The sequence below is a fragment of the Odocoileus virginianus genome, chromosome 16 (assembly GCF_023699985.2).
Source record: "Odocoileus virginianus isolate 20LAN1187 ecotype Illinois chromosome 16, Ovbor_1.2, whole genome shotgun sequence".
NCBI lineage: Eukaryota > Metazoa > Chordata > Mammalia > Artiodactyla > Cervidae > Odocoileus > Odocoileus virginianus.
In genome coordinates this window covers 7,237,611-7,513,051 of record NC_069689.1, presented here as the reverse complement: position 1 = coordinate 7,513,051, position 275,441 = coordinate 7,237,611, and the positions used below count along the sequence as shown (strand labels likewise).

The 275,441-nt window shown below is 59.7% G+C and overlaps 8 protein-coding genes, 3 long non-coding RNA genes and 1 pseudogene across 27 annotated transcripts; 4 read left to right on the top strand and 8 right to left on the bottom strand.

The window, feature by feature from the left end:
- Nucleotides 1-11,693: 11,693 nt before the first annotated feature.
- On the bottom strand, nucleotides 11,694-27,050 carry GPR132 (G protein-coupled receptor 132). 3 transcript variants are annotated; one of them, XM_070477707.1, is made up of 3 exons: nucleotides 23,797-27,050; nucleotides 16,953-17,053; nucleotides 11,694-13,740 (listed from the first exon to the last, which is right to left on the bottom strand). In XM_070477707.1, the coding sequence occupies exons 2-3, from the start codon at nucleotides 16,957-16,959 to the stop codon at nucleotides 12,629-12,631; spliced, it is 1,119 nt and encodes a 372-aa protein (XP_070333808.1). In that variant the 5' UTR covers nucleotides 16,960-17,053; nucleotides 23,797-27,050; the 3' UTR covers nucleotides 11,694-12,628. The 3 variants fall into 3 exon arrangements, with proteins under 3 accessions (XP_070333808.1, XP_070333807.1, XP_070333806.1); XM_070477706.1 differs by lacking the exon at nucleotides 23,797-27,050 and adding an exon at nucleotides 20,854-21,022; XM_070477705.1 differs by lacking the exon at nucleotides 23,797-27,050 and adding an exon at nucleotides 20,784-20,869.
- Nucleotides 27,051-27,902: 852 nt separating this feature from the next.
- LOC139038665 (uncharacterized) lies at nucleotides 27,903-32,339 on the top strand. The gene is made up of 2 exons (XR_011491707.1): nucleotides 27,903-28,055; nucleotides 31,235-32,339. It is a non-coding gene; the product is annotated as an uncharacterized lncRNA (long non-coding RNA).
- Nucleotides 32,340-54,628: 22,289 nt separating this feature from the next.
- Nucleotides 54,629-55,343, bottom strand: LOC110139652 (large ribosomal subunit protein uL11-like; annotated as a pseudogene).
- Nucleotides 55,344-76,886: 21,543 nt separating this feature from the next.
- Nucleotides 76,887-98,472, bottom strand: JAG2 (jagged canonical Notch ligand 2). 2 transcript variants are annotated; one of them, XM_070477703.1, is made up of 26 exons: nucleotides 98,336-98,472; nucleotides 97,815-98,165; nucleotides 90,916-90,973; nucleotides 89,219-89,470; nucleotides 88,961-89,021; nucleotides 85,882-86,012; nucleotides 85,673-85,792; nucleotides 85,433-85,546; nucleotides 85,160-85,273; nucleotides 84,934-85,047; nucleotides 84,807-84,853; nucleotides 84,531-84,701; nucleotides 83,568-83,718; nucleotides 83,120-83,272; nucleotides 82,933-83,046; nucleotides 82,547-82,660; nucleotides 82,326-82,439; nucleotides 81,721-81,837; nucleotides 81,289-81,316; nucleotides 81,093-81,178; nucleotides 80,606-80,719; nucleotides 80,398-80,513; nucleotides 79,860-80,108; nucleotides 79,217-79,348; nucleotides 78,418-78,574; nucleotides 76,887-78,213 (listed from the first exon to the last, which is right to left on the bottom strand). In XM_070477703.1, the coding sequence occupies exons 1-26, from the start codon at nucleotides 98,399-98,401 to the stop codon at nucleotides 77,738-77,740; spliced, it is 3,720 nt and encodes a 1,239-aa protein (XP_070333804.1). In that variant the 5' UTR covers nucleotides 98,402-98,472; the 3' UTR covers nucleotides 76,887-77,737. The 2 variants fall into 2 exon arrangements, with proteins under 2 accessions (XP_070333804.1, XP_070333805.1); XM_070477704.1 differs by lacking the exon at nucleotides 84,934-85,047 and having other exon boundaries at nucleotides 98,336-98,471.
- Nucleotides 98,473-103,219: 4,747 nt separating this feature from the next.
- NUDT14 (nudix hydrolase 14) lies at nucleotides 103,220-110,702 on the bottom strand. 7 transcript variants are annotated; one of them, XM_020897640.2, is made up of 7 exons: nucleotides 110,127-110,214; nucleotides 109,486-109,656; nucleotides 108,626-108,744; nucleotides 107,168-107,211; nucleotides 106,590-106,654; nucleotides 106,174-106,411; nucleotides 103,220-103,497 (listed from the first exon to the last, which is right to left on the bottom strand). In XM_020897640.2, the coding sequence occupies exons 4-7, from the start codon at nucleotides 107,182-107,184 to the stop codon at nucleotides 103,257-103,259; spliced, it is 561 nt and encodes a 186-aa protein (XP_020753299.2). In that variant the 5' UTR covers nucleotides 107,185-107,211; nucleotides 108,626-108,744; nucleotides 109,486-109,656; nucleotides 110,127-110,214; the 3' UTR covers nucleotides 103,220-103,256. The 7 variants fall into 7 exon arrangements, 5 of the variants coding, with proteins under 5 accessions (XP_020753299.2, XP_070333801.1, XP_020753297.2 ...); XM_070477700.1 differs by lacking the exon at nucleotides 108,626-108,744; XR_002314548.2 differs by lacking the exons at nucleotides 108,626-108,744; nucleotides 109,486-109,656 and adding an exon at nucleotides 103,667-103,769 and having other exon boundaries at nucleotides 103,410-103,497; nucleotides 110,127-110,264.
- Nucleotides 110,703-125,288: 14,586 nt separating this feature from the next.
- On the bottom strand, nucleotides 125,289-127,035 carry LOC139038775 (basic salivary proline-rich protein 1-like). The gene is made up of 4 exons (XM_070478373.1): nucleotides 126,684-127,035; nucleotides 126,329-126,483; nucleotides 125,775-126,053; nucleotides 125,289-125,660 (listed from the first exon to the last, which is right to left on the bottom strand). The coding sequence occupies exons 1-4, from the start codon at nucleotides 127,033-127,035 to the stop codon at nucleotides 125,289-125,291; spliced, it is 1,158 nt and encodes a 385-aa protein (XP_070334474.1).
- A 607-nt stretch (nucleotides 127,036-127,642) lies between these two features.
- Nucleotides 127,643-184,365, bottom strand: BRF1 (BRF1 general transcription factor IIIB subunit). 4 transcript variants are annotated; one of them, XM_070477699.1, is made up of 18 exons: nucleotides 184,103-184,365; nucleotides 176,939-177,019; nucleotides 162,871-163,044; nucleotides 152,310-152,341; nucleotides 149,722-149,794; nucleotides 138,964-139,113; nucleotides 138,051-138,144; nucleotides 137,158-137,284; nucleotides 136,700-136,739; nucleotides 136,519-136,611; nucleotides 132,859-133,128; nucleotides 131,789-131,850; nucleotides 131,243-131,324; nucleotides 131,114-131,169; nucleotides 130,471-130,784; nucleotides 129,107-129,158; nucleotides 128,757-128,928; nucleotides 127,643-128,648 (listed from the first exon to the last, which is right to left on the bottom strand). In XM_070477699.1, exons 1-18 carry the CDS (start codon nucleotides 184,284-184,286, stop codon nucleotides 128,611-128,613), a joined length of 2,094 nt encoding a protein of 697 aa, XP_070333800.1. In that variant the 5' UTR covers nucleotides 184,287-184,365; the 3' UTR covers nucleotides 127,643-128,610. The 4 variants fall into 4 exon arrangements, with proteins under 4 accessions (XP_070333800.1, XP_020753345.1, XP_020753343.1 ...); XM_020897686.2 differs by lacking the exon at nucleotides 184,103-184,365 and adding an exon at nucleotides 179,017-179,083; XM_020897684.2 differs by lacking the exons at nucleotides 152,310-152,341; nucleotides 162,871-163,044; nucleotides 176,939-177,019; nucleotides 184,103-184,365 and adding an exon at nucleotides 151,006-151,107.
- Nucleotides 146,251-148,820, top strand: BTBD6 (BTB domain containing 6). The gene is made up of 4 exons (XM_020897687.2): nucleotides 146,251-146,749; nucleotides 146,825-146,915; nucleotides 147,053-147,171; nucleotides 147,344-148,820. The coding sequence occupies exons 1-4, from the start codon at nucleotides 146,376-146,378 to the stop codon at nucleotides 148,374-148,376; spliced, it is 1,617 nt and encodes a 538-aa protein (XP_020753346.2). The 5' UTR covers nucleotides 146,251-146,375; the 3' UTR covers nucleotides 148,377-148,820.
- Nucleotides 184,366-194,476: 10,111 nt separating the features above from the next.
- On the bottom strand, nucleotides 194,477-196,775 carry LOC139038599 (uncharacterized). The gene is made up of 2 exons (XR_011491618.1): nucleotides 195,943-196,775; nucleotides 194,477-194,718 (listed from the first exon to the last, which is right to left on the bottom strand). It is a non-coding gene; the product is annotated as an uncharacterized lncRNA (long non-coding RNA).
- A 2,011-nt stretch (nucleotides 196,776-198,786) lies between these two features.
- Nucleotides 198,787-255,414, top strand: PACS2 (phosphofurin acidic cluster sorting protein 2). 5 transcript variants are annotated; one of them, XM_020897691.2, is made up of 25 exons: nucleotides 198,787-199,081; nucleotides 229,091-229,178; nucleotides 232,173-232,262; nucleotides 233,635-233,760; nucleotides 234,679-234,841; nucleotides 235,317-235,390; nucleotides 235,651-235,707; nucleotides 236,702-236,761; nucleotides 240,023-240,180; nucleotides 242,137-242,227; nucleotides 242,518-242,592; nucleotides 243,453-243,595; nucleotides 244,807-244,939; nucleotides 245,132-245,236; nucleotides 245,370-245,476; nucleotides 245,659-245,813; nucleotides 246,096-246,206; nucleotides 246,770-246,878; nucleotides 247,500-247,532; nucleotides 250,827-250,869; nucleotides 252,214-252,256; nucleotides 252,554-252,689; nucleotides 253,305-253,531; nucleotides 253,832-253,945; nucleotides 254,644-255,414. In XM_020897691.2, exons 1-25 carry the CDS (start codon nucleotides 198,963-198,965, stop codon nucleotides 254,760-254,762), a joined length of 2,679 nt encoding a protein of 892 aa, XP_020753350.1. In that variant the 5' UTR covers nucleotides 198,787-198,962; the 3' UTR covers nucleotides 254,763-255,414. The 5 variants fall into 5 exon arrangements, with proteins under 5 accessions (XP_020753350.1, XP_020753349.1, XP_020753352.1 ...); XM_020897690.2 differs by having other exon boundaries at nucleotides 235,651-235,731; nucleotides 236,705-236,761; XM_020897688.2 differs by having other exon boundaries at nucleotides 198,788-199,081; nucleotides 235,651-235,731.
- Nucleotides 242,084-243,456, bottom strand: LOC139038664 (uncharacterized). Its single transcript, XR_011491705.1, has 2 exons — nucleotides 243,120-243,456; nucleotides 242,084-242,690 (listed from the first exon to the last, which is right to left on the bottom strand). It is a non-coding gene; the product is annotated as an uncharacterized lncRNA (long non-coding RNA).
- A 2,280-nt stretch (nucleotides 255,415-257,694) lies between the features above and the next one.
- TEX22 (testis expressed 22) lies at nucleotides 257,695-272,236 on the top strand. Its single transcript, XM_070477697.1, has 4 exons — nucleotides 257,695-258,371; nucleotides 258,729-258,948; nucleotides 271,823-271,954; nucleotides 272,041-272,236. The coding sequence occupies exons 2-4, from the start codon at nucleotides 258,784-258,786 to the stop codon at nucleotides 272,218-272,220; spliced, it is 477 nt and encodes a 158-aa protein (XP_070333798.1). The 5' UTR covers nucleotides 257,695-258,371; nucleotides 258,729-258,783; the 3' UTR covers nucleotides 272,221-272,236.
- The last annotated feature ends 3,205 nt before the right edge of the window (nucleotides 272,237-275,441 follow it).

Here is a 275,441-nt window from a genome sequence, read left to right as displayed (position 1 = left end):
TTATCTCTCCTTGCTATTCTTTGGGATCCTGCATTCAGCTGAGTATAGCTTCCCTTTTCTACTTTGCCTTTAGCTTCTCTTCTTTTCTCAGCTATTTGTAAGGCCTTCTCAGACAGCCATTTTGCCTTTTTGCATTTCTTTTTCTTGGGGGTGGTCTTGATCCCTGCTTCCTGTACAATGTTATAAACCTCCATTCCATCATTCTTCAGGCACTCTATCAGATATAATCCCTTTAATCTATTTGTCACTTCCACTGTATAACCATAAGGGATTTGATTTAGGCCCTACCTTAATGATCTAATGATTTTCCCTATTTTCTTCAATTTGAGTCTGAATTTGGCAATAAGGAGTTCATGATCTGAACCACAGTCAGCATCCAGTCTTGGTTTTGCTGACTGTATAGAGCCTCTCCTTCTTTGACTGCAAAGAATATAGTCAATCTGATTTCAGGATTACCATCTGGTGATGCGTAGAGTATTGTCTTGTGTTGTTGGAAGAGGGCGTTTGTTCACCAGCGCATTGTCTTGGCAAAACTCTATTAGCCTTTGCCCTACTTCATTTTGTACTCCAAGGCCAAATTTGCCTGTTACTCCAGGTGTTTCTTGACTTCCCACTTTTGCATTCCAGTCCCCTATGATGAAAAGGACAGCTTTTTTTGGTGTTCGTTCTAGAAGGTCTTGTAGGTCTTCATAGAACCATTCAACTTTTGCTTCTTCAGCATTACTGGTTGGGGCATAGACTTAGATTACTGTGATATTGAATGGTTTGCCTTGGAAACAAATAGAGATCATTCTGTCATTTCAGAGATTGCAGCCAAGCATTGCATTTCAGAGTCTTATTGACTATGATGGCTACTCCATTTCTTCTAAGGGATTCTTGCCCACATTTCAGTAGTAGATATAATGGTCATCTGAGTTAAATTCACCCATTCCAGTCCATTTTAGTTCTCTGATTCCTAGAATGTCGATGTTCACTCTTGCCATCTCCTGTTTGAGCACTTCCAATTTACCTTGATTCATGGACCTGACACTCCAGGTTCCTGTGCAATGCTGCTCTTTACAGCGTCGGACCTTGCTTCCATTCCAGGTTCCTGTGCAATGCTGCTCTTCACAGCCTCGGGCCTTGTTCCCGTGCAATGCTGCTCTTCACAGCCTCGGGCCTTGTTCCCGTGCAATGCTGCTCTTCACAGCCTCGGGCCTTGTTCCCGTGCAATGCTGCTCTTCACAGCCTCGGGCCTTGTTCCTGTGCAATGCTGCTCTGTACAACATTGGGCCTTGTTCCCATGCAATGCTGCTCTTCACAGCCTCGGGCCTTGTTCCTGTGCAATGCTGCTCTGTACAGCATGGACCTTGTTCCTGTGCAATGCTGCTCTTCACAGCCTCGGACCTTGTTCCTGTGCAATGCTGCTCTTCACAGCCTCAGGCCTTGTTCCTGTGCAATGCTGCTCTTTACAGCCTCGGGCCTTGTTCCTGTGCAATGCTGTTCTGTACAGCCTCGGGCCTTGTTCCTGTGCAATGCTGCTCTGTACAGCCTCGGGCCTTGTTCCTGTGCAATGCTGCTCTGTACAGCATGGACCTTGTTCCCATGCAATGCTGCTCTTCACAGCCTCGGGCCTTGTTCCCGTGCAATGCTGCTCTTCACAGCCTCGGGCCTTGTTCCCGTGCAATGCTGCTCTTCACAGCCTCGGGCCTTGTTCCCGTGCAATGCTGCTCTTCACAGCCTCGGGCCTTGTTCCCGTGCAATGCTGCTCTTCACAGCCTCGGGCTCTTCACAGCCTCGGGCCTTGTTCCCATGCAATGCTGCTCTTCACAGCCTCGGGCCTTGTTCCTGTGCAATGCTGCTCTGTACAGCATGGACCTTGTTCCTGTGCAATGCTGCTCTTCACAGCCTCGGACCTTGTTCCTGTGCAATGCTGCTCTTCACAGCCTCAGGCCTTGTTCCTGTGCAATGCTGCTCTTTACAGCCTCGGGCCTTGTTCCTGTGCAATGCTGTTCTGTACAGCCTCGGGCCTTGTTCCTGTGCAATGCTGCTCTGTACAGCCTCGGGCCTTGTTCCTGTGCAATGCTGCTCTGTACAGCATGGACCTTGTTCCCATGCAATGCTGCTCTTCACAGCCTCGGGCCTTGTTCCCGTGCAATGCTGCTCTTCACAGCCTCGGGCCTTGTTCCCGTGCAATGCTGCTCTTCACAGCCTCGGGCCTTGTTCCCGTGCAATGCTGCTCTTCACAGCCTCGGGCCTTGTTCCCGTGCAATGCTGCTCTTCACAGCCTCGGGCCTTGTTCCTGTGCAATGCTGCTCTGTACAACATTGGGCCTTGTTCCCATGCAATGCTGCTCTTCACAGCCTCGGGCCTTGTTCCTGTGCAATGCTGCTCTGTACAGCATGGACCTTGTTCCTGTGCAATGCTGCTCTTCACAGCCTCGGACCTTGTTCCTGTGCAATGCTGCTCTTCACAGCCTCAGGCCTTGTTCCTGTGCAATGCTGCTCTTTACAGCCTCGGGCCTTGTTCCTGTGCAATGCTGTTCTGTACAGCCTCGGGCCTTGTTCCTGTGCAATGCTGCTCTGTACAGCCTCGGGCCTTGTTCCTGTGCAATGCTGCTCTGTACAGCATGGACCTTGTTCCCATGCAATGCTGCTCTTCACAGCCTCGGGCCTTGTTCCTGTGCAATGCTGCTCTTCACAGCCTCGGGCCTTGTTCCCGTGCAATGCTGCTCTTCACAGCCTCGGGCCTTGTTCCCGTGCAATGCTGCTCTTCACAGCCTCGGGCCTTGTTCCCGTGCAATGCTGCTCTTCACAGCCTCGGGCCTTGTTCCCGTGCAATGCTGCTCTTCACAGCCTCGGGCTCTTCACAGCCTCGGGCCTTGTTCCCATGCAATGCTGCTCTTCACAGCCTCGGGCCTTGTTCCTGTGCAATGCTGCTCTTCACAGCCTCGGGCCTTGTTCCCGTGCAATGCTGCTCTTCACAGCCTCGGGCCTTGTTCCCGTGCAATGCTGCTCTTCACAGCCTCGGGCCTTGTTCCCATGCAATGCTGCTCTTCACAGCCTCGGGCCTTGTTCCCATGCAATGCTGCTCTGTACAACATTGGGCCTTGTTCCCATGCAATGCTGCTCTGTACAACATTGGGCCTTGTTCCCGTGCAATGCTGCTCTTCACAGCCTCGGGCCTTGTTCCTGTGCAATGCTGCTCTTCACAGCCTCGGGCCTTGTTCCCGTGCAATGCTGCTCTGTACAACATTGGGCCTTGTTCCCATGCAATGCTGCTCTGTACAACATTGGGCCTTGTTCCCATGCAATGCTGCTCTTCACAGCCTCGGGCCTTGTTCCTGTGCAATGCTGCTCTGTACAGCATGGACCTTGTTCCTGTGCAATGCTGCTCTTCACAGCCTCGGACCTTGTTCCCATGCAATGCTGCTCTTCACAGCCTCGGGCCTTGTTCCCGTGCAATGCTGCTCTTCACAGCCTCGGGCCTTGTTCCCATGGAATGCTGCTCTTCACAGCCTCGGGCCTTGTTCCTGTGCAATGCTGCTCTTTACAGCCTCAGGCCTTGTTCCCATGGAATGCTGCTCTTCACAGCCTCGGACCTTGTTCCTGTGCAATGCTGCTCTGTACAGCATGGACCTTGTTCCCATGGAATGCTGCTCTTCACAGCCTCGGACCTTGTTCCTGTGCAATGCTGCTCTTCACAGCCTCGGACCTTGTTCCTGTGCAATGCTGCTCTTTACAGCCTCAGGCCTTGTTCCCATGGAATGCTGCTCTGTACAGCCTCGGACCTTGTTCCTGTGCAATGCTGCTCTGTACAGCATGGACCTTGTTCCTGTCAATGCTGCTCTTCACAGCCTCGGGCCTTGTTCCCGTGCAATGCTGCTCTGTACAGCATGGACCTTGTTCCCATGGAATGCTGCTCTTCACAGCCTCAGGCCTTGTTCCCATGGAATGCTGTTCTGTACAGCCTCGGGCCTTGTTCCTGTGCAATGCTGCTCTGTACAGCCTCGGGCCTTGTTCCTGTGCAATGCTGCTCTGTACAGCCTCGGGCCTTGTTCCTGTGCAATGCTGCTCTGTACAGCATGGACCTTGTTCCCATGGAATGCTGCTCTTCACAGCCTTGGGCCTTGTTCCTGTGCAATGCTGCTCTTTACAGCCTCAGGCCTTGTTCCCATGGAATGCTATTCTGTACAGCCTCGGGCCTTGTTCCTGTGCAATGCTGCTCTGTACAGCATGGACCTTGTTCCCATGGAATGCTGCTCTTCACAGCCTTGGGCCTTGTTCCTGTGCAATGCTGCTCTTTACAGCCTCAGGCCTTGTTCCCATGGAATGCTATTCTGTACAGCCTCGGGCCTTGTTCCTGTGCAATGCTGCTCTGTACAGCATGGACCTTGTTCCCATGGAATGCTGCTCTTCACAGCCTCGGGCCTTGTTCCTGTGCAGTGCTGCTCTTTACAGCATGGACCTTGTTCCTGTGCAATGCTGCTCTGTACAGCATGGACCTTGTTCTTGTCGATGCTGCTCTTCACAGCCTCGGCCTCGCTTCCGTCACCGCCACGTCCTCAGCTGGGCCTTGTTGTTGCTCTGCTCCGTCTCCTCACTCTCTCTGGAGTTTTTCTCCACTGACCTCCAGCAGCACACTGGGCATTACCGACCTGGGGAGTTCATCTTCAGTGTCCTATCTTTCTGCCTTTCCATACTGTTCATGGGGTTCTCAAGGCAAGAATGCTGAAGTGGTTTGCCATTCCCTCCTCCAGTGGACCACGTTTTGTCAGAACTCTCCACCATGACCCATTCATCTTGGGTGGCCCTACATGGCATGGCTCATAGTTTCATTGAATTAGACAAGGCTGTGGTCCATGTGATCAGATTGGTTAGTTTTCTGTGATTGTGGTTTTCAGTCTGTCCACCCTCTGATGGATAAGGATAAGAGGCTTATGGGAGCTTCCTGATGGGAGAGACTGACTGAGGGGTAGTTTGGTCTTGTTCTGATGTGCGGGGCCATGCTCAGCAGATATTTCATCCAATTTTCTGTTGCTGGGCGGGACTGTGTTCCCTCCCTGTTGTTTGACCTGAGACTTCACCATGGTGGAGGTAATGAAGATAATGGTGACATCCGTCAAAAGGCCCAGTGCACACACTACCGCACTCAGTGCCCCCAGCCCTGCGGCCGCCACTGCCAACCCACGCCTCCGCTGGAGACTCCTGGACACTCATAGGCAAGTCTGGCTTAGTCTCCTGTGGGGTCTCTGCTCCTTTCTCCTGGGCCCTGGTGTCACAAGGTTTTGTCTGCACCCTCCATGCGTCTGTTTCCCTAGTCCTGTGTAAGTTCTGTAGTTAAATCCCACTGGCCTCCAAAGTAAAATTGCCTGGGAGTTCTCAGTCCCTTTGCCAGATCCCCAGGTTGGGAAATCTGTTGTGAGTCCTAGAACTTTCTTAACAGTCCAAGAATTTATTTGGTATAATTATTCTGCAGTTTGTGGGTCGTCTGTTCGGTGGCTGTATGGTGGGTTTAATGACAACCTCGTCCAAGAGCATTTATTCCACACGCTGTGTGACCCAGGTCTGTTGCACCCAGAGCCCTGCATCAGCCACTGCTGACCCATGCCTCCGCAGGAGACACAAACACTCAAAGGCAGGTCTGGCTCAGTCTCTGTGGGGTCGCTGGGTCCTGGTGCGCATGTTTTGTTTGAGCCCTCCAAGAGTCTCTGGTGGGTATGGAGTTTGATTCTAAATGTGATTTTGCCCCTCCTATCATCTTTTTGGGGCCTCTCCTTTGCCCTTGGACATGGGGTGTCTCTTTTTGGTGGGATCCAGCATTCTGCTGATGGTTGTTCAGCAGTGAGTTGTAATTTTGGAGTTCTTGCAGGAGCAGATGAGCACACATCCTTCTACTCTGCCGCCACCTTTCTATCAGAAAGATGCCCACCCGAGCCCAAACTCAGGGCAGAGGGGTGAGCAGGGCTGGTGGCTGTCCTCTCCAGGAGGGCCAGGAGTGGCCATGCGGAGGAAGGCCATGGTCTCCTGAGCAGCAGAAGCAGCAGGTACCCTGCTTTCCTCACAGCGACCCTGGAGCAAGGCCGGGAGGTGGTCCTGGCAGGGCTGAGGGCAGAGCCCACAGGGGCCCCGCATGCTGCCCACCCTGCCTGCCCAGTGCCTGAAGCCTCTGTCGCGGGGGCTGTGGAGCCCGGCGCTGTGGCTGGGGAGTAGGTGGGGGCCACTGGGGCCGAGGCCTCTCAGCCCATCCTGCTTGGAGCTGTAGTGGCCGGGGGCTGCCCCTTCAGGGGCCTTGGGTCTGCAGTCTGGACAAAGGGGGTCTGATGTTTGTCTCTCTCTCTCTTTTTTAAACAGATTTATTGAAATATGATCACATAGCAGACAACTCACCCTTTTAAAGTGTACAGGCCAGGGTTTTTAGTGTATTCACAGATCCACGCAAACCTCACCACAGTCAATGTTAGAAACTTTCATCCCCTCAGAAAGAGCCCCTACCCTTTAGCTGTGATCCCTCATTGCCCTACCCCCAGCCCCAGGGGACCACACATCTCCCTTCTGCCCCTATGAATTGCCCTTTGCTGGACTTCTCCTAGAAATGGCATAATGCTTTCTGTGGCCTTTTGAGTCTGGCCTCTCACTTAGAATGATTTTTTAAAATAATTTATTTTTATTTATTTAAGTTGTGGCATGTGAGATCTTCCGTCTTTGTTTTGGGTACACAGGATCTGTAGTTGCGGGTGCGGGATCTAGTTCCCCTTTGTCATTGTTGTTTATTTGCTCAGTCATGTCTGACTCTTTGCGACCCCATGGACTGCAGTACGCCAAGCTTCCCTATCCTTCTCCATCTCCCAGACCTTGCTCAAACTCATGTCCATCGAGCCAGTGATGCCAGCCAACCATCTCATCCTCTGTCACCCCCTTCTTCTCCTGCCCTCAATCTTTCCCAGCATCAGGGCCTTTTCCAGTGAGTCAGCTCTTCTCATCAGATGGCCAAAGTGTCTGAGCTTCAGCTTCAGCTTCATCAGTCCTTCCAATGAATATTCAGAATTGATTTCCTTTAAGATTGACTCGTTTGATCTCCTTACAGTCCAATGGACTCTCAAGAGTCTTCCTCGGCACCACAGTTTGAAAGCATCAATTCTTTGGCGCTTCTTTATGGTCCAACTTTCACATCTGTACATGAGCACTGGAAAAACAGTAGTTCCGACGCTATAGGCCTGAGTCGGCAAAGTGTTGTCTCTGCTTTTCAATATGTTGTCTAGGTTTGTCACAGCGTTTCTTCCAAGCAACAAGCGTCTTTTAATTTCATGGTTGCAGTCACCATCCACAGTGATTTTGGAGCCCCCCAAAATAAAGTCTGTCACTGTTTCCATTTTTTCCCTATCTACTTGCCATGGAGTGATGGGCCCAGATGCCATGATCTTTGTTTTCTGAATGTTGAGTTTTAAGCTGACTTTTTCACTCTCCTTTCTCAGTTTCATCAAGAGGCTCTTTAGTTCCTCTTCACTTTCTGCCATAAGGGTGGTGTCACCTGCATATCTGAGGCTATTGATATTTCTCCCGGCACTTTGATTCCAGCTTGAACTTCATCCAGCCTGGCATTTCTCCTGATGTCCTCTGCATATAAGTTAAATAAGCAGGGTGACAATCACAGCATTGTCACACTCCTTTCCTAATTTGGAACCAGTCTGTTGTTCTATATCCGGTTCTAACTGTTGCTTCTTGACCTACACACAGATTTCTCAGGAGGCAGGTAAGGTGGTCTGGTACTTCCATCTGTTGAAGAATTTTCCACAGTTTGTTGTGATCCACACAGTCAAAGGCAATAGTTTAGTCAGTTAAGCAGAAGTAGATGTTTTTCTGGAATTCCCTTGCTTTTTCTATGATCCAAAGGATGTTGCCAATTTGATCTCTGGTTCCTCTATCTTTTCTAACTCCCGCTTGTACATCCAGAGGTTTTAGGTTTACGCACTGTTGAAGCATAGGTTGAAGGATTTTAAGCATAACCTTGCTAGCATGTGAAATGAGTGCAATTGTGCCATAGTTTGAAGACTCGTTGGCATTGCCTTTCTTTGGGATTGGAATGAAAAGTCTTTTCCAGTCCTGTGACCACTGCTGAGTTTTCCAAATTTGCTGGCATATTGAGGGCAGCACTATCACAGCATCATCTAGTTCCCCTACCCAGGATCCAACCTGGGCCCCCTGCATTGGGAGCTCGGAGTCTTCGCCACTGGACCAAACGGCAGTCCTCTCACTTGCACGTTGTGAGGCTCATCCCCACGGTAGCAGGTGTCAGAAGTGAGTGGCAGTCGCTCTCATCATAGACCACGTTTTGCTTATGGAATGATGCTGCCCCAACATCCGTCCACACGGAAGCTCTCCGTGCTCTTGGCCAGGCCCTCGGAGTGGCGCTGCGGGGTCCCGTGCAAATCCGAGGCGCCGGCAGGCCGGGGACAGGGCCTCCGCCGGCCCTGCGCCCTCCCCGCCGCTCGGGTGGGCTCTCCCCGGCTCCAGCGGCCCGGCCCGCCGCCCCCTGCGCCCGCGGTTTCTCCGGATTCGCACGAGGACGGGAGCCGGCCTGATGTCCCCGTCAACCTGCGCTTGTCACCGGGCGCAGGGCCGCTCTCGGCTTCTTGTCTTCTCAGACCCGGCTCCGCACGCCCTGCCAGCGCGGCGACGCGGTTTCCCCTCTCAAGACCTCTCGCGGTCAGCGTCCGGTGGGAGAGGGGCCGCCGCGCCCGCAGCGCCTTTTCGGGTGGTGCTGCCCCCTGGCGGCCGCGGGCCGGACGCGCTGGGCGCTCAGCCGCGCGCGCCCTCTAGGGGTCGCCGCCAGGACAGACGCGCCTCCGTCGAGGAGGGTGGGTCCTCGCAGGGCCCGGGGAAAGGCCCGCAGGAAGCGGGACCGACGCTCTGCGTTTTGAGCGCCGTCTCTGTGTCAGGCGCAGCTTCCGCTGGGGACACTCCCAGTGTCGATGAACAACCCCAGTAGCGCTGCGGGCAGGTCTTGCGGCCAGTCCCAAATCCCAGGGGAAGACCCCGAGGGGGGCGGCGCGCGTGGACGGGATGAGGCCTCGCTAAGACATCCAGCTGCGAGGCTGCCGGCCGCGGCCCAGCGGCTGCCCCCTCGACACACCGGGCCCCCTGCCCACGACTGCGGCAGCCCACGAGGGGGCTGCGGAGGGTCGCAGGGGTGCAGAGGCCCTTCCTGAGCCTCTCGGCCCTGAGGCCCACCCCGCCCGTCCCGTCAGCCTTGCTTTCCCGGGGCGGGAGCCCGGTATGGGATCTGGCCCTGAGTCCTCCCCCCACCCCCTCCCCCCCCTGCCTCGATTCTCCACAGGCTTTTATCCCCAGATGTCTTCCACATCAGCTCCCCACTTGGCCCCTCCACTGAGGGCTGAGAACCTGGACTGGGACCCGCGGCCCTCCTCGGGGAGCCTGCCCTCCCCGGTGGCGATGGCCCTCCACGCAGCCGCCTTCTCCCCTTACGCAGCCCTGCCCCATCCCTGAAGGCACCTCTGAGACTCCCGGGTGGAGGCCCCCCAGGTCACCCCTCCTGGCAAACTCCTGGCGGCCCCTCACTGAGCCAGGGGCTCCGTTCCCACACCCCCCGCCTCTGGTGAGCTGGTGGACCGGTCGGTGCAGATGGATCCTACTGGAGAAGAAGGGCTGTTTATTGGTGGTGTGACGTCAGCAGAAGACGGAGGAGCAGGAGATTCCCAGCCTGGGTGTGATGTGGTCGTGAATTCACTGGAAAGCCCCTTGGCTAGGAGCTGGGGGGGGGGTGTGAGTCCAAGGTCACGTGACCTGCACACGCGCCCACACACACACAGACACACACGCTCAAACCAGGCGGTGCTCTGAGCCAGTCTTGTGAGAGGACAGAGGGGCGGAGGAGGGATGGAGAGGACAGGCCAGGCCCACCCCTGAGGCTTGTACACCCATCCCTGCACTCCAGGCTGAGGGCCGGTGAAGCCCCCCTCGGGCCAAGGATGGAGCCTGCTGACCCGGAGGGGCACAGTATACACCCCACCTCCATCTGATGCCTCCGCTCCTGGGCAGCCTGGTCACCCTGGTGCCAGCGAGGCGGGCTCTGGCTCCGCAGGAAGAAAGGACAGAAAGTCGTGCCCTGGTACGGGGCCAAACTGGGCCAGGGAGACTGCGGACCCAGGAGGGCAGCACCAGGGCTCTAGACGGACTCTGGGGCCCGGCACGTGGCCTTGAGACAGAAGGGGCGCCCCAGGGGGACACAAAAGAGGGTCCACAAAAACAGAAGCCGCAGAGATTGAGGTGATGTAACCACAAGCCCAGGGACCCCTGGAGCCACCGGATGCTGGTGGAGCAGGAAGGACCCTCTCTTGGAGGCTTCTGACACCTTGATTTTGGACTTGGGGCCTAGGAGCTGTGAGAGGGTCAGTTCCTGTTGTTTTAAGACATGTCATCCCAGTTTGTGGTCATTTGTTTCGGCCGTCCCAGGACATCTACAGCGGGGAGCTGGAGACGCTGCTCACAAGGTCCTGCTGTTCAGAGGGGCGCCCCCTCAGTGGGAGCACGAGCTTTATGTCTGTGACTGAAATTGAGGCATAAAATGTCGAAAAATGAAAGTGTTAGTCGCTCAGTCCTGTCTGACTCTGTCACCCTGTGGACTGTAGCACTCCAGGCTCCTCTGTCCTTGGAATTTTCCAGGCAGGAACACTGGAGTGAGCTGCCATTTCCTGCCCCAGGTATCTTCCCAACCCAGGGATTGGACCCCAGGTCTCCTGTATCGTAGGCAGATTCTTTATACTATCTGAGCCACCAGGGAAGCCCCGTGGTGAAACCCCAGGGGAAGTGACACCAAGAGGCTAGGGTGCAGACAGTCCTGGGAGGACCTGGGGTTTCAGACACCAGGAACTTTCCCCAAAACTGCCAAGGAAGTGGCACGAGGCTGCCGAGAAAAGGTGTTAAAGAAAAAGATAAGCTACCATCAAAAAAAGCAGATGTTTGCAGCGACTGGGCAGCCAGCGCACAGCCGTGGGTGCTCTCACGATGACGGGCGCCACCACGCAGACGGTGGCAGGTGCGGAGCAGGTGCGGGGCGAGCGCCGAGTCTGGGGGCCACTCGTCCTTCGGCACAGGGAGGCCTGGCGTGCCAAAGCCCGTGGGGTCGCAAAGAGTCAGACGCAACTGAGCGGCTGAACTGAACTGAGCCTCCCCCGGAGCTGCGCAGCACGCCTCTTGCTCCCTGTTGCCATCTGTGGGGGCGGGCTTGTTGACCCCAGAAGGATATGTCTTGTCCTGCGCCCTGGAATCTGCGGGCAGGACCTTACTGGGAAAGAGGCTCTGTCTAAGGGTGTAGCAATGAGCTCACCCTGGGTTATCCAGGGGAGTCCCAGGTGCAAAGACACAGAAGAGAGACAGGGGGACAGTCTGGGGTGATTCGGCTACACCCAGAAGCCAAGGATGCATGAGCTCCAGAGGCTGAGGGTGAGGCCTGGAGCCCAGGCCCCCAGGGCCCCCCAACGCCTCAATCCAGACCTCCAGCCCAAAGGCTGAGATCCTGTGGTGACTAGTTGCAGCAGCCCCAGGAACTCCCATGTCATCCTCGAGGGAACACCCTGTGAACACTCTAGAACACTACTCTAGAACCCGCCCATCACCTGGAGAGCCGGGCTCACTCCCCTCCCCCAGCCCGGCCCCCCCGAGCCTGAGAAGTAAAATGACATTTCTGCACGTGAGGAAGTTGGCACTGATGTGTACTCTTGCGTTTTTATTCCCAGACGTGAAATCACATGTCTTCTCAGGGTCTTTCACAGTAAAGCTCATCCATCGACGCAGCCTTAGAGAAGCGGGAGTGGAAGTTGACCCTGACGCCGCCTTGGGGCTACGTGCAGTCAGCCCCGCTGCTGACCCGCTGAGGCCAGGGTCACGGGCCCTGCTACAGATGGGACTCGGAGGTAGCGCTGTGCCTGGCCTGGCCCTCGGCAGCTCCGCCCCGACGGGAGCCAGGAAGCCTCCGTGCTGACAATGTGCCGGATCCTCGGAGCCCTTGGGCGTGTCCCCCTGCCTGGGGTGCCCCCCGGCCCTCCCAGCCCACAGGTGTGCCTGCCACGCACACACGGGGCTTCCTCCGGAGGCCACGTGGACTGCACCCCACCTTGAGGCTCCCCTCAGGGCCACGGTGCTGAGCTGCCCCAGCCAAGAGCCTGTGACCAGGGGCACAGTTTGCATGGACGACCCGGGGCAGAAGCAGAAATGCCCAGCCACGTACTCGCATCCAAGCGACACTTGCAGAAAAGCTCGGGAAATAAAGTTGTCACGCGGCGGCCGACAGGCGGCTTCCGCACACGGCCTGTGCAGCTGCCAGCAGCACCAGGCGGGCGCACGGCCTGCGCCAGCTGCCCTGCTGTGCGCTAATAGCAGAGAGCGCCAGCCAGAGCAAGCGCTCCGGCCCGCCACGTGCTCTTCCCTGCGGCCAGCAGACTCGCCCTTACCCTGAATGAGCTGCCGCCTTCCGTGGGGCTTCTGCTCAGCCGGGACCCCCGGCGGCAGAGACTCCAGGGACGAGAAATCAGGGGTGAGCCATTTGGAGGGGACTCCCCAGCAGCACCATGGACATTGGCTAGCGGTCTACAGGCAGCACCGGCGGCCAGCCCTGGCCCCCTGCGCTGGGCTCAGCAGGACCCCTCGGCCAGCCCCTCTGGGGTGCCCAGTGATGGCCCTGGTGGGTGGACGGGCCCGGGGAAGGCGTAGCTGTTGGTGGGGGACATGGGCGACCGTGCCTCCTCCGAGTCCTTCGAGCACGCAAGCTTGGTGTCGTCCATCTTCGTGGACCACTTTTTCCACCCCTTGTGGATTCTGCACACTTCCTGGCGGGTCACTTCTGCGGCCAGCACGTAGATAATGGGGTCAGCCACACTGTTCACGGTGGCCAGGCTCAGGAACACCACGGAGGCCGTGTACAGGCGGATTTCAAAGTTGCACACAGGTTCTTCGGCCCCTCTGTGGTAGGAAAAGGCGATGGCTTTGATCAGGAGCACCAGGTGGTAGGGGGCGAAGCAGACCAGGAAGATGGCCACGACCGCGATGGCCAGGAGCCTCACCTTGGCCTTCTGGGAAGCGCTCAGGCTGGTGCTCCGCTGGATGGTCCTGAAGATGCGCTGGTTGGTGACGGCAATGATGGACAGCGGGACAGCAAAGCCCACCATGAAGCGCGCGTAGTAGTACCCGGCCACCTTGTGGTCCATCGGCAGCGTCTCGAAGCAAGTTTCATCGTGCTCCATCTTGAACACCGGGGAGTGGACGAGCCCGACGAGAAGGAAGACTGTCGCGGAGATGAGGATGGCGGTCTTCTGGTGGCGGCGGCCCCGCGTCTCCAGCGCGTACACCACCGCCAGGAAGCGGTCGCAGGAAATGCAGCATAGGAAGAGGATGCTGACGTAGAGGTTGCAGAAGAAGACGTAGGCGGTCACCTTGCAGGCCCAGGGGCTGAGCGGCCAGCGGTGCCCGTGCTGGACGTAGACGACCCAGAGCGGCAGGGTGCTGATGTAGAGCAGCTCGCAGAGCGCCAGGCAGAAGAGGTAGACGGCCAGCACGTGGCCCTGGCGTGCCTGCAGCAGCGTGAGCCACGCTGTCAGGCAGTTGGCCGGCAGGCCCAGCGCACACACGCCGCTGTACACGGTCACCAGGAACACCCTGCTGTCGTTGAAGGGCACGTTGCACGTGTGGGAAGACACGCCCGTCGACAGGGCCCCCAGCGCAGGGCCGGTCTCCAGCGTGGCGTTTCCTGAGGGGCAGAGACAAGTGTGAGGGCGGGCGTGGCTGGGGACCACGTGAATCAGACCACCTGGAGCGACCCTCGGAGCACGCGGTGTCTTGCAGGGAGGACCCGCTCCCACAACGCAGGGCCCGCAGACCCTCTCACAGGCCGGCTTTCTTTCCTCTCTCGTGGCAGTTGTGAGCTTACATCTAGTGGGGCATCACCCGGGGGCATTTCCCGAGTCGGGAGGGGCGTCCTCCCCGGGGGTAGCGCTGACCTTTGGAGTCCCCGGGCAGGTGTCCTGACTCAAAACCCACACCCACCCTCCACGGGCACATCCACATCCCCTCGGGAGACAGACGGGCAGAATCAGCCGCTGAATATAAAACCTGCCCTGACAGCTTGGGCCTGGCCACGTCCTCCCTTGATGCAGGCACACGGGGCAGTAGCCACTGCCCATCGTCACGTGACGCCCCGGCCCAGAGCGCATGCAGGGACCCAGAGACGCCAGGACCCCCAGCACCCACACCCGCCCCTGCTCTCCTCCACCCCGTCGGCTCAGCCGCACTTTCGTGCCGTCCTTTAGAGGCATCCCCTGGGCTCTGCCAGGCTCGCGCTGGGACCGTGCCAAGGCTGGCGGGCGGGCGCAGGGAGCAGACGCCCCCGGGCTTTGGGCTCCCTGTTGGGAGTGGGAAGAACCTGAGCCCGGCCTCCGGAGGCACTGTCCGTGCAGAGGCCTGCTTCTCCAAGAGCGGACAGCGGACAGAGCAGCCCCTTGAGGTCAGTGGGAGCCGCAAGCAGTGCCCAGGTGTAGGCAGGCCTCTCTGGGCGCAGTGGCCTCTGGCAAGGGTGGCCCCAGCATCCAGCCCAGGGACTGGACAGTGCGCCGCACGGGGCAGGGGCAGCCCTAGTGATGCTACAGAACGTGGCTCTCGCTTCTGTAGCCTGGTGACCCCTGAGGCGTGAAGACTCTGGTTACTTAGAGTCGAGGGTGAAGACCCCTGGGCCTTTCCACAGGCCTTTCCCATGGCCAAGGAAACTTCAGTGCATCCCAAAGCTGGCACAGCCGTGGGGTCTCAGGCTCCCCCCACCACAGGGCGACCTTATGCAGAAATCCGTGGCCGGCTGTGAAGGCGGGAGGAGAGCTATGCTTCCCCTGTGGCTCAGTGGTAAAGAACCCGCCTGCAATGCAGGAGACACAGGTTCAATCCCTGGGTCGGGAAGATCCCCTGGAGGAGGAAATGGCAGCTCACTCCAGTATTCCAGAGAACCCCATGGACAGAGGAGCCTGGTGGGCTGCAGTTCATGGGGTCGCAGAGAGTCGGACACGACTGAGCAGCGGAGCAGGGGCACACGGTGAAGGTGGGTAGAGGGCAGTACGGGTCCTCGGCCGAAGGCCCATCAAGACGTGTCGGATGGCTGGTCCCGGGCCGGCGGAGGCGACGGCCCCACAGTGTGACCCCAAAGTCCAACTGTGCCCTCACCTGTTTCCCCCGCTTTTTAAAATTCTAGTAAAATATACATAGGATAAAAGTGATGATCTCACACACTCCACGTGTCCATTTCTGCGACATGAAGCGCAGTCACACTGCTGTACGGCCTTCACCACGCCCATCGCCGGAACTTTCTCATCTTGCAAAACTGAAGCTGTCCTCATTTAACCCCCAGTCCCTCCTGGGAGTGCATGGTAAAGAATGTGACCTTGGACGTCCCCAGCGGTCCAGGGGTTGAGAATCCGCCAGCCAGTGCAGGGGACACGGGCTCAGTCCCGGGTCTGGGAAGATTGCACGTGCGGCTGAGGGGGCCACGACTACTGAGCCCCACTCTGGAGCCTCTGCTCAGCAACTAGAGGAGCCCAGCGCGGCTGACCCAGCAGTCAGAGACAAACAGCAAGTGAGATCGCAGAGAGAATGTGTCCTTCCGTGACTGCACGCCACATCCTCAGGGCCGCGGGTCAGAGCGCCCTTCCTCCTCAGGGCATCTCAGAGTCCGATGTGTGGCTGGACCACAGGCGCGTCTCCACTCCTCCGGCCAGGGACACGGGCGCTCCCCTACCCTGGCTGCTGTGACCGCAGGTGTGCAGATGACTTCTCCACACCTGTGTTCACTTCCTTTGTGCGCATACTCAGAAGTGGGGCTGCCGGCTCGTGTGATGAGCCCCCTGGTAGCTTTCTGAGGACCCTCCAGATGGTTTCCATGGCAGCCACTCCATTTTCCATCTCTGCATCCTCAGCCGCGCTTGGTCTTTCTGTTTTGACGGTGGCCATCCGGATGGGTGTGAGGTGGTCCCATCTCTGGGGCCCCACCCCTCGCCCTAAGTCCCTGGGATGTGGGTTTCATTCCATGTGCAGACAGAGGGTGCGGGAAAGTCCCCAGACCTAGGTGTCACTTCCCCGCATGAGAGCCGGGCCAGCACAGGGGCTGGGGGTGCGTGGGGAGCAGCCAGCAGGAGGGCACTTCTCGGGTGGGAGGTAGGTGACACCTGTCTTGGCCCAAGCTGGCCCGGCCTGGACCGATGGTCCCCTCTGGTTGGACAAGTCCTCCACGAGCTGGCAGCCCACCGCCTGGACCACAGCACAGCCCTGGGTCTGTCCCAGTGCCGACCCTGTCTTGCCACCCCTTGGGGGGCAGGGCGTGGGGGGTCCCGAAGCCCAGGTGGAGGCTCAGGTGAGGCCCATGGGCCCCTTCCTGCTCCCGGCTCCCCCACCAACCGCCCGCCCTCAAGGGTGCCCTCTGGACTCGGCGTAGTTCAGTCACACTCCACCTGCTGGGGCCGTCTTCACCTGCCCGCGCCCCGTCCCCGCCCCCAGCCATCTGGCGACCAGACCTGGGCACAGAGGTGAGAGCGCCCCCTGCCCCGCAGGCACTGGGAGGACCCGACCTCCTGGGAAAGGAGCCTTCTGGGCTGGGGGCAGGCGAGCCCCAGGGGACAGAGGGGCGGGCTCTGGGGGCCCAGACCCCTCACAGGGAGGGGCCCGGAGCCCGGCTTCCCGCAGCCCCGCCCCTGGCTGTTCTCTAGCACGTTTAGAGAAGGAAGAAGCGGGCGCTGTCCCGTGTCCTGATGGGGAGCCTCTGGCTTTGCTGTCTGCGGGTTTGTTTTTATTTTAAGAAGTCTGCTTTTGCATGCTAACGTTTGAAGCAATTATCGCTGTTATGAAACCAAGCACAATTGTAGAAAAATTCCCACGGGCTCCCTCCTAAAGGTTCCAAGTCAAAGGAGGCCTGAGTGGGGCTCTCACCTGGCATGTTCGCAGGCTCCGGGCTCAGGGCCGGGCGGCTGTGCCGGTCACACAGCAGAGATGGTGCTGTTGAGACGTTCACTCCCAGAGTTTAAAGTGACCTGGAGCAAGAGTGGGCGGAAATTGCTTTAGGGAAATCAGATTAAATCACAAATGAAGCCGTTTGACAAATCGTTACTAAGCACTTGTTACAGGCCAAGTCTTGTATTTTGGCCTTCCCTAGTAGCTCAGATGGTAAAGCATCCGCCTGCAATGCAGGAGACCTGGGTTCAATCCCTGGATGGGCAAGATCCCCTGGAGAAGGAAATGGCAACCCACTCCAGTATTCTTGCCTAGAGAATCCCGTGGACAGAGGAGCCTGGGCAAAGTCCATGGGGTTGCGATGAGTCGGACACGACTGAGCAACAAAACACACAGTCTTGTATTTATCCTGTGGGATACGACAGCAAAGTCTAAATATAGAAAGAACTCCCACAAACCAACAAAAGTAAGTGTCAAAGCTGATCATTCACAGGAGTGAAAACATCTCAGCTGGAAAAACACTCAGCTCCACAGATATAGTCAAAAAAAGGTGAATGTAAAACAACCAAACACCAATCTTTTTCTTGCCCATGAGATTGGCGCAGATAAAGAACTTCAACTCTTAGTGTTGGCGAGCAAGTGCAGAAGTGAGCTCCTCCATGCTGGGGACGGGGACATAAATGGGCACAGAGGCTTTCTAGCGCAACCTGGAAACGCACCTCAAAAGTCTTCCATGTGCTTAACTTTCGACCAGGTGAAATCATTTCCAGGAGCTTTCCTGATGAAATAGCTACCTGAGATTCAATGTGCATGGACCGCACCCCCGTGAAAGGGACTGGGACCCCAGCCCAGGGCAGGGGCAGGCAGGCTCCGGGATGCTGGCCGACGGGACGGCATCCTGGCCCCCACCCCTGCCTCCTTCCTGAACCAGAGATGCCCCTAGCACAGGCCCCGTCCTAGCAGCCAGAGCGGGTCAGAGGGAGGGTCTTCCCTGCCGGCCTGGAACCCAGCCCCCCCCCCCCCCCCGGGGAGCCGGCGGCTGAAGGCACCCCCTTCCCCGCCCCGCTCCGGGTGGGGTTGTCTGTGATGCCAGCAGACGAGCTAGCCAGAAATAACAGGAAACCAAGCTGTTTACCTGAACCGGCAGAAAGTTCATCAGTTTAGAAAGAGTTTATAAGCAAGACCTCGAAAATACAGACAAAGGGGAGATGCAAGAAAGAGTCGAGATACGCCGTTAACATTCTGAAACTGATATCCTGACCAAGTGGTGGGTGTGGGTCTGGGGGGTCCCTAGGTCTCCCCGTCCATCCCCTCACTCACCACCGCCCTCAGTCAACGAAGGGGGCTGAGCCCAACAAAGGGGGCTCCGGGAAGGCTGGTCTCCACTGTGAGGGTGGCCCACGTGAGCTGCAGTTGTGGGGGGGTGCCAACCCACCTGGGAGCCTTTGGGACGCCCCTGAACCATGTGAGCCCAGGAGGAGACCCCCAGCCTCGCCCTGGGCGAGGGGCCAACCCCTCTGTCAGGACTGAGATTTGGGAAACCTGGGTGGGTGGTCCCTCCCCGGGGGCTGCCCCGCCAGCTCCTGCCTTAGCAGCTGGGAGCAGAGGGGGACCGCTGTCTCTAGAAGTCACTTCTGCAAAAGCCAGAGGAAGTGGCCCAACTGTCGGTGTGCGTCCCCCAGCAGGGGCGAGGCCTGCAGGCAGAGGTCTGTGCAGAGAGCGCAGGCTGGCCGGGCCGGCGGGGGTTGCGGGGGCGTCCTGGGCCCTGCCTGGCGCCCCCGCCCCGCCCTCCTGTGTAGACAGAGCTCTGACTCTGGGTCTGGGGTGTCTGCCTGGACTGGTGGGGGGTAGGGGGCTGCGTTGGGAGGAGCGGGGCAGGGGTCAGGAACGCGGCACAAGGCCCAGGCCAGGGCAGCCAGGGGCTGGGACGGCGCTACCCCCACGGTGCAGTCCGGCCCTGCCCAGGCCCGGTGGGTTCCTCCTCTGCACCCACCTCCGGGCCGTCTGCCCCGCACAGCTTGGCCCCTCCCTGGGCTCGTCCGGGCCCTTCCCCCCCGATGCCCACTTGGCTTCAGGTCTCCGCCCCGGCTTCTCCTGGGGTCTCTGGACCCCGTGGCCTGGCCTCCTCCTGCTTCCTCTCATGTCCTCTGTCCTCTGTGTCTGCCCCACCCCGTGAGCTGAGCGACCCGGGAGAGGGCCGTGGGTCCGCCCCACCTCAGCGTGTCAGCCAGGACACCGCCCAGCCCGCCCAGGGGGGCGGTGGGCTGTCCCCCCCCCCCCAGCATCCGCACCCTGCCCACCCAGAGGGCCCTGGCCCCTCCCCACCCATGGCTGGGGCTCTTGCAGGCGGGAATCAGGGGGCTTAGGTACCCCCTTGTTCTCCCAGAGTCGGGTGCTTAGAGGGACACATCCCTCCCGCCCAGGCCCAGCTGCCTGCTCTTCCCTGCCCTCACCAGTGTCCCGTCCACCTTGGGAGACCCACAGGGGTGGTCCCGGCTGCAGGGGAGGCAGAGTGACAGGCCCCGCAGGAGGCCTCAGGAAGACAAGCCCCCCTTTCCGCAATGCGGGCCTGGGCCTGGTGAGCTTGCGGTCCCGGGTCTGTGCTCTTGGGCGGGGTGGGGGCCACAGTAGCCACAGGCCGTGGGGTGGGTGGTCTGGGTCAGCCTGAGGCTCCTGCTCTTGGGTTCCAGCAGCCGTGGACGCCGGCCCTGTCCCTGCTGGCCCTGGGTACCACGCTGGAGGCGGCACGTCCTGGAAGGGCCCCTGGACCCCCCGGGAGGGAGAGACATGACCGGGAGTGGCCTGGCCCGCAGAGCTGTCCCCGGACACGCCACGGCCCGTGGGTGCTACGGATCCCTCCCTTCATTTAGAACAATGATGAAAGGTTTCACTCGAGCTCTCTCAACAGGCACCGCCACAGCGCTGAGGACCAGCCCGCCCACGGGCCTTGCCTCCCGGTTCCCATCTCACGTCGTGGGACCTGGTCGCGGCTGCTGACGGCCTGTCCCGTGGCTGCCAGGCAGCGCCTTTGCCCGATTTGCCTCAGCTGGAACTTTCGGGTCATTTCCACCTCCTACCCCCGCCTCCTCACGTCAGCGCGCTGACTTCATTTCTGTCTGCCCGCAGTTCACACTTTGGGGCGGGACCTCCCGACCTGGGCCCCGAGCTCGGCTAGCTCACTGCTCTCACGCGGCCCAGGTTCTTCAGCCCCGGGCATCCATCATCACCACTCCCCTTTAGGAAGGCTTGCATAGCATGCTCTGAAAACGCACCTGCGTCTCCCTGGCGGCTAGTGAGGTTGGACAGCCCCGCCTTGTTCCATGGTGCCTGGAGGCATCTTTGTCCCCCAACGCTGCCTGGAGTGTCCCCTAAAACATCACCCTGTCATCGCCCAGGCAGGGATGGCAAGAAGCACCCGGTCCTCAGCGGTCAGAGCCCTGGCCCTCCGTTCCTGGCAGACGCCCCGGGACCCTGCATTGTGCCCGGCACTGGACGCCCCATCCTTCAGCCTGCCGCCCGGCCAGCAAGGCCCCTGTCTTGGGGTCCCTCCTCACACCCACATGCCCCCAGCCCCCCCAGCTTTATTCTCACCCCGCCAGTGCCCCCAGAGCCAGTGGCAAGCACGTGTCCTCTGGGGCCTCTGACGGCCCAGGCCCCAGGCAGGGAGCTTCCCCAAGACGGAGCCAGGCCCCTGCACCTGCTTCCCGCTGCCGGCCCTGGAACTCCCAGGCTCCCCCCCACCCAGGCCCCCTGGTGCCCGGGGTCTCTCTTGGAGAAGGACGCTGTGAAGACCCTTGACCGAGCCCGCACCTTCATGCCGAGGAGCCCCTTCTGCTTTCAGCCCCTGACCCCGACGCTCCCGCGGGAGCCCAGGACTCACCCCAGGCTGTCTTGGCAGGCGCGACTGAGAGCTTTCAGGAAGTAGCAGGAGTATCTCTAGAACTCCCCAAAACCACAAACAGAGCAAAACTGGGGGTGGGCCGACCAGCTGAGGCGTCTTCTCACTGGTGCTGAGAGGACAGCCTCGTCACTTTCCTGAAAACAGATCCAGGCCGCTTCTGCTCAAGCTTCTGGCAACACCCAGAGCTGCTTCCACTCAGGACTTCCCAGGCGGCTGGGCCCGATGTGGGGCCAGCTGGCGCGAGCTGTAGGGACCTACTGAACCCCGACAGCAAGGCTGGACGCCCAGGGCGGGGACCCCCAGGAGCTCCTGGGCTCAGGCCTGAGGGTCCCTCCTGGGCCGCTGGGCACAGAGCAGGGCTGTCACCAGAAGGCCTTGCCCCCCGGGATGCTCATGGGGTGCTGGGAGCCGGGCTGCCTCCCGGCACCACCCCCATGGGCCCAGGACAGTGCCTGGCCCCAGCGCCCAGCTGTCTCACCAAAGCCCCCTCCCCGGCCCCTCCTGGGGAGGACCCTGCAGGAAAGGCCAGCGTGCCCTGTGCTGGGCCTGAGCACTGTCCCCGAGCCCCTGGACCCCCTGGAGCCAATCCCAGCCAGGCCGGGGGGCGTCCGCGGGTGGGTTTCTCTTGAGGGGTCCATGGTATCCCCCAGGAACCCAGGGTCCACTCGGGAAGGCAGGGCTTGCAGGACCCCAGCCTAACGCACACACCAGTGTCCTCGGAAGACGGTGGGTTGCGGAGGACCCGCCACCTCACTTGGTCACCCTGGGCTGGTTCTGGGCCCTGAGGTGAGGCACTGGGAACCCCCCACTGCGGTCCCAGCTCTCCAGCCCAGCTCAGGGCTGGGCCTCTTAACCTCTGTGGGCCACCTGTGCCCAGCAGCAAGGCGGCAGGTGGAACCAAGACCCCTGCTCAGCGCACCCGGGGCTGGGGAGCCCCAGGAGGGCAGGCGCCCACTTGGCACTTTTCCTCGGGATGTTGCCTTGCAGTTGGATGCTGCCTCCCTCTCAGCAACCTCCCCACTCGGAGTGGTCTCTCAGGGGGGTCCCAGAGCATCTGGGGAGCCGGGTGTGGGGCACCTGGGAATCTGGGCATGGGACTCGCCTCAGCCCCCCAACACCTGCCCAGGGGCGACGGTGTCAACCACAGGCCACTGCCAAGGGTGCTACCCACCACCCAAGGCTGCAGGCTCAGGCGAGCGGTCTACAGTGGAGCCGAGGCTCGGCGGTCCGGGGGGCCTCCTCAGCGTCTGAGGACCTAGGGCCTCAGCAGGAGTGGAGCCCGCTTCAGGGTCACAGGCTAGGGCCCTCGGAGATGCTGGGGTATAGCTGTCATCATGGGGCGGCCTGGGCCCTCCCGGGACTGACGCTTCTGCGGCCCCCAGAGGTACCACGCGTTCCCGGCTGCCCCGCCCCCAGCAGACAGGCTCGGGCTGCCGGCCCCCCAGGCCATGGCCATGGGGTCAAGGAGGGCAGCCGAGCCCTCCCTTGGGTTCCTCAGGGGGGCCTGGGAAGGGAGCCAGCCCCTAGGAGCTGGGGGCCGCGAGCCGGGCAGCAGCAGCGCCCACCCCAACTGCTTCCCGGCGCAACTCCCAGCCAGCGAGGCAGGTGTGGGCAATGGGGTTTCGGGGAGCCAGGGCCCTGGTGCGTTTCCTGAAGGCTGAGTGTCTTGCAGACAGGATAAAGGGGGACGCTGCGCCCCTTTTCTCAACATGCCCGGGGGCTGCTCAAGTAGAGGCCGCTAGCTCCCAGGGCCCCCCCTTCCACCAGGCAGGCACCCCTGATCCCGTCTGCAGCATCACGTCACCTCCTCATCGCAGGGGAACGTTAGTCGCTGTCTGAAGCGGGTCGTGTAGTCACAGATTCAAACCTGAGAAGACAGTGGGGCAGGTGATGGCGGCCCCCTCGGGGCGCCGTCCGGACACCTGCTGGAGAGCGTGCTTCTCCGGGCCACGGGTCTCCACTCCCCTCACCACCTCTGAAAGTTTCACAGGGAAAGGAGGGGAGTCCTGACGGCCCGAGTGACCACCACCCACACCAGTGCCAAGACTTCCAGACGAGCCTCGTGTCTGTGAGCAGAATCGGGTCCCTGACTCAGTGCCGTGTTCCCCTCCAGAGCCTCCGCACGCCCCTGCCCGCCCTCCTCGGGCCCGACAGCCCCTCGGCGGTGCCCCGGTGGCTCACAGCGGGTACAGCGCAGCCGGCAGGCGTGCCTGGTGATGTCGGGCGTCTTGGCGGCCCCACTCGGAAGCAGCACTCCCCGACATTCACTTTCTGAGGTGACCTGGCCCGCTGTCCCCTGAAATGTCACACATTCTAGATGTGCTTGACTGGGTATTCCCCGTGTCATCTAACTGCGGGTTTCCCGTGTCTGGGAAGTGGGTCTGAAGCTCCGGCAGGTTCAGTTAGCATTTCTGGCACTGGGACCCCCGTCATGAAGGCACGCCTGGCGGCTCGTCCCCCACCCCGGCCGTCCCTCCCGCAGCTGAACTCCCCACTCCCAACCCCAGGGCGGCCTCCGCACTGGGTCTGCCGAGTGGTGACTTTCCCATCACGTGGTGTCTCCATCTGTGATGGCACCAGCAGGCCTGGCGGCGGGGGGTTAGGGAGCTGCGCCCTCCCTGCTCCCCCAGCCAAAGGGCAGTAAGTCACCTCCTGCTGTAGCTAAGATGTCAGACTCTTTCTCACTGTCGCTCCCTGAGTATCACTAAGGACTCAGAGATTTTTACTGCGGCAGTTGTAGTTAACAAGATCTACCATTATAACCACTTTCAAGAGAACAGCGCGGTGACCAGCGCCCTCAGGTTGCTGTGTGACCATTACCCACGTCATTTATCTCCAGGACGCTCCTCTCCCCAAACAGAAACTCTGCCCCCACTAAGCCCCGGCTGCCCTGCCCTCCCCCGCCCTCCCCTGCCATCCTACCTCTGTCTCTGTGGGTCTGACGGCTCCGGACGAGTAGACTCTCCCAGGAGCATCCTTTGTGACGGGCCTGTTTCACTCTGCATGAGGTCCTCAAGGCCAGCCCACGCTGGAGCAGGTGTCAGATGTGACTCAGTCCCCGCGTGGCTGAGTCCTGTGCCATTGTGTGGCTGGACCACGTCTGCTTATCCATCGCCCATCCGTGGACACGCGGGTTGCTTCCCGCCTCGGGCAGCCTTGGGTAACACCGCTGTGAACACGAGTGTGCGGGACTTGGGGTTTTCACATCACGGTGTGTTTCCTCCGTCGACTTCGGCTGTTGCCCTTGAGGACCCTCAAGTTGCCCCCGGCCTGCTGAGCCCTCTGCCCCGCCTCTGTGGGGGTGGTCCCGTGCTCCGTCTCTTCAGCTTTGCTATTATGCTACGTTTTGCCCCTCCATCTCCAAACCCCTCCTGCCAGGAGCAGGCCCTACTTCCTCGTGTGTGTCCGTCTGAATGTGCCACCCCTGATCCACTGGGGAGATGACCGTTTTTTCTTCTTCCAGAAAGTCTGCCAGGCCTCCCTGGCCCCTGCCCCCCTCCAGTGGAGCAGGGTTCTGCCCCCCCCCCACTCTTGAGCCTCAGTGATGCTGTCACTGAATCAGGGGCTGGGGAGGGGAAGCGGGGGGCTCCAGGGTTTCCTCGGGACTTGGTGCTTTCACAAGGGCGCAGGAGTTCCCCAGCGCCCTCCAGAGAAGGGGCTTTCAGGGTGGTTTTGGGGAGAGCTTCCTCGGGAGAGAAGAAGCCGTGAATGAAAAGGGGCTTTACAGAAGTTGTCATCCCAAGAGCTCGGTGATTCTGAAACTCATAACCGGCCCATCTTCCTCTGACTGGGGTGCATTCTGAATGTGAACCATGGGTCGTGGTTTCAACAGAGTTAAAGGGTGCTCTAGATCAGCCCAGAACAGGCTGCGCATCACCTCAGAAACCCCAGACAGCCATGCTGAGCATGCTGAATTCTCTCTCTCCCCGCCTCGGCTGGCCCAGCCGCTCCCACAGCCTTGGGAAACCAGGTGCCTTGTCTCTTGGTCAGAACTGGCTACTTGAGCTCCAGCCTCCACATCTGAATTCCAGGTGTCAGGAAGGGAGGAAGTGGAGGGGAGAGGGGGCCCTGCTCTTTGAGGAGATGCACCAGAATCCCCAAACAGTGCTTCTGGTCCCATCTCCTCAGGAATGCACTGCTGTGGCCGTGCCTGGCTGGGGGGATGGCTGGGAAATGTGGTCTTTGATTTCACGGCGCCCGCTGGCTCTGGGTGCTGTTCCTAAACAAGAGCGTCAGGGTATGGGGGAGGCGCTGGCCCAGGCACACGTGGTCACCAGCTTCTCTCCCACTTGGCGAAGGCAGGTCCCAGACAGGTGGGCGGGATGTGTGCTGGCCAGGCCCAGGGACGAAGCTGCCCCCAGATGAGAAGAGGGTCCAGAGTGGGGTTGATCTGGGGAGAGGAGGGAGGAGCTTGGAGAGCAGAAGCTAGGAGAGAGGGCTTGGGGGACAGACGAGGAGGGGAGATGGAGGGGAGCGGGGCCCATGGGGCAGCTCCTCCTAAGGAGGCTTCCTCCCCCCAGGAGACCCACTGCCCAGAGCCTGCGAAGCAGGGTCCAAGTGGAGAACCCAAACCTTCAGTCCCCGTGGCTCTGGCCTACATGTCGTCTGGCTCCAGTGGCTTGGGCCCACCAGCTTAACAGACCTTGCTAGACCCCGTCTCCACCAACAGAATATTGCTCCTCCCAGGGAAGCTAAAGATGGCAAACGACATTACTGTTCTCTCCAGAATTTCCAGAACGACCCATCCACTCGTCAGAAGAAAGCGTCAAGCATGCTTTGTCTGGCGGTATTTTGGGAACCAGGATCACCAGTGTCTGTTGGGGGCACCAGAGGGTTCCGGACACGGGACAGGGTCACCGGCCCACCGAATCCTGCTCTGTGACAAGCCCGCCCCCTCTGTCTGTCTGTCCCTCTAGTCCACAAGCCCTGGGGGCCGCGGGTTTGCACCCCATTCTCTTTGGTCCCTGAGTCCACCCGTCCCTTGTGCATATGCCCCACCAGTGCAAACCATTCTCTAAAGACTGTGCTCGAGACTCCCCTGGTGGTCCAGTGGCTAAGACTCTGTGCTCCCAATGCAGGGGGCCAGGGTTTGATCCCTGGTCGGGGAACTGATCCCACATGCTGCAATTAAAGATCCCGCATGCCTCAACAAAGAACAGAAATCCCGACTTGAGTGCAGAATTCAGACCTGGCGCTGCCGAAGGAAGAAAGGATTTTTGTTTTTCTTAAAAAGACTGAACTCACATCCAGCCTCTGGACAGTAACAATTATTCTTGGGATGGTGAAAAGGGAAACTGAAACTTGGAGGACCAGAGGTTTGGAAAGTAGCAAGAGACTTTCTCCTTTACACAGGAAAGGAAAAAAAAAAAAACCACAGCTGTTGGGGAGGACGCAGCTACCGGGGCAGAGAACAGCAAGTTTTCGGAAGAAAGCGGGTAGCTGTCCCCTGGCCCTGGCGGAAGTGGCCCCGCAGGCCACTGCCCCAGGGTGGGACAGACTTGGCTCTAAATGGAACCCCAGTGGGAAATTCTGCAAGGCCGTAAAGTTAGTAGAAGTGTGTGCAGGAGGGTGTCTTGGCAGCCTGGCCAGATAAGGGCATTAAAAATGTGTCCAAAAGCACTACATGAGGCAAAAAAAAAAAAAAGGGAAGAATCTGGCAACATCAACAGTGAGGCTTTCTGTTCAGCCAGGGATGCCTGGCCTGAGTTAACACGTGAGGTCAGAACAGGAGAACACAGGCGCTAAGATGAACAAGAGCTCATCCTGAAGGCGCACGAGGAGCTTCTGCAGGTGGAGACGGGCACGCGAGGGGCACGGGCACCTCTTGGACGTGGCTCTTGCCACTCCCGCCTGGGCCACGGCGTGTCCACGCACCCCGAGCGTGGTCCCTGGCCTCCCCAGGGAGGGAGCCTCAGCAGGCAGAGCGCTGGTGGACAGTACTCAGTGTGGCCAGCTGGGAACCCCGAGCCAGCCCAGCTGGGGAGTGGTTACCCTGTCAGGGCTGCCCCCCCAGGACTTGGGGCGGCATCTGGTGAGTTAGCCCCGCTGCGGGATGGGCAGGAGGAGGCCGCCTGCTTCGTCAGCAGCTGTTTAATCAAGTGCCTACTGCGCATCAGGGCCAAGCAGGACCACAACAGACCCCGTCCCCGTCAGGGACCCCACTCTCCCTCAGGGCCACCCCCTCCCCGAGCACGGCCCAGGCCCGGCTGCACCCCAGCGCCCCCCAGAACAGGCCCTTGGGCCCTGCTGCACCCTCAGCGGCCCTTGGGAACCGCCCGCTTTGCCTCAGGGTCCCAGGACCCGGGAGGATCTTAGAGGTCAGGGCCTCCTCGGGGGCACAGCGGCATAGCCTCTGCCCAACAGAAGCACAGGTGTGTGCGGCCAGTGGCCTCCCCGGGGCAGGGAGAGCTAGACAGAAGCCGAGAGGCGGACTGGAGCACCTCTTCAGGCCGGGGGCGTGGCGGCCAGGGGTCCGCTTCCTTTCCTGGCCGCTACTCCCAGGCTCACTTGCTGTCAAAGGTCCGCCGCAGACAGCAGGTCTCCAGTGAGAGCAGGAGCCTCCCCCCAGAGCCCTGCCCCGAGGCCCCCCATGGGCCTCACTTCCTTGCAGCCCAGGGTCCCCAACCCAGGGGTTTTGTCGCCGGGGACACGGCCTCCCTGGAGATGGTGTTGGGTTTCCTACCTGGGCCAAGTGCGCTGCTGGAGGCTAGGGATGGTGCCAAGCATCCCTAACGCCCAGGAAGGACAGCGCCCTCCAGCACAGAGAAGCTTCCAGCCCCAAGTGTCAGCAGGTGCTGCCAGGCAGCCCTGCGCAGAGGGGCCCCCCGACCCATGGCTGCCCCAGGCTCCAGGGAGGCCCTCAGAGGCGCCAGGAGGGCGGGCGGGCAGGAACTCGCCGTGAGCCCTGCGCTGCCCCGCAGGGTCTGAGCCGCTGCCCTCCCCCACACCTCTCACCCTCTCTACTAAGTGGAAAGCAGAAGTGACCTGGGAGGCAAGCGGCTGGGGCTGGGCAGTCAGGGCGTTGGACTCGGGCTCCCCCTCCCCCACGGACGCAGCAGAGACAGTGGCCCCACGTGGAAAAACACCCCGGCTGGCGTGTGAGCCGCTGCTCGCACCGGAAGCAATCCGGTTTCCTCTGCAGGAGGCCGGGGCTCCAGCCGACCGCAGTTTACAGCACTCGGGTAACAGGCCATGGGGCCGCCGGGCTGGGGGGACCGGGGTGGCCGGAACTCATGGTCTCGCCGCCGGGTTAACGAGCGTTTACCATCGGCGGCTATGTGTGCGGGGCCAGGCAGGTGCTGGAGGGCAGGGACCACGGCCCTCCCGAGGCGCCCACAGTCCTGGCAGATGGCCAGCTGCAGTCGGGAGGGCATGGGTGGGGCGGGGGGGGGGGGGGGGCAGTGCCAGGCTGGGGAGGGACCGGGCCTGCAGCTGGGGTCCCCGGTGACCAGGTGGGAGTGCTGCCAACCCACAGTCGGGGCTCTGCTCAGGGCGGGGCAGGGGGGTGTGCGTGTGAAGCCACCGCCTGCACTCCCAGCGCCTGGGCTCCCCCCACCTCAGAAACGCCAGGACAGGGCGGAGCGGCCCCCACTTCCTGCCCCTCACTGCAGGCTCATGCCGGGGGCCTGTTACCTGCCCGGACGGGGAGCCCACCCCAACCCAGTCGAGGGAGCCCACCCCACCTGGATGGGGAGCCCACCCTGCCCGGACGGGGAGCCTGTTTCCTCGCACAGGAGAGCCCAGTCCACACAGCTGCTCACACACGCAGCCACGGAGGCATGTACCCCACGCACGGGCGCACACGCACACACACACAGACACACACACACACTGTGGCAGACTCGATGTGCCCACTCCCGCCCCCCGCCCCGCCCCCAGCCCTGGCCCACTTTCCTCCCCGTGATGGGCAGTTCCACTCTCCCGGGTGGAGATGCAGTGCAGGTGGGGCCCCAGGAGGGGCGTGAGCACCTGCGGGGTGTGGGCAGAGAGCCCGCCCCTGAGCAGAGAGGCCGGAATGAGCGGGCACACTGCGCCCAGCCTCTGCCCGGCTCCTCTGCCGTCTGGCCCCCTCCCCATTCAGCCCTGTCCTCCTGCACCCCCCCCCCGCCCCCTCCCTCAGTCTCTGCCGGCCAGGCTTCGGGGAGGCACCATCTCTGCCCCGAGGGTGAATTCCCAGGACTGCGTCTTTGAGGCCTCATGTGGCATTTAGGGTGGATATTTCTATTTCCAGGGGCTTCCCAGGTGCCATGGTGGTAAAAGAGTCCGCCTGCCAATGCAGGAGACACAAGAGACACGGTTCGATCCCTGGGTCAGGAAGATCTCCTGGAAAAGGAAATAGCACCCACTCCAGTATTCTTGCCTGAAGGATCCCACGGACAGAGGAGCCTGGTGGGCTACAGTCCATGGGGTCGCAGAGAGTCGGACAGGACTGAGCGTCTGAGGATGCATTTCTATTTCTGCAGACAGAAGAAAACAAAACCAGTCACGTTACTGGGGCTTGGGCAGGGGCTGTGGTGACTGCAGACCCGCTTTGTGACAACAGGGAGCCCTCTGGCCCCTGAGCGGGCTGTGGGCCTTCCCCGTCTTTTTTCACTTCTTCCTGCAGCACTCTGCGGCTTCCATTCTGTAGCCTTCTCTCTTCCCTGGGTCAGGCAATTCCTAAGTATTTTATTATTTTTCACGCCACTGAAAATGGAACTGATTTCTGCCGCCAACCACCCACAACAGATGCCTTGGGAATTGGCAGGAGTGCAAATGCTTCGGACTTACAGTGTAGGAAAAAAAAGGAACAGAATGGAACTTACTTCCTAATTTCCTTCCCAGCTTCTCTGCTGTTAGTGAGTAGAAACGCAGCTGATTTCCTTGTTGGCTTTGTATCCTGGCCGTCAGCTGGAATCCTCAGGATTTCCTGCATGTCAGGTCACAGCATCTGCCAACGGAGGTCCTTTTGCTTCTTCCATCCCCTTGGTCCTGCTTGCATCGGTGTGACCCTGCAGAGGAAACCTGATCAGTGTGACCCCGCAGAGGAAACCTGGCGGTTGGTGTTCAGCCGCTCAGTCGTGTCCAACTCTCCGCAACCCCAGGGGCTGCGGCCCGCCAGGCTCCTCCGTCCATGGAATCCTCCAGGCCAGAACGCTGGAGTGAGTAGCCGTTCCCTTCTCCAGGGGATCTTCCCAGCCCAGGGATTGAACCCACGTCTCCTGCACTGCAGGCAGATTCTTTACCACTGAGCCCCCTGGGAAGCCCAGGAAACTTGTATCCTAACTTCATTCTGCACACAGGCCCCAGCTCCACCGTGAACTTCCTGTTACTATTGGCGGCTCCGTGTCACCCCCTCGCAGGGACCCAGCACTGGGCTGGGCAGCCCCAAGGCCAGTGGGGACAGGCGACAGGGCCCTTCTAGAAGCACGAGTGCTACGGACATGTGTCCATGTGTTGGATCTCACCTTCAGGTGCCACAGTGGGGTCTGGGGTCCCAGGTTGAGCCCCAAACCCCGACCGACGTCAGGGAGACAGTGGACAGGCTTCCGTACCCCACTGTGGCCATGGGCTGCTGCTTCTGCCTGCGTTCCGCGCTCCCACCCCCCGGTTCCTCCCTGCCCCTTGGAGCCGAGAGTCGCCTGCCAACCTGGTCAGAGAGCTGACCCTGGCTGTGGGTCACCGTGTGTGTCTGTGCTTCCAGCTCCAGGTGTCTGTGTGGGAAGAATTCTGAGTGTCGCTTCATTCAAGTTTTTCATTTCCTCTAGCCCATTCCAGTTTTCTAATGATTTGTTCATTTCATTTATGTTTTCAGAAATAATATACATTAGTCTGCAGTGCCTTCTTATTATCTGCCTTTTGAAATGGGTGTTTTTGCACTTTAAAAACCTTCACACACATGCTGTAAAGTTCCCTTTGCAGCGTTCAGGTCTGCAGGTTTCCTTTTAAGTGAGTGTATTTATTGATTGGCGGCTGTGCTGGGTTTTGCTGCTGAACACAGGCTCTCTCTAGTTGTGGTGCGGGGGCTTCTCACTGCGGTGGCCTCTCCTGTGGTGGGGCATGGGCTCTAGGGAGTGCGGGCTCAATAGTTGTGGCTCATGGGCTTAGCTGGCCCATGGCAGGTGGGATCTTCCCGGACCAGCGACCGAACCCAGGTCTCCCGCATTGGCAGGCGAATTCTTAACCACTGGACCACCAGGGAAGCCCCAGTTCTGTAGGTTTTGAAAAAGGCACCCGCCTGTGTACCCACCAGGGTCGTGCTGGGAACAGCTCCATCACCCCCACACTCCCCTTTGCGGCCCCTGAGAGGTAATCCTTCCCCGGCCCCAACCCCTAGCAACCACTCGTCTGTCATTGCCCTCTCTTATTTTGCCTCTTCCAGAACGTCGCGTGAATGGACCTGTACAGCCCCTGGAGTCCGGAGTCTTTCCTGCAGACAAGGTGCTGGGGGCTCACGCACACCGGGAGGCACCTCGTCGACGGACCGCAGGGGCCAGCGCCGCGCCAGCCGGATGACACCTATTTCGTTTCCGGTTTGGGGCGACCGTAAACAAAGCTGTTGTAGAGGTTCATGCACAGGCATCTGCGACGACGTGAGCTTTCACTTCCCTTGAGTAAATATTAGGAGCTGGAAGCCCTGGGTCACCAGTTGCTGAGATGTGACCCCACTCTTCCACCAGGCTACACCGCCCTGCCTTCTCACTGTGACACGTCGGAAGTTTTCGTTCACGATTTTGTTCACAAATTTGTCGCACCTTTTCTCATGTGGTGTTGCTCTTTCACTCGTGTTACTAGTTTCTGCTGTTCTCTCACAGGAGCTATTGCACTGTGGCTTAATTTGCATTTGCCTAATGACAGGGGCAGGGAGCATCTTTTCCTGTGCTTATTTGCCGTTACCAGGACACCTTCCTCCACGCTGTTCAGGTCTTCTGTTGTTCTTGCAGTTGTTCAGTCGTGTCTGACTCTTTGCGACCCCACGGACCGCAGCACGCCAGGATTCCCGGTCCTCCACTATCTCCCGGAGTTTGCACAAACTCATGTCCATTGAGTCGGTGATACCATCCAGCCATCTCATCCTCTGTTGTCCCCTTATCCTCCTGCCTTCAATCTTTCTCAGTATCAGGGTCTTTTTCCAATGAGTCAGTTCTTCGCATCAGGTGGCTGAAGTATTGGAGCTTCAACTTCAGCATCAGTCATTCCAATGAACATTCAGGACTGATCTCCTTTAGGATGGACTGGCTGGATCTCCTTGCAGTCCAAGGGACTCTCAAGAGTCTTTTCCAACACCACAGTTCAAAGGCATCAGTTCTTTGGTGCTCAGCCTTCTTTATGGTCCAACTCTCACATCCGTACATGACTACTGGAAAAACCATAGCTTGAACTTTATGGACCTTTGTGTTTGGCTCATTTTAAATCAGGTTGTTTGTTCCCTTACTGTTGAATTCTGGAAGTTCTTTACTTATTCTGAAAACAAATTCTTTATCTGATACATGTTTTGCAACCATTTTCTGTTTGTGGTTTCTCAGTTCCTTTTAAGTCTGACATTGCATCTTCTTCTTGATTTATATTGTTAAATTTGTGTTTTTTCTTTCCTTTTGAAAAAATACTGATTTGTTTAGTTGGCAATGCCAGGTCTTAGTTGTGGCACGTTGGATCTTCACTTAGCATGAGAACTCTTGTTGGGACACGCGGGACCTAGTTCCCTGACCAGGGATGGAACCCGGGCCCCTGCCTCGGGACCGTGGACTCAGCCCCTGGCCACCAGGGAAGTCCTTCTTTCCTTTTTCTCACAGGTTTGTCTTGTTTCATCGGTTGATTCTCTTCAAAGGACTAACTTTCTCTTTGCAGACCTATTCCTTCGCCTTTGCTTCCCACTTCATCCTTTCCCAAGCTTGGTTTTATCTCTATTTTCAAGCTTTCTCCAGGGTCATTCTGTTCCCCCATCAATGCCTTCTTTTTTCCCCCCAACGTTTTCATTTGATTGGCAAAACTCAGGGAGAACTTGCATTCAGCATAGTCCCTCTTCGGGAGCACTGTCTGATTTTGACCAGTGCTCCAGCTAATCGGCTACTGGTGCAACCAAGTATGAGCTCTTCCCTCTGGCCCCTCTGCAGCCTTCCTACTCCCCTTCCCCCGTGAGACGGGGATGCGGCGACAAACCCGGGGCTTCCTTCTTTCCCATTATCTGGAAGCACCGCTGTTGCTGCCCAGGCACCCCCCCAAGTCTGGATACACAATGTTCTTATTATCACTCAGCTCTGGGTATTTAAAAACTTCTTTCATGATCTCTTCTCTAGCTCATGATGCTTTAAGAGCTTTTGTTAATTAATTCACTTATCTGTTTTCGACTGCACTAGGTCTTCATCGCTGTTGGAGGCTGTCCTCCCGTTGCGGCAAGCAGGGACCCCAGGCACATGGGCTTCAGTGCTTGCAGCACGCGGGCTCTGCGGTTGTGGCCCGCAGGCTTAGCTGCCCCACAGCATGTGGGATCTTCCCGCATCAGGGATCTAAGCGTGTCCCCTGCATTGGCAGGCAGATTTTTAACCCCTGGACCACCAGGAAGTCCCAGCCCGTGAGTTTTTAGCAGTGTGTGCACATGTGTGTTACAGGGCTTATCTACAAACATTTCCCCAACACTGTATTATATTTTCAAACACACAGCACAGTTAAAAGAACTGTACAGTGAAACTTCACATACCCCCACCTGTGTTCTACAATGAACAGCGCACTGCACTTGCTATTTCATGCATCTTTCCACCCACCCATCTATCCATGCCCTTCCATCCACCAACCCACCCACCCACCTATCCATGCCCTTCCATCCATCCATCCATCCGTCCACACCCCATCCCTCCCTTCCTGCATCCATGCACCCATCCGCCCAGCTCTCTATCCATCCACGAGGCCCCTCCCCTTTCCCTACAAGTCCTGCTTTCTCACTTGGAGGCCTGCCTACAACCTGGGGTGCTGCTTTCAGCCCCTGTGCCCTGGTAAACAGGAAACCAAGGACAGAGGCCCGATGGCTGGCACCTTGGGGCTGCTGCCGCCCACCGCTCAGCCAAGAGCCGACTGTGCACTCAGGAGAGGCCATCTCAGACACTCCAGGGGCTCGGAGGGTGCCTCCTAGGAGCCAGGCAAGGGCTAAACCTTTCTCTGGACTGTGCAGCGGGTGGACACCCCGGCCCTCTGGGTGAATCCTTTGCTGCTCAGGCCCAGAAGAGGGTTCTCTGAGGGTGACATGGAAGCCAAGCCTCGGGGTGAGTGCATGGAAGGACTCAGGAAAGGCTGCCCCCTTGATGGCTGGGACGCGGTGGGCTGGGGGGGTTGTGTAGTGAGGTGGGCAGGGGAGGGGCAGGTGGGCAGGCCCTGGGCACCGGAGCGGGTGCTGGCGGGGTGCGGGCAATGCCGCAGCTGGAAGAGGGGTGTCCAGCTCCTCCCTCCATGGGGAGGACACCGGAAGGCCAGGGTCTGGGGAGGAGTCTGGGGCTGGAGGCCTGCTATGAGCACGGTGCCCTCAGGCTGGTGCCTCAGCCGACCTCTGACTGGGGTGGGGGCGCTGCTGCAGGCCGGGGTCCCCCTACCTCCTCCATCCCACTCCCCACAGGCCCTGCGGACAGGCGGGCCCTCCCAGGCGTCCAGCCCCAGGCCCAGCCCCACAGGGTCCCTGGGCTCAGGGAAGGGGCTTCTGTCCCTAGGAGGCTGTCCTGGCTCAGACACGCAGGGAGTGGAGCGGGGACCCACCCCGCCTTCAGCAGGCCAGCTGTCAGCCCTCTCCCCCCGGACAACCCAGCGGCCCAGCCTCCCGAAGGCCGGTTTCTCCTGGGGTAAGGCCGGCCAGCAGCGGGGAATTCTCTTCCCGCCCCCACCCCTTATTTTCACAGAGGAAGCGAAGGCAGAGCCTGGGCCAAGTGTTCAAGGTCACCTCCTAGGGACACAGCTGGGCTCCGCAAGTTTCATGCACCTAATGCCCCCAAGAAGCCGCCTTCCTGCCCCCCTGTTGCACGCAAACTTCAAGATGAGGCGAAGGCTCGGGGACCTGGGTCCCCGTCTGCGATCCCGGTGTGCGCTCCGGGACAGGGCGGCCGGGCCTAGGGAAGCGGGTCGGCGGGGCTCTGCCGGCCGCCCTGCGCCGCCTGCTGGCCGACATCGGCCCTGCGTCCGCGGGCCTCGCTCGGGGCTCCCCGGATCGTGGGCGCCTCGCGGCCCAGAGCCCCTGCCCCGAGGGGCCGGTAAAGGCAGGAGGAGGCGGAGGCGCGGCCCAAGAACGCCGGCTGGCTTGCCCCGCACCCCTTCGTGCCGTCTGCGTTACCACGAGCAACCCGGCGACCCCTCAGCACGCCGGACGCTGGGGTACAAAGCCCGACCCCCTCCCCCGGGTGCGCGGGACTCACCGTTTCCCCCGCGGAGAGACGGGCGAGCGGCGCCCAGGGGCACGCGGAAGAGCGAGGCGCCCAGCCGCGGGAGCGCCCGGTTCGGGTCTCGCGCAGACCCCCGCCCCGCGAGCGGGTCCCGAGACTCCCGGCTCCCCCCGCCCTCCCCTCACCCGGTCTAGACCCCGAGCCCGGCCCCACCGTACCGAGCTCCCCAGCCCGCTCCGCCCCGGGCCCTGCCGCAGCTCCTCGCCGCCTCCACCCCCTCCCGCCGCCTAGAGCCGCCCCAGCCCCCTCCGACCCCGGGCGCGCACCGGTCGGGGCCGGCGCGCACCCACCCTCGCCCCGCGGGCCTGAGCGCGCCGGGGCCTGTCGAGGCCGCTGGCAGAGCAGCGCCGGGGCGGGCCTGGGGCGGGGAGAGACTTCGGTGTGTGCAGCCCGGAGGGGCTCCAGGCAGCCCCCGAGCGAGCCAGGGCGGGCAGGGTGGGTGTCTTGGGTCCCCGCACCAACGCGCCCCGGCCGGGTTCCCAGGCAGCACCCCATCCCGGGCACTGACGGCGCTCGCCGTGGTGTCTTCTATTTGCACGGTACTCTGCGAGGTAGGTACTGCTCTGGTTCCCATTTTCCAGATGCGAAAATCAAAGCCCAACTGGGATTCGCGCCCAAGATCCAGACGCCGCCCCCAGTTCACGGAGAGGTCTGCACAAACAGCTGGACGGCCATGACCTCGGGGGTCTCATCTGTCTGTCGGGCAGGGCTGGGCCTGCTCCCCCAAGAGGATGAAAATTCCCGGCGCTCGCGGGCGTCCAGGCCGGGGGAGTCCCTTCCCCAGTCCTAGACCTCCTGTGCCGGCCCTCCCCGCTCCTTCCCCGGGGGAGCAGCGACCCTCGGGGCGCAGAAACTAGGAGGGAGTGGAGGGAGCCCGGCTCCTGGCAGGGCCGCTCTGGGGGTGCGGGCTGTGCCCCGGGCCCCGCCCCCTCGGGAATCCAGCTCTCCGCGCCAAACAGCCGAGGGGGCCGAGGGGGCCGCAGGGGCGGCGAAGCCAGCGCGCTGACACACGCGCCTGGAATTCCCGGGGAGCCAGCGCCCTCGGCGACCCCTCCGCCCTGGGCCGGCCCCAGCCCGCGGGGGCAAGGAGAGGCCGGCTCCCCGGCGGGGCGCGGCGGGCGCCGACCCCCTCCTCCTCACGGAGCCGCCCCACCGGGTTCCTCCACGTGCTGCCCGGCCGCCCGTCAGAGTCCCAGCTGCCTCGATTTGCCCCTCTGCCTGGCGTGTTTCTTCCATCGCAGGAGGGTTGGTCAGGGTTCTCTGCATCCCTGTGCGGTGAACCGGTGGTGGGGGGGAGGGGCGTGCTCCCAGTACCCTGGAGGAGACACAGGGACCCAGTCACGAGCCCCCTCCCCGCTGCTTTGGGTCACTCACACGTGCGTGCATGGGGCCGGTCCCCAAGTGGGTGTGGTCTGTGCCCCTTGCTGTGTGAGGGTGTGGGCCTGTGAGTGTGCTGGTGTGACTGCTCACTTGGTGCACACCTGTGTCCATGCGCCCACAGCACTCTCTCACACACACACGTGCTGGCCACTTCCATGGGGACTTGTGTGAATGCACGGGGCGGTCACAGGTGCCAGCCCCTGGGGACACTGGGCCCCAGGTTTGCGCAGCCCCCCTTCTCGCCCTGGTCAGCCCTCACCAAGGAGTGCTTTGCCACCTGGGGGTCCCAGCTTGTGTGGTGGGCCCAGCTCCTGGGTAGGGCAGGCTTGTGCCCCGGGCACAGACATCCAGCCCAGCTCAACCTCCAGGCTCAGGTGACAACAGAACCCAGGGATGGGAGCCAGTCACGGGGAGCCCCGTCTCCTGATGCCCCGGCCACAGGCACCAAGGACGGTGGGGGGGGTGCCTTAGCGAAGGCCAGGACTGACTGGTCCCGGAGAGGAGGGGTCCTCTGGGCAGATATGCTGGGCGCTAGTGGCCCGCGGGGGGACTCTCACCACCAGAAGCAGAAGCGCTAGGGTGCATGGGGCCCGAGGTGGCTTCCCAGGCCTGTGTCTGCCCCGCGCGCACCCCACCGCCCCCAGGGCTGGCAGCAGAAGGAGCAGGGGCCACAGGCTACAAGCTAAGACGTGTCCCTGCGCTCTGGGCCCAGAGGCCAGGCGCGTGCCCTGGAGCCCCTGCCCAGCCCTTTACCCAGAGACCAGCAGGCTTCCACAGACCAGCCAGGCCCCTCTTGTACCCACGACCCTTGCCCCTCACGGCTCCTCTCTGCGCTCCCCACCTGGGGCGTGGGCCCAGAGGATGACCCTGAGTTCTGTCCACCCCAGCCCCGTCCCTCCTGCCCCTGGCCATCACCACCTGCCAGCTCTGACCGGGGAGGCGGCACAGTGCCCATGACCAGACCCCGGGCCGGAGCGCAGGGCATGCAGGGAGCCAGGGAGGCAAGGGCCCGTGTCCGCTCACTCACTGGGGTCCCGAGCCCCAAGCCCCTCTCAGGCCAGCGCACTGGTGGCTTCTTGGGGACAAGTTAGGGTCAGGACGGGCCTCCAAGGATGGAGGAGCAGAGGGGACCGCGCTGGGATCTGAAAGGGGGTGGGCACCCTGGTCTCCTGGTGCCCTTAGGCGCCTGGCCAGCACCCCTCCCAGCCCGGACCCGCTGAGGCCTCAGGCCGACCACACCCCACGACTGAGCACCCCCGGGGCCTCTGTGCCCCCAGAGTTGGGCTGCTGTCCCCGCACATGTGAACCCTGTCCCGGTCCCTGCCTCCCCTGTGGTCATCTTCGAGGGGACCCTGTCCCGCAGCCACAACAGCCTCCAGCTACCCACAGGATCCATCCGAGCTCCCGACGGGGCGGCACTCACAGCCTCCCCTGCCCGGACCCCCATGGACACTCCAGTCCAGTAGCCCCCTGCCCGCCTCAGGGGCTTTCTCACCCACGTGGCCAAGGCTCTTCCATTGCTCGAGGGCAGAGCACAGGTGGCCTCGCGCCACCGGTGGCCACCAGGGGGCCCCTTGCTTTGGATGCGGGGTCAGAGCCTTTTCTCTGGGTGCTGGGAGTGGGGAGCAGGGGCAGGAGACACCGACTGTTGGCCGGCGCCTCCTGACTTAGTGAGGGCTCTGCCATGTGGCTACTGTGAGCCCACTCCCCAGGTGAGGAAACTGAGGCCAGAGACAGGGATGTCACCCGCCCGGGCTCTCAGGAAAGTAAGGTTCAGGTCTCCAGGGGTTCTCCAAGTCCACCCTGAATCTGCTGTGTCGCCTCCACCTTGCTGTGTGACTTTGGAAAAGTCCCCTGACCTCTCTGGGCCTCAGTTTCTCCATCTGCAAAAAGGGGGTGGGAAGGCATTGCTTCGGCTGCGTGGGGCCAACCACTGGACAGAGCGCTGGGCCTGGCGCCTTGGCTGGACTCTGCCCCCTCCTCTGAGCAGGGCTCCACCCCCACCCCCAGCACAGGTGCGTCTGGAAGCCGCCACACCTGCAGGGGCTCTGTCCCAGCCAGCAGGGAACAGACCCTTCCGGGGAACTTCCGGGGAACTTCTGGGGCTGCGACCAGGACAAGCGGGCCGCCTTCCTGCCAGTAAGCAAGTCGCCGCAGGCTGGGTGCAGACGTGTGTGAGCACCTCGAGTGGGCCAGGACCCTGTCGCTCAGCGTGACCCCTACGGGGCGGCCCACCGCTGCCCTCTCCCTTCCAAGGCCCCTGCTGGCCCAGGCGGGGCAGGGCCTGCCCGCGCAGAGCACCTTGTGGGGGGCGGTGTCAGGGCAGCGCCTCCCCCGGTGGTGAGGCTGACCCGGTCTCAAGCAGGAGACACCCAGGCCCCACCACCCCTCCTCCCACCGTGGACCCCACTTTGGCCCCTGTGAGGCTCTCGACGGGGACAGGGGTATCGACCACAGCCAGGCTGGCAGAGAGGGCCACCAGCCCGGGTGCTGGCAGCACAGAGTTCCCACACTCCTCGGTGCCAGCCTTGGCGCCCCAGCCCTGCCCCACCCTTGCCCGGTGGCGACCAGGGCACCCGGAATGTGGCTGCGGATTCCGTCCCCCGGGGCCACGGATTCCTGTCTCAGTGGGCGAGGGCGGAGGACGGCTTTCCGCCCTTTGGTCCCTGCCAACTCCAGGGAACTGGGCGCGCCCAGGCTTTGCCAGCCAGGCCACAGGGGAGGCTGGGAGGGGGGCAGGGTGGAATCTCACTCCCCGGCTCCCCCAGGCTCTGAACCCCAGCTCCCAGGGCCTAGCCTTCCAGCCTCACTTCACCCCCCATCACCCACCCCCATCACACACCCCCCACCCCGCCCGCCACAGCTGACCCACCCAGAGACCCCAGGACATCCTGGCCTCAACCCTAACCCCAAGGAGAGAGGGGAGTGGGAGCGGGTGGGCGCTCGGCTCCGCCTCCTCAGCCGCTCTCGGTGGGCTTCCCAACCAGCGGATGTTAATTACAGTAATCAGCGCCCCACCCCCCGCTCGTGGCTGGGACTGTTGGGGCTGCTCCTTCCGCCTCGCCGAGACCGGAGAAGGGGATGGAGGAGGACTCCTGGGGAGGGGAGGCCGACCTCGGAGCCACGCCCTGGTCGTGGGCTCCGGCCCGGTCCCACCCACCCACCGGTCAGGCCTCGCCCCCGACCCCTGCCCGGCCACGGGACTGCCAGAAACTCGAGTGTCCTTGGGGATACGGAGAAGGGCGGGGCTTCAGGGTCAGCGCTCGGGCTGAGCAGGAGGCCACCTGCGACCCGACCAGAGCGGCCAGGGACGCTTCCTGGAGGTGGGGGCAGGCACGGTCGCGTGGGTGCAGGAACGCATTCTTGAGCCAACCCCCCACCCACTGGATAGATGGGTGGCGGCGGGGCTCACGGAGAGCCCGCGGCCTTCCACGCAGCCGCATCCAGCACCCCGCACCGCGGGCGGGCGGCCCACAGTCGCGCACGTGGCCGGCGCGGGAGGGCGGCGGGGGAATCTCGGGACAGGCCCGGATCTCTGCTCACACCTGCCGGGACTCAGGGGCAAATGGCGCCCGGCCCCACTACGACGGTCCGTACTGCAGCGGCGGCGCGGGGTGCCTTTGTGCGGCGTCCCCGAGCAGGTCGCGCTCCAGCGCCTGCCCTCGACCAGCGCCCGGCCTCGGCCAGAGCCCCGGCCCCGCGCGCATTCCTGGCGAGGCTGGGTGCCCCCAGCGGGAGGTCGGAGGGCACCCCCTGAAGTGGTGAATTCCCTCTCTGGAGCGGTGACCCGAGGCCCCGGGCTCGCGGGGGTGGGACCTCCTGGTCCCAGGAGGCGGCGGGCAGGGAGCCGGTCCGCAGAGGTGGTGGGGCGATGGGGCCAGGTGGCCGCCGGTGGGGCGGCGCCGCTGAGCCCCTGGGTGTCCCGGCGCCTCCCAGCTCGAGCGGGCGGCCTGTGTCCTCGCGCAGGGACTGGCTGAGTGGGAGGTCCGAGCCAGGGCCGCCGCAGAGAGGGCCGGGGAGGCGTGATGTGGGGTGTCCACCCCTCCGGCTCGCCTCCGTGCCTCCGTTCACTCACTCCACACGCTGGGCCAAAACACCTACCATGAGGGGCCAGGGAGAGTGCACACCCTCCCTGCCTCATGGGGGACAAGATCTCCGGGATGTGCGCGGGGGCTGCCAGGGGCGAGTGCGGAGGAGTGCGACAGAGCCCCTGGGCCCTGGGTAAGCGGGACCAGCAGGAGGGGACTTGGCTGCAAGCCTGCCTCCCCCAGGCGCCCAGGTCTCTCCTTGCTCCCATGTACTCAGCCTGCCTGCCCTGGCTCCCTCCACCCAGGCTGGGCACTGAACACACCCGGGGGCCCAGAGGGGGGGCGACAGGGGCTGGGGCAGAGCTGAGAAGGGTGGGAGGGGAGAGAGGGGCCCGGAGTGCCCACAGTCCAGGGGAGTCCTGAGAAGGGCCTGCGAGGGCCCCACAGAAGTGAAGGTGGACCCACGAGGAAGGCCTGGTGCCATCCACCGGGCAGAGGGGCGAATGCCGGCGATGCGCTGGGTGGAAGAGGCTGGGCTGCAGCACCGCTGTGAGGGCGGTGCGGGCCGGGGGAAGTGCTTGAGCTGGGGAGCGACGTGATCAGATGCAAATTAGGAAAAGATCATGCCAGCAGACACCTTGAAAGCTCGAGGTACAGGGTTGTAAACCCCCTAATGTTGGAAATTAATTAAGTGGTTTCCAGATTTCTGGCCAGAGATAGTTCTGTGTGGAGCATCACTGTCCATTCATCACTGCTGTGTTTTGAATCTTGAAGACAAGATTCTAGAAGTAAGGGCTCCTGCCAGCAGTGCCTGCAGGGCCTCCGCCGCCTCCCTGCCCACCGCACCGCGACCCCCGCCCTCCCCAACCCCGCCTCGCCCCGGGAAGCTGACACCCCCCTCCCGGGCGGCCTTCAGGAGCCCCGCTGCACTGATAACCCCGCCCTCAGCCACCAGCCCCCAGCCCCCAGCCCAGACTTCGTCTGAGCACCCGCAGGGATGCCTGCTGGCCTCGGCCCCTCCCTGACCCCTCACCTCCTTCAGAGACACCCCTCACCTGGCTGCTCAGACTGGAACCTGGGGAGAGGCTTCCCTTCCTGTCCCTCCCACCTCATTCCGGCTCCTAAGCCTCCGTCCACTCCAGCGCCCTCAGGCAGTCCGCCCTCACCTGCCCCCGTCCTGCCTGGCACACATCTGGGGGACCCGCCCCTGCTATAAAGTCTGCGGTAGCTCACAGCAACAAACCCACGATCGGGTCAAGCCCCTGCTCAGCCGTCTGCCTACGCCCCCACCCCCCATGCTGGGAGACTTGGGGGCTCACCTAGACTCAGGAGTAGGATGTGAAGATGTCGGGGTCCAATCGGAGAAGCTCAGAGAGGCGAGCCCTCAAATGTGGCCAGTTCTGCAGACCCCATCCTGCTGCTGCCCCTCCCCCGCAGGCTCACAGGGCCTGGCAAGCTCTGCCCACAGCCCCCACCTCTCCCTGCCCCCAGTCCTTGCCTCTCTGGCCTTGCCAGGGCCCCGCACCTCTTCGTATCTCACTCCTGAGCCCCAGTCAGGCCCCGTGTTCCCAATTGAGGCAGAGAAAGCCCTCACTAAAGGGTCTGCAGAGTGAGACCCTCAGCCAAGGCCAGTGCCCCTGGCTGGGACTCACACCCCAGAGAGGTCGGGTGACTGGCTCCAGGTCACACAGCCGGCTCAGGGTCCACGTGGCTGAGCAGCGGGGACATCCCCTGGCCTGCCCCCTCCAACACTCCCTGGGAGCTCCAGGCTCGGAGAGGAGCTGACTACAGATCTCATCAGAGTCCAGGCCCAGGCCCTCACCCCCAACACACACGCGCGCGCGCGCACACACACACACACACACACACACACACACACGCACGCAAACATGAAGCGGCTCGGCTGCGCCAGACGGCGGACGGGCATGCACCGGCATGCCCTGGCATTCCTGGCTGACGGTCTGGGAAGAGCCAGGCAGGCCCGGTCACCACCCCGACGTCTCTCTCAGGAGCTCAGACCTGAGAGAGCTGAGCGGGGCACACCAGCGCGGGCGCCGACCTCTGGCCGACTGCGGGGGCAGAAGGCCAGGGCGCCCTGCCCCAGGAGCTGCAGAGCCCAGCACGGCGGGAGCGGGGGTGGCCCTGGGGCGGGCCAGGTCCCAGCGCCACGGACCAGGGGACTAAGCCCAGCCCGTGGATGCGGGTACCAGGAGCCAGGCAGCTCCATGCAGCCGTGGGCCAGCTGTGATCAAAGGCAGATCTGCGGGGGGGTGGGCACAATGCCTACAGAGCAGAGACCCACCCTCCTGCTCAGAGCCTCCTGCGGGTCTCCAAACCCCCAGAAATGTGGGAACCAGAACCAGCTGGTGTGGCCAAGGCAACAGCCCACAGCCCGGCCTGACCCGCACGCAGGCAGAAAGGTGTCATCGGCTCCAGCTCTCTGCTGAGGCTGGGAAGGGATTCCAGGGTTCCCCCCTTCCCCAATAAAGAGCTTGTGGATTCCAGATTACTTCCTGAGCATTTGTTCTTCTTTTAAAATAACATCTGTCCTGTCATCTATGTATTTTTAGTGACTTAAAGGAATACTGTTAACTTCTGTTTGGGGCAGCTCTGTTAAACTCTGATTAGTTCTGATAGTTAATCAGTTGATTATTTTGGCATTTCAATGAATGTTAACATGTTATTTGAACAGACATTATGATATTGAGTTGGCCAAAAAGTTTGTTCGAATTTTTCTGAAGACGTTACGGAAAAACCTGAACGAACTTTTTGACCAAACCAATACATCTGCCTTCATCTATTAATGATTCCTAAACTAATGATTTCTTTTTCTTGTCTTATGCACTAGCCAGGGCTTCCAGAATTCTACTGAACAGAAGCTGTGAGAATGAACATTTTTATATTATTCCCAGCCCAGAGGCAAGGCATGCAAATTGTCTCTGTTAAACTCGCCACAGATTTGAGGGAAACAGTCATTATCATTTGGGAAAAGTCCCTTTAGCTTCTGTTTCCTAAGTTGTTTTTTTTTTCTTTAAATCATGTCAATTTTTATCAAAATGTCAAATGCTTTATTCTGCATCAGTGTAATGATTATGGTTCTTTTCTTCTTTAACCTGGCAAATTGCTGTGCTAAAATCTCTGATTTGAACTATCCTTCTATTACTGAGAGAATGCAACTTGTGATTGTGATTGCAACCTTATGTGAATGCAACTTGTGATTGGATTTTAGTTAGCTAATACTTTAAGATTTAAAAAATTCATGATCATAAATAAAAGTGGTTTAGAATTTACTTATCCTGTGCTTTTTAAAAAAAATCCCTATATTGTTGTTGTTTAATTGCTCAGTCAAGTCCGACTCTTTGTGACCCACCAGGCTCCTCTGTCCATGGGATTCTCCAGGCAAGAATACTGGAGTAGGTTGCCATTTCCTTCTCCAGGAGATCTTCTCGACCCCGGGATCGAACCCACGTCTTCTGCGTGGCCGGCAGATTCTTCACCACTGAGCCACCAGGGAAGCCCCAGTCTCTGTCCTAGCTTCGTAAACTGGGGTGGACCGCTTTCCCTCTGTTTCTCTTTTTCTGGAACAACTTATACCTCACATGGGTTATCTGTTCTCTGAAGGTTTGTTAGATCTGTTTGTGGTAACAGCTGGGTTAGGAGCTTCGGGAAGTGTGTGTGTGTATGCTGGGAGAGACGATTGGTTACTATTTTAATTTTTTAAACAATTGTTAATCTCCTGTGGTTTTCTCTTCCTCCTTGTTTGGGTTTCAGTATTTTCAATTCTCTATGCATCTGTGCATTTTACCTAGATTTTCAAACTTTTTGAAAGTGAAAGTCGCTCAGTCATGTCCAACTCTTTGTGACCCTGTGGAGTCCATGGAATTCTCCAGGCCAGAATACTGGAGTGGGTGGCCTTTCTCTTCTCCAGGGGATCTTCCCAACCCAGGGATCGAACCCAGGTCTCCTGCATCGCAGGCAGATTCGTTACCAGCTGAGCCAGCAGGGAAGACCTCAAACTTCTTGGTGTATACTTTAAAAAAATAGTCTCCTACGTTTAGAATATGGCAAGAGTATTTACCCCCTTTGTCTTATATCTTATTATACCTCTTTTTCCCCCTTTAATCACTCTTGAAATAAACTAGAGAGTCAACTTGGGGACTTCCCTGGTGGTCCAGGGGCTAGGACTCTGCGCTCCTAACACAGGGGGCCTGGGCTCTATCCCTGGTGGGGGAACTGGATCCTGCATGACCTAACTAGGAGTTTGCATGTTGCAGCTGAAGATTCTGTGTGCCGTGGCAAAGATCAAGGATCCTGCATATAACGACTGAGACCTGGTGCAGCCAGATAAATGTATAAATAAACATTTGGGCTTTTTCTTTTTTTCTTTTTTTGAAGGAAGAAATTTGGTTACTTTTATTATAAAGTTATTACGTGCTTATCCTAATTTTAGCCATGGAGAATAGTTCAAAGAAGAAAGCTCCCTTGTCATCTTAGATCTTCCATCAAGAAACAGCCATTGTTATTAGGGAAATACCAAAACATTTGTTTTTTAAATAGAGAGACAACTTTGATTTTGTCATCATTTCTACTTTTTGTTGTTGTTCTGTCTTGGTTTATGTTTTTATTATTTCTTTCCTTCTCTATTTCTTTGGACTTATTCTGTGCTATTTTTATAGATCCTTAACTGATTTTTTTCAGCATTTCTAATTTTCAGGTAAACATAGTCAAAGGTATACAGTTGTCTCTAATACTGTTTTAAATGTGTCCCACAGATTTTAACATGCAGAGTTTCCATTACTGCTAAATTCTAAGTATTTTGTAATTTAACCTTATGAATTTCTTTTATAGAAATGTTATTTTAAAACATTTTAAAAAGTTTCTGAATATGGCATTTTTAAAGCCATACTTTTGTTATTGGTGACTTTTGAAAATTATATTTCATTTATTTATTTTGTAGGTAATAAATACACAGAGTATTAAATTCACAGAAGAGAATAAAGCCCCTCCCTCTACATGCACACCTTCCAGACATTCTATTTCCTTTCCAGAGTCTACTAGAATTTCCAATTTTTTGTGTGTCCTTCTGAAGACATTCTAAGTATGGCCAGTGCAGCGGATGACGAGGCCACCCTCATTCTTGGCTTTTGTCCTTCCCCTTTCTCTGTCGTCAGGGCCTCATAGTTGGTTAAATACATAATTTCCCTGCCTCCCTTCAGCCAGGAGCAGCATGAACTCAGTTCTGACCCACAAGCTACAAGCCATGCCTGCTGAGAGAATGCTGAGATAAACACGGGCTTTTCTTTTCTTTTTTAAATAGTTTATTTTTTAAATAAAGAGGTGTTAGCTGCAGCATGAGGGATGGTTTAGTTGAGGCGCGTGAGATCTTAATTGCCTCACGCAAACTCTTTGTCGCAGCATGCGGGATCTAGTTCCCTGATCGGGGGCTGAACCCGGGCCCCCTGGATCGGGAGCTCAGTCTCAGCCACCGGCCCATCAGAGAAGTCCCAACATTTGCTCTTCTGAGAGGACGTGGGAATCGTGGGGCCCTCGTTGCCTCTTCCCCCCTCCTTTCTTCCTGACTTGGGCACCGCCGTGTGGACTGGAGACAAGGCGGCCGTCTTTGACTACAGGCCACCAAAGCTGAGGGGGAAACCAACCCGCTCCAGAGAGCGGAGGAGAGAAGACAGAGAGGAGGGCTGTGCTGGGCAGCGAGCCAGGATGGGGACCACTTCCTCGGGGCCTTGAGAGAAAAAGAAATCCCTATCTGTTGACATCATACTGCTAGGTTTTATTTTACTTAGAGCCAAACCATCCCTAGTGTACAAAACCACAGACACACGTTTCACTGTGACCCAGGACCATACCCTCAGCACCTTGACATTTTCATGTGACCGTCAATCTTGGAGATCCTCCTTCCTCTGGGCCTGGAGAGCTGGCAGTGGGACATCACCCTGCTGCACGCACACCACGGTTGAAATAGCCCCAGTGGCCTTTTGAGATGTCCCCAATCTTTTTCTACCGCCGGCAGTACTGTAACGGATAACCCTGCGTGTGCTTCATCTCACATATGTGAAATCAAGTCTATAGGACAAGCTCCTAGAAGCAGAGATTGTTGTCTTGATGACCTTGAGTCTACTGATCCTAGGACAAGGCCTGCCTTGCATCCATTCAAGTCTCTGTCTGTGTCCCTCAGTGGAACTTTTGTTTTCTTCCTTTGGATCTTATGTGTTTCTCATTAGGTTTATTCCTGGGTATTTTAGCTTCTGGTGCGATGGTCAAAGGGATCTTTTATTATCTCTCTTGCTAACAAGCTGTTTTTTGTATGCTGTGTGCTTAGTCGTTCAGTTTTGTCTGACTCTTTGCGACCCCATGGACTGTAGCCCGCCAGGATCCTCTGTCCATGGGATTCTCCAGGCAAGAACACTGGAGTGGGTTGCCATGCTCTCCTCCAGGGGGTCTTCCCCACCCAGGGATCGAACCCAGGTCTCCTTCATTGGAGGCAGATTCTTTACTGTCTGAGGCACCAGGGAAGCCCTTTTTCGTATAGATGAAGGCTAGTGATGACTGCATGTTCTTTCTGTCCCAGACAGTCCTGAAATACTGTTTGTAATAGAGTTTAAATTGATCCACTTGGATTTTTCCAGAGATTTAATCCTATCAGCTGCAAAAAACTGACATTACATTTCCTTTGCTATTGTTATGTCTCGTTTTTCTCTTCTCCAGTTGCGAAAATATTAAGTAACAGTGACATCAGAAGACAATCTTCCTGAGTTTTTACTTTAATAGGTATGATTCTAGTATCTCCCCCATTTGACATGGGGATAACTTGGGGGCTTGTATAAATTTACGGCATTTATACAAAAAAATTTGATCAAGAATGCATGTTGAGGGGCTTCCCTTGTGGTCCAGTGGTTAAGACTCCAAGCTTCCGATGCAGAAGGCTCAGGTCCAGCCCCTGGTCAGGAAACTAAGATCCCACATGTTGTGTGGTGCAGCCAAAGGAAAAATAAACAAGAGTGCATGTCAGTTCCAGGCAGGACATTATACCCAGTTACACTTCCCTCCTGCCACAAACAACTATAACATCAGGCACATGTGTGAGGCAACGAGCCACAGGTGACGGAGGAGGAAAACAGCCATGAAGTGAGCCCCGCGTCTGCCCTGGCTTCGCCTCCCTTCCCAGGCCTGAGAGCTGAAGCCAAAGCAGAGGCCTTACTGGCCGAGGAGGCAGAGATGGGGCTTAGGGGTTCCTGGAGGGGCTGCAGCTGGCAGGGTCAGCACCAAGCAGGAAGGCACAGAAGTACGGGTCTGACACCCCCCACGTGGGGGAGTTTCCCACACCAGCCGCGGGGAGGCTACAATTCAACTCGATTCCGACATGACTGACCTGGACGTAGCATTGGAGCCCACAGGTTAGGGTCTCGGTCCCGCAAGCCTGCCCCCACTTCAGACCCCAATTCAAGTCCCGGTTGTTACCTGTGCTTCTGTCCGACTTTGCATAGACCGGAGGTTCCAAGGCCCCCCCACCTTGAGTTCGATTAATATGCAAGGACAGCTCACAGAACTCAGAAAACCAGTTTACTCACTAGATCACCAGTTTATTACAAAGGATATTTAAAGATGCAATCAAAAGGCAGATGAAGAAATACTAGGGCGAGGTCCCATACACAGTAGCTTTTGTCCCAGTGGAGTTTGGGGCCTCACCCAGCAGCAAATGTATGCATCTGGTTCACCAGTCTGGAAGTTCCCCAAACCCTGTCCACTGGGATCTATGGAGGCTTCATCACATAGGTGTGATTGGTGAAATCACTGGCCATTGATCGCTGATTCAGCCTCTCTCCCTCCTCAGGCGTCAGGTGGTGGGACCTACGGTTCCGACCCTCTAATCACATGGTTGGCTCTTCAGGCAACCAGGTGCCATCCTGGAGTGGTTTCGAAAGTCGTCCATTAATAGAACGAAAGACACACTTACTGCTGTCATCACAGGAAATTCCAAAAGTTTCAGGAGCTCCGAGTCAGCAACAGGGACAAACACTAAATATACATTTCTTACGACAAGTCATAAAATCACAATAAACCTGCATGGGGCTCCCGTCAGATCCTGGCTGGGGCCAGGCTGTATGTGTGCAGGGAGGGCTTCCATAAAGCCCAGCAGAAGTGCTGTGGGGCGGGAGATGGGAAACCAGTCATGGTGCCGTGTCGGCTGGCACTGCAGTTCCCACCCAGCTCAAGCGGCGAAGCCTCAATGGGCACCTTGGGTGATCAAGCAAAACCCCAGAAAGCCCATGGTTTAGGAATACAAACCACACTCTGGAATAAAGGCCAAAACCTAGGACTAAGAACAAGCCTGAAACAGACCCAGCCTTCCAAAGCATTCAACCAAACCAGACACTACCACACAATCTGCTAGGATTTTAACAGCCATCCAGAACAAAGCAATATCTTTTAAAAGAAGACACAGAAGATATCATTTATACTGTTCTTGATACAACAATCACAATGTCTAGCATATAACAAACAATTACTAGATATGAGAAGAAGCTTGAAAACATGACCCATATTTAAAGGGGTAGAAGTCCCTAGAACCAGATCCTCAAGTGACCACATTTTGCAGAGCAGAACACTGACAAAACAGTTATTATAAATATGCCCAAAGATTTAAAGGTCTAAATGAATGCATAAGGAAACAAAAGGAAAATCTAAACTGAGAAATGAAAACTATAAAAACAGGACTGACAAAAAGAAAAACACACACACATAAGATGAAATGAAAAAAAAAATCTATGGATACGCTGACCAACACAATGGGTATTGTTTGAGCAAACTCCAGGAGATGGTGAAGGACAGGGAAGCCTGTCATGCTGCAGTCCATGAGGTCAGAAAGCGTCAGACGTGACTGAGCGACTGAACAACAAGAATGGATACTGCAGAAGGCTCAACGAGCACAAAGAAAAGCAAAACTGAAAAGCAGAAGAAAATTATGTATGTATAGACAGATAAACAGATCATCAGAGACTAAGGAAATGATCATGGGGACAGTATCAGGAGGCCGAATACAAGTGTAATTAGGGTGCTAGGTGAGGAGGAAAGACAAATGGGGCAGAAAAAAGTTTTTGAAGAAACAATGGCTGGAAATTCTCCAAACTGAGTAAAAAACACAAGTGTGCAGATGCAAAAGTTTAGTGTACCCTAACTCAAGAGGCGCATATCTAGACCCTTCACAGTCAAACACCTGAAAACCAAAGATACGGAAATGGCAATTTAAACCCCAGTGAGACACCACTTATATGCCCATTTCACTAAAGTGGAAAGTATCAACACCAACTGCTGGTGAAATTACAGAGTGAATAGAACTCATACATGGCTGCCAAGAATGTAAAATGGTACAATTTTGTGAAACAATTTTGCAGCTATATACCTACCCCAGGACCCAGAATTCCACTCTTATACCTGTCCAAGAGAAAAGAAGACCTCTGACCTCAACTTGTACAAGAATCATTACCGTAACTTTGTTCATTGCAGCCAAAATCTGGAAAGAATCTATTTGCTGATCAACAGGAGATTTGATAAACAAATCATGACAGAGTCATACCAGGAAATGCTCCTCGGCACAAAGGAGAACGAATAACTGATCTATGCTGCAACATGGATGAATCTCCGATATATTAGATCAAATGGTAAAAAATACCAGACAAAAATGTGTATACTTTATCATTCTATTTACATGAAGCGCAATGACAGAAATAAGAACAGCAGTTGCCTGGGAGGTGGGAGTAGTCTTCAGGGGGCAGAGTAACTCTCTGGGTGACCGAAAGGCCTGATACTCCCTTTTCAGAATTCTTTATTTATTTGGCTGTGCCTGGCCTTGCCTGCAGCGCCTGTGATCGTCCATCTTTGTTGAGGCACGCAGGATCTTTAGGGGCAGCGTGTGAACTCGTAGCTGCCGCATGCGGGCTCTAGCTCCAGGGATTGAACCTGGGCCCCCTGCATGGGAAGCCGTCTGAGCCACTGGACCACGAGGGGAAGCCCCCGAGCCGGATGCTCGGATTGCAGGGACGGGCTACAGGATGCATACACTTGTCAAAACGCACGGCACCGTTTGCTTCAGGTCTGCGCACTGACTCACCCTTCGTCCTGGAAGGAACCAGGGATTCTCGCGGAAGTGGCTGACTGCTGCGTCGGCCCAGGACAGGGTGGGATGGGCCTGGGACGCCGTCTTTGCCCGGACGGGGAAGCGCTGAAAGCAGGGAGGGGCGGGGTCCCAGGATGAGACCCGGGGCGCTGCGTTGTGAAGCGCGCCCTTCCCGTGCGAACTCTGCGGCGAGGCGTGCGGGGGCGGCGGGGCGCCGGAGGGGGGCAGCTCACTCCCGCCGGCGCAGGAGGAGCGGCGGGAACCCTTCCGCGGGCTTAACACCGGGTTTTGCTGGGTTGTTTCTGCCGCTGGGCCCTGCCGCGCGGCGGGCGGGATCCTAGTTTCCCGAGAGGGATGGAAGCTGCGCCCCTTGCAGTGGATGTGCTAACTCTTAACCAGTGACCTCTAGGGAAGTCCCTCGGGTTTAAGATTCTTTAAAATATTTTAAAGACCTGTCCACTTGACTGAATGGAAATTTTACCTCAACAAAAGGAAATCTAAGATAAATCCTATCAAATGCCTCCATGAAATGAACACAATTTCTCTCTTCTGCTTTATTGATATGATGAATTGCATTAGACATTTTCTGTTAATAAATTATCTGCAAGCAAACCTCACTTGGTTTTAGAGTATGAGCCTTTTAATGTGCTTTTTGATTCTGTATGCTAATATTAATATTTTAACATTGATATTAATGAGCTCAGTCTGTAATTTTACACTCGTGCTGTGTTCTTAAGAGTTCTGATAGCCATATTATTGAAGGAATATTTTTAAATGGGAAAATTTCATTAGTTTCCTATATCCTGGAATACATTATAGTATTGGCTTTTTTAAAAAATATCATTTTTTTTAAATTATTTATTTATTTATTTATTTATGGCAGTGCTGGGTCTTCCCTGCCGCGTGGCTTTCCTCTAGCTGTGAAAGGAGAGGCTGCTCTCTTGTTTTGGAGCACGGGCTCCAGAGCACAGGCTCAGTAGTTGGGACTCCGCGGCATGTGGGATCTTCCTGGACCAGGGATCGAACCCGTGTCTCCTGCATTGGCAGGCAGATTCTTCTTCACTTAGGAGATTGTCTTGGCCTCATGACTTTTCCAGGGATAGCTCTGCATCACCTGCTGTGCTTAGATTTTCAAATCTATTCAGGGATCTGTTTCATTAAAATTATAAACATTAGTTATATGAATTATAATATTTTCTTAGAAAAACCATATGTTTCAATAAGGTTTTATTTGCCTAGTGTGCATCAAAGTAGCCTCTTGTATTTAAAAACAATTTTTTATATCTGTGATGATTTCTTTCACTTGCTCTTCTGTATGTTTTAAATTTCTCTTCTTGATTTGGTTTTCTAATTCTCTATTTTTTGGGATTTTTGTCCCTCCAAAATTAGCTCTTGGAATTATTCTTTCATCCTAAGCATCTTTTGGTTCCCAGATCTGTTTATTTTTGCCCGTATCTTCACCCTGACCCTTTAGAAAAGCTGGTCCGTCAGCCTCACCGCAGTCAAGGCACACGTTCAGCAGCAGCATCCTCCTCCCTCCTCCCCACAAAGAGGACAGCCCCTGGGTGGTCCACGGTCCCAGGGCCCCAGCATGTTCCTCACCTGTATCCCTCAGGGCTGTGGTGATGGGGGAGAGTCTTCTTAGGACCACGGTCAGGAGATAAGTTCCTGGTTCTTATTTTGGAAACCTCCCTCCCCATCATACCACAGCCTTTCCAGCATTTCAACCTCCACCACTGGGCGACCACTGAGCCCCAGTTTCAGTCAACCAACCAAGAGAAAAGTGAGGGACGCTTCCAGCTTCTTGAGTTGAAAAATCGTTGTTGTTTAATCGCTAAGTTGTGTCCAACTCTTCGCAACCCCATGGACTGTAGTGTGCCAGGCTTCCCTGTCCTTCCTAGAGTTTGCTCAAACTCATATCCACTGAGTCGATGATACCATCCAACCATCTCGTCCTCTGTCGTCCTCCTGCCTTCAATCTTTCCCAGCATCAGGGTCTTTTCCAATGAGTCAGTTCTTCGCATCAGGTGGCCAAAGTATTGGAGCTTCAGCTTCAGCATCAGTCCTTCCAATGAAAATTCAGGGTTGATTTCCTTTAGAATTGACTGGTTGCCATCTTTGTTGTCCAAGGGGCTCTCAAGAGTCTTCTCCAACACCACAGTTCAAAATAAATTCTTCAGTGCTAGCCTTCTTTATGGCCCAACTCTCACATCCGTACATGACTGCAGGAAAAACCATAGCTTTGACTATAAGGGCCTTTGTCAGCAAAGTGATGTCTCTGCTTTTTAATACACTGTCTAGGTTTGTCATAGCTTTCCTTCCAAGCAGCAAACGTCTTTTAATTTCATGGCAGCAGTCACCGTCCACAGTGATTTTGGAGGCCAAGAAAATAAAATGTGCCATTTTTTCCAGTTTTTCCCCATCTATTTGCCATGAAGTGATGGGACCAGATGCCAGGATCTTAGTTTTTTCAATGTTGAGTTTTCAACCAGCTTTCTCATTCTCCTCTTTCACCCTCATCAAGAGGCTCTTTAATTTCTCTTCCCTTTCTGCCATAAGTGTGGTGTCATCTGCGTATCTAAGGTTATTGATATTTCTCCCAGCAATCTGGATTCCAGCTTGAGATTGATCCAGCCCAGCATGTTGCATGATGTACTCCGCATAGAAATGAAATAAGGAGGGTGAAAATATACACCATGTCATACTCTGTTCCCAATTTGGCAGCAGTCCGTTGTTCCATGTCCGGTTCTAACTTTTGCTTCTTGACCTACACACAGGTTTCTCAGGAGGTAAGGTGGTCTGGTATTCCCGTCTCTTTAAGAATTTTCCATGGAGAGGGAAATGGCAACCCACTCCAGTATTCTTGCCTGGAAAATCCCATGAATGATGGAACCTGTGCCTTGCTACATGGGAATCCTTCCTTACATCAAAGACAGATCTCCACTTAGAAGAAGTCTCTGAAGATAAATTGTAATCTCATTGAAGACCTCTATGTGATCTTTGGAAGATAATGTCTGTTAACCAAAGTTATTCTTTCTCAATGGGCTGGATCCTTTCTAAAGTGGATGAAAAGTATTTCACACTATCTGGAAAACCAAAAACTTAAAGCTCAGGTGTTCCAGATCATTGATATAAATTTGGATATATATATATATATATATACATACACACACATACATACATATAAATATTTAGCTTAGTTTTAACTGTTCTTAAATTTGTATGCCAATAATTATACATAAAAAAGCTTTTTTCTTAAATATTTGTCTGTGGAACATGTCATTTTAAATATATTGTAAATACTCAGTTTTAATAAAAAGTTTAATATGAAAAAAAAAAGAATTGTCCAGTTTGTTGTGATCCACACAGTCAAAGGCTCTAGCATAGTCAATGAAGCAGAAGTAGATATTTTTCTGGAACTCTCTTGCTTTTTTGATGATCCAACAGATGTTGGCAATTTGATCTCTGGTCCCTCTGCCTTTATTCCCCCTCTGCTTCCTACCTCTTCTGTCTTTTCTAAATCCAGCTTGAACAACTGAAAGCTCACTGTTCATGCACTGCTGAGGGCTAGCTTGAAGGGCTTTGAGCATAACCCTACTAGCTTGTGAAATGAGCATGACTGTATAGTAGTTTGAACTTTCCTCGGCATCGCCCGTCTTTGGGATTGGAATGAAAACTGACATTTTCCAGTCCTGTGGCCACTGATGAGTTTTCCAAATTTGCTGGCACATTGAGTGCCAGCACTTTAACATCATCATCTTTTAGGATTCGAAATACCTCAGCTGGAATTCGGTCACTTCCGCTAGCATTGTTCGTAGTGATGCTTCCTAGGGCCCACTTGACTTCACACTTCAGGATGTCTGGCTCTAGGTGAGTGATCACACCATTGTGGTTATTCAAGTCATTAAGATCTTTATTGTACAGTTCTTCTGTGTATTTGTTTTTTTTTTTTTTGGCTGTCAAATAATCCTTTATTTTTCTTTTCCCTTTGCAGTTCTTAACTAACTGGTCACTGCACCACACCACTGTTGATTTCATTTACGATATCATGAGGGTGGCGGCCATCAACACTGCAGCCCCCAGATGGGGTGCTTCCTAGGATCTTTTTAATGGTTCCAGAGCATTCTCTAGCTAGAGATCAATGCCGCACCTGCTGGGCAATATCGACAATCTCATCAAAAGTGATGTTTCCACTGTGTTTAATGTTTTTCTGTTTCTTTATATTTCTTAGTGGTTCCTTGAGGGCTTTGATGATCAGGGCAGAAGCAGAAGGTACCATCTCAATCCGGGCCTGTCTGTTCTGAATGATCAGTTTCACTGTAATCCTTAGCCCTTTCCAATCACCAGTTGCCCTGGCGATGTTATCACATAACTTTTTTGGAGACAGACCCAGAGGGCCAGTCTTGGGGACCGGGGCAGATGTGGCACCAAATTCCCCACTGGTGTACCTCAGGTATGTGACTTTGATCTCATTGGGGTCGAACTTAGGTGGCATGGTGGAGACGGCTGGTGTCGGAAGAACCCGGATTTGGGGTGACAGAGTTGCACTTTTGCCTCCTCCGAGCCGAAAGCTCTTCTTGTGTCTTCTTGCCACCTCTCCTTAATCTCTTCTGCTTCTGTTAGGGCCGTACATTTTCTGTCCTTTATCGTGCCCATCCTTGCATGAAACGTTCCCTTGATATCTCCAGTTTTCTTGAAGAGGTCTCGAGTCCTTCCCACTCTGTTGTTTTCCTCCACTTCTTTGCACTGATCACTGAAGGCCTTCTCTCTCCCTGCTGTTCTCTGGAGCTCTGCATTCAGTTGGAATATCCGTTTCTCCCTGGCTTTTCAGTGCTCTTCTTTCCTTGGCTATTTGTAAAGGCTCCTCAGACAACCAGTTTACCTTCTTGCATTTATTTTCCTTTGGGATGGTTTTTGTCACTGACTCCTGTAGTGTTACAAACCTCTGTCCATGGTTCTTCAGGCCCTCTGTCCACCAGATCCAATTCCTTGACTCTGTTCATCACTTCCACTATATAGTCATAAGGGGTTTGATTTAGGTCATACCTGAATGGACTAGTGATTTTCCTTACTTTCTTCAATTTAAGTATGAATGTGGCAATAAAGAGTTCATGATCTGAACCACAGTCAGCTCCAGGTCTTGTTTTTGCTGACTGTATAGAGCTTCTCCATGTTCAGCTGCAAACAATAGTCAGTCTGATTTCCATTTTGATCATCAGTGATGTCCATGTGTAGAGTCATCTCTTCTGTTGCTGTGAAAGGGTGCTTGCTGTGACCAGTGCGTTCTCTTGGCAAAACTGTTAGCCTTTGCCCTGCTTCACTCTGTACTCCAAGGTCAAACTTGCCTGTTACTCCAGGTAACTCTTGACTTCCTACTTTCGCTTTCCAGTCCCCTATAATGAAAGGGACATCTTTTTTGGGTGTTAGTTCTAGAAAGTATTGAACGTCTTCATAAAACTGTTTGACTTCAGCTTCTTCAGTGTTACTCGTCAGGGCATAGACTTGGGTTACCGTGATATTGAATGGTTTGCCTTGGAAACGAACAGAGATCATTCTGTTATTTTTGAGATTGCATCCAAGTACTGCATTTCAGACTCTTTTGTTGACTATGAGGGCTACTCCATTTCTTCTAAGGCATTTTTGCCCACAGCAGTAGATATAATGGTCATCTGAATTAAATTCACCCATTCAAGTCCATGTTAGTTCACTGATTCCTAAGATGCTAATGTTCACTCTTGCCATCTCCTGCTTGACCACGTCCGATTTATCTTGACTCATGGACCTAACATTCCAGGGTCCTGTGCAATACTGTTATTTACAGCATCAGACTTTAAGTTTCACTACCAGACACATCCACAACTGGGCGTCGCTTCTGCTTTGGCCCAGCCACTTCCACCCTTCTGGAGCTATTGCTCCACTCTTCTCCAGTAGCATACCGGGCACCTACCAACCTGGGGAGTTCACCTTTCAGTGTCCTGTCCTTTCACCTTTTCATATAGTTCATGGGGTTCTCGAGGCAAGAATACTGAAGTGGTTTGCCATTTCCTTCTCCAGTGGACCATGTTTTATCAGAACTCTCCACTGTGACTAGGGGTGACCCTGCACGGCATGGCTCGTGGCTACACCAAGTTATACAAGCCTCTTTGCCTCAATAAGGCTAGGATCCATGAAGGGAGCGCTGAAAATATCAAATCCCAAATCCCTTGTAACTGCACACATCTTGGAAGATTTAATCCAATCCACAGTATGCTCTTCCCTCCCTCAGTAGGACTTGCAGACTCCAACCCACACATCCCCAGGCTCCTGACAGTATAAATGACAAATCCGGCAAACCTTTTGATGTGTAAACGCTCTTTTCCCAAATTAGGCTTGTACTTAACCTCCTTGGACATGCTGGGATCTGACTCTAATTGTGGGTTTGGGGTGGTGAGGGGCGGTGGGATTGGAGCACCTGCTTGCAAAGTAACCACATCAGAAGAGGTCACTGCTGGGCCTGCAGAGGAGGCAGGACTGGACCCATGGGGGCGGGGGGGGCCCTCAGCGTGGTCACTGGTTACTGTGGGATTCCGGAATCTAGATCTGCCCCAAATCCGGCGTCCAGCTCTGTCCCCATCAGAGCCCTGACGTTCAGGGGACCTGCAGAGGGAGGTCAGCTCAGCCTGCCTTGGGATTCTGAACCCTCTGGATCTTGCTGGGGCCGCCTTGGGAGCGCATCCGCTCTGCAGGCTTGGGGGAGCAGAGACCCTTTCAGTGATGGAAGGAACACTCTTGCTCTCTGACCTGCCTTGAGCTCAGGACTCAACCCCCCGATCATGTCACCTAATTTCCTCAGTGGCCCCTTCCACTGTCCCGAGCTGTGCCCGCCCCTCCTGCCCCCATCACTGGTTGTGCAAGTAACCGTTTCACCAGCGTACCGCTAGCTGTTATGTTCAGTCGCTCAGTTGTGTCCAACTCTTTGTGATGCCATGGACTGCAGCAAAACAGGCTTCCCTGTCCACCATCTCCCAGAGTTTGCTCAAATTCGTGTCGATTGAGCCAGTGGTACCATCCAACCATCTCTTCCTCTGCCACCCGCTTCTTCTCTTGCCTTCAATCTTTCCCAGCATCAGGGTCTTTTCCAATGAGTCAATTCTGCATCAGGTGGCCAAAGTATTGGGGCTTCGGCTTCAGCATCAGTCCTTCTAATGAATATTCAGGGTTGATTTCCTTTAGGATGGACTGGTTTGATCTCTTTGCTGTTCAAGGGTCTCTCAAGGGTCTTCTCCAGCAGCACAGCTCAAAACATCAATTCTTTGGGGCTCAGTCTTCATGGTCCAAATCAAACACTTGTACACGACCACTGGGAAAACCATAGCTTTGACTATACAGACCTTTGTCAGCAAAGTGCCGTCTTTGCTTTTTAATATGCTGTCTAGGTTTTTCATAGTTTTTCTTCCAAGGAGCAGGCATCTTTTAATTTCATGGCTACAGTCACTGTCTGCAGTGATTTTGGAGCTCAGGAAAATAAAATCTGTCACTGTTTCCATTTTTTCCCTTTTTATTTGCCATGAAGTGATGGGACCATGACTTTAGTTTTTTGAATGTTGAGTTTTAAGGCAGCTTTTTCACTCTCCTCTTTCACCCTTATCAAAAGGCTCTTTAGTTCTTCTTCACTTTCGGCCCTCAGAGTGGTATCATCTGCATATCTGAGGTTGTTGATGTTTCTCCAGTTACCATGGTTCCAAATGTCCCACGGTCCCATCACTGGATCCTCACAGCCTCCAACCTCATAGGGCGTGTGGACCATCTGAGATGCCCCCCTGGTAGGCCTGTGGGCTGCAGCGGCCATGGCTGCCCGCACGGTGGGAGGCAGGATTCGGCTCTGGAAAACAGGCAGGAGTCCAGGTTGACCCTGGGCTCTCCGAGGCTTCTGCAGGATGGAGGGGCATTATATCTGTGTCTCACTGATGGGAGCCCAGATTGCAACTAGCTCTGACAAGAAGGAAGCATCTGCGGGCCGGGTTAGGTGTCCGAGGAGGCCGGGCAGCCCCGCCCAGACCCGCAGAAGAGGTGCCCAGCTGGTCCTGCCGCCCAGCCTGCCGCTGAACCTGAGCCCCGGAGCAGCTACAGTTTTGAGAAGCCGCGCTTTGGGGCGGTCTGTTGCATATGCACCTTCCAGCGGGGTCGCTGCCCCTGCTGCGGCTGAGAGGCCAAGGAAACCAGAAGACGTGCCCCCGCATTCGTCCTGGACCTCACTGAGGACAGTGGCCTGTGGCAGGACGTCCCACTGATCGCCCAGCTGGGCTCGCCAGCGGACAGATGGAAACAGCAGCAGCAGGTCCACCTGGCTTTTCCCCCAGCTCTCGCCTGGGGGGCAGTCGAGGGCGGTTCCAGGGAGCCCACTGGGGCTTCTTATCTCACCCACATCCTTGTCCAGCCGTGACTGGACTGGACCCACACTGTCATTTCTACCAAGTTGACTTGTGGGTCACATTCAGTCCAAACTTCGGAGGAAAAAAAAGACATTATTTGCAGGACTCCCCAAGCCCCCCAAACTCAGAAGTCATAAAGAGAAAGACTGACAAGACTCAACTTCACGTGAATTTAAAACTTCTGATCATTTGCTGTAGGACTCAGGAAACTCAAGCAGGGGCTGTGTCTCAGCCTAGAGGGGTGGGATGGGGCGGGAGACGGGAGGGAGGCTCAAAAGGGAGGGGATACATGTACACCTACGGCCGATTCAGGTTGAGGGTGGACAGAAACCAACAGAATTCTGTAAAGCAGTCATCCTTCAATAAGAAATAAGTCAATAATTTAAAAAAACCTTCTGGTCAGCACAGGAAGCACAAACTGGGAAAGCGTTTCTGCGACACAGCTCTGACAGTGGACAGGTTGGACCACGTGGTTTAAAGGTCCTACTTGGCAGAAGAGACCACAGTCGCCTCCCAACTGGGAAAAAAAAACTTGCAACCTACATAATGGAAAAACGGACAGATATAACCATGTAAAAATTAAAAATATCTCAGCGCAAAAGATACCATAGGCAAACATAGCTGGTCCAAGCTGCTCCTCCAGCTCAGGGTACAAATAAGGTCACATATTTCTGTTCTTCATGGCACCCTGCCCGCTCTCACGGCCGGGACGCTTTCCACGGCAGCTCAGCCCCCCATCACCTCAGGCGTGTTTGCTTTTGACACCGGTGCACCCCTCCCCCGGCCACACGCTGCCCCCGGGACACCTGTGTGCAGGCGGTTCCCACGGCAGCACAGGGCTCCGGTTGCTGGGACGCCATTGACGCGTTCCCACCCAGGGTGCTGCCCACATCAGAAGGACTGGCTTGCACTCTAGGATGACAACCAGAGGCTGGCTCCTGAGAAGAGGCGTGGGGACTCTGTCCACATCCTAACACAGAGAGGCATTGGACGTTAAGAATGATAATAAAATGCGTGGCGAAGCTGAAAAGCCAGGAGGGACGGGGTGAGAGAGGATGGGTAGGTGTTGAACCCTTGGGGGCAGGGCGGTGGCGCCCAACGCGCCTGGGAGGTGCTGGGGCTGCGGTGCCCCCAAAGCCAACCCTGGGGGTCTGCCCCCCCGGGAGGGTCCGAGGGAAGGCAGAGGTGCGCGGGGTCCTCGCCGGCACGGCACGGTGTCCCTGGGGCGCGGCCTGCTCTGCAGCAGGCGCAGAAGGCGGGCCCTGGGGCTCGGGACACCCGGTCAGAGCTGCGGTGGCCGTGGGCCCTGGGCACTTCTGCAACCTCCCGGCGCCTCCAGGAGTGAAAACCGCATCCTCAGCCCAGCCCTCCCGTAAGCTGGGCCCCAGCCACAGGAGTTACTTCTGTGAAGTGGCGAGGCCTGGAGTACAGAGAATGCCGTGAAGCATTTGTGAACAGTGGGCTCTGGGCCAGCTCTCACCCGGGGCAGGGAACTGAGTCCAGCCTGGAAAGATGCCCACGAGGTGCGGGGTCCAGGAGAGGCCAAGGCAGGTCTTCCCTCTGCGTCCACTCCCCGCCGGCATCTCTCGTCCACACTGAGGTGCTCTGGCACCCTGACCTCAACCGTGCCGGCCGCTGGGGGCTCCAGCTTCTGTCTCATCACCACGCAGAGCCACCTCGCCCGGTGGGAGCCTCCGACCAGGAGCCTGACATTGACCCATGTGGCTGACCCAGCACATGTCTTCCTTCTTGGCGACCACCCTGGGCAGCCGTCCCTGAGCACCGGGCTCTGAGTCCAGTCCCGGGTCTGGGAGCTAGGGAGCTGGGGCCGTGAGGAGGTCGTGGCTCCCCGCCTTTGCAAAACACTGCCCAGGAGAGGTCCTCCCGAGGCAGTCACGACGGCAGGGGCACAGTCCACCAGCTCTTGCACTGCCAACCCCAGCTGGGAGCCCGGGGTCCTCAAGACCACCGTCCTTGTGAGCATTCACCAGAACTCACTGGGCGTGCCCATGGGCCCAGCTGTGGCCGCGACCCCGACAGGGCACAGATGAAAGTCTCAAGGTGGGGAGGGCCTGGGCGGGGCTCAGGAGGGCTGAGCACCAGCTGATGTCATCTCACCCTGGAGTCCTAATGTGTGACCTCCCCGTGGGGTGTTGCCACTTGGGGTCCAGGGTCCTCACTGGAGCGCCACACCCGACCACCTCTCTGGGGGGCAGGCTGACCCGTGGCCCACTCTACATCACACTGACCCACAGGCCACCAGACACCAGAGACCCTTTTGCCAGGCAGGACACCCCAGAGGCCTAGAGATCACCTCTCAGGAGCTGAGGGCCAGGTGGTCTCTGGAGTCCATGCCTTTCAAGCAGAGGAAGAGACCAGTCCACACAGGCGGGGAGCGGCTCTTCCTAGGGCCAGCCGGCCGAGGGGGCCATCGGACGTACTTGAGCCCACCTCATGCCCCCAGCCCATCCTCTGCAGCAATGCTGACCAGCACAGAAACCCCCTGCGGAGGCACTGAACTCAACCTGGCTTTGAACTAAGTCGACGCTGAGGCTTTGACAAGTGTTTTAGAGTTATTGTAGAAGCTGACCACATCATAAGCGAAGAAATACAACCCAAGTTCTCAGTGACCATGACTGACCACCCCTGCCCCCTCCCGATTCAGAACGATCCCACGAGCCCCAGAGCAACTAAGCCCAAGCTGCACAGCCACTGAGCTCTAGAACCTGCAAACCACAACTACTGAGCTCAGCACCCTGGGAAGGTGTAAGCAGCAGCCCACCCTCGTCTCCAGCCCCACCGAAGGCATCCGGGCTCCCAGCAGTGCGGCTTGGCAAGTCTCCGCACCCCCAGCGGAGTCCACCTCCCACTTCCGGAATCCTGGGACTGGACCTCAGGGCTTCCTGGGTCCAACAGGAAGTGCCACATGCCAATTCCATGCCTGCGCCTCGAGACGCCTTGGGCAAGGGGGAAACTTATGCACTAGAGATTACAAACACTGCTGGAAGAGACGAAGGCTCTAAGTGAACAGATATCACTGTTCACAGAATGAATGACTCAGCACCTCTGTGATGGTCACCCTCCCTGAGCTCATCCACGGACCCACGGCAACCCCTATCAAAATCCCAGCTGGCTTCTTAATTTTTACAGAAACTGGTACACTGATCTTAAAATTCACATGTAAATGTAAAGTCCCCGGAAGAGCCAAAATAGTCTAAAAAAGAACAAAGTTGGAGGACTCAACATTTCCTGACTTCAAATCTTACTCCAAAGCTGTCATAATCAAGTAGTACCGTATGAGCAAAAGGACAGACATCCAAACCAATGGAGCAGAACTGAGAATCCAAGAATAATCCAGTACATTCATAGCCAAGTGATTTTCAACAGGGATGCCGACCCCAGAACGGGAGGAAGCACACATCACATCCTTGATCGAGGACTTGTGTCCAAATGTGTCTTATCACTCAAGAGCATGACAGATAATCCAAGTTTTAAGTGACCAAAAGTTTTAGATAGTTGACCAAAGGACACAGACAGCCTCTAAGAACTTGAAGAAACACTTGGCAACATTAGTAAGTAGAGAAATGCAAATTTAAACCACAGTAAGACATGCGAGGATGGCTGTCATCAAAAGAACAGTCAGTTGTTGGAGAGACTGGCTGTTGTTTAGTCGCTAAGTCATGTCTAACTCTTTCACGACCCCATGGACTGCAGTTCTTCAGGATCTTCTGTCCGTGGCATCTCCCAGGCAAGAATACTGGAGTGGGTTGCCATTTCCTCCTCCAGGGAGAAACTGGAACCTTCGTATATTAGCAGTAGAAATGTGGCATAGTGCCACCATCTGGAAAGCAGCTCAGCTGTTTCTTAAAATGTTAAACATAAATTTACCATATGGCCCAGCAATTCCACTCCTCTCATCTACCCAAGAGAAATGAAAATGTATGCCCACACGGAAACTTGTGCATGAATATTCACAGCAGCTTCATTTCTACAGACCAGGATGGAAACAAACCAAATGCCTATCAATTGGCAAGTGGGAAACAAGACAGGGTGGGTCCTCACAGTGGAGGATCCGCTGGCGATAAGAAAGAACAAAGATCTGACTCATGGTATAACACGACATTATGCCAAATGAGAGACACTCTCAGATGGTGTGATTCTATTAATGCGAAAGGTCCAGAAAAGGTAAATCTGAGGACACAGGAAGTACATCAGTGGTTGTCAGGGGCTGGGCCCCGAGGCTGCTTTGTGGGTGGTGAAGATGTTGTGCAGTGAGACTGTGGTAGTCACAGCATAATTCCAGATTTATTTTTAAAAAATTGAATTGTGACACTTAAGCAAATTTTATAGTTTATAAAATATAACCCAATGAGACTTAAACAGAAAGAACGGAAGAGCAGCCTCGAGTACTGAGCTGTCTCTGTCTCCCGCTTGGCTGCCGTCATCTGCTACTGATGAGATGTGTGGCTCAGACACTCTACTGCCCCCGCCCCAGCTGACAGGCAGCTCCCGGATGGGCCAGGAGACTGTCCTAGTCAACCTCAGGTGACCGGCCAGGTGCCACAGGCCACAGCAAGGTCAGCCCAGATGAGCAGAACCACCCAGCGGGGCCATGCCTTCATCAGCAATCACGGACTCTCCTGCTTTACCTCGAGCTGGGCAGTTTGTTACCCGGCACCAGCTGACTGATGCACACCCTGACAGTCGCAGCACTTGATGCCAGACAGCCGCAGATGATGACTGCTGATGCGGCAGAGATGTGGGCATCACACCCCGTCTTGGATGGAGCTCAGCTGGGGGAGGACAGACATGCTCCCTGCAGTGCTGAGTACATGGGGTGGCGTTGCCCCGTGATCTCTCCCTGGAGCCCCGTGAGCACACAGCCCCAGTGCTCGGGTTTAGAGACCGGTTCAAACACATGTGCAGCCTCGGTCGGAGGCCCGCAGGGAGTCAGTTGGGCGGCTCCCCCCGCGGTGCGGCGGCTCAGCACACTGTGCACGTGTGACCATCAGCAGCCCTTCTTCAGAACCCCACCTGCCCCGGAATCCCGCGGCTTAACGTCTGGAAATTCTGGGTTGTTTTGGAGCCATGTCAGCTTCCTAGGGGTAGAGGGGTACGACTGAGACTGATAAGCAAATTGGTCAAAGCTGCAGGACACAGGGTCCCTAAACAAAACTCAATCATACTTTCACACACTACCAAGAAACAATGGGAAATGGAAACTTAAAAATACCATTTAGAAAAGTAACACTTAATGGGAAATAGGATAAATCTGTTTTATAAATAGGGTCAGAGCTGTAAAGAGAAAACTACTAAACGAGAATGGTATGCTAAAAAATGGTTAAGATGGGGACTTCCCTGGTGGTCCAGTGGTTAAGACTCTGCACTCCCAAGGCAAGGGGCTCGGGTTTAATCCCTTGTTGGGGAACTAAGTTCCCGCAGGCTACACGGCACGGCCAAAAAAAAAGTAGTTATGATGGCAAATTACATGGTGTGTGTATTTTACCACAATTATTATAATAAAAGGACAGAAAACCAAAAAAGGTCCCCAATATTAACAGTGGCTGTTTTCTGGGGAGTGAGACTGTGAATGTTTCCCCTTCATTTCTGTGTTTTCCTATACTGTCCACATTTCCTCTGATCAACAAGGATCACTTATAATTAGGGAAAAGTAAAATTAATTTTTAAATAATAAAAAAAAGAAACTGCTAAGCACTGCCAAGAGAAATTCACCAAGAAATGAATCAATAGAAAGGTACACAGCCTGGAGGGTGAGAAGACCCAGTTTTGTTAAGATGCCAAATCTCTCCAAATTCCAATCAGAATTCCAGCAGGAGTGGTAGGGCCATTCCTTAAATCAGTCAGATTTTAATCAGTTTCTTAAAAAGCTAAAATAGGGACCTCCCTGGTGGGACAGGGGCAGACTCCGTGCTTCCAGTGCAGGGGGTCTGGGTTCAACCCCTGGTCAGGGAACTAGAGCCCATGTGCCACAACGAAGACCCAGGGCAGCCAAACAAATAAGTATTTTTTAGAAGCTAAAAACACACTTACCCTACACCCCAGCATTCTCACTAGTGGGTGTTCAGCCCAGAGAAACCGAAGCTTCCGCTCACACCAGTGCCCGGTCACTAGTGTCTACAACAGCCTAGACGGGAAACAACGTCCTTCGATGGGTAAACAGCTAGACAGATCTCAGGCATCTACGTGGTGGGACAGGGCTCAGCAACACGCAGGAACAGGCTACCCATCACCAGCTGGAAGGATTCAGAGGAGGCGATGCTGTGGGCACAGAGCCATCTCAAATGTTGCAGGTTGTGTAGTTCAACTGACACGATTTCCCTGAAGCGGCAAGACTGCAGAGAGGTGGTGTGGATTAGTGGCTGTGGGCGGGGGAAGCGGCGGCTGGCAAGGGGCAGCAGGTCGGGGTCCTCCTGGTGCTGCTGATCTGAGCTGCATTTAAGCTGTGGCGGGGGGTGTGGGAATCTACGCCATGGTAAAGTGTCAAGGACCGATACACAGACACAACAGGAGCGTCTGAAGAATCCGGGGTGGCCAAGGAGGGTCTGTGGGCTGGTTACCAGATCCTGCTTTGACTGTGTGGTCACTAAGTCTTGTCCCACCCTTTGAAACCCCAGGGACTATATACCCCACGAAGCTCCTCTGTCCAGGGGATTTTCCAGGCAAGAATACTGGAGTGGGTTGCCATTTCCTTCTCCAGGGATATCCTGCCTTTGATAATACACCATAATTACGGAAGGGAGGCTGGTGGGGAAAGCAGGGTGATGGGTGCACAGGAATCCTGTATTATTTTTTGCTACCTATTGTGACTGTATAATTACTTCAAAACAAAATCCCAGCAGGGTTTTTTTTTTTTTTTTGGTGGAGGGGAGCGTGTAGACAGAGGAGCCTGGCTCGCTACTGTCCAACAGGGTCACAAAGAGTAAGACACCACTGAAGTGACTTAGCATGCACGCACGCACAGAAAGTGACAAACTCATTCTGAAATTCAGATGAAAATGCAAAGGACCCAGAGTGGCCCAAAACAACTTCAAAAGAGAAAAGCAGAGGTGGGAACGCCCTCGCAGTCCAGTGGTTGGGACTTAGCAATGTCACTGCTGGGGCCCAAGTTCATTTCTTGTTGGGAGAACTAAGAACCAAGGTGTGCGGTGCAGCCGAAGAGAAGAAAAGAAAAGGAAAACAGAGTGGCGGAACTAACACTACCTGATTTCAAAACTGATTATAAAACTACAGGAATCCAAAAACCGGAACTGATCCCAGTGTCCACCAATGGGTGTGACTGGATTAACCAGCGGTGGCACACCCACACAAAGGAAAACTACACAGTAATAAAAAGGAACAGCTACTGATTTACACAACAGGAACTGGCCTCAAAATAATTAAACTGAGGGAAAAAAGCCAAGTCAGAAAAGACTACTTCCTGTTGTTGTTTAGAAGCTAATTCATGTCCTCTTCTTCACAGCCCCATGGACTACAGCACACCAGGCTTCCCTGACCTTCAACATCTCCCAAAGTTTGCTCAGATTCACACCCATCGAGTTGATGATGCCATCCAACCATCTCATCTCCTGTCACCCTCTTCTCCTTCTGCCCTCAATCTTCCCCAGCATCAACATCTTTTCCAATGAGTCAGTTCTTTGCTTCAGGTGGCCAACGTATGGGAGCTACAGTTTCAGCAACAGTCCTTCTAATGAATATCCAGGGCTGACTTCCTTTAGGACTGACTAGTTTGATCTCCTTGCTGTCGAATGGACCCTCAAGAGTCTTCTCCAGCACCATGGTTCAAAAGTATCAATTCTTTGATGCTCAGCCTTCTTTATGGTCCAACACTCACATCTGTACATGACTACTGGAAAAACTATCGCTTTGACTATACGGATCCATTGTCAGCAAAGCAATGTCTCTATTTTTAAATATGCTGTCTAATTTTGTCATAGCTTTCCTTTCTAGGAGCAAGCATCTGTTGATTTCATAGCTGCAGGAGCTGTCCATAGTGATTTTGGAGCCCAAGAAAATAAAATCTGTCACTGCTTCCACTTTTTCCCCTTATGTTTACCATGAAGCCATGGGCCTGGATGGCAGGATTTTAGTTTTCTGAATGTTGAGTTTCAAATTAGCTTTTCCACTCTCCTCTTTCACCCTCATCAAGAGGCCCTTTAGTTCCTCTTTGCTTTCTGTCATTACAGTGATATCATCTGCATATCTGAGGTTGTTGATACTTCTCCCAACAGTCTTGATTCCAGCTTGTGATTCATCCAGCCCGGCATTTCTCATGATGATCTCTGCATCCCCAGATGAACATCTTTCCCACTCTGGCCCAGCTGCTTCATTCTTTCTGAAGCTTTTAGTAACTTCCCTCTGCTCTTCCCCAGTAGCATATTGGACACCTTCCAACCTGGGGCACCCATCTTCTGGCATCATATCTTTTTGCTTTTTCATACTGTCCATGGGGTTTTCCAGGCAAAAATACTGTAGTGGCTTATCATTCCCTTCTCCAGTGGACCACGTTTTGTCAGAACTCTTCAGTATGACCCATCCGCCTTGGGTGGCCCTGCATAGCATGGCTCTTAGCTTCATTGAGTTAGATGAGCCCCTTCACCACGACAAGGTTGTGATCCATGAAGGAGGTACATCCTGTATGATTCCATTTATATGAAATTCCGGGCAATGCAAACTAACCCATCATGAAAGAAAGCTGATGAGAGGTTGCCTGGGGTTGAGGGGTCACAGAGGGGCACGGGGACACTTTGGGGATGACAGCTATGTTCACTGTCTTGATCGTTGCCATGGTTTGCAGGTGCGCACTCACATGAGAACTTGTCAAGTGTGTGTTTTAAGCGTGCGCCACTCACTGCATGTCAAGTACACTTCAGCAGAGCTGTCGTTAACAGTGAGGAATGTGTGGCAGCAACTGCAGATTTTTTCCACAGTTGGGCACAGATTCTGTTTCTTGAGAGGAGCCACGGTTCCTACAGCAGGAATGTGCAGGTGGAAAGCATCCAGGGAGTTTGTGTACCTGAGCTCTAAGGTCACTGTCATCCTGTTTTCAACACAGCTGCATCTGGGCCCCATCCCCATTTGGGGAATGTCCGTGAGGTCCTACTATTCACACAAGATACACATAGATGGTATGTGGGTATCATGACATACCCACGTATACCCATGTAAATCATGACACAGCCACAATTTCTTTTAAAAGAACACAGATCATCCAACATCAATAATCATTAAAGATTTACAAATCAAACCCACCTTAAGACATCATATCACACCATTAGGATGGCTACTATATCTAAAAAACATAAAATATTGAGTGTTGGTGAGGACGCAGAGAAATTGGAATCTCCCTGCAGTGTTAGCAGGAATGTAAAACGGTGCAGTTGCCATGGAGAACAGCATGATGCTTCCTCCAAAAAATAAAAAATAGAACTACCATATGATCTAGCAATCCCAGCATGGGTATTTATCCAAAAGAACTGAAAGTAGGATCCCAGAAGGAGACCTGCACCTTTGTTGAGCACAGCTGAGAGCTGGATGCAACCTGGCTCCAAGACGAAGGGGTGGACAAGATGTGGTCCATCCAGACAAGGAAATGTCACTCAGAACTAGAAAGGAAGGGGGTTCTGATGCCGGGCCTCAAGGTCATCACACTGAGTGAAATAAATCAGTCACAAAAAGAGAAATACTGCTGACTCCACTGATAAGAAGAACTTAAAGTAGTCCGATTCCTAGGATTTGCAGCCAGAGGCTTCAGGGCAGAGAAAATGCACAGCTCTTGTTTAACGGGGATGGAGGCTCAGCTCTGCGAGGTGAGGAAGCTCTGGGATGGTATTTCACGACACTGTGAACGTGCTTTAATTAACATTACTGAACTGTGTGCTCAAAGACGGCTAGGACGGAAGCTTTACCTTCTGTGGGTTTTGCCACAATTGAAAACTGTAAACACACCGTGATGGTCACTGTAGTGTGAACGTGCCAAGGCCACCGAGCTGCACCCTGGAAACGGCTGAGGTGGCCAAGTGTCTTATGTCTGTTTTACCACAGGCTCCTAAAGTGGAATTTACAAAGGGACTGGGCCTCCTGCTGGGCCAGCGGTTAAGAATCTGCCTGCTGATGCAGGGGACACAGGTCCAGTCTCTGGTCTGGGAAGACTCCACAGCGAAGCCTGTGAACCATAGCGACCGAAGCCAGCGCACCCCAGAGCTTGTGCTTTGTAACTAGAGCTCACTGCGACTAGGAGTAGCCGCTGCTCACCGCAGCTAGAGAGAGCCAGAGCGCAGCAGCGAAGACCCAGGGCAGCCAAAAACAATAAAAGAAATTAAATTAATTTTCTTTAAAAAAGCGGAATGAGAGGTGACAAGATGGCAGAGGGGTAAGTGGACATGGAGTCCATCTCTCTCCACAGATGCATCAGGAATACATCTTCAGACACAGAAGATCTCACAGAACACCAGCTGAGAGCGGGCAGGAGTCTTTGATGCCCGGAAAGGAATACATAGACCCATGTAAAACTCTGAATTCCCTGGTGGTGCAGTGGATAAGGATCTGCCTGCCAAACCAGGTCCAGGAGGATTCCATGTGCCACGGAGCAACTAAGGCCCAAGAGCCGCAATAACTGAGGCCCGCACGTCCAGAGCCCGTGCTCCCCAACCAGAGGAGACACTGCAAGGAGAAGCCCACGCACCGCCCTGGAGAGTGCCCTCCGCTCACCACAACCAGAAAAAGACCGTCACGTGCAGCAAGAAAGACCCAGCGCAACCAAAAATTTATCCATTAATTAAATTTTAAAAAGAAATGAAAGAAAGAACACAGATGACAGGTTCCATGACTCCTTTCGCGGATCCTGCCTTTCCAGCTCAACCGTCCATGGGCCTGTGGACAGCGTTCCGGGCGCCCTTTGTAAAGCCCGCCGCGTCCTGTCTCCTGGGCTGCCGGAGCATGGTGACCCTCCCGGACAGATGGCACAGTTTGGGATCTGGTTACTGGCCACTGTTGGCCAGGCGGCCACAACCAGCCCAGCCTTAGGACCCTAACGCTCGGTGCTCCCAGGCGGAGGCAGAGTGGAGCACTGGACAAGCGTCCGGCTGTCAGGCGCTGCCCTGCGTGCAGCGGCGCCCCCTCCTCGCCCCCGGTCCCCGCCCCCACCCCACCCCAGCTTCCCTCCACCAACAAGGTCAAGGAGCTGCTTCACGCTGACCTTAACTGGAACTTCTCGAGTGGTCATGAAATTTGACGGGCTTTTCTGTGTGAGTTTTCTAAGCGCTCCTGAGAAGCCCTCGGCCACACGCGGGTGACTCAGGGCCCACTCCCGGCTCAGGCCCCACTCGGCTACATCCACTGAGCCCGTCCGCGGGAGCCCTCCCATCTCCGCGGCTCCAGGGAGTAGGGCACAGAACCACCCACCAGCTGTCTTTTTCCTTCCTTGATGCTTGATTGGCTCTTGGGAGAATGCTTTCCTGGAATGCGTCCCTTAGTTTTCTGTTGGGGACAGTTTCCCCCTTGTCAGTTTGTAGAAGCTCTCTGAACAGTTGTCAACGCAGTAGTTGTCCTCATGAGTGTTGTTATGAAGAGGTGGAGCCCGTGTGCGAACACCGCTTACCGCCTGAGCAGTCGGACCAGCGGGTCACGTGGTTCTCTGGGTCTTGGCCTCCAACTGTAGACTCCTCGGCGGCGGACACACACCCCGGGTCCCGGGTCCCGGGTCCTAACCCCGGCGCTGCGGCTGTGCTGGCAGGTCCCGAGCCTCTGTCCGCCCAGCCCTGCCCTCCCGGTCCTCTTCCTCCTGCTGCGAGGCCGCTGGCCTTCACGCCTTACTCCCCTGTCCCGGGGCACGTTTGCTCCTCGTGGGTCGGGACTCACCTGTGTCCTGTTCAGACACAACGACTCTCCAGCTGTGGGCGGACAGGCGGCCGAACGCCTGTGCCGGAGCTGCTTCCCACCGCCCCACACTCCACGGAGGAGCCTGTGGGAGAGAATTACCCCCACCGGTCGAGGACCGGGGTGGACACGCCCACTGCCCCTCCCCTCCAGGATGAGCGGACACGCCCACTGCCCCTTCCCTCCAGGATGAGTGGACACGCCCACTGCCCCTCCCCTCCCCTCCAGGATGAGCGGACACGCCCACTGCCCCTCCCCTCCAGGATGAGTGGACACGCCCACTGCCCCTTCCCTCCCCTCCAGGATGAGGGGTGGAGGTGCTCACTGACCCTCTCCCCGTGAGGACTTCCGCGAGGGCTTGCCCTCTGAACTCTGGCCCGAGCTTCCCTTCACAACACGTTCCCCTTCCTCACTCTGCAGTACTGACCCCTCCCACGTGTCCGCCCTCCGGCCGCTGGGCTGCTCCTACTTGCGCCTTGGACACCATCCAGGGCAGTGGCCAGGCCGCAGGGTCCCTCGAGCGCCCCACGCTCCAGGACACTCATCAAGCCCCGCCCCGGTCCCCACCTCCGGGGTCCACACATGTGGACACGTGGAGTCCTGCAGCTGGGCAGGCCTCCAGCCAGGGGGAGGGGCGGACTCACTCCTCCAGGCCCGCCATCTCCCCTCGTGAGGTCCAGGGACGCCCCCTGCCCCTCTCCCCACGGGATGGGGAGGAGAGAAGCCTCCTGCCCCCCAGGACTCCCTGCAGGAAGGCAGGTGTCTCTTCAGCCCCCGTCCCCTCTACCCCCAACCCCCAGGTTACATCTGCACCCATGGCCTCGGCTGCGGGAGGGAGGGGCCGGTCCAGCCTGGCTCTGGGTGGGGGCTGGGAGACCTCTGCTCTGGCTCCGGACCCAGCTGGGCGGGGGCCCCACCCCGTTCCCTGGCAGCCCCTCCCCTCTCTATCCAGTGATAGGTGCAGGAGGGAGACAGCCGTCCAGCGTCCAGCGTCCTGCGCAGCTGCTGCTCTGGGGCTGGCCTGGCTCTCTGTCCTGGGACCCTCTTCTCTGCTGCGTGGGGAGGGAGGCGCTCTCAGCACCCCGGACCCCAGGTCCCTCTCTCGCCGGCTCCCTCGGGGTCCCCATGCCGGCGCCCTCCCTCAGAAGCCTGCAGCAAGCTTGGAGTTTGGGGCCAGCCCGGACCTCTGGGCCCCGTGCGCGTGTCAGGGAGGGGCAGGGGGCCAGCTGGGTGTGCTTTTAAACATGTCCCAAGTCCTCCCCCCTAGGATGTGGGCTTGAAGCCCAGGTGGAGCTGGTGCAGTGACGGTGGGTCAGTCATCAAAACCTCGCAGCTTCTGTCCTGCGGTTCCCGGTCCCTGGGCATTGGGGAAGCCACCCACCCCCTGGTGAGGACACTGCAGGGCCCCTGGGGGAGGCCCAGGCCCCAGCAAGGGTCACATGAGGGTGCTTGGAGGCAGACCCCCCTCCCCAGTCCAGCCCAGTCTTCAGAGGACAAGCCCTGGCCAAAACTGTGACCGCAACCTCTGGAGACCCCGGGCCAGAACCGTCCTGTGAAGCCCCTCCCAGACCCCAGACCCACAGAAGCTGTGAGATGATAAAGGCTTGTCATTTTAAGCCCTTTGGGGTGACTATGTCTGGGGTGACTTGTCACACAACAGCAGATAAGCAGTCCTAGAACAGACAGCCCCGGGTGGTATTGCAGGTTTGGGTCCCAACCACCCCAATAGAGTAAATATTGCAAGAGAGTCACGTGAACTTTTTTTGTTTCCCGGGGCATATGAAAGTCATGTTCACACTCTACTGTAGTCTGTGAAGGGTGCAATAGCGTGATGTCTAAAGTCAACATACAGACCTTAATTTTAAAATCATGCTGTTGGAAGAATAGCAGTGATGGGATTCCTCGACAAAGGCTTGCCACAAGCCTTCAATCTGCAAAAAATGCAGCGTCGCAGAGTGCAGTGAAGCAAGGGTTTGTACACAGACAGGAAGCCCAGGGCTGCGCACGAGGGGACTGCGAGAGGGCGTTCAGGGAAGACCCAGCGCCCAGTCTTGGGGGTCACCGCACACGAGACCTCTCTGCCCCAGGGGCTGGCTCGGTGCTCAGGTCTCACTGAGTACTCCTCATTGCGGGGCTTGGCGGGGCCGGAAGGTGGAGACCCAGAGCGACAGCACACTCGTGCACATCACCTGCCCGGGCACCAGTGCCGCCCGCCCACCCCACTTTGTGGATTTGGCTCGTCTCCCTGGGTCCTTGCAAGACTCCATCTCTTCCACAAGCTGGAGAACTTTCTGGGGGCTGGCCAGGCAGCGCGGGGACCGGGGTTCCCCACTGCGAGCTGGGGGTCCCTCGCTTGGTGGCTGCCTCTCTGCCTCCTCCTTTCTCTCTGTTTGGAGCTCCTGTTACCTCCCCTGAATCTCTACCCAAGCATCTCGTCTTCTCCCCTGTGACCTTCAAGACTGTCCTGCAGGTCTCCGTGCTGACCACCTGCGCTCGACGGGACCTTGAGTCCGAGGTCGAGAGTCGTCTTGGGCCAGCACTGACCTGCGATGCGCTGCCCCGCCCCGCCCGCCCCTCCCTGATCGCCGGCTCCGTGGCCTGTCTCCTGCAGCAGGTGCTGCGGCGTCCTGACCGGGCCTCCCTCTGGATACCCAGCGCCCAGCGTCCCCCAGGGCGACTCTAACCATGAGGAGGGCAACATTTGGGGCTCAGGAGGCAGAAGGGCCGCCTCTTGGGGAGCCGTGTGTGGGAAATGCTGTCTGCATGGGACCTGCGGCTCAGTGAGCGGTCCCGCCCATGCGAGGGGACATCCGCCCCACCCACCCCGTGCCCACCCGCACCCAGAATCCGTCACCAGCCCCATCCTAGCCGACGCTCAGGCTCAGGCACCAGCCTGGCCTCGCTGCTGGCCCTGGGTCTGGCCAAATGTCCAGGGTTCCAGTGGGTCCTCCCTGGCTGGATGGTGGGCTTCCAGAATCTTCCAGGGCTGGGGGCAGGGGTGGGGGGGTGTGTGTGGCACAGACTTTCTCTTTCCTAGTGGCCTCCAGGCCCCTGCTCCCTGGAAACCCTCATGGATCCTGGACAGCCCAGCTCCTTGAAGACCTGGGTCTGGGCTCTGATGAGGCAGGGCCAGAGGGCTGGGTCCAAGAGAGCTGGAGTCGGCCGCGCAAGGCCAAGGCCACAGGCCCACAGCCCGGCCCACAGGGGTTAACGGGCCCGGCCACCCAGGGGATAGATGTGGAATCTCCTCCCCGCTCCCCGGGGCCTGGTTTCTTCGGAGACTCGGCAGGCAGAGCTGTCGCCAAGCAGAGCCAGTCCCTGGGGCCCAGCACCGAGGAAGCAGCAGGTAGCCCCAGGGGGCGGCTGCGGGAGGCCCGGATCCCGGCCCCGGAGCCTCTCTGCACCCGCGGCAGGCAGGCTGCCGGGACAGGGGTCAGCACTGACGGGGCCCTGCTCCTGGCTCTGACCCTCTGGGGATGAGGAGGTCGGGGAGGCCCGTCTGAGTCCAGCCGGAAAGAGGGGCTGCTCCAGCCGAGTTGCGGACCTACAGAGACAGCCACTGTGGGCTGGCCACTCTTCACCTGCTGGACACAGGGCTCCCTGGGTGCCTGGCCTATGGAGAGAGTGCCTGCTGCCCAGGATGGGCCAGACCCCGCACGTCTGCCAGCACAGCCCCACCAGGCACCTGCTTGCGGCCTCAGGCCCCCACCCAGGCCTGCCTCTCCCCAGGCTGGCACCTCAGCACACCTCGATGCCTACCTCCACCCCCCACCATCCTCTCTCAGCTGCGCAGCAGCGGGGACCTGGCCAGACCCGCAGCCTCTGCAGATCCCAGCTGGAGCCAGTGCAAAGGTGCCGCCCGCTGTCTTCTCAGGGAGACCCCTGCCTCCGGGCCCACACCCTGAGCCCTGTGCTGCTTCCAAGCCCACGGCCCTGCAGGCCCCGGAAGGCCCAGATCCTGTTTGATGAAGAGGCTCCCCAGGCGCCGTCAGGCTGGGCGGGGAGCAGGCATTGAGGGGCGCTAGGAGCGGCCACAGCCTCGTGAGAGAGGAGGCTCATGCAAGGCTGCTGCAGGGCCGGGGTGCCCTGGGCTGCTCCTGGGCTCCACGTCCACTCCCCACTGGCCACGGCGTGACGCTGCTCCACGCCCAGGCTGGCGAAGGCGCTGCAGGGGCCCAGCCGGTCTTGGGAAACTTGGGGCCCAGCTGCGGCCCCCGTGAGCCTTCCTTCATCTGAGCTTCCTCACCGCGCGGCTGACCCCTGACGGCCCACCTCCACACCCAGGAGAGGACTGGGTGCTGGCGGAGGCAAGTGGAGGGGCCTGGCAAAGCGGAGGACGGGGCCGGCAGGGCACGGGCCTCCCTGGGGGCAGGGGCCGTGCCGTCCGGGCTGCTGTTCACAGCCCGACTGGGATCAGCGGAGGCCACGCTGCGGGTGAGAACGAGCCCCACCGTCCGGGAGGGGGTGCCCGTGCAGCCGGCGGTCTGAGCTGGGCCTGGAGAGGCATGTGGACAGGCCTGTCCCTACCCGACCGGGCATCAGGCCACCCAGGCCAGGCCTGAGTAGGGAAGGGAGCTGGCAGCAGGCGGGGAGGGTGGGCAGGCTGCACGTGCATGTCCACATGCAGGCGTGCAGCCTCCCCAAAGCCAGCAGTGTCCTGTGAGCCCCCCAGACCCATCAAGGTCACAGGGTCCCCCCAGAATGTGGGGGGCCACTGGCACTGCGCAGGGCCACGTCCTGATGGCCAGGAGCGGCCAGCCCTCTGCGCCGCTGGCCCCTGTCTGCACGCCCGCCTCCAGGGACACCCTGCCGGGCTCTGATCGCCAGCCCAGCCCTGCCCTGCCCTCCGGTCTAGGTGGTTCAGGATCACTCTTCCCCGACCTCCTCACAGCACAAGAGGCTCCTCCTCCAAGCTCTTCTTTCTTCAGCAGCGTCAGAGTGGCATTCAGGTTTCAGTTTGGAAGCAGCACTTTGTCATTTCTAGAAACTCCGCTCGTTTCTTTTCAAATCCGCTCAGCAGAGTCTTGCTTGAAAACACCCAGCAAACAGGATTTGTGCTCTGGGTCTGGGCGTCCGAGGGGAGCCCAGGCAGCCCACCAGGCCCGACAGCTCTGCTCCTGGGGCCCCCATGGGCCAGGGTCTGGGCTGCGGTCTGTCTGCCGGCCGGCTTGGGCACTCACTCACAAGGAGTAGAGAGCTCCAGGACAAAAGGCGCTGACGTGGTTTCTCCCAGGCACCTGGAGTCCCGACTTACATAAACACAGTGGAAAAGGAGGCTGGAAGCTGGCGATCTTTCTGGTGGCAGCGAGTGCTCTGCGAGCATGAGCTGGCGTAAACCGTGACAGTGAGCAGCCTCACCGACGGGCACAGAGCCAGCCCGGCCCACCGCCCCGAGGCCGCCGGGCTGAGGCCCGATTTGCCCAGCCTTCGGAGCCAGGAGCCACGCACAGCCTCACCCTTGGGCTGTCAAGCTTGGATCTCATTCCTTGAAATCCTGACAGCTCCTCATTGCTAAGCAACTTTACACCACTGACAAAACTCTTTCCACGTGTTCCAGCTCAGACCGGAGGCAAAGCGCCTCCATCGCCCCATTTCCAAGAAGGCATCTGTCAACCGCTGGATACCCATGTGTTCACAGACGTGGGGGACCCCAGGGGACCCCAGGGTAAGGGTTCCCCGTGTGGCCCACACCCCGCCCCGCGCTTCCCTGTCCCTGTCCCGCTCTGCATAACAAAGGAACAGCACCTGAAGAACAAGGGAGGCCAAAACGTTTAAGTTACTAAATCAAATATACAGAGTGATTCATTTAATATGTACATATGTACAGAAATGCACTTTCACGAGGAGGGGCGGCTGGGGCCGGCAGGTGGGCAGCAGCCAGTGCCCGCGGCAGACGTTGCCAGTCGCGAGGGAGAGTCCGTGAGAAGGCACTTGTCACAAGCGTCAGCACTGCCGCCGCCCCAGGGGACGGAGCAGTCAGGAAGGGCACTTCTGAAAGCACAGTTGAGAGATCTCTGGAGCGAGCTTTGCGGGCAGAGCGGGCGAGGCTGGCGGGCCGGAGGGGCGGGTCTGCCCGCGGTCTCAGGCCACACCAACCGCCACGGGCCCCACTGGCGACCTCCAGCCCCACTACAACCGCAGGCGCCCCCCGACAACTATGGGCCCCGCTGGACGCCGTGGGTCCCACTGCCAGCTGCAGGCCACGCCGGACGCCATGGGTCCCACTGGCTCTTTGGCCTGGAGCCACGGCCAACCCAGATGAGGAATAAAGGAAGATTCTGTAAACAGCGCACCACCTCTGGGACGAACGTCTACGGACCTGGGGAGGACACATCCCCTCACTGTCTCCTGCCACACGCACATGTGCAGCACACGGGAACGTTACAAAAATAGCAACTCTCCAAGAATACTCCGTTGTTTTCCGCCTGACAGTTATCGAATAATTTATACAAGGCTAAAGAAACGTAGAAAATAAACATTTGTTTTTTTTGCTTTTGGTGTTTTTTCTTTTTTACACAAAATAAAGAAACTATGCACACGGCCGCGGCCTCTTGTGGTCCGGTGGGCGGCCTGGCGCCCAGCGAGGGGTCCCGAGCCCCGGCCCGGCAGGTGGCCTCTGTCCTACTCCCGGCTGGCGCGGCGGGCAGCGCTGACGCCCCCAACCGCGCGGTTGTCCACCTTGGGGCCCGAGGCCCAGCGGGCCGGCCGCCCAGGCGAACGGCCGGGGTCTTTGGTGAACTTGTGCGCGAGGAACTTCTCCGCCTCGGGGGACTCGTCCTCCCCACGGCCCGGCTCCTCGTCCTCCTCGTCATCCCCGCCGCCCGCCGGCCCGGGCAGCGCCTCGCCCACCCTGCGTGGGGGTGGCGTGAAGTTCTTGCAGGGGAACAGCGTGTCCTTGGGGCCGCCGGGGCCACCCGGCCGCTCGATGGGGTTGCGGATGGGGTTGAGCGGGGCCCACTGGTTGTTGGGACCCTCCTCCCGCGGCAGGCGGCTCCTCTCCCGCTCTTTCCTGCGCTTGCGGGTCCACCACACGCAGACGACCACGCACGCCAGACACAGCACGCTGAATACGCCGCACAGCACCATCACCAGCAGACCTGGGGCGGGGGTACCGTTAGGGGGCTGGACGCCCGGTCCTTCGGCCCATGGGGATGGGCAGGGCCCCAGGATTGGGGCTGGGAGGTGGGGAGGGCTGGGAAACCTTCTCCGGCAAGTGCCAGATGCCACAGCCCCGCCCCTGTGAGCCTGAAGGAACCCCACCCGCTGGCCCTGGGCCCAAGCAGCGTGCCCCTCCCGCTCACCGGTGGAGGACCTGCCCACGATGACAGTCTCCACCTTGACCTCGGTGACGGCCAGCAGCAGCGAGCTGTTCCCCCGCTGCGTGATAGCGGCCACGATGGCGTGCGCCGCGCTCTGGATCAGGCTGCTGTCTGGCAGGTCCCGGGCCGGGCTGAAGGACTGTGGCAGAGAACAGTGCTGAAGGGCTGCCTGCACATGCAGCTGGGCAGTGGGGGCCTGTGACTGCTCCCCCATCCACTGCGGCGGCAGCTGGGACAGTGGGCCTGGCCCTGCCTGCAGCCCCAGGGAGTGCAAGACTCCCGCCCCGGCCAGCAGGTCCCGGGCAGCGGCAAGGGGGGCGGGGGCACTGCAGCCTCACTGCTCGCCGTCCTGGAGCAGCGCCAGGGGCTGTGGGACCGGGGCCCTGGGGGGCCTGGAGGACGACTCTGGCACAGGCTGGGGCACCCTATGCTGGGCAGGCCGTGGGGAGGTGGCCGTGGCCCAGTCTGCACTCCCACAGATGCCGCTGCCCCTCAGCCCTTCAGGGGGGTCCCAGCCCCAGCCGGCCACGCCCGGAGTCCTGAGGGGGCCACAAACCCTCCGCTGCCCTGATGCTAGCCCAACTCGCCTCCAGTAGCCAGCCCCTGCCACGCCAGCACCGGCTCCCCAAGAAACCACCCTGCCCGTCCCCCTTCCCTCCCCGCACGTCCCGAGCCACAGCCTCGCCCGACCCCAGAGGTGCCGACTGACAGCCCATCTAGGAACCCTGGGGGGTGGGGGGTGGGTGCGGAACAAAGGCGGCCGCCCACCGACCATACTCACCATGGCCACCTCCACCGCGCTGGCCTCTGAGAGCGGCCGGTCACAGAGCAGCACAAGCAGGCGGTCCCGGGCCACGGCCCTCGTGGCTGGCAGAGCACGGATCCCAGAGCAGATGGCGCCCACGGTGGTGCCCTGATGGACAGGCGGGGTGAGCGGGGGTCAGTGACCGGGGCCCTGAGGGTGTCTACCACTCAGCGCGTGGCGGGACACCCCCGACGGCCTGTCTGGGGGAGCAGGGGCCCTGGCTTCCCATGCCGGTCCTCAGTCCCACCCAGAACCCAGATGGCCTCCATTGGCAGGGCCGGTACTGAAACTAGAAGACCTTACGGGCACAGATGAGGGTGGGGTGAGAATGCGCACGGAGCCGCGGGCTGGCCCTGGCCTCCCAGGAAGGCCGCCTGCAGCCCAGGTCCCGGGAACAATTGGAAAAGCGGGCATCTCGGCCCGGGCCGGCCCCTCCTAGCCACCCCTGAGCCCAACGCTTCTTCTTATCCGACCACATGCAGACAGGCTCCCAGCCTCCCTGACCCCAGGGGGCCAGGCGGCCAGCAGGGGTCTCGAGCCGTCTGAGTGACCACAGGAAGGAGGCCAGCGGTCAGGGCCCTGCTGCCCTTGGCGGTGTCCACCGGGGCGGGCCGCTCACCTGGGGCACCTGGTCGCGGTTGAAGCGCAGGGTGAGGCGGGCACAGTTGTTGTCCAGGTGGCCGGAGCGCGGCTGGCACGGGGTGCTGGGCAGCACATGCTCCTCCGCTCCACACGCCCCCCAGGCCGCGCAGGGCGGCTGCAGGCACTGGCCCGGGGCCTTCTCCAGGCACTGCTGCCCCGGCGGGCACTGGGCGCTCAGGGCGTCCGGCCGGCCAGCCAGCAGGCAGGGCTTCTGGCCGCACCACACCTGGGGGGCACACGGATGGGACCCGCAGACACACAGCACCACGCGGGGAGAAACACACCGCTGATCATGAGTCCGCGGGTAGGGCACCCCCTACCCCCCCAGGGCCCCCCCAGTGAAGGACCCCCAGCAGAGCAGGGTGGCCCACGTCTTCTGGGACCAGGCTCACCCGTCCCCCTCCCCTCCTGTACCCTCCCAGGGTGAGCAACAGGGTTGGGGGTGAATGACGGGGACCCCAGGCCCAGGGCTCAGAGGCATCAGACCCGGCAGGGTGGGCGGACAGATCCCACACCTTGCTGCAGTCCCGGCGGCCGTCCAGGCAGCGGCAGCTATTGCAGTCTTCCACCCAGGAGCTCCCGTGAGGGAAGGGCACGCCCTGCGACCAGCAGGACCTCCCAAACACGATCACTGCGGGCAGGAGAGGTGGGGCACCATGAAGGCCAGGCTCCCCCGGACACCCCAGCCCAGGCGTGGCCTTGCCGGTGGCATCCCCCACCTACCCTCCTGGCACCGCAGGCCAGATCGGCCGGGCGGACAGCTGCAGCGGTAGCCGTTGATTTCGTCCACACACGTGGCCCCATAGGCACAGGGCGAGGACTGGCACTCGTCGATGTCTGCGGGAGAGGAGCCAGGCGCAGGGTCAGCGAGGCGACGGTTTGGGCAGCAGGGCCCAAGCGGGAAGAGCAGCCCCGGCCAGCCAGGCCTTGGGGGGCCCCGTGGGGCCTCTCAGCTGGGCCTGAGGCCGCCTCACTGTCACCATCTGCCTCTGGGAGCCAACAGCCAACCCAACCTAGGTCTGCCCCTGGCGGGGTGCCCCCCAGCCAATGCTGGCAGGATGCAGACAGGAGAACTGAGGCTCAGACTGAGGCGGGACATGGCTGTGACCACACTGCGCCCCGAGGTCCACAAACGCAAATGACCCCAACAGCTCCAAGAGCGGGGACCCCACAGACCCGCCCACCCGGGGTGGGGGCCCCAGCCCCTCACTGATGCGGCAGTCGGGACCCGCAAAGCCAGGTGCACACTCGCAGCGGAACCAGTTGACGCCATCCACGCAGACGCCACCGTTGTAGCTGCAGGGGAGAGGGCGAGGGTCAGGGGGCCCGGGGCAGGCCAGCCCCTCAGCTGGCCCGTGACCAGGGGTCGGGCGCCTGGGGCAGGCCAGCCCATCACCGCCACTCACCAGGGCAGGGGGTTGCAGTCGTTGGTATCTGCATTTGAGGAGAGAGGGGACGGTGAGCCTGGCATTTCCCACCTGGGCACCTGTCCGTGTTGGGTCGGGGGTGCCCCAGGTGGCGGGAAGGGCAGACAGACTCCGCACTGTCTACACCAGCCCACTGTGCCCAGGCTGGAGGCTGCAGGGCCAGGTCGGCTCTGGGAGGACAGCCCATCCTGGAGGTCCGCTCGGAGAGTGGGGTGTGTGAGGACAGTGGCCGGCAGGAGGAAGCTCGGGAAAGTCAGAGGGCTTCAACTGGGCTTCCGCAGTCAAGCGCAAGGGGTGGGTCAATGGGGCAGAGTTGGCGGGGGACAGGACCAGGAAGCAGGGGACAGGGTGGGCCCATGCCAGCCCATGTCCACAGCCCCACCCTCATGGCCCCCTCCCCCCCGAGCTCACTGTGGGTGCAGGTGCGGCCCTCCCAGCCATCCCGGCAGATGCAGGAGAAGGAGTCCCCACTGCCCACGCAGGTACCCCCGTTCACACAGGGGTTGGGCAGGCAGCTGCTGTTCTTGGCTGCAAAAGGGTCAGAGGTGAGGTAGCAGGAAGAGAAGGAAGCGCTCTCACCCGAGCCAGGCAGACCCAGGGTCCCCACCCCACAGCTCAGTCCAGACAGCGGGGCAGACTCGGGATCCCCACACCTCAGCTTAAACAGCAGGGCGGACCTGGGGTCCCCAACCCAGCCTCGGCTCAGACAGCGGGGCAGCCCCAGGGCCCCACACCTCGGCTCAGACAGTGGGGCAGACCCGGGGTCCCCACCCCAGCCTCAGCTCAGACAGCGGGGCAGCCCCGGGTCCCCACACCTCGGCTCAGACAGCGGGGCAGCCCCAGGGCCCCACACCTCGGCTCAGACAGCGGGGCAGCCCCGGGGCCTCAGCGCACACCTCGGCTCAGGCAGTGGGGCAGCCCCGGGTCCCCACACCTCAGCCCAGATAGCAGGGCAGCCCCAGGGCCCCACCCCACACCCCGGCTCAGACAGCGGGGCAGCCCCGGGGCCTCCTCACCAACAGTGCAGGTGCTGCCCTTCCAGCCTGGGGGGCAGGCGCAGCGGAAGGCATCCCCACTGTCGTAGCACGTGCCGCCGTTGCTGCAGGTGTAGGCGTCACACTGGAACTCACCTGCGGGCACACGGCCACTCAGGGGGTGCCCGGAGCTGCGGGCGGCACCCCGGCAGGCAGTGCAGTCCCCGTGCAGCCCCGGGGGGCAGGGCGCGGCGGGCACTCACGCGAGTGGCACGTCTTGCCCTTCCAGCCATCATCGCACACGCAGTAGAAGTCGTTGACCAAGTCGAAGCAGCGACCGCGGCTGTGGCAGGGATCGGGGAGGCAGTCGTTGGGATCTGGGGGCGAGGACGCCGGTCAGCGGGGGTCCCCGGCGTTCAGGGAGGGCTGCCCGGAGGAGGCGGCACCGGGGGTGGGCCAGGGAGAGACAGAAGGGCGGGGAGGGAGAGTGTGTACTCCTCTGCCCCCCACCCCCCACGTGTTGTCCCAGTCAGTGGCTCAACACTGGAGCTGGCCGGGCCGGTGCCTGGGTGGGGTGTGGCGTGTGGCACGCTCAGCACTCGGAAGCACAGGCCCTACGGCCAAGGGTGGGGCAGTGCGGCCCACTCACTGGTGTCACAGAGCTCGCCCTCCCAGCCGCTGGGGCAGAAGCAGCGGAAGGCGTCCACCTCGTCGATGCAGGTGCCCCCGTTGCGGCACGGCTGGCCCAGGCAGTCATCGATGTCTGCGGGAGGCGAGCGTGAGCTGTGGCCCCAGGCGGCCCGGCCCCCTCCCGGCCCTGCTCCACGGCCACTCACTCTCGTGGCAGTAGGTGCCCGTAAAGCCGCTGTCGCAGACACAGGAGAAATTGCCCCCGGGCTGGCTGATGCAATGTCCGTGGGGGCCGCACACGCCAGAGGGGCCCATGCCGGCCACCCTGGTCCCCGCCTCGAACCCGCAGCCATCGACCACTGCCACAGAGACAAAAGGGGTCAGCCCTACCTTTGCAGAACATGGCCACCCCTCGCCCCACCTCTCCCTGCAACCCCACTCCTTCGGGCCCAGACCACACTGCACCCATCCCTTTAGGCCCCGCCCCTGCTGCAGCGACCCCTGCAGGCCCCGCCTACCGTACCCACCCTTGCCGACCCCGCCCACAACACACTCACCTCTACAGCCCCACCCACTGCACACACTCCTGCAGGCCCCGCCCACAAGCCCCCGCCCAATGCACCCGCTCCTGTAGGCCACGCCCACCACACCCACCCCTGCAGGCCCCACCAGGACAGGGCGCCCGGGGCTCGGAGCAATTCTTGCCGCCCATGTCGTCTGGGCAGGCGCAGTAGTAGTCCCCCTCCAGGTTGTAGCACCGGGCCCCGTTCTGGCAGGGGCTTGGCTCACAGAAGTCGATGTCCACCTGTGGGGTGGGAGCAGCCATGAGGGTGCTGCTGGCACCGGACGATGGGCCAGGGCTCACGTCCCTACGAGCAGTCCCCGAGACCCAGGCCCCACTCAGACCAGACAACCAGGCCTCTGCAGCTGGAGCCTGGAGGACAGCCCAGCTCAGCCCGTCCGTCTGGACCCCTGGCCAGACGGAAACACCTGGGCAGGCCAGGCCCCGCCCCCGCCCCGCCCCGCCCCGGGGCAGCCCTCTTCCGCGGCCTCCCGGAACGGCATCCGGCCTTCGCCCCTCCCCTGGCAGGAAGGCCGGCTCCCGGTCCAGCTGTGGGCCCTTCTGAAGAACCATCCCAGGCTCCAGGTCACAAGACAGAACCTGGTGCTCACACCCCGCGGCCCACTCCTCTCCCAGGTAAAGACAGAGCAGGTCAGCGAGGTTGGAAGCGTGAGCCTCTCCTCGTCGGACGTGAGTGTGACACCCCCAGCCCACCCCAGGGACCCTCTTTCAGGGGCCCGCAGACTCCACCCCATCAAGGCCACCTGCCCTGCATCCGCAGTGAGAATTAACCAAGGCAGAGGGTAGCCAGCAGACCTGCCAGGCCTCCCAGCAACCCTACCAGGAGGGACTGGTCCTGACAAGCTGGGATCCTGGGCCTCTCCCCTGGCCCTGCCCAGCCAGGCAGCCAGGACTCTGGGGCCGGGATTTCGGTCTAGTATGGAGCCTGCGAAAATCTGCAGGGCCAACCCCCACCGCGGCCCCTCCTGGCCACTCAATGGGCCACCCGTGGCAGTCGCTGGGACCGAGGGGCAGGCAGCACACGTGGACCTCACCTCGCAGAGTGGCCCTGAGAAGCCCTGGGGGCAGTGGCAGCGGAAACCGTCGATCAGATCCTCGCAGAGGCCGCCGTGGCAGGGGTCGCTGGCACACTCATCCAGCTGGTGCTCGCAGTGCCGGCCCCCAAAGCCCCGTGGACACACGCACTGGTAGCCGTTCACCAGGTCCTAGAAGGGAGCAGAGCGGGGGTTGAGCCCCCCGCAGCCGCCCTCAGGCACCTGCAGTCCAATGTCCGCTCCCCTCCACCGCGCCCCGAGTGTGCAGGCCCTCACCTTGCAGGTGCCGCCGTGCTGACACTGGCCCCGACAGTCGTTGACGTCTGTGGGCAGAAGCGTGGGTCACAGTGGGCCCTCCCTGCCCCCCAGCCCTGCCCCCTGCGGCCCGCCCACCCATACTGACTGATGTGGCAGTTGGCGCCCTTCCAGCCCGGGAGGCAATCACAGTAATAGCCACCAATCAGGTTTTTGCAAGAAAAAGCATTAAGGCACGGCTTCCCTTCACACTCATTGGCGTCTGTGAACGAGACAAGGGGGCGATGGGCCCGCAGCCCCGGCAGCACACGCAGCAGCCGCCACAAGCGCAGCGCACAGCCATGCACACGCGCCCGGCCCGCGGGACCCCTTACCCAACTGGCAGGTGGCCCCCACCCACTGCTCCGGACACACGCACTCAAAGCCGTCCACCTGGTCCACGCACGTGCCCCCCGCTGCACAGGGGTTGGAGGCACACTCGTCGATGTCTGCGGAGAGTCCAGGGGGAGGAGGGGGCAGCCAGCCCTCAGGAAGGAGTGTGCGCGCCCAGGTCTTCCCCTCCCTCGGGGATGGGCCGCCTCGCCCCTGCCCCCCTGAGCCCCGGGATGCAGGCTGGGGTCCCCAGATGCCCCGGAGTGGGCTCTCACCCAGCGCACAGGTGGGCCCACTCCAGCCCGATGGGCAGTGGCACTCGAAGCCTGAGGGAACCTCGTGGCAGGAGCCCCCGTTGGCACAGGGGTTGGAGGCGCAGGCGTGCTCGGCTGCGTGGAGAACCACAGGGGTGGGTGTGGCGGCCAGGCCCCCACCTTCCACAAGGGCTCCCCCACCGCAGTCCCTGCCACGCTCAGGCCAGAGGAGCGGGCCCAGCCGTGGCCGCCCCGACATACCCCGCTCACAGTTCTTGCCCGAGTAGCCCTCAGGGCAGGCGCAGCGGTACTGGTCGGGCTCCGCGTTGATGCACGTGCCCCCGTTGGTGCAGGGGCGGTGGCTGCCACAGTAGTTCAGGTCTGGGGGCAGACGGGGTGCTCAGGGGACGGGCCTCAGCCCTCACGCCTGCCCTCCCGTGGCAGGCCGCCGGCCCCTGCCCCCGGCGCACCTTTGTTGCACAGCAGGCCGCCCCAGTTGGTCTCACAGGTGCACTGCCAGGGCTCCACGCAGCTGCCATGCACGCAGCCCGGGTACGGGACGCACTCGTCACAGAACCTCCCCTGCCAGCCGTAGCTGCACCTGGGGAAGGCAAAGAGCTGGGAGACCCCACATGTGACTGCACACCCCGCAAGCCGGGGCCACGCCCAAGGTGGCGCAGGGACATGGCGCAGCGTCACGTGGCCCCCGGGGCCAGCGGCTGCAGCCTTTGAACTGGAGCAGCCCCGCCCGAATGTCACGGGCAGTCCCGGCCGCTGGCCGCACACGGTCAGCCGCAGCTGTCCAGTCACTCCTCCGGGAGCTATTTTGGGACACAGCCGGAGCGGGGCCCCCAGAGAAGGCGCCAGGCAAGGAAGGCTCTGTTGGGACCCCGGGAACGAAAGGGCCAGGTGCTGCCAGGGCCGGCAGGCCAGTGGGCACAGGCCTCCTGCTGCCGGGAACCCTGGGCACAGCCCACGACCTTACCTGTGACTCAGGGGCAGTCACTCTCTCTCCACGAGGCCCCAGTAGGGGCGCGTCTCACAGACAGGGACGCTGAGGCCCATGGGCTGTCCCAGGCCAGCCCCGTGAGAGGCCAGATCCAGGGCACTTCCTGGCCTGGGAGGAGTCGCCCGCTCCCTGGCCTCGAGAGACCTCTGGGCTCTCAGGCCGTGACCCCGGGGCCCGGCCCTGCCCGCGCTGTGGGCCAGCATTCTCTCCGGAGAGTCCTTGAGGAGGAGGTGCAGGGGGACACCCCGGCCGTCAGCACGGCCCCTCCGAGGGCCCAGAGCCTCAGGGAGAGAGGCCAGCGCCCTGTGCTAAACGCCCGGGCGCCCACCTGGATGGGGCCCCCAGGGGACCCCTCCGAGCACTCAAGGGTCCCGCGGGATGGGGTGACGTCCACACCACCATCCGTCACATGGATTTATTTTTGTAAAAGGGAAAAGGCACGGCCCTTCCTGGGCTGCCGCCGACCCCCCAGCACCCAGAAGGGACGCCAGCGTTGCAAGACAGGGAACTGAGGCTGCCGAGAGGGAGTCGGCCGGCTGGATGCACACAGAGAGGGGCGCCGACCCGGGCCCCACACCCCCACCCAGGCCCCCCTCCAGGTGAGAGGGGTCCCCCGGGCGTGCTCTCAGCCCTGGGTGGGGCCACCTCTGCAGGCCCCCACGGCCCTGGCTTTCCTGGCTTGCGGCTCCAGCAGCTCGGGGAGGAGGCGGCAGGAAGGCACGGCCATCTCCGCGGCATCCGGTGGGGGTTGTCCTGAAACCTGAGCCCGGAGCCACGGGCAGCAGCTGGGCCTCACCCACGGGGCCAGAGGAAGGCGAGCGGGGCTCACCTAGGGCCCTGTCCGGGGAGCCCTGCGTCCCCCAACGCCTCCCCGCAGGGCCCACACAGGCAGTGCAACACCAGCCTCCCACCCACCCAGGGCCAACGGCTCAGCACCAAGAGCTCGGGGTCCCAGCCCCACCACTCACAGCCCGGCAGGGGCACGTCTGCCAGACTCCAGGGCTCATGCCAGGGTCAGAGGGCAAGGCTGCAGGAGAGGCCTGCCCCAGGCGGAGAGCAGCCCTGCACCCCTTCTCCCACACGGGGGGTGCTCTGGGGGCGCCTGCCCCTCAAGACGGGAGCCCGCCCTGGGCCAGGGCCCCGAGCACCTCTCAGCCCCACTGCTCTGAGACAACCACTCAGCTCAGCTCAAACCCGGGAGATGGAATGGCCGGGCGGGTGAAGCTCTAGACACACCTCTCCCTCCCAACGCCAGGCCCCCGGGGCAACCTGCCCACTTCCCTGCCCGGGACTGGAGGGTTCGCTCCACTGACTCCCTCCCAGGCCACCGCCACTGCTGGATGAGCAGAAGGTCCCTCAATCCTGGCTCCCAAGCACCGCCCTCCCGGCCAGAGTCAGCGGGGCAGCTACCAAACTTCCCTGCCCGGGGTCCTTATCAGAAAATGCACCCCACTCTCTAGGGGGGAACGTGAGGAGTCAGACCCAAGGTGGGGAGGAGGCTTCCCTCATGCCCTGCTCCTCTGTCAACTGGCAGCCCCCCCAAAGGGCTTTGGCCCCGAGGGCGCCCGCCTGGTCCCCGAGGCCCAGCTCCCAGGCTATCGGCAAGCACCCAGCGCCCACCTGGCTCCCGCCCTGTAGAGAGCCTCTCCACAGCTGTCCCCCAACCCCCAGCCATCCTCTCAGCCGCCCCCCACTCCTTCTGGCCCCTGCTCCTCCCCTCTCAACCCGACCCCGCCCAAGGCAGCAGCGATTCCACTGCCCCCTCAACCAAGGTCCGGTGCCCGGAGCCCTGGCTCTCTGGCTCCCTCTGAGCCCCCGCCAGCTCCTTATTGTCCACCTGCAGCAGCAGGAGCCCCGACCGGCGCCCCCCAGACCCACCCACCCCGCCTGCACGCACAGGGCCCACGTGCATCTCGGGCCAGGCTTCCCCCCACAAACCCAGGCAGGGCGGACGTCACTTCCACGTCAGCAGCTGCTCTCTCCTGCCCGCTGTGCCTGGGGCCGCCTTGCGTCAGTGGCTCAGGGTACCGAAGGCTCAGGGCCCTTGAGCCCCACTCTCCTACCCTAGGATGCCCGCAGCGGTGGCCCTCACACCCCCACCCCCAGCGAACAGCAGCCTCTGCCTCCCGGCCCATCCCTGCGGGGCATCCTAGCTCCCCCACTCGGCAGTTGCTCCGGTCTTTGCACTCCACTTTGTTCAGCTCCAAAGCTCACAGCAGCCCTCTTCTCTTCCGGAGGCTCCCCCTGGCCCCTGGGCATCTCCCGCCCCCAACCCGTGATGAGCACCACCGTGCACCGCCTGGGCCGCGCACTCCTGCCCTGGGGTGGCTCTTGGCCCAGACCAGCCCACCCGAGGTGCGTGACGTGAAGTGGCCCTGCCCCGTGCCATGGGCACACTAAGGGCACGTGCGGCCTGCACCCAAGGCGAGACACACAGGAGCAGGGCCCGCCCCACTCACGTCGGCCGTGTGCAGCCGGCCCTGCGTGGAAGCGAGTGTGGGCGCTTGGGAGGCAGAGAGGAGCTGGCGCCAGGCACTCACCTGCACTCTCCTGGCACGGAGCAGCCCCCATGGAGCAGGTTGCATCCTTGTTTACACACGGCTGCAAACAGAGAAAGCAAAGACGCCCCTGCAGCGGCCACACAGCACCCCGCGGGCGTGACACAGGCTCTGGGGGCGGCCCCCCGCGTCCACGACACCCGCACCCAGCCCACCCGGGCCCCCCGTGTGGCCCCCACCCTCCGCACGGCCCGCCCCCCGCGTCCTCCACGATGCCCCCCGGCGCCCCACCCCGCTCACCCTCCTTGCACTCTGTGCCCATCCAGCCGTCCATGCAGGCCTTGTTCCCGTACTGGTCGCAAGTGTAGTGGCCGAAGAAGTCGTTGCGGGGCCGGCAGAACTTGTTGCAGCCAGCGCTGTAGTAGTTCTCGTCGCAGCGCACGCGGATCTGCAGCTCCAGGTGCGCCACGTGGCCGCTGAAGCGCAGGCTCTTCCAGCGGTCCTCGGGGTTGATCATGCCCGCGTGAGACACCCGATCGATCAGCAGCTCCTCTTGGAGGGGGAGCAGCAGTCAGCCGGCATGGCCACCACCCCCCCGAGGCACATGGCCCGAGGAGACATCCGGCCCTGCGGCCTGGGGCCAGAGCCGGGACCAGCAGGGCCTCGGCCGGCCCTGAAGGAAGCACAGGGCCGGGGCCTCCCGCCTGCTCCCCGCAGTCTGCCCTGCCCCTCACGGCCCCGTCCTGCGCCGGGCTCCGAATGCCTCTCCCGCTGCAGTTACGGCCACCCCCGCCCCTGCTCCCGGCAGGAACCACAGCACTCACTGCTGCCCTGTCTCTAGACGAGCCTCCCTGAGCCCGAGACCACGGACCCCGCAGCCCGAGGGCTGGGCCTCCCTTCAAGCCAAGCTGCTCCATGGCTGGAACTGGCAACCAGGTCACGGGGGTCTCCCTACACACCGGTACCGGTTCAGGAGACGGTGCAATAAAAGGCTAAAGACCTTCACCCCGCAGCTGCAGGTACAGCCAGGCCCTTCCCAAGGGCCTCGCTCTCCTTTGGGGAACCTGCCGTCCCAGGCGGCCCGGGCCCGCTCCCACCCGGCTCCCCAGCTGCCCCTCCTGCATTCCCACAGCATCTCCACTGCTGGGACCCGGCTCAGTCTAACCCAGCATCCAGCTGCCCACCTGACGCTGCCCAGACGCAGCGCGTCCACCCCGTGCTCCAGCCCATCCCCATTAACAGCCTCTCTGCCCTGCGGCTACCCGGTCAGCGGGCCCCAGGCCTCGACCTTCAGGGTGATGAGAACCCCGCCCACCCCGCAGGCCATCCCTGGTCCCAGCACCCCAACTGCCACCCAAATCTCCCCACCTGTCTCCACCCTGGCCCTGCAACCCGCCCTCCAGGCGGCATGCTGAGCAACCCGCCTCGGAGAAGAAGCTGGTGTCCTCACAGGGGCCACGCGGCCTCCGCGAGCTGACCCTGGCCCTCTGACCTCATGGCTACCCCTCCCCTGCCCACGGGCCCTGGGCTGTTGGCACTTGCTGCTCCCTGCCTGTCCGCGGGGAACCTCTGCCCATCACCACAGGCCCTGCGGACTCCGTGCAAGGCGGGCCAGCCAGCATCAGAGCCTCCAGGGAGGCCCACCAAGCCTTTCACCAGGGCAGAGAGGGGCCCATGCAGCCAGAGAGCGCTCTCAGTGGTGACCCACCCCACTGAGCCACGGCTGGGACCCAGAAGACCGGCCCGGGGTCTGGGTATCAGCAGGAGGTCACAGGAGAGCTGGGGCGGCCCAGGTGCGGCCCCCCCCACGCCCCGTCAGAACACAGGCAGCACAAGCACGTCCCGAGCGCAGTGGCGCATCCTGGTGGCCAGGCCAAGAGGGGACCCAGAGCCCCGCGGGGCGGAGGCGGCTCCCTGCCGTGTGCCCTCCGCCCCAGGAGCCCGGCTACCTGCGTCCCTGCAGGCAGCCCCCTGGGGACCCCCAGGGGCTGACTCACCATCCGGGGTGGTGTCGTTGTCCCAGTCCCAGGCCTCCACGATGAGGGTGAAGGAGCGCTGTGGACGCAGGGAGGGTGGGTCAGGCTTCCCCGCCCACCCCAGCCCGGCCCGGCCCCCTCCTCCATCTTGGCTCAGACCCCGAGATGCCCCCCTGAGCGGGGACGAGGCCCCTCCAGGTCACAGAGGCTCAGGGGCCTGGACTCCTGGCTCCTGCAGCCCGCTGGCCAGCCAGACCGGGTGAGGATGGAGGTCAGTGTGCAGAGGAGACAGAGCGAGCCGCATGGGGCAGCGGCAGAGGGCGGGCACAGCTGAGCGGCCTCAGCCTGAGGCCCCCGGGGGGGGCTGGGGCCAGAGGAGGTCACGAAGCCCAGGGTCCTCCGAGCCGCCGGGAGGGTCGATGCCCAGTCACCAGGCCACGGGGGCGACCTGGGAGGCCCAAGCATTGGAGCTGCCCGCGGGACACGGCGAGCTCACAGCAAAAGGGAACGTCACTCAGGCGTGTCTGACCCTTTGTGACCCCGTGGACTAGATGGTCCATGGAAGTCTCCAGGCCAGAATCCTGGAGTGGGTAGCCATTCCCTTCTCCAGGGGACGTTCCCAACCCAGGGACGGAACCCAGGTCTCCCGCACTGCAGGCGGATTCTCCACCAGCTGAGCCACAGGGAAGCTCCCAGGGAAGGTTCAGGAAAAGTGGCCCCACTTCACAGATGGGGAAACTGAGGCCCAGGCACTGCCGGAGGCGGCCTCAGCGCTCACTGCCCCCACCGTCTGGCCCGGTGCCCCAGGTGAGGGATTCAGTGAGTGACAGGGTCACATCCCGGGGCAGCCCAGGACCACCCTCTGCCCTCCCCCACCCTGCCCAGGTCTCCCTGCCGACCCTCGTCCAGGCCCCCACCATGGCTCCACACCCTCACCACATGGGACCAGCTCTGAGTGCGCTGACCACCAGCCCCAGCGTGAGCCACAGCCGCCCGGGGCCCCCCCTTGCACCCTCAGCGCCCCATCTCCCCAGCCCCGTGGCCTCCTGCCGGCGCCTGAGCCCAGCACCCACCTCGCCCGCCCCCCCAGGCACGGCCAGCTCCCCCAGAGCCCCGCCGTCCATGCAGAGCCCCTCGGGGGCCCTCCTCCCACCCTGGCCCACGCCTCCAGCTTCCTGCCCCCCAGTGACCGGCCTCAGGGCCCAAGGCACACGTGCCCACCCTCACCTCTGCCGCTGATGCTGCCCAGAGCCCCCCCACCCCAGCAGCTGCCTCCCAGCACCCCCGGGTGACCCCAACACCTCACCCCCAGCAGAGAAGATGGGCAGGAAAGAAAACGCCATCGTCCAGCCCTCTAAACCCTACCCCCAGGGTGCCGACCCCAGGTTCTGAATCCCACCCCCAAGGGACCCCGAAACCCCTGCCCCCTGCTGTCAGCGCCCGCCGCCAGGCCAGCAGACCCGGCCCAGGCTGCCCACCTCCTTCAAGGGTCCCCAGCAGCCACTGGGGCCTCCATTCCCCCGTCCACAGGAGCCCCAAAGAACCTCAGAGCTCTGTCCACATCTCCTCCACTGCTCAGAGCCTTCCTGGGGCTGCCCACAGCTCCCGTGCTCCCCACAGGCACCCAGCACACCCCCTGCCACCGAGCCCTTGCACACAATCGACGCCCTCCCTCTGCCTGGAATGACCCGTCGGGCCAGCCTTCCCGAGGTCAGTCCACTCCCGGTGCGGCTGCAGCACCCAGCTCCTCCCCAGCAAGCACTCACTTCACTCATCCATCCATCCACCCACCCACCCACCCATTCATCCAACATCCACCCATCCATCCACCCACCCACCCATCCACCCACCCACCCATCCATCCATCCACCCACCCACCCATCCATCCATCCATCCAACATCCATCCATCTACCCATCCATCCCCCACCCACCCACCCATCCATTCACCCAACATCCACCCATCCATCCATCCATCCACCCATCCACCCATTCATCCAACATCCACCCATCCATACACCCACCCACCATCCATCCACCCACCCATCCATCTATCTACCCACCCATCCAGGCATAGGCCTGCCCCTAAGGACAGGAACCTGTCCCGGTGGATGGGTGTGAAGCAGTAAAGGCAGTTAGGGCAGGCCTTGGGGAGGGTGCTCGGGAGGAAGTGTCCCAGACAGGCGGACCACAAGGCAGGGCCTTCAGCTGGAATAGCAGTGATGAGGGAAACAGGTCTCAGGGTCAGACTGCGGGGCCACTGGCCCCTGTGCCAACTATGGTGCCAGCGCTAAGCAGAGTGGGTAGCTGCCAGGTGGGTGTGAGTGAGTGTGGGAGGGGGCGGGGTGGGGTGCAGGGCAGGCAGAGGAGCACCCCGGCCCCAAGGTGCCCAGCCCACGGGGCGTCAAAGCCCACCTCCCGGCACCTGCACTTCGGGAAGCATGGAGCTCCTCCCAGCTCCCAGGAAACCCCACGCCAGCCACCCAGGTAGGGTTACCACCACCTTCGCCAGCACCCGGGGCTCCGGTTACCTGCCCCCGCGGGGACGTGCGCCCGCCCGCCCGCCCACCCACAAGGGACCCGCCGCCCGCCAGCTGGGCTCCTGCACCTGGGCGGCAGGGAGGCACCCGGGGAGAACCTGAGCTGGGGGGCGGGGCGCGGGCCGGGCCTCTGCCTCCTCCCGGCTGGCCTCCAGGACTCAGTCTCCTCTCTGCAAAGACCAGCCTTCTGTCCCAGGGCCAAGCCTCGTGGGCCGCGGGCCATCTGGGCCTGTCCCTGCAGAACAGGAGGCCCCCTGGCCAGGCGCAGACGGGCTGCAAGCCTGCCTGACCTTGAGAGGCCCCCCAACCTGCTGGACCCAGTCCCTCTTCCAGAAAGCCCACCCCGACCTGCCTGCACCAGAACCCCATCCCGACTGCGGCTCCTCCTGGCCCACCCCCAAGGCCAGGTCCCGACCTGCGGTCCAACCCCTAGAAAGGATGACAGGCCAGCCCCAATGGCACAGGGCGAACACGGGGCCCAAGGCAGCCCGGCCCAGGGCACCCCAGGCCCAGGAGGCAGCACTGACCGCAAAGCCCAGGTCAGCGGGCCCCACCTGCTTCCTCTCCCGCAGACCCCGCATCCGAGCCTGGCCCCCCGTGAAGCAGAGCGGGACGCCGGCGCCAGGAGCTCTCAGCGAAGATACGTTTCCTGAAACCTGAGCTTCGCAGAGGCCCAGGTCTCTGCCTCCATTGTCCCCGTGAAGGACTGGGGGGGGGTCACCTCCCCCCAAGCTGCTGGGCCTGGGGGTGGGGGCATGGGAGGAGGACTGAACCGCAGGCCTTCCCCACGGGAACCCGGACGCCCACGTGCCACACCGGGGACCAGCCAGGCCGTGCCTGAGCGTGCCCAACCAGCCCACCGCAGCCAGCAGCCCGCGGCCTGCCAGCACCTCATCACACACACCGGGGAGGACCACAGAGTCGAAGATCAGACGGACCCCGGTCACAGTAGAGTGTGTGACGGGGCCTGGGGCCGCGGACCCTGGCTCAGCTCAGGCCTGAGGATTACAAGCATTTGTCTCCACCAAGGAGCCCCTCACTGGTCCAGGCTGCCCTAACCCAGACACAACCCCTTGGGAGGGTTCCCGGAAGCCACAACCCCTCCAGAAGCCCCTGCCCAGACCCCCCAACAACCCCCCCCTCCCCACAGTGAAGCCTTGCTCTCAGCCCCGCCCCCGTGGGGCCCAGGGACAAAGCTCCAGCCCATCTCTGAGTGCCCACCGGCTGGCACTGCCCATCTGGGGCCCCTCTTTGCCCAAGAGCCCCACCCTGCAGCCCCACTACCAACACCTGGGCCAAGACCCCTGACATCCGAGGCAGGTGAGCACCGCCCTGAGCAGGACCCCGGGCCCCTGGCACCCTGGGGGAAGGTGAGCCCCACCCACGTACAAAAGAGGCAGCTGCCCAAGGAACTGCGTGGGGAAGGGCCGGGGCCGCCTTCACCCCACACCAGCCGCAGCTCCTCGGGGGGCAGGGGGCACATGGAAGACGCCGTCTCACACCGTCAAAGGCAGCCCCCAGGGGCAGACCCCAGCCCACCTGGGCAAGGGGGCTCATGCCAGTGTTCGCATCCCACCAGGCCTCGCCCTTGGACATGCAGGCCTTTGACTGGCCCCAGCCCCCCCACGCCCCCGAGCGCGGAGCACCTCCTAAGGGGCTCCGGCTCCTGGTTCTCCTCACATTCCGGCCCACCCGGGCCAGCAGTCACCCGCAAACCCACACTGCACACACCAGGATGGGGCCAGGTCCTGGGGTGTTGGAACCAGAATGTGAGCCAAGGAGGCAGGCATGGCCTCCGGCTGGGCAGCAGGCCCTCCGTCAGCGGGAGGCCCCCAGGGCCACACCGTGCCTCCATCAGCCAGGCCCCCCAGGCCCCTGTGAACCCCACCAGCCACTGGCACATCCAGGGAGGGCACACACACACACACACACACACACATGATCAAACATGGCCTCCACCCTGCTGGCTATGGGCCAGCCGCCAGGGCCAACAGGGTATCATCCATCTCCTGAGGGGCCAACAGGACACGTGGGGGCATCCGTCGGGGGATCAGGAGAGGATGGGAAGCCCCACACCCAGACTGCCCTCACCTCCCCTCACCCAAGACCCTGGACACACCTCTCTCCAGAAGGCTGAGCCAAAGTCCAACCTGAAACCACAAGAGAGCAGACAGCACAGGCACTCCGGAGCCCGTGAGGCCAGGAATGGGTGCAGAGAGTCACCCAGCCTTGCCTGGGCCACCGGGATAGAGTGAGAAGGCAGTCGGGGGTCAGGGGTCAGGGCTGGCTGAGTCTCACTGGAAGGGCTGGAGAGTGCAGAGCCCAAAGTAGCTCCCCGTCCGCCCTCTCCAAAGCCAGGGTGAGGCGCAGGCCGGCTCCCCACACTCTTGGGCCCCCCAGCCGTCTCCAAGACCCTGCTCACACGACCTGCTCCAGGGTCCTGGACAGAAGCCCCCACGCCCCGCCCTCTCCCGTGACGCTGCTGAGGCAGGGCCCAGCCCCCACCTCCATCCCCAGGGGCATAGTGGGCGCACCGTGTTCCAAACTCGCCCCAGCTCATGGAATGGAGCTGGACTTGCAGGAGGCAGAGGTGGTGGAGCCACAGGGCCCCTGCCGGCCGAGCAGAAATACCAGGGCACTGGCATCACCACACGGGCCACGGGCCCGGCAGCCAGGCCACGCTATCCGTGGGGAGGGGGAGATCAGAGCAGCCCTCCAAATGCACAGCCACCCCGCTGCCCCACCCCACTGGGGGCTGGGCCACCCGCCCCTCCCGGGTGCGCCCAGCACCTGCCCCCGGTCTGCAGGCCCCTGCCTGGGAGACCCGGGCCTGCCCCGTCCCATTCCACACCCGGCCGGCCAGTGGGACCGAGAGCGCGAGGGACACGCGTCAGCCCGCCACATTCCTGCAAGGCCTCCCTGCCCCCACGCCCACGGCTGCCAACTCGAGCAGAAAACACATCCTCAGGTAGCGATTTCGAACCGCGCTGGCCCCGGCCCAAGCGCAGATGACAGGCTGTGGGCCCTGCTCAGACCTGCCTGCCGCCCGCTGCGGGGGCGAGGGGGCTGGGCTCATCCCAGCGCCCGGGGCCTCCCAGCCTGCCCCTGCCTCCCGCCTGTTCCACCCCAGGGACACACTCCCCACCTGCGGCCTGGGGGTCCAGGGAGACTGCAGAGGCCCCAGGCACATGGGGGCAGGGCTGTGGCCAGGGGTCAGGAAGCAGGGGGAGGGGGTAGCGGGTGAGGCCTCCTGGCCCAGGATACGGAGAAGATGCCAGCTCAGGGCTCAGAGCTGGGGAGCGGGGCAGGGGGGCCCAACCTCAGCCTGGCCTCCACCCCCAGTCTCTTTCAGAACCACAGCCCCAGGTGGACATGCTCTTGTGGCCTCCCAGTGGCTGATCCAGCCAGAGGTCCTTGGTCAGAAGAACAGTCCCTCAGTCACAGCCTGGCTCCCTGCTCTGGGCACTGTCCACACACAGACACACCCCAGCTATCCGGACCTGCCCCTGCACCCTGAGACCCCACTTAGCAGGAGCCTCTCTCCTCCCTGCCCCCACCCAGCTCCCTGCACACAGCACAAAGACCCGGGAGGCCAGGCTTCGGGCCACATTGGGCAGCAGGCCTGGCCCGCCGCAGACCCCACCCACCGGGACCCTGGACAGCCCACTGAGATGGACCGCATCCCTGCCAGCATTCTCAGGCCCACAGCTCCTGTCTGACAGGCGGGCCTCAAGCCCCTTCTCCAGAAAGAACAAACAAAACGCCAAACGCAAGACAGGAAGGTGCTTAACAGAGAATCACCGCACCAAGGCCCCTAGAGTCTTGTCCCCCGTGTCTGGACCAGCGGCAAAGACTGCCACCAACCCACGAGCACGAGATCCCTCGGCCCCCCGCCCGAGCAGCCCCCCCACCCCCACCCCCACCCCCGGGCATCCAGGAAACGGCAGGGCGGGCGCAGGCTGGCCACGGGCCCGGGCGACTCCGCCGGGGCCTGTCCCGGACCAGCCCCAGCACGCGCGGCGCACATGCCTGCGCGGCCTGCCCGGGCCCGAGGCTCCCGGCCGCGCCTCCGCACCCAGACAGACACGCGCAGGGCGACGCTGGCACACGCCGCGAGCTGCCCCGCACGCGGGCCGCGGCCACCCCGAGGCGCCGCGACCCCCCCCCCCCCGCGCGCGCCCACGTGGCCGGGCGCGGACCCCGGAGCAGGCGCCCCCTGCCGGCCCCGCCCCGCCGGGCCCGGGCGCGCGCGGCTCGCCCGCGAAGCCGGGGCCGCAGGTGCCCGGGGGTCGGGGGGGGGCCTGGAGGCCGGAGGGTGGCGGGCAGGGCGAGGCCGGAGACCCGGCGCCCGGAGAGGGCAGCGCGGGAGAAGCAGCACCTACCGGCCAGGCGAACTGGAACGGGATGACGACGAGCCCGGGGTCCTGGTCGCCGCCGGCCCGGGCCCGCGCCCGCGCCCGGTCCCCAGCGGCGCCCGCCGGCGGCAGGTAGAAGGAGTTGCCGCCCAGCACGGGCGTGGCGCCGTGACCGTAGCTGCAGGGCCCCGTGGGCGTCACCTTGGCCTGGTACTCCTTGAGGCACACGCGCACGTACGTGTCGCACTCGTCGTGGCCGCAGCCCCCCGCGCGCGTCGTTCGGCCGCCGCCGTCGCAGCAGGCGCCGCTCAGCAGCTCCCCGTTGGCGTTCCGCAGCGCGCTCAGCTGCAGCTCGAAATAGCCCATGGGCCGCGCCACCTAAAAATAAGGCGGAGGAACAGCGTGGGGAGGCGCGGGCCGGGGTCGCCCGCCGTGCGCCCCGCCCCCGCCCGCCGCGCCGCCCCGAGGGCTTCCGAACCGCGGCGCCCGCGGGCGGTGCCGCCGGCCCCGAGGGCGGCGCGAGGCGCCCCGTCCGCGCCCCTGCTCACCTGCACGCAGAGCGCCAGTAGCAGCAGCAGCCGCCGGGGCAGGCGCCCCCGGCCCCGCGCCCGCATAGCCGCCGCAACCCCGCCCGCCGGCCCGCCGCTGCCGCCGCCCCTGCGCGCCGGGCCCCGGCCTCCCAGCGCCCGCGCGCCCGCCCGCCCTCTGAGCGCCGGCGGCAGCGGCAGCAGCAGAGGCGGCGGCGGCGGCGGCGGGCGGGGTCGAGGCGGCGCCGCGCGGGCGCGGGTGGCGGGCGCGCAGGGGCGGCGGCGCTCGGGCTCGCAGGCGGCGGCGCTCGGGCCCGATCCGGCTCCCTCCCGGCGGCGGCGGCGGCGGCGGCGGCGGCGGCGGCGGCGGCAGCGGCGCTCCGGGCCTCGGCTCTGCGCGCCCGCGCTGCGCTCGCCCGCAGCCGACAAGTTCGGGCCGAGACTGACAGCTCGCTCGCCCATTCGTCACCCGCGTACCTGCATATGCATGAGGGGGCGGGGCCGCTCCCCGGGGTGGGGCGGGGGGGGCCCGGGGGCGCCCGGGATTTAAAGGCGGCGGAGGGCGCCTCCTGTCAGCGCCCTGGCCCGGCGCGCGCCTCGCTCGGCGGCCGGCTGCCGGGCGGCGGGGGCTCCGCTAGCGCCTCGGTCGGAGCCAGGAGAGCGGGACCCGGCGCCGCAACGCGGCCGCACCTCGCCGGAGCCCCGCCGGGTCTCCGGAGCCAGGGGGTGGGGCGCCCCCTGAGGTCACCGCCGCGGTCCCCTCCCACCGGTGCGCCGCCGCCGCGCTCCTCGGATCCCAGGGGAGAGGCTGCCTTCTGCACAAATCAGGGCTCTACCCTACTTGGGGCGGGCGCGGCCCTACTACGCGCCCCCGCCCCCGGGAATACCTCCCCCCGCCACTCCCGCCGCAGGGGGCGCTGCTCCCCTCGGACGCCCGCACCCCCGCCCCCACCGCCCCAGCCCCACTGCCCGCAGGTCGGAAGCCACGGAACTAACGGCCCATGTCTAGCTCTACTCTGGTGTCGGGGGTCGCCAGGCCGTACTTTCCAGCAACGTCCGGGATGGGGGTCGTGGTTTGGGCGCAGATGAGGAGGGTGCAAATAAAGGACGGTGGTGCACACCCCAAAGGACAAAGTGAGGGCCGTCCAGAGAGGCTGCGGCTGCTGTCCTGGTCTCCAGGCCCTCTTATCCCACCCCTGTCATCGCCTTATTGCCCTCTGCTGGAGTAACCTCGCCTCACCTCCACGGAGTCATGCCAAGGCTCCGGGTCTCCAAACACCGCCTCCTCTCTGCCAAACAGGGTCCCTTCCAAGGCTGGAGATCGCCTTGGTCGTTAGGGATACCGCTTTGGTCCAAAGGGGTTTTCCCGCCCAACCCCGGGTAGCAGCTGGGCTTTCTTCCATCCCTGGCTCCTCCTGCAAATTTGCCCACGGCCCTGGTTTCACTGCCCAGCCAGGGGGTCCAGCCCCCAGGAGCCTAAAGAGCTGGGCCTGACTGCTCCCTCCAAACACCTGAGCCCTGCTCTAGGCTGGGAGGGGGCAGGACACAAGCCAGGACCCGCCACGCATGGCGACCTCCACCAAATGAGGGGATGTGAGCGCTGTTCACAGTCTTCCAGTTGCTTCCTGGGTAGCGGTTACGGCCTGTGGGGGCAGGGGGTTCACGGAGAGAGGCCCCCAACTCCGCTCTGGTCCAGGGGCAGGGATGAAGTCCTGCAGGCCCCAACAGGGACAAGCGGCCCCCTGTACCATTCCGGGGGCAGAGCTCCATCCTGGCCCTTGCCCGCTGCCTTACCACCCACTGCCCTCGAGCACTCACTCAAGCAAGGTGGACACAGCCCTGCCCGCCCACCCACCCATAAGTGGTTCCCAGTGGGGGTGATGGAGTGGGCAGAGAACTTAGTAACACGGAACAGCAAACTGTACTGAGTGAGGCCCGTGGGGGTACCCTGCCCAGGAGGCCTGCTCAGACCCAGTGGGCAAGCCAGGGTCGGCCAGGTAAAGCTGCTGCAAACAGCACGTGCAAAGGCCCTGGGGCTGAGGAGGAGGACTCGTGTCCCCGGCAGAGCAGGTGAGGGGTCTGGGGAGGCTGGAAGGGGTGGCGAGCGCCGGCTGTGCTGGGCTGGCCTGGCCAGCCTTCCTGCAAAGACTGACGGGAAGTCACAGAAAGCAGCTGAGCTGGGTTGGGCTGCACATTTGTGACTTACATTGTCACAGAGATCCCTGGCTATAGGGGGGAAGGGCAGCACGGGGTGAGGTCAGACAGGGAGGCCAAATGCAAACGAGAGGAGCCGGAGGCCTGGCCGGGTCCTGGCCATGGAGGGGCCGAGCGGGCAATTCCGGCACGAGTGAGAGGTGGAATCCGGAGAACAGCACCCCCACCCCCCGCACTCTATGCCCCTCCCTTGTCCACCTCGAAGCTTCCTGCCGGTAGCCAGCAGCAGGAGAGGCGGACAGCCGGGATGTGCCACAGGGTGCCATGGCTGACCCTGGCGGCCAGGCTGTGGGTCCCAGGAGCTGCTGCTCTGGGCGGAGGCCCTGCCCTGCTCGAGGCTGTCTTTGCTCCAAGGCGAAGGTGGCAGTGAGGGATGCTCAGCCCACCTCCAGATTCCAGCTCAACCTGCTGGGGGAGGGGCCACCCCGGGGCCGAGGGAGACCGCACCCATCTGGCCCCCTCTGCTTCTATCCAAGCCCTTTGGGAGCAAAGTGGGCTCCCTGCCTCCCTGCGCAGGGTGTCCCCTGCAGGCCACAGATGCCCCTCATGGTCCCCTTCCCCCCACCCCCTGCCTCCCAGGAGCCACAGCCTAGACATAATTGACCCAGGAGAGGTTGAAGGCAGGATGCTGGCTGCTTGAGGGAAGGAGCCGGGACTGGGGCTGTGGGGCAGGCGATCCTCCTACAGAGGTCCCCTCCTATGTGGGGGGAGCCAGAGGGCTGAGACCCAGAGACAGCCAGGCTCCTGCCTCTTCCAGGAAGACCGCAGCATAGTTTGGGGCTCCCTGGGTCACACTCCGCTCAGTGTCCCAGCTGTACCCGCCCCCTGCCCCAGGGGCCCTCCAGGTAGACCCTGGGGTGGGCGTCACTCTGCGCCAGACAAGGCACCCGAGGAGGGGGCACGGCTCAGCCGGTTGGGCTGCTCAAGACCAGCTGGGCACCGGCTGCTGGGCACCGGCTGCCGGGCATGTGGACAGAGCCGGTGCGGCTGAGTGAGGTACTTCCGCCTGTGTTTTGCGGTGCTAAATATAGCGGCCAGGGAGGGGAGTTTCCGGTTACAGCCCCCCCCCCACGCCACTGCCGGGAAATCGATGCCAGCTCCATTAGGCCCGGCGGTGCCTGCTGACCTGCCCCAACGGGCTGCCGAGCAGAGTGCGGGGCTGGACCGCACCCAAGACCAGGACCCTGTCCTGCCAGGCCAAAGCCTGCACACTCCCCAGGGCAGAGGGCCCCCAGCCCCACCGGGGCCCAGCAAGGCCCCTCTGAGCGTGCAGGCAGCGGAGATCAGGAGGTGGGCAGCGGCGGCTGGAAGGTGCAGGCGGGGTGGGGCAGCCCCAGGGTGGGCAGAGCCCCTGCCCCAGACTCTCCAGATGTCCCGGCCCAGGGCCGCCCTCAGGGCCCCTCTGACAGGGCGGAGCTGGCGCTCGGGACCCCAGCACGGCACCACCCTGCCGGCCCCACACCCAGGCCCAAGCACCACCACCCCCCCCCCCCACAGCATCCCACTGCTGGGCTGGGCTCCAGGAAGACCCCACCTGGGTCACAGCCGTCATTTGCATACAGGTGGTGCTACCTGCGTGGGCCTCCTGGTGCAGCCAGCCTAGGCCAGCCCCGAGGCCAGACTTGGGGGCCACGGGCTCTGAGCCACTGCTGGAATGGCTCAGCCACACACGACCCCCAGGCCAGCAGGAAGGAAAGTGCCCGCCGGCCTGGGGCAGAGGGCAGAGGCACCTCAGCCTGGGCAGCTGTCCCCTCCTGACAGCAGGGTCTCAGCAGAAGCCAGAGGCAGCGTGTCCTCGCTCAGCGTCCTCTCCCATTCCAGCCAGGGCCCAGGGCACGAAGGTCAACAGCAGAAGCTCCTGGTCGCCCGGGCCCCCAGTCCCGACCTGTCTGTCCAGCAGGATCTCCTGGACACTCTGCCCTCTGCAGGGTCAGTGGACCACAACCCAGACTGCCCCCGTCCTGTCCTAGGGCATCACCCTAGGGGCTGACCAGAGGATTTGGGGGCCTCTGGGAAAGGGCTAGGCCAGGCCACCACCCTCACAGAGGGGCAAGCCAGCCTTCCCTCCAAGAAACCTCCCCGGTCCTCATCCCCAACTGACGGCCCCACCGCGCCCACAGACGCCCACGCCCACGATGACCCGCACCCTCCTCTCAGAGAACTCCAGCGCACGCTGGAGGTCCTGCTGGGTGCCTGGCGGAGCAGACGTCCAGCCCTCCTGCGACCCCACATGCTCAAGGGTTTGCAGAGGGCAGCTCACGTCATCCTCGACCCCCCGGGTGGGGGTTTTGTGGGGCTTGCAGGCCAGTCTGCACACAGGTCAGCAGGTGAAGCGAGACTCATCACCAGTGTCCAGGGCCACAGGGCTACTGAGGGGGGCATTGGCCCAGCCCCGGGCAGGGAGGACCCAGGAGCAGGGAGCATGTGCCTCTGAGCCTGTCCATGCCCTCTCCTGCCGTGACTGGCTCAGCCACCGCCCCCAGGGATGGCCTGACCCGACACCATCTTCCTGCCTCCCCCCCGCCAGCCAGTGGTGCTGCCCAGGCCTGGCCTAGCCCTCTGCCAGCGGTCAGTTCCCAACAGCCCCCCCAGCACAGCCTGCAGCAGGCGCCTCTGCTCAGGGGAAGCGGAGGGGCTTTCATGGAGGCCTTGCCCTGCCCTGCCCCCAGCCCAGCCCGGTCACAGCTCAGAGTCGGTGATGCCAGCCTTTATTGGGTCTGCGGGACTCTCACTGGGGACCCAGGCCAGGGGCCACGCAGCTGAAGAACCACGAGATACCAAAGATCACGCCGAGGGTCTTGGGAACATCCGGGTTGTCCGCAAAGGCCCGGGCGCCGTCCAGGGGCAGATGCACCACCTCGATGAGCTCTCCCTCCTCAGCCAGGCCCCCGCCCGGGCCTCCCCGTTGGGCATCCGTCACCTCCGCATAGAACATAGTCTGGCTGGAGCTGGTCAGTCCCACGCCAGACCTGCAGGTCGAGACAGCATGTGCTGAGGGGTCCACACAGGCCCCACCGGCCACCCCTGGCCCTTCCACAGTCCTCTCCTCCACCCTTCCAGCCCCCTGGCAGGCAGGGTTCCAGGAGGTTCCAGGGCCCCCAGATCCCCATGCAGTATCCCCTCGAGTGTGGGGGAGACCTGGGAACATGCTGGATGTGACGAGGCTGTGACCAGGCTTGTGACTTGCAACTGGTTACATTAGGTCAGGTGATGAGGAATTCCGCAGATGTAATTAAGAGACCTAATGAGGGGAATTTACGTTCATCCAAAGGGGGATGATCCTGGGTGGGTGTGACCTAATCAGGAGAGTTTAAGAGATCAGCGACGGGAAAACTCAGGGAGACACTTGAAGACAAAGCAAGCTGCCTCGCTGATGCCAGAGGGCCACAGGCCAGGGTGTGGAGGGCCTCTAAGAAGCCGAGAGCCAGCCAGGAGACAGCCCACAGGCACGGCCAGGAGGAGCTGCAAGAGGACGCAGAGCCCAGCTGACGCCTGGCCGCAGCTCGTCAAGCCCTCGAGTGGTGGGCCAGGTCCCCAGCAGCCACGCGGTGAGAACGTGGGCGGTTGACAGGTGGCCCCTGCTCTCCCGTGGGCCCTGCCACTCTGCCCAGGCTGGGCCAAGCCAGTCCTCGCCCCACCGGGAAGAGCCTGTCCATGCCCAGGGCTCCGGCCATGCAGCCTGCGTCTGTGAGCACTTGTAGGGTGGGGTACCCACTCCAGGCCGGGGCTCAGAGCGCAGGTGGGAGGTGAGATCCCCAGGACCAGGGCTCATAGGCTGGGGGGGGGTGCCTCAAGGACTCCCCTTCCTTCCTGGATGGCGGCCAGGAGTGGGTTGCTGGCCCCAGGGAGGGGGATGGGCCAGGCAGAAGGCAGGGGCGCAGATTGGGCCAGCGGAGGTCAGCAGTGGGTAGCCATGGTGACTGCCGGCCTTGAGAACAAGGTGACGGACAGGCTGGCCTGGACTCCAGAGGGGAAGGGCCCAGAACAGTGTACACGGAAGAGGGGAGCCACGGGGTGTCTGCGAAGTCCAGGGGATAAGGGGGACCTGGGTCCTGCTGAGGCTAGCTGAGGCCAGCCGAGGCCAGCGGGGTGGAAGAGCTCCCGGGATACTGGGGCAAGGAGCAGAGGGGCGTCTGACCCCCTCCCAGCTGTCCTACCCCCGGTGGGGCCACGCCCAGACTGACCTCACCCAGCTGCTTCCTCCGCCCTCCGGCCCCTTATCTCCCCCGGACCCTTCCTGAAGCCCATTTCCGCCGGCGGCCACAGCCTGGGCTTTGATGGAAGTCGCCGTCTGCGGGGTTTCCAGGCCCCATTTCCGCCGGTGTGTGAAGGAGACCGGCGCCAAGGAGAGTGTGCCCTGCCAGGCCGGCATGGCCTCCCCCTGCTCGCTCAATCACACCCCCGGCCTCGAGACCTCAGGCAAGCGCAGGGCCACGTCACCTGGGACGGGCCGGGAAGCGGCCGGGGCCCCAGAAGGAAGCCATGGGCCCGGCCACGGAGCTGTGTGAGCTTAGCTCTGGCTCGTCCAGCTGCCGTCCAGCTACCAGGGCTAGGAACTGCGCTGGTCTCCTCTCCCCCTCCTAAGCCTGCCTCCCCTTGTCCCTAAAATGCAGTCTGAGCTGACCGCCTGCTGTCCAGAACCCTCCGTGGCTCCCCAGTACCCTCCAGATCATGGCCCAGAGGCAGGGGCTGCTCGTCCTCTTGACCTGAGCCTTTTCCACAAAGCACCTCTGCCAGGCCTCTACGCACTCACCCCTTCCGGGGACCCCACCCGCCCAGGGCACATCCACGTGCCTTCATCCTGGCCTGCCCACTGCTTCAAGCCCTACCTGAAGTCAGGGCCCCTGGATTCTCTCAGCCCCTGGACCGCCAGCCCAAAGGCTCAGAGACCAGTGGCCACTGGCCAGGTACATGGAGGATGCCTACAGATAACTGAGGCGTCACACCGGGTGTCTGACCCTGGGGTGCAGAAACCCCACCTGGAGCATGGAGGTGCCAAGCCCTGCCCCATCTCCTTCCCAAGACTGGAGGCCATGGACACCTGGCCGGGCCAGGATGTCGCTGAGGCGGCCCTGGGCTGGCCTGGGGGGCAGAGCTGAGGCCCCACCCCTCGGGAGCAGGCTGCTGGGGGTTGGGGCCCAGCTGGAGGCCCTCCTTCTGCTGGGGACTTCACCAGGGCTGGGGGCCCTTCGCCACACCCCTCGGGCAAGGGGTGGGCTTCACCCCACATCCCGTCCCGGAAGATGTCCCCGGGCTCTGGGAGGGGCAGGCCGCACTGCGACCCCTCCCCGGGGCGCAGAGCTCCAACCCTGGCCCTGCCCTCCCTCCTGAGCCGCTGTCAGAGCCCTCTGTGACTCGCCCCCACCCCCAGCCCCCATGCCTAATCCCACAGGAAGCAGGGGCATCTGTGAGCAGCAGCTGCCACCGAAGCCGGCCACACGGGGGCGGGGGGGGGGGGTAGGGGGCCTGGGCGGGGCCTGGGGGGCCACAGTGGGGCCGGGGGCCTCAGGTTCTGGCCAACCTTCTCCCAACCCCGAGCTGCAGAACAAGGCAGAGTCGCCCTGCTTGCACAGCCCTGGGGCCGAAGCGCTCACTGCCCCCCGGCAGCCTGTCTGACCGCGGGCCGCCCTCCCAGCCCCACTCACTTGTACGAGGCCACCCGGCGCAGGTCAGAGGGCGCCAGGCGGTAGCCGCACTCCTCCCAGGCCTCCTTGCAGGCCACCTCCTCCGGCGAGAGCCCGGGCTGGTCCAGGAGGCCGGCGCATAGCTCGTAGGTGACCCCTGCTGAGCCAGGCAGCACCGCGGGTAGCGCCCGGGGCCCGTCCTGCTCCGCAGCTGCCAGGGACCCCGGGAAGAGACGCTCCACCTCGCCAGCGTACACGGCTGGCGGGGGGAGGCGACTGCGTCACGGCCTGTGGTGGCCAGCTCCACGTGACCAGCTCTGGCCAGACCCCCCAGCCAGGGCTGTTTCTCCCAGAGCCCCCTCCCAGGTCTGCACGCTGACCCCAGGACCCCAGGGGGCTGAATGTGAGCCCGCCGGCCTCCCCGCCCCCAACCTCACCTGGCCGGAACTGCTTCACCAACACCAGGCTCCTCCGGGAAGAGTTGAACATGAGGATGGTCACGCTGGGGACGGGGGCGGGGGGGGGGGGGGGGGGGGACGGAGCTCAGCAATAGAAGCACGCCCTCACCTCGCCACCCTCCTCCACAGCCCTGGAGGGTTGGGTCCCTTGCTCAGATGGGCAGACTGAGGCCCAGGCCAGGTCAGAGCTCGCCAGGGTCACACTGCCAGGTGAGGACCCAGGTCTCCTGTGTGTGCCGGGTGGCAGGAGTGGGAAGGACACGCTGGGCAGCTGGACAGGCTGGGGGTGGCAGCAGCTGAGGGCACGGGAATGACGGGACACGTGGGCCCTGCAGGCCAGCTGCCGCAGCCACACACCTGAAGCCACACTGCCCCCAGCCCATGCTCCTGGCGCTCCAGGCTAAGGGCGCCTGGGCGGCCCGCACAGGGCCCCTCGGTGAGAGGCAGGGAGAGCGGGGGTGCTCAGAAACGCAGAGGGGGCTGCAGCTCCATGCCCTTGGGCCCCGTGTCCCTGCCAGCCTGGGGCTTCCCTGGTGCCAGCCAGGCCAGGCCCTCACCTATCGTGAGTCTTCATGAAGTCCCACGACTTCTGGGCGCCATTCTAGAAGAGACAGGGCAGCAGCTGGGGAGTGCTCCAGAGAGCGCGGAGGCCCCGGGGACCCACTGCAGTGTCTCCTCCCAGGAAAACCAGCCGTGGCCCAGGGCCCCTGGGACCCAAGAGGTACAGCGGGTGGGCAGGGGGGGTCCAGGGCAGCCGGGTGCTCCCCAGGAGTGACAAGAAAACTGGAGCAAGCGCTGGGGAGCTGCGGAGACGCTCGCTGTCACCCAGGCTGGGAAGGACCTCGAGGTGTGGAGGGCCCCAGGCAGGGGGTGTCCCAAGTGAGTAGAGCAGAGATCAGGTCTTCACGGCTGAAACTTCCTTGGGCGCCTGGACAAAGGGCCACGGGAGGGCTGGGGGGGGGGGCGGGTCACAGGAATAGTTGGGGGGTGTGCCAGCGCCCGGCAGGAGCTCACCCCACGGATGGGCCGTCAGGGGTGTGACTGGACAGGGGACCACCCTCTCCCCAGCCCGGTTCCAGCCCTGGGCTGTCTCTCCCGCGGCCCATGGTCCTGCTGCTCTGTCCCTTCCTTCCACCACCCTGCTCCTCTGCCCTGGGCATCCTGCCCCAGTGGCTCCCAGGGTTCCGGGCGGCATCCGGTGAACAGAAGGCAGCGCGGAGCAGGGGCCCAGGCCGCCGGGGGCAGCCAGAACCAAAGCTAACGTGGTTCCAGCCGGCAGGAGGCGTGAGGGGCTAGGACCCTGCCAGCTGGGCCGTTCCCCCTGGCCCTGAGCCCTCCTCAAAGAGGTCTCTGAGGATGCGGCTGGCCCTGGAGCCCGAGAGCCCAGCCCTGTGGATGCGCATCACCAGCTTGCTTAGCTCAGTGCCCTTCAGCCTCTGGTCCAGCCCTCTGCCCTGGTGAGCTACTGGCCCGACACACAGGGCCCTGTCCAAGCCACCAAGTGGACATGAACCTGAGCACCAGAGACAGAAAGTGCAGTCAGGGCTGCAGAAGAGAAGACAGTGAGCAGCAGCCTCTGTGAGGACTTCCTGGAGGAGGTGACACTGCACCAGGACTCAGAGCCAAAAGGGCCTTCCTGGCAGGGGGACCTGACAGGCAGGGGCCCACACGCTGGTCTCAGGGGAGCTGCAGAAACTGGGCTGAGCTTGGCCTGGAGGCAGGAGCGTCCTGGCGGGGCAGCAGCTTTGGTTTCCGGGGGGAAGGAGAGCCGACGTCCTGTGCTGTGCCGGACGGGCTGCCCGGGAGGCCGTTGTGAGGCACCACCCCCGAGGCAGGCCTGGGCCTGCCTGCAGCCTGGCCACCCCAGGGCCAGCCACCCACCAGGGGGGCTTCCAGGGAAGGCCTGTCCCCAAGTCTGCTAAGTGCTGGGCTGTCCCCTGCCTCCCTCAGGGTATGAGTCACGCTGCATTGGTTTCAGGTACCCTCTGGGACCAAGATCACAACATCAGTCAAACCTGAGGTCCAGGCAAGGTGGAGGGGAGGGTCCAGAGAGGTCCACTGAGGGCCAGGCAGCCCCTCCTGCAGGACCCCCACCCAGGTGGTCCGGACCCAGGCCTGGCTCATCTTCATGGCACTGGGAGGGAGAACAGGACTGGAGTGTAAACACAGTCCCCTCCCCTTCAGAGCCATGGGGGTGCCTGCCTCTGGATGATCAATCTATCCATCCATCAGATCTCCCCTGGCACAGTGGCTACTGAGCAAAGTTGCAGAAGCCCCTTGCTGACATTCACCGCCCAGCCGTGTCCCATGGCCCCCTGCCTGTGCCCACTGCAGCCCGCCACCCACACGGGCTCAGCTTTGGTTACCAGCACCCATCCACCTTTCACAGGAAGTGGAGGAGGGTGCCACAGCCGAGGCCACAGCAGTCAGGTGCATGGACCACCCTGTGCCCACCTGCTGCCCCCAGAGCCCTGGCCCCTGGGAGCTGTGTGGCCACAATCAGGCATCCTGGCCCCAGGCCAGCAGCAGGGACAGGGCAGCAACCTCCACGTCCCTGTACTCTGCCCTCACCCCGCCCCGGCTTCTGCCCCAGGCCAGCGCTGCCAGCCTGGGTCCAGCCTGGGGACAGGACTCCCTGTCCCCTACGGCCAAGGGGACAACAGCAACGAGGGTGGAGGGGGGTGCAGCCTCTGTCAGGCTGGGGGTCAAGAGTGCGTCATAGTTTGGAGAGAGGAAGGGGCCTGGGCCGGGGGGAACAGGCTGCTGCAGGCCAAGGGCAGTCAGGCAGAGAGGGTCACCAAAGACCTGCACCCACCTGTCCTGGCTGAGGGGCAGCGAGGGGCTCACAGACCTCGCTCTGGGGTGCGGTCCTCACCTGGATGGCACAGTGGACTCCAGGGGAGCTGCACGCAAAGGGTGGGGGCCCAAACTGGACAAACATGTGTTTCCTGTGAACCTACTCCATGCACGGCGCCAAGGGAAGCAGCAGCGGTACCGCACTGCCTCCTGGGGAACGGCAGGAGGAGGTGATGCCCTGGGGGAGAGCCTGCAAGGACAGCAGGTGGAGACACGGAGGAGGCAGCCTGGGGAGCCCACCTGGAGAAGCTCTCCAGTGCACACCCCCGTCCTCAATCAATTCGCCTCCTTCTACCCAGAATGGAGAACACCACCTCCAGGAAGCTTGCCCCGACCCTTGGGGCGCCCAAAATGTCCCAGCACAAAAAGAGCCGAGGCTCAGCAAAGTCTTTTTGGAGGAATGAGTGGTTCCTCGAGGTGTCCCTGCCCAGACCCTCCCCGACCCCGACGTTCAACCGGCGTGTGAACCTGGACTCCGGCAAAGCGCTCCGCCGGGAGGTGAGGCCTGCGGGGCGGGACCAAGAGACTCAGGGCTGGGCTCCTGGGGAGGGGGCGGGGCTCCGGACTCGAGGGTGGGCGGGGCTCCGGGCCGAAGGCGGGAGGGGTCCCGGGGCGGTGTCGGGCCGCGCGGGGAACGGAGGGCGCGGAAGATGCGCTCACCTGGCGGTAGTGCAGCGTGAGCGGCAGCAGGTACGGCGAGGCTGCGCAGCGGCTCACGGCCGCCCCCTCGATGCGCTCCATGGCGGCGCGCTGGCGCGTCCCCTGGCTCTGCGCATGCCCAGTGCGCGCGGCGCGGGGCGGTGCCGAGCGCGGGGCGGTGCCGAGCGCGGGGCGGGCCCCGGGGGGCCCCTGCTCGGGTTCGTGCTGGTGGGGCGGCGGACGCGGGGCGCTCCCGGAGCCCGCAGGCTGGGAGCGAGGCAGGAGGCGCGCCCGCCGCAAGGTGCAGTCGGCCGAGCATGCGGCCGGCGGGGCGGGCGCGGCTGGAGGTTTGAGAGGCGATCGCCGCTGCCCGCTGCTCGAGGGACTTGGGCATCTTGGTCGCTAGAGAGCGACGCAGCGCAGCTTGGGGGAGGGGGCCCGAGCCGAGCGGATGTCTCCCCCTCTGGGGTTGACCAAACCCGGGGGCGGGGAGAGAAGCCGGCGGCGCCGCCGCGCCCCCCAGAGAGGAGCGTTGGGGGCCGCGCGAAGGGTCATCCTGTGGGCGGTGGTGGCAAGAGTGTAGACACCTCTGGAGGCCCCTGGGTGGAGGGAGAGAAGGCTCTGGAAAGAGGGCAGGGCGAGAGGAGCCTGAACCTGCCCCTGAGGGAGGAGCTGCCACTCCTGTTTGGGGTTGCTACCCTCCCCCCGCCCGTGCCCCTCCCCGCAGTGGAAGGCCCCTCCTTCCTTGGGTGTGGACCTCCAAGACCCGCTTCAAATGCAGCCACTGCCTGCCCAGTGTTAGTAGTTCAGTCGTGTCCGACTCTTTGTGACCCCATGGACTGCAGCACGCCCGGCCTCCCTGTCCTTCATCACCTCCCAGAGCGTGCTCAAACTCATGTCCGTTGAATCAGTGATGCCATCCAACCATCTCACCTCTGTCGTCCCCTTCTCCTCGCGCCTTCAATCCTTCCCAGCATCAGGGTCTCTTCAAATGAGTCAGTTCTTCGCATCAGGTGGCCAGAGTATTGAAATTTCAGCTTCAGCGTCCATCCTTCCAATGAATATTCAGGACTGATTTTCTTTAGGATGGACTGGTTGGATCTCCTTGCAGTCTAACGGACTCTCAAGAGTCTTCTCCAACACTGCAGTTGAAAGCATCAGTTCTTTGGCGCTCAGCTTGCTTTATAGTCCAACTCTTACACCCATACGTGACTACTGGAAAAAAACCATAGCTTTGACAAGACACGTTTGTTGGCAAAGTAATGTCTCTGCTTTTTATTATACTGTCTAGTTGGTCATAACTTTTTTTTCCAAAAAGCAAGTATCTTAATTTCATGGCTGCAATCACCATCAGCAGTGATTTTGGAGCCCCAAAAAATAAAGTCTCTCACTGTTTCCCCATCTATTTGCCATGAAGTGATGGGACCAGATGACATGATCTTGAAAGTGAAGTTGCTCAGTCGTGTCCGACTCTTTGCAGCCCCATGGACTGTAGCCCACCAGGCTCCTCCATCCATGGAATTTTCTAGGCAAGAGTACTGGAGTGGGTTGCCATTTCCTTCTCCAGGGTATCTTCCCAACCCAGGGATTGAACCCGGGTCTCCCACATTTCAGGCAGATGCTTTACTATCTGAGCCACCAGGGAATCCCTGGTGGGGATGATCTTAGTTTTCTGAATGTTGAGCTTTCAGCCAATTTTTTCATTCTCTTTTACTTTCATCAAGAGGCTCTTTAATTCTTCTTCACTTTCTGCCATAAGGGTGGTATCATCTGCATATCTGATGTTATTGATATTTCTTCCAGCAATCTTGATTTCAGTTTGTGCTTTATCCAGCCCAACGCTTCTCATGATGTACTCTGCATGTAAGTTAAATAAGCAGGATGACAATATACATCCTTGACGGGCTCCTTTCCCAATTTGGAACCAGTCTGTTGTTCCATGTCCAGTTGTAACTATTGCTTTCTGATCTGCATACAGATTTCTCAAGAGGCGGGTCAGGTGGTCTGGTAGTCCCATCTCTTTAAGAATTTTCCAGGGTTTGTTGTGGTCCACACAAAGGCTTTGCACAGTCAATAAAGCAGAAGTAGATATTCTTCTGGAACTCTCTTGCTTTTTCGATGATCCAACAGATGTCGGCAATTTGATCTCTGGTTCCTCTGTCTTTTCTAAATCCAGCTTGAACATATGGAAGTTCATGGTCCATGTACTGTTGAAGCCTGGGTTGGAGAATTTTGAGCATTACTTTGCTAGTGTGTGAGATGAGTGCAATTGTGCGGTAGTTTGAGCATTCTTTGGCATTGCCTTTCATTGGGATTGGAATGAAAACTGACCTTTACCACTCCTGTGGCCACTGCTGAGTTTTCCAAATTTGCTGGCATATTGAGTGCAGCACTTTCACAGAATCATCTTTTAGGATATGAAATAGCTCAACTGGAATTCCATCACCTCCACTAGCTTTGTTTGTAGTGATGCTTCCTAAGGCCACTTGGCTTCACATTTCAGGATGTCTGGCTCTAGGTTGGTGATCATTACCATCGTGATTATCTGGGTCATGAAGATCTTTTATCTATAGTTCTTCTATGTAATCTTACCACCTCTTCTTAGTATCTTCTGCTTCTGTTAGGTCCCTACCATTTCTGTTCTTTATTGAGCCCATCTTTGCATGAAATGTTCCCTTGGTATCTCTAATTTTCTGAAAGAGATCTCTAGTCTTTCCCATTCTATTGTTTTCCTCTATTTCTTTACATTGATCACTGAGGAAGGCTTTCTTATCTCTCCTTGCTATTCTTTGGAACTCTGCATTCAAATGGGTATATCTTTCCTTTTCTCCTTTGCCTTTTGCTTCTCTTCTATTCATAGCTATTTGTAAGGCCTCCCCAGACAACCATTTTGCCTTTTTGCATTTCTTTTCCTTGGGGATGGTCTTGATCGCTGCCTCCTGTACAATGTCACGAACCTCCGTCCATAGTTCTTCAGGCACTCTGTCAGATTTAATCCCTTGAATCTATTTGTCACTTCCACTATATAATCGTAAGGGATTTGATTTAGGTCATACCTGATGGTCTAGTGGTTTTCCCTACTTTCTTCAATTTAAGTCTGAATTTGGTGATAAGGAGTTCATGGTCTGAGCCACAGTTAGTTCCTGGTCTTGTTTTTGCTGACTGTATAGAGCTTCTACATCTTTGGCTGTGAAGAATATAATCTATCTGATTTTGGTATTGACCATCTGGCGATGTCCATGTATAGAGTCTTCTCTTGTGTTGTTGGAAGAGGGTGTTTGCTATGAGCGGTGTGTTCTCTTGGTAAAACTCTATTAGCCTTTGCCCTGCTTCATTCTGTACTCCAAGGCCAAATTTGCCTGTTACTCCAGGTGTTTCTTGATGGACTATTACTCAGCCATAAAAAGAACAAAATATTGTCAATTGCAGCAATGTAGGCCTAATGATCATCATACTAAGTGAAGTAAGCCAGACAGAGAAAGACAAATACCATATGATATCACTTATATGTGGACTCTGAAATTTGGTACAAATACAGTTATCTACAAATGTAGAAAACAGACATGGTTATCAGGAGAGGAAGGGGGGAGGGATAACTTGGGAGACTGGGACTGACACACACGCTGTTATATGTGAAATAGATAACTGGTAAGAACCTAACATATAGGACGGAGAACTCTACTCAATACTCTACCATGGCCTCTATGGGAAAAGAATCTAAAAAAGTGAATAAATGTATACATAGAACTGAGTCACTTTTCCGTACACCTGAAATTAGCGCAACATTGTAAATCAGCTATACGCCAATAAAAATTTTAAAAAAGGAATGAAATTCTGACACATGCTATCACACGGAACAGCCTTGAAGACGTTCTGCTGAGTGAAAAGGCAGACAGAAGGTCCCGTGTGATATGAAATGTCCAGAATAGGTAAACGCATAAAGACAGAAAATAGATTGGGGTTGCCGGGGCTGGGGGAGCAGAGAACAGGGACAGTGTCCTTTCTGGGTGACAGAATGTTCTGGAACTAGGGAGACAACATTGCCGATGTGCTAAATGCCAGTGAAGTGCAGAGGAGAGACGGTTAACGTGGTGTGACTTTCAGTTCCGTTTTCTTAAAAAAGGAAAAATACATCAGGGGCTTCCCTGGTGGTCTAGTGGTTAAGGGTCCGCCTTCCAGCTCAGCGGATGTGGGTTCGATCCCTGGTCAGGGAACTAAGACCCCACGTGCATGACTAGGGAGCCTGCATGCCACACTAAGAGCCCGCGCAGCTACAATAATTTATTTAAAAAAGGAAAAACACATCAGTGAGACTGCTCAGGGGCATTCCACGCTGGCTGGAACACCCTGGCCTCTGGTGGTGGGTCCGGACCAGGTCCCCGCAGGCTACTGAGGCCCTGGGGGCAGGAGAGGGGTCTGGAGTGAGACTGGAGACGTGCTTCTGGGGGTCTGCTGTGCGCACGCAGCTGGGAACTAGGGCTCGGGGTACGCTGGGACGCGAACACCGAGGGCAGCAGGGGGCTGGACTCGGGGGCCCAGGTGACGAGGCGCCGTCCGCAGGGACCTGGAGGAGCAGGAGGAGGGGGTGCTGTGGCTCCCAGGGGAGCCTGCTGGGCCGGGCTGGGCCCCTCAGCAGCACCAGGAGCCTGGGAGGGGTCTAGGCAGGGGCGTCGGGGGATCGCCATAGCTGCCTGCTGGGGAGGGCGGGAGACCAGTGCAAGGGGCCTCAGCTACTGTCCAGAGCGGAGGCCATGCGGTGAGTGGCCTTGGGCCCTGTGGGAGCAAGTGCGGGAGGAGGAGGGAGTGGAGGATGAAGCGGGATGAAGGCCAGGGGATGTGGCCACACCCCGGGGAGCCCGCCCGAAAGCCCCCTGCGGGTCTGGGGGCCTCAGAGACCCGGCCGAGCCGCACTAAGAGCAGACGTGGAGACCAACACACAACGTGCTCGCACACACACACACACACTCTGCAGTGTCCGTGCTCCAGGGCCGCTGGGACAGACCACCTCAACCTTGGCGGCCTGAGACAGCAGGGACTGGTTATGCCGAGTTGTGAAGGCAGGCCTCCCTGCGCTGAGGCGAGGGGAGGGCAGGCTGACTCCTGGGCTCCAGGGAGAACGGACGCTGGCCTCAGCGAGCTTTTAGAAGCTGCTGCTCTCTTGGCTCCTGGCCGGCACCTCCTCCCTCTTCACAGCCAGCAACACAGCACCCCTGTTCCCCTCTGGACTCGGACCCACCGGCTTCCCCTCTAGACGACCCCGGCTCCCTCTTGAAGACCCCGGCCTCCTCGTGATGACCCCTGCCTCCTTGTGACAACCCCGGTCCCCTCGTGACAACCCTGGTCCCCTCGTGACAACCCTGGTCCCCTCGAGATGACCCTGGCTCCCTCTAGACAACCCCGGTCCCCTCGTGACGACCCCGGCCTCCTCGTGACAACCCCGGCCTCCTCGTGACGATCCCGGCCTCCTCGTGACAACCCTGGTCCCCTCGGGACAACCCCAGCCGCCTTGTGATGACCCCGGCCGCCTCTGTAGCCCAGGACACCCCCCAGGGCCCTCCACTTAACCATGTCTTTGCTGTGTGAGGTTCCACACTGGCGGGTTCTGGGAATACTGTGTGGACATGGGAGCCAGGGCAGGATCCCAGGTGGGGCGCAGCCTGCTGGGCCCCTGGCAGGACTCGGGGGTCTCCTGCTGGCCACTGCCTCGTCTTTCCCTCTAAGAGGTGGGGGCAGGGTTGTCTGCCACTACTGGGGCAGGAGGAGAGGGTGGCTGTGCACGGTCCCACGGGACCGGGGGCCCAGAGTGCCCGTGGGCTGGTGAGGGGCTAACTGGTAGCCCCAGCCTGGGGGATGCCCCGGGCGGTGTCCAGCAGTCTGGGCAGGTGGATGGGTGGACGCTGGCTTCCTCCAGGGCTCAGCCTTCCCCAGAGCAGGTGATGGCAGCCCGGGGGTCCAAAGGTCAGGCTGCTGGTCAGGGGCTTCCTGATGAGGGGATTCCTCCGGCAGGGGCAGTGGGGGCTGGCGGGCCGCGGAAGCCCAGGAGTCGGGCTGTGGGTTTCAAAGCAGGCGTGGAGCTCAGGCCTGGACATGGGCAGAGCCAGAGGGGTCAGGGAGGGTCAGGGGCGGGGGCGGGGGGCTCCAGGGGCGCCCACCTTCATCTCGTTCTCCTCCTAGGCAGCACGCCCCCACCCGCCAGCATCTCCCCACTGGAGGGCTGGAGGGCCGCCGGCCTCCCCGGAGGCCCCTGCCCTCTCGCCCTGACCCTGCTCCTGCCCAGGCTCGGAGCTCCTTCCCTCCTGTGGTCCTGTCCCTCCCGCCCTGCCCGGCCTGGGTGCCCAGGCTCCCGTGGACTCGCGGAGCTGGGGGAGACGTGCTCAGGCCCTGGCACCTTGGCCCGCAGCCCAGCCCTCCTGCTCGCCCCGACCCACCCTAAGCCCCCAGCCCCCTCTCCATGCCGTCCAGCCCCAGCCCTGCCTGCCGCCCGCCGGTCCAGGTCGGATCTGGGGTCTGTGTCTCCTGCTGCAGCAGCCCCACCCCTGCACCGCCAGGTGCCCCGCCCCTCCCTGGAGCCTCCCAGGCTGTGAGGAGGGAGTGCCTGCTGTCCTCCGCCCTTTCTGGGGTCACTCAGAGCGCCCGCGGCAGCTCCCAGGCAGCTGTCGTCCTCAAGGACTGCTGAGCTGGGGGCGGGTGACACAGCGCCCCTTACCACTCAGGCTCCTCTTTCGCCGGGGGACGATGTGGGCCTGGGGAGGAGGTGGACTGCCTGGCCGGGTGGGGGTCCCTGAGGGCGGCCTGCCCCCTCCCCCTGGCATGGCCTGGGTGGCTTCCTGGCCCCCAACCCCTGCGGGATCTCCCAGGACAGAGTGGCCTGCATGGGCAGAGTTGGACGGAGCGGAGGCCACGGGACAGTACCTGGCCCACGGGCCAGAGTCCCTGGGCGGGTCTGGAGGGCTGCAGGGGCGTGGGGAGGGCTGGGGCCTCGTAGAGGGTGGGGGGCGTGTGTGCGGGCCCCCGGCTCTGACCTCACTCTGACCCCCTCAGCACCAGCTCCTGGATGTGCACAGGCCTGGACTTGCGCGAGCTGCCCTGGGCCGGGGGCGAGACAAGGCCCGGCGTTCCCAACCCCCAGGCGCCCCGGGGTCTCGAAGGGAAACAGCGCAGCCAGGAGCCCCAGGAACGCACGCCCCACTGCAGCCGGGTCTGCCCGGAAGGCACGAGCCAGGGAACAATGCTCTTCGTGTGACAGACTTTCCCTCCGTGGGAGAAAATAGAGCTTGATAGAATGGCGATTTCCTGCATTTGTGCTGTGCCAGAGAGTGGTTCACACAGGGACCTCCCACAAAGAGGAGCTCCTCGCCAAGTCGGCTAGGGCCCCAGCGCCCGGCAAGGGTCCACCCCCCATCCTCCAGGCCCCTGCCCTCCTCCCAAGCCTCAGCTCCAACCTTAGCAGCTTGCTCACATGCAGAGGGGCTGGCAGCAGCAGGGCTGGGAGGGGCATGGGGGCCTTCCTGGAGGAGGGGACCTTGGACAGAGTGGGCCATGAAGACAGCTTCTCAGGGGACAGAGAGTCCAGGGCAGAGCAGATGGGGTGCCACAGTGAGGGCAGGCTGTGGGCACTGGGTGGGTGCCGTGGGTGGAGGGCAGAGGTTACAGGGAGGCGAGGCAGCAGCAGAGACTGGGCCTCCTTCCACGCTCTGAGTGAGGAGGGGGGCGGTCTGGAGGCACCCCTGGATATGGCGATGCTGAGTGCTTATGGCCCATGAGAGCTGCCCTGGGCTGAAGGTCCCAGTGCCTCCGTCCTGGTCAGACCCAGAGCCCAGGGGACCACTGGCCTGCTGGGGCGGGCGGGCAGGATCCTGAGGGCACCCCTGGGGTCTTCCCCTTCCCTTTCCCAGAATAGGTTTGTGGACAGGGCCTGGGAAGAGGGGGTTTGATGCGGAGCAGGGCGCCTATGGCCAGGATGGAGTGCCAGGGCCAGGCTCACACTGCGGGGTTCTTGGGCCATGTGCGGAGGACGCTGTCTCCACCCACCTCTTCCCTGAGGACAGGCCGCCGGCCGGCCCTCATGCCCATTAATTCCAGTGCTGATGCACCCTCCAGGGCACACAGCCTGGCAGGCTGTCCCGGCTTCCATGTTTCAATCTTTCTCTGTCCCTGGACATAGGGACTCAAGTGAGCTACGAGCCGCCCACCACACCCCAGCCCAGGGGGGCCACCCTGTGGTCACTGGCCTCTTGGTCTCTCCTAGGGGAAGCCCTGGCTGACCACCCTCCTGCCTTCTCCTGCGGCTTTGGCCACTCCCACACCCAGCCCACCACGGCCACACCTCTCCTTGGAGCTTACACCTCACCCCCCATTCAGGGCCCAGAGCACAGAGGTGGTGGGATCCACTGCCTCACCCTGGGGACACAGGGCCCTTCTCTGCAGGTGCTTCAGACAGCATTGCAGGGCAGGGCCTCAGGGCTGAGATGAGGCTTCCCTAGGACACCCTGCCTTTTCATACTGCTCATGACGTTCTCAAGGAGAGAATACTTAAGTTGCAAAAAACTAAGACCATGGCATCCAGTCCCATCACTTCATGGCAAATAGATGGGGAAACAATGGAAACAGTGACAGACTTTATTTTCTCGGCCTGCAAAATCACTGCAGATGGTGACTACAGCCATGAAATTAAAGGATGCTTGCTCCTAGGAAGAAAGGCTATGACAAACCTAGACAGTGTGTTAAAAAGCAGAGGCATCACTTTGCTGACAAAGGTCCATATAATCAAAGCTATGGTTTTTCCAGTAGTCATGTATGGCTGTGAGAGTTGGACCATAACGCAGTGCTGAAGAATTGATGCTTTCGAACTGTGCTGTTGGAGAAGACTCTTGGACTTGCAAGGAGATCAAACCAGTCCATCCTAAAGGAAGTCAACCCTGAATATTCATTGGAAGGACTGATGCTGAGGCTTCAATTCTTTTGCACCTGATGTGAAGAAGTGACTCATTGGAAAAGACCCTGATGCCGGGAAAGATTGAAGGCAGGAGGAGAAGGGAACGACAGAGGATGAGATGATTGGATGGCATCACTGACTCAACGGACATGAGTTTGAGCCAATTCTGGGAGATGGTGAAGGACAGGGAAGCCTGGCGTGCTGCCGTCCAGGGGCCACAAAGAGTCAGACACAACTGAGCGACTGGACAACAGGATATCCAGCCTCAAGGCTGGTGGACAAGCGGCCCCACTGCTCCCCCACCCCCAGCCCCGATGCACTGGGCCGGCCTGCCCACGGCTGCTGCTGGCCTCTGAGGGAGCAGTGGCGCACCACAAGGGTGGGAAGGCCCCTCCTGCCCACTGCCCTGCTGCCCCTGCCTTCCCTGGGGCAGGCACCCTGCACGGGGTCTGGCCCCCACTCCTCGCCCCCCCCCCCCCGTTCTTCACAGGCGTTCCCCCCAAATCTCGGCCACATCATCAGCACCCCACTTGGTCTTTCAGATGGATCAAGTTCAAGGCGTCACCCCCTCTCCTGGACCTTGTGACGTCCAGGTGGCACGGTCCCCCTCTTGCTCTGACGGGTGCCCCAGCCGTTTGCACGAGCTCACTGCCCCTTGTGAAGCGCTGGTGTTGTCCTGGTGCGTCGCAGCTGGACTCAGAGCGGGCTGAGGCTGCAGACGTCCAGCACCGTGGAGATGTGCCCCTGGTGGAGTCTGGGTGAAAGCGCTCCCCAGGGCTCCTCTGGCCTCAGGCAGTGGCATCCAGCACTCCTAAGACCGCTGGGACCAACTGCTCATGTTAAATAACCACAGTGATAGCCATGATGATTTTTTCTGGTTGAATTGGACTGAGTCAGGGAGGGCTCTGCAGGGTGGAACACAGCGTGTGGGGTGAGGGGAATACTCAGAGGAAGGCACTGCAATTCCAGGGCTCTAGGGAGGGGAGGCAGGCCAGGGCCGGCCCAGAGAGGTCCGTCCTGTGTGGTGGGAAGGGGGCAGAGCTTGGGTAAGGACAGGGGAGCTGTGTCTACCATCACCTGCAGACCCCACTTTCAGCTGTGGGTGAGCACGTGACTGAGGCCGGGGCCTGGTGAGTGGGCAGCCTTGGAGCAGGGACGGATGAGGAGGCCTGCCGTGGCCCCAAGTGGACCACCTGTCCAGGATGGGCAGGACTGCTTGGCGGAACCCAGTGAAGGAGCAACAGGTCTGGCCCAGGTGGGGAAGTACTGGGAACCCCATCTCCCTCTTCCTCCACCAGGCCACAGTCCTGCCCAGCTGGAGCCCCAGTGGGCTCCTCCTGCTGAGGCAGTGGAAGCTGAGTTCCACCCTCCGGGACTTGAGTTCTGCCTGCTGCTGTTCTTAACCTCGTGGAGCCTGTCACCCCTGACAAGGATCAGAGGAGGAGCACAGACCTGCGAGGGGCACCCCTCTGCCCAAGGGTCGTCCTCCTCCTTCCCCGCCTCTCCCCGCAGCTCTAAGGGATCTAATCTCATGAGCCCAGCCCCCATCAGCCTTCCCCGGGAGCGACTGTTCTGGCTCGTCCGTTCACCCTGCAGACGGGCACACGGAGACCCAGAGGAAAGGGCTGAGCTGAGACCAGCTTTGCCCCTGGTCTGGCTCGGAGCCCCCGGCCCAGGGCCCAGGGTGGCCTCGGCGTCTGGGCCTCAGCTCGGAGCGTTTCCTGCCTGCCCGCCCCAGCCCAGCCCCGCAGGAAGTGGCCGCCTCCTGAACAAAGGGGTCGGCGGACAATGGCCATTGAATTGGGCCGGGGCGCTCGAGCACGGACAGGCCAACAGCTGCCCGCGCTGATAAGACCACTCCGCGGACTCCACGGGCTCCTCTGGACCCGAGGCCGGGTCTCGCGGCTGGCGCGGCCCCGGCCCGCAGACGGGCGGCCAATGGGGAGCCAACCGGCGCCCAGCGCCCAGCAGGCTCCTCCCCCACCTGGCCCCGCCCCACGAACGGGCGACCAACGGGAATCAACCCTAGGCGGCCCCGCCCCCACAGGCCCCTCCCCACCTGGCCCCGCCCCGCGGGCGGGAGGCCAATGATGAGCCAACCCGGGGCGGGCACGCCCCAGCAAGCTCCTCCCCCGCCTGGCCCCGCCCCAGCACGCACGCCGGCTGGACCTGTCGAGGGCTGCAGAAGCCGCGCTTCGGGAAGTGTTCCCTCGAAAAGCGGAGGATGTTAGCGCCTCCAGCGTTTCCTGCGCCTACTGGAAAAGTCGGGGAGGGCGGCCCTAGCTCTCTGCGAGGGTCACGCGCGGCTCGCTGTGCTCCGAGAGTGGAGCGGGCAGTCTGCTCCTCATGCCTGCCTGGGGCAGTCCTCTCGAGGCACCCGGACACGTGGTGAACACGGTCAGCTCTGTGTAAAGAGGCTCAGTGCCGAGAGCCAGCTCCGAGAGAGAGCAGTGGGGCTGAGGTCAGGAGTCAGCCCTGAGCTGGTTCTGCAGGGCCCAGGTGACCCAGGTCATCACCCCTGGTCTGGGAGGCTCTGAATGTGGCAGGGGGTGTCCGCGTCCAGGAAGGCATCGCCTGGAACCTACAGGGAGGACAGGACTGAGAGGGGCAAGACCTAGAGGTCTAGGAGAACCAAGACCGGCTCTTTCTTCCCGGTGGGATGACACAGCCCACTTCCGGGCCTCACATGCCCCAGGCAGGGCAGGGGCCTGGGGAGCTCAGGTCTGCAGCAACCCTGTTCTGTCTGTCCAGCCATGATGGTGGCAGTGGCTGTGGATAATGTGGCCATTGGAGCGTTTGCATGGTGACTGCCAAGGTTCCAGGGGTGGGGTGGGGTGGGGAGAGATGGTGATGGGGGTGGTGGTGCACCAGCAGCTTGTGGTCGTGGGCAGAGCCGCATGGCAGAGTGCTGGGGCTGCAGTCACTGGGGGTGGTGCTGTAAGGCAGCCCACGTAGCTCCAGGTGCTTCAGTGAGGCTGCCCAGACTGCCACTCAGTGGCCTGGGGTCATGCCCTCCAAGGAGCCAGATGACCCTGCCAACTCCTCTAGCCCTTCTTGCTCACGTGCTGTGAGCACCCCATCTCCTAACCGAGGTAACTGTGGTCACTGGGCAGGTAGACACACCTGACCTTCAGGTGGACGCAGCCGGACCCTCTCATGGACTCAGGCCAACCCTGGCCTACCTGCTGTGTTGTCCTCCACCCTGTGCTAGCCCTGGCTGTGTCCTGACCTGACTACCTTCTCCACTCCACCCTTGATCCGAAACCTCACAACTGTGGCCGCCCTCCTGCCAGAGGCCATGTGGGACCCTGTGCCCATCTCGATGCCTCACTGTGGTCTCCCCAAGCACGGCCAGGTTCTCACGGGTCACATGGTGTTCCGGGAGCCATCCAGGCTGGGCCACAGACCCCCGGCCTGCATGAGCAGCCGCCCGCCCAGCCTCCGCCCAGCACCAAGCCCACTGCTCCGAATGCAGGAAGTGGGAGGCCCGGCGGCTTCTGACTCCCACCCTTTATCAGCCCACTCCGCTTCCTGTGGCCCGCGCAGCCTGCACCCGCGGCGTCGGGACACTAGCTCACCAGTGACTCATTGAGAGCCTGCCCTGGGGACACCTGGGCCCACACCCCCTGACTCCTGCCCTCAGCCCAGCCCACATCTGGCTGGCAGGGCCACCCACTGGCATCTCCCCATCTTTTAGTCTGTCCCTCCCTCCCCCATCCACAACCAGAAGGGCTGAGGTGCCCCTACCTCTTTGTGCCCCCCAGTTCCCAGTGCCCATAGCCAGTAAGGTGGGCAGCCAGAGCTGCAGGGCAGGGCCCACGGGGCTGAGCACGAGCTCCTGCTCTGAGCACAAGACCCTTTGTGGCCACAAGCCACCCTTTGTGGCTTGCTCCCTCCCATGGGCCCTGCTGTCCTCCAACCCCTAGGAGCACCAAAACCACCACCTCTGGGGACCCCGAGCTCTCACCACCTCTCCCGGTGCAGTCACCCAACCCCAGGCTGGCGGCCCACCTTCCTCCTCTGGGCCCCCTCATGGCCTGTCCAGCTCCTCCGTCTTCTGGTCTCAGTGTGGACCCCTCTTCCTCCAGGAAGTCTTTTGGACTGACCCCTACACCTCTCCCATCCTGGGGCCTCCCAGGGGATGCCTCCACTCCACATAACTTGTCTCTGACCGTTCCTGGGCCCCCAGACCGCACCAGCGGGAACCCAGAGTCTGCCGCTCACAGGCAGATCCCTCCTCCCTCACCCCAGTGCACCCCTTACCCAGTGCGCCTGGGGACACCATGTGGGTCAGGACGGGAACTGAAGTTGGGGGTGGGATGGGGCAGAGAGGGCACTGGGAGGCTCATCTTGGTCTGAACTCGCAGGCACCCACTGGGCCAGATATAAATGCTAAAGGAACCACCAGCAGTGGGGTGGGGGGCGGGCCCTTCCCAAACAAGTGCAGACCCCTCCCTGGAGCCAGGTCCTTGTGGCACTGACCCCCACACGTGCACGAGTGTGCACACGCATGCACACACCCTACAAGAGGGTCCTCGTGGCACACACCAGCCGTCCCCCTCAGGCCCACCCTGTAGGGCTGCCTGCAGGCTGGCCAAGTAGACCCCCTTGCCATGCCTGTGGGACTAGAAGTGGGGACTCTGCTCAGGGTGTGCCCACGTGTGCACAACGCTCCTTTGCACCCTGTGGCCTGGCCCATGACCACCACGCCACCCCCTCACCCCCAAGATTCACATTCCCAGGCTGGGTCATTGACCATCACTGGGAAAGTCTGTCTCTGCCCAGGGTCCAGCTGGGGTCCACCAACTAGGGGGAGGGGTGGAGTGCCATCCACAGGCTGGTGAGCTCGGCGCCCAGCCCTCAAGCCACATCTCCATCACTGCAGGCCCTTCTGCCTGCTCCCCGGTGACAACCACAGGGCCCTCCCGCTCAGCCCTGCCCGGAGCCCCGTCCCCCCGCGGCCCCCTCGCCTCTGCCCCGCACAGTGGCTCTGCTCATGCCCACCCCTGCTGCCGCATTTGCCCGCAGCATGGGGGCCGTTCCCCTGGGAGTTGTCCCTGTCCTCACGGCCGACCACAGACCCTCAGAGCTTCGGCGAGGTCTGCTGAGGAAGTAAACCCATGAACTGATGAACGGGGACTGTTTTCCAGAGCCCTGCATGTGGCTGGAAGGAGCACATGGCAGGGGCTTGTGGGGAGGGAAAGCAAGAGGTGCAAGACCCCTGGGAGATCTGTCCGGGGTCCCTGCCCCCTGCCTTCAGGTCCTGTTGGTGTGGCCCCAACTGACCCAAGACCTCCCACCCTGGGAGCGTCCCCCCAGCTGCCAGCTCAGCTCCACAGCTGCTGAGGCTGGTGGCAGCACCCACGGCAGCCAGGCCCCCACCAAGCCCTGCATGGGCATTTTCCCAGGCCCCACCAAGGCGGGCACCTGGCAGACAATGTCCTTATTCACTATGACCTCTGGGTGGGGGAAGCAATTACTCAGTCTGCATGGGGTGAAGGGCCTTCCTCGCCAAGGAAAGGACGGTCCCCACGCTGTCTGGCAGGACGGCGCTGCCTCCAGCCAGCCAGGCCTCCGGGGCTCAGCTGAGTCTGCGTGGCCTCTGCAGGTGCCCCTGTGATGTGTGGCAGCCTGCCTGCCTGCCGCAAGCCTGCCTGGCACCTGTCCCACCACGGCCTTCCACTGGCCTCGCCAGGGCCAAAGTGGTAGTGACGGCCGGGTCCCACCATTCTGGCCCCCTGCCCTCCCGGGACCTACGTGGGCCATTGTGTGAGGGCTTCCTGAGCCACACTCCTCTCGCAGCAGGAAGGCCAGAGCGCCTTGCCTCTGCCACCGCCCACAGCCCCTGGGAGGGGCCTGGGTGGTCAGGGCCTGGGGCCCGCAGCCTTGGAACCCATCCCTGGGACCCCACCCCTTGCCAGCCTGGCTGGGGCCCAGGCCTCCCCAGGGACCGGTCGGCCCTCCAGGCACGTAGGCCAGGACGACGCGGGGAGGCGCCAACCAGCCGGGGCAGCTGCTGCCTGCCCGCGAGCGACCCCGACTCGGGAGCCCCCACCCCCAGGAGGTAATGGCCTGTCGGGGCCCCCAGCGGGCCAGTGTGCACGTGCAGAGGGCCGGCTGTCCTGTGGATGTGGCCACAGGGAACCAGGAGATTGTGGGGAGGACCCCTGGGCAGGGGCCCAGAACCCAAGGCAGTGAGGCAGGCAGCCACCCACCACGGGACGGATGGGCAGCAGCTGCCCAGGAGCCTAGCGTCCCCACCGGCCCGGCTGGTCCTGGGGCGCCCCCTGCTGCCCGGGGCTGGCCCTGCAGTGCGGCAGCGGCGGGGGCTCCCGGAGGCGCAGGCGGCTGGGCTGAGGGTCTGGGCTCAGGGGCCCACCGGGCCCTGAGGCTGAGGTGAGGGGTGGCGGGAGCCCCGGCAGCAGAGCCTGGGGTGACACGCGGGCCCACGGACGGGCAGGTGCTGCTTTCTGCCCACACGGATCCCCACGGTCTTGCTGGGCAAGGGGGTCCTCAGCCCAGAACAGGGTGGGCGTGTGGGCGAGCCTGGGGCACCCACACCGGTGGGGGTGCCACAGAGCGGGGGTCCCGGGGGCAGAGCCGTCCTGACCTACCAGCGACTGGATGGTGCGTCAGAGAACAAAGACCCTGAACCGGGGCTCACGGCTTCAAAGGCAGCCTTTACTGTGCTGGGAGCAGCGTCCCCAGGGTCTGTGCTGGACCCCGCCTGGGACCTGGGAGGCGGAAGCTGGGCCCTTGCCTGGCAGCCTGAGGGCGGCCAGGCAGAGGTGGCCGTGGGCCTGAGCCCCTCGAGGCAGCGTGGGCGAGTCCGCCCCCTGGTGACCCCAGGCCTGAACGTCCTCGCCCTCCCGGGGCCCCTCAGCCCAGGGGGAACAGGAGCCCCTCTCCGGGTCCCAGACTTGCAGCCTCACTTGGCCAGTGCTCCAGCCTGCTGAGAAACGGATGGAGGGCCGGGGTGTGGAGACAGCAAAGGGGCCCGGGGAGGGCGAGAGCTGGACGGGAGGAGGGCATCGGTCCAGGGCGGCAAGACGGGGGCGGGTCTGCGCCTCGCCTGGTGCTGGGCCGGGGAGCAGCGGTTATGTGGCTGCCAGCCGGCAGGGCACGGTGGGCACTCAGGCCGGGCTCTAGCAGAGGGGCATCAGGGACCCTGGTTCTCAGGGGCCCCCCGAAGCCGCCCCTCCCTCAGAGAGACCCCCCAGCGCCCGCAGAGGCCGCGGTGGCAGCAGGCGGCCACCAACTCTGCTGCCCATCTGCAGGCCTGACCCACCTGGACACAACTGTGGGAGCCAGGAGGGCGCGGGGAGCCACTGGGAGGGGGGCAGGCATGCAGGCCGGGGCCTGGGCAGGCCGGCTCGGGAAGGGGCTCCCTGCCACCTGTGGGCACCGGGGGTGTCTCGGGCCTGCCCCCTCTTCTTGGGGGGCCTGAGGCAACAAGTGGCACACCGCAGTGCCCACCGAGTCCCGCCAGGAAGGGCGCCTATGGTCCTGACTCCGTGGCCCAGAGGGGCAGGAAGGGCGCGAGGTCACGGCACGCAGCATGGACCGGGTGCCAGCAGGCACTGCGTCCTCTGCGGGCGGCGGGCGGCCCTGTCACGGGGGCCCTGCAAGGGTGCCCGAGGCACCATCAGGCCTTGGGCCCCAGAGCTCAGCCCCGCTGGGGGTGGCCCTGGGTCTCATCAGAGCCCGGGGCCCGGCGCCCTGACGGTGGCCCCAGGGACACAGGTGGAGCGGCATGAGCAGCACCGGCGTGTCCGTGCACATGTGTGCGCCTGCAGGTGTGCAGGCCGTGCAGTGCTCTCCCGGCCGGCCCTCCTCCACCCCCCAGGCCGCTGGGGGTGAGCTGGGAAAGCAAGACTGACGGGGAGAGCAGGACACCCGCAGGAGGGGCAGGCAGGGGACCTGGAAGGCCCTGGCCTCCCGCTGGAGGAGGGGCAGGGCACGCGGCGGGGACGGGCCGCCCTGAGCGCCGTGCATGCAGGCCGTCTCCCCCAGCCACTCCCAGTGCCGTGCGGGGCCTGGTGGCCAGTCGCGTGCCCTGTTCGGGCGAGACCCCACGGAGGACCCTGCTGACCTCAACCTGAGTGGGTGCAGCTGGGGACCGGCCTCCGCACCCTGCGGCTGCCCCACGCTTTCTCCTCCCCGGACATGCTCGGCCCGCTCCCCCGCCCCCAGCTCAGCAGCCTCACCTCTGCAGGCCGGCCTGACCAATGCCCCCAGCTCCGCAGGGCCATCAGCCCTGCAGGACGGCCCCCTGTCTACCTCCCGAGGAAGCATCCAGCCACCTCTGTGTCTAGAACACGGCAGGCGCGGCCTGGCCACCCCCACAGCCACCAGCCCCCCGCCCCCAGAGGCTCCCAGGCTCCGGCCCAGCGCAGAACCTGCTCCCCGTGCGGGGCAGGGCCCCCCATCCACGAGGCCCCTCTAAGAGCCTCTGCCGGGGCCCAGGGCCTTGCTGTGAGGGTGGGCAGTCACCGGTTCCCCAGCTGACAACCGGGCACCTATGGAGCCTGGAGACCCCGCACCCCCCCAACCTCGCTCCTCCAGGGAGCCGGACAGGGCTGCAGACCACACACTCAGAAGGTTTCAGCTCAAGCAACGATCTTCCTGTTTCACCAGCCAACCTTTCACTCCAGCTTGCCAGGTTCCCTGGGGTCCCAGCCGAGGGGCAAAGCAAGGGCCTCGAAATCCCCCCGTGAGCCGTGATGCCCTCTGGGGCGGACACCACAGGGCCTGCCCACCTGGGGTGGTGGCTGAGCCCCCAGGGGCAGGGGGCTGTGGCTCTGCCACCGTGAGGGGTGGGTGGCCAAGGCTGGCCTGGAGGAGCGGAAGCCTCTGTGGACCCCTCGTGGGTGTCCCCCGCGCAGCCATGCCCAAGGCCAGGGCAAGTGCTCTGGGCCTTCCAGCAGTGAGGCTGGCCCAGGAGGTTCCGAGTGCCCTCAAGCAGAGGGCCTCTGCCGGTCACACCTCTGAGGACAGGAACCCAGGTGCAGCTCAGGCAGGAGGTGCCCAGACAGCTGCACCCGCGTCTGCCGAGTGGTGCCGGCCGCCCCGCGGGGCCGGGCGGACTGTGGGCTCCTTGGTGCACGTCTGCGGGGCGCCCGGGCCCGGGCACAGCGGGGAGGGCCTGGCTGGGCGTCAGCTGGACGCAAAGTGCTTCTCAGACACAGTGAGGCGGCGAGAGGCGCAGGCTCCCGGCCCCCGGGATAGAGCAGGGTCCAGACCCACCAGGCCTCCACAAGCCTGGACACGCGGCTGGGACTCCCTGGGCCACAGTTTCTCTCCACAGGACGCAGCAGAGCCACCGGCAAGGGTTCCTGGGGCAAGAGACCCAGCTCTGCCGTGAGATAGATACGCTCCTCAAGTTGCTCGCATCAGGGTCCCGACAGCGAGGCCACGAGATCACGGGCAGCTGTGCGCGAGGGCCGCCGGGCAGCGGGGCACCCATCTTGTCACCGAGTCTCGCTGCTCACCACAAGCTCACCCGAGGCCGGGGGACTGTCAGGAGCTGGTGGCGCGGCCACCAGCGGACGTGCCGGACGTGAGGTCGCCTCAGTAGCCATCGTCATCGTCCCCGTCACAGCCGTAATCTGCAGAGCGCGAGGCAGTAACCACGAGGGGTGAGGCCGCTGCTCCGCGCCGCCTGGCCGGCCCCGCCCCCACCGATGTGGCCCTGCCGAGCGCCCACCCGCACACACCGTTGCCGCCCATCATCTGCAGGGCGCTGACGCAGGGCTCCCCGTCCTCCTCCTCCGCGTCCTCCTCCTCCGCGTCCTCCTCCGCGTGGTATGACACAGGCCCGCTCTCAACCACGACGGCCGCGGGCCTGACGCGCTCGGCCTCCAGGGAGCGGGGGCTCGGGACAGAGGCCTGCAGGCGAGGCGAGGGCTGTGCAGGCGCGGGCATGCTCCGGGCCACCGGGGCAGGACCGCCCCGCTGCCGGGCCCCGGCTCCCGGAGCCCAGCCCCGCTGCCTGGGAGGGTGCGCCCTCCGCACCCTCTTCCCCGAGGATCCCCGCCTGGCCCAGCTCCGCCCCCCGCCAACGCACCTCTCCAAGCGCCACCTTCTTCGCAGGCTGCGTCGACACCATCGGCCTCAACCTGGAAGAGCACACAGTGAGGCGGCCTCAGCGCAAGCCACACCCCCACCCAGGAGGACCCGCCCGGAGAGGCCTGCCTCTGACCGCACCTGGCAGGGTGTGGAGGCCAGGGACGCTGGTCCTGTCCCCAGGGGCCTCAAGTGCTGGCCCCACAGTTGCCTCCTGCACCCAGGCCTGGCCGCCCTCCACCCATCCCGACCCCGCGGGCTGGGCAGGTCGCTGACAGGCAGGCCACCCTCTTGGCCTGCTCGCGTCCACGCAGGGCACAGTGGGGGGGACTGGGACCCTCAGGCTGCAGCCGCCATCGTCCTGCCTGCACTGCACTGTACACACCCACAACGGACCCCGCAAGAGCCTCCAGCGGTGGACACCCAACAGCAGGGGTCTCTGGCTGGACCACGGGCAGCCTGTCCCGCTAGCAGCAGGGGCTTAGGGCTCTCACGGGGGCCCTGGCTCCCTGTGGCCCTGGCCGGCAGCCTGGAGCGGGAGGCGGCAGGTGAAGGCACGGCTGTGCGCGGGCTGAATCGGTCCCTCCCGCTGGACGGTTCTCCAGGGAAACGGGTGTGCGGGGCTGCAGCAGCAGTGACCCGGGGCGGGCAGAGCAGCCCGGAGTCCCGGAGCCCAAGAGGTGGGAGCCAGAGGCACGCTCCTTAGCACCCAAGGGCCGCCCCATGGGCAGGCGCATCAGCGGTGCAGGAGGAAGGCCAAAGGGACAGGTCTGTGTCTCGGGCCCTCCTCTCGACGTGCCCCACAGCCGTTCCCACACTGCCCCGTGGGCGGCCAGGCCTCTGAGCAGGGCCTACGAGCACCAGGGACACTGATGGAGGAGGGGGAGGGTGGGGGTCCAGCCCCACAGAGCCCAGCACCACCTGCCCCCCGGGAGCGCCCCGCGAGCACACCCGGGGCCAGGTGGGGCGCACGCCAACCAGTCTCGGGCCTAAAGGGAGCCCGAGGGGCCGGTGTGCAGAGCTGCCTGGACCTGTCCACGCAGGGAGGCCCACCGGCCCCAATGAGAAGGGCCCTGCGGCTGCGTTCCCAGCTTCTCCCAGCCCTGCCAGCCGCGCTGTGGTCTCCTCTCCCAGGGTGGGGCAGTGTGGGGGCTTCCAGAGCCCCTGAGTGGGCAACAGGCCTGGCCTCCCCCCTACCCCATTTCTTCAGTCAGGACCGTCTCTGATGCTGCGGGCCCCGTCCAAGCCTGGAGCCCCACTCAGCTCCCCACCATGGTGGCGGGGGCTCCGGAGGCCGACACTGGTTTCTGGCATGCGGGTGGTGAGTGACCGCAGCCTGTCCCCCAGGCCCACCCGGCACAGTACCTCTTGCCCACGCTGGTCGAGGGGTCAGGCCGGCTTCTTCTGGAGGGCGTCTTCCGCCGGGACAGCCTCCGGGCACTGGTCCGCTCTGGGGGCCGGGCGGCCTCCCCCTGGGGGGCTGTGTCCTCCCCGGGCGGGGGGCCATGCTCCCGGGACGGGGGGCCATCCTCCCCGGGCGGGCCGCCCCCACTGTCCAGGCCCCGCAGCACGCTATAGTTGATCTTGCTGGAGATTTTCTTCTGCTCCAGCATCTTCTCGATGGCCTCCCCGGCCGTGCTGGCCTGGATCGGCTCCCGGCGCTTGCAGGACTTCTTGGGCTTGAGGGAAACACAGAAATTACACTTCCTGTGGGTCTTGGTGCCACGAACCAGCGAGGTGCCAGTCAGGACGTAGGGAGCACCAGCTGGACTCCTGGGAAGGAGACTCACGCCATCAGGGCTGGCTGGGGCCTCTCACCCTCCCCGGAGACATGGGCCCCTGGGTGGCCAGCACTGCCCTCGGCCCGCGGCCCACCAAGCAGCCCCCAGCCGTCCTGCGCCTCAAGCGGGACCATCCAGGGCAGGGGCCGGCCACCTGCGGGCGAGAGGCTGCCAGCACAGCCCGGAGGTGTGCACTGAGGACCCTGGCGGGGCGGGGGGGCGCCCACCTTGTGCTCCTTGTAGATGCCCAGCTCCCTCTCCTTCGCGATTCTCGCTTCTTTCTCTGAAAGACCAAGGAGCGGGGTCAGAGAGGCCCGCGTCCCGGGCACCTGGGCGGGCGCTGGGCGGGCACTCACCCTTCTGCTCCCGCAGGTACTCAGCGTTCTCCCGCATCCAGAGCTCGGCCTTCACACGGGCTTCTGCCTCATTCAGGATGTACTGGGGCAGAGCACAGGGTCACTCAGAGGGCATGCCTGGAGCTCAGCCACAAGGCTGCCCGCTTGGTGCGCGCCAGTCAGGAAGCAGGTCCCTGACCCAAGAGGGAACGTGTGTGGAGCCCGAGCTCGGCTCGCCGTCCCCCGCCCTCCCCAGGCCAGCCCCAGGGTTGCACCCTCCCAAGCAGCTCGCAGGCCCCAGGCCACAGGAGCCAGGCCTGCCAGAGTGCAGGCTCAAGGGTCCCAGAGAAGGAGCTGCACTGACGGCCACAACAGCAGCTGAAGAACCGGCAGTGGCCACAGGCCTGAGGCAACTGCTGACAAATCAGGGGAAGGGCTTCCCGCTGCCCGCGGACTGGCATTGCCGGGCAGCCTGCTCAGAGCCCACTACCACCGCAGGCCTGGGACTCCCCAGGGGGCGCAACCTGGCCCCCGCCCCGGGAGGCCCCATGCGCAGGCAGCGCCTACCCGGTCAATCTCGAGGTCGTCGATGCCGCTCAGGTCCAGCTCCCCATCCCCGCAGGCATCCTCTGGGGGGAAGCACAGGCTGGACTCAGGCTCGGCCTCCCGTGAAAAGGCGCACAGCTCACCCGGGGCTGGCTCGGGGCTTGGGGCCCCAGGCTGGGCCAGGGCGGCTCCAAGCCTCTCCCCCCACGCTGCTCCCAGGGCCTCATGGGGGAAACAACTCTGACCCAGAGGAGACCCTGTCCTCACGCTCCTTACAGAGGAGCTCCTCAACAACGTTCCAGGGAGGGGGTTCCAGGGAGCCTCCATGACCGCGCTGAGGACCCCCCCAGACCTCTGGGCTGCCACCCTTCCGCCCCCTCGGCCTGCGGGTCCCGGCCCACAGAGGGGCATCGGGCCACCCTGCGCCCTCACTGCCCGCAGTGGGGGCCCTGCTCTCGGCCGCAGCCAGGACGGCCTCTTGCTGCCCCCGGGCCCCGTGCGAGCCCTCTGCTCAGGGCCCTGCACCCGGGCGCCCTGGCGCAGCAGCCCCGGGGGTGCAGCCTGCTCGTGCCCAGCAGGTGAGCCAGGTCTGCGTCAGGGCCCCCGTCCGCCTGCAGGGAACAGCGTGGGCATCGAGCAGCGTCCCGCTCACAGGGGCTCCTCACACAGAGGCCGAGCCCCCAGTGCCAGGGAGGAGATGAGGCCATGCTCGCGTGAGACGCAAGGGAACCAGCCCTGCCTTCCTCGTGGGGAGGGCCCCGCAGGCACCGGAGCCCAGCAAGCAGTGCCCGTCCGTCCAGTGGAGAGGTGGCCGACGCAGGGGACGGGCGGGGGTGCCAGTCTGCCCCTGTGGCCCCCTGTGACGTGTGGCTTTGGCTTCCTGCGCTGAGGGGCAGGAAGGAGATGGTGGCCACAGCCAACCATGCTGTGGGCTTGGGCCAGTGCCAAGGGCCACGAAGACACTGCCAAGTGCTGCGGGCACCCGGCTGCCGGCACAGCCCCTCCCGAACCTGCCCTCACACAAGGCTGCCCCTCAGCAGCTCCCACGGCCCAGCCGGGAAACCCCCGCCGCCCCAGCCCCCGGCACTCACTGGGCTCGCGGTTCGGGGAGGAGATGCACTCCCGGATGGAGTCCGAGATGCCCAGGCTGGCCGCCGTGGGCAGAGGCCCGAGCAGGGACTCCAGCGCAGGGGGCCTGCCGCCTGCTGCGGGGCCCCCCGCCGCTGCCGCACCGCCGGGGACGCCGCCCCCCAGCAGCTCCTGGTAGAAGTCTCTGTTCAGGTGGCTGGCCGCGGCCTCCAGCTCCTCATCCTCCGTGTCCTCCTCTCCGAGCAAGCTGGACGTGCTGTCCTCAATGGAGCCTAGGACAGTTTCACACGCCCCCTGTCAAGCATGCAGGAGGCCGCAGCGCCCACCCGGGGAACAGCATTTCCATGCAGCTGCACACATTCCCAGCGGGGGGCCTGTCCCCAGCGCGCCCACACCACACACGCGATGTAAAAGCCAACTCAGAACAGATCAGACACAAGCCTAACAGCTGCGAGCACAAACACACGTTTCTGAGAAAAGATGGGAAGAAATGTTGACTCCAGCGTTGATAAGTCAGATTTCATCAAAAATGAGAACTCTACTTTGAAAGACAATGTTTAGGAAGACAAAAAGACAAGCTGCAGACTCATCTGCAAATCACGTTTGACAAGGACCTGCCTCTGGACTGTGAGCAACTCTGAAAACACAACGGCGTCACAGCTGCGCGAAAGTTGGGAGCAGAGACCAGCAGCGGCGTCGCAGGTGGGCACAGGTGGTCACCTGTCATGACAGGCGCCTGCAGCCACGGCGAGCCTGTGGGTGCCTCCCCCCCACAGCTTCAGTGCAAGGGCGGACACCACGCGCCTGTGGCTGCCGAGTCGGGAAGCAGCTTCTGAACCACCCGACCACGTCTCCCCGACCCAGCAACGCCACTCCCCCACATTTACCCTCGAGAAAAGGAAGCAAAGATGGACACAAATGTTCACAGTGGTTTACATGCAACAGTCCCATACTGCACATAACCCAGGTCCTGTGACTGTGGATCACAACAAACTGTGGGAAATTCTTAAAGAGGTGGGAACATCAGACCACCTGACCTGCCTCCTGAGAAATCTGTGTGCAGGTCAGGAGGCAACAGTTAGAACTGGACATGGAACAACAGACTGGTTCCAAATCAGGAAAGGAGTACGTCAAGGATGTATATTGTTACCCTGCTTATTCAACTTATACGAACAGTACATCATGAGAAACGCTGGGCTAGATGAAGCACAAACTGGAATCAAGATTGCCGGGAGAAATATCAATAACTTCAGATAGGCAAATGACACCACCTTTAAGGCAGAAAGTGAAGAGGAACTGAAGAGACTCTTGATGAAAGTGAAAGAGGAGAGTGAAAAAGTTGGCTTAAAACTCAACATTCGGAAAACTAAGATCATGGCTTCTGGTCCCATCATTTCATGGCAAATAGATGGAGAAACAATGGAAACAGTGGCTGATTTTATTTTTGGGGCTCCAAAATCACTGCAGATGGTGACTGCAGCCATGAAATTAAAAGACGTTTGCTCCTTGGAAGAAAAGCTATGACCAACCTAGACAACACATTAAAATGCAGAGACATTACTTTGCCCACAGAGGTCCGTTTAGTCAAGGCTATGGTTTTTCCAGGAGTCACGTATGGATGTGAGAGTTGGACCATAAAGAAAGCTGAGAGCCGAAGAATTGATGCTTTTGAACTGTGGTGTTGGACAAGACTCTTGAGAGTACTTTGGACTGCAAGGAGATCCAACTTGTCCATCCTAAAGGAAATCAGTCCTGAATATTCATTAGAAGGACTGATGCTGAAGCTGAAACTCCAATTTGTTGGCCACCTGATGCAAAGAACTGACTCATTTGAAAAGACCCTGATGCTGGGAAAGATTGAGGGCAGGAGGAGAAGGGGACAACAGAGGATGAGATGGTTGGATGGCATCACTGACTCAACGGACATGAGTTTGGGTGGACTCCAAGAGTAGTTGGTGATGGACAGGGCGGCCTGGCGTGCTGCGGTCCATGGGGTCGCAAAGGGTCAGACACAACTGAGTGACTGAACTGACTGACTGATGGACTTCCACCCGGGACCAGACACTCGGGACCCCTGCCCCAGAGGACTGACGGGACGGGCCTCTCAGAGCAACAGCACGGAGCGAAAAAGCCGGAGAAGAGACGACCCCTCTCACAGAGTACTCTAGACACAACCGACTTCCAGCTGCAGGAGGCAGCTGCAGGCTGGCCTGGGTGCCCGCTGGCCCCTGGCCTGTGACACATGCCGCTGACCACATGCACGACCCCCTCACGCCCTCACGGCCCCTCGCATGGAAGCCTGTGCTATCAGCGCGCGTGTCACCAACAGCCCGCGGGAGGGCCCGCAGAGCGAGGACACTGGCCCGCCGTGGGGTCCCAGAGCTCAGCACCCTGCACACACTCAGCGTGGCCTCCGGGACGGACTTGACGGCGGGTGCGGCCCTTCCTCACCCCGCCCCCCAGCACCAGCCTCCTCCTCCTCACAGGGGAGCGGCGGCTTCCCCAGGCAGGCCATCCCACGCCAGGGCGGGGCCACTCGGAGGCCGGGGGTCAGAGGAAGGAGTTCACACCAAGGAGGGCGGACCAGGAGCGAGGCTGGGGTGGGACGTGGAGACGGTCCCGTAACCAGCGGCGGGCGTAGAGGACACGTCCCCGATGCTCCGGTCAGGAGAAGCTGGACCTGGAGTAGACCAGTGGTCCCTCCACAGCACCCGGTAAGCATGCGGGCAGGGATAGCGAGCCCAGCCCCGTGGCTGGGCGGCTGTAAGCAGGTGCTGGCCCAGAAACAGAGACCTCCAGAGACCACGTGAAGAAAACCTGGGGAGAGAACACACGCTTCCCAAGGCCCAGGGAGCGCCTCGCAAAAGGCACGTGAGCAGACACAGGGGAGCCAGGTCCTCGTGGCGAGAGAGGTCCAGGCTGGGCCGGAGAGCAGAGCCCCACTGTGTCCAGAGGGGAACATGGCCAGGGTGGGCAGGGAGGCAGGCGGGCAGGGCAGAGACCGCCAGGCGTGCACACAGGCCCACAGGGGGCGCCCGACACCGAAAACAAGCCAGCCTCAGCCTGGCAGACCACCTCTGCCTGTGGGAGCATCACACAGCTGACAGCGTGGACGGGGGTCACCCCGGCAGGCACGGAGCCCAGCCCTGGTGGATGGAGCCCAGGGGGCCTGTTCCCCAAGCACCACAAGCATCTCCAACCAGCAGACCTGTGGCCACAACACAGCGGCACGGAGGAGGGACAGCGCCAGCAAAGCACCCCGTCAGCACGCGGGACAAGTGTGGGCCCCCCCCCGCACCGCTGGAGGGACGTGGCAGGGCAGCAACCGCAGGCCAGAACCGAGGGCGGAAGTCGCCAGCGGAGCACTGAGAGGTTGCAGGGCCCATAAGTCAGCGCAAGAGCTGCTTCAGTGGGAGACCAGTAACGCAGCCAGGAAAACGAGGGCGAACCACTCAAGGCACGAACAGATAACACAGGAAACCGCCAGAGCAGCACCGTCCGAAGTGCCACGAGGCGCGCCGTGTTCACACCGGGGACAGGGTGGCTCGGGGCGTCCTGAGAGCACGGAGGCCCAGGGTGGCCCCAGGCGGGCAGGAGGCTGGCAGCGGGAGGGGCTGGGCAGAGGCAGACTTCAGGGTGGCTCCGGACATGGCTGGACTCACCATCCTTCGTCAGGCTGGCGAGCGCCCCCTTGGCCTTGGGCCGGCTGTTTTCTAGCTCAATTTCAATGGCATCCTGGTAGGTGGTTATCTCACCTAAAACAATAAGTTAAAAGCAAAAAGTGATCATGAACTCTGTCCCTGTAAGGCCCTGCAGCCTCTGTCCAGGGAGATGGGCGGTTACCTTCCACGTCCTCCAGCTGTTTCGATAGGACTTGTTCAAGCTGCAAAGGAAGGACACGAGCGTTTAGTGGCGGGAGGACCAGGCCGTGGGCCCGCAGGCCTCTCGGCCCCGGGCCCGCAGGCCTCTAGGCCCTGGGCAGGGCCCCACCCCAACAGGCAGGACGTGGCTTCAGGCCAGACAGATGCTGGGCCCTGCAGGAAGGAAGCTCCCCTGAGAACCTGTGCTGGAGCACTCGGGCAGCCTGGGGAGACCCCACGAGCGGATGAGCGGACCTGGGGCCCAGGAGGGACGGTGGCCGGTGCAGCCCATCCCGGCCACCCCCACCCCGGGTTCAGCGCCCCACCCGCCTCTCCTGGGGCTGTGCGTGGACGCATGCCCTCGTCAGTCTTCGTAACGAAGCCACTGTCTGGGAGGAATGACGGGGCACCGCGACGGCGGAGGCCGCGTGCAGGGGCCACCTGCTTCAGCCGCAGCTTCCTCTGCCCAGCCGTGTAGGACGGGGGGTCGCACTCCTCCTCCAAGTCAATCTTCATAAACTCGTCCACGGTTAGCTGACTGGTGGGCGTGTCTTCGAACTCCGTGAGCCTGAAACACACAGAGGAAAGGGAATCTGGCGCCCCCGAGCAGCACAGTAACCAGCACCCAGTTAGTGAAACCCTCGGGGGTCGTGGGCCCGGGCCCAGCGCCCGCACACGCAGCTGTGCGCACGGGCCCCAGGCCTGCCCAGCAGCCTCTCGGTTCTGCTGGACTGTGAAGGCTGGCTTCCCCGGGAGCCAAGGGCAGGCCCCTCAGGGAGACTCCGGGAAGAAGGCCCCCAGTGCCTCCTGTGTGGCAGTGAGCGAAACCATGATTAATTCTTGCCCATTTCCCACACAATCTTCAAAGTGTTTAACAGAAAAATCCATAAAGAGAACTAGAGATCAAATAAGCAAACCAAACTCCCTCTGCTTTGAAAGCTGCTGTAGAATATGATCTCAGCTCAAACACAGCCATCAGGGGCTCCCGACTCGGGGTAAGCGGGCTGCAGTGACCGGCATGCCCACGACTTGCTCACGCCAGGCTGAGTGGAGCTCTGGCCGGAGCTGCCGCGATGACTCTGGGAATTCGCTGCCCAAGAAGCAGCTCCCTGGCCACTCTGGGAAGGGACAGCTGCCACCTCCGTGGATCACGCTGGCTGCGCCGGCCAGGGGATGGGCACAGCCGCCCTCAGCACCCATTCCTGACCTGCGAGTCAGGGTGACCTCACAAGCCACTGTCCCTCTCAACCCCGGATGGAAGAAAGGGGCCGCCACACAGACAGAGGACTGTGGAGGGGAGCTGGCGGGGACCAGGCAGGACCAGAGCCACCCACCTCTTGCGCAGAGTGGACTCGCACACCTTGACCACGCTGATGACCTCCTTGACAGTTCTCCGGAAATCATGCATCCTGGCTGCAACCAGAAGTGCTGGGAAGAAACACAGGGAATTCAGAAAGGGGACAATCCAGCGACACCAGGAGCGTCCCTGGGCGCAGAGGGCTGTGACCCGCTGCGGGGGCTCCGGGAGCCACGGCGACACTGACTTGCTCTCCTCCTGTGGGCAGTGCTGCAGGCTCCGGACTGTGAGAACCCTAGAGCACTGGCTACGCTGCCAGCGATTACACGATCGTTTTAAAAACAAAGAAGGTGCTGCTCACAGTCTCCTTTTTTAAATGCAAGTATTAAAGAGAATTTTGTGTAACCTCTCAAAGCAAGCGTGTGAACTCTGAGCTGAGGCGTACGGGAACGTTGAGGAGACACGGGATGGACCCTGCTGCGCTGCACACGGTGACCACAACTGGCTGGCCCTTGGAAAGGCCCAGCTCTGGGCTGGAAACTGGGGACGCAGGCTCGGCGCTGGACATGCCCCCACACAGCCCTGACCCTGTGGGGCGGGAGGGAGAGAGAGGGGGCCGGCGGGGCTCCAGGTCCAAATGGGGGGGCGGGGCTGCAGCAACGACTCAGAACGCTGCGCCTCCAGTCAGGCCTCGGGTCAAGGCTGGGAAGCCTGGAGTCCCCTTGGCTTGAGGGTCCTGCCCACTCCCAACGGCCGAGGAGGCCACCAGGGAGCAGGCAGAGGCCCTGAGGGCTGGGTCAGGACCGGGCAGGGGGAGCCGGGAGGCAGCTCTGGGAGGAAGCACGCGCAGCAGCCCAGCCCACTGAAGGGTGGGCACAGACTGCCCTCCCACACGGCCGTGGGGCCCCGCAGCTCAACCCCACAGCCCGTAGCCGCCCCGCACGCCGCACCTGCCCCGCAGAGTCCCGAGGGCCGGCGGCCCGTGTGCATCCAGTCCCTCTTCATCCTCTGCAGAAGCCTCATGGCCGTCATGGACACCTCGTGGTTCTTTTCGCCGAACTCCAGCAGGTGGGCAAAGCGTGGGATGTACAGGCAGGGGTCTGCAGAAGACACGCACCTCAGCGCGGCCCTGGGGAGACGGGCCCCTCTGCTCCCCAGCTTGGGCCTCCCTCGCCCAGCCGTCTGCCACACAAGCTCCCGGGGGCCCCTTTTCCCTGACAGGAGCAGCTGAGGACACTGCAGCTAGTGGGCGGGACACGTGTGCCCTGCTGTGTAAGGTGGGCCAGGCTCGCGTGTGCACCGCTCAGGCTCCGGCAGAAGCACATACGCCTGCGGGCTGCTTCGTGGGCATTTTGCGGATTACCAGTGAGGCTGAGCAAATTTTTACGCATTTGTTTTCTGCATTTACGCTTGTGGAACAGCAGCTTAGACCTTCTGCCTCCTTGTCTGGATGTGAGTGTGCACCTCTTAAGTGAACGTCTCTCTCTGGCTAAGGGAGCCAGCCTGGCGGGGCAGGACAGAGTCACCCGCACGCGCACCGTCTCCGTGCTCATCGGCACCTTCCCCGCGCAGCTCTGGGCGAGAAGCGTCAGAGCGGACGAAACCAACTGAGCAATCAACCTGGCGAGCTGTCAGGCCTGCCACAGATAATGAGGAAGCCGTCCGGCATCCCGTGAGAGTCCTGGGCCGAGGCCTCCTTCGGACACAACCACCAAGCAAGGCTGTGCTTCTCGGGGCCACAGCCGGAGGCCTGAGGACTAGGCTCCAGGAGGGCCGGGCTCTGGGAGGGAGGCCCAGCAGGGAAGGGGCTGGTCGGCTCCCCTCGTGCCCGACACCAGTGCAAGCAGGGGACGGCAGAGACCCTGCACCGTCCTCCTGGGCTCAGCCTGACCGCCGCGCCTGGCCTCGCTGCGTCTGTGAGGGCCCTGGGGACGGCTCTGGCCCCTGGCGTCCCGAGAGATCCCACAGGGAGCTCTTCCATCCTGTCAGCCTTGGCTCGCGGAAAGGACCGGGGAAGGTTCCTGAGGCTGCAGGCTGGCCGCCCTGAAGCAGCCTGGGTCCCCCGCGGCCCACAGGATTCAGGCAGACCTGCTCTGCACCTCCAGCCGATCCCAACAGCCAACTGCACAGCCAGGCATGCAAATGAGCAGGGGAGCCGCGGGGGAACGAGGCGCACTGCGCCTCCCACACGCTAACTTTACACCCCGGGCAGGAAGGCGCTGGCCCCGCAAGGAGGAAGGGAGCCCGGCCAAGGGGAAGCAGCCGTCACACGACCGTCGCTGTCCTCAATGGACCCTCAAAGCGCCCGACTTCCTCCTCCTGTCTGTCCGGTGAGGCCCCTCTCCCCTGCCTGCAGGACCCGCCCACGGCCGCCGGCCGCAGCGTGCGTGTCCTCTGCCACTCCCGAGTACACTTGCTTCGCTGATGAGAGAGCTGGCCGGTTTAGGCTGACAGCAGGCAGCTACGCCCACTTAACCCCTTCCAAAGACACCGCGGAACCAGAACGGCAGAGTCACGGGGGCCTAGGCAGTCTGGAGCTTCACCTACTTCCACTGTGGGTATGTTAGTTTGGAGTTTTGGGGGGTGATTTCATTATGGGGAAAAAACACATATTTTAAAAGTATAATTGCTAACATTTGTAACTATTTTTCAATAAAACAAAATATATCAGAACTAAGAATTAAATTACATGCATATTAAAAGATCTTATCTTGATTTGAGTGCGAATTTGAAACTGATTAATTCCTAAAATAGAAAACCGTAAGCCTAAAAGTACTGGTAAGAATTTCAAGACCAATATGCCAGCAGTCTGGGGTAGGTTTGAAGTGGACTGGGGCATTTAACGTGGGGAGAAGAAGAACTAGAGAAAACGACAAACCTCAAGTACAGATCACGTGACGGGAGTTAAATTCCCCAGTGCTCAGTTGTGTCCGGCTCTTTGCGGCCCCATGGACTGTAGTCCACCAGGCTCCTCTGTCCATGGAATTTTCCAGGCAATACTACTGAAGTGGGTTGCCATTTCCTACTCCAGAAATTCCCTAGTGCGCTTGGACAACAACACTAAATCCAGGATACAGTGTTCATAAGAGGCAGTTACAAGTAACACAAAAGGTCGAGATCAAAAGGCCATTTTGGGCCCCTGAAGCAGGGTCACCAGGAGGAGAAGGGAGCTGTGAAGGGCGCAGCAACAGAGAACCCAAGGCAAGGGAGGTGTGGGGGCCAGGGCGAATGTGTTACGACGCAAAGGACCCAACATCTCAAAGGACACAGGACAGTCACACACCTGTAACACACATGGACTCAGAGAGCACTAAATACAGCAAAAACTGCCAGAAACAGAAATTTCCACACTTGATGCAAGATTTTAGCATGACTACACTGATGTGGGATTTTCAACACAACTCTCTCAAATTTGACAGCCTGGCTAGTGGGGGAAATGCCAAATGGGAAACTGGATGCCACCACAGGTTCAACTGAACAACTGACTTTTAAAGTCAATACCCTATAAAGAGTAATCATCCTTTTCCAAAGTCTGCAGAACAGTTAAAAAAACTGACCACGTATTAAAGAAACACCCTGCATCTGAGAGAACAGAAACATCACAGGACATGTCCTTCCATCTGAAGTGGAAGAACACTAAACGCTAGCAAGAGAAAGACACACAGCTCCCTCACCTCTGAACAAATCATTAGTGAGCTGGAGAGCAGCTTACTAACTGTTCCTAGAGAATGACAGGCTCGAGATCTCTGCAAGAAAATCAGAGACCAAGGAAACATTTCACGCAAAGATGGGAACAATAAAGGACGGAAATGGCAGGGACCTAACGGAAGCAGAAGATATTAAGAGGTGGCAAGAATACACAGAAGAACTATACAAAAAAGATCTTCACGACCCAGATAATCACGATGGTGTGATCACTCAAAGCCAGACATCCTGGAGTGTGAAGTCAAGTGGGCCTTAGGAAGCATCACTATGAACAAAGCTAGTGAAGGTGATGGAATTCCAACTGAGTTATTTCAAATCTTAAAAGATGATGCTGTTAAAGTGCTGCACTCAATATGTCAGCAAATTTGGAAAACTCAGCACTGGCCACAGGACTGGAAAAGGTCAGTTTTCATTCCAATCCCAAAAAAGGGCACCACTAAAGAAAGTTCAAACTACCACACATGGTAGCGAAGTAACGCTCAAAATTCTCCAAGCTAGGCTCCAACAGCACATGAACAGAGAACTTTCAGATTTCAGGCTGGATGTAGAAAAGGCACAAGAACCAGAGATCAAATTTCCGACATTCACTGGACCATAGAAAAAGCAAGAGAATTCTAGAAAAACATCCACTTCTACTTCACTAACTATACCAAAATCTTTGTGTGGATCACAAAAAACTGGAAAATTCTTAAAGAGATGGATCTACCAGACCACCTTACCTGCCTCCTGCTAAACTTGTATGCAGGTCAAGAAGCAACAGTTAGAACAGGACATGAAACAATGGACCAGTTCAAAATTGGGAAAGGAGTACATCAAGACTATATACTGTCACCCTGCTTATTTAACTTACATGCAGAGCACATCATGAGAAATGCCAGGCTTGATGAAGCACAAGCTGGAATTAAGATTGCTGGGAAAAATATCAATAACCTCAGATATACAGATGACACCACCATTATGGTGGAAAGTGAAGAGGAACTAAAGAGCCTCTTGATGAAGGTGAAAGAGGAGAGTGAAAAAGCTTGCTTACAATTTAAACAATAAACATATACATACGTCAAATCATTACACTGTACACCTTGAACTTATACAATGTCATATGTCAGTAACATCCCAGTAAAGAAGAGAGGTAAAAAACTAGCTTAAAACTCTACATTAAAAAAACAAAGATCATGGCATCTGGTCCCATCACGTCAAGGCAAACAGATGGAGAAACAATGGAAACAGTGACAGACTTTACTTAGGTTCCAAAATCACCGCAGATGGTGACTACAGCTGTGAAATTAAAAGATGCTTACTCCTTGGAAGAAAAAAAGCTATGACAAACCTAGACAATGTATTAAAAAGCAGAGACATTACTTTGCTGACAAAGGTCCAAATAGTCAAAGCTATGGTTTTTCCAGTAGTCATGTAGAGATATTAGAGCTGGACAATAGAAAAGGCTGAGTGTGGAAGAACTGACACCTTTGAACTGTGATGCTAGAGAAGACTCTTGAGAGTCCTTTGGACAGCAAGGAAATCAAACCAGTCAATCCTAAAGGAAATCAATCCTGAATATTCATTGGAAGGACTGATGCTGAAGCTCCAATACTTTGGCTACCTGATGTGAAGAGTCAACTCATTGGAAACGATCCTGATGCTGGGAAAGACTGAAGGCAGGAGGAGAAGGGGATACAGAGGACGAGATGTTTGGATGACATCATCGACTCAATGGCCATGAGTTTGAGCAAGCTCTGGGAGATGGTTAAGGACAGGGAAGCCTGGTGTGCTATAGTCCATGGGGTCGCAAAGAGTCAGACACGACTGAGCAACTGAGCAACAAAAAGAACCATCTTCCAGGTAACTTAACAGACTTAAGTGCTCCCGTAAAGACAAAATAATGTACTACACGTAGTTAAGTAAAGAACTAAAAATAAAGTGCCTATTATATTTAAAATAGGCAAAAAATGAATATCTAAATAGATGTTTCTCCAAAGAAGACATGAAGATGGCCAATGGGCACATGTAAAAATGCTCAACATCTCTAATTATTAGAGAAATGCAAGTCAAAACTACAGGGAGATAACACCTCACAGCAGTCAGAATAGCCATCATTAAGAAGTCTACAAATAAACTCTGGAGAAGATGTGGAGAGAAGAGAATCCTAATACACTGCTGCTGGAAATGTAAGTGGATCCAGCCACTATGGAGGGCAGTATGGAGGCTCCTTAAAAAACTAAACAGACAGTTTGATCCGTATGGTCCTACAATCCCACTTCTGGGCATATATCCAGAAAGTGTACCTCAGTGTTCACAGCAGAACTATTCACAATAGCCAAGACATGGAAGCAGCCGAGATGTCCACCGACAGATGAACAGATGAAGAAAATGTGGTACCTATGTACAATGGAATACTACTCCTCCATAAAAAATGAGATAAAGCGCTTTCCACAACATGGATGGATCTGGAGATGATCATAACAAGTGAAGTAATGGCCTTGCTTATATGTGGAATATTTTTCTTACAAAAAGATACAAATGAACTTATTTACAAAAGAGAAAGAGAGTCACAGACTTAGAAAACTTAAGGTTACCAAAGGGGAAGGGGCGGCAGGGAAGGGGTAAATTAGAAAATTGAAATTAATACATTCATACTACCATACATATAAAAGACAAAACCAGTAAGAACTACTGCGCGGAGCACAGGGACCTGCACTCAGCACTCGTGCGTGTGTGTGTGTGTGTGTGTGTGTGCATGCTGAGTCGTCTCTGACTCTTGCAACCCCATGGACGCAGTCCATCCGGCTCCTCTGACAATGGGATTTCCCAGGCAAGAATACTGGAATGGGGTGCCATTTCCTACTCCACAGGGTTTGTGCCTGTAAGGGAAAAGAATCTGAAAAAGCATACAGATGTACACACATATAAAACTGAGTCTTGGAGCTGTATACCCGAGAATCACACAACACTGTAGATTGATGATACTTTGTTCGTTAACACTATTAAATTTAAAAGGAAGTTAATTAAAAAAACCCGAGACTTCCTTGGCGGTCTAGTTGCTAAGACTACGTACTTCCAATGCAGGAGGATGCAGGGTTCAATCCCTGGTTGGGAAATTAAGCTCCATTCTGCCACCGGTGTGGAAAAACAACAACAGACTATATAAGTGCTGTAAAGAGGGCTAAAAAATGGGAAATAGAAACATTTCTTCTAAATAAAAAATACAGGTTTTTTACCTGAATAGCAATAATAAAGTAATGAAAAAATAAATGTTACCTTCACCAGGAAAGAATTTCAGAAGATAAAATGGAAAACAGTATGGTGCTGGTACAAAGACAGATGTACACATACAGTGTCACACAGTCTCTGATAAGGATGTGAAGGCTGCACAATGGGGAGAGGGTAATGTCTTCAGCAAATGGTGCTGGGAAAACTGGATACCCATAAACAACAGAAAAAAGATGGACCTCCACCTCACACGCTACATACAAATATCAGCTCCAAATAGATTAAAAACCTAACCACAGGACATGAAACCGTCAATCTTCTAGAAGAAAACAGAGGAAGAACATGATGTTGGAATGCAGATGATTTCTTGAATATGACAGCAAAAGAGAAAACAGACAATAACAGGACTGTAACAAACTTAAGACCCTCCGTGAAGCAAAGGAAACCGTTAAAAGAGTGAAAAACGCAACGTACAAACAAAATGAGAGAAAGTATCTGCAAATCATGGACTTCTCTTGTGGCTCAGAGGTGAAAGAGTCCGCCTGCAATGCAGGAGATGCGGGTTCGATCCCTGGGTCAGGAAGATCCCCTTGGGGAGGGAATGTCAACCTGCTCCAGGGCTCTTGCCTGGAGAATCCCATGACAGAGGAGCCTGGGGCGCTGCAGTCCGTTGGGTCGCAACAAGTCGGACACGACTAAGCGAGTAAAGAGCAACAACAACAAGCCCGCAAATCTCCAGAACAGGCAGGGAACGGGCAAGTCTCAGCAATGACAAAACCACCCGATTCAGAAACTGACAAAGCAGCCGGAGAGACTTTTCTGCAGAGGCCCAGAGAGGACCCAGCACAGCTGATGGGCTGCGCCACATCACCGACCACCAGGGGCTGGAGGGCCCCGCGAGGCAGCGCCTCACAGCACGGTCAGGACGGCCGCCCGTGGGGTCGCTGCGGGGCCTCTCCCGACCCTCCCGCACCTGCCCCCTCCCAGGACCGCCCAGCGGACTGCGGACGGCACAGGCGCCGAGGCTGTGCGCACGGTGGGCCTGGTAGGGGCACGGCCCCCACTCCTGGGTCTTGCGCAGGAACCGGCCGCGCTGAGACCTGCAGAGCCGGGGCCGCACCATCACCCCCAACCCCGAACCGCAAGGCCTGGGTCCTACGAGCGCCCGGGCGGGACGGAGCCGGGGAGGGGCGGGGCCATGGGCACGTCGACCGCGGGGGCGGAGCCTGGAAGGGGCAGGGCCACGAGCACGTCGGTCGAGCGGGGAGGGGGTCGGGGGCGGGGCCACGGGCACGTCGGCCGCGCGGGGCGGGGCCGTGGCGCGACGTGACGCGCAGTGGCCGCGGCGGTGCGGGCTGGAGGCTCCGGCCGGCGGGCGGGGCGGCCCGAGGGAGCAGGGCCCGCCGCCCCGGGCAGGCCGGCACCCCGCGCGCGCGGCCGCCGCGGCCCCATGCTGCTGCCTCTGGCCTGTCTGCACGGCCGAGTGGCGCAGTGCCTCACCGCGCTCCTGGTGCTCGCAGAGCCGCCCCCGAGGCCCCGGCGCGGCACGAGGGCGCACGGCGCGCCGCCCCCGCGCGCGGAGGCCTCCCTGCCCGCGAAGATGGCCGCGGAGCTCTACGCGCCCGCCAGCGCCGCGGCCGCGGCCGCCGCCACCGCCACGGACATCGCCAACAGCAACGCCGCCGCCGCCGCCGCGGGCAGGAAGGGTCGGCCTAGCGCCCCGCTGCCCGCGCCGCCGCCGCCCGCGCCCGCGCCGCCGCCGCCCGACAACAACAACCCGGAGAGCCCCAACTGGCAGTCCTTCCACCCGACCCTACGCGAGAGGTGAGCCCGGGCCCGCCCGCCCCGCCCCGCCCGCGCGGCCCGAGCCCGAGTGTCCTGTGCCTCTGCCCTTTGCAGGAACGCGCTGATGTTCAACAACGAGCTCATGGCCGACGTGCACTTCGTCGTGGGGCCCCCGGGCGCGGCCCGGAGGGTCCCTGCCCACAAGGTTGGTAGAGGCTCGGCCCTGTGCGTTCCCAAAGGCGACGGGGCGCCTCCCGAGGATGGACGGTCCTCTTCTGGGTGTGGCAGCCGCTGGGGGCAGGGAGGCCCAGGACTCAGGGCCGCACTCTCTCTCGTTCACAGTATGTCTTGGCCGTGGGCAGCTCTGTCTTCTATGCCATGTTTTACGGGGATCTGGCGGAAGTCAAGTCAGAAATTCACATTCCCGATGTGGAACCTGCAGCTTTTCTGATCTTGTTGAAGTAAGTCTGCCTCCTGAGGGTGGGAGGATGGGGCGGTTCCTTGCTGTCTGGTTCTTCCAGCCAGCCGCCTGGAGCGTCCTCAAAGTGCACAGGGACGGATGGGCCCCTCTGCCGGGCGCTGGGTGCCCGGGGTGCCCCTTGCTGCCCATGACTTGGTCCCCGCCCTGCCTAGGTACATGTACAGTGACGAGATTGACCTGGAAGCCGACACTGTGCTGGCTACCCTCTACGCTGCCAAGAAGTACATTGTCCCTGCCTTAGCAAAAGCCTGTGTCAACTTTCTGGAGACAAGTCTGGAAGCCAAAAATGCCTGTGTCCTGCTGTCACAGAGCCGACTGTTTGAGGAGCCTGAGCTGACCCAGCGCTGCTGGGAGGTCATCGATGCGCAGGCTGAGATGGCCCTGAGGTCCGAAGGCTTCTGTGAGATTGACTGGCAGACGCTGGAGATCATCGTCACGCGGGAGGCCCTCAACACCAAGGAGGCTGTGGTTTTTGAGGCAGTCCTGAGCTGGGCGGAGGCCGAGTGCAAGAGGCAGGGCCTGCCCGTCACCCCTCGCAACAAGAGGCACGTGCTGGGGCCAGCCCTCTACCTGGTCCGGATTCCAACCATGACCCTGGAGGAGTTTGCCAACGGCGCCGCGCAGTCAGACATCCTGACGCTGGAGGAGACCCACAACATCTTCCTGTGGTACACAGCAGCCAACAAGCCCCTCCTCGAGTTCCCCCTGACCAAGAGGAAGGGCCTCGCGCCCCAGAGGTGCCACCGCTTCCAGTCCTCCGCCTACCGCAGCAACCAGTGGCGCTACCGCGGGCGCTGCGACAGCATCCAGTTTGCCGTGGACAGGAGAGTCTTCGTCGCCGGGCTGGGCCTGTACGGCTCGAGCTCTGGGAAAGCAGAGTACAGTGTGAAGATCGAACTCAAGCGGCTGGGGGTGGTCCTGGCGCAGAACTTGACCAAGTTTGTCTCTGACGGCTCCAGCAACACCTTCTCAGTCTGGTTTGAACACCCCGTGCAGGTGGAGCAGGACACCTTCTACACGGCCAGTGCCGTCCTGGACGGCAGCGAGCTCAGCTACTTTGGGCAGGAGGGCATGACGGAGGTGCAGTGCGGCAAGGTGACCTTCCAGTTCCAGTGCTCCTCTGACAGCACCAACGGGACTGGGGTCCAGGGTGGGCAGATCCCTGAGCTCATCTTCTACGCCTGAGGTGCCTGGGGGCCAGCCGTGCTAAGGCCAGCCCGGGACTGGGAGTGCTTGGAGGCGGGGAGTGCTCTGCTCCGGTCGGGCCGCGTTCGCGGCCTATCTCCTGTGTGCGGTCAGCCTGGGCCTGGGGTGTGACGTGGACGCTTCCCTCCCCAGCCAGAGCCCTGGTCTCTGAGCCGTGGCTGCTGGGCCAGCCTCACAGGCATCTCCTGTACAGTGGGGTGTGCATCTCAGGTGGAGGGCGGGTTTGGGGGTGCAAGGCAGGCCCCAGGTTCCCCCCCAGTGTCGCCTCCCACCTGCTTTGAGGGTTCTGCCCTCTCCTTTGTCCTCTTGGATTCTATTCTAAGTGGTTCTAAGCTTAAGACCTCTTCAAATCCAAAATGGGAAGTCACTTCAAGTAGTTCACCTATTTAAGTGGATTTTCATAATAAAGTTTTAACAAAATGAGAGCCACACACAGGTGAATGACTGTGAGTCTCACGGGCCTGACAGCCCTAACAGGTCAGCGGGCAGTCCCATGGGCCCACCTGCCCAGGGTGTGCCCTCTGCCGGCAGCCGGGCCTCCACCCAGGAGGGCTTGCTTTCTGGACTGCAGCCCAGATTGCCCTGGAGAAAGGCATCGGGTCGTGTCTACCTTCCAAACTGTCACTCACCGCTCAGAGTCGTCCCGTCCGGCTCCAATGTGGAGGGGGGTTCTCTGCAGGGCTTGGGGCTCCAGCCCCCGAGAGCAGACCTACTACCTCAGGCTCACGGGCAGCCTGCACGGGCACACTGTGGGCTCGGGCAGGCCCCTCGGGCCTCTTGCCTCTCTGCTCCCATGCTACAAACCCCCGACCAGTTGCTTTGTCCCTGGAAAACCTCAGCTTGACCCCAGAGGGATGTGCCATGTCCCTCAGCACAAGGATATAGCCCCGTCAGAGGAGGACGCCCTGACCTAGCGCATCTCTGCCCCCACCACCCTTATCCCCTTGGCCCCAGGGGACCATCCTGTGGCAGAGGGGGGTGGGGCAGGACTACAGCCCCTGCCCACCCTCCCTGACTCCACATGCTGCCTCCTTAGTACAAGAAAATGTGCTTCTAGACACCCATGGCGACGGAGCAGTCTCTCCGGCCGACAGTGAAAGTGGTCCCCGTGGTGAAGCTCCCATGGAGGCCCACCATGACGGAAAGGCCGGCTCCATCTGCGGGGGTCTTGCCATCCCCGAGGCCCTTGTTACCGGGGTCCCGCTTGCACCTGCCGGGGACTGATTGCAGCATTCTTTCACGGGAGGCGGCTTCCAGGCGCCAGTGCCCCGCTGCGGGTCCTCATCCCACACGCAGCCCTCCCGCCCCACGGGCCCCACAGTACCTATGGCCGGTGCGTTGATGCAGAGCTCTCTCGCCAGGAGGAGGAACGTCTTGCCCAGCACGTAAACGTTCACCTGTCATGAAGAAACACAACTCAGGACAGCCCTTGGCAGCAGGAGAGTGTGTGCTCCTCGGTCACCTTTCGGAGCGGCCCTACTGCCCCCCACAACAGCCCGGGGCGCCCCCACCCCTCGTCCAGATGGCTTTTTAAGACTCACTGTCTCAGTGGTGGCTGACTTTGCTGAGAAGGAAAGCTGCCTGCAGGACAGCTGGCTCAGCAGAATCCTCCAGAGCCCGAGGTGCCTGGACAGCAGGGCCCAGGCCGCCCCTCCACCCCGCTCCCCGGGGCGTCCTTGTTGCATCCCTGCAGGCCAGCGTAAGTGTGGCGGTGGGTCTGCAGACCTGAGTGCCCTGCCTGCTCGCCCCTCGAGGGCCAAGCCCTGCCCAGGCCCATGCCGGGCGTCTTACTGTCCCAGCCTGAGGAGACAAAGCCCCATCTCTACCTGTCCACCCCAGCCCCCCACAGGATCCGGGCCTCGCGAAACGCTGGCTCTGATCCTCTGCTCTGACTCCCCAGAGGGCCCCCTGCCCCCATCAAGCCTGGCCTGTGGGCCCCTTGGCCAGCCCCCAGGAGGATGCCAGGCGCAGTGGCGAGGTGGCCGAGTGAGGGCCTGGCAGGCCTCCCATCACAGGGCCTGCGGACAGCACTCGGGGTGGGGGGGGCACGGAATGGGGCATTGAGCCCCCCTTAGAGGCGATGGGGGTCCCCATGGGCACCAGTCGGGGCGAGACCCCCCTGCTCACCCCACTGGCAGCTACTCTCTGCCCTCGTCTGACCCCACCCTAAGGGCTGTGGCTCCCAGAGGGGCCTCCGAAGGGCACCCCGCCCGGGCCAGCCTCCAGCCTGCCGGTCGTCCCTCCGCCAGGTCCCCCAACACATCCCTGACGCTGCCCGCCCGTCACAGCCCCGCACCCAGTCCCGCGGCCCGGGCAGATGACACCTGAGTGCTGCAGGAAAGGGTGCCCTGGACAACTTCAAGTGAAAATTTTTAAAAGGACATGCGTGTAAAACGTGTGGTGACTGTCAGAGATGCTCACTGCCATTAGTATTCTTTAGAAATCATGACATTGACACTTTGTCTGAGGGTCACCTCCGAGTCTGCAGCTGGTTGTGGGTGCCCCCGGGTCCGTCTCACTATGGGGGGGAGGGACAAAGGGACCTCCTCCCAGGATCCTCAGCACAGCAGCTGCCGTCAGCTGTGAGCTCAGTGCGGGAGGTGCTCACCTGGGCACGTGTGAGAGTGAGGATGGACCGAGTCCTGAGCCTTCCCGCACTTCCGCTAGGCGGATGGCCCTGGGCAGTGGGAGCCCTCTGGGCAGGACCTCCCTCGACGTGTGTGCACGACACCCACAGTCAAGTGTAGACATCTGTCCTGTGCGTGCTGAGCCTGTCCCGGCCTCACGCCCTGGAAGGGCCGGGCTCATGACTGCCAGGTCACCACCCACCCTCCTGGTGCCCAGGCTGGGTTCCGCCCAGGACAAAAGGCCCGAGGCCCGCCCTCCCCCTGAGGTGTGTGAACTGTCTGTGTGGGTGCAGCCTGCATGCACGGGGTCCCGCTGGCCCTGACCCAGCCCCAGGGGAGGGGAGCTCTGCTCCGTCACCTCTCCACCCCAGCCCTGACTGTGTCCCGCTCCCCGAGGTGTGAAGCAGGAAGCACCGGAACACCTCCCTCTACCTTCCAAGCGGCGCCCAAGTACTTCTGGAATGCTGTCCTGAGGAATCGCCAGGAAGGAAACCCGCACGTGGACTTGCCCTGACCAAACACAGTATGTGGAGAACTGGATTTTCATGATCCCAGGGATTCTTTCCAGGGTGACCCCAGAAGGTTTCAGCAGGGCTGCTGAGAGATGCTGTTTATACAGGCAGTCTCAGGTCAGTGCAGGTCTGTCTGCCCACCGTGGGTTGCTGAAGGCCCAGCCCTGGGCCAGCTTCCTTTGGGAGCGGGGATTCCTAGGCACTTTGCGTGCATCCTCACAATGGTCACATCTGCTTTCCCTGATATGGCATGACGTTAGTTTTCTTTCCAAATCCTCAGTAGAGAGCCCAGCACCACCAAGCCCAAGCTCAGCCAGCGCCATAACCAGGGCATGTGCAGACCACAGTGGCCCCGCCCTGGAGGTGGCCCCTCCCTATGAGCATCCCATCCACACTGGTGTCCCTCTTGGTGGTCTTACTATTACCATCAGTCATTTGGAAATGAGAGGAACCCAGAAAGCAAGTTTCTCTAAATAGGCTGCAAGTATTAACATAAGCTGTTACACTGTTTAAATGTATGCACATGGGTCCATTTTGGTCTTTGAAGAACCTCCCTTGCCTTGGACGAAGGTCAGCTGGGTCTCTCCTGTGGCTCTACAACCAGCCCCCAGGACACCGCCACCACCCTGTGTCCAGTGTCTCCCTACCCCTTCTGTTCACCAGTTTCCAAACCAAGACCCAGGCCCTCCCCACTCTTCTCCTGTGGACCCTCCCAGCCGGGGTGGGCGGGGCCTGAGCAGGGCGGGGCTCCGGGGCCGGGTGGGTGCGTCTACCTGGAGCAGGTCGCTGAGGTCGAGGAGCATGTCTGCACAGGAGTCAAGGAGCAACGACCAGGCCCACAGGCGCCGGCCACCGGACGGTCTCCGGGAGGCAGACCCTGGCTGTAGATCTAAGCTCCGCATGGGATCGCGATCCAGAGGCGGCCACGTCGCGGGGAGGGGGCAGTGAGTCTCCACCACGCAGGGGGCGGGGCTGGGGGCGGAGCTACAACGTGGACCCCGGAGCACAGCCGCCTGTGCGGGCCAGCCCTGCATCTGCACGGGCCCTGCCCAGCCTGGCCCACAAGCACGGGCACCCACTGCGCGCCTGCTGGGCACCAGGCAGGGGGGCAGACACACACACACACACGGGACCCCGGGTGGCTGGCAGGCACTGCCACAGTGCTGGTCTCCAGGGGACAGCTGGGGGCACTCTGGCATTGGCCCAGTCCTCACTCTCAGTAGATGAGTAAGGAGTCATCAGAATACGTCCTGAGTGAGTCAAAACCTAGCCAGCCACACACAGAGAACTATATATAAAACATGGGCCTCTGAGAAAAGCAGCTTGTCAAATGAAGTTAGTATTACTCATGCTGAGGCTTTGAGAAGTAGCTGAGAAAGGATCCGGTGACACTGAACCAGAGCCTGGACCGGGCATCCAGAGGGAAAGAGGGAAGGAAGCCCCGAAGCCATAGCCTCATTCCAGCAGGCGGCGTGCTCTGAGCATGACCGCCAAGGTCCTTGAATAAAAGGCACCTTGTTTCGCAGCCTCTGAAGACGGGCCCTTCATCAGGGAGTGCAGTGAGACAGATGAGACTGCAGAGCAGACCAACACTAGGGAGAACTCTGAAAACAAGTGAAATCACAAGAAGTGAAAGGATGGCCACAGTAGATACACGAGCAGGCATCAGTGACCCCAGAAAAAGCTAACACAGCCAAGAGACCAGGTGCTGTCAGGCTCCAACAGTATCACACCGAGGGAAGGACAGCGGGGGCCTGAAGTCGCCAAGTGCTGGGGCACTGGGCAGGAGGGAGGGAGGGAGGCTACATGCCTCCACCCCGGCGGGCACACGGCCTCTCTCACTGGTCGCGCCCAGGAGTGTGGCCACCAAGAGTAAGCCCTCAGGGCGGCTGTGGACGTCGGCTAACAGAAACGACCAACGTGTGTCTGCCCAACAGAGCTCTCCGTGCAAGCCGGTGACAGAGAAGCTCTGCGTGGGGTGGAGAACGTGGTGGTCAGCACAACTTCGTAGACCCAACGCTGCTCTTAAAATGAAGTCTATTTTTGAGATGATACAGATAAAGTGAATGTCCCAAAAATGGGCAAAAAAGGTTTGAACAGGTGTGTCACAAAGAGAAGCAAAGAGCCCCCACAGGACTCAGAGTGGCCCCCACACCACGGCGGGGCCGGCAGCTCTGCAGGAGGGCCCTCCAGCTCTCAGGGCAGCCAGCGGTTGAGCCCGCCCCGACCACGCCCACGCCCCAAGGAGGGTGAAGTCACAGAACTTCAAGCACAAGAGTGACGACGGGAAGCAGCAGAGACCACCGCACACTCCAGAGACGGGCCGAGGGGACACACACATCTGCTTCCCAGGCAGGGCGTTCCGGAACAAGTGAAATGAACCCACGGGGGCCTCGGGGTGGGCTGCTGGCGCTGCCCTGCTCCCTGGAGGAGGGGCTGGCCACACAGACCTGGGTGCTCATCAGAACTCATCCCAGGGCACGATTAAGACTGTGCATTTCATTTCATGCCGGTTTTGCCTTAAAAGGAAAGAAGAACCATAAACAAACGCTGGGATCTAGTCAGTTAATAATCCGCCCGCTGAGGGCTTGGGGGCAGCAGGCAGATGTCTGCACCGCCCTTTGAAAATGCCAAGAGCACAGGCTGAGGGACCAGCGGGCGGGAGCTGGCAGCGCAGACAAGCTGTGTGTGCAAGGAGCGGCTGGGGCTTCCCACTGCGTCAGCAACCCTCTCACCTTTCCCAGGTGTTTGAGAGCTTTCATGACAAAATGATGGGGGAAGGGGGAATGTGTGTATTTTAAAAAGGAAATTGGGATTCAACTTTTAACCAATTTAAAATGAAACAGCACTTGCGGTCCTTGAACAGCGCGCCATCAGCACTAAAGAGCAGAAAAGGATGGCTGCACAGCGCCCACCCAGCCCCAGGGCCCCGCCCCGGCCACCACGGCCCTGCTCAGGGACCCGACCCCCGCAGCCGGCCACTAGAGCAGCAGCTGACGGCCACGCCCCGCCAAGCACAGAGGCCGCGGACACCGCGCCCCGGCGTCCTGCCACGTCACTTCTACCTGGCGGTGACGCCCGGCCCTGCGGGAAGTCCAGAAGCCGCTCGGGAGAGGGCAGAGGGGCCGGCGGCACGAGACACCAGCTGGCAGTGGGGGAGCGGGAAGCAGCAGTCTGCTTTGGCAACTTCACCTACAGCCACAACGAAACGGAGAGCGGCCGTGCTGTGGCGAACAGGTCTGAAAGCCAGACAAAGTGCAAGCAGCTCTTGGAAGTCACAGGGGAGCCGCCAGGAGCTGCACCCAAGGGCACGGGCCTAGAAATCTGGAAAGGCCAGGGGCCTGCCAGTGGCTCCAGCTCCAGCTCAGGGTACCAGCCGCCCCGAGGGCAGAAGGCCAAGGCCCAGGCTGCATCCTGGAGCTCACACAGCCTCACCAGGACTTCCAAGACAGCCAGCCTCAAGGGACCCAATTGTCAAGAAGTGGGCCCAATGCCACGCACACAGCACCCCCTCCCCCAGCCTGGTCAGCTCCTGCTCCAAATGGGCACGAGGGTACATAGGCTCCATGCTGCGGCCAGCAGCAGTCAGCTCCCAGGGGCAAGAGCGTGCGGAGACCCCCGTGATGGCCCCGGCAGGTCCTGCCCTGGTCCTGCACCAAGCACCCCAAGACGCACAGCAAGGCCCAGACAGGCGGCCCTGGCTCTCTGCCTGCTAGGGCAGACGACAGCCCTTCTGGGTGAGAAATACCCACAGCTGCCACAAGTTTTCAAATACTTCCAGCAACTCTATAAAAACTTATTTCCCTGGTGACTCAGATGGTACAGAATCCACCTGCAATGCAAGAGACCTGCATTTGACCCCTGGGTTGGGAAGATCCTCTGGACAAGGGAATGGCTACCCACTCCAGTATTCTTGCCTGGAGAATGCCATGGACAGAGGAGCCTGGTGGGCTACAGTCCACGGGGTCACAAAGAGTCAGACACGACTTAGCAACTAACACACACATAAGTATAACAGACAGAAGCAGACCTCCAAAACCAAAAGAAAACTCAGACAACAAAATCAGTTTCCTCAATGATCCCACTGTTAGAGTTACATTAAAGACATTCATATAACTCCAGACATGGAAGATCTTACCAAAGAAATGGAATCTAATAAAAAACAATCAATGAAGTTAGGAAGTTAGTAGATTGGTTTAACATCCCGTGACACACAGCAAAAGAAAGGATGAAAGAACTCAAGATATGTCATGGGGCAATATTCAGAGAGAGGAAAAGAAAAAGGAAAACATGGAGAATACAAAACACAACCTGAGATGTGCAGAAAGGGTTTAATGTTCATGTAACCGGAGTCCTTGCTCCTTGGAAGAAAAGCCATGACAAACCTAGGCAGCGTATTAAAAAGCAGAGACGTCACTTTGCCAACAAGGTCTGCATGGTCAAAGCTATGGTTTTTCCAGTAGTCGTATATGGATGTGAGAGTTGGACTGTAAAGAAGGCTGAGCACTGTAGAATTGATGCTTTCAAACTGTGGAACTGTGGAGAAGATTCTTGAGAGTCTCTTGGACTACAAGGAGATCAAACCAGTCAATCCTAGAGGAAATCAGTCCTGAATATTCATTGGAAGCATATCAGATACTGAAGCTGAAGCTCCAATACGTTGGCCACGTGATGCAAAGACAACTCATTGGAAAAAAGGCAGGAGGAGAAAAGGACGACAGAGGATGAGATGGTTGGATGGCATCACCGACTCAATGGATATGAGTTTGAGCAAGCTCCAGTAGGTGGTGATGGACAGGGAGGCCTGGCCTGCCGTAACCCACGGGGTCACAAAGAGTCGGACACGACTGAGTGACTGAACAACCACTGGAGTCCTAGAAAGGGGACAGGGTGAGAATGGGGGAGAATCTGTGCTTAGAAAGATACCTCCCAAGATTCTCCCCAAACAGACAGAAGCCACAAATTCCTGAGGCTGGACAAGTGCTAAAAAAACTACATCTAAGTACACCAGAGTCAAACCCTGAAACAAAGACAAAAGTGGCAGTGATACGAGACGATACCCATCAGACACCGACAGGAGGTCACGAAGCCCACCCGCTACCCTTTCTACTCATGGTAAATCTACTAATGGTAAAGCCACTGCCCCTGGCTTTACCGCGCATGGGCAAGGGGACCTGAGTCCGCTTCAGTAACAGACAATTACATGCTGCTTGTAACCGACATACCTTAAACATAGCAAGGAATGAATTTTAAAATATGGGAAAAGACAAACTATGCACATCCTCAGCAAAAGAAAGCGGGTTTAGTTATACCAACATCCAATAAAGCTTAAGGGGAGAAGTGGTGATGAAGATGGACATTTCATGATGTTCAGCATCATTCCCACCAGGAAGACACAGGCTCCTGAATCTGTATCCTCTAAACACAGCATCAGAATACAATGGGGAACCAACAGGGTAAAAGGAAGTCAGTCAGTCCTCATCTGCAGTAGGAGTTTCAAACTCTTCCTTTAGAACAAGGGGACAGAAAAACCAGCAAGGCTGATTTGAACACGACTAACCAACTTGACCCAACGGACATTTATAGACCGCTCCACCCAACAGGTGCAGAAGCCCATTCCTTTGAAGTGCCCGTGGCACGGCCACCAAAATAGACGGCGCGCTGAGCAGGAAGTCAGGTCTCAGACCCGGGGAGAGGGGACTCATCAGTGCCCGTCGTGTGACCGCGTGGGGACCACACGAGCCTGATACAGAGAGCACCAGGAAACCCGCGGCTGTTTCCAAAGCAAGTGGTGCACTTGTAGGTATGGCTTAATGTCTAACTAAAGAAATGAAAGTGGAAATTAGAAAATATTTTGCACTGATCACAAAACACATCAAAACAGTGCGATGATGTCACTAAAACCTGCCTAGAGAGAATTCATAGTCTTAAATGCTTATAGCAGGAAAAACAGAAAAATGAAAATCAAGGACCTAAGGAAGCTGGAAAACAGCAAATTAAATCCAAAGAAACTGGAAGGAAAGAAATAATAAGCAGAAATCAATGAAATATAAAGTAAACGTACACTACAGATAAACAGAGCCAAAGCGTGGTTCTTCCGAGAAGACTGAGGGAGCGCAGGTGCGGCTGCAGGGAGACCGGAGCCGTCCTGCACGGCTGGTGCGGACACAACACGGTCCAGCGCCGGAAAACAGGCCGCGGCGCCTCACAAGCTAAGCACAGCTCCCGCGGCGGCCGACAGGGCCCCACCTGCGGGAGAAGTCAGCAGGCAAAGGAGAGCGACAGGCCGTGGGCTGCTGCTTGCCGAGGCCGAGTGCTTTCTGAGGCGACCACGACGCTCTAACGCTGACTGTGACGGCGGCATGAGGGTGGCCGAACACCACTGCCGCACACGACCTCCCGCGTGAATTTCACCTCGACAAAGCCGCTACCGAAAAAAAGACCAATAAAACTGGCAAGCCCCTAGCAATACGGATCAAAGAGGAAAATGGCAAAATCACAAATGCAAGGCGCGACAGAGGGGCTGTCGCTCCAAGCGCTGCAGACAGAGGGAAATGGGGTGTCGAGGGTGGCCTGATTGCCGTGTATCTGGTCGAAGGCCTTGCAGAGCGCAACCACGCAAAGTGGGAAGGGAACCAGGGCCCCGAACGCCGCGAGGTGCGGCCGAAAAGTGAAACCCTGTAACTCCCCTCAGCGCAGGTCACGGGGAAACCACGGCACTCGATGCCCATGCCCATAAATACACTGACGAGCCGACACCCATAAATACACTGACAAGCCGACGCCCTTCACAACAAGCGCTCTCGGTGAGCAGGAGAAAGGAGACGCCCCAACCTGTTATCTGATAAAGGCTCACAGAGGCATCGACAGAAAGCATCTGAGGCAAAGCGCTGGAAGCGTCTCCGGAGGCGGGGATGCCCCCTCACGCCTTACACCACCACGGGGCACGGAGGCGGGCCTCAGACGGCGGAGGGCCATGCAGATCACGTTAGAAGGGACCAGCGAAGACACGCAGACACGGCTGCGCACACGGAGAAAACAAGGGCCCCACATTCAGCAGGCGAGACTCGCCACTGACGCCCGTGTTGTCAGCATCACACTGTCCTTCTGTACACCGGGAGGGAAAGACGCCGTCCACCTCAGCTCAACACACAAATGCGAGGCATCAATCTAACCAGCAAAGTTAGGACCTCCTCATCAGGAACGACAGAGAGCAGAGAGCGCCGCAGGAAGCAAGGGACACTCATCGCCTGCAAGAGTCGGCATTGTCAGCAAGCATCAGCTCTACCCCAAGTGATTCACAAACCCCAACTGGAATCCCAGAAGTTCTCTTTTCTTTTTCCCCACAGAAATGTACGATCTGATTCAAAAACATATACAGAGAAACAGCACGGCCAGACACCTCCAAGGTCTCACGCTGCAGGCTCTGAGATGGGCCATAAACCGGCCATGGAAAGCAGTCTGGTCTTGGCACCGACGGACCCACACAAGGGGTCCGAGACAGCAGAGAGAGACCCCACCTGAGCTGGAAGTGCTGCCACTGTGTGCGGGGAGAGCCGGCCTGCAGCAGACCGCGCTGTCACTGGAGCCCCAGGGAGAACAGCCAGTGCTGACCCGCTCCTTACAGCAGACAGGCAAACCACAGGTCCTCAACTCCAGCGGAAAACGTGAAACCAAGAGCTTCCAGGAGGGAGCACTTCCAGGACTGCGGCAAAGCTCTCTTCAACGGAGCACAAGCCATTAATCAACAAGAAGAGGATGGATGGATGGGGCGTCATTGGAATGAAGAAGTCTGTTCATAAAAGACGAAGCCCAGAGCTCCCTGCGAGCTCAGTGGCCAGGACCCCACACACTCGCTGCCACAGCCCGGGCTCAGTCCCTGCTCGGAGAGCTGAAAAAGACGCTGCCAAGAGGCAGAAAGCAGCCAGGATGGGAGACTCTTTTCCAGCAGACACCCAGCCCAGGGCGTGCCTGCGGGACCCCAGGGAGCGGCCCCACTCGGCATCATCAGACGCGGGCAGGCAGGACATGCTGAGCGGCAGGTCTGAGTCCTGAGGCCCCTGGGTGGCGAGCACTGGGCTGTGCCCTCCTCTAAGCCTGCTCAACTTGCAGCTCCGCATGCAGCGCACCTCCTGACAAACGCTCACCAGCCACTCAGGCCCTGCCTTGACCACCGTCTCCCTGTGTGATGCTGTGATGACAGACACGTATCACTGTGTGTCTGCCCGAACCCACAGGACGTGTGGCAGCAAGAGTGAACCCAGCGGCGAGCGCGCGGGCGGGGAGGCAGTGCGCTGTCACGGGGGGCTCGGCAGGGGCACAAACAGCCGCTTTGCTGGGGCCGTCCACGCCAGGCGGGCCACGCGCGCGTGCGGACGGGGGGTTGGCAAGTGGACGCACTCTCCTCTCAGTTTTGCTGCTGCCCTAAAAATCCGGTTTTTTAAAATCTTTTAAATTCTTTGGTCGTCCTTGGGGAGGCGAGTGGTTGAGGGGCAGGGGGCAGGCAGAAGGAAGCAGGCAGTGGTGGGCTGGGGAGAACCGGATCTTCATGGGACTGTCCTCGAGACAGAGGATCCCGGGGGGCCTGGGGAGGGGCAGAGGCTCAGCACGGAAGCACCCCACCCCAGGTCTGAGATCGGGAGCCCCCTGAGCAAGCCCTGGGGTCGGAAGCCTGGGGGAGAAGGTCTAAAGGCCGAGTGGGCACACGCCACACCGTGGGGGCGGGGCCAGCAGCCTCGGGACTGGGGGCACTGGGCTCTCCTGCTTACATGCAGGCATGCCGGCCACTCAGCTGGGGCCCAGTCAGCACCAAGGGCCACACGTCTCCCAAGGACGTGCGCCACAAAAGACGCGCTAGCGTGGGACACAGCTGCGGAAGACACTGGCCGGGTTACCTGGGCCGGGGACAGGGTGTCTGCTTACAGCCTGGACGGGAAAGTGAGTGAAAGTCGCTCAGTCACGTCTGACTCTTTGCGACCCCACGGACGATACTATATGACATTCTCTAGGCCAGAATACTGGAGTGGGTAGCCTATCCCTTCTCCAGGGGATCTTCCCGACCCAGGAATCGAACTGGAGTCTCCTGCATTGCAGGTGGATTCTTTACCAGCTGAGCCACCAGGAAAGCCCCTTAGAGCCTGGAAGTTTCCGCCAAACACACCCACCCAAGGACAGATAGTCTAGAAAGCAGGTCAGAGACAGGGAGTGGGGGGGGTGCGTGGCGGGCAGTCTGGGGCGAGGAGAGGAGAGGAAACGAAAGCCTCAAATACGCTCTAGGGGCTTGGAATCCACCCGGGAGACAAGGCAGCGGCACCACGCAGATGCAGAGCGAGCCGGCGGCGGTGGGGGGAGCCGCAGGGCCATCTGGGCATCTGGACACTGGCTGGAGGACAGGGCCGGGAGTGCCAGCCACACCTGTGCCCTCCGGCCACCCCCAAAACGGCCCTCCCGAGGGGACCGAGGGCAGGCAGAGGGGCTGAAGCACTGCCCCCATACTGACGCCCCCCCACCAGTCTCACCACACACTGCAGTCTCGGCGCATGTGTAGCGCTGAGGTTAACAGCTCAAGGCCAAGGGTGGGGCCAAAAATGCATGTGTGCAAGGTTCTCGGTCTGTTTGCAGAGCTGCCAACCATCACCACGATCTAAGATATTTTAATCGTCTCAAAAAGAGCCCCTCCCCACCCTCCGTCAGCACCCCTGGGCCCCCTCCCCAGCCTCTGTCACCCCCAGGCCCTGGCAGCTGCCCTCAGCTCTTGGCTACGAGCTGGTTGGCCTGCCTGCAAGTTCTGGGTTCAGGGTCCCCCACGGCGTGGGCTCTGGTGGGGCTCCTCCGCCGGGCAGCACCCCCAGGTGCCCGGGCCTCTGGTCCATCCTCTGCGGCCAGGCTCGGCTCCTGGCCAGGATGGTGGGCAGTGGCGGGCAGCCGGGGTGCTCGCGCTCCCCCGCCCCCACGACCGGGATCCCCCTCCTCCCTCTGCGGTGCCTGCTCCGCCCCCCACCCAGGAGGAGGGCGAGGTGCGCTCAGCAGGCGGGGCTGCGGGCCAGCAGCTGTGCTGGTGCCCTTGGCCGGAGCTCCGCTGCGCCACCTCGTGGGCTGCCAGGTGCTGAGCGTCATCCTTTCAAGCAACAAGGGCGCTTTTCATGCTGAAGTGATAAATCCCCAAGATTCAAAGACATTGTAATGAGAGGCTCTGATACTGAGGGTCGCCCCCCACACACAGTCTCCAGGGCCCCTCGAGCACTCTCGGCATAGGGCAGAGGCCACAATCAGGCCACCTGCCGGTGAGAAAGGCCTGTGGCGACCACATGAAAGGAAAGAGCGTGCGAGGAGGGGCAGAGAGGTCTCCGCTCCTACAGACACGCGGGGGACACACGGGGGACGCTGCACCCCAGGAAGGGCGCAGGGGACACACCGCTGCCCCAACTCCCACCAGGAAAGCAGAGACGCAGGCCTGGCTAGAGATAAACTCTCCCAAAGGAAAAGATAAGTGAATGGACAACAGGAAAGAAGAGACCGGAAGACAGTCAGCGGGGCAGCAGGGCGAGCAGAGAGGACACAGGGAGAGGCCCGCGGGACTCCAGAGCCCGGAGACCCAGGCGGGTGGAAGGGCCGCCGGGAAGCGCACGTGGGCCTCTGAGCCTGCAGACATGGGGGGTGCCACAGCCCGAGCACACACAGCTGTCCACACACAGGACCCAGAAGCAAGGCCCAGACTCAGGGCGCACCACTGCTCCACAAGATGCAGGAAGATTGACTGGCACTTGTGTCCAAATCCTGGGGAGACCAATGTGCCCCCGGAATCCTGCCAGGCTGTCCCCAACGTGCAGAAGAAAAACCGCGGGCAGTCGGATGCTCACAGCACCCACTCTCGGAAGCTGTGGGAGGACATGGGGCCAGCAGTACAATCTGCATGGGAGGTGAGGGGCCCAGCGGGACGGGAAAGGAGACAGGAGACACGGGGGAGTGCGCGGGCACAGAGCCCCAGGGGACGTCCTCATGGAGGCGTGCTAGGCAGGCCCATCCCACGCCGAGCCCGCCGTCCAGGCACAGGGAGGCCGCACACCGTCCCCTCCGAGAAGCCACGGGGCTGGGAGGGGTGAGCCCAGCAGGCCTGCGCAGCCGCCCACCGGGCCCCGGATCTGGCCAGGCCACAGCCGGCCCAGTGCAGGGGGACGCTGCAGAGCTCTGGGGCGGCGGGCCGGCGGCGCCCAGCGGCCCCACCCGCAGCCTGCGCCTTACCTCCCTCCCGACAGCTAATGCACAGGCGTCCCAGCACACACAGGCACTGAGGACGGGGGAGCTGCGAGCAGAGGGCAGCCCAGCAAAGGATACGCGGGGTCCCCTCCGTGCGGCACACCAGGTACAGGCAGGCCGCGACCACGTGCGCCATCCTCCGGCCCCGCGTCAGATGCTTGCTCACGGCCATCTTGAAGAAGTTGAACGCGGTGTCCAGGCAGTGCTGGTTCAGCTGCAGCTGGTTCCCCAGGTGGTGGATCTGACGCCTCCCTAGGACACAACACAACACGTTACCGCCGACCCCAGCAGGCGAGCCGGCCAGTCGTTAATACTGTCGGCGTCAGGTGACTGCCTCGGCAGCTTAAGGTGGAGAGTCAAGGTTTACTCTTTCCTTTCATTTTTGCAAAATGCTCAATTTTCTCAGGGGTTCCAGTAAAATCGTATGTGTGAACATGGGGTGCAAGTTCCCCCCGCGTTACGTGCCCCGAGGCGCCCCCCGCAGGGTGGAGTGGGTCAGGGCAGCCTGGAGGGCAGAGCCCTTCCCAAGGCCCCGCGCTCAGTGAGTCTGGGAAGGGCTCCGGGCAAGCCGGCCATCTGGCGCTGAGTGCTGAACACAGGCCCCAAGTCCACACGCTCCACTGCACGGGCCCCTCCCGCAGCTGAGCGCCCAGGCCTGGCTGCCCGCACCCACCCAGCCTTCCCCACAGGCCCACCCAGCCATCCGCATGAGCCCCACGCCAGCCTCTGGCCAGGCTGGTGTGCACAGGCCAGCCGCGACCAAGTCTGCAGGCATACCTCCGCCCGTAGCACGGCCGTCCCGGGAGCCACGGGAGCAGGCCGCAGGGGCACGAGGGGGAGGCAGACATGCCCTGTGTGACCGGCGAGCCTCACAGGAGCCAGGAGCCGGGGTGCACATGGCCTGCAGAGCTGGACCGCCCCTGGTGCCCCACGTCTCTGCCCCGGGCCCAGCGCTGCCACCACCCCTGCGGCCTTGGCACGACGGGCAGACAGGTCCCAGCACAGACTCCAGTTCTACCCACCGTCCTCCCACCCCCGGGCCTGCTCTCCTCTGGCAAAGACCACTCTACACTGGGCCAGGGGCCTGCACTTCCCCCACAAAGAGCTAGGAGCCGATTCCGCTGCCCCTGTGCCAAGGGCCGTGGGCTCAGACTGACCCCTGGCCAAAGGGGGGCACCCAGGGAGCTAGCGCCCAGGGGAATAGGCGGGCAGGCTGGCACCTAGCAGCCAGCTGCCCTGTGAGTGCCCTGGCCCCTGTGGCCCTGCCCCCTCAACCTCCAGTGGAGCCTGCCTGGAGCCACGCAGCTCCGAGGCCTCTGCTCAGGCTGAACTGATGCGGAATCATGGTCACGGCCCCAGAGCCGAGGCCAGGGCACAGCCAACATCCTGACCATCTGCAGAGAGTCAGGAGGGCAGGTCGCTGCTGCCCGTCATGCGGCGTGCACTCAGGATGTCAGGTGGATAAGCACGGGCCGCCCTGCAGCGCAGCCGGCCTCGGGCAGACACAGTGGCTGACGAGAGACCGCTCGGGCTGCAGTCTCGCTCCCCACCAACTCCTCCGTGGGTGTGGGGGCCCCGGTAACTCGGGGAGAGGAAGGTCCTTTCCAGAGGGCGCTCACAGAGCCCGGGACCCAGCTCAGCCCCTCACACCATGGGCCAGGGTCCCCCAGCAGTTGGGGGGGCGGCGCTTAAAATTATTGCAGCAAGTTATCTTATCACATCTCCATTGCTCTGCAATTCCCATACTGTAAAGTTTACCCACTCAAATTGTCCCATGGAGTGGTTAGTATATTCACAAGAGCTGTGCGACCATTGCCACTTTGGTTCATTCCATCCCCCCTGAAAGAAGCCCCGTAGCCATGAGAAGTTACTCCCGGCCCCCCAGGTGAGTTTCTAACTCACACACACTGGGCAAGCACAATTGGCACTCTGAACAAATCATATGACACAGGTGTAGCACAGTTATTAATAAATGCAAACTTATGCAAAATAGACTCCCAATTAACCAAGCACAGCTTACTCTCCTAAGAATAATAAATGAACGTAAGAAGTCAACTCACTAGCACATAGATGTCTTCAAATTTTTGACATTTTGTGAAACTAAGGCCTGCCTCTCCCTTCAAGACGGCACCTGAACAGCATCCTCCCAGAACCATGGAGACAGCGGAAAGCACAAAGATGAACACGAGGACAGGCAGGCACCCGGGAGCATGTGGAAGGAGGATCTAACCCGGCGGCTTAAGAAACGAAGCCGTGATGCCACAGGGCTCGGTCCAGAAGCCTCCTCTCGCCCGGAGGACCCTCACAGTGCCAGTCGGGCCTGTGCAGCGCCCACATCAGGGTGCATAAACACGTCACACCCGTCCCATGCGGCAACACACGAGAAACCACGCCTGTGGTCAGATCCAGGGGCACAATGGGTGCCCTGGTGGGCTACAGGTGTAAACAGGTCAGTTTAAGACCCACACGCGTATAAACACGAACCAACAACTGAGAATCACCCAGCCTGTGTAGAAAACGCCAACGTGGGGAGAGGAAGCAGCACCAGGCTCCTCCGGCAGACGGCCAAGAGAAGGCAGGTCAAACGCTCCACTGTCATCTCAAGGTGCTGGGAAGACGTCAACAGAGAAAAGCATGAATAGGCTGCAATCAAAAAGACACAGTCCTCGAAAAATTAAAAACGTGATCACTGAGCATTTCATAAAAACTCAGAAATAAGCAAACCACAGAGTGGGCACAAGTGAAGATTTAAAAGGAGAGCTAGGAGCTGGGGGAAGGGCTGCCCCCAGAGGGAGGCCTGTGGCTGGCCAGACAGGCAGACATTCAGGCACGAAGGATCACCCAGATGAGAGGGCCTGTGATTAGGACAGACGACACCACAGAAAGAGCTAACAGTCCCACCAAGCATGCACATGAGCCAGGGAGCCGCGGGGAGCAAGCCGGAGCCCAGCAGGGGCACCTCCCGCACGCGCCGCCCGCACACTCACTTTACACTCCGGGCAGGAAGGCGCCGGCCCCGCGACGAGGAAGGGAGCCCGGCCAAGGGGAAGCAGCCACCACCCGACCCTCGCTGTCCTCAACGGACTCTCAAAGCACCCGACTTCCTCCTCCTGTCTGTCCGGTGAGGCCCCTCTCCCCTGCCTGCAGGACCCGCCCACGGCCGCCGGCCGCAGCGTGCATGTCCTCTGCCACTCCCGAGTACACTTGCTTCGCTGATGAGAGAGCTGGCCGGTTTGTTTGCAGACTGACAACAGTATGGACTTAATACCATAGATTCAAACCATACCAAATAAAACTGGACAGAACCGACAGGACAGGGACAGCACTGCCTGAGGGAACTCCAGAGACCAGAGTCATGCATGTACACAAGCTGGGTTTAGAAAAGGCAGAAGAACCAGAGATCCAACTGCCAACATCTGCTGGTCCATAGAAAAAGCAAGGGAGTTCCAGGAAAACGCCTGCTGGTGCTTCACTGACTCTGACTGCGCCAAATAAAGCCTTTGTGCGGGTCACAACACACGGCGGAGAATTCTTAAATAGAGGGGAACGCCAGACCACCTGACCTGCCTCCTGAGAAACCTGCAGGCAAGTCAAGAAGCAAAGTTAGAGCCAGACACTGAACAATGGACTGGTTCAAAATTGAGAAAGGAGTCCGTCAAGGCTGCATATTGTCACCTGCTTATTTAACTTATATGCAGAGCACATCATGGGAAACGCCAGGCTGGATGGCTCACAAGCTGGAATCAAGATTGCCAGGAGAAATATTAACAACCTCAGATATGCAGATGATACCACTCTAAATGTCAAAAAGTGAAGCAGAACTAAAGAGCCTCTTCATGAAAGTGAAAGAAGAAAGTGAAAAAGCTGGGTTATAACTCAATATTTGAAAAACTAAGATCATGGCATCCAGTCCCATCACTTCATGGCAAATATAAGGTGAGAAAGAAGAACAGCGGCAGATTTTATTTTCTTGAGCTCCAAAATCACTGTGGACAGTGACTGCACCCATGAAATTACAACACCTGCTCCTTGGAAGGAAAGCTACGACAAACCTAGACAACGTATTAAAAGGCAGAGATATATCACTTTGCTGACAAAGATCTGTATAGTCAAAGCTATGGTTTTTCCAGTAGCCATGTACAGAAATAAGAATTGGACCATAAAGAAGACTAAGCACCAAAGAATTGATGCTTTCAAATTGTGGTTCTAGAGAAGATTCTTGAGAGTCCCTTGGACTGCAAAGAGATCAAACCAGTCAATCCTAAAGGAAATCAGTACTGAATATTCATTGGAAGGACTGATGCTGAAGGTGAAGCTCCAATACTGTGGCCACTTGATGCAAAGAACTGACTCACTAGAAAAGACCCTGATGCTGGGAAAGACTGAGGGCAAGAAGAGAAGGGGATGGCAGAGGATGAGAAGGGACGGTTAGACAGAATCACTGACTCAATGGACATGAGTTTGAGTGAGCTCCGGGAGTTGGTGATGGACAGGGAGGCCTGGCGTGCTGCGATTCATGGGGTCGCAAAGAGTCGGACACGACTGAGCGACTGAACTGAACTGAACTGAACATACTTGAAAACAGGGCAACCACAGATCAAACACATACAGTAGGTTCACAAAAACCAAAAAGAGAATACAAGCATAAAACAAAAGGAAATCATCAAACCACAAAAAGAAAAAGGAACAGAGAAGGAACAAAGAATTCATTGGAAAACAAGGTTTAAAATGGCAATAATTACGTGAAGCTAAGTTGCATCAGTCGTGTCTGACTCTTTACGATCCCATGGACTATAACCCGCTAGGCTCCTCTGTCCATGGGATTCTCCAGGCAAGAATACTAGAGTGGGATGCCATGTCCTTCTCCAGGGGATCTTGCTGACCCAGGGATTGAACTTGTGTGTTTTATGTCTCCTGTATTAGTAAATGGGTTCTTTACCACCAGTACCACCTGGGAAGCCCTAATGTACCAATAATCACCCTAAATGTCAATGGTCTGAATGCTGCAATGAGAAGACGCAGAGTGGCAGACTGGATCAAAACATAAGAGCGGACAGTGTGCTGCCTACAAGAGTCCCACCTCTGGGCAAAGGACACGTGTGGATTCAAAGTGAGGGGGTGGAAAAAGCCATTTCATGCAAACTGAAGTGACCAGCAAGCGGGAATAACAATATTCATATCAGATAAACAGACTTTAAAACATAGGCCATAAAGAATGATAAAGGACACTACATAATGAAAAAAATTCCCTGGTAGCTCAATCAGGAGAGTCTGCCTGCAGTGCAGGTGACGGAGGTTCGATCCCCGGGTCAGGAAGACCCCCCGGAGGAGGAAAGGGCAACCCACTCCAGTATTCTTGCTTGGAAAATCCCATGGACAAAGGAGCCTGGCGGGCTACAGTCCATGGGGTCAAGAGTCAGACAGGACTTAGCGACTAAACCACCACCACATAATGATAAAAGGATCACTACAAGAGGATTTTACATTCATCAGCATACACGAGCCTAATACAGGAGCCCCAAATACATAAAACAAATACTAACAGATGTGAAGGAGCAACTGACAGGAGCACAATAATAGGAGGCTTTAACATTCCACTGACACCAGTGGACCTATCTTCCAAAGAATCAGTAAGGTAACAGAGATCCTAAACGATACCATAGAACAGTGAGACTTAATCGATATGTTCATGACATTATATCCAAAAAAAACCCCCAGAATACACATTCTTTTCAAGCACAGGAGGAACATTCTCTCCGACTAACCACATACTAGGGCACAAAACCAACCTCAGCAAATGTAAGAATATAGGAATTATTTCAAGCATCTTCTCTGACTACAATGGCATGGAACTAGAGATCAATCACAAGAAAGGAAATGAGAAAACACAGCTACATGGAGACTAAACAACATGCTACAAACACCTTGAGACAAATGACAGTTTTGAAAGCACAAACATGCAAAATCCACTTGTATAGTCACTAGGTCATGTCCAACTCTTTGTGACCTCATGGCCAGTAGCCTGCCAAGCTCCTATGTCCGTGGGATTTCCTGGGTAAGAATACTGGAGTGAGTTGCCAGTTCATTCTCCAGGGGACCTTCCTGATCCAGGGGTCAAACACAAAATCTATGGGATGCAGCAAAAGCAACTCTTAGAGGGAAGTTCATAGGGATGTAGGCCTTCATTAAAAAACAAGAAAAATCCCGAGTAAACAATCTAACTTACTACCTAAAACAGAAAAAGAACTAATAAAACCTGAAGGAAGAAGGAAGGAAATAAATAAGATAGACATTTTTTAAAAATAGAAAAAAAAAATCAATAAAACCAGGAGATGATTCTTGGTTTGAAAGAGTAAACAAAATTGGCAAACTTTTGGCTAGGCTCACCATGAAGAAAAGAGAACCCAAATAAATGAAATAAGAAATGAAAAAGGAGAACTCTCACCTGATACTGCAGAAATACAAAAAAACAGAAGAGAATACTATGTACAATTATATGCCAACCAATCTGACAACCTAGAAGAAATGAACAACTTTCTACAAACACATAGCCTACCAAAACTGAATCAAGAAGAAATAGATGATTTGAACAGACTCGATCAAGTGAAGTGAAACAAAATCTGTAAAAAACAAACAAAAAAACCTCCCTACAAACAGAAGTCCAGGACCAGACGGCTTCACAGGCGAATCTAGCAAACATACAAAAAAGAACTTACTATACTGATTTGTCTAAAACTCATCCAAAAGATTGAAGAGCAGGGAACACTCCCAAAGACATTCTATGAAGCCAGCATCACCCTAATACCAAAATCAGACAAAGACGCCACCAAAAAAGAAAATCACAGGCCAATATCTTTGATGACTAAAGGTGCAAAAATTCTCAACAAAATATTAGCAAACCAAATTCAACAACACAGATAAAAAGATCATACAACACAACCAAGTGGGATTCATCCCAGTTTCACAAGGATGGCTCAACATTTGCAAATCCACTGATGTAATAAACCACATTAACAAAAGAAAAAGTCAAAAACCACATGATCATCTCAGTAGAGGCAGAAAAAGCATTTGACAAAATTCAATATTCATTCATGATAAAAAAATTGTTACCAAAGGGGGAATAGTGGGAACATATCACAACATAATAAAGGACATTTATTAAAACCCACAGCCTATATAATACTCAATGATGAAAAGCTAAGAGCCTTCTTACTAAAATCTAGAACAAGACAAGGATGCCCACTCTCACCATGTCTATTCATCATAGTATTGGAAGTTTTAGCCACAACAATCAGACAAGAAAAAGAAGTAAAAGGTATTCAAATTGGAAGGTAACAGGTAAAGCCGTCACTATATGCAGATGACATGATGCCACATGCATCAACGGAAAACCTTAAGGGCTCCACACGAACATCACTAGATCTAATAAACGGATTTAGTAAAATAGCAGGAAACGCACAATATTAACATTCAAATATCAGTTACATTTCTTACATTAACAATGAAATATCAGAAAGGGAATGTAAAAAAAAACCCAATATCTTTTAAAATAGCACCAAATATATATACCTAGGAATAAACCTGGCCAAGGAGGTAAAAGACTTATATGCTGAGAATTATAAAACATTAATGAAGTAAATTAAAGATGATTCAAAGAAATGGGAAGTATCTCATGCTTTTGAATTGGAAGAATATTGTTAAAATGGCAATATCCAAAGCAATCTGCAGATTCAATGCAATCCCTATGAAAATACCCATGACATTTTTCGCAGAACTAGAACAAATAATACAAAATTTTATAAGGAATCATGAAAGACCCAGAATTGCCAAAGCAATCCTGAGGAGGGGTGAACAATGCAGGAGGCATAAGTCTCTCACCAGACTTCAGACAATATAACAAAGCGACAGTAATTAAAATGGTGTGATATTGCTACAAAAACAGACATATAGATCAGTGAAACAGAACAGAGGGCCCAGAAGTAAACCCACACACTTACGGGCAATTAATCTTCATCTAAGGAGGCAAGAATATAAAACAGGAAAAAGACAGTCTCTTCCACAAGTGGTGCTGGGAAAGCTGGACAGTCTCATGTAAATCAATGACATTAGAACACACCCTCACATCATGCGAAAAAACAAAATCTTACCAATGTCTTCTTAGGTCAGTCTCCCAAGGCAATAGGAATAAAAGTACACAAATGGGACCTAATCAAATTCAAAAGCTTTAGCAAAGCAAAGGAAACCATAAAAAAAAAAAAAAAAAAAGACAACCTACAGAATGGGAGAATACATCGAGTCACACAGCCGTTCAGCAGAGATTGGCACAACACTGTAAACCAACGACACTTCAACATAGAAAGAATAAAACTGAAAGATGCAAACCTCAACCTCTACTTCATACCATATATAAAAAATTGATTTGAGGCAGATCACAAACTTAAATGCAAAATATACAACAATAAAGCTCCTAAATGAAAACACAGAAGAGTATCTTCAGACCCTAGGATAGACTAGAATTAAGATATTTTTAAATTTAATGATTATTTATTTGGCTGCGTCCAATCTTAGTTGCAGCATGTGGGATCTTAGTTCTGTGACGAAGGATCGGAACCCAGGTCCCCTGCATTGGGAGCCCGGAGACTTAGCCACTGGATCATTGGAGAAGTCTCAAGAATTAAGATCTTAGGTCACAGAAACCCCTAACTATAAAAACGGATATATTGCGACTCTGTTAAAATTAAGAAATTTCTGTTCATCAGAAAACATTAAGAAAGTGAAAAGACAACCCATCTACTGGGAGAAAGATTCAAAATATGTATATGCATCAGAAGACTTGAAATCCAAATTTACAAGGAAGTTTATAAATCAGTAAGAAAAAGATGACTCAGTTAAAAGAAACAAAACAAACAAACTTGTACAAAAGACGCAACAAACAGGCGGCTCAGAGAGGACCCAGCAAAAGCAGCGGATCACTGCCCAGCAGGCGGCAGACCAAGGGCCTGGGCGCGGTGCGCCCCGGGAGGCCCGTGAGCGCACGGGACCTGCCCCGCGCAGATGGTCACTGCAGACCAACACGCACACCAGAAGCCCTGACCCCACCTCCGCGCGGTCCCAGCGACGAGCGGCCGCAGCGACACCCACATGGCCGCACGCGTCTGCGGCAGGAGGCGGACACGGGTACGTGCCCGTGGATACACACACAGAGGACGTTTTCTGTGTGAACCCAATTGTCTGAAGCAGAAAAACAAGCCAAATTAATCGACAGGAGGGCGCTCTCTGGGGCACGAGAAACACACTGGGCCACGCTCTGTGCTCAGACTGAAGTCACACACACTGATCCGGGAGTGCCCTTAAGGTTGGTACAGGGATGCATTCTACATAGTTACGCCAAGAAAAACAGACAAACAGAAAGAACACATTAAAACGTCCCCTGAGAAATGTCTCCCTGTGAAAGGGTTCATCAGGTCAGTAACAAAAGCTCCAGCCTAGAGGCATTTCAGAATCCACAGAGAGAGAGACAACCCAAAGGTCCAAATTAAGCAACAAAGAGACGGTGACTCAGATGCGACCGCATCCCCGCACTGGCTGCCCAGCACACCTTGGCCCTCTCTCCGTGCGCACCCACCCCAGCCCTCCCAGGCTCCCAGAGGGAAGACGGGAGTGCAGGGCTTCTCTCCCCCTGAGCCTCACTCAACCGGGACCTCAGCATGTTTCCTGCAAAACCAGAGGCAAGCCCACAAGATGGACCGGCGGGCACCAGCCTCCGGGGGTGGGGGCAGGAGGCGTAGACCCTGAGTGAGTGGGACCAGGAGACAGACATGGGGGACCAGCCTCCGGGGTGGGGGCAGGAGGCACAGACCCCTAGTGAGCGGGAGCAGGAGAGGGATCTGGGGCACCAGCCTCCGGGGTGGGGGCAGGAGGCGCAGACCCCGAGTGAGCGGGACCAGGAGAGGGATCTGGGGCACCAGCCTCCGGGGTTGGGAGCAGGAGGTGCAGACCCTGTGTAAGTGGGACCGCAACCCAGACCGTCTGTTCCTCCTCCAATTCTCTCTTCTCTCTTTTCTAAGAAAGGCACCCAAAACTGAACGTAAATAGTAACAACTGAAGGTAAATCCATAGATTTCAACCCAACCCAACAGGCTGGGGGCGGGCGGGAGGAAGCGGGAGTGCAGGTGCCCCCATGGGAGGACAGAGCAGCTGCGGTGGAGAGAAGGGGGACCAACCCCCAGGAGGGCCATGGAGGGGAGCCGCCAGACCCTGGGCCTGGAGGAGGTGCCCAACAGAAGGAGAAAGAGACGCACGATTAAATCGGCAGACACCCGTAAATGCTGTTCGGAAAGATGAACGCAGAACATGAAATAAGAGAAAAGCTACCAGATGGCAGGGAGCTTCCTGCGGCACCAGCAGCACGCTCCACCCTGTCGGCGTGCAGGCCTGCGGTCACACACACGGCCCCGGCTCATCAGAAACACATCAACGAATGTCTGGGAAACACACAGATTCCGCCTTCATCTCTCCTCCGAAAGCAACAGAAGATGACAGTAAGGACATACAATCCGCATAAACTCACCAGGACAAAGAAAAAAGCAGACAATCTCTGGGGACAGGCAAGGCCGGCACACAGCAGATGCATGGAGGGGCAAGGACAGCGTGGGGCCGCCAGGAAGAAGCCGGTTTGGACAAGAGCAGCAGAGTCAGAGCTGGAGCTCACGGCCCCCTTGGCCCCCACAGCCCCGTCCAGCAGGGACGGGATGCAGACGCTGGAGGGGAGGCAGGCCCCTCCCTGGGTGCCAGGTGCTGACCGGGGCTGGAGCCTGGGGAAGGGGCGAAGGCGACCACCGAGCGGGAGACCGCGCTGACCCCATTCCCAGCAGCCCGCAAGCTCCACTTTGCCTTCTTAAACTAAGCCGTGTTTAAATTAGACAGGGTATTTCTCTGCACCGCTGGTTTCCCATTTTACTTCCGTGAATACGTCTGCATGAACTGCTTTCAGTACTACTGGCACTAAACTAGCGTTTTAGTGGCGCTAAAAATGCTACTCTTTACAACTGCTTTGGGTCCGATGGACAACCTGTTTTGGGCTTTTGGAAACAGACCCATTCTCTACTGGGAATAAAGTTCTTCACATGCAGACCGTCTTAAAGGTGGGCGCAGAGGAAAAGAAAGATTACAGCACCACCTAGAGGACGGCAGGCGGGCCCGAGCGCAGCTCCGGGACGGGGGTGGGGGCCGGCAGCGGCAGCGCAGGCACAGGCTGCCAGCAGGAAGCACTCTGCTCGGTGAGCAGGTGAGCGCTAGGGAGCTCCCTAAAGACATAGCAGTCAGGACTCTAGGCTTCCAACACCGTGCGTGCTAAATCAGTCCAACTCTTTGTGACCCCACAGACTGTAGCCTGCCAGGCTCCTCTGTCCATGGGATCCTCCAGGCAAGGATACTAGAATGGGTTGCCATGCCCTCCTCCAGGGGATCTTCCCAACCCAGAGCTCAAACCCGTATCTCATGTCTCCTGAATCGGCAGGCAGGTTCTTTACCACTAGCACCACCTGGGAAGTCCTCCAACACCATGGTTCGGGTTCAATTCCTGGTCAGAGGACTAAGATCCTTCAAGCCACGTGATGTAGCCTAAACAAATATACACATAGTCTATACAGGCAAAACAAAAGACCAACAAAACTATGGGTAGAAAGGGACAAATCCCCAGCCATCATGGAGACTTACATGCTCCTGAAGCGACAGGCAGACAAGCGGAGCCAGGATCACTGAGCCCTGGGAGGAAGGCTGGCCCCAGGGATGTGCACACAACACCCCACCTCTTGCAGAAACATGTTCTTTTCACGTGTCCAAACTGATTGTAACTGACCAAACAGACATGGGCCATGAAGTCAAATCATTCAGAAGACTGAAATCCTGCAGAATATTGTATCTAAACACAGAAGAATCTAGCTGGATATAAGAAAAGAGCCAACAACACTAACAATCCACAGGGTCAAAGGGAAAAGCTCACTGGGACACCTAACACATTCTGAGGCGGTCATAACTAGAAGCCCACCACCTGCCCTCTCGGTAGTCAACAACACCGTCGTCAAGCCCGGCTGGACTGGGGAGTGGCTGGCCGAGGGTGTGCTGGCCGCCCCCATCCACAGCGGCAGTGGGCAGCCAGGCGGGTCCTCGAGAGCCATGGAGGAGACCAGGCTGCAGGGAAGGATGCGCCACCTCACCCAGCGTGCAGGTGAGGGCTGCGAAGCCTGGCAACTCGTCCCGATGGGAGGCACTCGGGTGCCAGCATGTCCCTGAGAGGGTGCTCACAGAGGCCTGAGGTGCCCCGCAGGCGTGCCCTGCCTCGGTGACCGCAGCCAACATCGTGCCCAGCTGTGAAAGCATGGTGCATCCCCCGAAATCAGCAATGAGACACCTGGACGCGGTGTGGTGCTGGAGGTTCTAGCCAGTGCTGTTAGGGAAGGAAATTAAAAGGTGCCTATGCTAGTAAAGCAAGGCTATATCTATTTTCAGATGTCATGATCTCATATATAGAAGATTCTCAGGAATCCATTAAAAAACTATTAAATGGGGTTTTCAAGGGTTGCAGGATACAAGATTAGTATACAAATATCTATCATACTTCTATACACTGGCAACAAACAATCAAAAAATGAAATAAAGAAGCAATTCCATTTGCAATAGCACCAAAAAGATGAAATGTTTAAAATAAATCAGCAAAAATGTAAAACTTATACTCTGAAAACCACAAAAATCGTTTGAACAAGTTAAGGAAGACCTAAACCAATGGAAAGGCACTCTGAACCAGGGGTGAGGAGACTCCACCTGGTTAACAGAACAACACTCCCAGACTCATCTCCAGAGGCCACTGGCCCCCATCCCCAAACTCATCTCCAGAGGCCGCTGGTCCCCGTCCCCGGACTCATCTTCAGACCTCCCTGGTCCCCGTCCCCAGACTCATCTTCAGACCTCCCTGGTCCCCGTCCCCAAACTCATCTCCAGAGGCCGCTGGTCCCCGTCCCCAAACTCATCTCCAGAGGCCGCTGGTCCCTGTCCCCAGACTCATCTTCAGACCCCGCTGGTCCCCGTCCCCAGACTCATCTTCAGACCCCGCTGGTCCCCGTTCCCAGACTCATCTCCAGTCCCTGTCCCTGGACTCATCAACTTGTCTGTAAATTCAAGGGACTCAGAACAGGCAACAAAACAGTGTTAAAAATGAAGAACAAATTGGGAGGAGTCAAACTTCCTGATTTCAAAACGTGGTACTAAGATGCAACAAGCAAAACAGTGTGATACCAGCAAAAGGACAGACATAAGCCTGTGGGAAGGAGGTGAGAACCCAAACCCCTCAGAGTCGCTGCGCCTCTGGACAAGGGCGCCATGAATGAGTAGCCTCCGCAGCGTGGCGCTGGGAAAATGGGTACCCACGTGCAAAAGAGTGCAGGTGGGCACTCACCTGCACACCAGACGCAAACTAACTCAAAGTGACCAAAACCTCAGTCTTAGAACTAAAATCATAAAACTCAGATGGAAACACCAGCTTTATAAACCTCTGCTATTTGGACTGACTCAGGCAGTCTTTCTTACTAACGACACAGACGCACAGGCGGCATGGGTAAACAGGCCGCACCTCTTCAAAACAAAAACCCTTTGTGCTTCACAGTTCACCATCAACCCACAGAACGGGTGAACATTTTTTGGAAATCATAGAACTGATGACAGACTTATGTATAAAATGCATAAAGAACTTTTACCACTTAAGAAGAAGACAACCCAACTAAAACCAGGCCGGGGTCAGGACAGACATCTCTCCCACCTGTTGCAGGCTGGCTCTGTCAGAAAACGCAATAGAAGGGGTCACTCTGCGGGTCACACTGCTGTCTCCACGTCATTTCTGTGCTCACCGAGACTGACCAGCATCAGAAGGCGCGGGCCCACTGGGTCCCGAGGGCGCACGGAGCAGCCCCGCAGTGACTGCAGCAAGCCCAGGGTGCCCAGCAGGGGCCTGACGGCTGGGACGGGGCCTCCAGGGACAGTTCTTCCCGGCAGGCGTGCAGGTCACTGCAGGCCACCCACGCTCGCCCTTCACCCGGCACCCCATCCGGCCCGGGGAACCCACCCGCCCCTGCAGCCCCCTGGAGGGAAATACCGTTCTGCAGGGTCTGTGCTCGTGACTCCTTTCCCAGGTTCACATGGAAACCGCCGCCCAGGGTTGGGGTTTTGCCAGCACCTAGAAACACAGATCAGACGGATAAGCCGAAGCTGGCAGAGATCCATGTCAACAGCGCGTTTCGTCGCACCTGGTGTTTCCAGAGCAAGAACTCAGAGGGGTCAGCATGCAGACCAGGAGTCCGCAGTGAGTGACCCCCACCCCACCGCCGCCTCTGCCCTGCCCTGGAGCCCGGAGGAGGCCGTCACACAGCACCCGCCTCCCCAGGCTGCAGCGCAGGCCCGGCCCCTCACTCGGCCCTGCAGCCCTGGGCCAGCCCCTCCCGCGGTTGCCACAGTCGTCTCCAAGTGAGGGGGCTGCGGGCTCCTGGAGCGGGGGTGCCTGGTCCGGGGGGCCTCTCAGCCAGCGGTCTGCAGGAGGCACCCACGCATGTACCCCTGTGTTCACTGCGCTCTCTCCCCACCCACCCACCCGCAGCAGAGGTCTAAGGACCCTGCTCCAGAGCGTGACCGCGGCTGCACCCACGAGCACTCTGGCTTGGATCTCCCACCCACTCCAAGCCACCCCATGAGGTCTCTCATACTCTGCTCCGCAGGGCTTCAGGGTTGGACTTCTGCCCTGACAGCCTCCTGTGGAGACAGCCAGGTGGACATCCGATGGTTCACCAGACTTAACAAGCCCCAGCCCTGAAGCGTGATCCTCAAGTGAGCCCCAGTCCAGGCGGCGGAGCACAGCAGTGGGGCGGGAGGAGCTGCCTGGCCAGAGGCCAGCCTGTCTGTCACAAAGCACAGACCACCGGGCCAGACGCTCCTCGAGGCAGGGGCCGTGACCGCACACCGGGCCCCAGGGCCTGCAGGAGGACCAAGGGGAGGCTCGAGTGACAGGAAGCGGAGAAGCAGATCTCTGAAATCTGAGAGCGGCCCCCGAGGAAAACACACGGCCCGGGCCCTGGGCCGGCAGGCTCCTCTGGGTCATCCATGGGCGGCCACAAACGCAGACAGTGGGGGAGCAAGCTGGCCTTCGGCTCATCTGTGGCTGCACCCAAACCCCAAACCAAGACTAATAAGACGCTTTAAAGAGCATCTGTGATCTTTTAGACATAGGAACCACTGAAGAAGTCACCTGCCTAGGACCACCACATTGTGACCTGTGTGCAGCGTCCCAGTGCTGCCCAACTTTCATTTCAGAAGAAGGGGAAAAAAATCACCACATGAACTGAAATGAGCCTGTGTCTTAAATAAACTATTACAAGAATTCTGCATTAGAGGATGGGCAGCGAAGCAGTCTAAACCCGCTGAAGCCCCGGATTCCAGGAGCATGGACTCTGGGGGCCTCCCTCCCAGCCACCTCCCCGTCTGCCTGGACAGATGGGGGCGACTAGGAGGGACTGCACAGAGGTGCTGCCAGGTCAGTGTGGAGGCAGTTTGGGTGAGTGTTCAATGCCGTGCAGGGCCTGAAGACCGCCCCGCCACTCCCCTCCGGCTCTCCCCCGACTCCCTCTCCAGCAGGCTGTCCCCCCATCTCTCCAATGCCCCCAGCACCCGCCCTGGCACTGCCCAGCCACGTCTGCTCAGGGAGCTGGCTCCTGACTCGCTCGCCCCAGGCACGCTCACACACCCTCGCACACGCACACACTTGCACACCCTTGCACACACACTTGCACACACACCCTCGCACATGCACACACTTGCATACGCACACACTCACACATTCTCGCGCACACACATACCCTCGCACACGCACACACTTGCACACACCCTCACACACGCACACCCTCGCACACACACCACTGGTGCTCTCCAAGGTGCCTGTGAATAGCCTCAGTCCCCCACATGCCGAGGAGACACAGGGACTGAGTTCTGGCAAGGAAGGAGCCTCCCTGGGCCCGGCCAGCAGGGGACGGGAGGGGCGGGGCACAAAACCTGCTTGCCAAGTGGATGCAGGTTCTTTCACCTGACAGACACCAGCCCCTGGGGACGTGGTTACAGTAGACACAAAAGGAGAGCAGTGGTGGAAGGGACGAAAAGTGCTTATTCAGCAAATCTCAGAGCACTCACACCGTGGCTGGGCTCCTCTGAAGCTGGAGGAAAGTTGAGCTCCGCCTCTGGCCAAAACCAGCAGGGCATGCTGTGCTACTCCTTCAGAGGCCCTGCACACTGTTCCCTCTGCTTCTAAAAAATCTGATATTTTCTATAACAAGCTCCTGTAACAAATAAAGATACAACCAGCTAAAACTATCAAGTAGAAGGTGCAGTTTCCATCACCCCAGGTGGGCCAAGACCCCCCATGTGGACAGCATGGGTGCGGCCAGAAACTGCACCCAGGGCTCCTGGCCCCTGGGGTTGGGGTCTGCAAAAGCAAGAAGGTCCAAGACCGACCCTTGCAACTCCACAGAGGCGGAGGGGAGACTGGGGGCCCTGCTGAGCCACCCTAAGCATGGAGGACAAGTGGAAACACCAACGCCCCAAGAGCAGACAGAGAAAAGCGGCACGCTGCACTGTCCTCCAGTTCACTTACAGGCCCGTCCAACACAGATAGGCCAAGCACTTCCGAGGCCTGTCCTCACTATTCAAAGGGAGGGGTCTCTGTCGCTGCTGTGAAACTCCTTTTAATGCGGGACGACCACACAAGGTCCAGCTGGGCAGTTCCAGGACATAAGCGCAATCCAGTGGCTCTTCAGCCTAAGCTCAGACGTGGGGATAACTCTTCTAAAGCACCCGAAAGGTCCTGGGAAGTCCGCATGGAGCCAGGGCGTAGGCTTGTGGATGGACACAGACATCGGACGTTGGTGAAGAAACAGCTAACCGGGGCAGCTGCCTAAATGTCTTTCAACCAGACTCAGAGCTATGGAAGAGCCTCTCGTCACAGTTGCAGGTCTGACTGTGGAAGCCACCCAGCACGGAGCGCACCAGGTGACCCAGCAGCACGGGACATTTTAGGAACAAGGTCCTCTCACCCAGGTGCCTCCAGGACAGAACTCAGCCACTTCCTGGGAGCAGGTCCCTTCCAGATAGAAAGGATAGAAACAGGGAAGCAGAACCTTCAAAACTCCAGGACCAGTGCTTGACTGGGACACAGGGTGGCTATGCCTGAGAGAGCCCCCGGGGGCCACACGCCAGGCAGGGGGCGGGAGGGCCGGCTGCCCCTCAGGGCCCAGGGAGCCCCACCCACACCAGGGCCTCCTCCCAGCATCGCCAAGGCCAGCACCTCACTCCTCCAAAGTGCGAGAACACAGGCACCCGCAGGCACCATGGCTTCGGGGACAAACTGCAGCAGTTAAGAGCTGTGATTATGGAACCCCCGGGAGGTGCACCCCAGAAGAGGGCAGGACCGAGGAAGCTGGAGGCAGGGTTGCACGGTGCTGGCGTCTGCGTCCAGGCCGCATCCTCAGGGAGCAGAGGCCTGGCTCCCAGGGGGCCGGCAGGGGCTCTGGGCACTGTCAGGCAGGGAGCCTGGGGGAGAGACCTTCAGCACCGCGGGCGGCACAGGATGCTGACAGGCCTGTGCCGGGAGCCCTCCCCTGCCCTGAGCCCCACAGCACACAGGCCCCTCCCCAGGACCCAGAGACCTGGCTGCCCAGCTCCAGCCACTGCCTTGGCATCCTGCGCTCCTCACATCCATCCCGCCCTCGGCCACGCCCACCCCTCCCCAGGTGCCCGTCACCTAGAAGACCGCCCAAGTCCCCAGCACCGCCCTTGCGGCCATCACTCAGGACGCCGCGCACACACGTCGCTGCTCCTCAACATCTCCGGCCTTGTGTGGTGCAGAAAACAAGAGGAAAAAGCAACAAAACCCAAAACTGCTTCTTTGAAAAGATCAATAAAATTGACAAAACTCCCAGCAAGAGAAACAAAGTGAAAAAGAGAGAAGACACAAAACACCAATATCTGAAAGGAGACACCACTACAGACCCTGCGGACATCAAAAGAATAAGGGAACAGCACCAACAACACTACGGTCATAAAGGCAGCAACAGAGATCAAATGGACCAAGTCCTGGAAACCACAAACTCACCCAAGATGAAAGAGATAATCTAAAAGTAAGTAAAACCTATAACTGCTAAAGAAAGTCAACCTGTAATTAAAAACTTCTGAAAAAGAAGCCTCCAGGCCCAGAGACCTACACTGATGGATTCCACCAAACGGTCAACGGAGAAGTAATACTAATTCTACACAGTCACTTCCAGAAAACAGAAGAGAAGGGAACATTTCCCACCTCATTCCATGAGGCACATTACCTTGGTATCAAAACCAGACAAAGACATACAAGAAAACTGCACACTAATTTTTCACATGAACATAAATATCCCCAACAAAATATTAAGAAATCTAATCCAGCAACACCTACAAAGCATACGACCCCATGCTCAGGTGGGTCTACCCCAGGAAGGCACAGCACGTTCAATGTTCAAAAACCAGCCACACTGAAACACCAAAGGAGGAAAACTAAACTCATCATCCAGGGACTTCACTCGTGGCCCAGTGGCCAAGACTCTCAATGGAGGGGACCCAGGTTCAACGTCCGGTCAGGAAACTAGATCTTGCATGCTACGACTAAAGACCCTGCGTGTCGCAGTGAAGACTGAAGACCCTGTGGGCCACAGCTGGAACCTGGTGCAGCCAAACAGACGAATAAAGAAAAAACATTTAAAAAAACCACTTCACCATCCACTTATGATAAAAACTTAACAGCAAACAAGGATTAGAAAGAGAACGTCCTCAATGTTATTGATAGAGAACAGGTATCACAAACCTACAGCCAACATCACGCTGGGTGGGAGAAGACTTAATGCTCCCCACTGAGACTGGGAAGAGGCAGGCATGTCTGCTCAAAAGCAAGAAGAATCATGTCTATTTACAAACAACAGGATTATCTGCATCAAGAATCCCGAGGAATCTATTTTTGTAAAAACCCCTAGAACTAGTAAGTTTAGTGAGGTCACAGGACACAGGGCAATGAAAGAAATCAACCGTGTTTCTATATTCTAGCACTGAACAATTGAAAACCGGATTTTTGAAAAATACTATTTACAGAAGCTCTATTTGGATTTTAGGTAAACATCTAAAACATGTACAGGAGCTATATGCTGAAAATGATGACACATGACGAAAGAACAAAGAAAACCAAATGAATGGAGAGACCTATCTTCGCTCAGAGATTGGAAGACACAATATAGTAAAAAGGTGAAAGTGAAAGCCACTCAGTCGTGTCCAACTCTTTGCGACCCCGTGGACTACACAGTCCACGGAGTTCTCTAGGCCAGAATACTGGAGTGGGTAGCCTTTCCCTTCTCCAGGGGATCTTCCCAACCCACGGATTGAATCCCACTTTGCAGGCAGATTCTTTACCAGTTTAGCCACAAGGGAAGCCCAAAAATGTCAAAGCTCCCCAAATTTATTGAGAGATTTAATACAATTCCAATCAAAATCCCAGTTGGATTTTTTTTTTTTTTGTAAATATGCACAAACTTATTCTAAAATCGAATGACAGAAAAGGGAAAGGAACTACATACTATAACTAAAGCAATTCTGAAAAGGAAAACCAAAGCTGGAGGAATCACAATGTCTGATTTCAAGACTTACGATAAATGTACAGGAGGGAACGTGCTGTAGACAGACTGACACTCTCACCAATGGAATGGGACAGGAAGCCCAGAAGCACACCCACACAAACACAGCCCGGTGACATGCTCCAAAGGAGCCAAGGCAATTCAAGAGAGGGCAGTCTTTCAACAAATGGTGCTGAGGGAGCTCCCTGATGGCCTAGTGGCTGGGATTCTGGGCTTTCACTGCCAAGGCCCAGGTTCAAAGCCTGGTCAGGTGGGGCATGGCCAAAAAGAGAAACAACACAGTGCTGAAGCAACCGGACATCCCCTGCAAAGAACAAACCTCAACCTATACACCATACCTTATATGAAACTTAAACTCAAAATGGTCCTAAGTCTAAATATAAAACATTAAAAAAAATAAAACTTAGGAGAACAGTGTGTCTCCGGCTTAGGAAATTTCTTAGAATGACAGAAAAAGTACAATCTGGAAGAGAGGGGGATGACAGAGGATGAGATGGTTGGATGGCATCACCAACTCAATGGACATGAGCATGAGTTTGAGCAAACTCTGGGAGAGAGTGAAGACAGGGAGGCCTGGAGTGCTGCTGTCCACTGGGCCCCAAAGAGCAGAACACGACTTAGCAACTAAACAACAACAATAAAAAAAAAAAAATCAATAAAGGGACTGCAACTAATTTTAAAGCTTTTAATCAAAATTTTAAACTTCTGCAAATCACCTGTCTAGCAAATCACCTGTCTGGCAACTACAATATTTAAAGAACGCTCAAAACTCAACCTGTATAAAAACAGTAAGAAAACCACCTGCCTAAAAACTATGCACAAAACTCCGGGAACAGACATTTCGGCAAGGGGGATTAAAAGCTGTTTAACATCACTGTGCCCTAGGGGAAAGCATTAGCAAGGACTGGAGGCACCACAGCACTGGGAACACACGGAAAATACATGTAAAGGTGCAGGCAACACCAAGTCCCGGGTAGGCAGCTTACGAGAATGCAAAACGGCGCTGCACACTGGGAAGCCAGTCTGCTGGCTTGTTACCCCGTTAAACACACAGCTACCATCCGGTCCTGGACTGACCCGCGTCCGCGGCAGGAGCCACCCACCAAGTTCCCGCAGCTCCCTCTGGATCGCCTCGGACTCGCCGTGGGCCAGGAAGGGGCCCTGCTGAGCGAAGCGACCTGGGCGCGTCTCCGGGGTCCCGAGCTGAGGAACGGAAACGGGTCCCCAAGGGTGGCTCCGGGCCCCGGAGAACCAGCCGCGGGCGCCGGGCGGGGGGGCAGGGAGCTCCGTCCTCAACGGCGCGGCGACTGAGTCCCGAGGCGCGGAGACCCCTGCCCCGGAGCCGCGGGGCTAAGCCGACCGCCGCGGGGTGGGGGCGGGCTGACGTCCTCGACCCCCGACAACCGGCCCCAAGGGGCCAGGCGACTGCGGGAGACCACGACTGGGGCCCGGGCCGCGCTCCGTTACCGAGCCGCTGCCGCCCGCCCCCCGGCCCCCGGCACGCCACCCCCCAGTCCCCGCCGCCCCCGCCCCCCCGGGATCCCCGGGACGCCCCGCCGCCCCCCGGGACGCACCGTCCAGGGACACGAACTGGCCCACGGCCGACGAGCCGCCGCCGCTGTTCTCCACGAACTGCACCTCGGACACGATGATGTTGTCCTCGAGCACGGAGCCGCAGCCGGTGCACACGGCATCGCCGCGCGCCGCGTCCAGCTCGATGTCGGTGCCGCCGCACCCGCGGCACACGCGGCCCGTCATGCCGGCGGCTCCGGGGGCCCGGCCCGCGCTCCAGGCCGCCCGCCGCCGCCGCCGCCGCCGCCGCGCCGCTCAGACTCTCGCGAGGCCGCCGCCGCCGCCGCGCCCGCCGATTCGCAGCGGCAGATTCGCCGCGCGCACCGGGACGGCCGCGGGCTCCTGGGCCGAGGACTCGAACCTGCCGCTCCGCTCCGGGAACGCAGCCCCCGGGCTCGGGACTCGGACCCACAGGCCACAACGGCGGGCGGCGGGCTGGAGGGGGGCGGGGCGGGGCCACGACTCGTGGGCGGGGCCTGAGCCGCGCCGGGCACGGTGGGCGGGGCCTGGTGGGCTGGCGGGCGAATCCCGGGCCTCGGGCGTGGCTCACGGCGGGCGGAGCCTGGAAAGGGGCGCTCAGGACTGGTCGGCTCAGGTAGAGGGTGGAGACCCGGCGGCGGGCCGCCCGCCCGGCTCGGCCCCTATAGGCCGGGCCTCCGCTTGTGGGCGCCCCAGCCCCCCCTTGCCTACAGGCCCGGCCTCCGCCTGCCGGTATCCCCGCGCTCCGCGCCCGCGCGCTCTGCCGGTAGGCCCCACCTCGTAACAGTCGCTAGTGCCGCCCGTGCTCACCCACGGCAGGCACGTTTCTGTTGTTGTTACTGAGTCTTGGCCGTTGGGTCCCCGGAAATGGGCCTGAAAAGAAATGCACGAGACCGTATTTTCTCTTCCTCTCAGCCGCGTGACCTGATCTCAGCTCCCCAACCAGGGATTGAACCCGGCCTGCCATAGCGAAAGTCCACAGCCTTAACCACTAAGCCAGCAGGGAACTTCCAAGACCACGCTTCTTAAGAAACTTAAATCTTGACTATAAGACCATGAGAACGCTAACGAAATCCGAAAATGCCCTGTTCCCACTTGAAAGCAATGTTGTAAATACTTAAACTCTTCATGAGTCAGTGTGTAAATTCGATTTAATCCCAGCCATAATGTCAACAGGATTTTCACATAACTCAATAAGCTGATCCTAAAGTCATCTGAATGACATACTCCACAAGAACAGTCAAAATTCTTAAAAAAAAAAAAGGAGAAGAAACTTCTGAAAGAAAGAAAGCTCAAGGAGAGGGAAATTGCCCTTCTGTATATGAAAATATTATATCCGGTGATATCCATTAAGCCACATGGTATTTGTACAGGGACAATGGACAAACGGACTAAAACCTAGAGTACAGACACAAACCCAACGGGAATGTGGAAATTTAGGGGTCTCAAACCATTGTGGAGAAGACAGACCGTTCAGTGGTGTTGGGAGGTTGTTGTCCCCTCCCGTTGACAGGAGGGGAAGGGTGAATTGAACCTCAACCTCACGCTGTTCTGAAAGTAAATGCCAAGTGTCACTGAATGATGGGAGTAGGAACAGACCCCCCCACCATCTGGTACAGGGGGGCTGAGCAAACTCCGGGATGATGAAGGGCAGAGAAGCCACACAGCAGTCCATGGGTCGCCAAGGGTCACCAAGATGCAAGGTCCCAAGGTGCAAGATGCAATACGCAAGGTCGCCAAGATGCAACTGGGTGACAGAGTACAGACCAGGAGGGAACTGTAAGTCTGCAGTGGGTCTCAGTCTTGGGGGAGGGTGTTCTGAGCCTGCCCTCCTCATCAGCATCTCGCCCTCCAGGGCATCCTCCAGCATGCCACCACAGGGCACGGTGGCCTAGCCAGTTAAGCCTGATAACAGGCGGAATAGCTAGTCTTTTGTTGCGAAGAGCATAGTTTCTGTTGCCTCACGCTGAGGCAACAGAGGTTGCTGCCGTGACAGGACTTGTCTTCGTGCACATGTACTTGTTCCTCCGGGAGGACCCCAGAGTGTTTCTACCCTCAACAGACTTCACAGGGGCAGCTTGATCCTCAGACTTGTCCTATGAAATTACTGCCTCCTGGTCCGATATTCTACTGGCCAGATTTCAGTATGTTAGTCATCAATTGTTGCCTAACAAATAACCACAAAAGTCAGCAACTTAAAATGACAAGCCTTTATCATCTCACAGCTTCTGTGGGTCTGGGGTCTGGGAGGGTCTTCACAGGACGGTTCTGGCCCGGGGTCTCCAGAGGCTGCGGTCACAGTTTTGGCCAGGGCTTGTCCTCTGAAGACTGGGCTGGACTGGGGAGGGGGGTCTGCCTCCAAGCTCCCTCATGTGACCCTTGCTGGGGCCTGGGCCTCCCCCAGGGGCCCTGCAGTGTCCTCACCAGGGGGTGGGTGGCTTCCCCAATGCCCAGGGACCGGGAACCGCAGGACAGAAGCTGCGAGGTTTTGATGACTGACCCACCGTCACTGCACCAGCTCCACCTGGGCTTCAAGCCCGCATCCTAGGGGGGAGGACTTGGGACATGTTTAAAAGCACACCCAGCTGGCCCCCTGCCCCTCCCTGACACGCGCACGGGGCCCAGAGGTCCGGGCTGGCCCCAAACTCCAAGCTTGCTGCAGGCTTCTGAGGGAGGGCGCCGGCATGGGGACCCCGAGGGAGCCGGCGAGAGAGAGAGACCTGGGGTCCGGGGCGCTGAGAGCGCCTCCCTCCCCACGCAGCAGAGAAGAGGGTCCCAGGACAGAGAGCCAGGCCAGCCCCAGAGCAGCAGCTGCGCAGGACGCTGGACGCTGGACGGCTGTCTCCCTCCTGCACCTGTCACTGGGTAGAGCGGGGAGGGGCTGCCAGGGAACGGGGTGGGGCCCCCGCCCAGCTGGGTCCGGAGCCAGAGCAGAGGTCTCCCAGCCCCCACCCAGAGCCAGGCTGGACCGGCCCCTCCCTCCCGCAGCCGAGGCCATGGGTGCAGATGTAACCTGGGGGTTGGGGGTAGAGGGGATGGGGGCTGAAGAGACACCTGCCTTCCTGCAGGGAGTCCCGGGGGGCAGGAGGCTTCTCTCCTCCCCATCCCGTGGGGAGAGGGGCAGGGGCCGTCCCTGGACCTCACGAGGGGAGATGGGGGGCCTGGAGGAGTGAGTCCGCCCCTCCCCCTGGCTGGAGGCCTGCCCAGCTGCAGGACTCCACGTGTGCACATGTGTGGACCCCGGAGGTGGGGACCGGGGCGGGGCTTGATGAGTGTCCTGGAGCGTGGGGCGCTCGAGGGACCCTGCGGCCTGGCCACTGCCCTGCGTCAGGGACACAAATAGGAGCAGCCTGGCGGCTGGAGAAGGGACCGGGCCTGTAGGAGGGGCTGCTCGCATACAGGGTACAGCTTGAAGCCATCAGTCACTGCCCTGCAGCATTTTCAAGGCACATTCCATGCATGGTCTTCTTTGCTTGCATAATTTCTGTTGAAAAATTCTGGGGTTTTTGTATTTTGTTGCACTTCAAAGGCAAGGTACAATTTTTTTCCTGAATGCTTGTAAAATTTTTAAATCTCTTTCTAGGATTCCAGTTACACCCATGTTGGGTTTTTACTGTGTCCTCTGTGCCTGTGTGTTTTTATACTTGTTTTTCTCTCCTTGTTCCCATCTGGGTATTTTCTACTTACATAATTTCCATTTCACTAATCCTCTCTTCTGCTCTGTGTAATCTGCTTTCAAAACCATCTATTCAGTTGTTCACAGGTCTTATTCTATGTATTTTTACCTGTTTTTTCCCCCTTCTTGTTTCCAACTGAGTATTTTGTACTTACATAATTTCCATTTCACTAATCCTCTCTTCTACTGTGTGTGATCTGCTTTAAAAATCATCTATTCTGTTATTCATTTCAGCTATTCTATATTTCAGTTCTAGAATTACCAAATGATTCTTTTACTTTAGATTTCAATTCTCTGATGAAATTCTCCATTTTTTCCCATTGATTTTCTCAAACATATTAATCAGGTTTTAAGGTTCATTCTAATCATTCCAATGTTGGTGACCTATGAATTTACATCTGTGATTTGTCTTGGCTTGTGTGAAACTGTTTCCTGGTGCACCTGGTAATTTTGGAATAAATGATGATCACTATGAAGAAACACTGTGAGGTTCTGGGAGACGCTTTTTTGTTATTTAGAGAGATTTTCCTTCTGTCAGTCACACAGGTGGGGCCCGTACTTGATAGAATTCCAAGCTTTACTTCAGGCTTTGCAGGACTCTGGCTTCCTGCTTCTCGGGCCCCTTCCGGCAAAGGCAGTTGTTTCACTGCATCATCTCACCACACCGCACCGAAAAGAATCTCCGGTGTTTGACAGCAGCTGGATCGGGGACCGTTTGCTGCCGGGCTTGCACCTGGACAGACATCTCCTCCACCAACAAAACACCAAGTAACTGTAAGGGACTGGAAATGTGCTTGCCGGCACAGTTAAGCCAAATCAGGGACAACAAGATAGAAAAAGACCAAAAGCCCAACTGCTACTTCTGAAGAGCCAGCAGCAAAGGCCAGGCGCTGCACACGCCCTGCACGGGCGTGCGCGCTCAGCTGCTGAGCGCGTCTGCCCCTTGGCGACCCCGAGGACTGTGGCCCGCCAGGCTCCTCTGTCCGCGGGACTCTCCAGGCCCGAGCACAGGCGGGCTGCCTCGCCCTCCTCCAGGGGAGCTTTCTGACCCAAGAATCGAACGTGTGTCTCCGGCGGCTCCTGCACTGCAGGCAGGCTCCTCACCCTGAGTCAGCGGGGAGGCCCCAAGCTCCCTGACCAGGGGTCAGATCCAAACGCAGGCCCACCACAGTGATAGCGCCGGGCCCTAAACACTGGACCCCCAGGGAATTCGCCCAGCTGCTAATTAAACACATGTATTAGGGCTGACTGAAACCCTCTCCAGAGACCTGGGAGGCAGGCACTAACTCTCTCTCTCAGCTCCCTCCAGGTAGCCCGTATCTCCCGGAATGGAGCTTGTGCACACATTCCTGGCCTGAATTTCTTGTCTGGCCTCTAATAATTTCTATTGATTTAAGGAGGCCAAGAGCCCGGGTGGGTCACACCCGGGTCACACTCCCCCACGAGCGGCAGTCAGCACAGGTGAGTGACCAGGCCGGGCACCAGGCTTCCATCACCTCACCTGAAAATCACCAGCTCTGTGCCCGGGCAGGGTCTCCAAGTCTCACTCTCGTTGTCTGCATAACAGAGCCAATGGGGCCTCCATCCCAGCACCACAGCAGGCAGCCAGGGAGGATTGCAGACCCACCCCCGACCCGGTCGCTGCCTGTCCCGCCCCCCTCATCAGGTCCACTGGGGGTGGGGGCAGTCCATCGTCCACCACAGAAGCCACGGGCCAGCACCCACATGTCCCACCTCCCGGGTTCCGCCCCACCCCCCACCACAGGCAGAAGGGGGTCCCTGGTGCAGCAGGTCAGCTGATCAGTGGTCAGCTGCCCGCCCTGGATCTCTCTGGGCCCTCCCGGGCATGGGGTGGACAGCAGCCTGACGCCTTTCTACAGCTCCTTCCAGGCCCACTCTGCAAGCACGCCGGTCAGCTCCTGAGCCGCGGGCGCCTGGGATGGCCTCAGATGCGGTGAGCATCAGCAGGAGCAGGAGCGAGGCTGGTGCTGCTGCCTTTGGGGACAGAGCCTTTCCAGGTACTGTCTGCTCCACTGTTGGCAGGACCTTCATGTGGGACGTGCCGAGGGGCCAGGGAGAGGAACGGCCAGCAGCTCAGCAAACTAGGAGTCAGCCGGCCTCACCAGGGAAAGCAGTCAATGTGACGTGACTAAGAGTCTAAGAATACCGGGGCCGCTGCACACTTCTGCCTAGAGGCTGCCTTCGGCCAAGACGTTGCCTCCCCTGAGCACCCCGAGGCCCCACTGAAGGCCTGGTCAGGTGTCTCACCCAGGGTCCAGGGCGTCCGAGAGAGAAGCGCCTGGCCCTCCGCGCCGGGCTGCCCTGTGTAGCCCCTCGGGTGTCTGCAAGTCTCGAAGCCTCGGTTGACCCCCATGACCCCAGTATGTGTCTCAATGAGGTAAGGGCCTGGGGAGGGGACCATTGTCCCGAGTAAGAGCAGTCAACATGCAGTGTGACTAGAATAGCTGGACCTTCTTTTTTTTTTTAGATGAACCTGTTTTTCCAAAACCCTAGTCTACTGCAAACCTTAGTATTATGTACAAACACATAATCTTCCCCGAAGGGGAAGATGCCAGCTAGTTATGATTATAGAAAAGCCCAACATGGCCAAAAAAATCAAATAAATAAATAGAATTTTAAAAATAAAAGAATAAAACGACCCCCTTCATGGCCTGTCAGGGTCTCCCACTGGCTTGCAGTGCCTGGAATTTTGTGGGCATCCAGACAGTCTCCCTTTTATCCTCTGTTTTTGTTTTGCTTTCTGTCCTGCATCTCCCCCTCAGGAGTTTTGCCCTTTCTCCCGGGAGACCTTTGGTTTCCAAGCCTGAGCTGATGTTCCCTCCTCTCTTCCCATCCACCCCAAACCCAAGGGGTCACCAGGTCACTCTGGTCATCCTCCTGTGGCTCTCAGCGGCCAGCCAGCACCCCCCACCCCGGGCAGCAGCAGCGCCCTCCTGGTGCCCCCAGATGTCCCTCCACCACGTCCACGCCACTGACACCAATCTTAGAAAAACGCTGTGTCCCTCAGGTGTCTTTTTGCTCAAAACTGCACAAAGCCCGGCATTTGGGGCCTACCTCCACCGCCCCGACTTTATTTCTTCTGCTTGAAAAATAATATTGCTTTTCAGTACCAAAATCATGTTTACTAATTGTGAAACATTATAAAAACAAAAACAAAACGCTAAGGAAACCCAGAAGTCATTCCCATGTTAATGCGGACAGCACTGAGGCTGGGGCGGATTCGTGGGCGCAGCCACCGCTGCGTCCCACCCTTTGTGAATTATCCGGGAACGTCCGCTGTTGGCTTCTGTATTAGGGCCTTGCATGTACTTTCCTTTGCCAACATTTAACTGGTGTTTTTTTTTTAATTTTTGGTTGTGCTGGGTCTTCACTGCTGGGCACAGGCTTTCTCCACCTGCAGAGAGCAGGGACTTCGCTCTGTCGCGGCGCGCTGACTTCTCACTGCGGCGGCAGCCCTTGTCACAGAGCTCCGGGTCCAGGGTGCGCAGGCTTCAGCGGTCGTGGCGCGACTTCCCTGCCCCATAGCACGCGGAGGCACACAGACTTACCTGCCCCATAGCACGTGGAGTCACACAGACTTACCCGCCCCATAGCACGCGGAGGCACACAGACTTCCCTGCCCCGTAGCACGCGGAGGCACACAGACTTACCCGCCCCATAGCACGTGGAGTCACACAGACTTACCCGCCCCATAGCACGCGGAGGCGCACAGACTTACCTGCGCCGTAGCACGCGGAGGCGCACAGACTTCCCTGCCCCGTAGCACGCGGAGGCGCACAGACTTCCCTGCCCCGTAGCACGCGGAGGCGCACAGACTTCCCTGCCCCGTAGCACGCGGAGGCGCACAGACTTCCCTGCCCCGTAGCACGCGGGGGCGCACAGACTTCCCTGCCCCGTAGCACGCGGGGGCGCACAGACTTCCCTGCCCCGTAGCACGCGGGGGCGCACAGACTTCCCTGCCCCGTAGCACGCGGGGGCGCACAGACTTCCCTGCCCCGTAGCACGCGGGGGCGCACAGACTTCCCTGCCCCGTAGCGCGTGGAGTCACACAGACTTCCCTGCCCCATAGCACGTGGAGTCTTCTGGGACCAGCAGTCACATCTGTGTCCCCTGCACTGACGGGCGGATTCTTACCCACTGGACCGCCAGGGAAGTCCCGCCAACATGAGTCTTGTACTGGCTTATTGTGACACAGTTTCCATCGTGGGAACACAGGGAAGTATCAAAATTAACTACAGAGGTGCCCCTTATTCTCAGGGCCCAGAACAACCCCTGATAAGTGGGGGAGGGCTCCTCGGCATTATCCTGACCCCAGGTGAGCTGTCTATTCAGCTACACAACCTGGTTTTCCAAGCATCGCGCTTTCCCCATGCTGCTATAGATGCACAATCACCCGTTTCACTGGAGCCTTTATGTTCCACAGGCGGCAAATGCGGTTTGAACCACAGACGCTGCCATTATTTTCCTTTATTTTCTTTGCACAATTAATACATATTCACCATAAAGAAAATATGAGATAAAGAGAAGCAAAAAAGCAAAGCTAAATCAACTGAATTGTCTACAAATAGATAATTTCTTAACACTTCGGATTCACTTCTAACCTTCCACGTTTTCCTTGTACATTGAGAGGTCTTTTACATGTATAATCACTTGCATGTAAATATATACTTGACATGTATATGCATTTACACACATGTTTTGTTAACCAAATAGGATCGTATTATGCAGTCTCTTTTAAGCCATGTTTTAACTGACCGTTTCACACAGCTGTATGTTCCAGGCGGTAGCTGCGCAGCAGCTGGCCTGACCTTGCCTGGCCCTGCCACCCTGGACTTGAATCCAGGCTTCACTCGCAGAAGCCCCAGTGGCCAGGTGCCCAGCATTCAGACCCCCACAGGTAAGAGGTGATCCAGGAACCGCTTACCTAGGTGGCCGCAAGGCAGTGCCGCTCGGAGTGTCCCGGGCTCCTGCTCCCTCCCCAGGGGTCCCCCCCCCAGCCTGATGCAGCACCTCTGAGGCAGGGCACCCACTTGCTGCCAACACCAACACAGGGTCCTCAGGTCCTCTCCTTCAACTCAGCGCAGAGCAGGCGTCTCTGCACGGGAACTTCAATTCCAGGGATGCCAGCCAACCCCCTCCCATCTTCTGGAACACCTTCTCTGTCTGCGTGGTGATTTGTAGGTGTAGGTGGCGATTATGTACCCAGGGTACCACCCTGGGCCTGCCCTATACACGACAGATGTTCTTCTCCTGTTTGCCTTTTGACTTTGCTGACCGCGGAATTTTGGCTCTGGGGACAGTGCACATCTCCAGGCCCGCAAACAAGTACTGCCCAGCTACCCACAAGCAACTTCCCCCAGAGTCTCTGTGCTCAGAGTCCCCTCGAGTCTAGAGCTTGCTCTGCTGTATTCAGTGCTTTTTACTCTGTTGTCCATCTGGGTTTCATGTTGACATTATATATATATGTATGTTTATTTATTTATTTGGCTGCAGCAGATCTTAGTTGCATCTTCACTGCGGCATAGGAGCTCTTAGTCGCCGTGTGTGAGATCTAGTTCCCTGACCAGGGATCAAACCACCGCACTGGAGTGTGGTGCCTTAGCCACTGGCCCACCAGGGAAGTCCCCACGTTGGCGTTTGTACAGGGGAAGCTCACACCTGATGGTCTAGCAGACAGCCTTGAGAAGAGCCATCCTCCCGCCTGCTCTGGGCTACTGGTTGCCTCTTGGACACTTGCCGTGACAGGCGTGGCTCTAGTCTTGGCCATCACACAAGGCCCCGAAATACTGGCTAGGACAGCACCCCTCCTCCCAAAGCCTGCTAGTTGTGGCGCCTGCAACCTTGCCCTCCTCTCCTGTGCCTTCTGGGCAGCAGCCCCGAGGTTTACACCCGCCCCTGCGGCTGACCCACGACAGGGCGGGGCAGCCACTGTAGTCACCCCGACTCCCGACTCCCGAGTGAGAAGACCCAGGACGGTGTCTCAGGTACGAGCTCGTGTTTGTTCTTCTAGTTGAAGTTTAGTGTCAGTTTGTTAACCTCTGTAGCAGTCAGAGGTCTCCAGAGACACGGACGAGGGGCCTGCGCACCCCCAGGGAAGTTTACTGTGAGGCCTTGGCTCCTGTGACGGCGGAGGCTGAGAAGTCCCACGAGCTGCTGCTTGCAGTCTGGGGACCCAGGAAGCAGGTGGTGTGAGTCACCCCAAGTCCGGGGGCCTGAGGACCCGGGGACAGGAGATGGGATGACGCCAGCTTAATGCTGAGGCAGGTGCAGAAGGGCAGATCCCGCCTTCCTCCACCTTCTGTTCTATCCAGACCCTCAGCGGATGGATGAGCCCACCCGCATGGGGTGGGGGCACCCGCCCTGGGAGGCCCACCCGCACTGTGGAGGTGCCTGTGTTACTGAGACCACCCGTTCCACTGCTGAGCTCACCAGAAACCCCCTCACACACCCAGAACTGCTTAACCTGGGCACCTGTGGCCAGTCGGGTGGACACAAAATTACCTGTAGGTCCCCGCAGTGACCTTCTGGGGCCTGTCCGTTTGTGGGGAGCACTTGATGAGCCCCTCCCAAAGAAGACTCCTTCCAGCATCATGGTCCACACACGCAGATATGCCTTTAGAGCAGCAGGCCCCAACTTTCAGGCGCCAGGGACCGATTTGTGGGAAGCAATTTTTCCACAGACCAGAACGAGTAGGGATGGTTTCGGGATGACTCAGGCGCATCATGCGCTTATCAGGCACTTTATTTCTAATCTAATGCTGCCGCTGATCCAACAGGAGGTACTGGTCCACGGCCTGGAGGTCCACAACCGAGCTGCACACTCCGAGTTTCTGGTGGAAGGCAGGGAAACGGGGTCTCTCCTCTGGGGGGTCCCATGTTAGGTTATCTTAGGTCCCATGTTAGGTCCCATGTTAGGTTAGGGTTAGGGTTAGGGTTATCCCTCTGGAAGAGGAAAGAAGAGATTCACGTTGTTTTAATGTTTGCTGTTTCTGGGGATGAACAACAAACACCTTTACATCCTACAGCCTGTGACAGTCTCAGTTTTGCAGAGTTACAGCACTTTCCCCGGCTCTTCTCTCACATTTTCTAAGGATATAACCAAATTCTATTAGTAATGACAGCATAACTTCTTCCTCCCTTCCTCTAAAACATGAGCTCTTATGAACGTCTTAAGGACTAATCTGACCACTTTAACGGGTTGCCACTAATGCTTTCCCACATACATGATGTCGACCTAAACCCCCACCCTAAATGGATACCTATGTAAACAGGTTGTACTATATCCAAGTCACAGAATGCTTATGCATGCTTAGTTGCCCAGTTGTGTCTGACTCTTTGCGACCCCATGGGTGTAGCCCGCCAGGGTCCTCTGTCCATTGGATTTTCCAGGCAAGAATACTGGAGTGGATTGCCATTCCCTTCTCCAGGGAATCTTCCCAACCCAGGGATCAAACCCAGGTCGCCTGCATTGCATCTATAACCATCTGTCCTGATGGTTAGATAGCATCACAGACTTAATGAACATGAGTTATATACGCAAACTCTGGGAGATGGTGAAGGACAGGGAAGCCTGGCAGGCTGCAGTTCTCGGGGTTGCAGAGAGTCAGACACGACTGAGCGACTGAAAAATAACAACTCAGAGGATAGATGCTGGGCGCCACCCTGGCTCACGAAGTTCAGCCGGGTGGATATCGTGTGTCTGAACCTCTACCCCTATGTTGAATACCAACGGCTGAAGGGCCAGGGCTGCCCTCAAGCTGAGTCCACCGCCCCTGTGGCTCTTGGGCCAGGTAGGGGCCAATCCCCCTTCCTGGAGCGCCTTAGACAGTCCTCCCCTTCAGCGTTCCCAGCATCGTGGCCCTTCGGGGTGAGGTCGCGCCTCCCTGGCCATCCTGTCCTCTGCCCAGCTGCTGTGCAGTTTCCGTCCTATCCCAGTGATGGTGCCTCAGCCCTACCACGACTTCCACCCATAGGCCTGGATGGGACACAGGTCACGTCAAGGGGGTTCTGCCAGGAGCTTGGGCCGGCCAGGGTCTTGCTCCTCCATAAGCGGCTTCACAGCACCACCCCGGGGAAAGGAGATGCTGCCAAGCTGCGGATTGGACCAGGAGGGAGCTGTGCAGCTGAGCAGGTGCCTGGGTCCTGCAGGAAGCGCTGGTCGCTCACCTGACCGGCTGGAGCCGCTCCAAAGACCACTAGGCCGAGGAGCACGCCCGCCTCCTCCGAGTCCGCGCTCCCGGGTTTGCGGCGCTCCAGGCGCGGGAAAACGCGCTGCGCGGCTCCCGCGGGAGAGAAACGCCGTGGGGTCCGCACCGGAGCGGAGCTTCTTGCCGGCAGGGGCCGCGAGGCCTCCCACGCCTGGAGCGATTCCTTTTAACTCAGAGTGAACTGACGGATGAGTTTCCAAGAGCCAGCGGCCCAGAGGGCCCCAAAGAAAAGCGAGAGCCGGGGCTGGCCGGCGCAGGGCCCCCCAGCGGGTGGGATCGCAGGAAGGCGGCTGCCAGCTGCTACGTGGTCCCGTCTTCCTGCGTCGGGGCTTCCAGCCTGCGGGCGTCCTAGCGCGCCCTTTGGAAAGCCGAGGCCTTAAGGCGTTTGAAACCCTCGGCAGGCAGGTGGCGCACTGTCAGGGTCTCAGCACAGGGGTTCAGGGTGCCCCCCTGGGACCTCAGTGTTCTGGACAACCCCGTCCCCCAGCTGCCTCCCAGCAAGGCCACCCAGTTGTCCAGAGAGGTTCCTCTTTAGCCAAGTTTCTGTTTTACAAAAACAGCCATCCAAAACGAGAGCGTGCTTGCAACATTAGTGTGTGTGTCGGGATGGGGCGTGTGTCAGGCTGCTCCGTACGGAGGGGTGGCCTCCCAGCCTTTGGGGCACTCACCCTGCGGCACACAGTCCAGTCATTTTCGGATACAGGGAATGGCCACACGTGGGACAGGTTCTGACGAGGAAATGACTGACCCCAAAGTGAGGCGTCCACTTCACCGCACCACCACCACCTCCGTTTTGGTGTGCATATGATCCCACCCCCTTTTATAAACAGAAAATGTAAACAGAGCCACAGACGGAGCACACAGCGCCCTCCTAGTCTCTGCCTCCCTACCTCACAGGAGGAGTTAAGCACTTCCCTGTCACGGTTATCAGGGCAGCTCTGGACCAGACCGTGTGAAACCACACCCTGGCTCCTCCCACCAGAGACTGCATAGCCGAGTGTGCCTCAGTGTCTCCATCTGTAAAATGGGGATGGGACAGAGCTGTTCGGTCCGTGAAGGGCTCACAGTGGTGCCCGGTACAGACGCAGGGCACAGCTGGTCTTGAGCCCCCTCATCTCTGGTTTAGTCAAGCCAAATTTCCTCACTTGACCCCCAGGTATAGTCCTCTCCTGGGTGAGATGTCAGTGCATGCAGACAGAAAGTGTCAGGTGGCCCCTTCATCTCAGGCCACTGCACCTCTCGCTGCCTGGCACCATCACAGGCTGAACACTCAGGTCAGCAGGCCCCTCTCCTCATAGGGGGCTGCTGGGCGATCTCTGGATGTCCCCTCCCCCACCTCGGAGGTATGAGACCCGCAGGCACTCTGCCTGGCAGGAGCCTCTATGTAAGACAATACCCAGTCAGCTGGCCAGGAACAGACGGCCCCGCGTGGCTTTCAGCTGCACCCCACCAAAGGCGCAGGAACATGCGGGGAACACAGGTTCTCTTGTTCTCTCCGAAGTGCCACCCCAGCTTTAAGCAGCCACAGCTGTTTGCAGCTCCAGAGAGGGAGTCAGAGCTGGAGGCGAGCTCTTACAAAGGGCGGGGGGGGGGGGGGCGCGCGGGGAGCCAGCGTGGGGCCTGTTGCAGGAGAAAGAGCTGACAGGGGCGCTGGAGGGTAAACCCCAAGGGCGAGTTGGTTTGCTGGGGCTGGGCTTGTTTTCAATAGACAACGAGACACAGACAGGAGCAGGGAGGAAAGCAGCTGTGCTTACTGTGGCTACAAAGAAGCAGAAGAGATGCCAGAACAGCTTTTCCTAAATCTCAGCAGCAGGATCTGGTGACTGACCAGAACCCGGGCCAAGAGGAGGGGGAGGGGACCCCTCCTCGGGCCCCCAAAACGAGATGCTGTTTTCCAGGACCTTTCCTGACCTCTGCTGCTGGGCAGCTCTGGTCACTGCCTCCTTATCTGGGTTCCCGAGTTCACTGGGAGCCCCACACCAAAGGCCGCCTCTGCTCCCAGACATTTGTTCTCCAGTGTCATCCTAAAAACCGCAGAGAGGGCACTGCCTGATAATAAGGAGGCTGAGGCAGAAAGAGGACACTCCAGAGGGGATCTGTGGAGGAGCACACCAAGCCCCTGAGCGCCCCAGTGCGCCCGCGGGCAGGAGCTCGGGGTGGGGGAGGGCGATGCGGCTGGCCTCCGCAACCCCGGTCCCCTTGCTCCACGTCCCGCCCAGGCGATCCGCCGGGGGAGTCGGGGCGGGGGGGGGGGGGGAGGGCGCGTGGGGACGCCGGGGGCGCAAGGCGGGTTCGCGGGGTGGGCGAGCCTCCCGAGGACTCCAGGGCCGCGGGGGCCTGGCGGGTGGTCCAGGCAGTAGGGGCCGAGGACACGGGGCACGGCAGGGGAAGTGGGGCGTCAGGGGACGCGGGGAGCGCGTGGGAGCGGGCAGACTCGGGGATGCGTAGCACTGGGGGTCGGGGGCTCGTGGAGGCCGGGGCGGTGGCTGCGGGGCTCAGTGTTGGGGGCGGACCCTGGGGTCTCTCCGGCCCCTCCCGGCGGCTCCTGGTGGGCGGGGCGCGGCGCTCTGGGCGGGGCCTGTGCGCAGGCGCGGGGGCGCGCTCCCGAAGGCCGCGGGCGGGGGCGCCTCCTGGGTCGCTGGCGGGAGGGGGCGCGCGAACCTCACTTCCGGTGAGCCCTCCGCGCGCCATGATTGGGCGCGAGTCGGCGAGCGCGCGCCCGCCCAGCCAATAGGCTACGGCGGCGCGGCCGGGGGCGGGCGCGCGCGGCGGGCGCGCGCGCGGGCGGGGTGGGGCGGGGCGGCCGCAGCCTGGTCGCCGCCCGCGGGCCTGTCCGACGCCCGCCCGGCCGGCCCCGCCGCCCGGCAGCCATGTGACCGCGCCGCCGCCCTCCGCGCGCCCGGCCCGCCCGCCCGCCCGCCGCGCGTCCGCGGCCCGGCCGCAGCCCAGGCCGCCGAGGAAGCGGCGGGGGCCGGCGCCATGGCCGAGCGGGGCCGCTTGGGCCTGGCCGGCGCGCCCGCCGCGCTCAACACGCCGGTGCCCATGAACCTGTTCGCCACCTGGGAGGTGGATGGCTCCAGCCCCAGCTGCGTGCCCAGGTACGCCGCCCGCCCGCCGCTTTGTTCCCGCGCGCACCTGCCGGCCCCGGGGACCGGTCCCCGGGGACCTCGCGCCCGGGCCCCCTCCCGGGCCTGCACCCCCGCCCGGCCTCCTGGGACCTGCACACCGGGCCCCCCCGCCCCGGGTCGTGCACCGGGACCACCCACCCTGGGGTCCCCACTTGAAACCGACCACCCCGGGACCCCCACTGGGGGCCTGCCCCGGGGGCCGTCCGCTCCGGGATCCCCACCCCGGGCCGTGGCCTTGGCGCCCCACGTCGGGTGCGCGCCTTCTCTGCGCGCGAGCCCAGACGCGTGGATGGTTCCTGAGGTCTTGGTCCAGTGCAGCCGAGGAAGCGGCGCCGGCTCTCACAGGCCCCGCATTCCGCGGGGCTCTCGCGGGCGCTCACCTGGCTCGCGCCCGTCCGGCATCCTTGCACCTGCCTACCGGTGCGGTGCCGGTGGAGTTGACTTAGGGTGTGGTGTCTCTTCTCTCCAGCGGGTACCATAGATTTCCTTTTGCGTCCGGCCACACTGTCACGCCTGGGTGACCTGGGAGTCACTCTCGGAGCACGCAGCGTCCAGAGGACACGTATCTGGGACCAGGGCTGTACTGCTTCATCCTTCTGAGGGTCTGACCCTACCCCTCTGTCCTGCTGGCCGGAGTGTCCGCCCTTTCTCCGTTTGCACTGTGCTTTGTAATTTGGGGACTTCCCTGGACATAAACACTGCTCCTTGCATCATGCCATCGGCAGAGACGCTGCCCGCTTCACTTGGTGGAGAAGCGCCCGGTCCCCACCAGTACAGCTGGACGCAGCTCACCCATGGGGCAGGGCTGCGGCCGGCTCCTGCTGCTCCTGCCAGCTGGAAGCTCTGGGGGCTTTTTCCCAATCAGTGGTCCTTCCTGAGGAAGCTCCCAGGCTGAGGGGGAAGAGAGACGAGAGTCATGCCAGGGCCTGGTTCTGCAGTGGACACCAGGCCACGAGGGCTGCGGGCGGGCAGCCAGGAAGAGCTCTCTCTGGGGAGACCTCCAGCCGGGACCAGAGGACGTGGCCGTGTGTGCGGAGGGGGCTCTGCCGCGGCGCCGTCAACAGGTGTGCAGGGCAGGTGCTGGGCACGCAGAGGTGCCAGGATGCCCTCCCAAGCGTGGGGCCCTCAGCTCCAGGTGTGGCTGTGCCCAGTGGAAGGCTGGGTGCTCCCTCTGTGGGCCTCTGGGAGGGTGGGGTGTTCTCAGGATGTCTGCCTGCTTGTCTCCTCTCTGGGAGGTCTCACCTGCCCAGGCCTGGTCTCCGCCCTTCTCCTTCCCATCTTGGCATTAGGCCCAGTGTTGGGTCATGCTGGACCACCCCCCCCCCACACACACACACTGTGCTCCTTCTCTCTGCCACCCCGTCGTCATCAGCAAACCCCCCCCAGACCTCTTGCTCTCCCCGGGGGCACAGATGCCCGCTCCTGGCGAGTACATACACCCTCCCTCCCCCCAGAGCTAGGAGTGCAGCCTGCCTCTCCTGCACCTTTCAGCAGTCTCCTGCCGCTCTGAAAAGACCACTGAGGTTTTAACCAGAGGGAGGTGGGGAAGGCGGCGGGGGTCCGGGGCGTGGAGCTGGTCTAGAACGCCCACCCTGCTGTGTGTGTGTGTGGGGGAAGGGGCGGGATGGGGGGCGGGAGCTAGGCAGCGCCAGGGCTTGGGGTTCCACAGCTCTGCCCTGGGTGGGTCTGGGAGCAGGGCAGGCAGGTTGTTCTGTGGGCCTGGGGCCCAGCGGCCATGGGGTGGGCAGGCACAGAGCACCCCAGCCTATCCCAGCGCGGCCCTCCCCACAGGCGCTGCTGGCCCTGCTGCCCCCCGGAGCAGGCCCCTGGGCAGGCTGTCCCCCCGCCTGTTTGGAGACTGGGTGCAGAGGCACCGCTCTGTCCGTGTGCTCGGCGCACGCTCCCGGCTCTGACCACTGGAGCTGCCGGTGTGGGTGCCCGCTGGCCCCCGTGAGGCAGCGGTGTGTCTTCGCTCTGTCTGGGCACCGTGGCCGGCCCCCGGTTTGGACTAGTGACAAAGCCACCCCTGGGCCTTCTTGCACTGGCAGTAGCGTTTGGGGGGGGGGGGCGTGTGCTCAGTGTTACTACCAGGAGGCTTCCCAAAGCGACTGTGCCAGCTCACCCCCACTGGCGTCCCCACTGCTCTGCACTCTTGCCAACACTGCCTGACTTTTAATCACTGCCAATCTGGTGGGTGTGAAATGGTATTGTGGTTTTAATTTGAATTTCTCTGATTACCGATGTAGGCCACTTGTACTTCCCCGTCAGCGAAATTCTTGTTCATCTCTCTTGCCAGTTTTTTTCTCTTGTTTTATCCCTTGACTTGAGCCTCAGTGGGTTTTTAAGGGCCAGTAATTCCTTTTCAGTGCTGTGTTGAAACTACCCTCTTCTCTGCAAGGCTGTGATGCCACCCAAGGTGCACCTGGTGTTGGCCTTGGTCTTGTCCTGTGGTCTGTCCTCCCCGGGGCTGTCGGGAGAGCTCTCTGTTCTCCCTGGGAGCTGGTGCCAGGCCCGCGGGGCTCTGACAGAGGCAGGTTCGGTTTCCTGAATTTCCTTGAGGGAACAGACTGCACCCCCTTCAGTGACCCCCAGTCCTAGCCTCCCGCTGTCCCCGCCCCTTTCGGGGATCCCCTGAGCAGCCTCCTGCCGCACCCCCCCCACCCCGGTCGACCCGCTTCAGTGGGGTCTGGGGCACTTTGAACCCTTGCACTTGCCCCCTGATTTTCCGTCCTGTTGAGGTTTGTGAATTGACGTTACAGGGTCAGACACCTCTCTGCGAGTTTCCTGAACCCGCAGGTTCCCGTGAACCCTCCTGTGGCGCCCTCTCCCTGGCTCACCGTCCAGAGGGGGCTGCAGCTGGAGTGTGAGCTTTGGCGTCCGTGTGCTGGGTCCGCCGCAGCCCGCGCAGGGCGAGTGCTGGTTGCCCGGGCCGTGGCCGCCCTGTGGTCCACGCACCCCAGCGTCGCCCACCAGCCGTTCTGTGCAGGTCCTGTGTTCCCCCATCATTTCAACTCCAGCCACTTTGGAGGCTGCGCTGGGGTTTCTCCGCGGGGGCTCGCTGGGCGCTTGTAGTGCGCTGGCGCTGGGTGTGATCAAGCTCTGAGAGCCGGATGTTGTCCTGCTCCTTTCCCTGCCGATGTGGCTCTTCCAGCATTAAACCTGCCTCTCCCTCTTGGAAACACAGCAGCGTGCCGGCCTGGAGGTGCCCTGGTCCCCTTCCCGCAGGCAGGTAGATGGGATCAGACTTTCCTCAGGCCTTCGCATCTCTGCCTGGGGTCTGTAATCTGCTCCTCCGCTGCCCTTATCCGATTTTGATGCCGAGATACCTTCAGAGTGAGCTGCCCCACTGCGTGGTCTGTGTGAAGCAGGAGTTGTTTGTTCCCTGAGCGTCCGGGTGATGGTGAAATCGCCGGTCAGGGGACCTGACTCCAGGTTGCTCTGGGGCAGGGGTAACTGCTGACTCGACTGCTTTAATGATTCCCTGCCTTTCAGTTAGCTTTAGAAATACATATTTTTGTGAATTTGTCCATTTTCTCTTGATTTTCAAGTTTATTGACAAAAAGTTGTTCCTAATATTCTTTTCCTAAAAAATACCTGCAGGACCTGTAGAGCTGTCCCCTTTTGATTCCTTCTGTTGACCGTGTGGGTGGGCATCCACACGCTGATCTATCTCACCAAGGGTACGTCGGTTTTTTTTAAATGAATATTCACATCTTCCTTTCCGTTTATGCTCTTTATTTTTGTTACGTGTACGTGTTCTGATCTCTTAAGATACATACATAGCTCCTTCTTTTTCCTCCTTTCCTTGCGTGTTCAGTTTTTTAATTGCTCATGAATTTATTTGCCTCTGGCTGCGCTGGGCCCTCGTTGCTGTGCGGGTTTCCCTAGTTGGGGTGTGCGGGGCTCCTCTGCACCGCGGCGCGTGGGCTCCTCTCTGCAGCGGCCTCTCCTGGTGCCAAGCACGGGCTCAGTAGCTGAGGTGCTCGAGCTTAGTTGCCCCACGGCATGTGACATCTTCCCAGACCAGAGATCAGACCTGTGTCCCCTGCATTGGTAGGTGGATTCTTAACCAGATAACCAGGAAAGTCCCTCTTGTAAGATTTTAAACCTGCGAAATAAGTAATGTTCTGGCTGCATTTCACAAGCTTTTATGCGCAGAGTTGTTGAGTTTAAAATCTTTTTTAAAAATTTCCATTTTCCTTTCTTTAGCATGGTGGGATATTTCAAAGTTTCTTCATATCCAAACCTTTTTCTGTTAGTTATTTTTCCATTGTTGAATTCATTTCTTCTTTTTTCATTGTTTCTAACTGAGTTGCATTGTGGTCACAGAGGGTGGTCAGTATGACACTGCGCCCTTAGGATGTTTTAGGACTGGCTCTGAAGCTCCGTTTGAAGCCAGTGTTCATATGTGTTCTGCTTGTCCTGAAAAGGGCCGTGTGTTTGGCATTTGGTGGTACCATGTTTGATACCTGTCCCTTTGGGTCATGCTTGGCTTATAGCGTCTTCAGGCTTGTTACCTTTCCTGTCTACTTGGCAAGCACGTAAGAGTCTCCGAGCCTGGAGGGGGTTGGCTGTTTACCTGGAGCTCTGTCACACCCCTGCGGAGTCACAGGCCCTGAGTGCTAGGGGCTGACTCTGCACCCAGCGGAGCTCTTCCTCAGCTTTCTGTTGGATATATTTGCCTGCTATATATTTTCCCACCTTGTTTCTTTAAACTTTCCTGTGTCCTCACACGTTGGCTGTGTGATTTTTATTTGGCACACGACTGAGCGACTTCACTTTCACTTTTCACTTTCATGCATGGAGAAGGAAATGGCAACCCACTCTGGTGTTCTCGCCTGGAGATTCCCAGGGACGGGGGAGCCTGGTGGGCTGCCATCTATGGGGTCGCACAGAGTCGGACACGACTGAAGCGACTTAGCAGCAGCAGCAGTAGCAGACTTCGTTTTCATTTAATCTGACAGTCTTTATTTTTTAACCAGGACATTCAGTCCATTGTTATTTGTCTAAATTACTGATAGTTGGGTTCCTGTCTACCACTTTATTTTTGTCCTTATTATCTTTCCTAAGTTTCTCTTTTTCGTTGTACCTTGTCACGCATTGGTTTTTTTTCTTATTCCATTTCTTATTAGTTTGAAACTTGTCACTATTTCTGTTTCTTTCGTGGTTACCATATTAGTTTAAAACTTGTCACTATTTCTATTTCTTTGGTGGTTACCATGTAAATTGCATGCTTGCTGTTGTGTGTCAGAGCTAACTGTAAATTCTTTTCCTGAACAACAGAGGGACCTTAGACCACGTTATTCTGATGCGTCACTTTCATGCTTATGTGCTTTTGTTTAGAGTATTTTAACGTGCTTTTTAAGCCCATGTGAGATTATTGTTATTACTTTCTGTTGTTAATACTTGATTAATCTCAAAACTCACCACTTTTTAAATTCTTTTTGCATCTCAGAAGTGTGAAGTGCAAGTCGCTTAGTTGTGTCTGACTCTTTGCAACCTCATGAACTGTACAGTCCATGGGATTCTCCAGACCAGAATACTGGAGTGGGTAGCCTTTCCCTTCTCCAGTGGATCTTCCTGACCCAGGAATAGAACTGGGGTCTCCTGCATTATAGGCCATTTCTTTACCAGGGAATCTCCCTTTTTCCTCCTCCTTCAGTCTGAAAATGCATCTTTAGGATTTTCTTTAGTGAGGATCTGCAGATAACTCATCGTTCTTTCAGTGTATCCGAGGTGTTTACCGTTGTCCCAGAGGGTGTCCTGCCGGTTGTGGGGCCCCGAGCGGCGTCTCCCCAGCGTGGCTCTCAGCTGGGCTCTGTGAGGTCAGCGTCCGTTGGGCGCGACTGGCTCGGAGGTCTGTCCTTTCTGCCCGGTGGCTCTGTGGTCACTCTGGTGTCCAGGGGGCATTTCTCTTGTGTGCCTGAGTTGGGGTCACTGGGCTCTGGGCGGGTGCTTCTCACAAGCCCCGGGAAGTCCTCAGGCACGCTCCTGTTCCTGGCTCTCTCCTCGCCCCTGGAGCTGCTGGACATGCGGTTGCCCTTCCCTCTGGCATCACAGACTGGCCGCCGGGCAGGCTCTGCTCCTCCCTGTTTCAGCGGCCAGTCCTCAGCCCTCCTCCCTAAGGGAATGCATCCGTGCCAAACGGCGCCCCAGCCCGCAGGAGGGCCTGTGAGCGGTTGGGATGGGCCGTTCCCGCCGCGGGCAGAGCCGTGATGGAGCGGCGCTGGGCAGGTGCCCGTGGCTGAGCACCAGGCCGTATTTGGAGCTCCGGGGAGGCCGTGGAGCTGTTTGGTGGGCATGGGTTTAGCTGGAGGCTGAGGGGGGTTGGATGTGGGTGGGGCGGGTAGGGCGGGTCGGGGTTGAGAGTGGGCTGGGCTTTTGGGGCTCTCGAGGTGAGAGCCGCGCTGAGGGAGGGGCCGGGGCATCTGACCTCGGCCGTCTAGGCCTGCGGACCAGGGTCTCGGGGCAGGCCTGGCCCCTTGCTGCAGTCACCACCTTTCCTGCCCCCATGATGGCAGCGCCAGGCCCCGGGGCACACCTGGGCGGTGGGCTGCTTCCCCAGCAGGTAGCAAAGTGGGCTCAGTGCCGTGATGTGCTGCCTTCGAGGGTGAGTGTGGAAGGAGGCAGCTGCTTGGGGCAGGCGGTGTCTCCTGTGATGCTTCATGACGGGCAGTCAGCTGCATGGGCCCCGCTCATGGGCACACCGCCCTTCCTATCTTCCCAGGATCCGGGCACCAACCCCGGCTCCCCCTCCCCCCAGCACCCTGCCCCAGGAGGTGGGTGAGGGGACTTCGGGGTGGGTGGATGGGGCCAGGGGACTGCCCTAGAGAGCAGTCTGGAGAGTTGGGGTCTTTGCACGTGGAGGCTCCGGATCGGGTCTTGGGGATCCCTCGGGAGCCTGAGCGTCACTTGCTGTGGCCAGAGTGACCCATGGCCGCCAAGGTAGGGGTGCTCGGGCAGGTGGGCGGCGGGATGGGACCCTCTGAGGCTGTGTCCTGGCACCGCTGCCCTGCAGACCCCACCCGCCCGGCGTGGCCCCTGCGGGCACGGCCTGGGCCCATCAGACATTCTAGTCCGGCCCCTGGGCTTCCGGCCTCGGTGGGAATTGGCTCGCAGTTGTTCCTGCCGGTGCTGGGTATTTTGGGCTCCAGGATACGAAGGGCGGTGAGTGCATAAGCCTCCGGCTCCTCCCAGCGCCTGTGCCTGGTGCTTGACAGTGGCTGAGAGTGGCCCCAGAATAGCGCAGGCATCTCTGGAAGCTGAGTCCCATTCTGCCCCGGGGGGGGCGTCTTGGACGTGGCCTTGGCCCGGGTGCTTTGAGGAGGGCCGGGACGCATCGCGAGGACCTCCCTGCCCGCGGAACAGGGTTTTTAGTGAAGCGCTGTGCACTCCACATGCCCCCGCCCACTGCTGTGCCCACGGGTGAGAGGCGCGTGTCCTCCGGCAGCCCCTGAGCGCGGCGGGCACGCAGCAGCCGCTCTGCTGGTCTGGTCTTTCTCCCCCTTGGAGGTCAAGGCCAAGGAGACCCTTGGACAGTCCAGGGTCTCCTGGACGGTCAGGCCGGCTTGGGTCCTGGCGGCAGCTGGAACTGCAGTGACGGGAACACTGCACTGGGCGCGTCTGCCCTTCTTCCCGTCAGGCCCGCGGCAGGTGCCTGGTCCCCGCTGCCCCACTGGCCTTCCGTCCTCTCCCCGGCCGGGCCACGACGCCCCCCTGCTGCGGGGCTGCCCAGCCCCGTTCTCGGGAGGGGCGTGCCTGGTGGCCTGCGCCTTTGTCCCACTGGCGGGGCGTGGGGAGGCGGCGCGGGGGCTGGGACAGGCAAGGTCTGCAGGAGGGGCTCAGGTCTCCAGCAGCGAGGGCCCCCAGTGGCCGGCACAGGGTGGGGCGCCCGGGAGCCTTGTGAGGAGCCTGGCCTGGCCTCTTCTGCTTGGGCAGACGTGCCCGTCTCTCTCAGCCGAGTGGCCGGACTTGTCCGGTCTCTCATCCCGGTTTTGTTTCCAGCATCCGCGGGGTGACCGCCCCCCCCAGCACGGGCAGCCCTGTGTACGCATGAGGCCTGAGTAGAGCCGTGTGGGCTTGGGCGTCGCTGCCCCCGAAGGCAGAGCGCTGTAGGTGGGCGGCCCCTCGGGGGCACCGCCCTTTGCCCAGATGTGGCCGTGACCTTCGGTGGCCTGGGTTCCGGCTGCCTCTGCCCCGAGCCACCTGAACAGGCCGCGTGCTGCCTCCTGTTGGCACTGGGCTCCTTTGTCCCCTCCTGCGTTGTCCGTGGGGCACATGTCCCCATCCGGACATGGTGATGCCCCCATGGGGAGGCCCTTGGTGAGGCGCCGTGGACCCACAGCAGCTGGGATCTCGGGCCCCGTCCCTTCCCAGAGCCTTGCTGCCCAGCCCTTCAGCTGCCCTCGAGGCGATGGTGTCGACTTCTGTTGGGCGGTGACCAGTCTGGACCTTTCTGCCCTTGCGTGGAGAGGCATGGGATGCGCTTTTCCGTCACAGTTTGCATTCCGGGGCCTCAACTTGGGCTCCAGACGTTCTGCCCCGTCTGGTTGCAACATGAGTTAAGGGCTGTCATGCTTTGGCGGGTTAGTGGAGAACCATAGTCACCACCCTGAATGGTGTGCCCTCTTGCCGGCCTGGCTCTGGTGGGAGATGAGCCGTGTGTGGAGCGCGTTTACAAATGCCGTGGTTGTCCACGCGGTGCCGGGGCGTGCACCAGCCGGCCCCTGGAGGAGTGAGGGTGGGACGGGCTCATCTGGCAGCTGGTGGGGGGCTCCACTCCCAATGAGCCTGCCGGAGGCTTCCCAGAGGTGGGGCTCAGGAAAGGCCGAGGGTCCGGCAGGAGGGCATCTGGGCCCGTTACTGCCGGCCGAGGCCTGCCCGGGGCGGGGGTGTCAGGGAAGGCTTCAGGCGGCTGTTGGTGAGTGACGGGGTTGGGGTGCCGCGCCTGCAGGGCCGTGCCGGCTTCGGGGTGACGGTCATTCCGGGCGTCTCAGGGGCCGAGTCTGGGTGAGTGGGAGCTCCAGGAGGGGCCTGAGGAGGGCACGCGGGCTGAAGACGGGTCCAGGGCGGGGTCTGAGCAGAGGTGCAGACGTGGCGCCTCCTGGGGCCGGGTGGTGCAGGGCGCTCGTGGGCATCTGTGGGGCCCTGGGCCCACCAGGTGGGTGTCGCTCCAGCTCAGGTCATGGCGGCGACAGGTCACCCCTGCCTGCCTCTGACTCCCCGTTGGCCACTGGGCGGGTCTCGCAGCGCCCCTCCTCTCCCGCTGGTCCCTCCCGAGCAAGTGAGGACCTACAGTGTAGACCCTGCCCCCACACCCTGGTCCCAGAACCACCCTCACAAGGGATCGGCCTCCACATGCCCACCTCCCCTCCCCCTCCCCAGTGACTGTGCTCTGGCCCCGGCCCGGGGATGGGGGACCCTGGGGCTCTGTCCGCGGCTGCTGGCTGCTCTGACCTGTTTGTGATAAGCTGCCTGCCAGGGGCTCCCCGGTGGGTGGTGTGTGTGCTCTGGTTGCTGGGAAGTGCCTTTCCTGAGTCTGGCTGTTGGGAGTTGCTGTCACGGTGTAGCTTCCTCCTCCTTGGGACCTGGTGTCTGCCCAGCTCCTGTCGGAGGAACTCTTGTCTGAGGGCCACTTGGATGCCCTGCTTCCTTCCCTGCCTCCAGTCCCCTTCCTGGACAGGGCCGCGCCCCGCGGTGTCCAGTCGGCCCCGACTGTGAGGGCCAGGTGGGCACCCCCAGTGCCCAGGGGCGCCCCTGAATGGATGTCCTGGGGGAGGTGTCTCAGCAGGAGCCTCGGGGCACAGGCGGGAGGAGCTGTGGGTAGAGGAGCCCTGGGCGTGGGCTCCGGGCTCAGCGTCGCGCTGGACCACAGCCCTGTGACACCCCCCGCCCCCGCCCCCACCAAGCTGGAGCCATGACTCCCGAGTGAGTTCAGTCCTGGGCACACCTGTCTGCTTGGGGCTGAGGGGAAGTCCTCCCAGGAGGCTCATGCCCCGCGGCCACCATCAGCTCAGCGAAGCATCCCAACGTGTGGCTTGGACCCCAGGCCCCTAGTTCTCAGGCTCTGGGGCTTGGACCTCTGGCCCCTAGTTCTCAGGCTCTGGGGCTGGAGGCCCGAGGCCACGGCGCCCGCAGGTTGGTTCAATGTGTCTCTCTGTTGTGTCCTCACAGGGGGGGCTCGAGGGAGCCCCCTGCGGTTCGTCTACAAGGGCGCTGACCCCCTTCACTAGGGCGCCACCCTCCGCCCTCATCATCCTCAGAAGTCCCTCCTCCTGACAGCGTCATGAAGCGTCACGTGGATTTGGGGGGAACCAGAGTCTGCAGCCCCGCTGTGCCCCACTGTCCTGGCGGCACCTGGAGCCGCTGGGCAGGGGCCCACAGCGGTGTGTGCTGGGAAGGGCTGGGTATGCCCCCAGCCTGGACCCGCGCCTGTCGGGTGTGCGTACAGCTGCTGTGAGATGTTAGAGAGGCCTGGGCCCCCACCCTGCCCTCTGGCTCCCAGACCTCTTCTCATCTGACCTGGAGCCCCTCCTGGGAGCTGGCCTGATGCGGGGGTGGGGGGTGGGTGGGGGTGGGGCTGCCCTGAGGCGTGGGCGGGGCCTGAGGCAGTGTGGGCGGGGCTTAGGGCGGGGCCTGAGGGGGCTGGGGGGCTGGGGAACCCTGAGGTGGTGCCCCGCGGTGGCTTCTCGTCTGCACACGCGGCAGTCCTCAGGGGAGCCTGTCACCGAGGACTCTGCTGCCTGGACTCGGGGTCCCCAGAGCCAGGTGTGGCTACTCGCTGGGGTGGCCTGGGACGTGCCTGGACAGCGGGGAAGCCCAGGGCCGTCGCTCTGAGCCCTGGGGAAGCCGGGCGCTGAAGGGGCTGCGATGCAGCCTCCTCTCACTGCCCCCGTGGGAAGTCCCGGCCCAGTGCTGTACAGACAGGCTCTGAGCACGCGGCTGGAGGCGGCCGTTGGCCTCAGCCCTTGCAGGCAGTGCTCCCGGCCCGCTCGGCTCGCGGTCCTCACGTGAGCCGCCTGGTGCGGCTTCCTGCCTGGAGGGGGGCCGCCTGCGCTGCTGCTCCGGCCCTGAGGTGCCTGAGGCGCCCGGCCGACCCCGCGCCCCTCGTCCCTTGCTGATTGTGCTGTCTTGCGAAGTAACGCCGCTCGCCTGCAGGGAGCGCGGGCTCTTCCTAACAGGCCCCATCGCCCTCACGCCCGGGACAGCCTGGGGTCCCCTCAGGCGGTCGGTGGGGGAGGCCCTCACGCCTGGGGCTGGTCATCACGGCCCCAGGAGGGGTCCCGATGGCCTTGTTGCTCGCTGGGCGCAGGCCCCGTGCTGAGACGGCGCTCTGGTGTCTGCCCAGCTGCTCCGGGGCCTCCCTGCTGTGGACATGGGTACTCTCTGGGCGGCTGGGCCCACGCGGCCTCTGCGCGGCAGCCATGCCTGTCTGGGCCATCCCGCCATGGCTGGCTCCTCCTGTGCGTGGCTCCTCTCACTTTACACCCACTGCCTGGTGTCCCGGCCCCTGTGGGGGCAGCCTGTGCTGTGGCAGGAAGTGGGGCTCACGGTGGCCCCTGCCAGGGCCCCGGCCTTGATGCCAAGGCGCCTGCCTGCCCTTCACTTCCTGCAGGGCCATCCCAGCCCCACGATGGCCGGCAGGGAAGTGGAGAAGTCACCTCTGACCTTCTCTCCTGATTAGCAGGAAGCAGCCGCATCCTCAGGCCCGGACACCAGAGACTGCTGAGCTGGGCCGGCTGGAGCAGGCGACCGGCGCTCAGGCTGCGGAGGGAGCCTGGCACTGCCTGAGCCTCCCAGCCCGGCCCCGCCCCGGACTGTCCTGAAAGCGAGTGCCTGGGGGCACCCACGCTGCCTCTGAGCTGTCCTGCAGCCTGAGTCCCAGGGCGCTGCCTGTGGGCCTGCCCCGCCCTACCCAGTCCTGCCCCCAGGCTGGCCAGTCCCCGGGACTCAGGCCGGGCCTAGGGTTGCCAGCTGCCGCAGGGCCCCAGCCCCTACTGGGGCGGACAGTGACCACACAGACAGGCTCAGCCCCTGGGGACAAAAGGCTGCCTAGTTTTCCCTCCCACCTACGCAGAGTCAGTCCATTTGGGGCCACAGAGGTAGCCCCCCAGGTGGCCGCGGTTTGACGGCTGTGTTCTGGGTGCCTGGAGGAAGCGGGAGAGGCCGAGTCCTCCTGGGAGGCCAGCCTGGCACCAGCATTTCTTGGAAGCCCAGGAAGCACTGTCCTTGTCCTTTGTGGGCTGCACGCTGTGGGGGCTGGCCTCGCCAGCCTGGGAGGCCCACATGGTCTGCCCTGCGCCAAAGCCGAGCGCTGCTGGCGTGACATGGTGGGGCAGCCTTTCAGAGGCCGAGTGCAGGGTCCAGTGGCGAAGAATCCACCTTCCAGGGCACGAGTCACAGGTTTGATCCCTGTTCAGAGAACTAAGGTCCTCCAGGCCATGGAGCATGAGGAGACTCCTGAGAGTCCCGTGGACAGCAGGATCAAACCAGTCCATCCTAGAGGAAATGAACCCTGAATATTCATCGGAAGGACTGATGCTTAAGCTCTAATACTTTGGCCACCTGATGCAAAGAGCTGACTCATTGTAAAAAAAACCCTGATGGTGGGAAAGATTGAAGGCAGGAGGAGAAGGGGGTGACAGAGGATGAGATGGTTGGATGGCATCACCAACTCAATGGACATGGGTTTGAGGAAACTCTGGGAGATGATGAAGGACAAGGAAGCCTGGTGTGCTGCAGTCCATGGGGTCACAAGTCAGACCCGAGTGAGTGACTGGACAGCAGAATGCCACAGGACAACTCAGCCTGCCCTCTGCAACTGAGGCGTGCACACACTGCAGTGAAGACCCAGTGTAGCCAAAACTGAAAAATAAAAAGGTCTGAGGCAGCGTCCCTTTGTGGTCAGCAGATCCCTCTTTGAGAGGAGGAACTGGGCTGGAGCCACGCTTGTACACACGTGTTCGTGGCGACTGCCCAGACTGCCAAGTGTAGTCCTGACACCTGCCAGGTGGGTGAACGCAGGGTGCGTTGCCCGGCAGAGGAGCTGGCCCCCAAGGCCACGTGTGTGATCCCTTGTACAGAGCGTCAGACCAGGCACGGCCACCAGGAGAGTCCTGCTGCCACTGCGCGGTCAGGGTGGTGGGGAAGGGCAGTGACCCTGGACTGGTGAAGCGGTCCTGGCATTAGAGGCGATGGTTGCTTAGCACTGGGAGCGCGCTGCGTGCCGCTGGCTTGTGCCCCTGGACGTGGTTAGGCTGGCCGCACATCATATGTGTTTGACTGCAGCAGAGGGAGTGTAATGAGGGTGCTGGGATGGTTCTGCACCCCAGGAGACCAGTCAGGCAGGCGGACAGGGTGCCGGGCTCGGGTGTGGGGTGGGTGCCTTGGGAGACAGCCCCCCGCTAGTGGGCAGCACCCCCTTACTTAACGTCCTGGTGCCCCAGCTTGTTCTCCACCAGGTTGCCCCCAAATCCCGCTGGGAGGGGTCCCTGGTGGCTGGTTGGGGGGTGTTTGCTGGGCTCTCGTCACTTTCTGTGGAGCTCCAGCTTTTCCGCCTGAACACTGGAGCGGCGGGCAGGGTCGCGAGCATGGGCCCAGCAGGCCTTGGAGGCAGGGAGCTGCGGGCGGGGCCCCTGCCCCTCGGAGCCGCCTGGGCGCCATTGCCCGTCTCTGTGGGCCGATTGTCCCCCGGCGGCTCCTCTGTGGGTGCCTTTGTGCTGGGACATCAGCCCTTTGTCCGCCATCAGCATCGCACCGCATCTCACGGCCGTGTCTGTCTCTGTCTGCTTGCGGTAACATCCGCGTTTCTGATCTCAGGAAGGGTTCGAGTCCTGAGGAGCAGGGCAGTCCCTGGGTTGAGTGCCTGGCCCCTGTCCTCTAGGGACCTGGGTGTGCCCGGCATTTTCCTCGGCCCGGGCCCGTTGCGTCTCCTGTGGAAATCGGCGGGCGGGGTCCCCAGCCCAGCTGTCCCACGTTGGGGGGAGTGTCCCGAGGGACTGAAAGCAGCGTGTTCTCGAGTGTGCCCTCCCTGGGTTCTTGCAGCACAGGCCACGGAGCTGAGAGCTGGCAGCCGCCCAGGCTGCGCCGCTGCGCCAAGGGGTGAGCCAAGACGCCAAGTGCACGCGGGGACCGCGGCCCGGCCACGCGCCCGGTCCACGTGGGGACCGCGGCCCGGCCACGCGCCTGGTCCACGCGGGAGCACTGGCCCGGCCATACGCTCAGTCCACGTGGGGGCACTGACCCGGCCATGCGCTTGGTCCACATGCGGTGACCCGGCCACGTGCTCGGGCCTCGCACTCAGTCAGACTTCTTCTGAACACAGCGGCAGCAGTTACACCCTCTGAGGGTGAGGAAACATTAAAAGCAGATGCCTGGGGGCTCATCAGCGTGGATCCTCGCCGCTGCCCGGCTGGACTCCCAGTGGGGACCCCGGGCAGGGCTCAGGCACGTCTGCCCGGGACCCTGCTCAGGGTGGAAGCAGCCTCCAGACCCCCAGGCCTGCCGAGCCCCCCGGGGGAGTTTCCTTGCTCCGCCCTTGCCCCCCTGGGCCCACGGACCCTGCAGAGCTCCGCCTAGACCCTGCCCCGCCATGTCGCCCTCAGCTGAATGCAGCCCAGGCTCGGGGAACTTGGTCTAGGGGAGGTGCCGACCCTGCTCCGTGGGCATGCCCGTGCCCCTGGGCGGCTGGGCTGCAGGCCCGTGTCTGCTTGGCGCCCACATGCAGGACATGGGGCGGCCGGTCTTCTAGGGAGAACTGGCTTTGTGCCCTCTGCAGTGCCCACTGCCCTGGCACTCAGAGCCCAGGCTCCAAAGCGGGTGGGCTGGGACTCTGCGCTGGGACTGGGCACAGGTGCTGGCCAGGCTTTGGGGGCCTCGGGGGACCCTCAGCCTCTTCCCTGCTGGGGGTGACTTGGGGAGGGCTGGACAGACTGGCCTCCCCTCGCCCCTGGGGAAGGTTAACCGCTCCTGTTCTTGTCCGTCCACCCTGACCTGACCCGGAGCTCAGAGTGACCACTGCCTTCTGTCTCAGGGCCTGGTGTCCGTCCACCTTGACCCTGACCTGGAGCTCAGCGACCCCTTTCTCCAGGCCCAGGCCCAGGCCCGGCACTGTGTGTGCCAGATCACACATGAGTCCTCCTCGAGTCAGCTCCAGAGAGGACGTGCCTGACCCTCCCCAGCCCCTTTCTCTTCTCTCCCTCCACTCCCCCTCCACTGGCACCTCCCTCTTCCTCCGGACTCTGTCCAGCGCCCAGGCAGGCCCTTGTTCTGGGCACGGGCGGCTCCCTCCAGCAGAGTAGCCAGGCGAGGCTGGCCCCGGGAGGCCTGCCTGCCCTCCAGCTGGGTGGGCGCCGAGCAGGAGCCCCATTCTGTGAGGACGCCCTCCGCGGGGCCCGCTGACCTGAGGGCGCATGGAAACAGCCCCAAGTGTTGCCTGGAGAGACAGAGACCCCCGGGGTCAGGGGCTCAGCAGTGCCTCCTGCGACCCACCTGGCGGCAGGCGGTGCTCTGAGGGGTTGCCCTGCTTTCAGCCCAGCTGGAGCCCAGCCCGTCCAGGTGTCCTGGGCTGTGGGTGGCGCTGCGGCTGTGCCCACTCTCACAGCTGACTCCTGCATGCACTCCTCAGTTTCTGCGTTGCCAGCGCCCAGAGACGTGTGTCGTCCCTTGGGTCCCTCCACTGCCAGTGGTCCCGCAGGCTCAGCTTTGCTTGCACAGCCGGAAATAAAGACCCTGGGGTTGGAGTGTGTGTCGGGGGCCCTTTCATGCTCTTTATGGGCATCCCCTTCTCATGGGCAGGGGTGTCTTCCACACCTGTCTTTAAGGTGGTCCCTGCTGGCTCAGACGGTAAAGAATCCGCCTGCAATGCCAGATACCTGGGTTCGCTTCCTGGGTTGGGATGATCCCCTGGAGGAGGGCATGACAACCCACTCCAGTGTTCTTGCCTGGAGGATCCCCATGGACAGAGGACCTTGGCGGGCTGCGGTCCATGGGGTCAGAACGAGTCAGACACGACTGAGGAACTGAGCACCCAGACACAGCGGCTCCCCCAACGGCAAGCAGAGCCTGGGGGCTGGACAGCCTACTGAGATGCCGCAGGAGGGGCGAGTGCGCCGTCCCTCGACCAGCTGAGTCCACCAAACGCAGAAGGATGGGGCAGAAACAGTTCTGTGCGTCCACACTCGGACAGAAGAAGGGGCAGTCCTTCTTGGGACCCTCTACATGAGGAAGGGCCGGGGCCAGACGGGCCAGGGACGGGCCGGGGGTGGGTAGCCTCGGAGCACGCCTGTCGTGGGGGCCGAGCGGGTGTTGGGGACCGCCCTTCCTGGGGATTGGGGGACCCCGGCAGGGCAGCGCGGCCACCCCATGCGGAGGATGGAGGATGGCCCGGCCCTGTGCTGTCAAAACCTGAGTTGGTGTCATGTGTGGGTTTGACTCCGAACACTGAGACGCCTCATTTTAAATGCGGGGTTAGGGAGTGAGAGACCGAGCCTTCTGCCGTGGGGGCACCCAGCTCAAGTCATATAAAGATCAGGGCAAAGCTTAGGATGAAAACAGAGGAGTGGAGGTCACAAGGACCAAAACTTAATGAAACAAAACAATATTAAATATTAACAAGAGCCGGAAGTCGACTGCGTGGAGAGACTAATAATATAGCAAACTGGCAAAAGTAATGAAAAGCGAAAGCACACACACAAACGATTCTGGAATGAAATGATGTAGATAAAGTTGAAGAACACTATAAGCATTGTCAGTAAATATGAAAAATTAGTAGGAGTTTTTTCTAGAAAGAATATGAATTACTTGGTAACTGGCTTAGTAAAATAGAAAAAGTGTAGAGACCAGTTATATTAAAATCCCTTTTCTTCTCCAGAGAGCACCAGATGGTTTTATTTGTCAATTTTGCCAGGTCTTCCAAGAATTAAGTCCTGTCTCCTATGAAGTGTTCCAGAGATTGAAAATATGTTTTTAAAAAAGGTGACACTGTCCATTTTATGAGGGCAGTAGAATCATGGGAACTCCCAGTGGAAGGCACAAGAGTAGGGAGACCTCATGGACAGAGATGTGAAAACCCCAAAGAAAAAGACAGGAAAAAAAACCCTGCAAGATAAAAAAAGGCAAAAGTACCTTGTGAAATAGAAATTATCTCAGGAGTGTGTGAATGATTTATTTAACCTCAGAGTACTAGTTATTTTTATCACACTCAGAGTGAAGAGAAAATTCATGTGCTATATCCAAGAAAAACATTTGATGTAATTTAAGAGACATTATTAGGGATATGGGCTTCCCAGGTGGCGCTAGTGGTAAAGAATCCACCTGCCAATGCAGGAGACACAAGAGACCCAGGTTCGATCCCTGGATCGGGAAGATCTCCTGGAGGAGGAAAGAGCAACTCATTCCAGTATTTTGGCCTGGAGAATCCCATGGACAGAGGAGCCTGGCAGGCTCACATCAGTCCGTGGGGTTGCAAAGAGGCAGTCACGAGAGAGCAGGCGCGCGCACACACATTAGGAATATACAAAGGGATAGGAGTTTCACCTTGTTACAGCCTTCCCTGGTGGCTCATATGGTAGAGAATCTGCCTGCAAGGCAGGAGACCCAGGTTCGATCCCTGAGTTGGGAAGAGCCCCTGGAGAAGGGAATGGCAACCCACAGTATTCTTGCCTAGAGAATTCCATGGACTAAGGGGCCTGGTGGGTTATATGGTCCATGGGGTCACAAAGAGTCAGACAGGACTGAGTGACTAACACTTGTTATAGGTTAGCTACTAAAAATCTGCAGACCTGCACTAATTTTAATATATTAGCCTATGTTTGGCTATTGATTAATCCATGCACCCACATTAAAATGTATAATTCAGTTCTGTACTTGCACCAGCTGTATTTCAAGTGGTAACCACTGACTACCACATTAAACAGTGAAGTTATAGAACATTTCCATCACTGCATAAAGGTAACTGGACTTCACCGCTGTACACACACCTTAAACACTAGAAATATTATCTCTAAAACCAAGAAGAAAGGTAACTATTACCCTTGAGGTACTGGACAGTGCAACATGACATGAAAAGCAGATTGGATTGGGTTGAAAGAAACAAAAGTGCCATTTGCAATGGCATCGTTGTTCAGATGGACAATATAAGAGCCTGTAGAAGGTGTTTGAACCAGTGACAGTTATGGAAGGTGGAGTGATACAAGAACAACACACAGAATCAACAGTGCTGAAACATCTGCGTTGTGTTTCCCCTGGGAGTTTCCATGATTCTATTCCCTTCATAAAATGGACAAAATTGACAAAAATTCCCTTCATAAAAAATGTCACCTTTTTTAAAAACATCTCAATCTCTGGAACACTTCACATGAGATAGGACTTAATTCTTGAAGACCTGGTAGAATTTACAAACATTTGAAAAGAAGAAAAACAGTGTTAATCATAAAAGCAGCTAGTAGCTTATCCATGAATAAGTTGGACAAAGGGCATTCCCAACTTGCACCAGAGAAAGGGCTGACCACTTGCTCAAGGACATAAAGCACCTGAGTAAGGAGGTACCAAGGCTCTATGATGACCTGAAGTTACCAGTTCCCCCTAAATGTAATTCGGTTTTGTAAAATTCCATGAAGGAATTGAATTTGGCAAGTTACGAAGTTTACGTGAAGCGGACAAGCAACTTTCAAGAAAAAGGAAGTGTGTTTGTGTTTAGGAAGTGTCTTGCTTAGCAGATACGTGTTTAAGTAGGCTATGCTCATTAAAACAATATGCAGTTGGCAGAAATATAGACAGATTGGCTCCTGGGACACAGAGAAAGACACAGAAACACATGCATCTTCAGAGACAGCCTTTAATCCGTAAGGAAGTGGTTTGCTCTTGCTGAACTGGTTGGGGGATAGGTGGGCATCCATAGAGAAAATAATAAAGTCAGGTGCCTACCTCACACCATACACAGAACAGCTCCATGTAGATTAGTGAACTCAGTGAAAAGTAAAAAAAAAACTTTGGGAGGAGCAGTGTGAAATTAAAGAATATAGTATCCAAGAAACATAAATCATAAGACATTTAAATAAACATTTCCTAGAAACCCACTCGAATGATGGCCTCCAGCTAGGAGATGACGGGCATGATGGCCCGCAAGCCCGTGATTGCACCTGGAATAAATGAGGCACAGTGAGAAGATGCCAGCGCAGGAGGAAAACTGGCAAGATTGTGGAGTCACTCATGGCAACAGACATCTGCGAAGCTGTGCCGCCTCCCTGGGAGCCCCTAGATCTGGAGCTCTGTCCACCCGGGGAGTGGTCAGTGTTCGAGTCTGAGCTGTGTCCCCCCCCAGCCCACCCCAGTTCACACGTCAAATTCCTCACTCTCCCAGGACGTCAGGAGGTGACTGTCTTTGGGGACAGGCCTTCCAGGAGAACTTTGGGTTCAGATGAAGCCCTGGGGCAGGTCCCACCCCACTGGTAAGGACCAGTGCCATTAAAATGAGGAGGTCTGGACATACAGAGGTGCCGGGGGTGGGGGGTGTTTAGATGAGAAGCCTCAAGACGAGGCGTGATGGGGCAGCGAGGAGAGCAGCCTGAATGGTCCTCCTCTTACGACCAGAGAGCGGTCCTGCGTGCACCTGGACCCCCAGTCTCCAGGACCGTGGGAAGCAGATGTGTCTGAGCTGCCCGAGGACCCAGACCACCCCCCACCCCCACTCTGGGCTTCCAGGAGGGCACGTTGACCCCACAGCTTGGGAGACTGGTTTGACGCAGCCCCCCAGGTTCTGAATGCCCGGAGCAGACTCGGCAGCCCCTGTCAGGCTGAAGGTGCCGTGTGGCAGGTGAAGGCACGGCCAGGATGGGTAGTGTCTGCTCACTGCAGCAGCCCGAACGGCCATCACAGGGGTTGGGGGTCAAGATACCGTGTGCCCCTACAGCGAGCAAGTCCACAACAGGCGTGGGAGGTGCACGGAGTCACGTGAGCACAGCTCTCAAGAGGAGAGTTGAGGAGGGAGGTCAAGATGCAAGGGCACACGCGGGGCGGTCAGTGTGACTGGAGAAACGTGACCGGGGGCCGCCTCGTCCATGCAGATGGCGTGAGACTGGGACCTGCCGGGCAGGGCACAGCTGACGTCTCTGGCGGAGTCAGAGGGCAGAGCCACCCGCGCTGGGCTGATGGCTGGTTCAGAGCTGGCGGCCCCTCTGCCGTCCTTGGTGGTGTGTGGTTGCCTGGGTCCTTCTGTGTGGTTGCTTGGGTCCTAGCAGGAGACAGCGAGCAAGGGGCCTGCCACCCGGAACGGGATCCCTTGGCCCCTACGGCTCCGGGGCCTGGCCCACCCGCCCAAGGCAGGACCAAGGTTTCTGGCCAGGAGGCCTGCACCCAGCTGATGTGGGGCGGGCGGCGGGGGGTGGTCTGTTATCAAGGGGACAGCTGGCAGCCTCCTGGAAGGAGACTCTTCCTCCAGGTGGTGGGTGGGTAGGGAGAGCAGGCTGTGTTTCCGTGGTCATGGGCGCCTTATTAATACTTCTTTCAGAAGAGGTCTGCAGCCACCGTGGAGAACGTTGGTTCGTCTTTGGCGGTGTGGGTTTTGTGGCATCACTCTGTAGTTTTACAATGATTTAGAAGACGGACCAGAACGTTGCTTCCCTGGGCCAGGTGTGGAGCTTGGCTGTGTACACACAGGCAGAGGAAAGGGAACTCCAGCTGTGAGCAAGGCCCCCCTCATGTGGAAGGACCGGGTTTTCACGTTTTACAGCAGCAGTTCCCAACCTCTGGGATCTCATGCCTGGCGAGATGGAGCTGATGTAATCAGAAAGTGCACGATGAATGCTGTGTGCTTGAATCAGCCTGAAACCATCCCCCAGCCCAGTCTGTGAAAAAAATGGTCTTCCAGGAAACCAGTGCCAGGTGCCAAGAAGATTGGGGACTGCTGTTTACAGGGACTTTGTGTGAGACCCGCTGGGCTCCCTTTTGGGTCCTTATTGAATGTGTTGTTTACAGTGCAGAGTGCTTTACGGAATAACGGTCCTCGGTAGTGGTGAGTCACTGTTTGTGGGGATTTTTCAGTGTGTTTGTTCATGATTTCCTTGAGGGCCAAGCCTTATGCAATAAATCTTGTCCTGGGCTGCCTGTAATCCGGCCCTCAGGCCTGTCTCTCAGAGCCGACCTCGGATAGAAAAACAAGTAGCGTTTGTTCTGTTGGTCTGACTCCATCTCGGTGCAGGTGATCCTTTTGATTCTTTTAACGTTGTTTGCACGGATCACTTCAGCTTGAACGAGCCTTGGAACACTTGTGTGCGCATACATACACACACACGTGTGCACACACGTGTGCTCACACACACACAGGCGCACACGCAGAATCCCAAATGCTGCGGGTGTCATAGGCACCTGGGAGCCTCATAGGAAGTGAGGCCGTCCCGGGTTGAGACGGGCTCCCTGCAGACCACGGTGCTCGAGCCCCACCAGCTGTTTCTGTGAGGCAGAGATGTCCTCGTGGGTGCCTGGCTCTGCTTTCTGGAGGGTCACCTTCACGCTGTGGCCTCTGAACATGGGACTCACCCCCTCCCCAGTCACACATGGCATGAGGGATGTCGGCTTCTAGAAACGGGGAGTTACGAAAGCCCTGAGAGGAAGCGATTGAGACCCTGAGACCCACCCCCCCCCCCCAGATAAGGGCTAGGAAGTATTTTTTAATGATTAATTTATTGAAAGCAGGATCCAAATAAGGTGCTTGGTTTGCAACTGGACGCTATATCCTTTAGGTCTTCTGGGTTTTTCTCACTCTTGAAAAGGTACTTTAAAAAAACATACCTGCAGTATAATTCAAGCTCTGTCTCCTTTTCTGTCTAAACTCTGACTCCCGCCACCGTCTCGGGCAGGTCAGAACAGCCAAACCGAACCTCGAGGTGCCCCTACTCCCCTCTTTGCCCTGCACCCTCTGCCTGCCTCCCGTGGGAGGCACACATGTGGGCAGATGCAGGGCGGGACCTCTGCGCTCCACCGCCTCCGGCTTCCCTCCCGCACTGTGTGCGTGTGCGTGTGTGCATGCGTGTGTGCGTGCTTCCCTGCACTCGAGTGCCCTTGGCGGTGTCTGGTCTCCGGTTCCCCAGGGGTACTCCCCAGTGTGGCTGGCCCAGTGGCTTTGAGGGATGTCTCGGTTTCCAGTTTGGGGTGACGGTGAACTCAGCTGCTGTGAATGTTCATGTCCGAGTCCGTGGGTGGATTCCCAGCAGTGGGGTTGGGGGTCCTGGGGGTCGATGCCTCCAGGCCCTCCGCCCGCTGGCTCACGGCCCCGCCTCTCCACCGACTCCCCAGCTGTGGGCCTTTGGGTCTTGTTTTCCTGTTGTCACGGGTGTGCGGTGTCTCTCTCTGGCTTTAATTTCATTTCCCTGATAAGTAATTGGGGCTTCCCGAGTGGCGCAGGGGTAAAGAATCCACTTGCCACGCAGGAGATGCAAGTTCAACCCCTGGGTTGGGAAGATCCCCTGGAGAAGGAAATGGCAACCCACTCCATTCTTTACAGTTGCCAAGTATTCTTGCCTGGAGAATCCCACAGACAGAGGAAGCTGGAGGGCTGTAGTCCACGGGGTTGCGGAAGAGTCATGCACAACTCAGGGACGAAACAGCAGCAGCAGGCGTTCTCATGTGCTGGTTTATTGCCCACATGTCTTCGTTAGTGAAGAGTCTGTTAAAATCTTTTGCCTGCTTTTACTGGGCTGTTTTCATGTTACTGAGATTTGAGAAGTCTTTATATCGGATAAAACCCTTTGTCGAATATGTGATTTGCAAGCATTGTGTCCCGCTCTTAGCTCGTCTTCTTGTCCCCTTCAGAGGGTTTTTCACAGAGCAGAGCTTTACACGTTGATGCGTCCTGTTTATCAGACAACTCTCGCCCCACACGCCTGCCCTTGGCCAGCAGCACGTGGTCTTGATGGCTGTCGGTTTATGGCAGGTCTCCATGTCAGGGAGTGAGACGTGCCCAACTACGCTGTTTTCCTTTTTCAGAGTTACTGTATTTTCCATAGAAGTACAGTTGACTTGCATTATCGTCTTAGTTTTAGCATAGCGATCCAATAGTTTCACAGATTAAATTCCATTTAAAGTTGTTTTAAGATCCCGGCTCTGTTCCCTGCTGTACAGTACATCCTTGTAACGTGTCCGTTTCTCGCGTGGTGGTTTGTACCTCTTAGTCCCCTCACCTGTCTGACCCCTCCCCCCCCGTCTCCCCACTGGTGACCACTAGTTTGTTCTATCTGAGTCTGTTTCTGTTCTGTTATATGCGTTCATTTATGTTATTTTTCAGATTGCACATATAAGTGACACATGGAGTATTTTGTTTTTCTCTGTCTGACTTATTTCTAGGTCCACCCATGTTGTAAATGGCAGAATTTCATTCTTTTTTATGGCCTGGTAATGTTTCATTTTATATATATAGACACGTATACACACACATATAACACCAGGTCTTCTTTATCCATTCATCTGCTGATGGCTACCTACGTTGCTTTAATTGTCAAGAATGCGGCTGTGAAAACGGACACGCATCTTTTCAGGTCGGCGGCTTCGTCTCCAACCAGCATTCGCCTGGGAGTGGGTTTGATGGCTCTCACGATAGCTCTGTTTTTGGTTTTTTGAGGAACCTCCATTCCATTTTCCTTGGTGATTTCACGAGCTTTCATTCCCCCCACCAGTGCAGGCGGGCTCCCTTTCTCCACGTTCTCTCTAGCGTTTCTGATCTGTAGACTTTCTGATGGTGGCCATTCAGACGGCTGGGAGGCGACGCCTCATCCTGGTTTAGACTTGAGTTTCCCTGATGGTTGGGGCTGTTGACTCTCCTCATGCGGCTGTTGTCCATCTGGATGTCTTTTTTGGAGAAATGTCTATTCAGGTCTTCTGCTCATTTTTTAATCAGATTGGTTGTTTTTGCAATATTGAGTTGTCTGAGCTGTTTACATATTTTGGAAATTAAGCCCTCTTGGTTGAATCACTTGTAAATATTTTCTCCCATTCCATAGGTTGTCCTTCGCTTTGTCAGTGGTTTCCTTTGCTGTGCAAAACCTTTTAAGTTTAATTAGGCCCCATTTGTTTGTTTCTGCTTATTTTTTCCAAATTATTTCAATTGTTTTAGTTCCTTCACCTTTCCATATACATTTAAAAGTCACTTAATAATTATAAAAAAGCCTCACTGGAATTTCTTTGGAATTGCACCTGGATCCAAGTCTTAGATCTAGTTTGGGGAGAATTAATGTCCGTAGCCTGGCAGCGGTTGTGACAGCAGTCGGGAATTCCTAGCATGCAGATCCTGCGTTTATTTTATTACATTTAGGTATTTCTCTTTTTTTTTTTCTGTAAATGCAAGATCTTTTTACACACTGACTTCAGTTGTCATTGCTCATATATAGAACTGTGGCTGCCTTTTGTGCGTTGAACTGGTGTCGTTCAATCTTGCTAAGCTCAGTAGTTCTTGGAGCTGTTTCCACATTCTCCTACATTCCTGGGGACCTTCTGCATAATGGTCCTGTTGTCAGCAATAAGAAGAGCTTTATTCTGTCCCTTCGTGTGCCTCTGCCTGTTGTTTCCTCTGCCTTTGTGCCCTGGGCAGGCCTTCAGTGCTGTACCGAATTGCAGCGGTGCAGGGATGTAGCTTGGCCTTGCTCCTGACCTCAGGGGAGAATATTCCATCTCTCACATCCAGTGTGATGTTTGCTGGGGGCCTGTGGACATGATGTTTGTCATGGGGGGTAGTTCCTGTCCATTCCTGGGTCACAGATTCAGCTCAGTCGTGTCCAACTCTTTGCGACCCCATGGACTGCAGCATGCCAGGCTTCCCTGTCCATCACTGACTCCTGGAGCTTGCTCAAACTCATGTCCATCGAGTTGGTGATGCCATCCAACCATCTCATCCTCTGTCGTCCCCTTCTCCTCCCACCTTCAGTCATTCCCAGCATCAGGGTCTTTTCCAGTGAGTCAGCTCTTCACATCAGGTCGCCAAAGTATTGGAGCTTCAGCTTTAGCATCAGTCCTTCCAATGAACACCCAGGACTGATCTCCTTTGGGATGGACTGGTTGGATCTCCTTGCAGTCCAGGGACTCTCAAGTCTTCTCCAACACCACAGTTTAAAAGCATCAATTCTTAGGCTCTCAGCTTTCTTTATAGTCCAACTCTCACATCCATACATGACCACTGGAAAAACCATAGCCTTGACTAGACGGACCTTTGTTGGCAAAATAATGTCTCTGCTTTTTAATATGCTGTCTAGGTTGGTCATAGCTTTTCTTCCAAGGAGCAAGCGTCTTTTAATTTCATGGCTGCAGTCACCATCTGCAGTGATTTTGGGGCCCCAAAAAATAAAGTCTGACACTGTTTCCACTGTTTCCCCATCTATTTGCCATGAAGTGATGGGACTGAATGCCATGATCTTAGTTTTTTGAATGTTAAGCTTTAAGCCAACTTTTTCACTCTCCTGTTTCACTTGCATCAAGAGGCTTTTTAGTTCCTCTTCACTTTCTGCCATAAGGATGGTGTCATCTGCATATCTGAGGTGATTGATACTTTTCTCGGCAGTCTTGATTCCAGACTGTGCTTCATCCAGCCTGGCATTTTGCACAATGTACTCTGCATATAAGTTAAATAAGCAGGGTGACAGTGTACAGCCTTGACATACTCCTTTCCTGATTTGGAACCAGTCTGTTGTTCCATGTCCAGTTCTAACTGTTGCTTCCTGACCTGCATACAGACTTCTCAGGAGGCAGGTCAGGTGGTCTGGTATTCCCATCTCTTGAAGAATTTTCCAGAGTTTGTTGTGATTCACACAAATGATTTGGCATAGTCAATAAAGCAGAAGTAGATGTTTTTCTGGAACTCTCTTGCTTTTTCTGTGATCCAGCAGATGTTGGCAATTTGATCTCTGGTTCCTCTGTCTTTTCTAAATCCAACTTGAACATCTGTAAGTTCACGGTTCACGTACTGTTAAAGCCTGGCTTGGAGGAGTTTTGAGGATTACTTTGCTAGCGTGTGAGATGAGTGCAATTGTATGGTAGTTGGAACATTCTTTGGCATTGCCTTTCTTTGGGATTGGAATGAAAACTGACCTTTTCCATTTCTGTGGGCACTGCTGAGTTTTTCAAATTTTCTGGCATATTGAATGCAACACTTTCACAGCATCATCTTTTAGGGTTTGAAATAGCTAAACTGGAATTCTATCACCTCCACTAGCTTTGTTCGTAGTGAAGCTTTCTAAGGCCCAGTTGACTTCACAGTCCAGGATGTCTGGCTCTAGGTGAGTGATCACACCATTGTGATTATCTGGGTCATGAAGATCTTTTTTGTATAGTACTTCTGTGTATTCTTGCCACCTCTTCTTAATATCTTCTGCTTCTATTAGGTCTATACCATTTCTGTCCTTTATTGTGCCCATCTTTGCATGAAATGTTCCCTTGGTAGCTCTAATTTTCTGGAAGAGATCTCTAGTCTTTGCTTTTCTATTGTTTTCCTCTGTTTCTTTGCACTGATCACTGAGGAAGGCTTTCTCATCTCTCCTTGCTATTCTTTGGAACTCTGCGTTCAAATGGGTATATCTTTTCTTTTCTCCTTTGCATGTAGCCTCTCTTCTTTTCACAGCTATTTGTAAGGCCTCCTCAGACAACTGTTTTGCCTTTTTGCATTTCTTTTTCTTGAGGATGGTCTTGATCACTGCCTCCTGTACAGTGTCACAAACTTCCATCCATAGTTCTTCAGGCACTCTGTGTATCAGATCTAATTCCTTGAATCTGTTAATCATTGTGATTTTGGTATCGACCATCTGGTGATGTTCATGTGCAGAATCTTCTCTTGCGTTGTTGGAAGAGGATGTTTGCTATGACCAGTGCGTTCTCTTGGCAAAACTGTTCGCCTTTGCCCTGCTTCATTCTGTACTCCAAGGCCAAATTCTCCTGTTACTCCAGGTATCTCTTGACTAGCTACTTTGCATTCCAGTCCCCTATAATGAAAAGGACATCTTTTTTGAGTGTTAGTTCCGGAAGGTCTTGTAGGTCTTCACAGAACTGTTCAACTTCAGCTTCTTCAGCATTACTGGTCAGGGCATAGACTTGGATTACTGTGGTATTGAGTGGTTTGCCTTGGAAATGAGCAGAGATCATTCTGTCATTTTTGAGACTGCATCAAGTGCTGCACTTCAGACTCTTTTGTTGACTCTTTTGTTGAATGAGGGCTACACCATTTCTTCTAAGGGATTCCTGGCCACAGTAGTAGATATAATGGTCATTTGAATTAAATTCACCGAATTCCAGTCCATTTTAGTTCACTGATTCATAAAGTGTCTATCTTCACTCTTGCCATCTCCTGTTTTTTGGTTTTTTTTGCCATCTCCTGTTTGACCACTTCCAATTTACCTTGATTTATGGATCTAACATTCCAGGTTCCATTGCAGTGTTGCTCTTTCCAGCATCAGACTTTACTTCCATCACCGTCACATCCACAGCTGGGTGGTGTTGTTGCTTTGGCTCCGTCTCTTCAGTCTCTCTGGAGTTATTTCTCCATTCTCCTCTTGTAGCATATTGGGCACCTACCGACCTGGGGAGTTCATCTTTCAGTGTCCTATCTTTTTGCCTTTTCATACTGTTCATGGGGTTCCCAAGGCAAGAATACTGAAGTGGTTTGCTGTTCCCTTCTCCAGTGGACCACGTTTTGTCAGAACTCTCCACCACGACCCATCTGTCTTGGGTGGCCCTACACGGCATGGCTCATAGTTAGACAAGGCTATGGTCCATGTGATCAGTTTGGTTAGTTTTCTGTTGTTGTGGTTTTCATTCTTTCTGCCCTCTGATGTATAAGGATAAGAGGCTTATGGACTCTTTGTGACCCCATGGACTGTATAGTCCATGGAATTCTCCAGGCCAGAATACTGGAGTGGGTAGCCTTTCCCTTCTCCGGGGGATCTTCCCAACCCAGGGAGCGAACCCAGGTCTCCTGCATTGCAAGTGGATTCTTTACCAGCGGAGCCACAAGGGAAGCTCTTCCTGGTTCACACAGAGTTTTTAATCATAAAAGCATATTGAATTTTATCAGAAGTTTTTCTGAATCAGTTGAGGTCTTCTGGTTTTCGTATTTAGTCTGTTGACATGTATTACATTGATTTCAAATATTGAACCAAACTTGCAAAGCAGCCCCCTTTGGCTATGGCACATTATGCATTGCTCTTGCTAATGCTTTGTTGGAGATGTTTACAGGAAGGAGTGCTGGTCTGTAGTCCCCTTTTCCCCTTTTTATGCTGCTTTTGCCTGTTGCTGGTGCTGGTACCAGGGCATTTACTAACCACGTAAAATGAGTTGAGAAATATTCTTTTCTGTTTTCTGGAAGATATTTTGTAGAGTTGGTGTTATTGGAGTTTTCTTTCTCACACGTTTTTAGTCATTAATTCAGCTTCTTTCTATGATCTGTTTGATGAGGATGATGGTGACTCTTGCCTGCACTGGCCGTCCGCGGCTGCACTGAGCTGCTCTAGCCTGGAGCTTGGGCCTGTCCCCGGGCGGCCCTCCTTGTTGTGGAGCGCGGGCTCCGGGCCTGGGGGCTCAGGAGCTGCTGCTCGCGAGCTTCGTCACCCAGTGGCATGTGGATGTTCCCGCAGCAGAGACCGAACCCGTGGTCCCTGAATCGGCAGGTGAATTCCTATCCCCCGGGCCGCCCGGAAAGTCCTCAGTTTCTTTAGTAGATCAGGCTGTTGTTCATCCTGCTGAGTTTGGGCAGATCGCAGCTGTCAGGGAGTTGATACTTAACAGTCTCGTTCTCAGATTTTGTGTCATCGGGTTCCCTGTAGGATCCCTCATCATGCCCTTCCACGTCCGTGAGCTCCGGAGTGATGTATCTTCTGATACAGGCCAGTTTTGCCCTCTCTCTCTTTTTCTTTTGTGTTCCTAGAGTTTTTAATCAAGTCTATTGCTCTTTCCAAAGAACCAGATTTGGGTTTTATTTTTCTCTAATTGTGTCTGTTTACAGTTTCATTGTTCTGCTTTTATTCTCCTTAATTCCTGCCTTCTCACTTTGGGCTTAATTTGCTGTTTTCCTGGTGTCTTAAGGTAAAGCTTAGATTGTGCACCAGAGAGTGTCTTTCTTCTCTACTGTAAGCATTTAATGCTGTGACTCCTCCCAGTACCACTTCCGCTGCATCCCACAGTTCTCGACAGTGTCCTTCCAGCTTGCTCTGTGCTGCTGCTGATTTAGCAGAGTGTGGTTGAGTTTCCCAGTGCCTGATGTTTTCCAGTCGTCTTCCCATCGCTGATTTCTAGCTAACTCCATTCTCGTCCGAGAACATAGAGTATGTGATTCCTGTTCTTAGCGTGTGTGTGGAGCATTGCTTCATTGCCCAGGATGTGGTCCGTCCTGGTGAACATGAACTCGTTTCGTGTGTCTCCTCTAGCTTTCGCCCTGGCCCCAGAGTCAGAGCAGCCCCTGTGGGTGGAGGGGCTGGGCTGGGGGCTGTGAGGGGGCCCCTGCCTTGGGAGGGGTCCTGCTGGAGACCCTGCTGGGGTCTCACTGCGGAGAGTCAGGGACTGTCGGGGCACACTGGGTCTCCATGCTGGAGTGGAGAGTTGGAGCATCTCCTGCCTGGGGGAGGCCTCATGTCTGTCTCCTGGCGCCTGTGGACCGGGTGGAGGGCGGATGCATCTCCGTGGACAGGAGATGGGGCAGGCGGAACCCTACAGAGGAGAGGGTGGGGCCCCAGGTGAACCCTGAGGGCAGGGTCCCTGGAATCCTGCAGCTGGGAGTGGGTCCCTGGGGGCTCTCCGGTCTGTGTCTTTGCGGGCTCTCGGCCCTGCCCGTCCGTGGACCCTCTGCAGGGGGGACTTGGTCCAACAGCCTCGGTGGCCTGGCTGGGCCTGGGTCTGCACGCGTCACCAGGGTGCTGGGGTCGGAGAGCCACGGTCCGCGGCGGCCCGGGCTCTGCAGGGTGGGGCGCGGGGCTCCGGAGCCCGTGGCCGCCGCTGAGCCTGTCTGTGCCCTCACAGGTTGTGCAGCCTGACCTTGAAGAAGCTCGTGGTCTTCAAGGAGCTGGAGAAGGAGCTCATCTCCGTGGTGATTGCAGTCAAGATGCAGGTGAGGGTTCCCCCTGGCGCCGCCCTGGGGCCCTGCGGGTGTGCGTGCTGCTGGGGGACAAGAGAGGGCCCTCTCCTGTGCAGACCGCACCCCTACCCGCCCCCCCCCCCCGCACGGTGAAGAGCAGGCCGCGCGGGCCCTAGGACAGGAGGAGAGCACGTGCTGTGCGCAGACCTTTGCTGCGGAGGCTCCAGCGCCAAAAGCCAGGCTAGAGACCTGCTCCCTACCCCAGGCCAAATGCGCTCCCAGGCCCTGGTGCCCAGCGTCCCTCGAGCCTCAGAGGCTCCCCTTCTGCCTTTGAGCAAGCGTTGTGTCTCGAGGGGCCGGGACCCCAGCCCTCAGTGCCCCCTGTGCCCGGCTGCCCTGGAAGAGGGGTCCTGTTAGCCCTGTGGGGGCCCTGGCCCTCTGGGGGTCTGGGTCCCACGTCCACTCGCGGGGCGGCTCTCGGCCCTTTGCTATAACCCTGCGGCGGGGGCCCTGCCGGGCCCACCACTGCGGCCCCGCCTGCCCCCCAGCGTGGCTCATGGGTGCCCATGGGCGGCTCCTTGAAGGGGGCACATTCCCGGTGGGGCCTGTCCTCTGAGGACCCCATCGGTCAGCCCCGCAGGGCAGAGTCGGGCCTCACCCCCCACTGCAGGCTGCTGGTGCCCCATTTGCAGCCAGCCTGAGCTCTCTGACCCTGAGGGTCTGGAAGGCTCCCAACGGGACCTCCGGGAGCAGCTCAGGGGCTTGGGACCGGGCTGCCCTCGGGACCAGAGGTCAGCGTGGAGCCCAGGGCCTGGGAAGAAGAGCCGTGTCCGAGGAAAGGCCCCTGGTCCCGAGGGGCAGCGGCACTCCCAGCTCACGGGGTGATGCCCACGCAGAAATTGGCCCTGCCAGCTCGCGGGCGGCCTGCTCTGCTTGGGGCCCCCTGGCCCGGGAACCTCTCTGGGTCAGAGCAGGGTGTGGACCCTCCCTGGCCCCCAGTACCTGCGCCGTTGACCTCTGACACAGCCGACCCCCAGCTGGGGCCCCGTCCCTCCAGCTGCCCTTCCCCAAGGTCCCGCCTGGACCCCGTCCCTATGGAGCATTCGGCCTCTGATGAGTCCAGGCCCCCTCACAGCCACCCCGCCCGTCCTGTCAGCTCACCTTGGCGCCCGCTCCACCCGCCTGCCCCCCACGTGGCCTCCTCACCGGCTTGTCCTCGGGCCTCCAGTCTACTCCCGGCTCCTCCACCACCCCCAGGCCCTCAGAACAGATGAGCTGGCCCCCTGACTGACCGCTGTGGTCGCTGCCGCCCCACCCGCATCCTTGCTGGGACCCCCATTCACCTGGCACAGGCCTGTCCATTCAGGGCCTGACCCAGACAGGCTCAGGGGTGCAGGGAACTTGGGGCTATGGCTGTGATGGGCACAGGGGCAACGCTGGGGGTGGGGGGAGCGCCAGGCCACAGGGGTGTCCGCCCTCTGAGCGTGCGGGGGTCCGGCGGAGCAGCCATGGGCAGAGCGGCCCCGGCCCCCACGTGCGTCCAGAGGGCGCTGTCCTCCCTGCGGGCTCGCCGTGGTGCCCTCAGCCCCGCGGCTCCGTCAGCGTCTTCTCCGGGGCCGCGCCCGCTCCCGCCCTCACCCGTCCCTGCACCCCTCATCCCGATCGCACGTTGGGGAGCCCCCGTCCGCTGCGGGGCAGCCTCTGCTGACCCGCTGGCCCCGTGAGCTTGGCTCCCTGCGGTGCTCCCCGGACACGGCGCTGAGTTGGTCCCGCTGTGTCTGCGTCCTGCGCTCAGCGGAGCCAGTTCCGAGGCTGTCTGTGTTGGGACAGCTGTTTTTAGGATGATGCTATGGTGAACATCTTTAATCCATTTGGAACTTCTTGTGGGCCAAGGTTTGAGGTCGGGACTGGGTGTTCTCTGCGGACCATCTGTCCACGTCTCTTGGCCATTTAGTGAGTAACTTCCTGTCAGGGGCCTCCCTTGTGGCTCAGCTGGTAAAGAATCCGCCTGCAATGCGGGAGACCTGGGTTCGATCCCTGGGTCGGGAAGATCCCGTGGAGAAGGAATAGGCTACCCATGCCAGTATTCTGGCCTGGAGAATCCCATGAACTGTACAGTCACAAAGAGTTGGACACGACGACTCAGTCGTGACTACTTTCCCCTTCACTTTTCCTGCCAGCCCCCGGCTCCTTAGTGGGTTGCGCACCGGGTGTCTTTACTTCTGTCCCCGTGTTCTCCGGGTCTGGTTCGGGGCTGGTGCTGCCCTCCCCGTCCTGCGGCCATGCTGCCAGGCTTCAGTCACTGACCGCCTCACCCATTCTGCTATGGGCGGGGGGCGGAGGGGGCACCTGTCATTGTCCTGCCTTCCCGGGGATACGTGGCCTCTCGTTGTCTGCTCATCCACCTTCATCTTCGTCCCATGAGTGCAGGGAGCTTGGCCGTGACCCATCTGAGTCTCCTTTCTCAGGCGCTGGGACAAACCTCTAGAGGAGGTTGTCCCGTTGCTCAGTCATGTCCATTTCTTTGTGACCTGATGGGCTGCAGCACACCCGGCTTCCCTGTCTCTCACTATCTTCCACAGCTCGCTCAAACTCACATCCATTGAGTTGGTGATGCCATCCAACCATCTCATCCTCTGGCGTCCACTTCTGCCTTCAGCCTTTCCCAGCATCAGGGTCTTTTCTAATGAGTCAGCTCTTCGCATCAGGTGGCCAAAGTATTGGAGCTTCAGCTTCAGCATCAGTCCTTCCAAGGAACGTTTAGGGTTGATTTCCTTCTGGTTTGATCTCCCTGATGTCCAAGGGACTCTCCAGAGTCTTCTCCAGCACCACAGTTGGAAGCGGGTCAAAGGATGCGGGCTGTCTTGAGGCTCCGGATGCCCCCCGTGCCGTGGCGCCTTTGGGAATCACACGCCCAGGCCTGCCGCCGCTCCCCGGCTGCGGCTCTTCAGCTGACAGCCTGAAAGGAACCGCGTGGCTCTCTGCGACCTGCCCTCAGATTGAGTCCCGCTGCTTGTTCTGTGCCAGGGCTCCAAGCGGATCCTGCGCTCCCACGAGATCGTGCTGCCCCCTAGCGGACAAGTGGAGACCGACCTGGCGCTGACCTTCTCCCTGCAGGTGGGCCCCGCCCCGCGCGCGCGCACGGACGGCCCCTCTCCCACGGGGCGGGCTCTCCAGGGTTAGAAACGTGCCTGGGGTGTTAGGTCGAGTCTTTCCTCACCTTCCCACGATGAAGAGAGGGTGGTGAGGCCAAAACTCAGGTGCTCGGGTTCGGTCATCTCATCGGTGTTTAGAAGAGACGCGGGTTGGGGAGGGGCAGAAAGCAACTCGACATTTCAGACAAAAGGAGACGAAGCGGGGAGGGGCCGCGGAAAGCCAGTGCTGTAAGTTCGAAGCCCTCCGTGTTCTGGGCTGCACTGCTGGTGGGCTTTAGACCCTGACCCACCCCCCCCGTGTGTGAAACTGGGGGCTCCCGGGGGAGTGGGCAGACCAGCACCCCCCCAGGCTCCTCCTCCCCCCACTTCTCTTTGCATAATTAAGACCCAAGTTGTTTCATTCAGCCCATGCAGTTCTGGCTGAGCACACCTGCTGTATTAGCGTCAGTGCCTCCAAACCCCAGAACCCCCTGCTGCTGTGAGCGCATAAGATGGGCTGTGCTGCAGCCAGTCTGCAAGACCCCTGCCGGTTTCCCCCCCGACCGCCTGTGAGACCCCTGCCAGCGTCCCCTCCCGCCCCGCCCGCCAGACTGTCGGCAAGAGCCCTGCTAGCCTCCCCCACCCCCACCCCCTGCCCCCGAGGCTGCCTCACTGCCCGAGCCCCACAGCGGCTTCTGGGTTTTGTGTTGACTTTTCTTTTGGAGGGGGGTAGTGAGGAGACTCAAGTTCTATTGTTTTATTTATTTATTTGGCCATGCTGAGTGGCTTCTGGGACCTCACCTCCCCAACAAGGGACTGAACACAGGCCCCTGGCAGTGAGAGCCAGAGTCCCAGCTGCCGGACCACCGGGGAATGCCCCAGGAATCGGGTCTGCTGAGTGTAATTTCCAAAGCGTGCAGTTCAGTGTCAAGTCTGTGGCTCCTTGGGCGTGGACACAGGTGCACAGGTGTGTCGCCCCCACCGCAGCCCGCTTTTAAAGTAGGTTGTTAGTCGTGACCCTCAAGGGAATGTGCACGTTTGCTCTGAGTGCGCCAGCGTGGACAGCCACCACGGGCCCGGGAGCGGGCGTGGCTGCCTGGACCCAGGGTGCTGAGTGGACACGGCGCCCTGGACCGCCAGGCAGGTGCCCCGCTGAGCAGGAGCCCCACCAGGCACGGCCCCTCCCGTCCCTCCCAACGGCCTGACCGCACGGCACACGTCTGCCACCAGTGGCCGTTCCTGGTGACCGAGGCCCGCGGTGACCAGCGGGCAGGGAGCCCCCAGGCTCAGGCGTGTGATCCATGGGTGTCGAGGGGCGTGGCCATCTGTGTCACTGTAGCCCCCCTCCTCCGCAGTACCCCCACTTCCTGAAAAGAGAAGGCAACAAGCTTCAGATCATGCTGCAGCGAAGAAAGAGGTACAAGAACCGAACCATCCTGGGCTATAAGACGCTGGCCGCTGGCTCCATCAACATGGCTGAGGTGAGGGCGGCAGCCAGACGGTCTCCTGTGCCTCCTGGTGGGCGGGGTGGGGGTGGGGCTTCCCTGCAGGCACCCAGCCCTCACTGCCCCCCTGAACCTCCTGCCCAGCGGGAAGCAGGCTGCCTGGGTGGGTGGTGGGCCAGGGTGCTGCCAGCCCCCTTTGTTAACACAGCTTTTTTAGTGATGGTGATAGGAGGAGGTACTGCTTTTCTCAAAAGCCTCATTTTCTTACTTGACTAAAGAGTTGGCCGCTCCAGCTGAGTCCCCCAAATTAGAAAAGAATCTGGTCCCTAAAACTCCAGCATCTAGCTGTATTTGATCAGATGACCCCAAACACAGCTTCTGAAACGTGGAAGCATTTGTTCGCTGGCTTGTCCTGACAAGGCCCATCCAGGCGAATTGCTTGGGCACCTGGGATCCTAGTGGGGCACAGGTGGAGTTGGGGGGCTCTGCTGCTCAGAGAGAGGTCTGCTTGACTCTCTCGTGATCAGAGCAGCCCCAGGGCTTCCCCGTCCTGTTGGGCGATACCCAGGGGGTGTCCGCTCTGTGGCACCAGGGCCCCGGGCCCGCTCGGAGGGCCCGTCCTCCTTGGCCCGCCAGGGTCTGGTCCCTGGCGTTGCATCCTGAGGCTCAGGCCCTGTCTGGGCTGGCCCCTGGGGCTTCACACACTGCCCACTGCCACGGCGCTCCTCCTCGACGGCCTGCAATGCTCGGGGCTGGGCCTGGCGCTGACCTCCCCGCTTGAGGTAGCAGGCCCCCTCGTGGCCCAGCCACTGGCTCCGGGTCCTCTTGTCCTCCTGCCCCTGCTTGCCCGGCTGACCGTGGCCCCTGTGGTCACTGCCGAGAGGAAGGCCGAGCGGACCCCCGCGTGTACCCCCAGTGTGGGCCGGCAGGGTCTCCAGAGCTGCGCCCCCGCAGGTGTTGCAGCAGCCGGCGGAGGGCGGGCAGGTGCTGAGCCTCTGCAGCGACATCAAGGAGGCCACGGTCAAGGTGGCCGAGATCTGGATCTTCTCGCTGTCCAGCCAGCCCATTGACCACGAGGACAGTGCCATGCAGGCCGGCCCCAAGGCCAAGTCCACCGGTGAGCGCCGCCTCGGGCTGCTCCTCTGCTGCGGACGCCGCCTCCCGGCTATGCGCCTGCGGGCGTGAGGAGCTGGGGAGGGGACACAAGGGTCTGCAGGTGGCCCTCTGGGTGGTGGGCGTCCCAGCCCCTCCTGCACACAGGGACCCAGCCACTGAGCGAGTCGCGGGAAGCCATGGCGCCTTCTCAGGTCTGGCACCGTCCTGGGCTGTCTCTTCCAGCACAGCTGGGGTCACTGTCTCCCCTGAGGTGGGGGTGGGCAGACAGGGACCAGTCCAGCTAAAGATCCAGGACCCTGTGGTGGGCAGGAAGGGCCAGACCACGGTGGGGGGGCACGTGGGGGTGAGCCCTGTGAGGGGCAGGAAGAGCACCGGGGGGCACGTGGGGGCCGTGTCCGCGCCGCCCCTGCACAGAGGGGCTGGACACCAGGGGTGGGAGCCTCAGGGTGCCCCCCCTCTGTGTGCCCACCCTGCAGAGAACTACTCGGAGGAGGAGTACGAGAGCTTCTCCTCTGAGCAGGAGGCCAGTGACGATGCCGTGCAGGGGCAGGTAGGGCAGAGGGGTGGGGGGGGAGCGGGGGTCAGGGGAGAGTAACCAGTGGGTGCTCCCGGCAGTAGGGGGTCGGGGCTGGGTAAATGGGGCCACTGGAGCCACGTGGGGCCCCTGAAGGGACATGAGGACCCCCCAAAGCCACCAGGACAGGGTATCCTGGGGCCTGGGCGCCACGAGCCTGCGCTCTAATGCCCAGAGTCCGCGTGGGGAGGGTCCCTGGGCCCCGCGTGGGGCTTAGGCGCGGCATGTCTCTGCAGGATTTGGACGAGGATGACTTTGATGTGGGGAAGCCCAAGAAGCAGCGGCGATCGATAGTAAGAACGCCGTCCATGACCAGGGTCGGTGGAGACTGGTTTTACTAACCTGGGGAAGCGGGGGGCGGGGGTCTGGGGCGGGCAGGGTGTGGGGCGGCCCGTCCAATCGCATGCTGCCCCGGAAGCCCGGCTCTGTGGCTTCTCCTGAGGTCTAGCCTCTTCCCTGCAAATGGCGTGAAGGTGAGTGGCTCTATGCCACAGTCTCGCCTTGGGAGGAGGACCCCCATGGTATCAGCAGGCCAACCCCAGGCTGCGGGCCACAGGCCCGGAGGCAGCGGGCAAGGCCAGTCCCTGAGCAGAGCCCAGCCGGCTGCCTCACAGCCCGGACATGCCCAGTGTGAGGCCGGCTCCTGTCTGCTCTGGGCAGGCGGGCCCAGGGCTCGGAAGGGCTGCCGGCCCCTCCTCGGAGGGAGATCCAGGCGGAGCGTCCACCCCAGTGCCCAGCTGCCCCGTGTGCCGGGCCGCAGCCCCAGGCCAGGCCAGCGTAGAGGGCGGCCCGGGAAGCCTCAGAGCCGACCCCTTGCCCCAGAGCCCACCACCCCCAGCCAGGCCCGGAGGCCACGGGCTGGTTCCTGAACACTGAGTGAGCCAGCTGTCTGGACCACAGTGCGTCCAGAAGTGCCGGGACAGCATCCGTGTGAGCCTCGGGCCCAGGGCCCGACGCCCAGCTTCTGTGCAGAGAGCCGGGGCTGAGCCCTGTGGTCACGGCTGCGCTGGGAGCAGACGGGCCCCCCCACCCTGGCTGCCACTGCGGTCCACGGAGGCAGGGCGGGGCCTCACGCATGGAGGCTTCTGGAAGAGCCGTCGACTCCCCTCTGTCCCCGCGTTTGGCCCCCGACCACCAGCCCGTGTGTGGGCCGTTTCCAAGTCTGAGCACTAGTGTGGGCGGCTGGCGGTCATGGGTCTCGGCTGTCTGAGCTGCCCCGCCGCTGCCGTGCCGCCGTTGCCGAGGAGCAGCCCCGTGCACTCTGACCGCGCCCCGCTTGTCTTGCAGCAGCAAAACTTCAAGCAGAAAGTGGTGGCCCTGCTGCGGAGGTTTAAAGTCTCCGACGAGGTGAGGGGGCGGCCCCCGGCAGCGGGGGCCCTGGTGGGAGGAGGGCCTGGAGCCCAGCTCTGGGCGGGTCTCCGGCGGCGCTGTCTTCGTCCAGGAGCATGGACGGTGGGGCCCACCCCCAGGGCCGCTCAGGGGGCGGCAGAGGCTCAGGCAGTGCCCACCGAGCTTCCTGAGCGACAGATCGCTGGACAGACCTGGAGGAAAGCGGGATGTCGTCTTTCAGGGGGTGTGACCACGGGCTTTTGTGTTTTTTTTTTTAATTTGGCTTTATCTTTTAGGGCAGTTTTAGGTTCACAGCAAAACCGAGCAGAGTTTCCATGTACCCTGTCACCACACACATGGCCTCCCCGACTATCAAACCGTGTGCTGTAAAATTTCTTCTTTTTGCTTTCTTTTAATCTCCAAATGATGAGTTTGTAGAACTTTGATAACCAGAAGAAAAATGCCTGGTTTTTCTTAAATGTGATCAGAGGACAGTTTGTCCCCTGGCTCTGAACCCACCCAGGGCGTGTGGCATGGAAGTGTCTGAGTCCCAAGGCCTTGTCACCACGTGGGTCCCAGCAGTGAGCGGTTGCTGCTGAGCTGTGAATGATGCCGGGGTTCTTGGCCTCCGGAGGACAGGAATTCAATGCAGGGCCAGTGTCGAGGCTTGATCGCTCAGAGCTTTTGTGTGATAAAGATTTATTAAAGTATGAAAGAGAGAGAGACAGCTTCTGACACAGACGTCAGAAGGGGGCGGAAGGAGGGCCCCCTGCTGCTGCCGCCACTGCTGCTGAGTCTCGTCAGTCGTGTCCGACTCTGTGCAACCTCATAGACGGCAGCCCACCAGGCTCCGCCGTCCCTGGGATTCTCCAGGCAAGAACACTGGAGTGGGTTGCCATTTCCTTCTCCAATGCATGAAAGTGAAAAGTGAAAGTGAAGCCGCTCAGTCGTGTCCGACTCTTAGCGACCCCATGGACTGCAGCCCAGCAGGCTCCTCCATCCATGGGATTTTCCAGGCAAGAGTACTGGAGTGGGCTGCTATTGCCTTCTCCGACCCCCCTGGTAGTCTTTAGGAATAAGTTACATGCCTATCAGGAGGCTGTTAATTAGAGAAATAAAATCTCTCAAAACTCAGAGACTGTCACCAGGCCCCTCACCCACAACATGCATTCCGAGATAACATTGGCACAAGGTGAGTCATCCCAGGCTGTGAAATGATTGATGTGAATCTTGAAGAAAAGCAGGTTTCCAAGCAAATACATGGTCTGGTTAACAGCTTAAGAGAACATTTTCGTGGGTAAAACATGCTGGTTTGTCAAGACTGTTCTGAGTCTTAGGTGGAACTGACTTGAAGAAAGACAGAACCTAGAGTAAATACATAGTTCGTTAACACAGCTTAAGAAAAACGTTTCCATAAGAAAAACGCATTAGTTCGCTCAAGGTTTGAGAAAAGTTCAGGTGGAACCAGGTGTCGTCATGGCAACACAGAATTTTAAAAGAAACCTTTAAAATTTGTATAGAGGAGGGGAAAAAAGTCTGACGCTGTAGTTTGTTTCCTCTCGCCGCTTAAGAGAGAGATAAAAAATGTCCGACACTCGCAGCCTGTTTCCCGTGTGGAGACCCCCGCCTTCCTGCCTGCCACTCCAGTGGCGCGTGTGAGCACGCGCGTGATTGAGGGTGCCGCGCGTGCGGCGGGCGCCGCCCCCTTGTGGCGGCTCCTCAGTGAGCCGCTCGGAGCCAGGCCACTCGGCCGCGGTCCTCCCCACACTGGCCTCCAGGCTCAGACGGCTCCTTCGCAGACCTCCAGCTGCCCTTCTGCAGAAACTAACCACCTAGTGCTGAAACTTACACATGAATGCGAGGGACCCAGAATCAACAAGGCAGTCACTGAGGAAGAACAGACTTGGAGGACCCGCACTGTCTTCAGAACTTAGCAAAAACCGCTGTCCTCAGCAGATCGAAGAAGTGAGGTTAAGTCGTTCTGTTAACGGTCAGCGGATTTCCAAGCAGACCGTTCAATGGGGGGGAAAGAGCCTTCTCAGCACCTAGTGCTGGAACAGTGGGTTGTCTGGGCACAGAGTCCGCTCCTCACAGTGCACACAAAAATTAACTCCAGGTGAGTCAAAGACCTAGCTATGTGGGCTAAAACTTATAGAGCTCTTAGAAGAAAACAGGAGTGCTTGTGAGCTTGGATCAGGCAGTGGTTTTTCAGATATGACACCAAAAGCATGAGCAAACAAAGATGAAACAGGTAAGCTGGACTCCATCAAATTTAAAGCACTGTGCTCCAAACAGTACCATCAAGAAGGTGAAACAACAGCTCACAGGATAAAATATTTTGCAAATAATATATCTGGTAAGAGACTTGTAATCCAGAGCATATAAAGAACACTTAAAACTCAGAACAACACAATGAAAAAACTGTCCACTTTAAAAAGTGGGCAAAGGATCTGACGAGATACTCCTCCAAAGAAGAAATACAAACAAGTCAGTAAACATATGAAGAGATGCTTGGCATCGCTAGTTATCGGGGAGTGCAGATCAGTGGACGCCTCTTGGTAGCCGCTGGGCTGGCCATCCCCAGGAACACGGAAGATACGTGTTGATGGGGATGTGTGACCATCGGAGCCCTCACGTGCTGGACGGGACACCCGTAGTGGCACCACCTTGGAAAAGAGGCTAAACAGGTTAGACACCCTTGCCAGGCACGCGGCACTGCCCCGTGTTTCCCCATGAGGAGGAGGCAGGTCCACACAGGCCGATGGCATTATGGGAGCTTCCCTGTAGCCACAGTTCCTGGGAGCACGCTGTGACCCATCGTGGAGACCCACTAGCAAGGAGGAGCCAGCTGTGGGCACGCCTGCGTGGGCGTGCGTGCGTGGGCACGCTCACACACACACACACTGACACATGCTGTTGTGCTGAGGGGAGACTGCATGCCAAGTGACTGCAGGGCGTGCGCCCTCCTGGGAAGGCCCAGTGCGTGGGCCTGGGGGACTGTCGGGGCAGGGGCGCCCGGGGAGGGCAGCCTCTTGCGTCCAGATCCTGGTGGTGCCGCAGCACAGCTTCTGTTGTCGGAGCGCTGCCGGATGCTCTAAAGGCTGTGCTGGCAGGGCAGGCTTCCCAGGCTGGGGAGGAGAGCTGAGCCAAGTGCCCGCGTGACCGGAGGCCTCGGCGGGACGCCCAGGGCCTGCAGGGACCAGCTGGAGGAAGGGCGCCGGGTGGCCGAGCAGTCTCCTCCCGTCTGTCCCGCAGCCTCACACCTCTGGCCTCACGTAGGTCCTGGGCTCGGAGCAGGACCCCGCAGAGCATGTCCCCGAGGTCGAGGAAGACCTGGACCTCCTGTACGACACGCTGGACGTGGAGAACCCCAGCGACAGCGGCCCTGATATGGAGGACGACGACAGCGTCCTCAGCACCCCCAAACCGAAGCTCAGGTGGGTGCAGCCAGCATCCCGGACGCGGGCACGGCCGCCTGCCTTCAGAGCCGGCAGTCGGCAGGGGCGAGCCGCGAGGAGGCCCATTGGGTGGTTGTCGGGGCCGGAAGGCAAGGCAGTGTGCGGGGCAGCGGGCCGTCTGGGGTGTGGGCTCTGGGGAGGGGGTGGACAGGAGGCACAGACCCCGAGGGGGCCCTGGGTCTGTGGGCCTTCAGGGGTGGGGCGTGGTGAAGGGAGAGTCCAGTCTGGAGTCAGCTGGGGTCAGCCCCGCAGGAGGCCGTGTCCGGGAAGGAGGGGCAAGTGGGCTGTGGACCCGGGAGGGACCAGTGGGTGCCCCGGGGCTGTCCATCCCGCGGGGAGCCAGGGGACACTGGGGGAGGTGGGGGGCTGCGGCCTGGCCTGGGGCTGGGGGAGCGTGCAGGTCGGAGTCCCGGAGCCCAAGTCAGAGGCAGGAAGGTGTGTGACCTGGCTGATCTTTAGACGTTCGACAAGCAGGAATCAGAGCCCGGGGAGCACCCAGGAGGGGGCGTGTTGTCACCTGCCCCCTGCAGCCTCACAGACCTCTCACGGCAGGACCCCCCACGGCAGACCCCCCCCATGGCGGGACCCCCTCTCACGGCAGATCCCCCCATGGCGGGACCCCCTCTCAGGGCGGGACCGCCCCCTCAGAGTGGGACCCCCCCATGGTGAGACCCCCTCTCAGGGCGGGACCCCCCCATGGCGGGACCCCCCCATGGCGGGACCCCCTCTCAGGGTGGGACTGCCCCCTCAGAGTGGGACCCCCCATGGCGGGACCCCCCTCAGGGTGGGACCCCCCACGGCAGACCCCCCCCATGGCGGGACCCCCTCTCAGGGTGGGACCGCCCCCCTCAGAGTGGGACAGGGCAGGACCGCCCCCCTCAGAGTGGGACCCCCCATGGCAGGACCCCCCACGGCAGACCCCCCCATCGCGGGACCCCCTCTCAGGGCGGGACCCCCCATGGCGGGACCCCCCTCTCAGGGTGGGACCGCCCCCTCAGAGTGGGACCCCCCATGGCGGGACCCCCCTCAGGGTGGGACCCCCCATGGCAGACCTCCCGCATGGCAGGACCCCCCATTGTGGGGACCCCCCCCTCAGGGCAGACTGCCCGCACGGCAGGACCCCCGCCCCGGGCAGATACCTCCCACAGCAGATTCCCCCCCCATGGTGGGGACCCCCTCTGGGGCAGACACCCACACACACAGCAGATTGCCCCCCCACGGTGTGTGACCACCCCCAGAGCAGATGCCCCTCACAGCAGATTGGCCCCCCATGGCAGCGCCGCCCCTGCCCATGGCGGGCCGAGTCCTGACCAGCGAGTGACTGCTGACTCGGCCCCCAGTCTCCTCTCCCTGGAGGGGCGGCTGCAGGCTCAGGTCAGAGGTCCTGCTTCCCTTTTGCCTGCGACCCCTCCACTTTCAAGGCCAGCACGGTGGGCCCCCGACCCCTCTCTGCCTTCAGAGGGGGCAGGTCTCTGCTTCTGTCAGCCGATGCCTGTCTGACCCATGCTGTCCCCACTGGAAGCCGTGCCGCAGGGCGAGCCCCCGGCCCCCCGGCCCAGTCCTGGGTGGAGGTATGGCATCTCTCGGGCCTCATCCCGCCACCACGCACTGCGGTCTGGCCTCACGGTTCCACACCTGTGTGGCTTCATCACCAGGCGCTGCAGGGATCCTGCCCCTCGTTAACTTGACCTTCAGTTCCTGCAGTCTGGCCCAGGGGGCCCAGGTCCCGCACCCATCAGGCCTCCAGGTGTCGGGTGCCCTGGGCCAGCCCCCAGGGGTGGGGGCTTCGGGGCGCAGGTCTGCTGGGCGGCTCTCAGGCCCGCGGTGTCCTTGCCTGTGCTGTGGCCCTCGAGGGTGGGGCCTGCTCTGCGCTCGACCCTGCCGGGCCCCGTGGAGGTGCCAGAGGACAACGCGCACTCTGTCTCCACCTCCCAGGCCGTACTTCGAAGGCCTGTCTCACTCCAGCTCGCAGACAGAGATCGGGAGCATCCACAGCGCCCGCAGCCAGAGGGAGCCTCCCAGCCCGGTGAGCACCCCCGCTGGGGTCCTCAGGCGGGTGGTGGGCACCCTGATCCTCCCGTCTGAGTCACTGGAGGCTCTGACAGGCCCAGGGCTCAGTGCCTCCTGGTTTCCGGTGTGGTCTGAGTACGCTGCCCAGTGACTGTCGTGGGGCGGCCCTGAGCCCACGGTCCAGGAAACACTCGCTGGCCCGTCTCCCCAGGCTGCCTCCCAGCCCAGAAGCCCGTGCCCAGAGGTGAGCCAGCCTGGGCACCATTGCCGGACACCTCCTGATTCCGTCCCGTTTCATCCACACAGGCTGACGTGCCCGAGAAGACACGGGTCCTCGGAGGCAAGCAGCCCAGTGACAGTGTGTCCGATTCGGTGGCCCATGTAAGGAGGTGTGGGGCCACCTTCACAGAGCCCTTCATGTGTTGCTTTCGGGGTCAGACCCGTGACCAGGAGGTCCTCTTGTTCCCACCATCCAGAACCTGTGCACAGAAACACAATGAGGATCCCCTGGACTCTCCCCACCCCAGGGGGCAGTCAGGGTTCCCCTGGACTCACTGCACCCCAAGGGGGCAGCTGGGGCCCTTAGATTCTCCCCACCCCAGGGGGGGCAGTCAGGGCCTCTGGATTCACCCCACCCCAGGGGGACAGTCAGGGTCCCCCTGGACTCACCCCACCCCCAGGGGATGGTCAGGGCCCCCTGGACTCTCCCCACCCCAGGTTGGGCAGCTAGGGCCCCTGGATTCACCCCACCCCAGGGGGACAGTCAGGGTCCACCTGGACTCACCCCACTCACCCCACCCCAGGCGGGGCAGTCAGGGTCCCCCTGGATTCACCCTGCCCCAGGGGATGGTCAGGGCCCCTGGATTCACCCTAACCCCACAGGGCAGTCAGGGCCCCCCTGGATTCACCCTGCCCCAGGAGATGGTCAGGATCCCCCTGCTTCCTTGTCAGGCACAGACCATCACGGCTGCTTCCTGCTGCTCTCGTGTGGGTTCTCACGGAATGGCGGGGCAGGGCGGGGGTGGTGCGGGTCTCCCCACAGACTGGGAGCCCTGTGGTTGGAGGTGGAGGTCAGCTGGCTTCCCAGGCAGCATGTGGCCACGTCCACATGCAGGGAGTCACCAGCCCAGGAGAGGCCTGAGCGCCCTCACCCAAACCAAGGCTCCTCGGGCACGGGAGCACAGCACTGGGAGGAGACCCCGCGGGCGCGTGTTCCCCACGGCTCCATCCTTTGCCCGCAGAGCACACCCGCCCCCGGGGAGCAGCCAGCACCGCCTGAGGAAAGCCCCGAGGTGGAGACCTCTGCCCTGGACCTGTTTACCGAGAAGCTACCACCTAGCGGGCGGATCACCAAGACTGAGTCCCTGGTCATCCCCTCTACCAGGTGACTGGCCACCCCAGGGAGGCTGTGGCCCAAGCAGTGCCCCTGTGGGCCGGTGTGGAGCACATGTGGGTGCCCCGTGGGGGAAGGGTTTGTCTGGCTGGATGAGCATCACTCGGGGGGCCCACCTGGGACCCTCACCCCCATCTGCAGCTGGCCCCCTGCTGCAAGGGCAGGGAAGGCTCGCCATCCCCATCTCCCCTTTCCTGGACCCGGGGATGCTGTCCGGGCTGGGGCAGGCTTGTGATCGGTGCCCGTGATCCCGTGGCGCCCAGTGCCAGAGTGGGCGGGGCATGCCGCTGAGCAGAGTGGCCCTCACGCAGCGCGCGGCCCAGCGGCGGGCCTCTGCGGGGCGGGGGGCAGCCGGCTGGGGCCCCGTGAACGCGGGAGCAGCCTCGAACGGCAGGGCCGGGCGCCCTCCTGGCAGGGGAGGGCCTCTGCGGGGCGGGGGGCAGCCGGCCGGGGCCCCGTGAACGCGGGAGCAGCCTCGAACGGCGGGGCCGGGCGCCTTCCTGGCAGGGGATGAGCTCTCTGGGTCCCCCACCCACCCTCTCGCCGCCCCCCATGGTCAGACCCTGGCTGCGCCTCACCTTGCCAAGCACCAGCCCCAGCGCTCTGAGCCGTCTGCGTGGTCCGCCCGCCAAGGTCAGCCCTGGGCCCACCACTGCCACAGGGCCTCAACCCCACCCCGCGGCTCACTGTACCCCCGGAGGGCCCCCTCTGCCCTCTCCCAGCGTCCGGGTCCCGTGTGGCGGACACTCAATGTGTTGCTCCCCGATTTTCATCCTCGGTCAGCCCTCACTGCATCCCTGTGCACGTCTCCTCCCAGAAACGAGACAGGAGGCCACGTGCACATGGCCTCTGGGACCGGACCTCCCGACCCAGGCCGCACACGATGGGAGCCAGCAGACAGGCGTGTCAGCCGCTGGCCTCCATGAGGCCTTCGCTTTGTGTTTCTCGGACAGGAGTTTTCCAGGAGCAGGGCTCTGGTGCTGGCACTACCTGGCGGGGGGAACAGGGGCCTGTGTCAGGCGTGGAAGGGGCACCCTGAGCTCCAGGACACGGGCACGGCCTGCGCCAGGCTCACCGGGGGAGGGGCTGGGGTCTCCGTCCTCATGGCCTGTGGCCCAGCTGCACGACCGCCCCCACCGCAGCCGCCTCACCGCAGAGTGGCCAGGCCCCCAAGGCAGTGAGTGCCCATGGCTGCCCCATAGGTCTGAGGGGAAGCAGGCAGGCCGCCGGGGCCGGAGCACGTCCCTGAAGGAGCGGCAGCCGGCGCGCCCGCAGAACGAGAGGGCCAACAGCTTGGACAACGAGCGCTGCCCCGACACGCGGAGCCAGCTGCAGGTGCCTGTGGGCAGGCGGGCGTGGGGGCTCCCAGACCCCAGGGCCTCTGTCCATGCGGAGGATGCGTGTCCGTGTGCACCAGGGGTTGGGCTTTCCCGCCTGCTTCCGGGGGCTGCTGGGGGTCAGCTGGGCCGGTGAGTGACTGGGGACAGCTCGCCATCAGGGCAGCTGCAAACAAGCTGGTCTCTCCAGATCCCCAGGAAGACTGTGTACGACCAGTTAAACCACATCCTCATCTCCGACGACCAGCTCCCGGAAAACATCATTCTCGTGAACACCTCGGACTGGCAGGGACAGGTGGGGAGGGGCCGGGCTGCCCGGGCAGGGTGGGGTGGGGAGGGGGCGATGTGTCCTCTCTGGGGCCCTGGCCAGCCCTGCCCGCTGTGGACGCGAGCGGGGCACATGGATGAGGTTCACCCCGCCCCCCCAGTTCCTCTCAGACGTGCTGCAGCGGCACACGCTCCCCGTGGTCTGCACCTGCTCCGCGGCCGACGTCCAGGCGGCCTTCAGCACCATCGTGTCTAGGATTCAGAGATAGTGAGTACCAGGCGTGGGGGCCTCTGCTCCGCAGCGACTCGGGAGGGGGTGGGGGCCGCTGCTGGGGCGGCCGGGCGCGAGGCCCGGGGCGCGCGGCGGGCGTGGGCGGCAGGGCGGGGGCGCGAGGCCCGGGGCGTGCGGCGGGCTGTCGTCCTGAGGCTCCGCCCCTCTGCCGCCCGAAGCTGCAACTGTAACTCGCAGCCGCCGACGCCCGTGAAGATCGCGGTGGCGGGCGCGCAGCACTACCTCAGCGCCGTGCTGAGGCTCTTCGTGGAGCAGCTGTCGCACAAGACCCCCGACTGGCTGGGCTACATGCGCTTCCTCGTGATCCCGCTGGGTGAGGGCGCCCCCCGCCCTGGGGCCGACCCCGAGGGCGCCGGGCCAACTGGGGTCTCCTGTCAATAGGGCCAGGCGGGGGCTTGCTTCCTTATTAACCTTTAAAGATTCTCAAAACCAAACCCCCGGTTTTTGGCTTTCCTGAATTGGCGCACACACGTCTGTCTGCGCTGGGAGGGGTGCAGTCCTCAGGGAGACCCCCACCCCAGGGCGAGGTGAGGTGGGGGGGCGGAGAAGCGGGGCTGCGGCGGCGCCGCGCCTGACGCCTCCCCTCGGCCCACAGGCTCCCACCCCGTGGCCCGGTACCTGGGCTCCGTGGACTACAGGTACAACAACTTCTTCCAGGACCTGGCTTGGAGGGACCTGTTCAACAAGCTGGAGGCGCAGAGCGCTGGTGAGGCCCGGGCGTGTCCCGCGACGCGCCCCCGCCCTGCCGCGCCCCTCCCCTTCCCTCCTGTCCCCTGCCCCTCGCGCCCCCGCCCTGCCGCCCACGCCCGCCCTGCGCCCCTGCCCCTCGCGCCCCCGCCCTGCCGCCCACGCCCGCTCTGCGCCCCTGCCCCTCGCGCCCCCGCCCTGCCGCCCACGCCCGCCTGCGCCCCTGCCCCTCGCGCCCCAGCCCGGCGCCCAGCCCATCACATCTCCTTTTGAAAGTCAGTGGTTTGCTGTGCTCTGAGACACACTTGTTTGTATTGGGCCTGAGCGCGCAGGTAGCTGAGGTCAGGGGGCGTGGCCAGTGGGGTCTGGGCCAGGATGTTTCTCTGCTATTGAGCCTCAAAGCTCTTTGGTGACTGGCCCCGGGGAGGGGTTTTCAGGATTTGGCGAGGCCTCACTGCCCTCCCCAGGACCCCGTGAGGGCGGCGGCCAGAGGAGCCCCTCAGCTGTGCCCAGCCTGGCTGCCCAGCCCCTGGGTGCTGGGGTATGCCGTGCCCACGGACCCCTCCTGGTCTTCTCCTGTAGTGCAGGACACGCCGGACATCGTGTCGAGAATCACCCAGTACATTTCGGGGGCCAACTGCGCCCACCAGCTGCCCATTGCAGAGGCCATGCTGACCTACAAGCAGAAGAGGTACCTCCGCGGGCCCAGGCAGGCGTGGGGTGGAGACCGCCGTACCTCTGCGGTCTTGGCCAGGCGGCCTGCATCCTCACTGTCCCAGCTCCTTGGGTCACTGACGGGCCCACGGGATGGAAAGAGACTTGGGATGAGGGAAGCCCCTAGTTGTCCTGAACACTGCACCCTTTTTTGACACAAATCGCAGTTAGGATTAGCTGGTCGATTTTTCTTTCTCTTTGAATGCGCTGGGATTTCCTGTAATTGGAGTCACAAGAGCAGTAGTCCCGATGCTGGCCCAGCAGCATCCTGGAATGCCTCCTCCAACAGCCAGTCTCCAGCAGGAGACCCGGTCCTCACCCTGCCCAATGCAGGATGGTGGTTAGGGACTGGGCTGATGCCCGCTTGCATGGGGTGGGGCCTTGTGTGATCCGAGGGGGTCTAGCAGTCTCCTCGACCGGCCATGAACAGAGGCACAGTCGGGGGTTGCAGGAGGAGGCAGGCCGCGGCAGGTCCGAGGAGCCCAGCTGCCTGCCCTGGGCTCCAGCCCCTGCTCTGCGAGGGGCCCCTGGCAGGTGCCTCACTGCCTCTGAGCGGCTAACAGCGTCCTGTCTCTCTTTCTGGCGGCTCTCTGCAAAGGAGAAAGAACTTTCACTTTGACTTTACCCTCAGGTACCGCTGTCCGTGGGTCTGGCCCCCGTCTGCCCACTGGCTGGTCTTTAGGGCTGTTTGGCGGTGTCAGCAGGTGGGGTGGTCTTCAGCTCTCCGTACAGGGGTCAGGGGGCGCGGCCTCCACCAGGCAGGCTCCTGGCACTGCACGCTGCCTGAGCCAGCTGCCCGGTCCCTCTCAGGTGCCCACCCAGCCTCAGGGACAAAGTCTGCTGCCTGGCAGCATTTCAGTCCCGAGTGCGGGTTGGGAAGTGGCCGGCGGAACTCGTCTCTGAAGCCTGGCAGTTCCACCCCCAAGGTAGCCGCAGGGACTGGTTCCACCCCGTGAGCCAGCAAGCACTGGCACCACTTGGGGCGGGCTGTGCGCCCCGTACCCGCTGCCAGCAGCCAGGGAGAGCAGCTCGGGGCAGTTTCCCAGCTCAGTTTTGGGGTTTCCCTGGATGGTGGCCAGGCCACTGGGACCCCTGCACACAGCGAGACTCTATTTTTGCCCCCAAGGTGGCGGCTCCTCTGTTTGACTGTGTGTCGGAGCTGAGCCCCAGACGGCCCTGCCTGCCAGGCAGCCCCAGCCTCGGGGCACTGCTTTGCCAGAGTCTCAGGGCATTTGCTCTGGGAAAGCCCCAGGGCGAGTCCTTGGGTCCCAGGCCGCCTCTGTGCTGGGCCCTGGGATGGATCAGGAGGAGGGGTGTGAGCCCGTTCAGACATCCTGCTAAACAAGCCTCAGGGTCTCGAGAAAGACCAGCCGTGGTGTGCCCTGCTGACCCCGGGCTTCCTGTGGGCCTGTGCCCGCGCCCCTCCCCGCCCACCCCCGATAGCTGTGCCAGGAGCGCGGCCTGCTTTGCTGCCTGGGCCGCAGCGTCTGTCTGTGCCAGGGCGGGCTCCTCTGAGCCGCGCCTGGGCCCGGGACCTGGGCCGCCCCGAGCCGCCTCCGTGCTCAGCCCCCACCTCCGCGTTACAGTGGTGACACCGGCCCGGCCCTGGGGGCAGGGGGGACCCGCTGTCCCGGCTGGAGCCCTGTGATGGCCAGTGCGCCATCCAGGCTCAGAGCCCAGGCCGGAAGGGCAGCGGGCCAGCCTTTGTCTGCAGTGACACAGAACAGGCTGCTGTCCACCCCGAGGGGTCAGGAGACCCGGGAGACGGTGGGCAGTGGGCACGGCCATCCCAGGCCTCCTCCAGCCCTGCCCTGTGAGGGTGTCTGCAGGGAGGCTCCCATCTGCTCAGCACCAGCTCCCAGCCTGAGGTCAGACCCATCGGTGGTCCTCCCAGGCAACTGTGCGGGCTGCCCAGCACCCCTACCCTGGCCTCTTGGCCGGCGTGGGCTCCCCTCAGCTTCCGTGCCATTGATGCCACGTGGTGGCACCTCCCCCACACGCAGGTCTCATGAGCCATGCCCAGGGGCCTTGGCACAGAGCTGTGGGCTCAAGCCCTAGGAGTCCTGATCTCTGACCCTGCCAGGAGCACGCATGCCCTCCGCACGCAGGGTCCAGGGTGAGGGGTCTCAATGGAAGCCGGTGTCACCCCCGTCTCGTGGGCACGTGCGTGCTGGATGTCGTCTGCATGGCCCAGGAGCACAGCTTGGCTTTGACGCTTGTGTTGTGGAGTCTCCAAGTCCCCCCCTCTTTGGGGTCCTCGTTTGTCTGCCTCCCCGCGTGCAGATCGTGGAGGGGGTGGGCATGCGTGGTGGGCAGTGGATCACTGAGGTGGGGGCCCTGTGGGTCGAAGGCCCCTGTGCATTGAGTCAGGGACCCCCCCCAGACGTTCTGCCTCCTCACATGCAGGAGGAGGTCCGGGCACAAGATTTGGGTTGTTTTGTTACATGAACTGGAATGAAGGAAAGTTTTCTTTTTCAACTGTTTTCTTCTTAAAATGGGGAGAAAACCTGGGAATTTGGTAATCTTCAGTTGGAGGGACTGAACCTGTAGGTTCTTTCATCCAAAGTCATTTGCCAGGTCTTTTGCAGAGATGGGGTGGGTGGTGCTGGGTGGTTCACGGATGCCCACGTCCAAGGGTGCCCAGGTGAGGGTGGCTCCTGCCAGCTGCTGTCCCCTCATGTGGGTGGCGTGCTGGGCACGGGGCAGCACCTCCTGCCAGGACCGGGACCTGCATTCTGAACTGGCCCCTGGGCCAGGGGCGCTTGTCCAGCTGGTGACCACACTTCACGGGGGCACCCCCAGCCCCAGGCCTCCATCCGCCACAGGGACAGGGAGGGGAGAGCCTCCTGCCAAGCTCTGGTGCCCTGGGGCTCCTGGTCCCGAGAGCTGGTGCCTGGGGAGCTGGCTGAGCGGGGCCTGGGTCCCCACGGGCAGGCCTGCCTGGTGCAGAGGCTTCTCCCTGGGTGGCACCTCCAGGCCGCTGCCCTACTGGGTGTGCGTGTGTGGACTGCCTTGCAGAAGAGTCGCTCTGTGATTTCAAGCTCAGGTTTGAGAGGATGGCTCGGAGAGGATGCCGGCCCAGGAGGCAGGGGAGGGGACACCTGTCTGTCCTGCGGCTGGGGGAGGGACCGCATAAGGCCCTGGACCAGTCCTGCCCTGGGGACCCAGGCGGAGGCGAGAAGGGGGTGCTCTGCCAGCCGCCAGTGGAGCCCAGGCCAAGGTGGGCACTGGGGGCCGGAGTGGCGCCAGCTGAGCCGCAGGACCAGCCCCGGCCCGGGGGGAGCGGGTAGAAGAGACGCCCCCACCCAGGCCTGGGGACCCTGGGCGCCTTGCCTGCCAGCGGCTGTGACGGGGGGTCCTGGAGAGGCTGGGCTCTGCCAGCAGCTGTGCAGGGCCTGTGGGTGTGTACAGCAGCACGCCCCCAGAGCCTCAGCCTTGCCTTCAGGCTGCTCTTGGGACGAGTTGTGCTGTTAGAACCCACGCCCTCCGGCATGAAGGTCTTAGTCCTAGAAACGCCCCCGCAGTGGGCACCAACTTCATCCAGACTGTCGGGGGGGATGTCTCTGCCTGACGGGACGGCCACCCCCACCCCCTGGAGGTGGCCCTGGCTGCCCCCGGGGTGTCCTGGGGGCACAGGCAGCCCGCCCTCTCCTGGGGCCCCAGGGGGCCAGCAGAGTGGCTCCAGGCTGGGCCAGCTGTCTGCGCACCAGGTGCCCCAGGGGAGGAGCAGATGGCCTCAGGCCACCCCATAGGGCTCTGGACCTCATGTGGAGCTGCGTTCAGCCTTCCTGCAGGTCGGCGGGCCCTGCGGTCAGAGGTCCAGGCTGGTGTCCGTGGGAGGGCGGGCGCGAGTCCGGGTGGGCCGGGCGCTGCAGAGGGTGGCCTCGCCCCTCAGTGGGGCTGACTATGTGTTTCCCTGTCTCAGCCCCGACGAGGAGTCCTCCCAGAAGTTCATTCCCTTCGTTGGGGTGAGTACCGCCCGGGCAGCTGTCACCTTGCCCGCCGTCCTGCCACCCGGCTGCTCCGCTGTGGGGTGGCTGCAATCCGCCGACGTGATCGGCGTGTCGTGTTTACGCTACATGGTCCAGAACCTTCTTCAGTTGTAGCTGACGACTTGCCTTCGCATCCCTCCCACTCTAAAGTCTCTCTTTCCTGCATCAGGTGGGGAGTGAGCTCAGGTGCTGCTAGGACTGGACTCGTGGAAGCAGGCAGCCTGCCTGAGGGCACGGGGCTGGTTCTTAGCTTTGTCCTGGGCAGTGGGGATCAGCATCAGGCTCGGCTTGTCAGGGGCCACCCAGGGCTGGCCGTCCTCAGGACGGGCCCCTCCTGGGATCTGCGGCAGAGATCTGGGAGCCTCGGGGCAGGCTTGCTTGGCTGGAGCGTGGCCTGTAAGTTGGAAGGTTTTACTTTGTCCTGCAGCCAAGGAGCCAGGGCTGCCACCCGCCGGCTGGCCGTGTGTCCACGGTCTGTGGCCCCACTGGGGTCTCCAGCTGGGGCATCTGCTGGGAGGTGTGTGGCAGCCAGGCAGGCGCCAGGGGCTCTAGGCCGTGCTCACTCTGCTCAGGCGAGGGGTGGCTGCTGGCCATCCTGGGAGGGAGCTCGTCCGGAGCTGTCCTGCGGAAGCTGCCGTGGTGACCACAGGGCCTGTCCTGCTGGCTGCACGTGAGACACTGCCGTGTAACCAGGGCCAGGGTCGTCGTCGTGATCTATTTCACTTGACACAGCTCCTACCCTGGTCGGCGTGGGCCGGGGCCCCCGGCAGCCCGCAGGGACTTTGCGCAGGCCCTGCGGCCACCTTGGTGCCCCCTGGGCCAGGCTCCCTCTCGCCAGCATCTGACTCGCCACCACCTGTGCCCTGTCAATCTTACGCGCGTGTGTTCTGCCGAGGCCAGGGTATGGGACCTGAGAGGTTCACTCATGGGGAGAGGGTTCCTCTCCTGCTGGAGGCCACATGTGTCCTGAATGCTGGTCACAGGTCAGGGTTAGGTTGGGGGCCGGCCGGCCGGCAGCCTGAGGCCTCTGGGGCCTGTGCCTTCATCCCGGGAATGCAAGATGGCCAGAGCTGGCTGCGTCTTGAGGGCATCTCCCAAACACACCACCTGAAGAGGGGGAGTCCTTCACCAGGACTTGTGGCACAGCTGACCACGCGGACAGTGGCTCCCCTGAGCCTAGCTCTGCCCCTCGCACTGAGGAGCTGGGACTCGACTCGGCCCCGGGAGTTCCGGGGGGGACATGGCGAGTGGGCAGCTGCAGGGAACAGGTCCCTACCCAGGTCTGGAGCCCACCCTTAGCAGCGTCCTGTTGCCTCCTAGGTGGTGAAGGTGGGGATAGTGGAGCCATCTTCGGCCACGTCAGGTGACTGCATTCTCCGAGCCCTGGGCTGGGGGGCAGTGCAGGGGTAGGGGTGCCGCGGGTGGCAGCCCCAGCGCTCGTCTCCTGCGGGGCTTGAATTCACCAGGAATGGGCCTCCCTTGTCCCTGGAGGCCTGACAGCTCCTGCTCAGCTTTGGGGGAGGGGGGTCCTCCGGCTTCCCACAGGTGCGCCCCCGGCCCACAGCTGCCTGGCTTCCCGGCTGTGTCTGGGTGCAGAGGGCTGCCAGCTGCCCAGGCAGAGCCGTGGGGGAGCTCAGTGCCGCCCCCAACTCCTCCCCAGGTGATTCAGATGATGCGGCCCCCTCGGGCTCCAGCGTGCTCTCGTCCACCCCGCCGTCCACGTCTCCAGCGGCCAAGGAGGCGTCGCCTACCCCGCCCTCCTCCCCCTCAGTGAGCGGAGGCCTGTCCTCCCCCAGGTAAACGCAGCCATGCGGAAGTGCTGCCCCAGCACAACAGGCATCGGGCTGAGAACCAGGTGGTTCCTTGGGGTCCCTGACCGCACCCCAGGCTGCCAGGAAGCAGAGGGTCAGGGTGGCCTTGTGGGGGACACAGTGGTGTCAACAAAGGCTCACTCAGACAAGTGAGTTGGGGTGCCCTACTGTTCAGTCCTGGGCTGGTGTCTCCCCACCTGGCCCCCTGCATTCCTGGGGCCGGAACTACAGAGAGTGTAAATATAGGGTGTTCTGGACGCAGGGGCGGGGGCGGGAGGGGGCGTGGGGGGGTTGGAAACTCGGATGTGAGTAGCAGGCCTGGGATAGAGTGGGCGTGGTTATTGGCAGCCCCTCTCCAGTGCCCTCAGGGCTCTCCCGAGCAGAACCCATCCAGACAGGACTGCTGCAGGGTCGGGAGGCCCACTGTAGGACCCCCTGGGGCCTGCACCTGTGAGGGGCGGTGGCCTGGGCCCTCCAAACAGAGGTGGTCCCCGAGGTCGGGAGCACAGGCACCAGAGGGCACCCGTTCGCCCACACTGGCCTGGGGTGCTGCCGTCCACCACTGAGGACGGAGGGGTGAGCCTCCCTCGTCTTTCACAGCCAGGGCGTCGGCGCCGAGCTCATGGGGCTGCAGGTGGATTACTGGACGGCAGCTCAGCCCGCAGACAGGAAGAGAGACGCGGAGAAGAAGGACTCGCCCACCACCAAAAACACACTCAAGTGCACCTTCCGGTCTCTCCAGGTCAGCAGGCTGCCCAGCAGCGGCGAGGCCGCGGCCACGCCCACCATGTCCATGACCGTGGTCACCAAGGAGAAGAACAAGAAGGGTGAGGTGGGGAGGCGGGCTGACTGTCGGGGCGGAGGGGCTGCTGCGCAGGCCCCGAGGGTGCCGAGGGCCTGGGGGCCACTTTGTTCCTACACCCCTGGGCAAGGGCCTGCTGGCGGGCGGGTGGTGGCGGTCAGGGTCAGCGTGAAAGGAGGGCCAGAGGAGGGGGGTCCAGGGCCGGCAGGTCAGCGTGAAAGGAGAGCCAGAGGAGGGGGGTCCAGGGCCGGCAGAGCGCACCCCCCGCGCTGCCCTGGGCCCTGAAGAAGCAGCGGCAGCACAGCACGGCCCCCTTTCCTCCTAGTGATGTTTCTGCCCAAGAAAACCAAGGATAAGGACGTGGAGTCCAAAAGCCAGTGCATCGAGGGCATCAGCCGCCTGATCTGCACGGCCAAGCACCAGCAGAACATGCTGCGGGGTGAGCCGAGATGCCCTCTCGGGCGGGGGCGGGGCCTGTGGCCAGTGGGCGGAGTCTGTGGCCAACGCGACGGAAGTAAACCGGGGCGGGGCGGGGCGGGGCGGGGCGGGGCCGCTTCTGGAGGTTCACCTCCGGAAAAGCGTGTTTGGCTGGGATGTCATGTTACGTAGTCTGAGCTCGGAGCACAGTTGGGAGAGCCCACTTGTGTGTGTGGAGTGGCTTTTCAAATTCTGAGAAATGATTTCTCAGCCCTTTCTGCTTCGTCTCAGAATTTTTATAGAAGATATTCTGCGACTGAGTGGTTGAGAACACGGAGGTCTCGAGTTCTCTCTTTTCCGTGGGCTTGGGTCTGACCACAGTGGCCCAGAGCCAGCCTTTCTCTGTTGATTTTCTGGCTTAAGTGGAGGGTGTTTCAGACCCCGTCTGCAGACCCCTCCGAGGCAGACAGGCTGTGGACACCAGCGCCCCTGAGGTGGCTGGGTAGAGGCTCTCCGGCCATGGGGAGGGGGTGGGGGCAGGCGGCAGGAAGGCCAGGAGGGGAGCTGGGGGTCCCAGACCTCCTCCCGCAGGGCCGATGAGAACCAGCGAGTGTCTCCCGGGAGCCTGGGGGTCCCTATGGGTGTCAGCACCCCCCAGCCTTGTTCTCAGCCGCAGCCTGGAGAGGGGGGCAGGCAGGTCAGGCGGTCTTGTCCCCACAGTCCTCATCGATGGTGTGGAGTGGAACGACGTCAAGTTCTTCCAGCTGGCGGCCCAGTGGTCCTCCCACGTCAAGCACTTCCCCATCTGCATCTTCGGACACTCCAAGTCCACCTTCTAGCCCCGCCTGCCGGGGAGCCGTGCCAGTTCCCGCCCTGCAGCCCCACGACGGCCGCGGCCGGGAGGGCCCAGCTGCTTTTCTGTTCACACTTCAGTTTACCACAGAGACAGACCCTTAAAACCCCAGAGAAACAGTCTTAAGTATGAACGCGCTCACAACCTGGAGACTAACGGGGCGGCCCCCACCGGGAGCCCGTAACTGCTCTGCTTATTAACCAGAATGTCCCGGCAGGGGTGGGAGGGCAGGCGGCATCACGGAAGGTGTGTTTTCGCCTCAGGACTCACCCCCAACCCGTCCCCCCAACAAGAAGGGTTCTTGCCTTCGTGTCCTGTTCTTTCTGAAAGCCAGGACTACTCTGCTTCCTCAGGGAGCGGGGGTCCTGCAGGTGGCCCCGTGGACCGCGGGCTGTCTGTGCCCAGGCAGCCAGCTGGGGGGCCAGGGGCCAGCCTTCTGTCAGGGACATCCTGAGCGGAACCCAGAGGCCAGTTAGCCCTGCTCTGGCCCCCCGCGCCCCCCCCCCCCCCCACCAGCCGAGAGGGCCCCAGCGCCGCCCACTCTGGATCCCAATGAACTGCGGCCGGCGGCAGTGGAGGTTTTATAGTAGCGGATATTTTTAATGCTTTTAAATACATGTTAAAATGTAGCTGCCAAACAGACGTTGCTCTTCTGAAGTCCCAGCAGCCCCTGAGGACTGAGGCAGAGCCAGCCAGGCCGCCCCGGTCCCAGCCCCCACTCCCTGCACCCTTCGCTGCCCCAAGGCGCCACTTTGCTTCTTCGAGTCGTCCTGCCCCGAACACAGTTGCCTCCTCAGCTCCACTGCTTGCCCCCACCCCGGTCTCGCTTGCTAACTAGGGGTGTCTGTCACCTGCACCACTAATGTGGCCAGTGAGGCTCAGGCAAGTGGCCAAATCATAGGGGCCCGAGCCCCGTTGGCGCCATGGGCGCAGCCTGGGCGCCCTGCTTGTCTAGGCTAGGCTCCTCAGGGCAAGGGATTTGGGGTCTGGGTCCCCAGGGGGGGTCACCCTGCCCTCCCCCTCCCCGTGCAGCAGGCAGTGCGTGTCCTGACCTGAGGAGGGGTCCCTTCCAGACCTGCTCGGCCCCAGCCCTGCCCTGCCCTGGCCACTGGCTGCAGGCCTGGGTGGCCCACCCAGGGTCTCCAAGTCGAGTTTTCTAGGGCTGAGAACCACACAGGCTGCGCTCAGAAAAACAGTGCCAAACGCCAGACAGGCTGCAGGTCTTTCCCGCTCTGTTGGAGGATAGGACTCCAACAGCCCGTGGCATGGAAGGGTTCCACTCGGGGCTGGAAGATGGTGTATTTTTCTTATCTGTGACCTACCTGCTTACCTCCTCCCTCAGATGGCTGTTCAGGGTCCGAGTGGCCAAGAGCCTTGGGCCTACCAGGCGGACAGATCTGAGCATGCCCTTGGACCAGGGTCCTTGGACGGGAAGGATCTGGGTGAGGGTGTAGGTCACTGAGCCAAGGACCCCTTGGGCAGCTTGTGCAGTGTCCACCTGTGGCTGCGCCCAGCAGCTGCCTAGGACCCGTGAATTCCCCCGCCCTTGTTCCCACCACTGGCTTCAGGGCCCTGGGTACTGCTCCTTGCATTTCCTTTTCAGAGGTCACACTCGGGGGAGGTGTGGCTGAAATGACTTAGCTTTCCAGCTGCAGAGCTAGTTTTAGGGGAAGGGGCCAAAAGGGGCTGCCCCGTCCCACCCAGCTGTGAGCTGTCCTCATACCCATGAGAAGACACCCAGCACCTCCACCCTGGGCCAGCCACACTGTTCCTAGGCCCTGGAGGTCATACAGACAGCCCCAGCCGCCATGACTCACTCAGAGACCTAGGCTCTGCTCACGCCAGTGCCTCGGTTTCCCCGTCACCTGATTGGGGACAGTCAACACTTCCCCCGCCTACCTCATGGAGCTGTTTGAGGACACAGATAAAAGCACTTTGTCCCCCGAAGGAAGATGAGTCGGAAGCCAAAGCGGCCTGTGCCAGAGGTGCAGCCGTGAGCACACGAGGGCAGTGTGGGGCAGCTTGTGGAGAACACGGCCAGGCCGTGACCCCAGGGCAGGAGCAGCCCTTGCGGGGCAGGGGTTCTCGGCCCCCTGGGCGACCAGAGGTCGCTGGGACTCAGAGGCCGAGCCACTTGCCGCATCAGGCAAGGCCTCGTGGGCCTGTGGCACATAGTGGGCAGGCTCCACCCTCACTCAGGCCAGATGGGAGGTCAGCTCCAGCCCTGTATCCAGGCCACGGCTTTCTCCCTCCTTGTGTCAAGTCCCCAGGGTCACCGTCTCCTCAGGGCTCGCCGGCCAGTGTCCCGAGTGTCATGGCCGCAGCTCAGGGAGGAGAGGGGCGGCAGGATTAGGGCAGCCAGGGCCGGCTATGCTGCACTGTCCTCACTGGCAGATACCAAGACCTGCCTGGCCTCCGTCCCAGGACGCGTTCCTCATGACAGGACTGCGCCGCTTGCTCCCAAAGGCCAGTTGCCTGACCCCTATACGTGTCCCCTGATCCCCTTCTAGAGACCCCTCCTAGCCTGCGGCGGAGAGGAAGCTGAGTTCCTGGCAGGAGCCTGAGGGGCTGGGCTTGGGGGCCCTTTCCCTGGGGTCTGACCCTGCAGGCCAAGGGGTGCCACTGTGCGTTCCTGCAGACCCCGTCCAGTTCTGTGTGTGTTGTTTGGTTTCTAGGATGTACGTGTTGCTTTCTTTTTTTTAATGGAAAACAGGATTAATGTAAATAGAGTTTTTTGGAAACAGATTCTAATCTGTCACGTATGTGACCACGTGGACTATTTTAAGGTGCTGATGCGACACTAATAAACCCGGGGAGCACTCCCAGGCCCTCCCTCGCCTGCTGTGTGATTCCTCTCGAGCAACCTCGCCCCTCCATCCGTCCAGGCGCGGGCACCGCGGGCGGACCTTCCGAGGCCCCCACACGCCGCGGGGACCCGGGGGTCGGGGCGCGGACAGCTGGGGGCATCTCCGAGGCGTGCCCCTCCGGGCAACGCGGGGCCGAGACTCCTCGCAGTCGCTAGATGAATCTCCGGGTCATGGACGCCGGGGCGGGACAGCGTCCGCCTGCACAACGGAAACCCGAGCGGCCCCTGACGACTGAGGCCAGGGCGCAGGCGCGCCACGAGCCGGAAGCGGAAGCTGTCGAGCGGAAGTTTTCTTAGGCTCGGCTCCGCCTTCTAGGGCATTCTGGAACCGGTGTGGGCCCCACCCTCCGACCCGCCCGCCACAATGGGCCGGGCCCGCCCCGCCCCAGTGTGCCCGGCCCCTCCTCCTCTCTTCCCCTCCCCCCCGTACCCCTGCTGTACCCGGGACGCCCAGCCATCCCCCGCCCCTCCCCACAGTTTGTGCACCCCGCCATTTGTGTACCCCACTTGTCCCCGTCTTCCTGCCCCCGGCGTGTCCCGCGCCTCCCCGACGGCCGCTGCACTCCACGACTCCCTCCCCTTGACCCCCTGACCTGCCCCCTGACCCCTGCACTCCACCCCTCCGCGGAGTGGGGACGGGCGGGCTGCCGTCTGCTGCGGCTCCTTCACACGTGGTCCTGCAGGTGAAGGGCACGGATCCTGGGCCCTGGGGTGTGGCCGGGCGTCGAGGTGAGGTCACAGGGGACCTCTGCGGGGAGATCTGCGGGAGGCCCCTTCTTTTTCCCCTGGTCGTCCTGCGCGCAGGCAGAGTCCCGAGAAGCTGTGCATCCGAGGAGCTGGAGCCACGGTGGGAGAGGGGGCATTCCTGGGGGAGTCTGAGGGGGGCAGGGCGGTGGCTGCAGCTACCCTGGCCTGGGGTGACTATGTGGAGAAAAATGGATGCAGGAGCAGGGGGACCCAGGACACCCAAGGGGATGGACCCTTTTGGGGCTCAGTGGCTGAGGCCCACCCAGCATTGTCTGGTCAATGGCTGGAAGCTGAGCCCAGCAAACCCTAATGTGACCTTCCTCTGCCTGAGGGGCCCAGGTAGCTGTGGGGACTTCGCCCCAGAGGTGCCGGCCAGCTGCCCAGGGGGCTGCAGATGGACAGCAGGGAGTGTTCGCTTAAGGCTTTCCTGAGGAAGAAAGCAGAGTTGCAGCCTTCCCAGGAGAAGAGGCAGCCCTCGGGGCCACCAAGCCCAGTGATGGCTTGGGGCTTGCCAGGTGCCCAGAGCAGCAGTCAGCAGGAGCCGCAGACTCAGGACTGGGTAAGCTAGAGGGGGGCTCCTCTCTCGAAACCTGTGTCCTGGCAGGGGAGTGTGGATGGAGGGGGGGGCCTCTGAAGCTGGGGGAGGGCCAGAGGGCATCTGATAACAAGCAGGTGCTGGACTGGGGGCTACGCAGAGTGTCAGCATTCTCTCCCCCAGAGCCCGGGGTGGGTATCAAGGTGGGCGCGCCCCTTCCAACCTCCCACAGCTATGGGCAGTCCACCTTTGCTGGCCACCCCAACCCCGGGTGCCGCCAGGTGGAGGGCACCTGGTCGGGGAGGCTCTGCGCACAGCTGGGATGGTGTTGTACTGACCAGGTAGGCGGGCGGTCAGCAGGGGACCTGTCAACCAAAGTCACGACCGAAACATTGCTGGAGGCCCTGCTTGGGGCTGGCCCCAGTGTTGAGGAACCCCCGTCTCATCCCAGCCGGCCGAGTGGGCCTCTGTCCGGTCACCATTCAGCCCTGGGTGCACAGGCCACAGCTCCCCTGGCCCCGGGGCAGCTTCCTAAGCAAAGGAAGCCAGGCCCCCAGAAGTTCCGGACAGTTGCCTGTGCGTCCGGGTCAAAGCCAGGTCTGATGGAGCCGGGCTGAGGCAGGCCAGGCCCAGTGGAGCTCATGCAGCTGTGTGCTTGGACCCGTCTGCGGGAATGTCTGCAAGGTCCCCAGTTTCTGTGGAAAGGCAGTGGAGGAGGGAAGCGGTCTCTGGGTGCCCTACCAGCTGCGCCCCCGCCTGAAGCCAGCCACTGCTTGGCTTCCATGAGGCCAGCCTCTCAGGACAGGCCATCCCAGATGTAAACACACAAGCATGTCGAGGGCTCCTTGGGAGGGACCGGGGCGGGGCTTCTGTCTGGCCGGAGTGGGGGGGGGGACCTGCAGACGGATGCCTGGACGGGGGTGACCTGCTGCGTTTGCACTCCAAGGGGAGGGGTGCCTGGGGACAAGGCCAGGAGGCGGCACAGTGGCGGGGGTCCTTGGAAGGCAGAGAGGGGGTGCAGACCTCGCTCCTCAGACCAAGTGTCCGACTTGGGGGCGGGGAGCCCCGCAGGGTCCCCCAACCTTGGCCGCCCTGTCGTCCCCTCCCGCCGCTTCCCTCTACTGCTCCCAGCCCCTGGGCAGCGGCAGCCGCGCCGGCTGCACGCCATCACTCTGACTGTCCCGCTGCGTCTGCCTGTCCTCTCTGTCCCTCCCTGCTGTGCCCTTGGCAGGGAAGCTTCTCCAGCCTCCCCATGTCGGGACCTCATCATCTCTTAGGGATGAGCCCGGCTGACAGAGGTCTGCCCCCCAGTCCCTTCTTCCCCGGTCTTCCCGGCCCGAGTCCCACGAGAGCCCCCCTCCCCTGCCCCGCGCTGGGGGGTACACATCCTCACAGGGTGGCCTCCTTGGGCTGGGGCCCAGGTCTGAGGAGACAGTCCCTCCTCCCCCAGCGAGGGTCCCCAGACAGACGGCCTCGCACAGAGGGCCTCCCGGCAGGCCGGCCAACACGGCTGCGGAGAACCCTGAGAAGGCGAGAACCCGCGGCGCAGGACTGGGCGGGTGGCCGGCCCTCAGGAGACGGCGAGCCCTGTCCAGCGAGCGACCTTGGGGCGGGCAGAGCAGAGGGCTCAGCGCCCAGCTGTGTGGTGGGGGCAGCGGGACAGGCAGCTGCCCCAGCCAGGCCCCAGCCCGCCCATGTTGCTGTTGACTTAGTCCCTGCGGTAAACGCGAGTGAGCAACCAAGGGCACCAGACATTCTGAGAAGATCTCTATCGTGAAAGAGAGCAAGACACCTGGGAAAAATAGGAGTCGGAAGAGCCACAGTGCCAGGCAGGTCGGAGCGAAGCTGGAGGTGGGTCACCGTCCCCAGTGTGGCCTGCGCCGTCTCAGAAGCATTGGCCCAGCTGCTGAACAGGGGGGTCGGAGCGTGAACCCAGGGGAGGCGCTGGTGCCAGCACCGTGGGAGACACGCCTGCACCCCATTGGTGCAGGGGCTGCTCCGGAGCCCATCCACAGCAGAAGGTCCAGGAAGGGGGGTGCAGACGACTGCTCGGAAATCAGCAGCCCTCACAGACAGGTGCTGGGAGATGAATGAGTGAAAGAGGCATGTCTGGGAACAGGAATAGACTTAATAGAAAATAACGCAAGCCTGCATGAAACTTTAAAGCACCACAAAGCGTCACCAAGAGACTTGGCAATGGAGAGACACCCTGCTCTTGGAGAGCATGAGTCACTGGCTCGGTGGGTTCTCCCTGGCGGTTCACAGCCCACTCTCAGTAACAACGCAAACTGACAAACACGCATCGTCCCTTTCTTTGGTTGGGCAAACTGGTCACGTGGAAGAATAAGCCTAGGTGTAGCTCTAACACGTGTGAATTCATATCACAAAACTTCGATTATCAAACTATGGTGTCCTGTCGTGTGATACGTGACAGCAGACCTAAATATGAAATCTAGAAACTTCCTCAAAAGTGCCCGTGACGCTCAGTGTGAACGGGAGGCGGTGCCTCAGCCCCGCACGGGGGTGGGGGGGGGGCCTCAGTCCCCTGACCTGGGGTGGGACTGATACTGAGTGTAAACTGAAGGCGGCGTCTCAGGCCTGTGTGGGGGGGAGTGGGGGCGGGGTGCAGGGTCTCAGTCCCCTGACCTGGGATCTCAGTCCCCTGACCTGGGATCTCAGACCCCTGACCTGGGATCTCAGTCCCCTGACCTGGGATCTCAGGCCCGTGTGTGGGGGGAGTGGGGGCGGGGTGCAGGGTCTTAGTCCCCTGACCTGGGGTGGGACTGGCGCCCCCTGCAGTGGAACCATGGTGTGTTAACCACTGGACCGCCAGGGAATCCCATGGACTTTGGTAAATGTTGAGACAGTGTGTAGCTGTCTAGAAGAAGGTAACTTGTAGTCATCTCTCTCACTGAATACCAGGATGAAGGTGTCAAAGTTTTAAATGTAGAAAAATAAAATCATAAAAGTGCTAGGGACTTCCCTGGTGGTCCAGTGGCTAAGACTCCGTGCTCCCAATGCAGGGGGCCCGGGTTTGATCCCTGGTCAGGGAACCAGATCCCACATGCTGCAACTGAGACCCTGCGCAGCCAAATAAATAAAAATATATATATTTTTTAAGTGGTAGAAGAAACCCTGGGTACCTCCCTCTATGGCCATGGAGTGTTGGTTGCCCAGCGTGTCTGACTCTTTGCGACCCCATGGACTGCAGCACACCAGGCTCCTCTGTCCTCTATTAGATCTCCCGGAGTTTGCTCAGATTCATGTCCACTGAGTCGATGATGCCATCCAACCATCTCATCCTCTGTTGCCCTCTTCTCCTCATGCCCTTAGTCTTTTCCAGCATCAGGGGACTCTCAGTCTTCTCCAGCACCATATTTCAAAAGCATCAGTTATTTGGTGGTCAGCCTTCTTTATGGACCAGCTCTTAAATCTGTGCATGACTACTGGAAAAACCATAGCTTTGACTGTCTGCATCTTTGTCAGCATAGTGATGTCTCTGCTTTGTAATACATTATCTAAGTTGGTCATAGATTTCCTTCCAAGGAGCAAGCATCTTTGAATTTCCTGTCTGTGGTCACCGTCCACACTGGTTTTGGAGCCCAAGAAAATAAAATCTGTCACTGCTTCCACTTTTTCCCCTTCTATTTGCCATGAAGTGATGGAATCAGATGCCATGATCTTAGTTTTTTGAATGTTGAGTTTCAGGCCAGCTTTTTAACTCCTCTTTCACCCTCATCAAGAGACTCTAGTTCCTCTTCACTTTCTGCTATTAGAGTGGAATCACCTGCATATCTGAGGTTAATACTTTTCCTGGCAATCTTGATTCCAGCTTGTGATTCACCTAGCCCGGCATTTTGCATGATGTACTCTGCATATAAGTTAAAGAACTCCTAAAACCCAGCAACAACAAAAAACCAAGAATTCGACTCAAAAATGGCCAAAGGGCTTGAATAGACACTTCTCTAAGGATGCATAAATGGTCAGCAAGCACACGAAGAAATGCTCAACATCATTAGTCCCAGGGCAACGCAAATCACAACCGCAGTGAGACACCACCTCAGTCTTGTTAGGATGGCTATAATAAATTTTAAAAAAGAACAAGTGCTGGCAAGAGTGTGGACAAACTGGAGTCCTCGTGCCCTGCTGGAGGGAGTGTGAAATGACGCAGTCAAGTCTCCTCAGAAAGTGGCGCATAGAAGTATGGTGTGATCCAGCAATTCCAAGTCTGGGTAAATAGCTGAAAAAAATCCAAGGCAGAGAAACAGATACTTGTATATCCATGTTCCCAGGGGGCATGCAGTGGAGAATAACCAAAACCTAGAAGCAACCCAAGTGTCTTTGGACAGACGGAGGTGGTAAAAACATAGAGCGGAGCATAACTTAGCCCTCAAAAGGAAAGACATTGTGACACACGACACCACATGGGTGGGCCCTGAGGACATGATGCTGAGCTGGATAAGTGGAACACAGAAGGACAGACACAGTAGGGCCCACTCACGGGGTCCCTTGAGGGGTCAGACTCAGAGAAAGAAAGTGGGGTGGGGGCTGGGGGAGGGGTGGGAGGGAGTGTTTCATGGGGACAGAGTCTTGGTTTGGGGAGGTGGAAAGTCCTGGCCATGTTGGTGATGGTTGCACAATAGTTTGGATGTGCTTATGCCAGTGAGCTGTACACTTAAAAATGGTCAAAGTGGTCGATTTTGTGTTATGTGCATTTTATCACAGTTTAAAAAAAAGGGGAGAAAGTAAAGGAGCAAGAGGTCATCTGATGGTGCATAATGTAGTCTAGCAGTCTGCAGGGAGCTGGGGGAAGCCAAAGAATCTCCCCCAGGCCCAGAGGTGGAGCTTCCTGGAGTCTGTCCCCGCCCAGGAGGAAGGGCTGGTAAATGGGCTGGCCACGGGGAGTTAACTGAGGACACAGCCCAGCGACTCAGATGAATGGTGGGCGGGGAAGTAGGGCTGGAGGCCGAAGGGACAGGAGAGAGGCTGAGTGAGGCCCAGCTGGCCCTGCAGGGCTCGGGGCCAGACTGGGCTGGACGGACGCCCTGGGCAGCCGGGGCCAGCAGGTTGCATAGGAAGCAGCATGACCACGAGAAAGCCCCGAGTCCATCCATGTCGTGACACCTGCCCCCAGACAAAAGACTGGCGTGAGGCTCAGAGGGGCACCTGACAGTGGACAGCAAGCGGACCGTGGGTGCGCACATCACACATGACACGCATGCATACACAGCGCACACACATGCCTGCAAGAGAGGCAGGTGGTCCCCAGGATGCACAGGCCTCTTACAGAAAGGGAGCCAGAAAGAAAAGGAAAAGATACTTGACACCAGGGAAATAAATGAAATTGATGAAGATGTGAGGGGCCAGTGTGTTGGCCGAGATTTGCAGGGAGGCGGCGCCCCTTGGGCGAGAGGGGCCTGAAGAAGGCCAGATGCCCGCTGCCCCGCAGGAGCATGCATGCGGCCCAGACCCGCCCACAGTCCCTCCCCGGAGCTGGGGTGGCTCCCATGCTGCAAGCACAGCAGTGCCAGTCGTGGGATGAGCCCCGGGAGACAAGGAGATGTCTGGAAAGCCGTTGCGGGGGCAGCCGGGGGGAGCACTGTGCCCTGAGGCTCCGGTTGTGCAGCCTGGCCTCACGTGGCGTGTGGGCTCCTCGAGGAGCCTGCCCGGGACCAAATCAACAGTTTGTTTCTTGACGGAAAGACTGGGAGCGAGTATGGCCCCGTTCATTTTGGATCATGGATTCCTGGGTTTTAAAATAAACTTTCCTGTGCATGTTCTCAGGTGGTTACCATCCCACTTTTGAACTAAATGCGTGCTTGAGGCCAGGCTGGGGTGGGACAGCACTTCCACGGGCAGGGCCTGGCGTGCGAGGCTTCCCTGCGGTGGGCACAGCCCTCCCCCAGCCTGTGGCGGCCCGGTTGCCCCAAGCACAGCCAAGGCCAGCGGACCTAAAGCCCCGGGCCGGCTGCACACACAGGGCGGGGGCGTCACTGGCAGTCTTGCCATGTGGGGAGCATAGCAGAGACCCTAAACCCTGCTGATCTGAATCCATGTTACAAAGAGGTTTTCAGAACCCTGAAGAGACTAAGAGCAAAGGAAACTAAAGTGGGCCCGGATCTTCCCTAATGAGGGTTCATGGGTAGGTGTCCCCATGCCCAAGAAGTGAGTCCTCTCCGTCAACGTGGTCCACGCAGCCCAGAGCTTCACCCTGGCACCCGTGCTGGCGGGGAAGAGAGAGGAGCGATGCCCTCTGACCGAAGCAGAGGTTGAAAAGTCCAGGAGTAAATCAACTGCATGGCAAACTCTGTGACCATGGAGGGTAGCCCTGTGCAGGACGGCAGGGCCTCCATTCTCCACAGTCTTGTCCCCGGCACCCAGGGGGGCACACGGCACATAGCAGGTGCTCAGTGAGCATGTACTGAATGAATGAACATGCGTGAATTCAAGAAAGTTGTAGCCTATGGATGAAGTGATTGGAAATCTCCTAATTATGTTCACTGAACTTCCCTGGTGGTCCAGTGGTTAAGACTCTGCACTTCCACCGCAGGAGGCAAGGGTTTGATTCCCTGGTTGGGGAGCCACATGCCCGCAGTGTGGCCAAAAAGATTTTTTTCTAAAGCAAAAAATATTTTCTTCATTAACAAGAGGAGGAGGATCATGTGATTATTTCAATGGATGTAGAAAGATATATTCCAGTCTCCTTCCTTGGGAGAAAAAAATTAAAAAAACTCCATTCTTAATAGGAAGAAATGGACATTTCTGTAACCTGGTGAAGGGGAGCCAGAGAGCCCACCGCGGTTGTGTTTCCCAAAGCGGCAGCTTGGTTGTCACCATGATGCCGCTGAGACATTGCACAGGGCCTGCACCAAAGTCAGGGAGTGAGACGGGCCACGGAGACCCAGAGAGAAAAGATGAGCAGTCATTGCTGTCCTTCAGTTGCTAAGTCATCTCCGGCTCTGCGACCCCAGGGACGGCAGCACGCCAGGCTTCCCTGTCCTTCACCAACTCCCGGAGCTTGCTCAAACTTGTGTCCATCAAGTTGGTGATGCCATCCAACCATCTTACTCTCTGTCGTCCCCTTCTCCTGCCTTCAATCTTTCCCAGCATCAGGGTCTTTTCCAGTGAGTCGGCTCTTTGCATCAGGTGGCCGAAGTATTGAAGCAGTCATTATCTGTAGCCAATATACTATCTACCTAGGAAGTCCATGCAGGCCAATTCAAATAAAAGATCACTAATCAAGAAGGCTGGATATATGATCACCGTTCAAAGCTTATTAGTTTCCAGTATACTAAAAATAACCAACCAGGAAGTGTAGTAGAAAGGAGGATCCATTCACTTTAGCAACAGGAACAAGGATTTGTAAATCCTAGGAATAAATCTTGTTCTTGTTCGATGCCCACACAAAGGACACTGTAAAATGTGGCTCAACAGCAGAGAACTCCTCCGGAAAAGTTGTGCCATGTCACTGAGTGGGAAGGTTTAATGTTCAAAACCTGCCAGACTGCCCCAGAATAAATAATTCAGGACAGTCCTAACTTTAAAAAATAGTTCTCATGAATCTTGAGAATTGTATCTCAAAGGTATGTAGTGTTTCTGGCAGTGTATTGGTTATCTGTTGCTGCATAACAAAAATCTCCAGGATCCAGCAGCTTCAGTTGGTTCAGTTGCTCAGTTGTGTCCAACTCTGCGACCCCGTGGATTGCAGCTTCCCGGGCTTCCCTGTCCATCACCAACACCCGGAGCTGGCTCAAACTCATGTCCATCGAGTCAGCGGTGCCATCCGGCCATCTCATCCTCTGTCGTCCCCTTCTCCTCCTGCCCTCAGTCTTTCCCAGCATCAGTAGCTTAGAACAGTAGTAAATATTCTCATCCCAGTTTCTATAGGTCAGGAAACTGGGAGTTGCTTGGTTGGGTGGCTTTGGCTCAGGGCCTCTTGTGAGGTTATTCCAAGACACCAGTGAGAGCTGCAAGAAAGTTCAAGAAAAGCTGGAGAAGGTGCCTCCCTGGTCTGGCTGGCAAGTCAGCGTCCTCGATCCCTGGGTGCTGGCTGAGCAGCCCATGGAGACCCGGGTGAGCTGGCATCACAAGTTTCAATGGCATCACAAGACTGGGAAGTGAGCCACCTCTGAAAAAGTGGAGGGGACGTGGGCTAGAAACAACACCCAATCGAGCCAGAGGGAGGGGGCAGAGAACGGCCCTGGCACGGGCAAGGCCCGCAAAGCCGAAGGCATGGCGGCAGGAGGGGCGGCAGATTAACTCGAGTCAGAGGCAGCCGCCGTCAGAGTGGGCTGAAGACAACGCGCCCCCGCCGCTGACACACAGAAGGGTTCAGGGAGGCTTGGAGCGCTCCTGGGTGGGAGGGGGCGGGCCAGCCTCCGTCTGCGTGCGCTCAGAGGCGAGGAGGCAGGCCAGCCTCGGTCTGCGTGCGCTCGCGCGTCGCTGCCAGGCCCGGCCAGCGACCACGGGCTCCGGGGTCAGGGGGGGTGGGAAAGGGGCCCGTGTGAGGGGCTTCCTTTATTCAGGGCTCAGAAATGTGCAAAAGGAAACAGTATCACTGCGGAGTAACAGCACAATTTGAAAAATTGGAGATTTTAAGTTTTTTTTTAACCTGGAAAAGAGACCAGGCAAGAGTTTTAAAGCAGAAGAGCAGGGCCTGGCTTGCCTGCTCTCAGCAGAGAGCCTCGCGTGGCGCTGGGACGGAAGCTGGCCAGGAGGCCCACAGCCTGCACAGACCGTCCAGAAACGGACCCCAGATTGAATCTGGGAGTTTAATTTTCCAGTGGGGAACACAGTTTTCAATGAATAGTACTGGGGTGACCGGTCATCCATCTAGAAGATCCCCTGACTCGTCAGACACACACAGACACACGAGCTGCTAGTTAAAACCAAACATAGAAGCGCTGGGAGAACGGGAACCGTGTTGAGTCCAAGGGGGAAATGCCCAACTTAGGCCAAACCCATAAAGGAAAACCCTGACAAACCTGACCGCCATGTGTGAGGCTGGTGCAAAGACACAGGGTGTTGTAGGACGGCCTGGGAAAAATACTTGTAATATTTAGAACATACAAATGTTTAGCAACCAAACCTGTGAAGAGATGCTTAAGAGCAAAGAGAAGACAGTTTTTAAAACTGAGGAGAAAAGTATATTGCGTCTGTGGACATACATCGTTCATAGGGAAGACACGGGGACTGCCCTGCTGGTCCAGTGGCTGAGACTGCATGCTCCAAGTGCAGGGGGCCAGGTTCGATCCCTGGCCAGGGAATTGCTAATAGACCCCACAGGCCACAACTCGGACTGGGTGCAGCCAATATAAATAAATATTAAAAAAAAAAAAAAAACGGGCACGAAAGAAAAGACTGGCAAAAATGACGAAGATGGAGTTGATGACGTGAGAAAAAGACGAGTTCTGTTTTAATGGTTTTCAAAGAACCAACTTTCAGTCACTGTCCATTGTATTTTTTTCGTTCTGATTTACTCACCAGTCTTTCCTAATTCTTTCTTTAAACTTTCAGGGAAACCTCTTTCGTTGTTTCCCGAGCTTCCTCAATTATTTGCTCAATGCCTTGTTCCAGGGCTTTCTTTCTAATCCTGCAGCATTTAAAGCTGCCCTATGTCTTCAGGGGCAGCGCTGGCCCCCTCGTGGCTGGTGAGAGCCCTCCTGGCCTCCTCCTGAGAATCGGGCTTCCCTTCCGCTATGAGGGCCTCTTCTGCCCGCCGCCTGGGCCTTGGCCTCTTTTCGTGACGGTCCTCCTGTCAGTGAGCACGTGGGCCCCCGCGCGTGCTATCAGGTCGCTCCACTTCATAACGTCGGTTTCTGCTTGTACAGCTGTGCGCCACTCTCGATACCCCACGTGAGCACAGAGCTGAGAAGGGCCGCCCGCCCAGATCTGAGGCTCAGTGGAGGCTCCCGCCCGGGACGCGGGGCTCCCCGCGCTCGCCTTCTTCCCCTGCCCGCAGACACCTGCCACTCCGCAGGTCCTCCTTCCCTGGGCACCGCTGCTTCTGCTCCCCAGCGACCCTGGCCTGAAGCTGAACGTGGGCAGTTTCCCTCTGCCGTGAGCGTCACCTCTCAGACAGCTCCTGTGTCTCCCAGAGGTGATGATGGCGCCTTCCTGTCCCTTCTTCATCTTCTGATCCCTCCCAGACTTCCAGCACAGCTGTGACCCTTGTCTCACAAACGACCCGGGTCTCGCTCCCGCCTGGTGGGCTGGGGCCTCTCCCTGCCTCTGGTAGCTCCTCAGAAGGCCCCGAAGGTATTGAGTTTCGATTAGACCGTCCTGAAGATAGTTTGTTCTGCCTGCACACTTGAGTGACACTTGGGTGGGGTAACACTTCTAGCGGGAAGTCATCTTCCTGCAGGATTTTGGGGCCCTGGGTTCTCTGCCGTCTCGCCTCTGGCGAGTGTGTGAGACCTGGCCCTGCGGATTCCTCACCCCCCACATGTGCCCGTTTCTCTCTGCCTGGTTCTCAGATGTCCCCACGCTGTCTCCTCTCTCGGTCCTGTGGGAGCGCTTCCAGCCTGGAGCCTTGTCCCCTCTGTGGGGTGCGTGTGTGTGCATGTGCGTGTGCGTGCGGCCTCTGTTCTCTCTGAAAACTCTTGTTGGCTGTTGGGCCTGCATGACTGACTCTCCCATTTCCTCACGTTTCCTTACCTTGGCTTTTGGGGCTTTGTTGCTGGTCCTGTTGTTAGTCTTTGCTCCGATGATGCTCTCTGACAGACGACTCTGCAGCGTCCGTGACTCACAACAGCAGACTTCTGTCTGTCTGCTCACAGGCTCAGGTCGGCGGGTTGGTGTGCCTGGCGCCACTCACCCTCAGAGGTCTCCCCGGGAAGGCTGTGCTCGGGTGGACACACGGTCACAGGAGGCCCCCCTTGGGCCGCATGGGCCACCCACGTGTGCTGCCAGCATCCTCGGACCCGCCCCATGTCAGAGGGGAACCTTGTGACGCCGCTGTAAAAGTGCTGTGGGCATTGGTCATAGGAGTGGGGGGGTGACGCGGGCCAGCAGGCCGCCCCCCATCTTCTATGGAAACTTAGATTCTGACGCCACATGTTAATGTTGAAGGGAGCGCGGCCCTCGCAGCAGCCCCTTTTCACTCTGTCCTCTTTCTGTCTCGTGGGTGCGTGGAGTCCAGGACGACGACAGGAGTGGGGAGGTCTCTCAGGCCCCGGCCGGTGGCTCTCCCCTGGCTTCTCAGATCGTGGGGACTGCGTCCCTGTCTGCACCCAGGAGCAGGCCCCGTGTGCCGGGGGCAGCCCCCATCTGCCGGGGGCAGCCCTGCCAGCAGTTGCGAACTTCAGGGGGTGATTGGGCAGGTTTCTGGCTGCTCTGCATTGGACACACCTGCTTTGGAGGGCTCTTCTCTGGAGCTGATATTTTTCCCCAGAAAGGACCCCTCCCTTCTCCCAGGTGCAGGGGGCACTTAGCCAGGCTGCCAGGGATTTTGGTGCAGAGTGGGAAGAGGGGCTGGGGACTCTGCTTTATTCTTTTCCTTTTTTTTTTTTGCTTAAATAACAGAAATGTATTGTTTTGCAGTCTGGAGGCAAGAAGTTCAAAATCGCTGACTGAGCCTCTCCTTGGCCTGTCCATGCTTCCTTCTCCGTGTCCCTCACACTCTCTTCCTTCTGTGTGTGTTTCTGGCTCCAAGAGCCCACGCCCCCCCCCACCACACCCTGACCACTCTGAAGTGTCCAGTCCAGTAGGGTTAAGCATTGGGTTGGCCAGGAAGTTCGTTTGGGTTTTTCTGTCCCATGGAGAACCCCGAATGAACGTCTGGGCCAGTCTGCTGTACTCACCTCGCTGTGAATCCTGCAGCAGCTTCCATCCTGCAGATCTGAAACTCCGTCCCGTTAACCTGCGCCCGCCCCTCCCCCAGCCCTGGCAGCCACGGTGCCGGGCTCTGACTCTGCGAATCTGGTGACTCCAGGTAGCTCATGCAAGTGGACTACACAAGACCTGTGTTCCCTGTGCCCGTGTCTCCGAGGTTCATCCATGTGGCAGTTTATGCGGAGTGTCTTTTTAAGGCTGGATGATGCTCTGTCGTATGGACGGGCCACACGAGGCTGATTCATTCATCCATTGATGGGTATTTGGGCTGCAGCCACTTTTTGGCTGCGGTGAACAATGTAGCTCTGAACGCGGGTGCAGAAATATCTCTTTGACTTGCTTTCCATTCCTTTGAATGTATACCCAGAAGTTGGATTGCTGGGTCATATGGTAGTTCTATTTTTAGTTTTTTGAGGAATGGGGACTGAGTTTGTCTTAATCCTTTTATTTTTAGCATGGCACCTACCCCGCCCCCCACAGCACTCCAGAGGGTGACCTCCTGGGCCCCGCAGGGAGGCGGCCGGCTGGCCCCTGGCTGGGCAGAGCAGGAGGGGCTCCGAGCCCTCCAGGAACAGCCCAGCGCGGATGTTCTCCGGGGCCGGAGCGGGCGCAGCTCCCGCAGGATGCCTCCCGGCCTGTCCTGGGCGCCTGTGGAGCCCTGAGCGCCATCTCCCGCAATGCCTCTCTGGGGGCATTTCAGAGGGGCCTGGGAGGAGGCTGACCTTTGGGCCCATCTTTCTTGAGGCACCCACAGTCTGGCCGCCTGTTCGGGGGGCCTCCCTAGAGGGTGGGCCGGCTGTGCCCAGCAAGGAACGGGCACTAGCCAGGGCCACGGCCTCTGCTGTAATGACCCCAACATCCAGGGGCCAGCCCACGCACAGGAAAGCAGTGCAGGTGCTGCCTGGGTGTCCAGGCGCTGAGCCACTGAGCAAGGCCATGCGCAGCCCCAGAGCCACGGGCTGAAGCTCTGCCTGCCCGCCAGCACTGCGGTGGTTGCGGGACGCAGAGGGTGGCGGGTGCGGGACCCCGGGTGCGGCCGGCGCAGACCCCTGCCTTGTCCCCCCAGGTGTGTGAGCCGCAGGACAGCTGGCGCCAGAGCCACCGCCGCTGGAGCGTCAGCATAGATGAGCGCCGGAGGCTGGCCATGCTGGGCCGCGGCGAGAAGCCGGGCCTCGCGGGGGCGCCCCCCTCCTGCAGGGTAAGGGGAAGCGCGGGAGCGTCCGGGTCCCGCCCCGCCCCGCCCCGTCCGGCCCCGCCCCGCCCCTGACCCCGCCCTCCCCGCAGGACCTCGCGCGGATCGTGGCCCAGCTGGTGTCCGAGGACGTGGACAAGGACGTGCTCTTCCCCCACCCGCCGAGGTCCTCCGAGTCCACCAACGCCTTCCAAGCCTTCCTGGTCCGGAGCAAGCCTTTCTGGCACAACGTGACTCTGGAGGCCCCGGCCTCGAGGTCGCCGCCCTCCTAAGAACCGACTCAGACAAGTGTTTTGTCTTCTGGCGCCTTTCCTGCGGGTACTAGGGAGTAGGTCCCTGCGCCCTCCCTGTAACCCTCCAGACAGCCGTGAGCAGCCCGGGGATAAGAGAACAGGCCTGGGAGGACGTCTGGCTGCCCCCTCCTCAGGACACTCACCCTTGGAGGTCACCTCTGGTTGGGGTTCCTTGTCCCAGCCCAGCCTCCAAGAGGCCACCTGGAGGGTCTGGGGGCAGGGTAGAGTGGCCCTCCAGGATGGCCCCCTGGGCTGCCAGCAGAGGGTGCCCACCCCAGCAGGGCCATCCTCCTGGGACCAGCAGCGGTGGGTGGCCTGGGAGGGCGTGAGGCTCTAGCAGCTCCCCTTCTGGGCCTGCTTCAGGGACAGCTGTCAGCAGCCCAGGTGGAAGGGGTCTGGGCTGGGGAGCCTGGCCCCTGGGGTGACTGGGCACCCGCCAGCTGGAGGGCTGCAGTCCATAGGGTCGCAAAGAGTTGGATACGACTGAGGCGACTGAGCACGCATGCGCGTGGGCAGGGGTGCAGCAGCGAGGGGACCATGCTCTTCCAGCAGGGTGGAGGTTCGCATGTTTGAACCGCTCGGTGCTGGCGCCGCCCGGCCCAGGAGCACCGGGTCCTCGGCAGGCCCACGGGGAGGCGATGTGATGGGGAGAAGGCCAGAGGCCGCGGGGGCCAGGGCGGCTCCCACACAGAGGGAGGCTTCCTGGAGGAGGTGGCGCTGTCCCTTCTCTGCACAGGGAGCTCGTAGGTGGACGAGGGCCCAGGAGGCAGGGAGCGCAGAGGGCCTGGGGCAGCTGTGAGGAGCTCACCCCGACCTGCCATGCTGTCTGCCTTTGCCTCAAGTTCGGGGGTGGACAGGAGGCTTCTGGGCCGCGGGTGACAGTGGCATGGGGCTGCATCTGGGGAGACCAGGCTGGCAGCGGTGGGGGGGGTGGGAGGAGGGAGGCGGGGAGTGCTCACAGGCCCAGCCTTGGGGCAGCAGGAGGCTGGCATCGGCAGGTCCCCTCCTGCACGTGGTGACTGACAGCTAGGGGCTGAAGAGAGCAGTGGGTGGGAGGGGGGCTTTGGGCAAAATGAGGTGGTCCACCCCACCCCCAGGCCCAGGATGTGGGTAGTGCCCGAGTCCTGGCCTCGCTCGCTCAGTGAGCCGGCTGCTGAGATGACCCTGGCTGCCCATCTTGGCCTCCTGCTCTGCTCTACCTTAAGGCCCCGCACAGGCTCCTCCTCCAGGAAGCCATCTGAGATCACATAGCTAGCCCCTCAGGCTGCACTTTCTGAGGTCCCCCGAGTGCACTCTTGTTCCAGGCCTGCAAGTTTCTCAGAATCCCCAGGGTGAGTGGAGGGGCCCAGGGATTGTGGGGGTGGTGAGTAGAACTGGGGGGGGTGTCCTAAGAGGTGGGAGAGGAGTGGGCTGAGGTCTAGACAGGGCCCTGGGGGGTCTCACGACTGTCCCCCATCTCCTCAAGGACCCCTGATAAAGTGGGGGGCAGATGTCAGGGGCCAGAACCGGCTCTGTGCCAGTCTCCATGCTGGCCGGGAGGACTCCCTGTAGCCCAAGCTGAAGTGTCTGCAGTTAAGACAGAGGTGACAAGTGCTGTGAGTTCTTTACCCCAGAGGCCTTACAGGACCCCACGTTTTCAATGAAGACCTGGGCCTTGCTGGGCTTGCCCAGCCGTGTCTCCCGGTCTCGCCAGGGGGGCTCTCCTTAGGCCACAGTCGGTGGCGTGAGTCCAGCCCCGGGCTGGCCGGCCCGCCGTCCTGCAGGCAGTCTCAGGGCCTTTCGACTGCACCGGTCTCCCCCTAACCAGCACAGCAGCAGCAGCCATCGGGGGCCTGGTGGGGACCGAACCTCTCAGCAGGGCGTGGAGCCTGGGCGCAGCTGGTGGAGCCTGGAGACAGCTTCCTTGTCACCCTGGGTGTGTCGGTTTCCTATTGCCGCCCTAACAAGATGCCACAAACCTTGGTGTCTTCACACAAATTCGTGGACAGTAGATTCTGTAGAAATCTGGAATGGACCTCACTGGGCTAAGAGTAGGGTGTGGGCAGGGCTGCCTTCCTCCCGGGGGCTCCAGCCTTTCCAGCTTCTAGAAGCCACCCACTTCCCTTGGCTCGTGGCCCCTTCCTCAGTCTTCAGAGCCACAGAGGAGCCCCCTCCTCCACCTCTTCCTCCACGTTCGAGGACCACCTGGATGACCCAGGATAGTGTTTCACGGCCACCTGGTCAGCCACCCTGACTCCTCCCTTGCTGTGCAGCCCAGTATGGCCAGAGGTTTGGGGGAAGATGTGGACGTCTCTGAGGAAGGGGCACTTTGCCTTCCACTGGGGCTCCTGGCACTGAGTGGGAGCGTGGCGGGTGGGGGGGGGGGGCGGGTAGGGATTGCTAAACATTCCAGGAGCAGTGGACAGCCCCTCACTGCTGAGAACGGTCAGGCCCCAGACAGCACCAGGGACCTGTCTGGGAACCCCTGGAAGAGAGGAGGCGGCCTGGGAGCAGACAGATCAGGCAGCAGCCTCTGGTTGGGATGCCACCCGTCGCCGCCGACAGTAGGCAGTGCAGGGCGCCTTTATTCCACTTCCCTCCCTGAAGGAACCTCCCCAGACTTACTGGGACACCCCCAGGCAGAGAGGACGGTCCTCCCAACTGCGTGGTCTCCCTTGCACCCTGGTACCCCTCTGTGCTTGAGGGTCGGGGGCTCAGAGCAGGAGCAGAGGCCGCTCTGAACACCCCAAACATAAAAGGGCGCCCCCCAGCCTAGTTTGCAGGGCATGGGCCCCCAGGGCCAGCAGGGTACCTGAGCGGTGTAGCCTCCCAAGGGCTGCGGACACTCAGTGCCCAGCATTGCCCATTGAGAAAAATATCTTCATTGGCTTTGCAAGAATACTTGCTCGCTATTCAGCAATAAAGTTAAAAAAAAAATCTCGCCTACAATTTCATCACCGAGAGGAAAGGTGTCAACATTAGGTGAGGGTGGTTCCAATTTTCTAAGCACCCAGGCAGAGATGAGAGGATATATGAAACTACAGAATAAATGTAGAATTCTTTCAAATTTTTAAAAATTTAAGGGAAGACATGCTACTGAAATTAGATGAATGTTTCTTCATCCGAAGTTTACAAGATTCTCAAGATTATTTTTAGAAATTACAGCAAACATTGAGAGACGGGTGTTAACTGGGTTTGTGCGATACCCTTCCATCTGATGC

Bases quoted from the DNA above. Each gene is read 5' to 3' on its own strand.
- JAG2 (XM_070477703.1), bottom strand. From the start codon at position 98,401: ATGCGGGCGCGGGGCCGGGGGCGCCTGCCCCGGCGGCTGCTGCTGCTA. The intron at 83,047-83,119 runs GTGAGTGGCCGT...CGCCTCCCGCAG, and splicing joins GGGCACCTACTGCCACGAGA to ACATCGATGACTGCCTGGGC. The intron at 79,349-79,859 runs GTGAGCGGCCCG...CCTGTCCATCAG, and splicing joins ACCGCGACCAGGTGCCCCAG to GGCACCACCGTGGGCGCCAT.
- NUDT14 (XM_020897638.2), bottom strand. From the start codon at position 110,207: ATGGAGCGCATCGAGGGGGCGGCCGTGAGCCGCTGCGCAGCCTCGCCG. The intron at 106,655-107,167 runs GTGAGGGCCTGG...CCCCGTCCCCAG, and splicing joins TTCATGAAGACTCACGATAG to CGTGACCATCCTCATGTTCA. The intron at 106,412-106,589 runs GTGAGGTTGGGG...TCCCCCCGCCAG, and splicing joins GGTGAAGCAGTTCCGGCCAG to CCGTGTACGCTGGCGAGGTG.
- LOC139038775 (XM_070478373.1), bottom strand. From the start codon at position 127,035: ATGCACGGCGCTCAGGGCGGCCCGTCCCCGCCGCGTGCCCTGCCCCTC. The intron at 126,484-126,683 runs GTGCCTCGGGCA...TTGTTGCCTCAG, and splicing joins CTGGGGCCCAAGGCCTGATG to GCCCCCCAAGAAGAGGGGGC. The intron at 125,661-125,774 runs GTCCCAGGCGGG...CGCACCATCCAG, and splicing joins GCCCAGCTTCCGCCTCCCAG to TCGCTGGTAGGTCAGGACGG.
- BTBD6 (XM_020897687.2), top strand. From the start codon at position 146,376: ATGCTGCTGCCTCTGGCCTGTCTGCACGGCCGAGTGGCGCAGTGCCTC. The intron at 146,750-146,824 runs GTGAGCCCGGGC...TGCCCTTTGCAG, and splicing joins CACCCGACCCTACGCGAGAG to GAACGCGCTGATGTTCAACA. The intron at 146,916-147,052 runs GTTGGTAGAGGC...TCTCGTTCACAG, and splicing joins GGAGGGTCCCTGCCCACAAG to TATGTCTTGGCCGTGGGCAG.
- BRF1 (XM_070477699.1), bottom strand. From the start codon at position 184,286: ATGACGGGCCGCGTGTGCCGCGGGTGCGGCGGCACCGACATCGAGCTG. The intron at 163,045-176,938 runs GTATTTCCCTCC...GTTGTGTCCTAG, and splicing joins AGCACAGACCCTGCAGAACG to GGAGGCGTCAGATCCACCAC. The intron at 130,785-131,113 runs GTGGGCGCCCCC...GTTTCCCTCAAG, and splicing joins GCATCTACAAGGAGCACAAG to CCCAAGAAGTCCTGCAAGCG.
- PACS2 (XM_020897688.2), top strand. From the start codon at position 198,963: ATGGCCGAGCGGGGCCGCTTGGGCCTGGCCGGCGCGCCCGCCGCGCTC. The intron at 235,391-235,650 runs GTAGGGCAGAGG...ATGTCTCTGCAG, and splicing joins ACGATGCCGTGCAGGGGCAG to GATTTGGACGAGGATGACTT. The intron at 240,181-242,136 runs GTGGGTGCAGCC...TCCACCTCCCAG, and splicing joins ACCCCCAAACCGAAGCTCAG to GCCGTACTTCGAAGGCCTGT.
- TEX22 (XM_070477697.1), top strand. From the start codon at position 258,784: ATGGACAGCAGGGAGTGTTCGCTTAAGGCTTTCCTGAGGAAGAAAGCA. The intron at 258,949-271,822 runs GTAAGCTAGAGG...TTGTCCCCCCAG, and splicing joins AGCCGCAGACTCAGGACTGG to GTGTGTGAGCCGCAGGACAG. The intron at 271,955-272,040 runs GTAAGGGGAAGC...CCCTCCCCGCAG, and splicing joins GGGCGCCCCCCTCCTGCAGG to GACCTCGCGCGGATCGTGGC.